This window comes from Protomyctophum bolini (genome assembly GCF_963924005.1).
Source record: "Protomyctophum bolini genome assembly, chromosome: 2".
NCBI lineage: Eukaryota > Metazoa > Chordata > Actinopteri > Myctophiformes > Myctophidae > Protomyctophum > Protomyctophum bolini.
In genome coordinates this window covers 10,647,786-10,884,368 of record NC_137863.1, presented here as the reverse complement: position 1 = coordinate 10,884,368, position 236,583 = coordinate 10,647,786, and the positions used below count along the sequence as shown (strand labels likewise).

The window sequence follows — 236,583 nt, the reverse complement described above, 5'->3', positions numbered from 1 at the left end:
TTCTTTTGTCAAGTTTTTTTTAATGATTTTTCAATTAAGCATACAAAATACACATGACTTACACAAAATAAAAAGGAGTAAGGTTGAACAAACATATGCAACTTACAGAGACAGCCACCTGTGCACATTTTGTTTTAAGGATGCAGAGGAAAGGCCATTTCAGTATGGTTTATCTCACACCATGGCAATACAGTTAGTTGATTTAGAATAAAAGCTTGATTGTTGGACTGACCAACCAACCAACATTGTGATTGTGATATATTTAACATCACCACAAGATTAGCTTGTATTATGCATTCTGTATCAAGTGCCCATACTAGTCCCAGTATTGAATTAAATTAAAAGGAAGATACTCGAAGAACATGGACATGGGGCGCTGAAGTAGTTCCTTAACTACAGGGGCTGTTTTGACAGAAGAGAAGCTATTATGCCTCTAATGTAAGCCCTAGTATTTCCTTCTCTCTCAGCCGATAATAATTTGAAATTAGCATTTAAAAAAAAGATTATGTATAGGATTGCATTTTAAATTTCTTTATGAAAAACAAAATACACTGTAAATTCAAACAAAATGCACCCAGATATGTTAATTTACATAATTTAAAATGTACCCAGCAGGGTTAACAGATGGGAGACTCTGGGTGGGAGTGTGTGTGTGTGTGTGTGTGTGTGTGTGTGTGTGTGTGTGTGTGTGTGTCATTAACCTCACTTCACCACCTGCAGAAAGCTTGTTACCAAATTACTGTAAATACACTTATATGTTATGAGTCTACTGATTACAGTAATTCCCACTCAAACACATACTGTATACATACATACATCCATGCACTAGACAGGATATACAAACTAAGGGAGTTGACCGCAGTCTTGGATAAGTCAAGTTCAGAGAAGCTGAAGGGACAAGAGGATGAGACTGAGTTGGGGGAAAGGGTCACTCTCTTGGGTTGTCGGCGATGCCGCGCCATGTTTGAAGTCGGTCACTGGTTTTCACGATGCGGGAACTGACACAAGTACACACAGGTGGACAAAGATTTGCACATTAGTAGTATAATTAATATTAAAGGGATAATTAATATTAAAGGGATATATCACTTTTAAAAACTTTTGGTCATTTTATCGTCTACTCTGACTTATGTGAACAACCCAGACAGTTTTTAAGTTGGTCGACTGTTTTTTACACTGGAGAGATAGCTCCCTTGGAGGAGCATGTCATGGCCGGTTCTTTCGCAGGGTCTTTACAATAATCACGAAATTGCAAACACTCAAAACATGCAGATCTATATTGCATACACAGTAAGGTTTTTCTTTTGTCAAGTTTTTTTTAATGATTTTTCAATTAAGCATACAAAATACACATGACTTACACAAAAGGAGTAAGGTTGAACAAACATATGCAAGTTACAGAGACAGCCACCTGTGCACATTTTGGTTTAAGGATGCAGAGGAAAGGCCATGGGGTCACCAAAATCAGTATGGTTTATCTCACACCATGGCAATACAGTTAGTTGATTTAGAAAAAAAGCTTGATTGTTGGACTGACCAACCAACCAACATTGTGATTGTGATATATTTACCATCACCACAAGATTAGCTTGTATTATGCATTCTGTATCAAGTGCCCATACTAGTCCCAGTATTGAATTAAATTAAAAGGAAGATACTCGAAGAACATGGACATGGGGCGCTGAAGTAGTTCCTTAACTACAGGGGCTGTTTTGACAGAAGAGAAGCTATTATGCCTCTAATGTAAGCCCTAGTATTTCCTTCTCTCTCAGCTGATAATAATTTGAAATTAGCATTTAAAAAAAAGATTATGTATAGGACTGCATTTTAAATTTCTTTATGAAAAACAAAATACACTGTAAATTCAAACAAAATGCACCCAGATATGTTAATTTACATAATTTAAAATGTACCCAGCAGGGTTAACAGATGGGAGACTCTGGGTGGGAGTGTGTGTGTGTGTGTGTGTGTCATTAACCTCACTTCACCACCTGCAGAAAGCTTGTTACCGAATTACTGTAAATACACTTATATGTTATGAGTCTACTGATTACAGTAATTCCCACTCAAACACATACTGTATACATACATACATCCATGCACTAGACAGGATATACAAACTAAGGGAGTTGACCGCAGTCTTGGATAAGTCAAGTTCAGAGAAGCTGAAGGGACAAGAGGATGAGACTGAGTTGGGGGAAAGGGTCACTCTCTTGGGTTGTCGGCGATGCCGCGCCATGTTTGAAGTCGGTCACCGGTTTTCACGATGCGGGAACTGACACAAGTACACACAGGTGGACAAAGATTTGCACATTAGTAGTATAATTAATATTAAAGGGATATATCACTTTTAAAAACTTTTGGTCATTTTATCGTCTACTCTGACTTATGTGAACAACCCAGACAGTTTTTAAGTTGCTCGATTCAATATTTAAAGCTGCCCCACCTCCTTCCTACTCAAACGAAACTTTGTAACTTCAAACAACAAAATCCTCATTCTTTTCCAAAAATAATTATTAAAGATAAATGAACAGTAAATGAAAAACCACGGCCCCAGAATTAGAATGACAGTATCAGTCACCAGAAAAAAAGACGGGTGTTTTTGATGTGACAGCTCGGATGGCAAAAGAGATGGGGCCAAGATACTAAAAAAGATAACAGACAAACAGAATAGAAAGGCACAATTCATCATGTCAGTTGAGTTTATGTGTGATATTTTGAATTACATAGGGACTGATCACTGAGCTGTCAGTAAGACACAAAGTGGAAGATATGTATTTTGAATTTCCAAGGTCTGAAACATTGTCTTTTCTGGAGCGGAAGAGGTCCTCTTGTCAGAAGAGTGCGTTCAGAATTATCCACACTCACAGTATGTTTTGATGTACTGTACTGTATGTATGATGGAAGTGTGTGGTCCAACTGTATTTAAGTAATGCATACAAAACAGACAAATACGTACACGAGTTCATGATTACGCACACACACACACACACACACACACACACACACACACACACACACAGAACCCCCCCCAAATAAAAGCACTGCTGTGTACAAGCATTGTAGCCATGCAGGACTGAATAGGTACTATTTCTCACTCACATGCACACCAACCAATCACCTCACCCAGACAGCCATTTAATCTGACATGATATACATGGTATAGTCGAGTAGAGTAGACTATAAACTATTATAGATGCTAAAGTCTGATAGCTTGTTCTCTTTCGTGTTTCCTCACATCTATTTAACTCTCCTGTTTTGTGAAAGAGGTCTTCGTGCAACTTGTTTCCATTGCACCCCAGGGAGAGGTAAAACAACCAATGAAAGCACAACGCACGGCGCCTCTTCCATTTCAAGTCACGCCTATGAGATGTATGACACTAGCGTTCTCGAGACAGCCCTCAGCCGCCGTTGCTATGAGCTAATTAGCCATCACTAATGTGAATCAGCTTCCATTTTTACCCACTTTGATTTACTGGGCCCATTCCATCCAAATTATATCTCCATGGCAACAATATATGTTTTATGGTGTTGTGATCTCTGGTGCACTAAATGATGATGCCATATAGGCTTTATGGACGTTTAGCATCACTACCTCCACTCTCATAACAGTGTGCATACTGTACTAAAGGTTGTTAGCATCAGATGCGCACATTAGCTGCCTGATGGTTGTCAGTGTGCTTCCTCTCATAGCATAAGGAACTCTATTTGTTTGTCAATAGCATCACACCCTCTGAGCATAATTGTCCATCTGCCATACATTTGTGATATTCGTAATGTGCTGTCTTGGTATTGCTGGCAATTCTGCAATTATGCTTCCTTCTATGCATGAGGAGTCTAAGCTGCTTCTTTTCACCTGACAGGGGAGAGTTTTCCCAGCTGGACGTAGCGCGTGGAAGGAACACGTTATTCCAACCAGTTCCTTTTCCCTCCATCAGGCGCCCCGGCTGGCCAGGGGGAGGCAGTTTACAGACCAGGATTACTGCATGTTTTTTGTGAGGGTACCTACCCTAGGGGACACGGCGAGAACATGCAAACTCCACACAGACACTGCTGTTTTTCATTCAGACATTCCATTTTGAATATAAATCTTGACATCTTCATCTTTCACAAAGAGAAAGTAGAACGGTCACTAATTAATTTTGATAGCTACTCAGTAAAATCCTCAGTATTAATTAAAATTTGGGTCAAGTTTTACAGAATGTACACTCTCTGAACATTAATACAGTGTATCTTACCTGTCACACAGAGTACACTGACAATTTTGAAAAACAAATGAGCAAAATATTTTATGTACTGTATTGCCTTTGAGGCCACCTGCTGTCAAGTAGGTTGCAAGCAACAAGGTCAGTTAAAGCAACCAAGAAAGCACTCTCTGTTTTGTGAATGCATCTAGGCAGTGGTCTGAGAGTCCCAGCTGACTACTAAATAGTAACTTAAAACATTTGCAGGCCAGGGGAGGGTGAGCTGAATCAACCAAACCGTGGCAGCTAGTGGCTTCAGCAACTGCTGGTTTCCATAGAACAACATAAACCTCTTACATCCACATCATGAGCCAGCATCTAATCAATGGCCATGATAAAGAGCCCTCTACATCCGATCATGCTGCCATTATTGCGTATTACAGCCACCCACAGACGGCTATAATTGTACCATGTCGACTGCCTCACTCGGCTGCCAGTTGGCCCTTGCGGTTAAATGGCTGGGACAACGATCTATCACCATAAGCATCAAAGAGAGATCTGGGGAATAACAAAGACTCACTCTCCAGTATTAATGTACTGTACTTGCCCACATGGTTTGGTTATGAACATATTCGAGAGGTGTGTGTGTGTGTGTGTGTGTGTGTGTGTGTGTGTGTGTGTGTGTGTGTGTGTGTGTGTGTGTGTGTGTGTGTGTGTGTGTGTGTGTGTGTGTGTGTGTGTGTGTGTGTGTGTGTGTGTGTGTGTGTGTGTGTGTGTGTGTGTGTGTGTGTGCGTGCGTGCGTGCGTGCATCAGATGGTGCATCTCTCCTCTATCCTGTTTGTGTAGCACATTGCATGACAATAGATTAGCTTGCAGCAGTCACCTTTGTTACATGCGTATCAGTAACTTTGAAAGGCTTCTGATATAAATGCATACTGTATATCATTTAAATAACAAGTTGTTATGTATGTCAATTCATTAATACATTAATGCTGTTTGCATTCTGCAGAAGAGAAATTAAGTTATGCTATGCATAATATGTCGGACTTAAATCTGCATTTCATGGGTTGCTTCTCGTCGGAAGGAATCTGATTGGTGGAAGGGAGGAGATCACTTTTCATTTGTAGGTTTAGGTCTCCAGGGAAACAATGCCTCAGGTAAGAGGCAGATAAAAGTAGGCTCTAATGACGAATCTAATAATTATTTAATAATAATTTACACTGTACTGCTGGCTGCCAGCAGTTGAGATGAGAAATACTACCTGTTTTAAGAGTGTACAAAAAGATTGCTGTACAGCAATAATATTTGTGCAATTTCTAGTAAAAAAAGGCTACATTAAATTAAATTATTATAGGCAATAATAGATTTGTGGACCCGACCTATACAGCTAGATGGAATGCCTGAATAGTGAATACGGTATTTCATTGCTGTATTAAACTGTTTGGATCGCCAGATTAACCAGAGGGTACTGCTCAGCCGTGCCAGTCAGATAATTGTACACAATTCAATTGTCCTAATTTAACATGGCCATAGCCAATGTGAGGTCTGTGCATCAAATGTAGGCCTATACTAAATACGGGTGAGTCCCGATGGGACACATCGGACATATCTGGTGGCCACTCTCAAAGTGACTCAGAAAACAAGATAAGAACTGTCCTTGGCAAACTTTCCGAGGGAGACTGACTTGAAGGACAGACATGTGGAGGTCTGCTATGGGCTAATGAGAAGGTATTTTTGCACACCGTAATTTCTTTCTCTTAGACACTTTGATACCCTGTATCTCCACTGCCATCTGTATTAATGGATGTTATGTCCTTTTTATATGCCAACTGTTTGTGTGCATGTACATCGTGGCCTATACGGGAGGAATAGTCTAATGAAAAAAACAACAAATGACAAAACAATTACAGTTCAAGGAAACAAGAATTGATGAACATCAATTAAAATACCAGCTGCCTTTTATATCTGCAGAAGTGTGTGTGTGTGTGTGTGTGTGTGTGTGTGTGTGTGTGTGTGTGTGTGTGTGTGTGTGTGTGTGTGTGTGTGTGTGTGTGTGTGTGTGTGTGTGTGTGTGTGTGCCTTCAAATTAAGCAAACAAATTAATTCAACACTCTTTCACAGTTGTTGGTCCACTTCCTCTAACCATGCAATTGACAGGCAATTTCTACCGTCCACACAGTCCTGTGGTTTGACATAGTGAGTTGATCCCATTCGTCTGTCCCATGGCCACCATCACTCACCAGACCCTCCACACTGCTGGGGACCCTATCTTCCAGAGCAGAGAGGCTGGGGACTTAGTGGGAGAGGCTGTCAGGCTCTTATCCTTATTACAGTGAGTGGATAAGCAGCAGCAGATGTGTCCTACCCCCAGGTATGGAGCAGCTGATATTTATAGTATTGATTGTCTAACTGCTCTGTGACAGTGTTGACTCATTCTGGACTGCAGCAATGCGGGCTGTGCTTGCTATGCATGTATAATACAGACATTTTGGCCAAGCATTTGTTAGGGAAAGTGTGCATGAGTTAGTATGTGTGTGTGCGAGTGCATATGCGTTTGTGTGCACACACTACACACCACGTGACTTATGCTACTGAAATTAGTGACAGGTTGCTGAAAATATTTTACATAATGATGTGCATGGTTTGGCATTTAATTGGATTACAACAAAACAAATGATTACATTTTGTTGGTAAATGGTGCATTTATATAGCACTTTTATCCAAAGCACTTGACATATATCGTACATTACATTCACCCATTCACACACCGATGCCAGAGGAAACCATGCAAGGCACCAACCTGCACATCAGGAGCAATTAGGGGTTCAGACTTCAGTCTTGCTCAAGGACACTTCGACACTAACTCTGGGGGAGCCCGGGTTAGAGTGGGAACCTCACGGTTGCCATCCATCCAGCCTCTCTGCCAGCCACTCTACCCCTGAACCACTGCCACTGTTTAGTTGGGAAATACTGTCCTCAAGCTTTCTGCCAGTTTGCTGCCTCTGTTTGCAGTATATTCCTGTGTGTTGAAAATAGCACACATAAAATATGTAGTAGCTTCCCACTTTACCTCACAGTTTATCATATATATATTTTCTTTCTTTGCTTTGCTTTGCTTTGCTTTGCTATCTTTTGTCTTATGTCCAGCTTTTGGTGTGTGTCCACAAACCTTTTCCTACACAAACATTAAATTCTCATTGACAATGAATGGAGAATTTTACATCATAGTGTCTGAGCAAATGTCTATTTTACGTCATGATGATGTATGATGATAAGAGCGCCCCTCACTTCACAGGGGTGTGATTATTATTATTATTTTCCTTTTTTTTACAAATACCGCTGAGAAACAATTTGACATCTCGATGCACAAACATAATCTTGGCAAATATACTGTAATTATCCCCATTTTCTGACGGAGGACATAATTCTAAATGTGATTTCCGGGGCAGCTGTGCCATTAGCAGATAGTAGATAGGACAATGCGTTGACCACATAATTACAATGTCCCCGATACAATTCCTGTTGGAGACCTTCAGCTTATTGCATTTTTTCTCCTCCCCTCCCGGTAGAAAAGAGTGGAGAACACTGAACAAATTCGGGGACGCCCCTCTGCACTGTAGTTCACTTCCACTTCTAGACCAGGGAATGTGGCTCGTTTTCCCAGGCTTTTCTTTTTCTTGTGAAAATGGAACGCCCGCGTTCTCAGAGGCTGCTCTAGTACTGACATGCATGCATTCACTCACGTCGTGTATATAAATATATAATACATAGGCTACAGCAAGAAACTACTGAGGAGGCCTGTATGAACAAAATCACCAGCATGCCAGCAGAATGCTGAAATGTGATTACATGCTGAAATTTGATTACATGTAGAGTAACATCAGAGTAACATCCATAGAAATAAATGTATTGAGCAGACATTCATAGCAATGCTGTGCATCCATGTCAAACAAAGAACAGGAAGTAATCAATCCAAGGGGGCCTCAGTGATGCATTTGTTCAATAATATTGATGAAGATGTATTGGTTTTATATAATCTATTCAAATAATTCATATTCATTTCCACAACCCTTTACTTTACACTGGATTGACTTAGCATACAATTACTACTGCTGACTGGCTCTGACTTAATTTCCTGTGAGCTGAGGTTTTAAGTCAAATAATGTCAGTGTGATTTGATATGAAATTATGTTTGTGTAAAAATAAAGTCATTGATGCATAAATGGCTAAATGACAACCTGGGGCCAAAGTTCCAAGCGTAATGACTGGTAATTCATAAAGGATTCATTGAAATTGTACTGTAAAGTATAACTGCTCAGAATGTGCTGGCCAGAACAACAGGCTGCTTATGGAGTTGTGAGACGCACACACACAGACACACAAAATTACATTTTATGTATATATGAGATGCTATTTAACATGGGTGTCTGGCTCAGAGGAGACGGAAATTGTGTGTGTGGGTTAATTAATAAGGCCTGTGGTACTGGAAAATGTAATTAGACTATTACAGTCAACAAGGTTGCAATTAATCCAGGATCTATACTAGGCTATACTGTGTAGGTTTTATTTATTATTCACCAACCTCAGTCCCGGTGGATAAAACACATGACACTTCTTGGAGATAAACTGTACTTGCCACTATCAGTAGCTGAATGAACTTAATGCATTGAAACAACAGTCCCTAGTGTCTGCGTGCAGCAAGTGACTGACAATGTTATCTCCATACAGGCAAATTACTTTCTGATAAAAATAACAAACTTGCATGATCTCACAGCGACGTCGATGTTATCGGATGTTTGTTTTGGAGTCAATGATATCCTTTCTTTGCCCTCACACACACACACACGCGCACACACACACACACACACACACACACACACACACACACACATTTGAAATGTTTATTTATGTCCACATAATGAGAAGTACAGGAATACCTTGTTACTGTACAAAGGACATAAACACTGCCAGTGCAGTTTGACAGTGGGAGAGCAGCCAGTTACAACGTGCATGGACGGCAAAGCATTGTTACATACAGTACAGCTGACATGTCGGACACAGGGCAGCAGACATAAATCATGGATAAAGGAAACAACGCCTCCTCCAAATTGAGCGGCTTCCTATAATGGCTGAAACTGAGCAATACCTCGCTAACTGCTTGGCTCTCCTTTTGGAAAGGCCGGCCATTTGTAAGCCCCTCACAACCAACTTATGCACATGCCCTAGGCTGCCAAAGATAAAAACTAAAAGTTTACATCTGTAGCCTAGCTGTGAGATGGTCTGCATTAGCTGCTGATACTTCAGCACTTTGGTTAGAAAGGCTTCTTCCAGGCTATAGTCAAAGGTACAGCCGACCTCGAGAATGAACACCTCTCTATGGTTTTCATTTACAACAATGACATCAGGGGTGTTAGCTGAAATGTTAGAGAACACAGAATCATCATTACACAGGTTAAACATCCTCGGCTTCACAGTAGAATGCTTATAAAGCATAATGGAGGACCTGAAAATGGAAGAGATGTCTTTCGATATCAAATCCACTATTCTGTCATGCCTACATATGTAAAGGCCCCTGTAAACATGGCAACCATTTAAGATGTGGGACATGGTTTCAGCTATTTGTTCATGGCCATGATGGATACAGTGAGGAGCATGATTGCCTGGAAACCAGATGGAGAGATTAAGTTTAGAAGGTAGAACCTGTAATCTCGCTTTCAAAGTAAAAACAACAATGCACTCATCAATGGCAACATTTTTGAACACAGAGTGAGAGACAGAATGGTCCGCAGCAGGAAGACATGCAGTCTTTCCTTGTAATCTCAACTCAGTCCAATGTTGTCGCTGTCTTTGTTGTTGCGCCCATAGGAGGCGACATCTGGCATTAGTCAGTGGAAGTTGATGCTCCGTTCCACACACAGTCATAGTCGCTCTGACAGAGATACTGGGGTCAGATATAACATTCTCTGAGGCAGCCACCGCCTCAGAGTTAGACCCTACCCACTCCAGGGTAACGTCAGCCCAGCAGCACATGTCATTTAGGTCTGGCCAGTCCGACCACATACCAAAGCCAGGAGAGCGACTGTCCAGCTTTCCATTGGGTTTCCTCTTGAAGCCCAGGAAGCTAGAGTCCGAACCATTCGCTAGGGGGACCTTGCGTCTTTTTAGGTCCAAGAAAAGAGAAGAACGAGCAAGCCTTCTCACATACTGGTCATCACTGTTCAGCATATTCAACAGATGGGAGACACGCGAAGCAATATAAACCCATTTAAAATTGGGGACCCCCAGACCACCCTCACCTTTACTGTGGAATATAATGTCACGTGTTGTGTGTGTGTTTAGGCCAGTCCATTGTCTCACTAACTGTACAGTTTTGTCAGTCAACTCACGTAGTGACTTTCGTGGAACATGTACATTGGAGAATAGGTGTTGTACTTTGGCTAATGCAATTACTCTGACTGCCTCCAGCTTCATGATTAGTGGTAGGGGCGATGCATGGATTGAATCAAGTCTGCTGGAGTATTCAGAAATGATCTCCTCGACCTGATCTTTCCACTCACCTGCCACATTAAACTTGTGACCCAGGTATGTGTATGTCTGGTGACGCGAATAGACTATTAGGGGTTTATTGCCAATTGTGAATGCAGGTATTGTATCTGTATTGGAGTGATACCAGCGGTTTCCCCCGCTCCGCCTCTCATAGAGAACTGCACATTTTGAGTCTTTGACCTCTAGTCCTGACCACTCCAAAAAGGAGTCGGTTCTGGAGAGCATGCTGTTTATTTCAGCCGCATGATAGGATGCAACCTGAACATCGTCAGCATACCCCTGTACAGGGTTAGGGGAAATGGTGTTGGCGGGGGCACACATACAGAGCCACTTCAACCACTGGTTTAGTGCTAGCACAAAATTAACAGCACTCCACGGGCAGCCAGTCTTAACACCTACTCTGAGAGGGATGGGGTCTGTGAGCTGTTTACCACAGATGACCTGTATAAATGAACCACAGTACACATTTTTGACAATATCAACATAAACCTTGGGTAGATGGATTTCCTCAAGAGCAGCTATCATCACGTTATGTGCTAGGGTTCCAAATGCATCACGGAAGTCCAGAAATACTGCAAAGAATTCACTAGACCCATGCTTAAAATCATCAATACCTGTTTTGAGGCAAAACACATGTTCATTCATGCCTTGCCGATCGATGTAAGCCTTTTGCTTGGGAGATAGTATGTTCTCATCCACAAGCCACACACACACACACACACACACACACACACACACACTCGCACAAATATACTGTGTCATCACCTAGCTTGCGTTTGCTGTCTCTTTGTTCCGCTTGCCTCAGCAGTGCGCATTTTCAAGGAGACACACAGCCTCACCATGGAGCATGCAATGGAGAATACTAGCCCTAAGTCCTAGCTGTGCTGTGCATCACAATGGTACCATAATGTGCACCTTTACAGTATCTGCACTGCAGGGAGATGCACAGTACTGTATACGGGAGGATCCTGGCAGAACTCTCCTCCTGATTCCAGGATGACATTCAGTCCCCACCTGGGGATGCCTTGGTTACGATGAGCTATGCTGGCATCTGCACAGGGAATACTGACCAATGTGGTGCAGTCAGAGAATATATATCCCATGGCAGGTGACATGAACTTTATTTACCACCAGCAGTGAGTCTGCTCTCTATGCTATATGCTGTTATTAATTCAGGGTAAGAGCTGATACATCTTCATTAATCAAATCATATCTGTGAAAATACTAGTACTGAGCAAGGCTGATTCTTACTTCTGACTGCTCAGTGCTCAGCACAGGGACGTACGTAGCTGACCATTTGGTTACCCTAGATATTTGTCCTCATTCAGATCAGCTATTTTCGCCGTTTGTGAGGACGCACACACGGCCGCTTGTTGTTATGCGGCAGAGCCGCGGAGAAATTTGTTATTATGAGGGGCCTGCTTGGCATTTTTTGTCACATTGTGTTGCCCCCCTCGGCGTGTTGCCCTACTCGCAGTGCGTATTGTACGTATACGTAGCGATGGCACTGGCTCACCACCTTGGATAGTATTCGAGTTAGTGCTCAAGCCCCACAGCTTTTCTGTTGACATCCTTAATCATTGGCAATTTGTGAAGGAATCTAGTTTAAAGACTGCATCTTTTTGGCTATGTATCAATCAGTCTGTGGGTCATTATTAAAAGGTGTGTTGCTGACTGTGTGCTTCAATCTTTCTGTATGCAAAGGTCACTTGAATTGACATTCTGGGACAGTGGGCTCTTGGAAATTGGAAATTAAATTCCCATCAGAGTGAGAAAAATCACTTTTCACACATGAACCATAGAAGGCAAAGACAGCCTAGACAGGACCCTCACAATGCTCCATTTGAATTATGGATTACAGCTGCTTCTCCATTTTTCACTCGGATAGTTTTTTGTTTTCCTGGCAGAGTGGAAAGGTTAATTACATAATTAAATTACTATTTGTGCCTTTGTTCCTCTGGGGTTAGTGACATAGCTCAGATTATAAGGAATCACTCTGCAGTTGCTCAAACCCTTGGTATTAAGCTTTGTTCGGCTTACTAAAAAGCAATTTGCTGCACTTAAAACATTCTTGGACATCTCCAATATATTAAAACCGAGTGACCCAATTCTTCATTATACCGGTATCTATAAACTTTTTTTTTAATACATTTTGTTTGTTATTTTTCCAGGCTTTTCTTGCATTTATTAATAGTCCATACAGTGTGTAGAGAGACAGGGATAGAAATTCAGGGAGTAACATACTGCAACGGTCTGGGAATTGAACCTAGGACTCACTGTCAGGCAATATTATTAGAGTGTGTGCGCCTTAACCACTCAGTTATTAGCACCCAAGTTAGATTAATAATAATAATAATCATATATTTTATTTAGAAGGCACCTTTCAGGGCACTCAAGGTCAACAGGTTTAAAAACAGTTGATACAAAACACAGTTAAAAGCAAAAACGAAAGTATAGCTTGCAGAAAAAGACAACATGCTTCTACAATTTTTAAGATAAAAAATCATCACTTATTTATTTTTTAAATCTCCATCCATCTTAACTGTCTTCCCTGCCTGAGAAGCCTTTTTGTGAGGTTTTCGTCACCTCTCCTCCCCTTCTCCATCCATCATCCACTACCATGAATGGTATTGTGACCAGGCAGATGTTCTCGAACAGGCCTGGGTTAAAAGAAAATACTGTAACTCTGAGAGTATACAATGGTTCCTTTGGTTATTTTCTTATACTCTCAGAGTTAAAACAACACTGTGGATTTTACTGTGGTCATCCATGGCCATGGACCACTATCAGTCTCACGGGAGGCACAGGGCTCAGTGACTTCTCCCAACCCTATGATAATGCCTTCTCTCTGGGTTAGCCCCATTCTCTCTCCATAGTGCCCAAGGTCACAGTCCCACAGAGAGGTCAAGGTGACAGGCAGGCGGCAGCCTGCCGTATGCATATGGATGAGGAAGGATTCTCCATCTGCTCCAGTGCAGTGAAAACTCACACGGCTTTTTGTGCCTCAAAGGGCAGCTCTACCAGACCATACATGGCATTCTTCCCACTTGTTGGCCACAAAAAGTGACAATTAAAGAGACAGCATAATAGAAATTGCAAGTCATTGCCACACAAAGCCTGTAAGCCAAGTAGCCAACCCCCATCTCGACCCGGGTCTTGCATATTATCTTGTGACTTGATATTGCAGGCCCCATGTTGTCATTCAAATAAAAACTACATTGCACAAATGTACTTATTTTTGTACTTATCATGCTGTACTGGACTGGCTGCCAGGGGCGACAGTTTGTGACTGAGCATCTCTAAAGAAGAGCATGCGTCTGCTCTTCCCTGTAATCTGAATAAATGTTTTTATTTATTTATTTTATGGCGTGGCTCTGCAGAAGTCTGGCTGTCTGTAGGAAGCTCGGTCAGGCTGTCTGTGTGACATGAGTGGTTCTCCAGGTACGCAGGTGGACATATTCCCTCACTTAGACGCAGACATTTGCGTCATTTATAGAAGGCAGAGATATGGATCTCTTTTCATACATATTTATAATTGCTCTGCAGATAAGTCCATCTCTTGCTTCTCTCACTGCTGAGTGTCTGTGTCCAGCTGATAGCCTTTACTGCTGAGACACCTGGTTGTTGAACATCAGAACCCGTGTACACAGTACCTGCATGTGTCAAGCAGCTGATTGGCTGATTCCATGGCGCTACATGCACCAATGATCCAGACATCATCACCTGTTTAGACACAGAGAGACACATGGGGAGGGAAAGAGAAAGATAGACATGGGGTGAGTAAGAGAGACAGAAAGACACAGGAGAAAGAGGATAGAGAGATAAAGGGGGCATCATTTGACCATTGTTACAATATTGAAAGAAATTTGAGTGGACAGTTAATAAACGTTTTTGTTTCAGTGGACACCAATCGCTGCTCTGCTGTCAGGCTATACCCCCCGATAAGTTCCCAAGCTGTCAGGCAGACTGTTGCTCGCTAGCTGTGTGATCCCCATGAGGTTGATCTCTAAGCTCTGTCTATCTGATGTGCCAGTCGGGGGAAGGGGCTGAACGCACACTCAAGCCCCCCCCTTTTTGCAAATATCATCCCAGCATGCTTAAAAGAGCAGCATTGTGCTTTGCTGACTGAGCGCCAGCAGGTGTAACCAGTGCCTTTGTGAAGTATTTTCACGCTGCTTAATGACAGCAGGCGTTTCTATTCAAGCAGTACAATAAGAAACCTCAGACTTCCCTGAGCAGCTCCCTGATACCCGATATGATTGGGCACATTTCCAATACCAATTGGCCAATAGCTTAAGCATATGCCTTTGTTAGCTCTTCATTCTCCCACTTTGTAATTTTATTATCAATCCAGTAAATTGGCTTTGCGTGATCAGTCATTTTAATGATAACACATTCGATGTGAAAAGCTTGCCAAAACATAGTGTCTGTATCATCTATTTATTTTCAAGAAATATTGTATATTGTTTGTAGTATTTTATTGATCTCAATGGCAGACTGTTACTGGACGTATTTATTGAGTACACCCTTGCTTTTTCTTGGCTGGATTGTGATGACATGCGCTGTGCATATTCATGCTCCCAAGAGCAAGACACTTTTTGTGACCCTGTGACCTTTTCTCTAGTGCTATGCTATTCATATTTAAATGAGAGCATCTCTCACTCAACATACACAGGGTTTCATGCTCCCAAGAGGAGCATGAAACCTACAGATTTTGATGACCCCCATGATGTTTCCTCTAGCTCCATCATCAGGGCAAACTTTCAAATTTGAAAACTGATACGATTTTTAGGCCTTGGCACTGCAGAGGTCAGTATATCTTTGTTCACCATTCATATCATTGCATCATCAGCACCATCGCTGACCATGTCTAAAATAAGTGTAATGGAGCACAAATAAAGAATAAATCTGAAAAATCTGTGCATAGAATACAAATTTGTAGTAAGGTCATTATTATAGGAGCAGCACACTCAGATTCTTAGCCCAAATCACCTTTAATGTACCTGCAGAACGGTCTCAAAGAGAGGCAAAAACTAGAAAGTTGGGGCTGTGAGAAAATTAAGATAAATGAGTTTTAGTTGAACAGCCTTATTATAAGGGCAACTCTCGCTGTAATGACCAACACTGCAAGTTAGCTGACACACAGGTAGTTGACGCTAGCCTGTGGGAGTTACTTCTTTTAATGGGTGATAGTGATTACTGTGATTTGTGGATTGTACTATGATTATGTGGTATCTTAACTCATGCAACTGAAAGGTGTAATGTTATGTTCATGTAATAATAACATGAACAGCATGTATCTTATGCTTTGCTCTGGGGGGGTTTGTGATCTCAGATTCTGTGTCATGCTTAATGTGCAGGTAATCTGTAATCTGAGCCACACTGCCAAACCGAATGCAATTGCAATAAATGGTAAATGCAATTTCATTGCAATAAATGGTAAATGGTTCATCCTGAGCTGAAGTGTGTAGGATTGGATCATGTCCTGAACGGAAGGTTGTCCCATACCATCGATTGTCTTGATAGGTCATCACAGTCCAGCACTCACACACATAAATCATTCTGTCAAATGACCGAATTGTATAAACAAATCAAATTGCATCACAAATTGCATCACTACCCAAATTAAATCTCCAAGTTGTCTTCATGGATGAAGTCCATAGCATTTTAGTTTTTGTAACAAAAGGCTGCCAGCACAAGGACATTAGAATGAAGGTTGACCAAGTTAATTCAAATCCCTCTATTTGTATTATTTTCATTTACCAAACCCAAGCATTAAGGAGATAAGAACAGAACACGAAAGTTGTTCGGCATGAGGAGATGCATATGTGTAGCGAAGTTTTTTGCTGATGGTCAAACGGTTCATGAGTTATGCCTGTTCAAAGTTTGCATTTTCAATTGAGTGCTATAGCGCCACCCTTTGGCCAATGGCTTTGCACGTTTCTTTGCAAGTTTAAGTAGCCAGAACTGCAATTTTTGGTGGAAGGAGAAGAATGGGCTGGGTAAATTCTCATGCCTAGTGTACCTCTGTCCATGGTGCTGAAATGTCCATGGCTGTAATGCACACATTCTGTGGCTCAGCAGCAGTGATTCTTAACACTAGAACACTAAACATCCTTTTTGTCAAACCATCACTAAACTCCTGTATATTTTACCATATGTAAAATGGCCCATTGTGGGTGTATGTATACTAAACACGTGAAATTCATGTGGGCAGGGAAACAAACCTACCTTCTATGATGTCACTGAGCATCATGAAGGTACTGAAAGACCCACCCACATCAGACATTATGAAAATTACAAAAATATAATTGTCCGGGGGGGAAATCACGGTGTTTAGTGTTCTAGGGTGAAAACGGTGTTCCAGACAGTGGACCATTTGTCTGAACAGCAGCTGCACTATACCAACTTCACCCCGCAGGGCTTTGGGTTTAACAGAACATGGAGCTCCATGGAGTAGACTAGGGATGGCATGGCAAAGTGCAGGTAAAGAGTGTATGGGTTTCCTTCGCTCCTTCCTGTCTTGCCTCCATGCGTTTACCCCAGTCTCATCCACACAAAAGGCAGGCCATACTTTTTCTCAAGCTGATATTTCTTAACTGTTCTTGGGTTACTGTTCTTTGCAATCAGAACTGCAGATTCGCTCCCAATCTTCAGTCTGAAAACGCACCTCTTCAGACTCCATCTTAGCCCATAGCACTTGCCGTAGTACTTAGCCTCTAGACCTACAGGCGTATGAAAAGGCTCAACTTATGTATCTTAGATAGCATTTTTATGTAGACTTAGAGAGAGCAGTTTATGTAGACTTATAGCATTTTATGTAAACATAGCACTGTATAGTATCTTAGCTTATGTATTCATGATAACTACTTCGTATGTATTTGATGTATTGCCATGCTTTTTTATTCTTTGTTCTTGCTTAATGTAAATCGCTCTGGATTAAGAGCGTCTGCTAAATGCCTAACAGTACAGAATGTCCCAATGAGAGATCATGTGTGGTTACTAGGCAGAGGTTATTCATAATTAAAGACAGTGTTCTTGTGCAAGTGGGGTATAAATCCAGTTCTGTTATCTCCAGCAACTGTGCAGAGGTGGTGGCGTGGTCTATAAAATGTGGGCTCTTCCTCTCCCGTCACACACAAGTGACAAGATACAGCGAAACCCTCTTACTGTGTGTTTGCTTATTTATATTCCAAAGCCATCAGTTACATGGATCCAGAAATATACTCCTAGTTTTTCTGGCTTACTTCAGTGACATTTGTTCATTTATTTCCATGCTATGTTCTAAAATTCGACATCAATTAATTTACTGCTGAACTGAACATTATGGATGAACATATGCCGGCCTGATATGCAGGATCCACATGCGTCAAGTGTGAACGTAACTGACGAATATGAAAAAAGTGAGTGAGAAATGAAACACCTCATAAATCTGTTAAATGGAACGAATTTGGCAACCTTGGAAACAAAGGATGCGAAGACAAAAACTAGACTAGAAAAGGAATGAGAGGAGAGCATGCAGGCTGTCTATTTAGCATTAGCCTAAATCTGCCTGGCAACCTGAACCTATAGGTCTGCAAGTGGGACGGTGCGGACACTCTCTCTGGATGTATTCTCAGATTGACCTTCTAACCTGCACCTGCAGATTGCAGTGTGTCACTGGCTGCCCATCTCTCTGTTCTGTACAATGAACCTGCAGGTAGAGCTGCTTGAAACACAGAACCAAGACAAACAAAGGCATCGTCTGCCTCACACAAATGAACACCTGCTTTAATAATGAGTAAATAGTTACTTCTTCCTGCATATTAGATTATTGCCACAACATATTATGTATTTGCCAGGTGCTAAATGATTCTCTCTTTGCACCTTTACCTGATTTAATTCTACTGGACTTGTATTATACCCATTATAATTATTTATTTGCTTTTGTTTAATATAATAATTATGTTCGCACAGTCTGGTGCAGAGCATGTCACACCAACATTTCACTACATTCATACGTTTTTGACAAATAAATCCTCTTGAATCTACATAGACAGTTTTTGATGAATGCTATGAAGCCATTATATATATTTCTATAACTTAATCTGCCTCTATTATATGGCCATGATGGATCATTAACAAAAGATGAAAGTAGAAACTCAACAGCAGCATATCTATGATCTGCATTATGGCTAAGCCCCAGGTAACAGATTAGAGAACAAATTGCGCTTTGGATCCCTTACTCAGGCTCTGCCTTGATATGAGCAGAGAATCCAGAAAGCCTGTGAGGTGTATTAATTATTGTAACCTCCATGGTGGTAGGCTATGAAGAAGAAATTCATGCTAAGCAGAAAAGTACATTTGACTAAGCCCTGAGAGTGTACTTTTCCTGGCCGGATGAAATAGCTGCATGACTCCTGACTCCTGATATCAGGTGGAGTATGTCAAACAGAACAGACTACAGCGAGGAGAGGGGAGGGAGGGTGCACAATGGTCGTGTACTTCTAAGAGAAGAGATGGCTTTGGATAACGCCAGTCTGCCAGATATTTAACTGATGGGCAGAAGGTAGTGAATCAAAGATAAGCTCTTGAGCTCACACACCATCTGTTTTCAATAATATAGCTGTTATTAAATTTAACCACACATAGATCAGAAGGTTTTGGGGAGGGATGAATTTGACCTGCGCACCCCAATTTGACAGTCATATCCCAGAATGAGTCATGCTACAGTGAGTTGCAGTGAGCGAAGGTCTCTGCATGTCTACTCCTGTCTCCATCCAGCACCATCACTTTGGCTGGGTCTCTGTCTGCTCCTGTCTCCATCCAGCACCATCTCTTTGGCTGGGTCTTAGCTGACTGTCAGCAGTCCTCCGAACAGCCTGACCTCCCACCCAAATGCCACGTCATGTTCCATTCCAGGACTGGTGGTGATTGGCTCTGGCCCCAGAAGATATTCACACCCTCAGCCACCTTTCTCTCACTCGTTCCCCACTACTTGCCAGTTGCCACCCCCTGAAATGAAATCACACTCCTTGTTCCTCTTTCATATTCCCAAAAGGAATGAGTGAGGAATCTACAATTAGCTTCTGTGTATAATAAGCACAATACTTTACATGTATTAATCCATAATCCATGTGTATGCCCTCTTATATTGTAGCTTTATATTGTATTATAGCCTTTATATTGTATATCATTGTATCCTTTACTTTTATAATTTAGTTTATTTTGAGATCTTACTTACTTTTAATATTTTACTTACTTTTAATATTGTTGCTATCCAGTGTAATGCACCAATCTTACTGAGACAATATCCTCTTACCTGCTCAAATAACTGTTTGTTCAATCACTGAGAACCAAGCACTTATTATTGTTATGCATATGTTCTTATTCCCATCACCATATTTTGTGTTTGTTTTTGTTTCCATGCTCACTCCTCCGTAAAACAGAGGAGCCATCTGATCACTGCTGGCAGCCATATCTCTTTGCCCATTCCAAAATGTTTCCCTTTGTGAGATCAAGGGGTGTTAGAAACTCCCCACCAACTCTGTTTGTTGTTGGCATCCCCGGAGGCATATTTAAACCTGGCTATGTGATCTACAGCTCAACATTCACAGTGTCTCCTGTGAGCATATGACAAGGCCAGATAAACCACAGTGTTTACGGCACAAGTTAACGGGGGAATCAATAGCAACACTCAATACCCTGAATACAGAATGGCTGAAAAGGAAAGCACGACATGCCTGCCAAAGGGTCTATATCCTCCACAACAGCAACGTGTCACCTGATCTCTTTTAAATCCATTTTATTGACATTGATGCTCCTCTTCTACCAGGCTATAGTGGAGAGCGTCATTGGGTATGGCATTATCAGTCTGGTTTAGTAACCTTACAGTAAAGTTGAAGTCACACATATCCCACCTTACGCAGACAGCCTTGAAAAGCAAGGTTGTCAGGCAGCTCACCCCAGGGAATCTTTGAAGAAACTACCACCAGGACCTGCAGGTGACTGCCTCTGACCCTTATGTCCTGATTTGTTTTGATTTGGGTAAAATACTGTAAATGAGTAAACACTTTAAGTTAAACCCAGGATATACACAAAAGCGCAACACCTTTTCCAATGTGGTGCTCTACTCTGACTATCAGCTTCTGCCCTCAGCTAGCCACTTCAGTTTCAAGAGGCATGAGCATTATACAAGTTCAGTCAGATAACTCGCGAATAGATTTAACCAATATTTATTATAGAATGAGAAGTGTGCATATATGTTATCTTGGCGTTCAGCTGTACTACATTTTTCTCCCTGCTCGGCACAACATTAACATATACATTAAGAGCAGGGAGATAGATATACAATAACAACCCCCCCATGGGGAACATGGGGGGGGGGGGTTACAATAACAGAGCCCACTGGTGGTGCTGGGGTGGCGGTGGGGGCAAGCATCACAACAGCAACCAGGAACCATAATGCAGAAGTAAGGCGAATGATATCATTGATATGTGGGTCTTGCAAACACTGAATATACCCACATACTAGTAATGCAGCATATTAACCCCTCGAGTATATGTATGCACCCTTGAGCACAGCATGAAGCCGCTCGAGTATATCTGACTGAACTAACTCCGCAAGCTACGTATCATTTGTTGGTTTACTTTTTCTCTGCCGCTTCCTCATAGCCCTCCTCCCATGAGACTGTTGGTTCCACTGGATGCTTTTCTATCCCTCTGGAGACCACATGATGATGTCTGGTCTCAGAGAGGTGGACAGTACCACCTCTGGGAAGTGGACCTTCCTCCCCAGGTCGACCTCCATCTCAAGTCCCTGAGCTGACTGCAAGATATTTTGATTGGCTTGGCCTTGGTTCCTTTACGGCCACACAACCTGCAGGTCCTCCCTCATTCACCCCCTGTGCAAGTTGACCAGTGTGAACTGAAGTGAAGGACGCTCTTATTAATTTGCACCCTCACTTTTATCTTCAATGTACGTTGCTCAGCCAATCAAATCATTGCTATGGGGTGATCAGCCAATCACAAGCCAATGTTTGTGTTTACACAAACCCGGAAAGCTGGGCATATTGGAGTCCCTCAAAATGTCTCTAGGCATGTGATGGTTCTCTTGACCTCCCTTTTCTCCCTGGGAGTGGGCTTTGACCAAATGGTATGATCCTAGATCCTGTCTTCCAGTGCGGGAGAAGATTCTGCCGTGCTGGTGTTCCACTTCCTGCAGGATCTGTATTGATTGATATACAACATTGGAGTGAGTCTTTCAAAAGTGAAGAGAACTCACTACCTTATTGCAGTGATGACATTTCAGGCACCCTTTCAAGTTGTCTTTGATGTGACCAACATTGCTGCAATGTTTGACTTGGACCAGTCCAGATGCAATGCTCTGAGTGTCTAATCCACTTGACCATCTCCACGGCAACACACCAAGAGTGGAAACAGCCATGATGTCGACCTGACATTTTCCTTCTGCCTATTATTGGATAAATCGTTCTGTGTGGGTCCAGCTGCACACAGTGCGCATGTTTTCCCAGTCTCCTTGCACGGACATGCAGGAACAGAGCGGGCCATCTGTCTTCATCTCTCCCTGGATTGGGAGAACAGAACAGGGAAAGAGAAAGATAAGAGCTTTTCTCCCACCCACCATTATATTCACTCTCGTCGCAAGTGTGGGTTCTAAGGTGGAGGTTCCGGCATATGCTGCAATACTTACCTCCTGTCCTACTGAACTGTTTTGCTCTGAAAATCAACACCGCAATGCACTTCTGCAGCTCCCCATGCCATGTTCGGAGCCATTTTCTACATGCACTGCATTTTAATCACCATTTTGGTGAATGTGCCCAACAGGAACATGAAGGAGAACAAGTGCTAAATAGTATGCACGCACACACTCTGGCACACACAGACACCCCCCCCCCCCCACACACACACACACACACACACACACACACACACACACACACACACACACACACACACACACACATACACAGATACACGAACACACGTATGCACGGGTGCACCCACAAATTATGCTATTTATGCTTTCCTGGTGTCATACACAAATTTCAAAGGAGCCAGGGCGTATTTCAGCTTGAGCACTTATTTAATGTGATACACAGCTGAATTTATACTGATTTTGGTAACACTGTAGGCCTATGCATGTTTTTCTTGTCTGCGTTATAGTAATTATACTGTCGCCTAATTATAGCTCCTTGGTGTAAAACAAGCAACTAAGTTAAGTACCCGATTAATTATTTGCCTCTGCTATTGTTTTCTATATAGACAGGTTTAATTTAAAACAAATATTAAACGCTTGAGTGCGAAATGAAGGAAGACAATGATGCAGGTTGACTGGTAGGCATAGAGGAGCCTACATATAATTTATGTTATGTTTGTGCATACAGATACAGGCATAGAGGAGCCTACATATAGTTTATGTTATGTTTGTGCATACAGATAGAGGCATAGAGGAGCCTACATATAGTTTATGTTATGTTTGTACATACAGATAGAGGCATAGAGGAGCCTATAGTTTATGTTATGTTTGTACATACAGATAGAGGCATAGAGGAGCCTACATATAGTTTATGTTATGTTTGTACATACAGATAGAGGCATAGAGGAGCCTACATAGTTTATTTATATTTATGTTTGTACATACAGATACAGGCATAGAGAAGCCTACATATAGTTTAGAATGATACATACAAGACGATATACTAAATATGATCATGTTTGGCAACATTAGGAGATGAACAGTGTGTCAAAAGCTTGGAACTTTGCAACAGATGGATATCTTGTTGTCATTAAGGTATGAATGACATTAACATTCATTATTAATAATATTTATCTACAAGATCCATGTTGTATGCTGCAACTTGTATATGGACATTAAATATGTGCAAAATAAAATCATCTATAGTGAACTTATAGGGCAGCCATCCATTTTACTGGTGTGTTCCCCAAGTAATCTGTTGTCAACTGTGACTGAAAAACCAAATGCGATAGGCTATATGGTAAAAATCCAGTGTTACATTAAGTCAAGAGTGTTATTTTATACTCTCAAGGTTAAATGAAAACTATAAAGCAAACCATTATTTATTTGGCATCACTATAGCTGGATATTGATGTCAATTGGGCGGGGCAAGGGCAATGAAGCCTAAATAGTCACAGATCTACTGTAGATCTAAGTCTGCCATGCCATAGATAGCATTGAATCCATTAACTGAATCCTTTAACTGAATCCATTCTCTTTGGATCAAATAGTAATCTCAGCAAGGCAGATGGCTTCTTGGTTAGAGTGGGTGACAATATTATCACACGAAAAGATCAAATTATACTATACATATAGGTTCCATCCTGGAGGCAAATATTTCTGGTGATAAAATGGCCACCAACGTATAGAAAAAGTCAACCAAAGAACAAGATTCCTGTATACAGGATCTCCTCACTGGTCAATAAAAACACCTTGAAGACCCTAACAGCAGCCCAGTACAATGTAAGGTTTCTTCGACTATGCATGCACCTCTTGGTACCACCACAGCACCTCAAAGGCCCTTAAAACAAGTAAGGCTCCAGACTTTCCCAAACAAACTGGTCAGGCTTGGCCTCACTCCCCGAACCCACCTCACCCTACTATATATTTTTTTCCATTTCTTTGATGATTTCCTGTTTTTTTTGTTATCGAATTGTAGCCTACATTTTGTCTCTAAATGTTCTGGTGAATTGAAAATGGTCGGTGGACCCTGTTGTAAACTAGTGTAATGCTTTATTATGGTGTCATCCACAGAATACAGTTTTTGTATTGACTTAAAATGTATACCATTCTGCATACTTAAGTTAATATAATTTTCAATCAATCAATCAAATTGGCAATTAGCTGTGGTCATGCATGCATGCCAATATGCATAATGCAGCAGACAAATTGCAAAAAACTATATAGGCCTTTAGTTTAGGCTACTTCTCATCTTGTAGATCTGCTATTTTCTCCAAGCAACACCGCCATGCAACGAATTATACAGGCTTCATCAAGACATGATGTGCCCCCCCAACGGTTCGCACGCATAGAGTTGGTTCGCACGTCCCGGTCCCCACTACGCTCCCCGCCCCCGCGCCTTGCCTGCCTTTGTTCGCATCACAACAATCCTCGGAACAGATGGTGCTGTGCATGGGGGACAATGACAGGCACAAGCTCCCAGCCAATAGCGGAGCTGGGAATCAGCTGACTAGTCTGGACAGCGCCAGGTGTTGTTATCTGAAGAGCAGCAGCGGGGGCGAGGAGGAGGAATACCAGGGCAACCAGTCAGTCCACGGACTCACTGCAGGTGCCGCTTGGATCAGATCTCTGCAGACCGCGCTATGATGCTCATCTCGGAGGTGTCGCCGGAATCGCATATGATTGGATATACACGCGAGAAAACGCTGTAAAAAGCCACTGACTGAATCTGCGGGATTAAAGGAATACATTTTCGCCCAAGAATATTTCATGAAGCTGTTTTTTCTTATTTCTTATCATTTATTGAGTAAAACGGATAGGATATCGGCGAAGGAGCTGCACGTGTGAGAGCATCAGCCTGGAATGCCGAGCAAGGTGAGACTGTAAAGCAGGATTTCTAGTGCTAATGTCTTGTATTTTCATTTCAGACTGTATTTAAACCCATGATTGTCTAAAACAAAAAACAGCTAGCTGGATTGATGGTGTTAAACTCTCACTATAGCCCACCGAACAGACACGTACCCGAGCCAAGCCAATCCATCACTGCGCTATAATCAATACGGATGTTTTATGCCAATAGTGCAACTGCAACAGTGCAACATATCAGGTGTGCGTTCAGGCTACTGCAGCCTATTCCAAGCAAGAGACAGTTATTTTATACAATTTGCATACGCATTCAAGCGCATAGCTCATAGGCAGAATATTTGAATAGTGTAACACTGTCATATTAATTATTGCATTAAACTTTTATATTTTATAAATTGTCCTGCCTTTGTTGCCATATAGGCTACAGGCCTACACTACAGTGTAGCCTATGGCAAATTACTATTTTAATAATCGTTAGTTTTATGCGTCAAACGGCATAAAATAAACTTTGATCTTCCTGCAGCAGCACTTGCCTTGCCAGGCAACGTTGCAAGAATGTGATTTGCATATTAATGTTAAAGTATGTCAGTCAGCAGAAAGCAGATGTCTGTCTGTCCCTCCATGATAAGAAAGGGGGTCTTTATACAATCTTAAAGAAATGATGAGACTCTTCTTTGAAGCTCTGCGGGGGAATGGGGTAAAGGGGGATCTATTGTCATTTAGCTGCTGTTGTCGCAGCTGTTGCGTCTTACTAATCACTATTGTGACTTTCTTCTTTTTTTTGCGGGGTAGGCCTATATTTAGTTGTTGTTTTTAGTTCAATGTTTGTTTTAAAAACGCCATTGACAATGAAGGGAAAATTTACTCATATTGTCCCTCATGTCATATTGTCTCTTTATTGTTAATGGCATTTGTTTGTGTTGGCACCTTTGTTTTATATCACCATTACATCACCTAATCAACATGAGTTAGACCCCTCACTTCACACGGGTGTGATGTTTTTGGATAGCAGCAGCATATTTAAATGAATGAAATCTGAACAAATTTCCAGAACTTTTATTTTGCAACCATAAGATTGATGATGCTGACCACATCAATAGTGGTCAGCACTCAGCATACTCAGCATCCATTGCTACATTGCCCACTATAGCTACCCATAACCCATTTATGACCTGTACATACCAAGAATGACAAACAACTGTATTTTACTCTTATAGTCCACACACACTCAAGGGCACTTCAGCGGTGTTGGGTGAGTGATGACCAATCACTTCCCGGCCCAGATTTTACCTGCCCGTCCGGGGAATTGAAACGGCAACCTTTCGGCAACAAGGGCGCTCCTCTAACCCTTAGGCCACCGCTGCCCCAAAATGCACGATGCAACTTAATTTAACTTTAGAGTAAGAGGATAGAGAGGGTACAGAAGAGATAGAGACTGTGTGTGCGCGTGTTTGTGCGTGTGTGCGTGTGTGCGCATGCATGTGTATGCATTGCATGTCTGATGGGACACAGGGGAGAAAGCTCTAACACCCTCCCTGGAGTAACAAATTCCCCTGGGTCAAGGCCTAGCAAAGAAGGGGACGGACGGACGGGGGGGCTGGGGCTGAGAGCACAAGCCAGTACTATTATTCCTTTTCGACAGGCTAACTCATTAGTGTTTGTATAGGCTAGGTCACAGGGACAAAGGATGAACGAGTCACATGCAGCAGCCCTCTATGATTTATTGAAGCAATCATTATATTACACTGTATCAATACAATAGATGGAGTGACTGACAACAACAACAAGGGTTAGCTCCTCAGAGGTCATACAGTAGCATGGAAATTTGCCGAATTAAACTGAGTCATAAGCTTTGTTCAGAAGTTAGTTTATTCTCAAGTCACTTATAACACTAGTTCTTAAACATTAATGTTGTGTTAAGTGTTGTCAGTATGCTAGGCCTATAGGTACAACGGCATGTTAAACATGAACATCGTTCAAGTTGAAGAATAATTGCTGATGCCCCGTACCGAATTGTCCAGTAAAATACATGGGAAATGTAGTTTGATATTGATGTGATAATATCACAATTAACAATTTAATTTAAAATGTATGTTAACTACGTTAACACTGGCATCCATATTTTGGGGAAATGTGTCAAACATTGCCTTTTCTTTCTTAATTCAAACACAGCAAGCTTGTAGATCGGCTGTTTTCACTATTTGTTGTATGAAGAAATGTTTACAAATTGAATGCAGGCCTACTGTTCCTGCAGCTTGCTATCCCCTTTATGGAAATGGAAGTAACACAACTATTGATCTGTTAGGCCTGCTGGTGAATTTCCAAAGATGAAAAATTGATTTGTACAAGATTTAGACTGTGCCAACTTAATTTTGTCGGCTAAACACTATATTCTTGTTGTGACAAACAATTATTGTTCTGTTAGTTACAGTATATGAGGAAAATAATCTTAAACCTTAGATGAGATATATTAGGTATGTTGTGTAACCTTGAGTCCTCTTTGCCGGCGCAGGCAATGAGCTCCACTTTTCATGTAATTCTAATTGAAGATGTTCCATGGTTTTGTAACACAATTTCAAACTACATCCCAAGTATGTAGCACAGCTGAGAGTAGAGTGCAATCACAGTTATCATGCATTCACAGGCACATGTATAGCTTTTATTTATTATATTTTATTTATTTTCTCTTTATATAAAAGAGCTAATGCTGTATCCATTAGAAAGGTATATTTTATTTTTTATTTACTGTCTTTCAGAAGTTCTACATTTGGGAATTATATAAAGCCCCTGAGTCTGGATGTCAATTTGCAAGTTGACTTTCCTATGCTGAAAGAGGTGGGACATTCTTCTAATGGAAATGACAGGTGTATACGTTTATAGCTTGGAATGAGTTTGAACTCCTCCATGGCTGTCATATGCTGTCAGAGTTGAGGTGGCAGCATAAAAAATCAGATTACCCATGGCTGCTTACTCCATCGAGGTAGAGCTCTAAGCTGGCTAGGCTTTTGAGATCTAAATGTGACACAAAGCTATAAGTCATTTTTATATAATACCCAACTAATTACTAATGTACACTTACTACACTATGACCAGGCTTGTATGGTGTAGCACTGCATGCCAGTAGCTGTCTAAATGTGTGTGTGTCTGTGTGGCAAAACTGCTGGACCAGTAAGCACCAAACTTCTTCAGCTGCCAGTAGGCCAAAGAAGAACACATTTTGTGCTGCATATTTCTTTATATTTAACCTCTAAATGACAGTAGAACTTAATGGGGCTCAGATCGGGATGGAACCTTGCATAACTCAATATGTGAACTACAGGGGGACTGTGCATTAGTCCGACATATGTGGGCTGTTAAAACTCGACCCATGGCTTCCGCGTGTGGTTAGGGTTAGTAATGTCGGAATAACGAGCCGTCGGACTAATGACACAGACCCGAACTACAGACGAACGTACAGATGTACAGATATTTTGCATTTATTGTAAGATTGTACTGCAGTATGTCCCTGATGATGAATTGAGTACAAAGTGCTTTTTGTGTTATCCTTTTAGCTTCACTGCAGGCCGTGAAATAATTTTTTACATTTTAGACAAAAGTAAAAATGAAAAAATGTGAAGTGAGTGGTGCAACTACGTGTGGGGGTTCTCGGGGGGAGGGGGAGTTCCAGACCCACAGGAATGCACCCAGGGTGCCGGCCCGGTTCCGGCGAGCCGCCCCGTGTCCGAAACGGTTGAGAAATGATAGTTACAGTGTGCTGATCCCTCTACAGTACCCTGTACTGTACTGTACTGTACTGTACTGTACTGTACTGTACTGTACTGTACTGTACTGTACTGTACTGGCACACCTGAAATCATCATATATACAGTTAACATGTGCGTGTGTGTGTTAGGTTAGGCTGTTTTCGTGCTCATACCCAACCAGCCAGGCAGGCACCCACACACACAACTCCGTAAGGGAGTGGTTGCACCACTCAAAAACACAATAAAAAGGTTCAAATGTGTCATTAGGCTATACGCTAAATAGGGGGGGGGAAAGTAATGCAAATAGAATGCTTGCAAAATAGAGAAAAAAGTGTCCAACTAAGTTCAAAGGTTGTTTTAGACAATCTCTTCCTGCCTTCCTTTGTTTCTTCCTTCCACCCTTTGGTGTTTTGCGTTGTTGTTTTCTTGTAGGTTTTTTAACTCCTGCTGTGCACACATTTCCTCTGGCTCCTGGCCCACAGCAGGTTCACATCAGGAACTATGTGACAGCAGTTGTGGTTTAGATCCGAAATCGGAGAGCCAAAAAATAGCAGATCGACAACCTCACAGCGTGTCATAATGCAACACGCTGTGAGCTATTTTCACCATTGTACGAAGTACTGTATACTGTAATTCAGTCTATAGTGTTTTCAAAGTATCATGTGACCCAGTTGCAATAGTGTTTTGTTTGAGTTCAATTTGACCCTTTTGTTCATTTTGTTTTAGCGGAAAACTAAAATATATATATTCTCTTCCAATAACACAAGTACTTTTATACTATTATATAATGGATTCAATTCAACTGTCTCAACTACTGCTTGCATCCCAGCCCCAGGCCTCTTGTGCCAAATTCTTATCAGTCCCGCTTTTTCTAACATTTGCTAACAAAAGCTTAGATACAGATGTGCCATTTTATTTTATTTGTAATGTGTGCAAAAGATGGAGATCAGAGATTAACCGCAAAATTTAAACCCATCTATACCACTGGCTATTATGATCAGATCTATTACCCTACTGATTGATGTACTGTGTTTGTCACAAATGGCTGTATTTTGAATTCCTGGAAAATTCTTGATGCTCCAAGTTTACTATTGTGTTCATGAAACTTGAAGAATTTCCAAATTCATTGCAGAGTTAAGTACAGACTCATGTGAATATAGGAAGTTATTGATAACTTTCATCTAAAGCTAGCTAGCAATACAAAAGAATGTGTTATGTAAGAATCAAAGTAGCTTTACTGCACATAAACTATTTGGTGTATAAGGCCTCTGTGGTGTATTGCTATTAATGAAAGCACAGAGTGACCTGCTTCTCTCATCTGGGTTTGAACCCCTTACATTTCCTCAAACTAATCTCCATCTCAACATCTCATCCACTAATCCTGAGGGGCATAGGCTATCTTAACCAATACAGTGCTTTAGTACATATCTGTGTGCAGACCAGATACTGTGTGCATTACCCTTATTTCACCCATGCTCCGCCCAATCCCACGGGGAACCCTTTAAGTGCAGGAGGAGTGTGGAGCGTTTTCCTGTCTCCCTTGCCTTGTTGCCAGGCAGTTTGCATTCAGATGAATTAGTCAGCTCACTTGTTTGAAATCCTCTTAGGCACCATCTTCTTAACCACTTAAACCCTACGTATATACTTCAGTTGATCGGGGTCCCCCCCCAGGGGTGTATACTTTGCTCCTTCCTTTTTTTCCTACTATACCAAATCTCTTCAATAGCCCAAGCTCACAGCTCGTTGCAATGCGAACCGGTGTGAGCTTGTAGATCTGCTGTTCTATATCGGCTGCATGTTCACCTATTTCCACCAAATGTTCACCTAGTACAGTGGTTTTCAACCCTTTTCATATATTTATTCAGCATTTGAGCCACGGACCACCATTTGATGACATTTAGCATCACATACCCAAAACGCCCCAGCCGGGTCATACCAAAGACTCTAAAAATGGGACCCAGTGCCTCCCTGCTTGACACTCAGCAACAAGGGTTGGATTGGGGGTAAGTCCCTGCGACATACTAGCATCATGTCCAGGGGGTGTACTTGTACATCAAGCTGCCTCACGCTACAGAAACAGGAGATAGGCTCCTGCCCTATGGGCCACATGGCCAAAACGTATGAATATTTTGTGGTCGTTGGATAACATTTTGTCCATAATTCCATGCTGTATTGATGTTGGTACCACTAGGAGACTAACAGGCAAACGTTGATCACATTTTTCTACATTCTCTAAATGTGTAAACTAAGTAATGCAGATGTTTAACAATAATTAAACTCTTGAGGGGGTAATGAAACCAGGTCCATTTGGTTTATTTTTACACTCTCAAGAGTTAAAGATCCAGTTTGGTTACCAACTCTCCATCATTTAGCTGGGCACCCACCTCAATGACCACTGGTGGTCCCCGGACCACTACACCTGTAATCCTGAGATTATTATATGATCCTGTGAATCCGAGGAAGCTATGCCATGGGGGTGACCACACCTAAATCTCTCATGCTGCAAGCTTGTACACCCTGTACGTAGTTGAAATGATATATTTGGCAAGAAAATACAAAAATACAAAATCCTTTGAATTTGCCTCTCGGGACACCGCCCAATTCCCTGTGTAGAGACGGTCCGTTTACATCCTTCAGCCCCCTCTTCCGATGGTGCTCCTTTGTTTCCATTCCTAATAATAACAGCTCTTCACGTTGTCATGGGAGTCGGCGACAGATTCAGCTGAATCTGTCTTGAGAGATTATAGGATATTATGCATAATGTATAATATACTGTACATTATGCATTATGCATATTTATTTCTGTAGTATATTATTTGGTATATTCTAATTTATAGTATACTGTACAAGACACTAACGACTGTATTTATTTATGCTACTCGTTTTGTCCTGTAAACTAACTGTTGGTGTGTCACTGGTTAAGAAACATCTGCAGAGGATGGACAGAACCCACTACTATGGTTTAAAACGTGATGTAGGCCTGGGCCGGCAGAGCGGTCCAGGCACCTAATCCATCTTGACAGCGTGTCGCGGGTTTGAGTCCCGATCCTGACGACCTTTGCTTCCCCCCATCTCTCTCCCCCTTTCCTGTCAAACTAAAATACATGATAGATATAGTGACCTTGGAGCTTGGTTTGTATGTTACTGTGCAACTGTTTTGGCTATCACTGAGCTCCATATAAAATAATACAACTTTGAAGAGGAACAGGCCTGACTGGACATTCTATCTCTCCTTGCTTTGCAAATTACCGTAGAAAGCATAAAGGTTTTATCAGAATATGAAAGGAACAAGTCTCACATGGACGTTACAGTGCATGATCATTTGATTTGGAATGATAGTTCTGTCTGTATCAATATGAATGTGAAAGTATCCATTATGTAGTCATACAGTATACTGTATGGTTTTGTTTGGAATGCAGCAACAATATTGATGAAGGTTGCCTCATTGTTAGCCAGAATTAATGCTTGATAGTCCAAGTCATTGGCTTTAGTGTTAATGCCATCTGGGCTAGCAGATGCCCAATGCACCACTTCACTGAAGCAGGCGATCAGGCAGGTCTGGTCTGTGGTACTCTCAGGTCTTCTACCTGTCAACTTTAGCAGCCTCAAATAAATCACTGCAGCAATCAGTTGCAGTGTATGAATGAGATTTTTATTTTATTTTTTAAGTCAAGTAGAATATCACAATTCTTGTTTTGTTTACTCACAAACTCAGAATAATAAGGACTATATATAGCTGCGTTTGTTCTTTCTTTCTTTGAGGTATAGTGAATATTAATATTTTGGTATTACTATTTAATGAGGGTACACTAATGATCGAGAACTAATAAGCATGCTGGTTGGTGAAATGCCTCCATAAAGGATCAAACATTTCATGCAGTATAATCTGATCTGAAGCTGCTCTAGTATTTTCTCAAATCTGATACTGCATGTAGGAATATTGTGAGAAATTGTTCTCTTGTGCATGTGTAGGTAATTGCACCACTTACATTAAACACACATGCAGCAATGATTGTTATTACTAGACCTTTTGTACAGTACCTTCTTGTTATTGTCAATGTGGTGTAGATGGTGTTTTGTTTTAGTATTTCTGACATGTTTTTGTCTTTCTTTCCTTTCTAGACTCACCCTGCTGCTGCAAGTTCTTACCATAAGGACACTCGACACTGGGACACCACTCTAGTTCATTACACTGGGCTGAAAGAACATTTTTGTAGGAATTCTGGTTAATGACTGTAGCACACTATCCTCCAAGGTTTTTTGCCTGTCCGGCTGTTCCACCTCTTGGTGGTTTGTGGAACTGAACACAAACAGACAGACAGCATGGCTAAATGGAGGTTAGACTACTGTCTTTTTGGCCAGCTGTTCGCTGGCCTCATAATGGTATCTGTTGGACTGTCCTCCGTCCAGAGTAATGAGTGTCCCCAGCTATGTGTATGTGAGATCCGGCCCTGGTTTACCCCCCAGTCCACTTACAGAGAAGCCATTACTGTGGACTGCAATGACCTGCGCCTAACACGCATCCCGGTGAACCTTTCCAGTGAGACACAGGTTCTTCTCCTCCAGAGTAACTACATTGCAAGGACGAGCGAAGAACTTGAGCAATTATTTAACCTGACTGAGCTGGACCTGTCCCAGAACAACTTCAGCAACATTCGTGATGTTGGCCTGGTTAACATGTCACAACTCACCACCCTCCACCTAGAGGAGAACCAGATCACAGAAATGCCAGACTATTGTCTACAGGACCTCAGTAACTTGCAGGAGCTCTACATCAACCATAATCAGATTAATCTCATCTCCGCCAATGCCTTTTCCGGGCTCCACAATCTCCTCAGGCTCCACCTCAACTCCAACAAGCTCAAGGCTATCGATAGCCGCTGGTTTGACTCCACGCCAAACCTAGAGATCCTCATGATTGGGGAGAACCCGGTCATTGGCATCATGGATTTTAACTTCAGGCCGCTAGTTAACCTGAGAAGTTTGGTCCTGGCAGGAATGGATTTAACAGATGTCCCTGGAAATGCCTTTGTTGGACTTGACAATCTTGAAAGCCTCTCTTTTTATGACAACAAGCTGGTCAGGGTTCCTCAGAAAGCCCTGCAGAAACTACCTAATCTAAAGTTCTTGGATTTGAACAAAAATCCTGTGCACAAACTCCAGGAGGGCGATTTCAAGAACATGCTGAGGCTGAAAGAGCTGGGTATAAACAACATGGGGGAATTGGTATCTATTGACCGTTATGCTTTGGACAACCTTCCTGAGCTCACTAAACTTGAGGCTACCAACAACCCCAAATTCTCCTACGTCAACCGGCTGGCCTTCCGCGATGTCCCCGCCCTGGAGAGCCTCATGTTGAATAATAATGCCCTAAATGCCCTGTATCAGTCCACAGTCGAAACTCTGCCCAACCTGCGGGAGATCAGCATCCACAGCAACCCCCTCCGCTGTGACTGTGTCATCCAATGGATGAACTCAAATAAAACTAGCATTCGCTTTATGGAACCACTGTCCATGTACTGTGCCATGCCGTCAGAGGTCAGAGGTCAGCATGTGAGGGAGGTAATGCAGAAAGACTCAATAGACCAATGTCTACCCATGATCTCCCATGATACCTTCCCTAGCCACCTCAGTGTGGACATTGGCATGTCTGTGGACTTGGACTGCAGAGCCATGTCCCAGCCTGAGCCAGAGATTTACTGGGTCACGCCTATGGGGAATAAAGTGACGGTGGACACCCTGTCTGACAGGTACCACCTCAACAGTGAGGGGACTTTGAGGATCTCTCGCATCCAGGTTGAAGACTCCGGCAGATACACCTGTGTGGCCCAGAATGACGAGGGAGCTGACACGAGAGTCACAGCCATCAGGGTCAATGGGACACTGTTAGACAGCACTCAGCTCATGAAGATCTATGTTAAACAGACAGAGTCCCACTCCATCCTGGTGTCCTGGAAAATCAAATCCAATGTCATGACCTCCAACCTCAAGTGGTCATCCGCCACCATGAAAATAGACAACCCGCATATCACTTACACTGCCAGAGTACCTGTAGATGTCCACGAGTATAATCTTACACACTTGCAGCCGGCGACTGAATATGAGGTCTGCCTCACTGTCTCCAACAACCACCAACAGGCACAGAAGTCTTGCGCTAATGTCACAACAAAGCAAGCAACCTTTGCCGTGGAAATATCCGACCAAGGAACTAACACTGCTCTCGCGGCTGTCATGGGAACAATTTTTGCAATCATCAGCCTGGCTTCTTTGGGTGTGTACATCGCAAAGAGATGGAAGAGGAAAAACTATCATCATTCTCTGAAAAAGTACATGCAGAAAACCTCATCTATCCCCCTAAATGAGTTGTACCCACCTCTTATCAACCTGTGGGAGACGGACAGTGAGAAGGACAAAGAGGGCTCCTCAGAGAACAAACCTAGCCAGGTGGACACTACACGTAGCTATTATATGTGGTGAGAGCTACGTACACTAACCTACCTACTGTATGAGAACCCCACAGACAGAGACACTTTTCTTTCAGGAGCACACATTTTTGTGTAAAATAGAAACAAATTTTCTTCCGTTCCTTCAGATTTGTTCAAAGATTTGTTGTTGGAAAAGGACAAAGACATTTTGAGACTTAGGGTTAAAGGACCATACTGATGGTCTGGTGAGTCTTGCCCCTAGACTACAACTCATGATATACTTTACATTACTGCCTACCTATTTTCCAAACCATACCACACTTTGTTAGACTAAAAACAAAAAACTTTTTTTGTTGTTTTTGACAATTCCACTTTAAAATGATCTGCTTCTTGGTTGATATTTCGGTTGCCATTAAGAAGTCGCAGACATTTGAATTTAATATGTAAATCTGACTTTTCTTTAAGGTCTGTTTTTGTCTAGACTTTGTCTGCTTTTAAATGATATTAAATGTAAAATTACATTTAAATGCATTTAAACGCAATGATTAATTGAGTAACTGTGACAAATGCAATGCAGACACAATTTGTAGTGTGGATTAGATATCTCCAAGTTCATTTTAATACTGTACTGAAATAAATTGAATCAAATGGCTTCCCCATTCCAGACCTTACTTGACCTGGGTCCCCCCAGGGTCTATATTACTTTTTACACCAAATCTCACATGCTCACTACGCAGCACGTTGTGAGCTTGTAGAACTGCTATTCTCACCCCTGAATGGGGACGCTTGAGTTCATGTAGTAGGCTACATATGACTTTTCCTCCTTGCCCCCTTTTGACACTCTATATGGAAGCTTTGCTTATCTTCCTAGACGTTGATAGTAGTCACTGTGCTTTATTTTCAATACATATTTTGCTTCATACAGCATGGTATTGTCTTGGATTCGGTATGGGTGAGTCAGAAATGGAGAAGCTGAAATCGGTTCCATTTTGGCTTGTATCTCTGGCAGAATCATTAGAGACGACAAAGTTTCTTTCTCTTGTAAAACAGTTTTACTGTTGACTATTGTGCACTGAAATATATGTGTATATATATAATATACAAATTTGTCTTTCAATTCAGATATAAGCTGACACATACTTTTAGACTTGACAGGCTGTCTATTGATGTTAGCGATTCTTTCTGTAATGTTGTATCAGCTATGAATTAATTTACCTTTTGGACATTAACAAGCAGTACGTTTGATTTAGAATTTTAAGTTTGCAGAGCAACTACTGTAAACCAGCAATAGAAAAATGAATGTTAATACCTAGATAAGTAGATGTAAAGCTTTGTAATATTTTTCAAAATATTCCTTTTATTTTGCTAGACTTTCAACAATCACTGGTTTTGTTGTGGTTTACACACTCAAACATGTTGTTTATTGAGGAGAAAGTCAAATAAAAAATTTCCTCATATTTTATATACCACAATGGCAGTGTCATTTGTCATTTTAAAGTGTTTCCATCCATTTAATCAAGGTTTCCGCCCTCAAAGTGGACACATTTGTGATATACTGTATAGGCTATACTATAATACATAGCCTAAATGAACAATGTACATTGTACAAGGAAGGTGAGGTTTACAGTACACCAATGTCTCAAAGAACATTATTGTAATGATGAGATTACATCCTTTGTCATTATGTAGATGTGAGGATAATAGTGTTTTTGATGAAGAGTGAAGGAGAGATACACTGTGGGATTCTGCAAAAAGCAATTACTGTATCATAGCATAATTCCATGTCCTTTCAGCTGAAAATGTAACAAAATATAAATTGCGCTTTAGATCATTCAGATGTCATAGAAATGACACTGCTGCATGCCAAACATGTTAAATCATTTGGTTTATTGTGCACATTTTGCTTCTTTTTTCTTTCTTTTTTCTTATAATTTTGTCACTTGTTATGCCACCTGCAGCTGCTCCCATCACAAATCATTAGGAAGGAAGAGAAGCAAGACATACACTACAAATGTACCGTATGCCTCATGATTCTGCCTTGTGGAAGATCAAAGAAGGTGGTGATTATGGATAATGGGCACTTAACAAGCGCAGACTATAGCATTATTCGACTGTAAGCAATCCAGTTTGTCATCAGCCAACTGTTGCATAATCTCTGCACCATATAACAATACAATGGAAGCTTAGCTGAGACTGTGGGTTCTTGATTTATTTTCATCTCATGTAATGTTATTAGTTGTTTAGATCATAAGAAACTACCGTTTGGTATGTCTCTTCTGCTAAAAACCAACGATGCAGCTGCTTAATCTGAGGACTGAATTCTGATGACTTCCCAATCAGTCATCAGCTTTTCTGTGGAGACCCGGAAACTTCACCTCGATGCAAATGGAAATCACGCTGGTTCGCTGTAGGAGCATGGATCTCCGCTGGGGCTCTTCTTGTGTCTGATGTTGACTGACAGCTCTGGGCATTATGGTGCAATCAAACGATCTCCCTTTACGTTCCCCTGACAACAACCTCATTCTCCTGTTCTCCACCATGCTCTCTGGATGTCCCTGTTCTTGCTGCAACTGAGGCTTTACTCAGTTTACTTTGCTTTTGTAGATTACTGGAGCTGCTTTTTGTACTGGCCCTGTAGGAGTTATTATACGACGGAAACAGCATAATTTTCAATTTGTAATGTTGATGTTGTTGACAGTGGTGTGATATTACCACTGTCATACCTCTGTACCTCTGAGGTTTGAAAACAGGTTATAGCCTACTTTATTTCCAAATCAAATATGTTAACTCTCTTTCAAATGTAACTCCATATCTGTCAACCTTTTTCATCAAGTAGACTACATTTTATTGTATTTACACTGCTAAAAATCGAGAGAGCGAGTGCATTTTCTGGCAGCGGCATCTGCCACGGAACACCTGGTAGTGTTTCTCGGCAGCATCAGTCCGACACTCTAGCTCAAACTCTTACTCTAACCATAACCACAAGCACAACGCAACGCATGTCGGACCAAACACATTGCGGAAGCGAGCGGCAGTCGAGTGTCATAATCCCCCCAGTTTCCCCGGCAGCTGCCGCCTCTTCTCCCGGCAGCGCCGTGGCTGTTACCGGCAGTTGCTGCGTGAAGCGGCGGCCACGAGATGGAGCAGCAGTGGAGTGTCATAATCCCCGGCACATGCGCCCCTCCCCCCGACAGAGCCGCGGCTGTTACCGGCAGTGTACCGGCAGTTGCGGCGGCTGGAGGTCGGCTGCCGAATGGACTGACAGAGCAGCGGAACGGAAGCATGGAGCTGTCATAATCCATCCACCTACTCCGGCAGCTGCTGGTCCTCCTCCCCTGGCAGTACCGCGTCTCATGCCGTTGCTGGATTATGCACTCACTGCTTCTGGCTAAAAAGGCAAAAAAATACTTAAGTGGTTGTGCAATAATAGGACAAGGTGAAATTCTTTCAGTGTTCTGGCATGCCTTGTGAGTCAGTAGGCACTGAAAGATAAATGTCAATTAATGCCACAGACCCTTTGGGGAGAACTGTGTCTGACACTGAGCATGATAGACAGAATGACAGGGGAAAAATAGCAATAGATTGATGAACTGAACATTGATATTGCTCATTTGAACACGCTGTCTTGCTTTACCTGAAAGGCAGCATGGACAGTACTACTTCATACGGTGTCCATAGGCAGCCTGGAAACTCATTAGAAATGTGCTGAATGGCACAGATCTAGTGGTTGAAAAAGTACTCAGATTTATTACTTAAGTAGCAATACCACAATATAGAAATACTCTGTGTGAATACTTTATTAACAAGCTACAGGACAGGTAGTCAAAGGCCTACATTAAAAAAATATTGGAAAATGTACTTAAAGTACCAATGTAACATACTCATGATGAATGGCTCTTTACATGTTTATTTATTCAAAATATTTCTAAATGTATTATTATCTTTTAACCACTATTTTCGAATAGCCAAAGTATATGGGGGTTTAAGAGGCTAATGAATGTTTTGTAATAAGAATCTAAATCTCCAAAGTAACAAAGTACAATATGTGACAGTGACAGACAAAGAGATGTAGTGAAGTATGAAAGTATTGAAAATGCTAAATACTCAAGTAAAGTAAAAAGTGCCTCAAAGTGTTGACCTAAGCACAGTGCCCTGAGTAAATGTACTTAGTTACTTTCCACCACTGGCTATCAATGAAAGCTTTTCAAAACGTGTGCATGAGTCGCCGCTGCATGTGTCCCGTCTCAGTGATCTGACTGTTTCCATGACAACCCCTCCCTATATACTTCCACCTGCAGAAGCTGCCAGCGGTGTGTGAGGGGGAAAAAAATCCCCCCAGGCGCAGAGCCTGAAATACCACTGACAAGGTCAACACCCTGCAGGTGGGAAACCACAAAAACATCATGTCCTCTTACAAAAGTGTGTGGAGGGAATAAAAGGCTTTGTCTCAGCATTTAGGATTTTATAGCCATAGCGTTGCTAAATGTCTCATACTAGGCCTCATGCCTCTGTGTACTACTTCTATGCCTTGGGTGAACTGTACTATTGATTGATTGATTGAAATATTTATTAACAGTTTGCAGAATTACAGTACATTTCAAGTACAACTCAATACAAAGACTGTTAACTGTGAGTGGACGACCCAATAAAGCAATACACTTGTTTACAAGAGGGTCCACCTTGTTCAATTCATCAAAACATTTAGAAATAGACACTTCTATATAGCCAAAGAACAGTAGGAATTCATCATAAAGGAGGTAAAAAGGGAAAAGAAACATACAGTGAGGAGAAAAAGGGGTGGGTGGTGGGTAGTTCTGAGTTAAAGTTGAGATTATTATTATTAACTCAGCCATTGGCTTGTGATTGGCTGATCACCCCATAGCGATGATTGGCTGCGCAAAGTACATGGACAGAAAAGTGAAGACGTTGGCCGGAATAACTTTGTGTTGATTTGAGCACGGAATGTGATGTATGATGATAAGAGCGTGGGGAGGGGGAGGGGGAGGGGGGGGGCTACTGGGCTGGAAGCCAAACTTAATTTCGCTTATGTGTGTGGACTGGTACGACAACCTGTGTTTCAACAAGCATCTTAATTTCTGCTTAAACCCTCGTTGTGCAATTCCCAATACTCACAGCTGACAGAAATAGGCCAGCCTTAAAAACATTGTAGAATACACATGAGATAAGATCTCAGGAGTCAGGAGCACATTAAAAAAAGATCAGATAAAATAGTCCCTTGTGCTTAAACCACAAAAAGACTAATTATAACTGTTCCACTGAGTGTCGAAATATGTAGATTTGGGGTCTCCATATCATACAGCCCAGACGAGTTTCATTCTCCTGGGCTGGTGGATTTTGATGGCTGGGAATAAGCTGTTTGTGTCTGGCCTTACCTCACTGCTCTGCTAGGTTGCTAAGTACCCAGCGACTCATTGCCCAGGGTGACCTTCTGTCTCCATCTTTCCAGCTTTCATCTCCCCTCCAACAGACCCACAGTGCTTGCTGAGAGAAATTAATCAGCCCAGTCCGAGCACAGAAGACGAGACTGGGTCAGCTAGGTCCTGACATTCTTCATTTAGCATTCACTAAAAGCCAAAGATCTCCCTTTCTGAAGAACTGAGAATGACCCACAGAAATGGCAAAAACTGTCTTACTGTATGTGCAATGTACTCTGATCAGTTGTAAAATAGATAAAGTCCTGCTGTCACCTGCATTTACACCCAAACTAAAGTTTTATAGTTTTTAAACTATAAAACATCAGCCTGCTATATGAAATTGACTGTGATGTAGTCGCAGTCCGTCTGTGTGTTGTACTGGAAGTCTGGGAGTATTCACTTTCAAATGTAAAGAAAACATATAGAGGATTTCCATTGCAGTGATCAATTGAACAATATTGGCACAATCTATAAAATACTACAATGCATATTATATATAATGTTAGGTGTGTTTCTTTAGTCAATACTTCACAAGAGTGAAGAGGGTAATAAAAAAGAGCATATTTGTCCAATATGGGTAACTATTCTTGAGGTTGAGAAAGTCACAGTAGAGGGGGAAAGAGTGGCTTCCTTGCCTGCCATCCAGGACAAAAGCCTATGCTAATTCAACAATATGTGACTGACACAAACCCTGGTTTTATGAAACACATTTCATTAGGTTCACACTGCAGGCATTATTCCTTTTCACGATGCAGTCATAAAGTCAACTATAAAACTGTCCGCTCGTATAAAGGCTGCAATTTCTCTGAAACAACATGGTTTCACACAATGCCAAAACAAATTGACCTTGGAAAAATATGGTGAGTGACAGAGCAGATTGCTCATTCACATCTGAATCATGTGCATATCTGGCAAATAAATCATGATTTCTATTATAATTTACATTCAGCGGAGGAGAAACTGAAAAAGCCACTCTGTATTACTCCGATTCAATATCGAGTGGAGATGTGATTTGCCTTGTTTATTAAGAGCGTTCACTGAAAATAGAAGATCTACAAGTCAAGCTCACAACATACAGTACATGTAACAACAATGTGTTGTGAGCTTGTAGATCACGATTTTAGTTAAAGAGATTGGTGGGTGAGGGGAGAAAACTGTGTCCTCTCCTGAATATACTAATGGTGTAATAACTAATATATTACATGAAACAATCATAGCTGTAAAACTGCTGAAATTAAAACCTGTGCTGAAGAAATATCTATCGGAGACAAGTGGAGGTAGATTTTTCTCCTTTGTACATAGTTATTTGTATTTGTTGATGACATGTACGTATTAAGGACATTTTTGTGTTTGTCCTTTTAGCCTAATGTCTTACTTTAACTCTGTGCTGTTCACATTTTCTGACAGAAAAGTATCCAATCAACAAATCAATCCCTCCTGTTTGCCTGTCACTGCTAGGGGCGTGTTACTATTGGGTGGGGTGGCCATGGCAACATTGATTCCCTCTCTTTATTGTGCTTTTGGGAGATTTGGACATTAATTGCAGCACATTTTTATCGTTTGTTAAATAAAATAATTTCCCATGTCCTGTCATTTAAAATGGAATCGGATTCATAGTATGCCACAACATGTATTTGCCACATTAGTTTATGTGGTGTTGTGAGGTATGTTTGTTTGTGCATTTTGAATTTACAGCATGTAAAGTGAAACAAAAATGCATAACAATATAACAACTAAAATAAGCAAAGTTAATGCTCTTGTAGTTCATAGCTTTTCAAGTGATGAGTTGGAGCAACATCTGACCGGCATGCACCAGTCTGACAAGACAGTATCTCCATTGCATACCTTTACAAGGTATTTGTTATAGAATATAAAAACCTCAACCTTGTAGAATATATAAACACCTTGTCATAAACTGTGGTATAGAGAATACTGTCAGTGTAGCCTATTAGCTATTTGTAGAAGGGGAGATGAGGTGTTTGTTTTCTATATACATTTTTTGCTCGGAGAACTCAGTTGAGATAAGATTGCCTCTGTAAACAACAGAGCTTTCACTGAAGCTGAAATCACAATGGAAAAATAAAGGAAAGTGAGGCAATTTAATTTCTTTCAGTGTTGTTAATCATCTGTTAAATGCATAATTTTGTTGGATGGATTGTTGTCCTTGTGTTTTCTCCCAGGGCCCAATTAAAAAAAGCTTTTCTTTTTTTCTGCAGCCTGTGTGTGTGTGTGTGCATGTGCGTGTGTTAACTCTAACTTCTAACACGGAGGACTGATTTTCTCACACACACACACACACACACACACACACACACACACACACACACACACACACACAGTCAATCCATCTTTACTGTCTAGGCATAGACAGTGCTTCAACAACAAACCAACCTACAAACCTAAAATGCAATTCTTATGGGAGCAGTGGGGTTACGGACAGGACTGACCTCACTCTTAATCATCTGAGTGGAGTCATTTTCAAAACAATACAAAACCAGTATCACAGCTGTATTGATTGCTTCAGAGGTCATCTGCATCTTTGTAGATGATGTGCTAGCTGTCCTGAACATGAGTGGTTCCCAAACGGTGTGTCAGGCCTTGTTATTGCGGTGAGGTGCAAGGCTGCAAGCTTGGCTCAGGGAGGAGGACGCCCCTGCCATGCAGAGTCCAAGGCACTTTGGATAATAACATCATATCCTGTGTTTGTAAAACTGTGTATATGCATCTACTGTACACAAAAGGTTCTGAATTACTTCCTGACAGCGACGATATTCATGCCTGACCTTACAGTCGTTTGGTAATGGGAATTTTAGAATGCCAACTACAGTACCAGATATACTGTATGTATGCATTATTGTGTATTTATCTTCTTTAAGTTTCTTTGCTCACCAATGTGCTCAGTCTAATTCATGCAGCTGTCAATCTAACAGCTGACTTGACTCATCCACGCTGTCAGCAAAGGTATACTTATTTGTGTGTCGCACTTATCTTTAGAACAGATCCTTATTTATGACCAGTTAGTATAGCATCTCTGTTAGGACAAGACTATAAGGACTGTCTGAGAATGGGGTTGAGGGAGCTTGCGCCCGGTGGGGCTGCTGGAACAGGCAAGGAGGCCTGTTCCTCACTCTCTGTATATTGTTTCTCTGCTGAATCTTCTTAATACATTCTCGATACTTCACCCTGAAGAACTTTGTCATTCCTTCATCTTTGGACGATTATTTAACCGACAACAGTTTTGACTTTTCCCCTTGCACAGTGGAATTAGAAAACATGGCAGAAAAGGTCAACTATCTGTTGTTGACAGATCCAAATGGGTGTCTTTTGTATTTCTTAAACCCAATTCTGAAATATTAGGCAGTTGTTAGGAACTGAGTTGGTCATTTTTTAATACAAGAACAATGGTTGTTTGTTTCTGTGGGATAACTTTCCAGGAAGACAAAGGCTGTAGTTACCGTTAGCTGCTTGGAATCCCCATTGTTGATGCCATTGGTAGGAAGGTTTCTGAACTGTCCACAGCCCATTTCTAGAAACAGAGGGAGTACACAGAAATGGTACCATCTTATGATGAGTATTTGTGAGGACCAATTACTGTATGAAGATAAGGTCGAAAATGGGTTAAGTGCTCTGTTAAGCAATACACATCATGACAAGGTCTAATAACAGCGTGACTTACGTGTGGTTTTCTTTTCATAACTGTGAAAAGGAAGCGTTCCAAAAGAGGTGATGACATGCTGATGAAATCCTGTCTGCTTTAATCATTCTCCTCAGTGATTGGTGTAAATTGATTTCTCACTGACAGGCCATTTCATGCCTATGTGGTTCCTGAGGGCCACAGGGCTGTTCAGAGAAATATGGAAGCATGGTGATCAAGAAATAGTGGGACAATGTCATTGAGCAACAAGCATGCATGTACGGTATTCAAAAATGACAAAAAATTGATGCTGCTATATAAATATTTGATGTTTTTCAGAAAGCTTAGGTCAGGCTTTAGAAGGCATTTTTAGAATCGGCCTTAGGCCTAAATGGGTTCAACACAATATTGGTGTATAGTCCACAATGAGATATAGAAGTCTGTTATCAAGTCTGGACATTTCTGCCTCTTATAATATGTATGTCATCATCAACTATTGATTTAGTCAACTGCAACAGTATACTGTGTGTTGGAATGGAAACAAGATGTCACACACACACACACACACACACACACACACACACACACACACACACACTCTTCTCTCTCTCTGTCGCTCTAATTCATTAGTCTCATGTCCAGCAGCCTTGAATGCATGGAGATCTCTTCGTTTTCGTCACATTCAAGCCAATAATCCAATATTTGACTAATTTAAGTTACTTACTACCGGTAATTGAATTTAACAAGAGAATGATCGATTTAAAATGATGATGAAGATAATAAGATAAATACTTTAATAGTTACCTAATAGTTATAAAGGACTGTAAGTATGAGAACCCTGAGACCAAAGTTAGACCCAAATGTAGTGCTGTCACTTTAAGATGAGAGATTTTTGAGAGACTCTTAGATGTGTCCAAATTAACGAAGTGGCGAGGAGCCCACGTGGAGGGAACCATGGCCATCTCGGATTGGCTCCAGTCATTTCGATGGCGGTGGTGTAGTGATGTCACTGTCACAAGATAGGAAGGTCCAACGGACTCCCTGCGTTGCCATGACGACCTGTTGATCTGAAACCCTTTCCCTACTTCTGTGAACTGTCGAACAGAGAGAAGTGTTTTCGCTGACTCCCGTTCAGCAACAAGGCCACGCTAGATGATGAAGCGGCAGCTGGATGCAGACATAATTAAAAACAGTGCCTACAGTATTATACATTAATGGCTGGGGCCAGAGACAGTATGGAGACTGTTAATCTGAATATGGCGTCAAAAATATATCATAAATGCTGAGGGCCCTGAAATTAACAACAGGATGGAACATGGTGACATGACATTTTAGGTATGAACAATAAGGTGTAAACAGGGAATAGGCCAGGGGTAAAATGTTAGGGACCTTGTAACATGACATCCGAAAGGACTTGTCGGACAAACAGATTGACATTAGTTTTAAACAAGACATGAATATATCCATAATTTAAAACATCAATTTTTTTTTTGAATAATGTGTTCCCCCACGCGCTACGTCCAACCAGGGAAGGAGCAACTTGGACACTCAGACATGAAGGAAGCATGAGTTCCTCATATATGGGGACTAGATTGGCGGAGGGTGTGTAGAGCCCAGGATCACATTAGATAATTGACACAGGGGTGAAAAATGGGTTACAAAATCGTGGGATAATAATTATAAAAAACAAACAAAAGAAAACATATTTTTTAAATGTTTTATTAAGTATTCCTTTAAGGATGGCTATGTTATTTGATTACATGGTCACTCTGTCCATCTGTCCCGCAATTTAATCCCACATGAGATATCTTGAAAACTACTGACTGGATTTCCATGGAATTTATTATGCACTTTTATAGTCCCTAATCTGAAGCATGTCCCTACTGATTGTGGTTGATGCCTTTCCTGTAGCATTGGGCCAACATTTACAATTGCACACAAGATGTCTCGAAATCTAATATATGCATTGCCATTAAACTTGCAGAGTGCATTCATGCTCGCTGGAGGGTGAACCCTAACCATTTGACTGACCCCATGGCCTGCACCACCCTCAGGTCAAAAGATCAATTTTGCACACAAGATTTCTCATAAACTAATTGATGCAGATTGCAGGGTGAACCCTATTGATTTTGGTGACCCAATGGCCTTTCTTCTATCCCTTTGGCCAAAATGTCCAGTTGGGTGTAAAAAGTATGACTTAGGAGGACTAGGAGGGAAAGCTAGTGGGGCTTTTACACAGTCTTTAACCCCCCTACCCGACCTTGCCCTTGAATATTTCCTCCTATCCACTGCAAGAAATAACTGTCTTTGTTTCACAATTCTTTTAATAAGATATAGCCCCTTTGAATTTAATATATAATATATAAAATAATATTTGACTCTTGTGAACTCAGTGCATAATAGTAGTAGTGATGCTTTACACTTACAGCACACATGGGCAACTGGCGGCCCGGGGGCCACATGCGGCCCTCACTTTCACTTATTGTGAAAGTGTTAATATCCGAATGCTGATATATTATTGATTTGCAAACATGACCTGCTTTAATTTCTTCAGTCTAAATTAGTATAGCATAATGAGTAGTATTACAATGTTAGTGTCTGTTTTTATGTTCAATGTATTTGTATTTAGTTTATAAAGTTAACATAACTATAATTATAGGCATAATATAAAAAAGGATTAAAATTGAAAAATAGCAAAGAATTATTCAGGATTTCAATTTAAATAATAGCAAAAATAGCCGATCTACAAGCTCAAAACACGTCGCACTGGGACGCGTTTTGAGCTTGTAGATCGGCTATTTTTGGCCCTCGCCATGGTCAAAGTTGCCCACCCCTGGTTTACAGTAATCTCAGGGTGGTGTGGTTACGGTATATATGTTGCTGCCCCCAGGAGGTGGATGAACACTTCTGACTCTCCTCAATTGCTTTGAAAGATGTTGTCATGATGTGACTGAAGCACAGTGTCCTTGCAGTTGCCTAGCAGCAGAGGAGGTCATCCCAGAGTCACATGTGATCCCTGATGTGACGTTGTGTGCTAAATGCAAACTGGAGTCATTGTACTTACTTAATCAAATACAGGGATATTTGTATGCTATGAAACAAGATTACTTCATTTCTTGTAAGGTTTGCGGTTAGTTTCAGTGTATGTGAGCACTATAGGTGTTTGATTAAATCATTAGAACATTAAATGAAGGCAGGCATGGCCCCATTGGAAACTCTCTGTGGCGGTGGAGTCAAGCCCACTCAGCGTTGACAAAGGCAGATGTGAATTAAGCTTTGAAATGTACTTTGTTCTATCCAACAACTACACAAGACTCTTGTGACAAGAGTGCAGCCAGCGCACCACTGTGTAACTTTACCCAGCAGTTGAAAGCAGCTTCACAGGCAATTTGAGGCCAGCCTAGTAGCAGAGGGAGACGCTAGTCTGTTGTTTATAATCTCCCTCGAGCCTATGTTCTTCATGCCTTTGGTTCATTAACCCTCCAACCAATTGTACTCTACCCTCAAAGTTCAGCTCCTTTGTGTTGGTGTGTGTTCTCATTAAATCCAATGGACCCCTGACAGCAGTGCCCATCAACAACCTGTCTCAGCAAGAGTGAGCAAGGGAAGGTCTGTGCTTCATCACACAACATCGTGAGAGCCACACTGTCAATTGCCATTAAGAGTGGTCCACTTTAAGGTTATTCAGTTCAGTGGTTTTCAAACATGTTTCTGTCACGGACTACGGATTGATAAATATTAGGCCACAAACCCCCATTTGAAAAGATTTTGTGCCAAGACCATCATAAGAGAAGATGTGGGTTTTGATAGAGTTCCGAAATTCTAAAAATCACACTGTGTGAAGTGAGGGGCGCTAATATTAAAGTATTGAACTCATGGTAATGGTGATAAAAAACAAGAATTCTCTTTATTGACAATGACAAGATGACTTGTCATTTTTGCTTCTCTGTTTCTTATTTCATTGCTGGTTCATCTCTGATTGTGATGTTCTTGTTTTATTCCTATTTTTTTATTGTACAGCACCTTGTAACAACTGTTTTGAAAGGCGCTTTATAAATAAAATTACCTTACCTTCAACCGCTTATCCGTAGTCGGGTCGCAGGGGCAACAGCTCCATCAGAGAGCTCCAGACTTCCCTCTTCAGTGAAATTAAACACATACACATATAGTTGTCCATTGTACTCAATTAATACAGTACAAATACAATAAAAATATTATTGGAATAAAGCTCAGTGTGCCTGGCAGGGGGCAGATGATTCTCTCAAGATGTAAATTAAACTATGTCTACTATGTTCATGGAAGTGACATCTGACATCAGGACTTCTGCCATTCCAACAAAATTACTTATTCCACAGATCAGCTGTCATACACTGAAAACAATGCCAATGTACTGTAGCTAGTACTATATCAGTCTAGATTCTAGAATAACCTCAGACTTAAATTAATACTTTACTGTATAGTCAGAGTCCGGTATGCATGTCATAATAGAGAGGAGACTGCGGTTCGCTACTGATAATAAAGCAGACTGCATGCACTTCAGTTAGAAAACCATGGATAATGACTTATATCGCCTCTTCATCCAGTGAACAGATGGAGCGGGGGCATTCCAAAGACCTGTCACTGCAGGATAGATAGATGATGCTACTGGCAGGATAGTAGCAGCTAGGGTCACTGATTGTTCATTAAGCGAGATATTGCCAGGATATTCCCCTTCAAAGTTAAGGAGTTCCAGTCAGGTAGTGGAGGGAAGAATTATCCCTTCTCCTTTGTTACTTTTAGCCAGCTGATGACCAACCACACCCCATGGTCCGCTTGGGTCTCATTTGTCCATATCTATGGACAAATAGAAATCAAATATGGTTGTGACTGGCCGCGGCGTTTATTTGGTTGTGTGATTGCTATAGACAACCATATTTGATTTCTAGTTGCTCTGTCATGCATATTCACAACAAACAAGCATGGATTGCTTTTGTTGTGGTTTTAACTTGAAGAGAGAGAGGGGGGAGAGGAGAGGGTTAGAAGTTAGAACAGCACCTTAATCTTCTACACAAATTATCCTAGACCTGCAAGTGAATCTATATCCAAGAAAAATATTCCAAAACAAACCCAGCCTCCAGCCCCACGATTATAAATATAGGTAATCTAGGGCCTATAAATACCTACCTCAGCATGCAATTTCTGCAATTTCAAGAAGGGATTTTTTTTATGCCATCAAAATAAACATCGATGTTGAAACTTCATGCCACGTTTATTCTAGTATTATTATTAATTGTGCATTCATTTTGATTTATTGAATTGGATTGGATTGAGAGAACGTTGAGGAGTGAAACATGTTTTAGTCTTATGCTGCCACCTGCTGCCCATTGTTGCAAAGAAAGAACGAAAGAAGGAAAGAAAGAAAGAAAGAAAGAAAGAAAGAAAGAAAGAAAGAAAGAAAGAAAGAATTCTGTGAAAATAAGAAAATTCTGTGGTAGATTAAAAGTGGGTTTGACTGTTTGAGTATCAGTTTGAGAAAACACCCGATATAATTAGCTGGATAAGTGCATCCACAGTGTTTAACATTCCTTTATTTATCTTAACAAATAAATAATATCTTATTACATCTTTTTTTTTTGCCAACGGCTGATTCGGTCTAGCTTATTATTAGCCAGGCTAAAATCGAATGGCAAAGTGAAGTGAGTGACAATTTGACAAAGTGAATTTAATGTTGTTTAAAGTAATTTAATGCAATCAAATAGGACTTGGATGTATGGGCTGTCAAGGCCAGAAAGTAGTTTTTACTTTTTACCACTCTGTATCGAATCCATTCCAGCCTAGGTATGATGATGATGTCACGCGCATACCCTCTATCACAGAGGTGTAATTATTCCACATTAACGCTAGGGGGAGAAAAAGTATCATGTAGGCAGCGGAAGTTGCCGTTCTTTGATTGTCGTGTGAGCTAATGTTGTGTTGAATAACAACAGTTAATACATATTTGTCATGAGTTACAGTTTAAGTATAGACTTGAGTAACAATCTCGAGAATATACCAATTTGCATTGAAGCCAATGCCAGCGAAGAAGCGTACCCTGTATTCCAGGTAAATAAAGGAATATCACTATACCTGCAGTTCAGCATATGGATCCGCAGCTTGCTCGCAGCTGGTGTGTCTTTTAAAGTCTTGTCAGATCTTATCGTATACGTCGTTTGGTCCATTGACCATTTAATGTATCTTAGAGATACGATAAAGACTAATTTAGCACAGTCTGTGTTAGCTCTAGTCCATGCATGCAGTCCAGAGCTAACACTCTTTGTTAGCTATTGCTATTATAGCAGCTCACAGCTACTATAAATATAAAGCCTCACATTCGCCCCATGCACAACATGTCATGCATTGTGTCATGACAACTATAAACTGATTCGTACGAATGAACCCCCAAGACAACTTCACAGCCAAAAGCAACTTTTAGATAATAGCGTATTCTGTAGATGAATAATATATTGCTAGCTAGTACCCCAACGATACAACATTGTACCACGCGATGGCAGCATATCACTAGCAAAAATGACACAGTAATGACGAAGCCAAATACTGTACCGTACCTCACCTTTATGAGCCAAACGAACTGGATAGATGTTAAGAAAAAAACGGCCCACCACACACTCATTTCTCCCCTGCATTTACCCATTCTGATAATTATGAGCAGTTCTTCCTACATTATGCCCTACCAACAGTCATTAAGACATGTTAATCCCTTGACTCCTTCAAAACCGCTCTCAAAGGGCACCTACGGATGGCTGCAATTCGAATCTGAATCCCCCCCCCCTTTATCCCCTATTATGTCTCTTTTCCCTTTTTGCTTCCTTTATGATGAATTCCTGTTCTGTTCTTTAACTATATAGAAGTGTCTATTTGTACGTCTCTAAATGTTTTGATGAATTGAACATGGTGGACCCTCAATTGTAAGTGTAATGCTTAATTGGGTCATCCACTCACAGTTAACAGTCTTTGTATTGAGTTTGTGCTTGAAATGTACTGTAATTCTACAAACTGTTAATAAATATTTCAATCAATCAATGCCCATAATCTCATTAATAAATTGAGCAGGAAAGAATTGTGCAGAGTAAGTCATGTACTAGCCTACTATATAAGGATTTGGGCCGCCGCCCATAACATAATCACAACAGTGCTTTGATTGTCATTTATTTGATATTTCAATATTGTTTAACAGTATTCACCGGACAATGTTCAGGGTCCAGGAAGTGTCATCGACCCCAGCGAGGTAACCCTTCCTGGATGCTCTTGCCACACCCACTCCTGCTTGACTGACAGCTGTCACTGCCTGCAGACATATGGACAGGCATACAACAGCTCTTGTTCACTGCGTGACCTGAGTAGTGCAGAAGATGCTGCCTACTCCATGCCAGTATTCGAATGCAACGCTCTTTGTGCTTGCAGTGAGGCCTGCTCTAACCGGGTGGTCCAGAAAGGCATTACACTAAAGTTGGAGGTGTATCGTACCAAGGAGCGTGGCTGGGCTGTGCGGACACTGGAGCCCATTCCCAGCAGGACTTTTGTGTGTGAGTATGCAGGGGAGGTGATCAGCTTTGAGGAGGCTATGCGTAGACAACTTGCCCAGAGGCCTGAGGATAACAACTACATTATCGCTGTGAGAGAGCATGCAGGCCAGGGCCCCGTCTCGCAGACCTTTGTGGACCCGTCCAGGGTGGGGAACGCAGGCCGCTTCCTCAACCATTCCTGCCTTCCCAACCTGTTCATGGTGCCAGTCCGCGTGCACTCCACGGTGCCCAGACTAGCACTGTTCGCCAGCCGGGACATTGACACCCAGGAGGAGCTGACGTTTGACTATGCAGGAGGCTCCAGCGGCCAGTCTCATGTGGAACAGCCCATGCAGCGTGACGCCGTCATACAGGCCAGTAGGACGGCTACTCTCCAGAGGAAACCGTGTAACTGTGGGGCTCAGAATTGTGCACGATTTCTTCCACTGGACATATCTGTTTTCAGTATCTGATCACATACTTTATGGATCTTGTTTATTTTGATCTGTGACTGTGAATATACACATATGTACAATAGATTTTTTGTTTTGTTTTTCTAACGATGTTTGAAGTCTGCAATTTTGTTTTATATTTGTATGAAAACATGTTACCTCTATTACATTAACTTGTGTCTGTGGTATGTTTTGTACTAGTAGGCTATTGTCCATTGTGGTAAAGAGAAGGCTGTTTGACACATATTGGTGGTCTGGTGGAGTACTTTCCCAGATGCACTCTACTGGTGTCAATTCTGTGCCCAACAGGTACACTACTACAGTATGTTCCCCTTAGCCATCTGATGAACAAATAAAAGGCTTCCACTATACGTTAGCTGTGTACAAAATGAATGTCTTTATGACTTTAAATGGATTTAATCATCTTTTCCAATGTCTCTCGCCAATCATGAATCTGGAATTCTGGATAGAACACAATACCGTTTCCAACTCAATGAACTAATGGATTTGGAAATGGATAGCTTTTGGTAGAGTCTTTATAATGCCTTATATTCAGAAAAATAAACTCTTCATTCAGAATGGAAATAATCATAGCTATGAATCATAGCTGTCCATCTACTTATCAGTGTGTTCTTGTGATAATGTCCTCATCATAAATGTATTCTCAGATTTTCATTGCACCCAAATCCCAGAAGAGGAATGAGCAATTAAAAAGGGCCAGAGGGTATTTCTATATAGTAACCAGTCTTATTCCCTAATCAGAGGAGGGGCGAAGGTGTCCCACTTTTCTGTGACCATTCTGAAATCAGGACCCTCTCCTCCCTCTTGAACTGCCCCATTTCCAGTCTAGACCTGCTTTTATCTTATTAATATCGACATCTGGGTTAATTGAAAGGGAGACCATGTTCCATCCAGAAATGGGCCAGTGCTCCAGTCACATTGGGACAGAGAGACTCTTTATGGTGGTGAGATGGGAGACCACCATCAAGTAGGTTTGTTTTTGTGTCACCCAAGACTTAATTATTTCAACTTCTCTTTATTGAGAAGCACTTCACAACAGTATATACAACAGTATATTCAGTTTTGTACAGTTATTTTAGCGCTTTTAAAAACATATTTTAATGTTATGTTTTTTGTTTGTCAGACTGGCATTTGTTTCAGGTAATAGTCTCGGTCTACGTATCGTATGAAGGGGGACCAACTTGTATCGAACTTCTCCCGAGCTCCAGTTACAGAGTAAGTTGAAGTTTCTAACTTCAATGAGGTCATCACTTCATTGATTCATTGTTTAAAGGATGGGAGTTTTAACACTTTCCAATTCACCAAAATGAGACGGCGAGCCAGAAGTGAAGCAAAGGCAAATGCTTTATTTTGGTGAACAGATTTCTTTCCTCCGGCTTTACCACTACAAATATGGCTGTAATGGGGTTGGGTTCAAGTGTTTTCCCACAGATAACTGAAAAGGTTACAAAAATCTGGTTCTAGAAGGAATTTAGGGCTTGGAAACTCCAAAACATATGGCCTAACTTTGCAGGACTTTGAGAGCATCTGGGACAGTTAGGATTGGTTGCTGGATACAATTTTGTCTAATCTGGGTATCTGGCCTTAGAAAAGTGAAGACATTGAAACACTTTAAACTGTATTAGGCTAGGCTGTGTCTTATACAAATTGATGAAGTATGAATGTGTGCTATACTATCTTCTGCCCATATCTGGTCCGGTATTCCTTCCCCAATGTCCTCTTCCCAGGCAATTTTAGTTTTTATCCAGATAATTGGCTTGATATGGTGTATTGTTGTCTCCACCAAGCCGAAGGCATGGGGACATTAGGGAGAGAGTATGTTTTGTACTCCATCCGTGTGTGTGTGTGTGTGTGTGTGTGTGTGTGTGTGTGTGTGTGTGTGTGTCTGTCCGTCCGTCGGTGTGTCCGTCCGTCTGTACAGCTAATCTCCGACACCGTTAACCCGGTCGATGCCAAACATTTGAAAAACACATTTCTTGATATTACTCCTCCAGATTCTGTCCAAAAATCGTTACACACTATCTCTATAGTCATGTCTCTATAGTTTGTCCGATATTTCATATTCCATCCTAATTGGCTAACATTGGCTTTCAAAGTTGGCAGGATTGGCCCGTTTTGAACAAAAAGCCTCAAATCATGAACGCAGAGTGCAATTTACGTGAAATCTTTCACAGACTTTCCTACTATGCTGAGGAATATATCCCACCCTTTTCACATTGGCCTGTTATAGCGCCACCAACAGGTGGATTTTTGCAAAACACATTTTTGGAACAAAATGCCTCAAATAATGAACGCAGTGCGCAATTTACGTGAAATCTTTCATGGACTTTCCTACTAGGCTGAGAAATATATCCCACACTTTTCACATTGGCCTGTTATAGGCCAATGTGCCTGTTATATATGGGGATTTTTGCAAAACAAATCATCCAATTGCCATCCAAGGTGTAAGAAGAAATGGCACCCTTTTCACATTGGCCTATTATAGCGCCACCAGGAGGCCACAACCTGACCTGCCCTGGTGGAGACCTGTGCCCCGAGGGGCACTTTATCTAGTTATATGTGTATTGTTAAATGTTTTAGATAGTAATTAGATATCTTTCGTGTGGATTGAGTTGATATAAAGTAGTGGATCTTTTGGCCTGTTAGCGAGGCTGCGAGTTTGCATATAGAGCGCCGAAGTCCTGACGTCACTCGCTCATCCCCTCGATTCCCCTGGTTCATGGAAGTAATTTCTCTATGGAGAATTACATGGGGTCATCTTAAAATCGTTTCAAATATAAGCATTGTGGTCCAAAAATAAACAAGCTATTGTCAGGGAGGTGTCTCTATATTGTTTGCGACAGTCAGTGACTCTTATATGATACAATCTGTTTCTAGCTAAAATGTCACTAATTCAGTAGCAGTAACAATAGCGTTTTCTCTCAGTCAGTTGATTCTTCATATCCATATGAATGAAGTGGCCTGGATGACTTGTTTATTTTTCAAACACAGTTATTATATGAGGCGATCTAAAATCCTACATGTCATATGTCACCACTCACCAATCTTTTGTTTGGTACTTGACTCTTGAATGAGTCAACCATTAATATAAAATGTACACATTCTTTAGTTTAATATGTCAACAAAGGTACCTTAGCTATGACAAGAACATATCAAATTTGTAACATACTTGATGACTCATGCCATTTGTGATTAAGTTGTCCCTTAAATCCCCTTAGCAACAGCTAGGATGTGATTGGATATCATTTTCTTAAAGAAGCTTTGACACTTCAGTTGAAAATATGTTATTTTAAATAATATTTACGGAACACTTTGTTGCCGAAGCATAACTCAAGCTTTTAGGCTGTTCAACTCCATCATGGCCCATAGCACTTACCCCACCCCCCTTAGATAGCATTTCTGTAGACTTAGATAGCATTTGATACAGACTTATAGCATGTTATGTAGACAGCACTATAATTGCATTGTATGTAGTCATAGCTCATAGCACGTCATCATAGTACATATGTATAGCATAGTAGTATATATGTATAGTTTCATTATATAGATATTCCACTGTTACTTTCTTAGCTTACGCATGTTTCATGATAAATGTTTTTATGTGATGTATTCCCATGCTTTTTTTTTTGTTCTTGCTTAATGTAAATCGCTCTGGATTAGGAGCGTCTGCTAAATGCCTAAATTGTAAAATTGTAAATTGTTCAAGAGCAGAGATGCAACTGAATCCATCTTTCCCAGTACAGTCGCCTAGCAACCAGCAGTTGATCATATGAATTGAACCTCTCATTGTGATGATGGCCACAGCTGTATATATTAGTAAGGCACGCTGACAATAACCACAAGAAGAAAGAAGCACAATAAATATACTGAAGGGCCTGCTGCTTTTGAGGGGCAGGTTTAATGTTTGTTTGTTTTAAAAACGCCATTGACAATGAAGAGAAATTATTGTTTGTTTAAACACAAACATTAAATCCCATTAACGATAAAGAGAATTGAATGTACAAAGTTCAAGGAAAGGATAACATAATGCATTTACAACAACAATTCAGCAAACACTTACCCAGTGTGACTTACATAGCGCAAGTTTTCATGAGTGCACATGATAAGAGAAGTCTATTGTTGGGGGTGGTGGTGGCTCGTGGTGGTGGTGGCTCAGGGATAGAGTGGCTGGATGGTAACTGCGATGTTGCCAGTTCGAACCAGGGCTCCCCCAGAGTTATTGTCGAAGTGTCCCTGAGCAAGTCACTGAACCCCTAATTGCTCCTGATGTGCTGGTTGGTGCTTTACATGGCACCAACCAGCACATACAGACAGTATGTGGATGGTTCCATCGGTGTATGAATGTGTGTGTGAATTGATGCACAATCTATGTAAAGCGCCTTGGATAAAGGCGCTATATACCATTTATTTATATTTATCTATTTATCTATATTCCATTTATTGTTGGAAAATTCAGAAGTCCTGGCAGCCTGATGGTGGTGAAAGATTCTTAAATTTAAAGCATCTACACAGTTATATAACTTGTTAATACTGGAGTTGTTTAAAACAACTTTGTCCTAGTTGTTTGATAAGCTATAAGCGATAGAAAGTTATTCTGTTCATGAGACTGATACCCCATGTCAATGAAGGAAATAGAAACTATTTTTAGTTGAGTGACCAGAGAAGAAATCAGGCCTGGCAGAGTGTCTGTTAAGAAATGGAGCATCTCTCTAATGAGGGAACAGATGTCCTTGCCATATGAATCCTGCCACCAAATTGAAAGTCACCATGGATATGCTGGCCCGTTCACAGCTGGCAAAAACTGGGGAAAAACAATATCTTAGAACACGTTGCACTTGACAAATTATACTGATTAAATTGTACTGTAGCAATACATATAATGCAAGGGCTTCTCAAAGAGTCCTTTCCATCCACTACAAGTACTGACAAAAAGCCAATGGCTGCTAAGTAACGTCAGTTTGTCTTGGCATATCTGGATGACAGGTGGATATGATACCATTCTTTCACAGAATATCTTTATTCTATCAGTCATAAATACACAATACACAATATTATGGCTTATATATAGGACTGCTGGCTCTACAAAGCAATACACTGGGGGCGGCGGTGGCTCAGGGGTAGAATGGCTGGATGGTAAACCCACAAGGTTGCCAGTTCGAACCCGGGCTCCCACAGAGTTGGTGTCAAAGTGTCCTTGAGCAAGACACTGAACCCCTAATTGCTCCCGATGTGATGGTTGGTACCTTGTATGGTTTCCACCGCCATCAGTGTATGAATGTGTTGGTGAATGTAATGCACAATCTATGTAAAGCGCCTTGGATAAAGGTGCTATATAAATGCACCCATTTACCATAATCATCATCTATAAATACAAAAATTAAAAAGTTTTCCAGGATAATTAATTCATTTATTGGTCTGGACTCTGTGGTTAGTGTCTGGTCGATTCTAACCAAACACCCATTGCATAAGAATTGCACGTTCTGCTTTGATTGCCCAGTTGTCTGACCTTAAAAGACCCATATGGCTCTACAGTACATGTTGGAGAGACGAGTGATGTATTACATCTTCAACAGTTGCTTTTTCATTTTAGAAAGTAGAAAGTGCCTGTCCACCTGAAAATAATGTGCACAAATTATTAAGATATAAATCTTAACATATTCTTGCCAAAATGTCAATGCTCTCCGTGTTGCTCTCAAGCGTTTCTCTGCCAAGTAAGCTGACATTCCCATTTCCTCTGTTCTCTCACCTTTGCAGTGAGGTGTTTCATAAGACTGAACACATGCACTCATTATTGAAATGTACTGTGTATAAAATGCACAAGTCATTTTTATTCACAGCATATGATGAACATCAATTCTAGTGACATTATCAAGCAATGAATCATTTTGCAGGGTCTGGTGGGACCTATGCTGATGAATAGGGTGCAACAGTTAATCAAACTATTACATCGATGTATTCATTTTTCAAAAATACCTAAAATAGCAGATCTACAGTAGCCTACAAGCTCGCAACATGTCGTGAAACGTTGTGAAATTGTGGATGTTATTTTTGCAAAAAAGTGCTTCTGAGTTATTTGTGTAATCAAAAAGGTAATCCATAATTGCTAAGAATATAACTGATAATTGCAGTCCAACTGATAAACATTATCATGCATTCATTTGGGGGGAGATCTGCTGGTAGACCTCAGTCAGACCATTACTAACACTATCCCAAACCCTAACCTAACCATTTGCCATTGACCGCCCATACATCTAAACAGACAAAGTCCTATCTCTAATTGTATAAAATTATGTCAAACTCACCAACATTGCAGCTATTTAAGAGTTTGTTGTTCCGTGACATTTGTACAAAAAGCTTGAATGATGCTCTTTCTACCTGCAAAGTGGTTGTTTCATAAAAATCCACCATAGATTATGAGCTATTTTATGTCAAGAAATTCCTTGCAGGTGATTTTTTGTTTGTTTGGATGTACAGTATGGGCGGTCATTGGCAAATTGTGCCTAGTTTCCACCCTGCCATTAACTTAAGGAAAGATGACCGCCGTGTGCATATGGTCTATTGAGTATTCAAACATGAGTATTCTGAACATTTTGAACATCTCAGAACATCTGTAGCTCCAGCGGTTTAGAAGATATAGGCATGTTTTAAGTGGCGGTTATTTTTAAAAGGGCGTGGTCATTTCCGGGTATTTCGCCCCGGATAGAGAATTTTTCACAGTTCCTATAAGTTGTTCGTAGCGGTCAAATTAGCCAAGAACAGTTGAGATATTCTCCGCTAAATGAAGTGCATACATATCTTAGCCAGGTCCTGGAGTATAACCACACAGGAAGCCACGGGTGATTTTTAACCTGCAGCATGGATTAGTTGTAACCCGCCACGCATGTCGGGAGCCGCAGGTGATGTTTAACCTGCAGCATGGGTGACGCAGGTCTGACTAGTGGGATGTCTGACTTATCGGCAGTCCCGTCACGGACTATGTTATAGGGACAGATATACCTAGAGTGTTGTGAAAGTGAGGCTGAGTCCTATCATAAAGCAGATTATGATGCTCTGTGCATTAGGTGAGCTCATATATGAGCCTTTGCCCTCACCGCTGTTGAATTCATTGACCACAAATCAAAAAGTGTTTTAAGTGCTCTGCTGTGCAAAACATGCATAAAGAATGAGCCCCTTGGCATGTTATCTGGTTTGTTAATTTGTCTACTGCTCAAACAATAATGAAAGAGATAGCATGACACGATCCTCCTGTCCACACAAAGAAGTTTGAGATTAATGAAGTTGGCAGTTTAATCGTTGCTATTGTCTTCACAATTAATACGGTCTGTATGGGCGGATTCTGTGATGAAGAACGATGTGACAATGAATATGCAATGCCACATGCACACATATTGCTTCACCATCATCTTCATCACACTTTCTTTGCAGCTGTCTTCATGGCTTTCATACAGGTCCAAAGGATTTTGAGAGTTCTTACATACCTGACAGGATTGAATATGATGGGGGGGGGTTTTCTCCAACATTGACAACAGTAGAAGTAAACCGCAAAAGCACAAGGCCTAATTAGAATAATTCCGCAGCTGATCTAATAAGAATAATTTCCAGTGGGAATATTGAGGCCATTACACCAGCATAATTGTCTTTTATTTTTAGTGAGGTAGATCTCTATACATTCCATTGTAGGCCACACAGCATCAAAGAGAGGAGAGATCACCGTATTGAGCATAGGAATAAGTGTTGTGATACAAATGAAAACATACGCAATAAATTAAATAAAACTACATTTGTTTTATTAGTGTGTGAGTCACCACAATAAAAGTTGCATGCACTTAATGTCATAGTTGATGGGTCCATTCCACCTCCACCTTGAAAGTGTGAGAGAGAAAGCTCTCTATAACCTGACGTGTCATTGCTGAAAAGAACATATTTTCAAGCGACGAAACGTCAAAACGTCGAATCAGTTCTTTTCAGCAACGTCACCATCACAAAACCACGAGTCTAAAACAAAAGGATGTAGCTGCTGAATCTATGGCCATTCTTCAGCGGTCTCGTTGGGTGAGCTTTGAGCATCATGTCTCCCCTCTCTGGGGATTCACACTGTTCAGTCCATCATGTGGACACGAGAGGCTTATGGAATGACAAAATGTGATAGAGTTTGCTGACTTTAATTTTTTGGATTAGCACAAAGTTTTAGACTTTTCTATTATAGATTATCCTGATTTAAGTGTAAAACAGTGGTTCTCAAGCATTTTAATTTCATGGACCCACATTTTGGTATACATAAGGAAGGCCATGGACCCCCATGAATCTGACTGTAAAAATGTGGTTCCATTTGTACACTCTTAGTTACAGACCTGTAAGGGTCCATTTACTATTAATGATTTAGCATGGGGACCCACTGGAACCCCCTCGAGGACCCCACTTTCAGAACCAAAGTTGATCATGAGAACAGTAATGGTAGTAGAGGTTGCCAAATTTGAATGAAGTTAAAGGGACAGTGAACAATAATGTCAACATTGTTGAAACATAGTTTCTCAGAGGCTTGGAAACAAACATTTGAGACATTAGCAACTGAGCAATATTCTATTTGTCTCTGAAATGCTGCCAAAGTTAAATCCGTTAATGTGTCACAGCCACAACCATGCCCCAGTATCTTCCCTTGTGAGTCTGAGTACCTTGTGAGTCTGAGTACCTGCCTTCAATCTGCTCATCACCTCCCTCCCTGCAGCCAAAACACCTGGCAGCTGGCAGCTGGCACCCATCAGTTCGTCGCCTCTCCTGCACATAAACCCTGACTCTTCACACAATGCCATTTTTGCAGCTCTGTTTAGTAATAAGTCGTTTAGTAATAACTACAATTCTTACTTGCTGCTTAAAAAAACTAAAATATTATTATTCAAACAATCTACAAGCTTGTAAATCGACTATTTGCTGGGGACCCCTTTGGAACCAACTCAAGGACCCCTGGGGGTCCCCGGACACTATTTTGAGAAGCACTGGTCTACACAGCCCTTCATCCACCCCTTTCTCTCTGTTCAACAACACACAGAGGCTGCATGGGACACTTTCTTCAGGCTTGAAAGCGAATCTCTGTTAGTTTGGAATGTCTTTTGGAGGGGGAATGTAATTAATGCTAGCACTTAATATTATTGGGACAGTAGATAATAACACAGCAGACTTTTCAAAGAGTCCACTGTGTTATTATAAATTCGGTCCTGTTCTCATAACATAAGATTAGATTTTAAGACATGGCCTGCATAGAGAGCTATACTGTATCTGTCCCTCAGACGAGATCCATACAACCTTTCTGCACAGATCATTGGAATGCTGTGGTGAGTTTGGCAGTGATCATCTTTTCTGTCGACGATGCCACCGTACGTAGATGACTATCAAGTCCTATTCTGGAATCGCATATCTTGCCACAATTGTGAGGACAAGGGAGGCCTGGAACAGGAGGCTGAGGTGGTATTGGATCAGCATGGTGCCTTTGCTGGCGTCGCACCATCCTCTGTTGGGTACATTTCTCCTCGAGGTGTTTGACCCCATCGTGACATACAGAACGCCAGAGTGGCCGATTTGCTGTGGCTGACTCCAGGTCATTGGGGTTGATGTTGCACCTCTTTAGGGTGTGTTTCAGCTGGTCTTTGTACCGCAGTGTTGGACCACCAGTCTTCCTGCTGGCTGACAGGAGCTGCCCATAAAGGACCTGATGAGGCAAGCGGCAGCCAGGCATCCGGAGATTATGTGTACTGATTTGCATGATGTTTGAAACATATGCAACTCTGCCTCCTGTTGGCGCTATAATAGGGCACTGTCAAAAGGGTGGCATTTGTTCCTCAGCGTAATCAATGCGTTTCACCGCAATCAGACGCTGCACTCAATATATGAGGCATTTTGTTCAAAATGGGCCACTCCTGCAAACTTTAGATGCCGATCTTAGCCAATCAGGATCGAATATTAAAAATCAAGCAGATCCGTCTTCATCACATGATTATAGATGTGGTGACAAGTGGAGAGACAGACGACAGCCTGGAGTGACGGCAACCTGGGGTGGAGAGAGGGTTGGCAGCCCAAACCACTTCTTCCGTGAGGAGGAACCAAAAAGCTACAGACTGTGGTAAAACCTGCAAGGAGGGTTTAAAATCAGCCTCGGTGCTGTAGAGCTGCAACTCGAATTGTACCGAAGGATTCTGCACTTATGGTCAGACGAAGGAGGAGTGAGGCCCGGAGGCAACCCACAGCGCCTGGAGCCTCCTAGTGTCACCAACCTCTCATCAGCCATCTTCTCCACTGACTGTCTCTATGCGCCCAAGAAGAGACAGTGGGGGCTCTAGCATGACACTTGGACACAGACCAGGTCTGGTCAGTCTTGGTCGGGTTCCCTGGAGGAGGGTGTCTGTTGCAAGACCTGAAACCCAAAGATTACAGGAAATAACACTGATGATGTGTCCAAGTGTATGCATCAGTAGATGTATTGTTTAACATAGAGATCATGTGTACCGATTTGCGTGAGTAATATATTAAAAAAAATGTTTTTACACAAGTCACCCTCCTGTCCTGCATGGTGGTGCTATAAAAGGCACATACACATGTGCATATGGACGGACGGACAGAGTGCAAAACATAGTCTGTCTGCCTCTCCTTCGGCCTGCTGGAGACAATAACATAACACAATAATCTAACAATAACGGACAGTGTGTGACCCAAGGCATGCTGGAAAGAATGTCCCTCCAGTCCGCCCCCTGGGATACTATAATATACACACTAACACTGTACATTGAACATTCTCACCGTCATCAGTGCACAAAAAAATCACAAACATATCAGAGTTTGTGTATACAGACAGATAATAAAGGCTGTTTTGTGCTTTGGAGGAGGAGAAGAAAAACACTGTATCCATGACAACTGTGAACTCATGATGATCTGTATTTAACTTCAGTGACGTAAAATGTTACTGAAGCCCGAATATACTTTTAGTTTAGCGGAATAGACACTTACTCACGCCCACTTTTGTGTTGTGCAGATTTACTGGTATATTTAAAATGACACAATTGAGCATGTCATGTGATGCCACAGCATGCCATAATATTGTGCATAAACAAAGTGCTTGTAAAACAATAAATAGTTGTTTCAGTCTTTCTTTAGCAGCCTGCATCACTTTTTAAGGCTGGCTGGCATTTTTTGATGTTTTTGTATCACAATGAGTAAAACATTCTGATGATGCTGAATGGGTTGTATAACCAACCACAACAACAGAGTGTGATGCAATCATAATGATCATAAAAACTAATTTTCCTTTTTGACAGCGATCAAACTAGTTCCAGTCAATAAACACGATTAGTTATTGGCACTAAACATATGGATCAAGATCTTTCTCACACTTTTATGTGCAGACTGCAGAGTGGACAATTCTAGCCTGGACCTGGCCTAAATGGAGAGTTGCGTCATGATCCAAGGAATCCAGGGGGAAAATGAGTTATTGTTCGACTTACGGTTCTACAGTTATAAGCCAAAATGTGAAGGGCCCTGGTAGCATGAGGCCAATTTGAAACCATGAGACCAACTATTCTGTGGTGTGATGAACTGAGAATGTTATCACTGTTTCACATGCACAAACTGGGAAACTGCAAATGTACCGGTACTAGATTATTATTATTCAAACCAAGATTTTCAAAACAGTCAATTCAGACAATTGTTGAATAGAGGAAAGAAGCGCTGCCGTGGTCCTTTGTAGTTTTGAACTGAAGACAGGTGCTCGTTGGCGAGGGTTCAAACATGAAAAGAAAAAAAGGGGTCCAAGGCACTCTGTTCCAGTCAAGTGGAGAAAAAAAAGCCTTTATTTGTATGGCATGGCAAAGATCATTAAAATGGACCAACGCGTTTCGACTACAAGCCTCGCCAGGGTCCCATGACAAGTTGCTTTTCCTTAAAGCATGGTTGGTTAGTTTGTTGGATTCTCCAAAAGACATGCAATTTTTCTGCTGTTAAACAAATATCTGTCCAGTACTATAATGGATATGAATGACAATGTTCAGAATGCCAAGTAATTCACCAGGCAGACAGACTATGTTCCAGACTTCATTGATGTCTCCCCAAGCTGAACCCAGGAACCTGACTGCCAATGTTCACTAATCATATGTTTATGACAGCAGCACACCCTCACAATTGCTGGCTTTCTCTCATCTCACTGATGTGCACATGCAGAATGGACCCTGTCTTTAAAGGCTGAGAGTACTGTATACTGAACCTTTGGTTTTGACATCTAATGTCAGTCACGTTGTCAGACTAGAGCTCGTTCAGCGAGGGAGAGGGAGAGAGGAGGGAGAAAGAGAGATGGAGAGGTGTTCTATCTATTTTATTGAGTTGAAGTTGTCTGTCTGTCTGTCTGGTTGTCTGGACCAAGGTCTGGACAGATCATGCCATCTGTATGGGAGGGAGGAAGAGCTAGGGAGAGGGAGGGAGGGAGGGAGGGAGGGAGATATAGCCTATTTAACACACTCAATAGCCCCGCCTATGGGTAGCAACATGCTGATCAACAAGCTGATACTGTGTATGTGTGACTGTGGCTGTTGAATGAATGAATAAAACAGCTTTGGTCTCAAAACAGGAAACTCCCCTGGGCCCTGAGTCCCCTCCCTCACATGTACATTTGATTATCCAGTGAGTAATATGCTTATGATGCGCAGCAGGATGTGATCATTGTGTAGCCTATCACAAAACACGTAGGCTACACAGCATAAAGTATAGCTATATTTATTGGCAAAACATAAACCTATCTAGATCTAGATTAGCCATACAAATGATACAATGTTATGTGGATGCATATTCTATTCTATTCTATTCTATTCATCTGGCATCTGTATCATGAAAAACACAATTTCCCAGATACCTCTGCTGCAGTATAAATCCTAGTGAAAGGGGCGTTCCTCCAATGAGCATGTGGAGGAGGAGGTAAGAAGAAACGGATAATGTAGACCCGCCCGCGGAGGACACGTTCAAGCTGTCAGATGTTAACACCGTTTAAGCTACTCTACCAGGAGTTTCACTGCCATGGATTTAACCAAGGATAGCGTTGTGGAACCTAACGTTGGTTGATACAGTTTCCTTTGATCTCAATTCTTCTTTTTGCCAGGTAAATTTATAATCGTGCTTTTCCCCCAGAGCTACTGTAGGGCATTTTCATCTATAGTGTGTCATTGAAGAGCATCACTGTCAAGGAAGTAGCCTAACGTTGTTAACCCACACGCTGGTTGTTGCTGGGTGTTTTGCTGTAGGTGGCATCTTATGGAAAGGAAGGGGTTTATAGATGTCAGTTTTGTTTGTGAGCGGGACAATGAACGTACGTTAGTCTACATCTGCCGACTGCCTGCCATCTCATGAAAAACAGAATGTCAACAACAGCACGTTGTAAATTCGCCACAGCTACTTTAGGACACGGTAGAGTAATTCATTATTGAATGCACTGTCTTAGGTTGACGTTCTGCGTAGTCTTTACATTGCTTTAACTAAACTAAACTGAAGGCTTCTCTGTTTATGGATGCATACTGCTTATAAGTGGCCTAAATGTATAAGATGCTTGACCTCAATGACTTTTATAATATTGCATACTATCCCCGTGTGTGTGTGTGTGTGTGTGTGTGTGTGTGTGTGTGTGTGTGTGTGTGTCTCTACTGTATATTCTTTCAGATGTTCATACAGCATAAAATGTCAATGTAGATGAATAACAAAAGGTGCAAAAGGTTACGTCTGTGTTCAGCAGGTGATGCTCAATTCATCCTTATGCTTAGGCACCAGGGGAAAAAGATATATAGACAAACTTTACAAGGCTTCAAAACAATGATTAACCATTGATACATTTGGAACCACTGTCATTCAAATCAGCTAGCAGTTTCTGTGTGCTGGAAAATGTACACAAATGTTATGCAAATTGCTAACTTTCTTCATGTACAGTAGGTAATTGCTTGCTTGCCAGGTGCGGTGTGCACAGACTAGAATAGCTGTGGTAGTGTATGAATAAAAATCCATATGATGTGGTCTGTAATATAGACCACATCATATGGATATGTATTCATACATATAGACTATATCATCTCAATGCAACAGCTGTTGACTTCCTGTTGCATCTGTGGTTACTGTGTAGCCTGTTTGTAAAGTGAAATTAATATGACTAATATTTGTGAATTGATTTGTTTTGTCCCACTAAACATTTTGCAGGTGCAGCCAACGGTGAAGAACCATGTCGGTTTCCATGTCCAGTTTCCTCCATATAGGGGACGTATGTTCCTTGTATGCTGAGGGCTCCACTAGTGGATTTATCAGCACTTTAGGGTAAGTCTGCCCATTTCTGTGTTGGGACTGCAATGAGTCCAATATCTCTTCCTGGCACTGGTTTTGTGGAGAGCTGACGGAGCAAATGGAGATAAAACTAGAAAAGTGCTCTCCTCTGAGTAGTACATTTCTTCCAGGCCGGGTTGCCTATGGGCTGTGTCAGTCATGGGGTGCAGCCATCAGGACATGAGCAGAGCAGACTGTGGGGAAAATAGTTTGACAGATGGTGTAACTTTTCACGTTTTGTGGTACTCCTTATGCCACAAAACGTGAAAAGTTACACCATCTGTCACCATCTGTCAAGTGAAAGCGATTTTGGAGGTGTGCTGAATGTTATGTGGCATTTTTGTAAGAAATAGGCCCCACCTTCGGGTCTAATTGCAGGTTAACTGGTGGTGGTGGTGTGGGGATCATGTATCTGCAACAATTAGTCACATTCTACACACACTCTATAGTGAGGCAAAAATGGGCAGGGCCTATACAGGGAGTTGTGTCAGGAATCCTAGGAACAAATGAAAGGAAGGATCGCCACCGCCAACGTCATTTTCTCTACCCTGCAATTCCAGACGTCCGATTCTGCCGAAACTCTGGTGTAATACATTGGAGTCAATGGAGCAGATTGGACAAGCATATGAACAAACATTATTTCTGAATGATTGACCATTTTAAAATAATCGCTCTGGAAAGTTAAAGAGAACATCATTGCCTAATGTGTTGCTTTTCGATGTGTACACTGTGTAATTTTATAGAGGTATCCAAAGGTATATTTTGAACGTGCCAAGTATTGCAAGACCTGTCTGGCAACCAAATCTTGCGATAACTCAGAGACTGAAACGATACCTGCCGCCTCAATAAAATACTCAGTGCACATCGAAAAGCAAGTTATTAGAAAACAACCTGTGATATGTCTTTTATATTCCTGAATCAATTATATGACAAAGGTTGCAATCGTTCATAAATAGTGTTTGTTCAAGAGCTGGTCCAGCTGGCTCCATTCACTGCCATGTATTTCATCAAACGTCCGGTGCAAGGTTTGCCACCCACAAGCGTCATGGCGCATCCCTGGCGTCCAGGAAACCCACAGTTCAAGAGTTAACATAATTTGCCCTTCACTAAGTCCCTCCCCAACCCATCCGAGGCATTCGACAATCGCTTTTTGGGGTGGGATTTAGTGAAGAGCTAATTGCCACCCCCTGCTGTTCCGCCTGGCGGAGACAACTACCCCCCTCCCTTGTGGGGCACACAGTAGTAGACGGGTAGCCCATGAAATGATAATTAATGATAATTGATATGAGCCAGACAAATGAATAGGATGGGATTTGTAAAAAGAGGTTGAGATTAAGTTTACTGGATTAATAGCTTGGATTAATGTGAAAATACAAATCTAGATATATCTAGTAAATATAATCAATGTAGATATGAGTGTTACCCTTTACTTTTCTTCATGAATAGGACTTTGGTTGACAGAAGGTTGGAACCTAGTTTAAGCAACTCAACTGGCACATAGACTACACTTTATTCCATCCCCTCTCACTAATTACACACACACACACACACACACACACACACACACACACACACACACACACACGCGTGCAAAAGACACAAAATACTGTACATAAAGAGGAGACATGATGGAATGGAACAATGCTGTGACAGCCTGTCTGGTAGGACTGATATCATCCTGTTACGTCACAGAAGCCTGTTCCTCTCCCCTGCCTCCATTCTATTTTCTACTCCATTTGTTTTTCCTTCTCCCATGGTGAAAATGATCATAGCATCTGTGTTGTTCTCTCCTCCCTCTCACCTTTTAGCCCTACAATTTCTCCTCTTAATCGTGATTCATGCCACGTCATTAGCTGGCAGTCACTACTAGATGCCATGCACCCAAACACCCATCCCCCCCAACCTAGGGACCTAGGCAAGTCACTGAAAATAATCACAATGAAAATGAAACCTGAATCCTGATCTGGCAGGTGATGCCCTGGAAACCAGACAGATCTGCCACAGGAAAATAATGCCATGGGCAGATATTGTTCTAGCACATTCAGTTTGAATTGCATTTAGCTCACACCAGAGTTGTGGGTGACCAATCGGATCCTACTATTCAAAGTGACACATTGTTGCTGTGACGTTGGAATCTCTTTCTAACCGACCCTTGGAAATAAATCTTCCACACCGATGTTGGAGACTAATCTATGCAGTGATATTCGTCTGGCCATGCCAGGCTAGATGCCCTCCTCACTGATACAAAATGGTAAATAACTAAAACATTTATGCACAACACATTTCCATTTTCCATATCCATCAGGCTAACGGAGGCACAATATAACTAGATAAAGTGCCCATCGGCACAGGTCTCCACCAGGGCAGGTCAGGTTGTGGCCTCCTGGTGGCGCTATAATAGGCAAATGTGAAAAGGGTGCCATTTATTCTTGCCTTGGATGGCAATTTGAGGCTTTTTGTTCAAAACGGGCCAATCCTACAAACGTTGAAAGCCAATGTTAGCCAATTAGGATGGAAAATGATATATCGGACAGATCCGTCTTGAACACATGACTGTATAGAGATAGTGTGTAAGCCAATCAGTGTAGAATCTGAGAAATCCAACAGACTCGTCTTGATCACATGACTACAGAGATCATGTGGACCGATTTGCGTGAGATGCTATGTGTTTTACAGAAATCGGCCTAATGGTGGCGCTATAACCGGCAGATGTGGAGGGATGCAGGGACAATGTTTTTCCATAGCCTCTAAGGAGTGCGCATACATAAGTTCTTAGCCAATCAGGATGGAAGATGGGAAATGGTGCCGCTCCGTGTTGATCACATGACTATGGAGATAGTGTATACCGAATTGTGTGATGTATGGATAAAATGTGTACGAGTAATCTACAGAAATGTGTTTCGCCTAAATCAGCCTCATGGTGGCGCTATAACAGGCCGTTGAGGAATATTTGGGGCAGAGGTTCGTCGTTGGCATCCAGGGAGTGTGTGTGCAAAGTTTGGCATGGATCGGGCCAACGGTGCCGGAGATTAGCTGATAACGGACGGACGGAAGGAGACAATTACAGAGATCATTACATACAATTTGACCATTGATTGATACAGTATGATGCAGATAAGCATAACGAGCAACAAAGACATCACAAACATAATCAACAATAATTGTGATTAATAATGGCGAGTACCGGTACAATATATTAAGCAAAAATAATCGGGATGATTATAATTTTAACCCTAATCATTCAGCCCTCCCTTAACTCTAGCCCCATTCAGACAAAAACCTCAGTCTTTCCTAATCCCGCGCTGTGCGTCACCAGCCATGGCAACAAAATGTGGGTGTGCAGTCTGTGCACGATTTTAAGTGCTCATTTATCAAACTGCACGTCCGGTGTGATGTTATGCCTTGTAAGGACCCCCTCTTTTCCTTGCCTGACTCTTAAAACTGTCTATAAATAGCCTAATCATATAAAGGCGTTGATATCACCGGTGATATGACCACAGGAGACAGCTGTACCCGCCTGGACCACAGCTGATTCAGAGAGGACATTCAGGGTCTTTCTATTGATGGTGTGTACAGTATGAGAGCTAAAAGCAAGCTGCGTCTGCTTCATGTGATGCTTTGCCCTTCTACACAGTAAAATACCCAGTGTTAGTTGGTTCCATTTGTACCTATAGTGGTCCATTTGGTTCCATTTGTACATGTTCAGAGTTACATAATAATAACACTACACTATTTTTTTTAATAGTGATTTTGTGGTGTACCTAGACTGTGAAATCTGTTGACACTCTCTCCTCTTCTTCATGTCAGATACATGAACCTGTGACCTTAACATGGGCAATGGGAGCTATAATGTGTTCTCAGAGCACAAGCTGGTCCTCCTTGAGTTTTTCAACAATGCCTTTTAGACTACAGTGCACACGGCATGAGCTATAAAAAGAAATGGCTGATCAGACTGAATAAAGAACCCTGCCGGGGTGTTGTATTTGACTTGGCATTGGCTACTTACTGTCTGTTTCATCTCCACTAAAATGAGGACGGCAAGTTTAAGCAACTTTGGGTACCTTGAAAAGCTGCAGTCAGTGTGTTTGAGAAATGGATCTACTCAAATCTTTCTAGGCTTTGTACAAAAAAATTGTGATTAACATATTAGAATATTTGAACTTTATATATAAAATATACATTTCTTTTAGCTTTTTAGGCTTTGTAAACAGGGCAGATATGACAAATAACTTAAATATCCTATACAATGAGATGACTGACAATGACCAGCACCAATAATCAACAAAGTAAACCATGGAGGAGGGTCGCGCTCAGAAATAAAAGTCCATACCGGTATTTGTTATTGTTCCATTATATGCCTCATATTGACAAAATGACTTTATTTTTTAGCTGTCCATCCTTCATCTGTGTGAATATAAAGGAGAGGAGGTCATAATAATACCAGGTGATCAATCATCCTTAATGATAGTGATGACACCTTGCACATGAAAGATGTGCAACCAATAATCAAAATAAAGAATTAACTATGGCAAAAACCAGGCCATATACTACATTTAAAAAAATTATACTTTTCCAGATTTTAAAAAATGGCTAAATGGCTATCTATAAGCTCACATTGCATTATTGCAAAGAAAATAAATCAGATTATGTTTATATTGCTACTGTTAGTTGCAGAATTACAGATCTGCTGTTCCTTTATTTATTACTTTTTGGGTTCATTACCCCCTTTCCCTGATTTCGGAATCCCTTTTCCGTATAGAAACAGCTGGTGTAGTAGATTCCCTGACTTGCTATGCTGTTGATGTGCCTTTAAAGCGTTGAGTGCTGTCGCCTCATAGCTAGAAGGTCCTGCGTTTGATTCCCGCCGGGGACACTGTGGGCGTGTTCTCTCTCCTCTGCATCATCAGCTCCCATATCCCGAGTTTGCATGTTCTCCCCGTGCCCCCTAGGGTAGGTGCCCTCACAAAAACATGCAGTAATCCTGGTCTATATACTGCCGGGTGAAAAATGGGTTGCAAAAATTGTGTGATAAAGAATTGGGAATTTAAAATAAATTAAAAAGAGCCTGCAATAGAAACAAACAATTGAGAGCAAAACAAACAAACCAAGAACCAACATGCAGTTACAGTAGGCAGAGTTGGAATGGCATTAATGATGAGATGAGTGTGGATTGGTTTGTGTTAGTACTGTGCACTGTACATATGTGCACTGGTCACAGAGTGCTGATATCATGGATTATTGGCTGACAACTCTTAATGGCTCTGTTCCCAGGCTTGTGGATGACCGATGTGTTGTGCAACCAGACACAGGCGATCTCAACAATCCCCCCAAGAAATTCAGAGGTAAGATCACATCCTGTGTTATTCCAGAAAATGTGTTGCAAATGGAATGTATCAAAGTTTTGCGACAATGAATAATTACAAACTGGAGGTTATGCAATAACCATGGTTATATAAAGGATATGAGTGAATCAATTCACTATGGGTTATGTCCATTCTTGGACGTAAGACAGAAGAAATCTTATACACTCACGTTCTAATGGTATTAGAACGGGCTTTACGTCATGACGCAGTGCAAGTCCCTCCCCCGAGGCTATAAGTGCCTGCACTGCTGTCTGGACGTCATTCGGTAATACTTTCTCCTTCTGCCGTTAACAAGCTAGAAGGGCAATTTGGTGAATTGATTCACTCATATCCTTTATATAACCATGGTTATTGCATAACCTCCAGTTATATTAAAGTCTACTCGTGAATCAATTCACTATGGGAGACCTAATAAACTCCCTTCAAATCACTGAAGTACACACCCGTCCTCATGTGTGTCCCCGGACTGTGACGTCACAGGCGTGACGGTCACGTCCCCTAGGCTATGAGACAACCATTTCGAGGTCAGAAGGTCACCGACCTTTTGACTTTGATAAGAGGCGGAACCAAATGGACCCGTCCACATGGTCCCTGTTCCTACCTTAAGGAGCCGATGAACCACGTCATCTTACGTGCCCCGAGGCCTAACCACTGACGGTCCCAGCCGTCTCAAGAGTTCTGGCCTCAGTCTTATCCTAGTCGCTAATATACAGGCTTCAAGGTATATAGAGCTAGGTTGACTGTTTATTCACTTATGTGTTTACATATATACATATATACGTACATATACATATATATTATATACTCGCTTCCCTTATTTATATATATATATATATATATATATATATATATATATATATATATATATATCTTAAAGGACATGCCTCACCGGGAAGCAACCTGCAGGATCGCATGTGCCACATTAGGTTCTGTTACATCCAGGTTATAGAACCTAGCAAAAGTCGAAGGCGAGGACCAACTTGCCGTCGTACAGACATCCTGTATCGAGATACCTTCGTAGAGCGCCCAGGATGTCGAAATACCTCTGGTGGAGTGTGCCCTCAACCCCACTGGTGGCACTAACCCAGCCGTGGAGTAAGCCATCTGTATGGCCTCCATGATCCATTGGGACAACCGCACCTTAGTAACCGGTTCTCCCTTTACGCTAGCACCCCAGGCCACAAACATCTGGCTGCCCTTCCTGAAGGGAGCCACCCTGTCCATGTACACTCGTAGGGCCCGCACTGGGCATAGACGATGCAGCCTCTCGTCCTCCTCCATCTAAGTGGCGGTGGATAGAACGACCTTAGGTCCACCGGAACACTAGCCAGGTTGGAATTCTTGGGCATGAAGGCCAGGTTTGGTTTTACCATGACCCGCATTCTATCCCCACTAAAGATAGTGCAATCAGGGCTCACCAAGAGCGCCTGTAGATCGCTCTGTGGATATATATATATATATATATATATATATATATATATATATATATTTTTTTTTTTAGCTGTAGTGAGAGCCAAAGAAGGACGGCTTTTAAAACTAAGAATCTCCATCCTACTGAATCCAATGACTCGAAAGGTGCCCTTGTTAGAGCGTTCAGCACTAATGACAGGTCCCAGGAAGGAATCAGAGACTGAGTAACCGGGCGGTCCCTCCGAACCCCTCTTATGTACTATCGTATGAGTGGGTGTTCACCCAGGGCCTTATCCCCCATGCCAGTATGACATGCTGACATAGATACCAAACCAGATTGACCTTGATTGATGATTGGGACTACCCGTCATCCAGCAGACCCTGTAGGAGGGTCAGAGCCGTCCTCACTTAGGCCTGGAATGGTTATTCCTGGCCTGGTCTTCCTGCACCGTCGCTCGAAAACTTTCCAGGCAACATTGTGTTGTTTCCTAGTGGACTGGGCCCTAGCCCCTGAATTGTGGCCATCACGTTCGGGGGCAAACCCTCAGCACTTAAAAGTTCCTTTCACGGGCCAGGCCCATAGATCCAGGGTCTGAGGGCAAGGGTGAAAAGACCCTTATCCAGTCTGTGTGAGCAGATCCTTCCACAGCGGAAGCTGCCATGCCTGGTCGCATATGAGAGAGGATATCTCTGACCTCCACGACCCCCACGCCAGAGCTATGAGAGCCACCTCTAGGCCCTGAGTTCTCACTCTGTCCAAGGTGGGTCGTATTACTTTTATAGAGATAAAACTTTAATTGTAAAAGTATTAGTGACAGGGGAGGAAAGACAGGCCCTGCGGCCACTTGTGAGTTAGTGCATCCAGTCCCAGTGACGAGCACCCTTTGATGAAGAAGAACGGACGGCACTTCGTGTTCTCTTCCGATTCAGACAGGTCCACCTTGGCTATGCCAAAAACCTGTCCCATAACTGAGCGGCCACTTCTTGGTGGAGAGACCAAACCGCGTAGCGGAGCTGGCCCCTGGATAGCAGGTCCGCTCCTGCATTCAGGAGCCCTGGGGCGTGACGGGCTCTGATCGAAAGGAGGTGTGTGTCGCACCACGTGACTAGTCTGTAGGCTAGTAGATGCAGGGTCTTGGACTAAAGTCCGCCCTGCTTGTTGATATAACACATCGTAGTAGTGTTGTCCGTCCTTTCTAGGACGTGGCGGCCATGAATAAATGGTTTGAACTGACGCAGTGCCAGTAATACTGCCATCAGTTCGAGGTAATTGATGTGGGCGTTTCTCAGAGCGCCGCACCCCCCTGTTTGCCATTTCGTCGACAGTGGCACCCCACCCCGACGTGCTGGCGTCCGTAGTAGCCACTTTCCTGGAAGTGTTTATTCTCATAGGGACGCCCTCTGTAAGCGTGGCTCTGTTTTCCCACCAATTGAGTGCTTGAACGCACCCCACTGTCACTCTGACTCCTGATATCGGCGGTTGGAAGGAATACGTAGACTAGAGACTAGCCTCGATACCCAGGCTTACATTTCGTCTGCGCGAAAAATGAAACGTAGAGACCGCATCCATTCTTGGAATGGCCTTATATGTAGTCTGCCTAGACGTATTTAGTGAAATGACGGATGCATGATCCTGAAAAGTGTCACACATTTGAGAAACGGTTCCACCCTCTTGGCTCAGCCTGGCTGAGAAGGAGAGAGAATTCAACGTTATGCCTATGCCATCTCATGCGTCTCTCAGGCGTCATCGTGCTCTTCGCATGATTTATAGTAAAAGGCCCAGGGAGGATAGCTGATCCACCACGAGTCTCGTGTGAAGCAGCGCCTCTGTTGGCTAACTTGCGCACAGCAGGAGATAGAGGAGACAATACGAGTCCCTTGGTGACACAGAGGAGCTAGTGCCGCCTGAGTGCATTTCACGAATACCCTGGGGGGTAGTGACATCCCGAACGGGATGTCACTTCGGATCCAAAGCGCAGGAGTTTCCTGTGTGGTGGATAGATAGGGGTACGGAAAAAATCGTATTCGAGATCGATACCGCTTGGTGTACCGGTCGCCCTGGTGCAGAGAGCGCAGTAGGGTCGCTGCTGTCAGCATTTTGAATTTGAAAATTCTGAGGTATGTGTTGAGAGCTCTGAGATCCAGGAGGTCGTAGTTCCCCCCCCCTTATTTTTGACCAGAAAATAGCGGCTGTAGAAACCGTCGTGTTGTTGGTCTAAAAGGAACCTCTCTGACAGCTTTTATTTATTTATATATATATATATATATATATATATATATATATATATATATATATATATATATATATTATTATTATTATTATTTTATTTTTATTTTTTCATTTATTTTGGCCAGTAATTCGAGGATCTCATCCCGACGTACTTCCGCTGCCTGCCCCCCATTTGAGAGAGAATTATCTTCCCGAACTTGGGTGGTGACTGTACAAATCGCAGTTTGTAACCCGTCTTTACTGTGAGTGATACCCAGGGGGACGCGCCACATAGCTTCCACTGTTAAAAACACGAGCTCCCTAGCATGGGATTCATTGCGAGTGGCAGCATTCCCTAGTGGCTTGGGGATGTAACTGTCGTGGTGCTCCTATCCTAGGAGCCTCTCCTCGCCTAATCGGGCTGGCGAGGAGAGTTTGCGGTCGCGACGTCTCCAGCCTGCGGCGAGCTTTTACTCGCTACAGGCCAAAAACGCCGTCCGTCCCACCGCTGTCGAGAAGTCTAGCGACTCTTTCCGCGGTGGGCTCATGCCCCTGTCATGTGGTTCGAAGTTGTTGTTTCATTGTGTTTTGTCTTTAATATAAGAGGCATCGATGCAATCAAGCGCTTTATTAAACATGATTTTGTACATTTGTGGTTTGTACACAGCCGCATTTTACAGCGGTATTCAACACAGCAACAGCTTTTTTTTTTTTTTTTTTTTTTCTAGAGGAATGTTCGTAGTCTCTTTCCCGCTCTGCGGTAGGCATTAACATTTTCCTCTTCCTTACCATCGGTTCCGACGTGGGGCCCGTGGCCTCTATGATCGGAATCGGGTTTGAACCTTTGAGCAGTCCTTTCAAAATTCATGCTATCCAGCGTGTCCGCAATCCGCATCGCCATCCACGGTAAGAGCCTCTGCCACGAGGAGTCCTCTGGGGGACGTACTCTCGTGGCTGCACTGGCTGGTTGCGAGCGCGGCCAGCTGCCGCTCTGTCGGCAGGCTAAGCACGAGCCTGTCCTTGCTCCGCACGGAACTTCCAGAGCACTCTTGTGTTGCCTCTTTCAGCCGGCGGAAGGGCTGGGCCCCGCCGTTGGCGGACGATATGGTGGGGCTGGTTCTAGTAGTAGGTGACGCAGCCCCTCCGCATTCCTCCTGCTGTTCTTACCGGCAGCAATGAGCTCCGTCAGCACTGTGAGGGAGCCCTACAAAAGGGCCTCGGCATTCAGGGCTCTTGCCACGGCTACAAGGTGGCCGTAGATCCGTTTGAGTGAGGCTGAAGCCGCCCTGTCCTTTGGATCTGGGAAAGCGGTTGATTTAGGGGGACTTCCCGAATGGCATTATTGCCTAATAGGGAGAGTATTTTGGTCCGAAGGATCTCGGCCGCCTGCCCACTCGCATGAGAGGATATTACTTTCTCGAACGTGGGTGGTTCCGCAGTGAATTGCAGCTTGTACACTGCCCGCCACCCATGGGTGTGCGTGTGCTACGCATTCTATCCATTTTGGAGGGCACCGTGCCAAAGATTTTGGCGTGGTGGTCCCGTCTCATGATGGCATTGCCTTTGGTTATAGGCTCTGCCATCATGCTTTTGAAAATGTTGGCGTGGCGGCCCCGTCTCATGATGGCAGTGCCTCTGGTTAGAGGCTCTGCCATCGTGCTTTTGAGAAATTTGGCGTGGTAGCCCCGTCTCATGATGGCAGTGCCTCTGGTTAGAGGCTCTACCATCGTGCTTTTGAGAAATTTGGCGTGGTGGCCCCGTCTCACGATGGCAGAACCTGCTAGAGGTTTTGTCATCGTGTTGTATTGTCTCACTGCCGCTGATCGTTGTAACGATCGGCGCGGTAGTGGGCTCATATCCCGCATGTTTACACAGGGGTACAGGCAATGATTCAGCTGATTCGTTCTGCACACATTTATTTGAACCAAGGAAGGGACATGGGAAGCAGAGTATTCAGCGACACATTCTTTATAAAGTGCGGTGCAGCAGCAACTCCTCTTAGGGGTAAAGCAGTATGAACATTCGACGCACGTGTCGTGCGGGTCCATCCTTAGCATAGCGTTGCCACAGTGGTCTGCTCGGCATTGCTTCTGTGGCAGGAAAAAACAGCCCCTCTACGTTGGCGACGGGCCGCCGCTCAGGACTTTGTCGTCTTTTCTGCCATTTTCTTGCGGAATTCCACGTTCTCAGCAAAGAAAAAGTTGTCTCTGTGGGCATCTAGTGCCTCGACAGTAGGATGCCAATTGTTGGCCTGCTGCGAACTGGCTCGCGTTAGCTATCAGGTTAGCCGCTCCTAGCCTTGCTAGTTTACTTACCCGTGTTGGAAATTGTCGCTGTGGGCTTCTAGCGCCTGGACAATAGAATGCTAATTGTTAGCATGTTGCAGACTGGCTAGCGTTAGCTATCAAGTTAGCTGCTCTTAGCTTTGTCTACCTGTGTTGGAAATTGTCTCTGTGGGCTCCTAGCGCCTGGACAATAGAATGCTAATTGTTAGCATGTTGCAGACTGGCTAGCGTTAGCTATCAAGTTAGCTGCTCTTAGCTTTGTCTACCTGTGTTGGAAATTGTCTCTGTGGGCTCCTAGCGCCTGGACAATAGAATGCTAATTGTTAGCCTGTTGCAAACTGGCTAGCGTTAGCTATCAGGTTAGCTGCTCCTAGCTTTGCCTACCTGCGTTGGAAAGCTGAGTTTTGGTTTTGTCCGGAGCTGCTAGGTCTATCACGGAAACAAAAACAGCTTATTTTATCATTATTTTTCTTCGTGAGTGTAGCTTACACTAAGAAAAAACACCAATTCCACCTCGTGGTACCGAGCAACCGAGGCCACTCGTCCTGTTGAGATATATAAGGAAGTTGGGCCTTTCTCTTGTGATTTAGCTTGTCTGTCTTAACGCAGAAGAAGAAAACGAATGACGTCCAGACAGCAGTGCAGGCACTTATAGCCTCGGGGGAGGGACTTGCACTGCGTCATGACGTAAAGCCCGTTCTAATACCATTAGAACGTGAGTGTATAAGATTTCTTCTGTCTTACGTCCAAGAATGGACATAACCCATAGTGAATTGATTCACGAGTAGACTTTAATATAACCTCTGCCATCAGTGCACATTGGATTCCCTTGACTTCCTTTTGAATAATTCAATGATAACAAAACAACGAAACTAAACAAATGTTTTCCTTGGGTTGATGGCATGATAGCATTTGGAAAACCTCCGACACTTTCAGATAGAGCAGTACAAGGTTTTCAAAGCTGTTATATCAGTCCTGTCTGTTTTTGTGTGGTTTATTTGTTTATTAGATATCTTTGCTAATTGATACTTTGCTTAGGAATACTTGGAATGATTTGTGTCAATCTTCATGAAACTTGGTGGCTTCGGTTTCCCCCTAAAGTACTTGTTCCATTTTGGGACCAGATGTACAGAGTTTTGGAGAATTGGATTGAATTGTGATTCGTGAATGTCCCAAAGATATCATTAATTATTGAGTTTCAAAGATCAAGGTCACAATCAAAAGACATGCTGTAGAACAAGAGTTGGTGTAGGCAGGGTTTGCAACCTCAGGTGCACGTGCAAAAGTATGACTGAGGTGCAGTACCTCTGACGTAAAGTCATTGAAGCAGCTGACCATAACCTTGCTGACTACAAAGATGATGTTTGAAGCAGGATGATTACAGGGGTTGACAGTTGACTCTCAGGGGCACTTGCCTGTCAGGCAAGTACAGGTCATTTTCTACTTGCCCAAAGGTCATGTCCACTAGCCCAAAAAGTAAATCCTCCATTGTAAAATGATAAGTAAAATGTATTCTTGTTGGGGGGGCAGTCTGTAGCGCTGTCGCCTCACAGCTAGAAGGTCCTGGGTTCCCTTCCCACCGGGGACGCTGTGGGCGCTGGGGGTGTGTTGTTCTCTCCTCCACGTCATCCCCTAGGGTGGGTTGGCGAAAGGGCCTTTCTGTGTAGAGTTTGCATGTTCTCCCCGGGCCCCTAGAAATGCAATAATCCTGGGCTCTATGCTGCCTCCCCCCTGGTTAGCCTGGGCACCTGATGAAGGGGAAAGGAGCTGGTTGGAATAACGTGTTCCTTATCTACATCTACATGCTTTGTCCTACTGGGGAAACTTCCCCCCATGTCAGGTGATAAGAAGCGGCCTGCTCACTCCTCATGCATTGAGGAGCCCATCCGAAAAATGGGCTATATATATATATATATATATATATATATATATATATATACACACACACACACACACACGCACGCTTGTAAATCCAATCGATAACTAACGAGTGGCGACAGTCACTTTGAAAACTAGAAAAGCAATTATATTTAATAAAGACGGAATGCACTGACTTCTCCGTCGGGCAACCTGAAAGCACTTGCCCGAATGTTTTATTTACTTGTCACGGGCAGTCAGGCAACCTTTAGTGTCAAGTGCTGGTCGGATGGGACTTCACTTGTCAATGCTGTGCCTGAATGTCCTCGATTAGATCAGTTCAGTGATTTCCTCCATGCTGATGAGTTGTCAACAATGGTGTCAGGGGACACGTTCTTGCCTCTGAGGTTTGATTGGAATGGGGTTGAATGGGTGATGGAGTGATACTGTTGTGGTTGAGCATGCAGTGAAGGGATTGCCAGAAGAATTTATAGATTAAGGCAGTAGAGCACAGAAGAGACTAATGGCCCTGCCGCCAACAACAAAAGTGTTAAGGTCACTGGCAAGGGCAGTCAATTAAGCAGCAATCGAAGATCATTCCTTCATGTTAATACACATACTGTGTTGCAATATCAATTGCCTAGATGGGCTCATCCTGACCAATGTTTTGTTATTTAGGAACAAGATTCTGTCTCTCAATGTTAATCAAATTCCAAGATGAGAAAACGTTACATTTGATCTATGGAGCTATACTGCAGGTGTTTATTTGATCTCAGCCACATTTCCACTATGTTGAGGAACAATGCCACCCTTTTAACATTGCGCTATTATAGTGCTCCCATTTTTGTAAAAAAAACACCAAACATGTTTATTACTTTTATATTACATTTTGTCCAAACATACAAACGTTCCTGACCTATTGGAGACCTGTGCTCCGAGGAGCACTTTTTCTAGTTGCCAATAATTTGGCCTTGCTGCTATACACTACATTTCCCAGAGTGGTCATAAATCCATATGCCCCGGATCTGGATGCCACAACAAAGGGTTTCATTTCAGAACTTTTTTCAGGTCCGAAGATTGGCGCTAGTGATTTTGGTGACCCATTGGCCTTTCCAGTTGTGTAAGGAACAGCACAGCCTCTAAAGCCTCTGTATAGACCGATTCACAGAGGGGTGCCCTGGGCGCGGCCATTACTGAGGTGTAATCCATCGAGCAGGTGCTTCGTAGGCCAGGTGTAGCTCATCAGTGCTGCTGTGCTTAATGGTACACCTCAGTAATGGCCGCACCCAGGAAACGCTCTGTGAATCGGTCTATAGCTTCCAAGCTGCTGACCTTCATTCATGACATCATTTTCAAGCTTCAAACCAGCATCTTTGCTAAAGCTATGTCATAATGACCTTTTCCACTGGGAGAATTATTGTTAATCAATTTTGTGAGGTGTATGGGTTTTAGTTAGTTGGAAGTGCAAGTACAAAGTTCACGGTAATATTCTGTAATGCGGCAGTATGTCACATTTCTTGTGGAACAGTGGTACTATATTTACAACTGCAACTTCTCCTGAGGGGGAAAAGTAGGTTTGCACCATTAACCCATTTTGTGCCTCTCTTTCGGTCTTATTTTGGAATAAGGTTTCTCCCATTTTCAATTATTATTGTTTTTAAATAGCACTATTTTTTGCCTGACTAGTGGTGTGGCTCTAAAGCCTGATTTATCCAGTACTGGTGTCGCACAACAATGGCAGATGTATACGTATACGTATACGTATACGTATGTCGTTGTAGTTTGCATTTTGCAGATCAGCTTTTTTGGTGTGCAACACCAAAAGGGCAAAAGGACCCAAGTTTCAATGCCAATTACATCTTCAGCTTCTGGAAATTGACCTTTTTAACCATGGGATTGTAGTACTTTATTTAGCACATTCCTGTCATTCCTGTCATACTTGTGCAGCTACCGGTCAGGCAAATGCCTATGCTGCCACAAAGCCACCACAGAGTCTCTCCAGAACTATCAGAGCTCTGAACAAGGAACCAACTGTTTTAAACTTTTTGAGATAGTCATTCACCACCAGCACAGCAAACAATCTGCAATTATCTAGCTCAGTATTGCTATACAGTAGTTCACCATCTAAAATGTACTGCTATTTGAACTATTCTTTGGTCACCCAACTTCTGCTGCCTGAATGTATATATAGTACTGTATCTTGACCTGTATCATTCAAGGTAATATGGTATACCAGTGGTAATTGGATATCCTTAAAGATTTACTATACCATCAAAAATATTATTCATGGGTTAAAAATATGAAATTAAACATGGAGGTAGAAAAACATATGAACAGCAAAGACATATGAAAGCAAATACGACCTGTTACATCACGAATCAGATTAGATCATATCAGTCCGTTGATCGGGCGCCCCTTGAAGCGCAGGCCAGAGGGGTTGTCTGTCCTGGAGAATTCTGACGTCTCTACTTTTTCAGACACTATATAGGAATATTTCTGTCCCTCTGTGACCTTGCTTGAGCACAGCTAGGGTGCACACTCTTATGAGTAATGGTAACTGCTTAAAGGGTCTACTTTATCCCAACAGTATGCAAATCAATTACCCCATTAATATCAATGCATTCCCAAATACACCCAATACATTCCCAAGTATAACATATTAGTGTAGGTAAAATGTCAAATAATGTCTGAGAAAACATTGAAAAAGAACTTGACTGTGAAATGAAAAGGGTTGAGGAGGTGCTGTAGGAAATGATAAACAATATTATTTGACAGCCTTTGTAGTGGCATATCAAACGGTATAGTATAAAGAGGGAGTGGGTGTAATTGGCTTGTCCAGTAAATATATTTATACTAGGGCATTGGAGAGCAATGAAATAAACGTGGTCGGGACTTCAAAATAATGGAAAAACAACAAACTGAATGGTGCCCGCTAGGCAGGTGACACAGAGGAGACTGTAGCGCTCTCTCTCTCTCTGCTGGAACAGTGCATGGTTGGCAGTATCCTGCACACAGCTGTCGGTGGCATTGTGACCAACATCCACAGTGACGGCAATGCCCCTTTCATTCTTAATGATTTATCAGGGGAAAGGTGCATTGAACCGACTAACAGGAGGACAGAGGATACATTTCTATTGAATGCAAATATAATGGGCAATGATATGGGATGGGGCAAATTCTTATCTGATGTTGAGCATAACAAACACATTTTACACCGAGGAACGTTGGCATTGCAATGACATTTTATTGGATTCCTTGTGACACTGTTCCTTGAAAACCTGCCTGCACCACCTGCTGAGCATGTGGTGTTTAATGATCTTTGCATAGATTTATGTTTAGCATCATTTTGTGTAGCCTATTACATACGTGTCATGTCATACTTATGGCCCCAGCCAGCACAGATATTCAAATGCGCTGAATTCTGTGACAGGTCAGGTGGCTGGTGACAGTGATGAGAGATTTTGTGAGAACAAAACACATACTATTCTTAAACGTCTTGCAACTTTTACTTCACAAAATAGCGTACAGTATCATTTCTTGTATCGTTATGAGTAGTGAATAATAAAATGTTCTTCTTGAAACAAAAGGCAGTGTAGCTGTTCATGTTTTATAATCATATAAATATAATTTCAGATTGAAGAATGAACTTGTATGTATGTGTGGGTGAATAGCAAATGGTGTGAGTGCAGCATGTTTGATTAATGTGAATATATACCTGTCCAGCTGACTGAGTTGAGGTAAGCGATTCAGGTACTGTGTGTTGTTCCTACTGTAATTTACTTCAGATGAACACAAAAGCTGTAGGCCAGACATTTTCAATTAAATTAAGGGCATTGCTCTCACTTGCTGGCCCAAATACAGACAACAGTATATATCAGTCTCCTGGTAAGTTAGAGAAATGGATATGGGCATAGTGCACATCCTTTCCATTGAATGATGCAAAGAGAGGATATTATCTTGTCAGAGTCTAACTGGGCTGTGCAAATCGTATGCAAAACCTTTGTGTAGCATCAATGTACAGTACAGTAGTTACTAGTTGGCAGCTGAAAGACAAAGACTCAAGTCACAGTCGAGTTGTGAGGCAATCATATCTTTTAGATAGTTCAGTAACTGAAGTCAAGTCAAGTTTATTTACATACCACATTGCATGATATATATAGTAATCAGAAAAAATCTTGAAATAAGGAAATAAATTCCTTATAAAGAAATGTCTTCCCAAATGTGTTTGTAATGGTGTCTGTCTAGTAGTAGCCTGGTTCAAGCCCATAGACCCCGCCCACTCCACTGAGTGAACTGAAAGCTTCAGTCTGATAATCAGGCTAGTCTAGTACTTAGCACATTTCAGAAAGGTTGAAATTCAAGTTCCCTAGCCTAGGGAAATCTTTGACGGCTGCTGAAAGTTGGGATACCCACAACTGTAAAAAAAATATTGAATTCTGCCCCTGGCAGAGTGGAGGAGGGCTAGGGTGCATCTCGGGCGGGTATAGGGGAGCATGAGGGGTGGATGTTGGATTTGGAGGTCAGTGAGGGGACCAGTGCAGGAGTGAAGTGGGGCTGGGGTGGCCCTCCAGGTATATTGAGGTAAGGGGGGGCTGGAAGCCTTAGTGAGCCCTGGGGCTGTCCCCCTCTTCTCTCTATGGATTTGAAAAGCTCCAGACCTGGGGGGACTAAGCTACTGTAAGTGTATGGTGAAGATGGGCTCCTCAGATACATTGGAGAGACATGGTCCCTTATGGGACTGGAGGGTGTGAAGTAGAGCTCTTTACATGTGCAAAATGTCGGTCACCGGACATAGAAAACTATGCATTTTGGCACAGTTATACCTATAACACACAAACACAGCAGGTGTTACACCTGCATTACTGCATTCTTACTATTGCACTTACTGTAACGTACTTGGTCATATTCATACCATAATCACAATGCAATGCTTCAACCATACACCATACATGTATTGTAATGTGTATGTATGTTTTGCAGTTTGAAATAGGCAATTATTTCCAAAGTTAATAATAAAAGTAGTATGCTTTGGAAAATTGTATGAAATAATGTAATGTACAGTATACATGATTGGAGTTGGAACCTGGTAAATGTTGTCATATTAATTCTCCAAACCCAAAATACGGAACAAAGTGTGACTGTGACTTATCAATAGTGATCGATCGATTATAGTTTTTCAGTGGCAGATGCGAATATTTAGCAGGGAAGGCTGAATAACATCAAGCAGAACTACTGTACCCTGGGATTTCTCCCACAAACACGCATCTACAAGTTATGAACCTGTGTTTAGATATAGCCAAATACCGGAGCCTTTAATCAGCTGTTCCCCTCTGCCCAACATGTAATGTGACTAATACTATGAGCTATGTTTGCTAAAGATGCTTACAAAATTGTACTCATTTAAACCACAAATAGAATATAAGTATTCCTATTGACCATAGATCTAAGGCTCGACCCTTTGTAGTGGCGCTGTCTGGTACAGTAGGGAATTAATTGCAAAGACACATTGAAACAGGATGGTCTCTTCTTGCGTGTACAGTACAGTACATGTAGCTGTGACCAGAAGGAGAAAGGGTTTCTGAGACACGCTGCTATACCCTTATTCCGAATCAGAATCACTTTATTTGTCATTTTCCCATGTACTTGCATAGTGCATACATAAAGAACATGAAATACCGTTTCCCCTCAGTTATTGGCAGTGCAACATACTGTAAAACGTAGAACCTATTTACGTCTTGTGTTAGTCAGGTATGGATGGATGGTATGAATTGGCTTTCGCTTTGCTTTCACATTGAAACCTGCGTCTTCTGCAGGTGCCTGAAGCCAGAACAACAGATTTTCAGGTTCAGCTCCATCAACAGAGAGAAAGTGTGCCAAGAAGACTAAGTCCTAAGATCCCTGTCGAGTATTAATAGGCCACTTAAGCTATTTAAAAGTGTTTCCAGGGAGCCTTAGCTCCATGTTTTAATCCTTGCACCTTCCTCTCTGATCTCTGAGAGGCTAGCGCCGTGAAATGGTAATTGCACGGTGTGTGAGGCTGCGTATGTGTGTTAAGTGTTGTGTATTTATTTATATACCCCCTCCCAGGCTCCCGCACTCTCTCTAAATAGATTGTGTACGCGCGCGCACACACACACACACACACACACACACACACACACACACACACACACACACACACACACACACACACACACACGCAAATATGTGGTGTGCACGCAAATATACACATGTGTGCGATGTGGCTTTAGCGCTGTAGGCTGTACAAGTAATTACTGTCTCCCAGCTGAAAGGTAGAAGTGTATCGGTACAGTCCGTGCTCAGTGTCCTGCGAAAGAAGCTACCTCTATTTTAAGTATTTGACTTGTTGACATTAAAACCTTGATAATCACTACAACTGAACCGAACTCTGTCTGGTGTACTTGGAAGCGAACCAAGACCCCCATTTTTTTTGCCTGACTAGAGAGTTCGCATCAGAGTTCGTACGGGCATTCACACTAGTGCAAAACAAACGCACAATACGCTATACGCTCCAGGGTTCATTTTATCGAATTGAAGTGCCCAGGTGTAAAGGCACCCTCAGAGAAAACATGTTTATTTTTACATCACATAAGCTCCAAAGCACTGATCATATTGGAGGACTCTTAGGGCCGATCCATACTCCTGTTTCGGCGCTATAGTGCCGAAATGATTTCGGCTCGTCAGAAGATTTCAGTAGCACCGAAGAGCCGACTTTAGGACGGTACCCGCCCCCCCCGAACCTCAAATGACGTCAAATTGTAGGCTCTACAGCGCCGAACCGACTTTTATTCGGCTCTAAAATAGGAGTATGAATCGACCCTAAAGCACACCATCCCTATTCTGGGTATAATGGGTGAACATTCTGTGAAAATATCTGTTCTACCAGCTCAAGCTTGTAGATTGTGAAAGGCGCTTTTTTCCCCTCTAGCATGTACAATATGTATGCCATGCCTCTCAGACAAACACACTACCAGACAGCTCAAATGAAAGGCGAAACTATATGCAATTTCACACCAGTAATGTAGTGGGCCTACATTGGTTGTCTTATGCTAATAGAGCAAGTTGTTCCAAAATAACTTCGCCCATGTCATTGGACAGTAAAATAAGCAATATGTTCTCAGAGACTCAAAGTAGAGTCGCTGCTTCTTCGCCTGGAAAGGAGCCAGCTTAGGTGGTTCGGGCATCTGGTTAGGATGCCTCTCGGGCGTCTCCCTAGGGAGGTCCTCGAGGCACGTCCCACTGGGAGGAGACCCCGGGGCAGACCAAGGTGCAGTTGGAGGAAACACATCGACTCACTAGCCTTGGAACGTCTCGGGATCCCCCAGGAGGAAGTCACTAATGTTGCTCTGGAGAGGGAAGTCTGGAGCTCTCTAGTGGAGCTGTTGCCCCCGCGACCCGACTACGGATAAGCGGTTGAAGATGGATGGATGGTTCTCATTACAATGTAAACATAAAAATATATAATATTGATAAGGGCCATATATCATCCGTAGCCCTTATTATAATTTTTTCAGCCTGCCATTTTCTTTTGAAAAAGAGTTACATTTCAAACTACAATAGCAAAAAAAATAATAATAATCTTCTCTAAAATCTTTCTGAAAAGAATATTGCAAGTGGCCAAATAATTGTAAAAACATCCATTGTGTTCCAAGCCTAAACACAATCGATTAATTGACCATAACATGCTCTGAAAATACGCGTGACCAACCCATCTGGCCACTCAACACGGTGGGCAGCAGTGCATAGCCTGCCTGAACTATGCCCTGCTGGGTTGCATGCTTTGCTTTATTGGATTTGCCCTAATGTTACATTGAATAAATACCTGAAGATGATCTCATACATTAATTTGTAAGTTTATCATCAATCATCAACAAATCACTTCATCTCTCTACCTTTCTATGCTCCCATTAACCTTTCATCTTATCCCCACAAATTACTCGCTCCAGTTTTCTAATACACGGATGCATTTCTGCTCTCCCACTGCCCTATTTTCTACATTGAACCCTGACCTCCTCTGCGCCTTTCTTCCTCTTACTCTAGTTCCGCCTTCCATCCCTCTCTCTCCCCCAGCACCTCCTGACAGCTAAGCCCTAGACGCCATGGAGTTGGCCCCGTTTTTGCCAGAACACGGCACAGCTGCTATTTATTACTCCTGTCGTAGCTTATCAGGTCCCCCACAGGTAGCAGATAGCCACATACATGTGAAGACACGGGTATGGGTCAATATTTACAGTGTTCCCCATCCAGATTATACACAGTGGGAACTAGGCATGTAACAATATATCGTATATCGATATATCAACGATTATCGTCGTATCATATATATCATATTGTGTGTGTGTGTGTGTATATATATATATATATATATATATATATATATATATATATATATATATATATATATATATATATTTAGGTGGGCTAGTAAATTATGGTGTGTGTGATATGAAATGTAAGCTTTAATCATATTCCATCATATTCAAGTGCTTTTGGAGAGAAATGAGACAGAGTCCATGCAGTCACTTTCAGTAGTAGAAGCCTGCAGAGGGGAGCTGTGTGTCTGTGACTGTGCCCAGGTTGATGCTCAATTGCTCATTAATACATCAAGGAAGGCAATTATGTTTCTGCACTTTAATAAATCTACATCTATCCTAAGATGCCATCAAAGAAAGCTGTGTTGTTATGTTAACTCGAGCTAGGTTCTAAACAAGAAAGCATGTTTACAGTTGTTGCACAGAAATTAAGTAATTTGACATGAAAAGTAACTTTTGCAATGTAGTTAAATAAAAATTGTGAAAAAGGCTCTGGGGGGGGAGTGGAGTGGAGTGATTTCCACAGAGTCGGCACACGTTGGTTTTTTCTTAGACGGTGTGGTGGGTTCTTCAGCCATTCTCCTAATTTTCCTCGCATAGCCTCGTTTGAAATTCCACTGGTAATGATTTCCTCACGGTGTTATTTTGAGGGCTGCACACCGCTCAGAGCCCTGACGTCACATCATTTGGAGCGACGCCTACGCGGAAGGGTTGACTCCCACTTTTAGACCAGTTCAGCCCATGCGTAAATCCAGACTTTCATTTTTCGCGAAATGAAAGCCTGGGTATCGAGGCTAGTGTTAATCAGACTTGGGCTTAAACTGAATGATGTCATTCCCTCTGTGTTCCCTCTTTCCTTCCTCCCTCTCTCTCTGTTATGACTAAGAGAGAGAGGGCGCTATGTCAGTACTCACCTTAGCGCCTACATCAGTAGGCGGTAGGTGCTATGTGGAAGAGACAGACTGCAATCTTAATAAACTTCACCAATGAGACCAACACTACTTCACCACACCAATTTTGTGTTGAGTTAGCGAGTAACTCAGTGAAATATATAATTTTACATGCATCCAGATTAAGTTTTCTTTTTTTGTGGTTTACACCTTTATTACTTGAGCAAGCAGAGCGCGCAAGTAATAGTTTTGCCCGGCTCGTATGCACCGTCCCAGCCAACCCGCCACTTTTGATGCGTATGCACCGTCCCAGCAAATTGTGCCTGATTTGCTGGGACCAGATTACATGGTGTGTGTATATGTATAACTAGCTCTCAATGATGACGTAAGAAATATGTGGATTAAAGGACCCAATGCCAGAGTGTAATTGGTTTTCGATGGTGACGTAATGACGATATGTTTTAGTGTTGGGAGGATTAAAGGTAATGCTCCTGTGTATACATGTATGTAATCTGGCACCACTGCCGTATCAGGCACAATTTGCTGGGACGGTGCATACGCATCAAAAGTGGCGGGTTGGCTGGGGCGGAAAGTGGCGCAAAGTAACCACAGTATACCGCTAATCAACTTACAAATTACATACCGGTATACATATATAGTATATGTAGAACTAGCTCTCAATAATGACGTAAGAAATATGTGGATTAAAGGACCCAATGCCAGAGTGTAATTGGTTTTCGATGGTGACGTAATGACGTACATATACAGATCACCTAAAACAGACCTTTCGAAATTAAACACATTTCTCGAAAACATGGTAAAGTATCTATCATCTCCGCCGTGTGCAACACACAAACAGACAGGTTTGAGAACATAACCTCCGGCCTGCTAGAGGTAAACGGATCTAATGTCATGTGGTTATTACATTAATTCTAATTTCTAACCATTACTGTCATTCTCAATTAATGCTGCAATTTGAAATATTGGGTCTTTGCAGCTCACCTTTCTGGCTCCTTTCTTTTCTCTTTTCACCCCCTTCCAGACTGCCTCTTCAAGCTGTGTCCCATGAACAGATACTCTGCACAGAAGCAGTTCTGGAAAGCAGCCAAGCCAGGAGGAAACAGCACCACAGACGCCGTTCTCCTCAACAAACTCCATGTAAGTGTGTGTGCTATACAGTATTAAGCATTATAAAAATGGAAAGGTAGAGAAACTATTGTATAACTCTACTTTAGTTTCTCTACCTTTTCATTTTTATAATGCACTACTGGTAAAACAGCATCTACTGTATCAGAAATGTACTGTAGGAGATCTGTTTCCTTATAAACTCTTAACTAATATGTTATTAGTTATTATTATTATTATTATTATTATTATTATTATCTATTTGAGTCAGATTATGTAATATTGGCAGCTTTACCATGGTTGGGGACATTCTCTATAGAACACTATTGAAATCTTTGACCAGGGCAGAACAAATGCAGGGAACTAGTTAGCATAGCATTTAATCTGACTGTCTGTGGCGAGTAAAACCGCAGGTCCAACAAGTCCCGCGGATCTGCTTGCCCACGAGCAACGATAGCTGCTACATCATGTTAGTAGCGTGGCTTGTAGTGCAAGAAAATCTGAGAAAAAATGCAATACTAATACTTTCTTGTTGCTGGGGTGGGGGTCGGGTCTGGGATTTCAACTTGAAATGTTGCTGACAATAGTTATAATAGGCACCAAATCATTACAAAAAAACCCATGCATGCTCCACTCAAAGGCGGCAACCGCGGGTCACTGTATTCTAACGTCTCCATCTCCTGTTCTCAGCATGCTGCCGATTTGGAGAAGAAGCAGAACGAGTCTGAGAACCGTAAGCTGCTGGGATCAGTCATCCAGTATGGAAATGTCATTCAGGTATGACGAGGAATAGCCTATATGAGAAGGTACTGTAACTATAGGCCAGCACAGTTGAGGGCTTACTGTACGTGGTTCAATATGACCCTGTCACATGACTGTGCTTGATGACTTGGCATAAATCTCTTCTATCGGTGGGAGACTTTAAATAATGGTTCTAACGGCTTCTACAATGCAGTCACTTGTTTTACGAGATGAGCCTTATCATTCTCCACTCATTTGACCAGGAATGCTTTGCACACAGGCATGTTGCTATTAACTGGCCACTATGGAATATATCCTTACCAAGAATGGCCATACAGGCCTGCTGTATTGTGGTAATGTTGGAGCAACCACGTGGAGGATAATAGAGAGGATATTACTATAATTATAGTACCACTGTACCAGTCAAAACATGTGGATACATGGACTCACTGAAGGGTTTTTCATGATCATTGTTTTAAGCTAGCCCCTCCTATGCCCCTGCTTTGTGTGTACCCCATTGCAATGATTTGATTGGCTGATCACCCCAAATAGCGATGATTTGATTGGTTGAGCAAAGTTCATATTGACGATAAAACACAAGGACAGAAAAGTGAAGACGGAAAAGTGAGGACGCAAATTGTGATTGGCCGGAATGAGATGACGTATGATGATGTACAGTATGCGCCCCTCACTTCACACAGATGTGATTTATTTATTTTTAATAATAGTGTATATCATCAAAACTATGAAATGGCTCATATGGAATTATTTAGTAAACAAAACTGTGCTAATGAGAAGGTTTGTCCAAACTGTTGACTGGTACTGTGTATACATTATTAAGACTGCGAGTAATCATTCCAGTAATTAAATAGGCGGCGACATTTCACACGTAGAGAATGAATCTGGCTGTTGTGCAAATGAAGAGTTGAAACATCTAATCAGCACAGTGTGGGTGCTCCATGGAATACATCTAATCAGCATAGTGTGGGTGCTCCATGGAATACATCTAATCAGCACAGTGTGGGTGCTCCATGGAATACATCTAATCAGCACAGTGTGGGTGCTCCATGGAATACATCTAATCAGCATAGTGTGGGTGCTCCATGGAATACATCTAATCAGCACAGTGTGGGTGCTCCATGGAATACATCTAATCAGCACAGTGTGGGTGCTCCATGGAATACATCTAATCAGCACAGTGTGGTGCTCCATGGAATACATCTAATCAGCATAGTGTGGGTGCTCCATGGAATACATCTAATCAGCACAGTGTGGGTGCTCCATGGAATCCACTCATCAGTGAAGCGTGGGTGCTCCATGGAAGTGACCCTATCAGCACACATTTGGTGCCCCTTGGGAGAATTTAATAATGGATGTTTGTGGTTTCACCACACTGCTGCCACAGCTGACATGAATACTTGTACTGTTGTCGGCAAAGGTCTGCTCCAACCGTCCATTCTTAGAGCTGGGTCCAAATGAGAGCCAGTGTGAGATGGTTAAAACTCCTGATGAAACCACTACCTACTTGATGCAGTGTTGGTTCAAGTAAACTGCATAGTATGCATGCATCCACCTCTGTTTTCTTTTTGTTATAATTTTTTATTCATTAAACAAAAACAATACAATTATGCCAGCTTAACATAGCATACTGTAGATGTATCGTGAACACAACAACACACACAACATAAAACTGACAACAAATGACCACGGAATATAATAACAAGTACTGTACACTGAAGGGAGAAGAGCTTATTTTATAATATCTGATAACATTTCTATTGTGAGACAATAGTCACATGATATTTTAAGTGGTGCATACTGAGCCCATCTTTGAATTTTTTTCAATCTCCCATCTGCCCCATAGCTACAAGTCGCAAAATCTGTTGATTGAAGATTCTAGCATTGGAATGTATTATTGTATTTAAAATTATGAATGTCATGTTTGTGTGCATTATTTAAAAATGTGTTTCTTTTTATTTGTTTTTATGAACAGATATTGCACTTAAAAAGCAATAAGTACCTGACAGTGAACAAGCGTCTGCCTGCGCTGCTGGAGAAGAATGCCATGAGGGTGACTTTGGACTCGGCTGGCAACGAGGGCTCTTGGTTCTACATTCAGCCCTTCTACAAGCTGCGCTCCCTGGGAGACAGTGTGGGTAGATAACTCAAAGATAATGGGGATAAAGTCAATAGTAGTGAAGGGAAACAACTCGGGTCACCTTGACATTTGGAAGCCTACAGGGCCACCTGTCCAGCAGCATGAGGCAGGCTATTCCCTTCAGATAAATGAGGAATTTGTAATTCCTGTAATGTTGGGCAGGAACACCGTAGGTGAGATAGAGGCCACAGCTCTAGTCTTGCCCAGGTGTCTAGCTACTGCAAGATTTGTATGGTTGATGGTTCAATATGCAAGTTACAGTAAACAGAAACATGCTACCCTGTTGTGCAGTCTGCATTATTGAAGATTAATTTAGTAAATCTGACCTGGTAAGACTTAGGCCAGCTAATCAGTTTATTCCAATTATGTTCACCACTTCACATACAGTGTAGGATCTCTGCTCCAGTATGCCCCCTACTGCCTGTCTGATGGCTAGCATCTATCCAACAGATGCTTTTATGATATTCACCAAACTGCATGACATTTCAAACCGATGTTGCTAGTCTCTGAAGTTCTACGGCCTATTGTCATTTGAAGTCCCAAGATGTTCTCTTGACCCACATGGGACGAGTGCCAGACCTTGAGATTGCATTTAAAGTCGTCTATCTTCTTGAAGGACACTTCAGTTCTGGTCTTACAGAAACTGCACTAATGTATCACTTCCTGTCTGGGTCCTTCTAATGGCAACAGTCCCCGTGGATAGATGTACTGTAGTATCACAGTCTTGCAGGATATTACTCTCTCTCTCTCTGTGTGTGTGTGTGTGTGTGTGTGTGTGTGTGTGTGTGTGTGTGTGTGTGTGTGTGTGTGTGTGTGTGTGTGTGTGTGTGTGTGTGTGTGTGTGTGTGTGTGAGAACGCACATTTCAGTGTAATGTTTGTTTGATTTTTGGGCTCATTTTTCAGGTGGTGATTGGGGATAAAGTGGTTCTTAACCCTGTGAATGCTGGACAACCCTTACACGCCAGCAGTCATCAGCTAGTTGACAACCCAGGCTGCAATGAGGTACTGTGCATGAAGCTTTAATTGGCAGCAGTTGCTTTATTTGGAGTTGTAAACACCTCATGTAAGTAGTCATCTGTATATAATGCAAACCTACAGTATTTGTAGTTGTACAATATCTACTTCGTTTATAGTTTATACCGGTGAAGTATGTTGTCTTTTCTGTCCTCAATCTTGTGCCAAACAAATGCACCTTTTGAAATGTTTATATTTGAAAGTGTTGACGCGAGCATAATAGCTTTGCTAACGAGGAGGAGGGAGTCAAAAGCCTTACATTTTAAGCTATCGACGTATATTTTATTGTCCACAGTGTCCAGTGGGTACTGCACACCCATTTGGATTATATGTAGTGAGAACAATGGCCAAATGGACTTGACTTGCTGACACATGCATCTACAAGGATAAGGAAATGAGAATTATTCAAATTATTCAGCAGTGTCATATTTCTCATGCAGAAAGCGCAAATATTGCATTGGCAAAATTCCTTTATAGCTCTGAGGCCATAGAAAATCCCCAAGCTCTACCGATGATCAGAAACTACCGGTATAACTATATTAGGAGGGCAACCTGGTTGGTTTTACTGTTGTACAGTAACTGTTGATTTGGTCACATTTTCTTGTATAGATGGACAAATAATGCTGTCTGCATCTCTGTCTTTCAGGTGAATTCTGTAAATTGCAATACTAGTTGGAAAGTCACTCTGTTCATGAAATGGAGTGACAACAAGGAGACCATACTAAAGGGGGTTAGTACTGTTTAAGCCAGATTGTTTTTGTGCGCAACTCTGTGTATAAATCAGGGTACATAAGCTTATGAAATCAACTTATCAGCACCTATTAGATACTCTACTTGATCTACTGTACCCCTTGCTCTCTCTCTCTCTGTGTGTGTGCCTCTTGTTTGTTTACTGTCAGGGTGATGTTGTGCGGATGTTCCATGCAGAACAGGAGAAGTTCCTCACCTGTGATGACCACAGGAAGAAGCAGCATGTTTTTCTCAGGACAACAGGACGACAGTCTGCCACATCTGCCACCAGTAGCAAAGCACTCTGGGAAATCGAGGTGCGCTCAACTTCGCTTTACCTACCTCACTGTATACCGGTACCTGTGATATCATATAATTGACGAGGTCGGTGTATATTGTCTTATCACATACCCAGCCATTATTTGCCCTGCTTGAGGTCGTTTTTAAAGAGCCGAGAGGGTGATAACTGATAACCCCTAGGGGTGATAACCGATACTCCTTAGAGCACCATATAAGAGTTATCAATTGATATTCGATGGAGGTCATAATCTATGTTTATAAGCTTGTTTTCCTGTCCATGTCTTCTTCAAATACCAGGTGGTCCACCATGACCCATGTAGAGGAGGAGCAGGCTACTGGAACAGCCTCTTCAGGTTCAAACACCTGGCCACGGGTTGCTACATGGCTGCAGAGGTGGGTGAGGTGTGTGTGGCTCTATTCCCATCCTTCTTGCATACTATTACGATTGCATAGCTGTGCTTATCATTAAAGTAAAGTATTCATCAACCCACAAGCTGTTTGTGAGAGAGAGAGGAAGGAAGGACTGATTATCAAGTATTGTAAGCGCCATTTTGAGTCTCCTAATTGTGGCCAATGATGTCCACTGAGGGGTGTGGTCAAGTTCAGGTTGCCATAGTTACAGGGAGGGTATTTAACCCTGTCCCTAATGAATTGCAGGTGTTGTTGATAGGAGGCAAACTGTTTTCTGACTGTGCAGACAGGGACTGTTGCATTCACCACGTTTGACTGTTTGTTACTTATGTTATTTGCCTTCAAAGTATAGGATTTTGTAAGGAAAATAAATATAATTTAATATCCACTCTACGAACATTCTGGACCTCAGTTCTTTCAGCACACGTCTAAACTTCCTCATCCGTCAGCAGCCAGTAGCACCTAATACAGGGATTTAGGCGCTACAAGTATCAAAATCCTACAAGCAATGTCTGGGATGCTTACAAAAGCCAGAGTAGACGTTAAAATGACTCCAAACATTTTTTAAAGTGAAATATCCCTTTACGCTCTGCAAATTGAAATATCCCTTTACGCTCTTCACATTGAAATATCCCTTTACGCTCTGCACATTAGGAGCTACTCATTTTTGAATGAATGAATTGTAGGTTCAAGTGACAAACCTTGGAACCTAGAAGCTGCAAATCTTATTTTAGATTGTGCTCTCTCTCCCAGGTGAACCCAGACTTTGAGGAGGAAAGCACTGAGCCTCGAGCCTCGGTAAGTCGGTCGGAGATTCTTCTTTGCATGCTTAGCTGTGTTGTCCTATTCTACCCTACTCTACTTCTCCTGATCGCATCTGTTCAATAACTGGCTTTTGCTTTCTCGTGTAGGTGGTGGACTTTACACCCTTTAACTTCCAGGTACTGTCAATCATTATTGCAATCTGTCTAGCATCTGATCACCCATCTAAATTAAACCCCACCAGCCATTCTCATTGGTATTTATTTGATGCAGGGAATTTATGTCTCCTGCTGTCCCCTATATTCCAATAAATGTTTAGATTTCTGCGTTAGTGATTTTTCAAGGAGCAATATCCCTACATTAGTAATTGCTGTAGTTGTGGTAATGATAGTAATTTTCCACAAGGTGTCATCAAGTATTATGATGCACTTCCTATTGGAAATCACCAGTAGATGGCAGTGTTGTACAAGATATTTCAGATTGTGGCAGGTTTCTATGCTAGTAGTTAGCCTACTTGACTGCACCTCTAAGTCTATGATCTTTCAAACACTAGTTGCTGTCAGAAAAAACCAGGAGTAACCAGGTGCTCACAGGAGATATAAAGATCCTTATAGTAAAAACAACAGATAATCCGGGCACTCAAAGGTATAAAGAGCAATAGCCTGGCTGTCCTCTTTTTACCTTCCACTGTATACTTTTGTGATTGAAGGTGGATGGAGATCATGAAGCTCTACGAGCACGTCTGCGTGCACCCCAGGAGAAGGCCATGTACACTCTGGTGCCTGTTCCTGATGGCATGGACATCTCCTCTATCTTTGAGCTTGACCCTACCACTCTGAGAGGGGGGGACTCCATGGTGCCCAGGTATTGCATTATGCACATGGTAAAACCTTTTGTATTCATTTCACTCTTCTGGAGTGTGAAATGGGTGTAAATTAACCCTGATAATATACTGTGCACTTGGACACACGCCACTCATGCTGTAATACAGTATCTCCAAGGCTACTATCAGGACAACCAACTTATCCAAGACTGTCTGAGAAGAGCCAAATAGGAAAACTGTCTCACAGATAAGGGCCTATCCCTGTATCGAGTAAACTGAATGAATAAACTACGATAGGAGTGCTCGGAATGTTGCTATCACCATGCCAAATGACTGAACTGACATCATGCATGCACACAGAGAGACAGACAGACAGACAGACAGACAGCCTCCTTCTTCTGTTGTATCTCTTTAGAACTGCAGCTCACGCTGCGATCCGTTGTGAGCTGGTATATTTGGTGCATGAAACACGTGCAACTAATTATAAATCAAGCCCAAGGGCCCTGCTTGCCTCTGTAGTGCCAGTGCAAAAGACTGTTGATGCTGGTCACCTGATGTTGACCAGACACTTGAGACTCCCGTTCACACCGTTGGTCGGTTTACATTGTTGGCAGACACTGGCATTTAGCTGGCAGGGGAAGGCACATCTACTGTAGCAGCAGAGTTCAAGGTGAGCAGAGCTACTTTAGCTGTTCAGGATAGCAGAGGCTAAAACATGTTTCATTTCATGACATTGATTGAATCACGTTGTCATCATTTTCAGGAATTCTCAATTCTGTGTATTTTACATGCAGTGTTAGATTATTTTTCTTTTGATAGAAGCTTGAGGCAGTGGCAGTGTGCATATTTCAGTTTTTCCCCATTTCCAAATAATGTCTCTGAAATGGACTCTGAAACAAACAAAAAAAAAACACGTGTGCAATTGTGCATGCATGCGCACATCCTTGAGTGTGTACTGCATGTATGTACGGTATATACAGTATGCGTTTGGATCACATCACAGATATATGTATTCAATTTATGGACAATGACATGCCTCTAAGCAGAGTTCACATGTTACATAAATGTCCTGTACTCGGCACAATCGCACAACCACCAGCTAGAAATCATATTTCGTATTATAAATAATCTGCTTTTTTACTGCAAAGTTAGATATCCCAGTTCTTATACTAATGTCGATATGCAGTGTAGTGTGAAATATATTGGTAACAGTAGGTGCGTCATAAAAAACTCACAATTGACTCCCATCCACAGTATATTGATAAAAATGAGTGGGCCCTTGCTGTTTGGTATCACTGCACATATATCAATCAAAAAATGAAAGCAAATTGAGAGTTCTTAACATCGCCTCAAAGGGTATTGGAACTACCCTCCCATCTTTGGCTTTGATTTATGATGGCCCAGCCAAATCTAAATGCCAGAAAATAATTGAATGCCCATCACTCTATGGGAATTGTACCAGCTTTTTTATTTATTTATGTACCTAAACGTTTCAGGGTTATGGTGGTAAAAACAATTTGCAGCAATGCTTATACCAAGGCCAACCATGTCATGAAAAGGATCTGCCAGATCTACAAGCTCACAACATGTCATGTTGTGAAGCGTAAGATTGTAGCTCTACTATGCTATGCTTAGTCATTTACATTTTATATTCAGGTGGTGTTGCTCCGGTGACTTACACGGATGGGGATAGGGGTTCATTGTCTTGCTAAATGAAACACGGATGGGGAATTGGGGATAGGGGCTCAATGTCTTGCTAGACGAAACAGCTTACTGTAAAATTTTTAGCTGTTGAAGGCATTGAGCCTAAGGTCCTTTCTATTGTGAAATAGATACCCACAAGGCCAGACAGAAATTGTTGCACTGTGTTTTGCTTTTGTCATTGAGATGATCACGTGTTTGACTTGTAGGAGCTCCTATGTGAGGTTAAGGCACCTGTGCACGGTGCACCAACACGTGGGTCCATAGCACCAACAACCCTATCAACAATTTTTTGTAGCTCTGCTATTTTAGAGAGGAAAAAAGGATGTTTTGGTGTGCTCCGTCTTGAATGGCAGATAACACCAAGTATGCTGGGTTACTGAATGGTGATGAAGGCCTATCTGCACCTTGTGTCAAAGCCTCCATTGTGTGTCACATCATCAAGTACTGTGTGCAAACTGTGCACTGTGCATGCCTGCGTGCATGCTGCAGGCTACTATTGCTGGCACCTCCCATGCCTACCTGAAATAACCCCACATATCTCAGACATGGGCACTAGGTGTGAGAGTAATTAGTAGCTGTACACAAAGGTAAGCCTGTACATTGGCCGATTATACAACGCCTGCCAGGAATATGGCCAGTGTCTGCTGCCTGTGCTAAGGGTTGAGTGCATACAGATGCGTGTGTGCGCGCGCGCGCACACACACACACACACACACACACACTGTACAAAGATGGAAGGGAGGAGTTCCCACAGAGTCATTACCGTATGTGTAAAGTTTCAGTGTTGTGAGGGAAGTGATAGGAAATTAAGAATAATCAGCTACTTTGTCACCACACCACGGCCTGTTGCTATTGGACCTACACTTAATGTGAAAGTATTATACCTGTACAACCACTATGATTATACAAATAATCACCTGTTAATGCCTTAATGAAAGACGGAATAGAAAGTAGAGTACATGATGTATAGTCGTAAAAGCTAAAATTCAATTATAACGTAACCATTATAGGCCTGAAGCAAACCTTAATTATTTTTATTTACTACAAATGGTGTTTCAATCAACTCTCAACAATTTCTGTTAGTACAAAATATCATGTGGTGGTACAGTACAAATAACAATAACAGTACAAATAACACAATTATGATACAGTGCTTAGCCATTTACATTTTATATTCAAGTGGTGTTGCTCCAGTGACTTACACGGATGGGGATAGGGGTTCATTGTCTTGCTAAATGAAACGTGGATGGGGAAATGGGGGTAGGGGCTCAATGTCATGCTAGACGAAACAGCTTACTGTATACTGTAAAATAATATTTTTAGCTGTTGAAGGCATTGAGCCTAAGGTCCTTTCTATTGTGAAATAGATACCCACAAGGCCAGACAGAGAAATTGTTGCACTGTGTTTTGCTTTTGTCATCTGAGACGATCACGTGTTTGACTTGTAGGAGCTCCTATGTGAGGTTAAGGCACCTGTGCACCAACACGTGGGTCCATAGCACCAACAACCCTATCGACAAAGAAGAAGAAAAACCTGTTATGTTGCGGGTGAGTACTTTTGTTGATGCGGATGTCGATATTATAATTAATGTACATATGTGACTGATAACATATTGTAAAAGCAATTCCTCATTCCAGATTGGAACATCAGCTGTAAAAGAGGACAAGGAAGCCTTCGCTATCGTACCAGTGCCACCTGCTGAAGTGCGTGATTTAGACTTTGCCAACGACGCAAGCAAAGTTTTAGCATCCATTGCTGGCAAACTGGAGAAGGGTACAATCACACAGAATGAAAGGAGGTACGTATGTCTGGGGAAGGAGGCACCAAGGCTCTCTTGATGTGACCTGCTGAAAGTGTATCTAGAATTCCCATTGATGCAGTTTTTGCTCTCTACCAGAGACGCACAATGTTTCCACTATGAGAAAAACAAAATCTTTTTTTATTCTAGGGCAGGGGTATTCAACTAGATTAGGCCGTGGGCCACAACTGTAGACTGATTGTGTGTGGGGGGCCGCTAAGCTGAGCTCCACACGCTAGATTTTTGGCAATTCCATGTCTCCTTTTGGATTCTTTGGGTGCGTTCGGAAATGCGCCCTGAACGCACTGGTGTGCTCTCTTGTCATTCGTTTATTCAGTGCACTCGGTGCGTTGTCGTTCGAAAATCCAGTGCGCTGTGCACCGGGTGTGCCGAGTGCCCGCACTGAGCGACCCTACCCTGAAGCTGGGGTTGTCCGGTGTGATTCGTGTGAATGCGTCACAGCTGTGGTCGTTCGTAAATAAGGCACACTGAACGCACTCTGTGACGTCACCGCCCACCACACTCAACAAACTGACCACATTCCCGGTGTGCATTTCCGAATGCACCCTTTACTTCCCAGGTTTGTGACCAAGCTCCTGGAGGACCTTGTGTTCTTTGTGGTGGACATTCCCAACAGTGGACAGGATGTTCTGGAGATCATGGTCAACAGGCCCAACAGGGAGAGACAGAAACTGATGAGGGAGCAGAACATTCTCAAACAGGTTAGCCACAGATATGGAATTTGTCGTTTCAAAACGGTACCTCTAAGTTGCTTAACAAACATCTGATACACACAAAAAGTGTGCAAATGCATTCTGTGGAGTTATTCAAATGGAAGTGAAATCTACCAAAACTAACATCAAAACTAACCCAAGACTGCTATGAGCGATGACGTTGGATGAAATTCCCTTTTAAAATGGTCTAATATAAGATGGTAATTATCTCCACCAGGCCGAAGGCATGGGGAGAGAGGGCTGTATCTTGTGCCACCCCTTAAACCTTATCCCTAAACTTATTTGCCATTTTTTACTATTTAAAAAAAAACTTAGTTCAAATAGCTGATCTACAAGCTCACGACGTGTAGATGTACTGTATATTCCATTCCAAAAGCTGGCTTCCAAAGAGGATGTAAAAAAACCAAACAGCAACCAGCAACACACATGACACGAGACCCGCACAGATCATAGCTACGTGTAACTTACAACATTAGCAATTTCTCTCGTTTGGCAGTTTTTCGTTGTGTCAGATACAGACCCGAAATATGCAGTTTGCAACACGTGTGGAGAAAATGTCCCACGTGGAGGTAATCTACCAAAGAATTTTAACACAAGCAACTTGAGAAAGCACTTGGAAACTAAACACGGCGACGAGCATGCTGAATACCTCGGGCTAAGCGAAGCGAAACAACAGGCTGCAAAATCAGACGTTTCAGAAGAAAAGAAGCACACACAGATGACTGTTAAAGCATCAAAAGAATATGGTTTTACCATATTCAGTATCTCATGTTCCTGTACACATTTTGACAAAGATAGATTGTGGATTCCCGTTTATGAGTCCAAGCCGTTGTCTCCTGGGTCTACTATCTCGTTTGCTAAAGTTGGACCGACATTTACAAAGAAGTCATTGAATTCATTGGCTATTTTTTTGTTGTTCTCTATGGTTATGTTTTCTTTAGTGAAGTAGCTGGGATACTCCCCTTTTCCCATACCTTTTCGAATTATGTTGTTAAGGGTCGAGTGACCAGTCCAGGCCTGCAGGACCCACTAATAGGGATGCTCCGATAGATCGGTCGCCGATATAGATCGGCCGATGACCGATACCATATATCGGATCGGACGTCTAAAATTCACCGATCCGCAAAACCGATATAAAAGGCTAAAAGCTGCGCCGTTTATATTAAAAAAATAGTGTGCGATTTTACTAAGGCACCGATCTGGCGCTCTGTGAGCCACTAGTAGAGTCTGCTACAGTAGATGTAGTTCGGCTAGTTGAACTATTTTAAAATGTTTTTTCAAAATAGTAAAAAATGGCAAATAAGTTTAGGGATGAGGGATAAGGGTGGTGCAAGATGGAGCCCAGAGTATATTTTACACTCCGTCCGTCTGTGCGTGTGTCCGTCCGTCCGTCGGCCCGTCCGTGTGTGTGTGTGGCCGTCCGTCTGTGTACAGCTAATCTCCGGCAACGTTAACCCGGTCGATGCTAAACTTTGCACACACACTCCCTGGATGCCAACGATGAACCTCTGCCTCAAATTTTCCAGAACGGCCTGTTTTAGCGCCACCAGGAGGCCGACTTTTGTAAAACCCATTTTTTATATTACTTATATTACTAGATTTTGTCCAAAAATCCCACAAATCGTTACACAGTCATATGCTCAAGACCGATCTGTCCGATATTTCATATTCCATCCTAATTGGCTGATATTGGCTGTCAAAGTTTGCAGGATTGACCCCAAAAGCCTCAAATCATGAACACAGCGTGCAATTTACGTGAAATCTTTCACAGACTTTCCTACTAGGCTGAGGAATATATACCACCCTTTTCCGATTGACCTGTTATAGCGCCACCAACAAGTGGAGTTTTGCTAAACACATTTTTGGAACAAAATGCCTCAAATCATCCAATTGCCATCCAAGGCATAAGAAGAAATGCCACCCTTTTCACATTGGCCTATTATAGCGCCACCAGGAGGCCACAACCTGACCTGCCGTGGTGGAGACCTGTGCCCCGAGGGGCACTTTATCTAGTTACAAATGTGTTGCATCTACAGATCTTCAAACTTCTCCAAGCCCCTTTCACGGACAGTGGAGATGGACCCATGCTGCGACTGGAGGAGCTGGGAGACCAGCGACACGCCCCCTTCAGACACATTTGTAGGCTTTGCTATCGAGTGCTACGCCACTCTCAGCAAGATTACAGGAAGAACCAGGTAGGTGGCCATAACGGCTCTGTCCTGACCCCGGGTACCTTGACCTCACCTCATCCTTCATCAGTACGCTGAACTTTAACATTCTGTTTCCCTTTGCAGGAGTACATAGCCAAACAGTTCCGTTTCATGCAGAAGCAGATAGGCTACGATGTGTTGGCAGAGGACACGATAACAGCCCTGCTCCACAACAACCGCAAACTGTTGGAGAAACACATCACCGCTGCTGAGATAGACACGTTTGTCACTCTAGTGAGGAAAAATCGAGAGCCCAGGTGAGACTCACAGAGGACAGGCCCTGGCTGGCATCGTAAACTGGCGCGCAAGTTAGTTTTTTGGGGCGGTTTTGGTCGGTTTTGTTTGTCTAACAGCTGCTAAGGAATTCAAATATATGGAGATGTATTCAAATGTATTCGTGGTGGGATGAGTGGAGTTGTTTGTGTGGGACCTTGGCACTGCAGGTAACTTGCATTTGACAGTGTGTGCTGCTGTTGAGTTCACATGGTGCCTGGCGTTGTTGATGATTTGGGTGCCAGGCTCATACGTGGACATTGATAAAGAGGGTCTATACAGTTTGGACGGTAATGATACCATGAGGGCACAATTGTACTGTACATGACTGGGCATTAGCTTCCCTCCGTGTACATTGCAGGACTTGGTCAAGTATTGGCCCTACAAAATGACATGCCACAACAGCCAAAGAATTGTGTTGGATAGGGACTTTCTAAACTTCTTCTAAGCTCTGGAGCCCATGAAGAATGTTCTATGTTTTGCCATCTCTCCCCATGCAGGTTCCTGGATTACCTGTCAGATCTGTGTGTGTCCATGAACAAATCCATACCTGTGACACAGGAACTCATCTGTAATGCAGTACTGGATCCAGCCAATAGCGACATCCTCATTGATACCAAGTTAGCTTCTCCCCTCAATGCATTTTCATTGACTTTTATTCTTTTTTTTGCCAACTCAAATGAATATTTATTTATTTATTTATTTTCCCTGTACTGTTTACCAGACTGGTCCTGTCAAGGTTTGAGATTGAAGTATCGGTCAATGATGAGACTCCAGTGGAAGCAGAGGATGAGGAGGAGGTGTGGTTGTTCTGGAAGGACAATGGCAAGGAGATCCACAGTAAGAGCATCAGAGAACTGGCTCAGGACGCCAGAGAGGGTCAGAAGGACGACCAAGATGTGGTCAGCTACTACAGGTTTGAGTTCTGCACCATAGTGTTAACATTTTATTGTCCAAAAAGCTGGAAGTGAGTTTCTTTTTAGCTTTTGTTTCTGTCTCTAGCTTTCCAGTGTTTTTTTGTTTTCATTTGATGAAGAGAAAGACAGAAGTTACTGTAGGTTATTGTTTTTTTTTTAAAGAGGTCACCTTTTGAATTTCTACAGAGATTATATTCTTATTTGTATCCAAAATCTAGCCATAGGAACCTGGCGCCGATTCTTTATTAAAAGTCTTGTTCACTGTGTGTGCATGGTTACATAAGAGTTAAGAGTTTGATTTAAAATCCAGCAAATAAGTAAGATCCAACTCCAAATATGAAATTACTATTTATTTTAGGTACCAGCTGAACCTGTTTGCCAGAATGTGTCTGGACCGTCAGTACCTGGCCATCAATAAGATTTCTGGTCAGCTCGATGTCGACCTGATCCTACGCTGCATGTCTGATGAGGACCTGCCCTTTGACCTGCGTGCCTCCTTCTGCCGCATGATGCTTCATATGCACGTGGACCGCGACCCCCAGGAGCAGGTCACTCCTGTCAAATATGCCCGCCTCTGGTCTGAGATCCCCTCACAGATTGCCATTGATGAGTGAGTTTGGATCATGGCCTTGTTGGTTCAGTCATGGGAGACCCAAGATTATTATTCTGAAGTGGCAGCTATTACACACACATAGAATTGCACATACTGTAGCACACCTACCTCAATATTTGATCACGTTCCACACACACACTGACACATGACACTTTGTATATTAAGACTGCACACACAAACATAATTATGCCCTCAAAAATGGACATGCACATATAAACACACACATACCGCACATGTACAGTAGGACTCATACACACAGCAACTTCAAGCACCTCAAAGTGTGCTATGGCTAATATTATTATAATTAATGCATTTTTTACTATTGTAGGTATATTTAATCCATTTGTTATTGCTATTGTTGCTGCAGTCAGTGTTGAGGAACAAAAAAACAAAGCATTTTACTCTCGTGTACTCATATAAGATGTAACAAAAGTCATCTTGAACGTTTGACATAATGAATCTGTTCTTCTTATAGCTATGATAGTGATGGAACGTCCAGAGATGAGATCAAAGAGCGTTTCTCGCTCACCATGGATTTCGTGGAGAACTATCTCAGAGAAGTGGTCTCACAGAACATTCCCTTTTCTGACAAGGAGAAAAACAAGCTCACCTTTGAGGTACTAGCTTCTTTATGAAAGTGTTTGGGCAGATAAGAATTCAGTTTGGGTTTAGATTTAATGTAACTTACAGAGTCTGTGTTCTTTGTTTGATGATAGGTTGTGAACCTGGCAAGAAACCTCATCTACTTTGGTTTCTACAACTTTAGTGATCTGCTGCGACTGACTAAGATCTTACTCAACATTTTGGACTGTGTACATATCAGCACATATCACCCTGTCATCAAGATGGAGAAGGAAGATGACAACAAAGGTTAACACCCAAATCCATAGTATTAGTACTGTAGATTTCAGTGAGAAGAGGAGCTTTACTTGGTGCAGTGAGATTTAGTAGACAATTTGGCTCGATTCTCTTTTACCAAGCTTCAAAACAATATGAAATACATTGATATCTTTTCCTTCCTACTGTACATGTTTTGGCTATTCCTATTGATTATGTGGGAGAATAGCAAAGGGGGAACTGCCCCAGTTACTGTATGTATCAATTTAATTATATTTATTTATTTACCAGGGACAGTACACATCATTTAACATTTCATTTTCACATCTATGTGAAAACGTCACAATGTGAATGTATGTCATAGTGAAGACCTGTAGTGGCAAGACTGGCAGCATAATGCCACATAAAGCATTATTCTTTGGTTTGCAAACTTCTTTGCGTGTGAATAGTGAGGAAATGTTCTGTATTTCTTTGACTATATGAAGCCAAAAACATGAATGTGTGTATGGCTGTTGGTCTTTGTCTGTAGCTGGCAGTAACGTGATGAAGTCCATTCATGGAGTCGGTGAGTTGATGACCCAGGTGGTTTTGCGCGGTGGTGGCTTTCTGCACACCACACCAACTCACCAGCCAGAAGGAACTGTGGTCAAGGCCCAGACTGAGCCAGAGAGAGAAGATATCATGGTCATGGACACTAAGCTGAAGATAATTGAGATTCTACAAGTAAGTCATAGTGCATAGTAGGTTTTTCTTGGTTGTTAATGTATTTTGTTTTTAATTCTGCTTTTGATTTGATACATCTTTCTTTCTTTCTTTCTTTCAGTTCATTTTGAATGTACGTCTGGACTACCGTATCTCCTGCCTGCTCTGTATTTTCAAGAGACAGTTTGATGAAAGCAACCCACAGACTGACAACAGTGCCAGTCAAGATGGAAGCAATGTGACGGGTTAGAAGATTAACACAACACCACATCCATGATTGATATCTCTGTAATTCATTTAGCATTTCCCTCATGAACCTTTATAATGTTTATTGCTTGAATCATTTCAATTAACGACAGGAAATCTTGACTTTGAGAACATTGAGGAACAGGCGGAGGCGATCTTTGGAGGAAGGTAATTCATTACTGGTCTCATTAAGCTGAAGTGCTGCAGTCCATAGTGAGAAGCATGTCCCTGACACGTTGTCTTTCCTTTCAGCGAGGAGAACACTCCACTGGACCTAGATGACCACGGGGGCCGTACTTTCCTAAGGGTGCTGCTTCACTTGACCATGCATGACTACCCTCCTCTGGTGTCTGGAGCCCTCCAACTGCTTTTCAGGCACTTCAGCCAAAGGCAGGAGGTCCTTATGGCCTTCAAACAAGTATGCTCCAGCACCCGATGACACGTCATGTTAACATATCCTCATCCACATGCTCACTCGTCCGCTGAGTCTAAAGCCAGAATCTAACCTAAAAATATAGTGACTTGCGTAGTATTACGTAATCATTTTATTCAGGTAAAGTTTTGAACACACAAGAGCTCTTCATCAGGGTTATTTATTGTGCTAGGTCAAAATGTTATTTAAGTAAATATATAACTTACTGGGAGCAACAGTGAGCATGTCAAATTGTATGTTGCATGTTTTATTACCACAAGTACGCATTCCCATGAAACATCTTCTTAACACCCTTAAACCCTATACTTAGTTAAGCCCAAGGGCTTTATACTTGGTACAGTACGTTGCTTTTTTCCATCTACACCAAATCACTCTGCCGAAAACAACACAACGCATAGTGTTCAGTTTTGAGCTTTTTGCCTAATGTTCACCCCAGAATGAATGCAAGGGTTCATGACGTTAAGAAATTGTCCAAGATTTCTGTAAAAATAACGCCTCCTGTTCTGGAAATGTAGGTGCAGCTCCTGGTCACTAGTCAAGATGTGGAAAACTACAAGCAGATCAAGTCAGACCTGGACCAGCTGCGTTCCATCGTAGAGAAGTCTGAACTGTGGGTCTACAAGAGACAAGGAGAAGATGGGATGGATGGCGACGGACCTTCAGAGTCGGACAACAAAAAAAAGGTAAGGACTCGAAGTTGTCATTAATATTCTTTCTTGACTGGCCGACCAAAAAAGTGTCTTTATAGAAGATGCATGGTCGCAGCACACCATGATTCCTGCACTTGTTGGTGAAGCAGGAAATTAATGGTTTAGCTACATAGCATAGCCTCATCAGGGCAGTGGCAGTGCTATACAATGTGATACATTTCAATGCTTTTTCTCACTGCTTGTTTTTCTTCTAAATCTCTGGGTCGTATTGATATCCAGGGAGACTCCACCAGCAGTTACAACTACAGAGTTGTAAAGGAGGTACGGTCATTCGCATTTACTCTTATTTATTCCCTCTCATACGTCTGTGGTAACGTAACACTTCTTTAACACCCTGCCTCCTTGCGTTCAGGTCTTGCTGCGTCTTAGCAAGCTTTGTGTCCAGGAGGGGATCTCGGGGAAGAAGAGCAAGAAACAGCAGCAGAGGCTGCTGAGGAACATGGGAGCTCACAGTGTGGTGCTTGAGCTCCTGCAGATCCCCTATGAGAAGGTACCACATACCACAGACAAACGTTTAGAATGCATACAAAATAAGTGATTGGTAGTACATTATAAAAATAAATCTTCTTCTTACGCTTCAGGGCGAGGATGTCCGTATGGAGGATATCATGAAAGTGGCCCATGAGTTTTTGCAGAATTTCTGTGCAGGGAATCAGCAGAACCAAGTTCTCCTCCATAAGCACATCAATCTCTTCCTTAACCCAGGGGTAAGTATTCTATTCCTATTAAGTTATTCTAGGCTCATTTCAAAACACATGACTATTCATCTGTTTCTGTAGATAATTCCTGTACATTTGCGTGTGTGGGTGTCAGTAGCAGAATTGGCTTTGTCAGTGCCCTAAATTCATCATGAAAAGTCTATAAAATATAAATGATCCAGTCTGTTATTGGGTTTATTTTGTGTTAACCAGTAACTTCAATATTAATACTGTTATAATGGTGGATGTGTCAGTTGTTGGGGTTAAATCTGTCCCTGTCCTGGTTTGACTTTCCGCTCCCAGCTCCTGGAAGCCGTCACCATGCAGCACATCTTCATGAATAACTTCCAGCTGTGCAGTGAGATCAACGAGCGCGTGGTGCAGCACTTTGTCCACTGCACCGAGACCCACGGGCGACACGTCCAGTACCTCCGATTCCTGCAGACCATTGTCAAGGCTGAAAACAAGTTCATCAAGAGGTGTCAGGACTTTGTCATGGCCGAGGTACTGTAAGGGCTCCCTCACTCATCCCTCTCCCTCAGCCAGCCACATACATACTGTAACTGTATACTGTAACCTTCAAACCTGTTTCATCTGAACCCCTCCTCTGTAGCCAGGGTTTATATTTATATGCACAAAGCAAAACAATGGGTAAGTCAATATGTCAAGGGGCATGTAGAGAAAATAGCTGATCTACAAGCTCACAACACGTCTCAATGCGGCATGTTGTGAGCTTTTAGATGGGATATTTCTGCTTATTTTTATTTTTTGTGAAAAATAAATAACTGCTTATATACCCAGAATAGGGGCACCAGCTTGAAAGTTGTTAAAATGTACAGTATACAGTGCAAAGTACTGATATATTAAATAAAAATACAGGATATTATACAGTATGTGTGGTTGTCATAAAATCCCAAGGCACACCTGAACTGAAAAATAGGAAGAAAAAGGTGTCGAGGCATGCTGCATGGGTGCATCGGCACATACTGTAGTTTTGTTGTTTTCTTAATCAAGGAAAGGAAAGTTATAGACTTAACAGTGTTACTTGCTAATTTAAAAGGTTCATAATGCTGTTATGAACAAAAGTAACACATTTCTATTGATAAGGATGTAGTGTTACATTATAATGTTACGTGTTGATTCTAATTCTGTTACGTCTTCTCCCCCAATCAGCTGGTGAACTCCGGCGAGGATGTGCTGGTCTTCTACAACGACCGTGCCTCCTTCCAGACGCTGATTCAGATGATGCGCTCGGAGCGCGAGCGCATGGACGAGAACAGCCACCTCATGTACCACATCCACCTGGTGGAGCTGCTGGCCGTCTGCACGGAGGGCAAGAACGTCTACACGGAGATCAAGTGCAACTCGCTGCTGCCACTGGACGACATTGTACGAGTAGTCACCCATGAAGATTGTGTCCCCGAGGTACAGCATGTATGAGTCATCGTACATGAGGTTTATGTTTTACCCTTAACCACTTAATCCATTAAGACATGGGTTTTCAACAGGTGGTCCGTGGACCACTGGTGGTCCGTGGAGGTATTGCATGTGGTCCCTGACCATGCATTTAGTAATGTAGGATTTGTTTTAAATGTTCTTTCCACTAGTTGAGAAACCGTGAACTAGTGACCTGTGATGAGTCCATCCATGTCGTCATTTACTGACAAGTTGGAGTTCAAGAAGTTCAACAGGAAAAGGGAGTTAGAATCTCAAGTGCACTGGATTGTCTGGTTGAGTTGTTATTATTAGGACATTTTATACCAGTAGTAGTCAACGGTTGAGAAACAGTGGGGTGTATACACATGGGATGCATAGCAAGTGTTAACTTACAAAAGCACTAATCTTAGCCCATATCCCCAGTTCCCCACCCAACACAATAGTGGTCCCCAGGTTGATTCGAAGTCAGGGTGGTGGTCCCTGGTTCACAATCAGTTGAAAACCCCTGCATTAAGACATGAGGCAGATTCTACACATTTTAAATGGGTAGTTCTCACGTTTTTGTGCTAAGGACCACCACAATTACCGGTATATGTATTTGGCCACGGATCTGGATGTTGTCGTTGGATACGATTTCGTCCACAATTCCATGCTGTATTGATGCTGGTACCATTAGGAGAGATAACAGGCAAACGTTGACCAAAACGACAATTCTTCTACATTCTCTAATCGTATAGACGTCTTGTAAATTAAGTGATTATTATTTATTATTTAACAATAATTTAACTCTTGAGGTGTAAAATATAATATGATATATATATATATACATTTTGAGATATTTGTACTTTACTTTCCAATGTCTAATACTTTTACTTCTACTCTTACATCTCAGATCTAAATACCGGTATTGTACTTTTACTCCTCTACTTTTACTTAAGTATAAAATGTGAGTATGTATTTTCCACCACTGACATTACACTTTCTCTACAACTGTCTGCTTTCACTCTCCAGGTGAAAATTGCCTACATCAACTTCTTGAACCACTGCTATGTGGACACGGAGGTGGAGATGAAGGAGATCTACACCTCCAACCATATGTGGAAGCTGTTTGAGAACTTCCTGGTGGACATATGCAGGGTGAGCCGAGACCGAGAGGGGCCTTTTTTTTGACATTTTAAGGGGTTCAGTTAGAGCGCACCACTTTGAATTTCCATTATGAATCCCCATTGTGCCAGGCTTGAATTACCGTATTGACACGGGTTGCGTTTGACCTGTTGCCCATGTAGGATACAGGAAGTATGATCTGTTGACTGCGTGTGTCATGCTGAGTTTATTGTCTGTCCACGACCAAGGTGTGCAACAACACCAGTGACAGGAAGCACGCGGACACCACTCTGGAGGGTTACGTAACGGAGACGGTCATGAGCATCGTCACGTGTTTCTTCAGCTCGCCTTTCTCTGACCAGAGCACCAGCCTGCAGGTAAATATGAACCGCTGCAGGGCAGCGTTATTTATCACTTCACCAAGACGCAAACCTCAATGCTTATTCTTCATCTCCTGCTTCATACTGTATGTACAAGCTTAACCACTTAAGCCCCGCCTTTAGTCAACTGTACAACTGTACTTTGACCACTTTTTTCCGTCTACACCAAATCTCTTTTGCCAAAAACAGCCAATCTACAAGCTCACAGTGCGTTGCGTTTTACGACGTATTGTGAGCTTGTAGATCTGCTATTTTTGGCTAACGTTTGCTGGGTTTCAAGTGGTTAAGAAACATTTGCACATTTTTTTTGATTGACATTATGAATTATATGTTTTTGTGGTTTTATTAGTGAATCAAAATGGTCACAAACGCTGTTACAAAGAGAAAGACGTTTCATGTTGCAAATTGTTTGCATGTTCTTCTTTTGTGTAGCTGGCACGTCAAATGTATGTAAGTATAAGATTACAGCCATGTTAGTTTGCTCTCCCTGGAAGTGTTCTTTACTGGCAGACAGCGGATTCTTAGGAAATGTTGTTTTCACTAGAATCGAGCTTCATCAGCACACAGACCATGCTGCTCCCACATCAGTGGGCGAGTTGCACAAGGTTTTTGGTGCAGAGGGTGATGCAACATGGTCACATTTTGTAGGTTGGTGTCTGAAACCCTTGTGTCCTCCTGAGTTCTGTAGCCAAGTAGAGGATGTACTGTAGCCCATAGATTGTCAAAGTGTGTGTGTGTGTGTGTGTGTGTGTGTGTGTGTGTGTGTGTGTGTGTGTGTGTGTGTGTGTGTGTGTATATGTGTGTATATATAAATTCTATATCTATATTCTACTCACACACACACACTGTTTATACTGTATGTTCAAGTCTCAAATTAAAAAATGTATAGTTTTTGAAAATTGCAATCTACACGCTAATGGTGATCTACAACATCAAATCATGGGGTGATGCAATGCGAGTTTGGTGATCACCTATAATTACTATTTTCGTTTTGGTTTTTTTTCAAACCCATTTTTGCAGTTGGGGGCCACAGCCAGCGACTTGGCATGGAAGAGTTTGGGAATGGGGGCATCATCCATAGTTTTAGAACTATATAGCTATTAGCTACTGTATTGTAATAATTTTAGTAAATAGTAAATGGTTCCATTTGAATTCTTCTTCTGTAATCCTACTTCGTGAGAATTCTCCTCGGTGTATGATAATGTAACAACCTTCTTTCTCCCATGACAGGCTTCCATTTTTGGAAAGATAACTGAGGTATTTATTGTGCTGTAGGGATGATAGAGAGTTTTGGGTCACGGTGTTAGCGATGCATCAGAGGGGTCCCATGTTTTGTTGGGAATGAATGAGCACGATCATAATCAACATCACATTGTTTTTTACTGATTCAATATCTATGTATATCAATATTTTCAATGAACAAAATCAATCAAATCCAGAAAGTTGAAAGAATTTGATTGTCACCATTTGGCTTGATAAGTTCACGTTGGAGTCTTCTAATGAGTCTTCATTGCATCTCTCCTCATCCATCTTGTAGACCCGCCAGCCAGTGTTTGTTCAGCTGCTGCAGGGGGTGTTCAGGGTCTACCACTGCAACTGGCTCAACCCTGTTCAGAAGGCCTCGGTGGAAGCCTGCATTAAAGTGCTGTCAGACGTGGGTAAGACAATAAGACATGGTATTTGCAGCACACTCACCGATGGCATGAGTCTCTTCAGGAAGGTTTTTAATTATTTTATTGCCGGCTAGCAGTTAGCGTTTAAGTTCCCAGTGCCACCATACACGTTCACTTTAAGAGTCGGAGTTTGCCCGCTCCCCCCCCCCCACACACACTCACTACACACACTTTAGTATCATTGGCACAAGCACACACTGTTTACCTTTCGTCAGAAGCTTTTATATGGCGGGAGCGTCGCGGTACAAAGGCACAAATTAAATCCCAATGTGTGATTGAGGTCATACAATGTCATCGCAAACCACTCCCCCAGGTCCTTACCTGCACCCATACCTACACTTAACTACCTCTAACCTATAGTCACAACCATTTTAACATCATAAAGTACCTACTGTGAACTGAACCATCTGTAATGTGATTCCTAAACGTAACACATTTTTGTTCCATTCTAATGTTCCACGTGAAAGCGCCATGAGCTAAAAAGAAACCCTTCTCTTTCGTCCGTTCACCCCAGCTAAGTGCCGAGCCATTGCCATACCAGTGGACCTGGACAGCCAGGTGAACAACCTGTTTGTAAAATCCAATAATGTGGTGACGAAGAGCATTTTGAGCTGGAGGCTGTCTGCCAAGAACACACCCAGAAAAGAGACTGGCCTGACCTCTTCCAAGGATTATCGCAACATCATAGAGAGGCTACAGGTCAGCATTGATTGGATGTGTACACACTACTGGTAAACAACTGGTGTGGTGATCTATACTGATTATTCAAAGGGCTATATGCACACAGAATAACTCTTCCTACTTCCGGGCTGCTTCCCCTACTTCCTTCACAGGTGTTACCGATGATGCTAATTAATGCTCTATTCCATTTAGTATGCAGTGGTTCTCAAACTTTGAGAAAAGGACCCCCAACTCTGAGTGTACAAATGGAACGGGTCCATTTGGTTCTATTTGTACACTCGGAGTTACACATCCGGACGGGAGTGTTTCCAGTCAGCCAACATGACTCTTGACTGACCAGAATGGAACAGAGCTTTATGGCCCCTACACACTGTTTTAAAGTTGTCATCAGAGTCATCAGATCGTTATGTATTTCACACTGCAGGAGTCTTTTTTTTAAATAGTCTGTCATTATATCGTTGTGGCTTTCACACTAAACGACGCCGACTAGGCATCACACACTGCAAGAGTTCACCAAGATGCGATCCAGACCCGATATTCATTTGTTTTTATTTTATTCATTTTTACATCTCACGCACGTGCAGGATGCTGTGATACGAGCGCGAGACCGACACAGAGGACGCCTTTCTCTCTCTCTCTCTCTGTGCATGCCACACACACAGGAGTAGCCAGGCTACACGGCGAAATGTTTTTGACAGCGTGCCGTGTAGTGTAGCCTACGTGGGCTGCAGTGAGACAGGGCGTTAAATCTTGATTTTCATGAAATAACTCTTCGTCTCGCGCACACACACACACACACACACACACACACACACACACACACAGAGGGAGAGAGAGAGCACACAAGGTCCAAAGGTTTGCTCCGATGCGGTTTTATCAACACTATTCAAGTGAAATTAGTTGGTTATGATTTTATAGACTATTTAACAGCAACATTGGGCTATTATAGCTACTATGTACGACACAGGATAGAGATTTACCCAAAGATTGAATGTTATATATTATCATCTGATAATCTATCGATACAGTCGACACGACAGACAGACAGACAGCATTGCTGTGAGCACTGCTGTCCTGTGCTCTCATTGGCTGTAATACAGGACTTCTCTGGACGCAACCCTTTTCATACTGTACAATGTCCATTCGGTGACAGAGCCAATTATCAACCCTGCTTGATATTCAGATGCGGTCGGGAAGGCGTCGGAGGAGAGCACTTTTATCGGTGCTATATCTTCTCGCAGAGCCTTTCACACACAGCGAGCAAACCCTCGGCGATCAAAGCCCGATCTTGCGTCAGATCGCGAGTTTTGTCGGTGAGCGCCAAAAATGGGGCCCAAGTTCTTTACAAAATGGCGTGTGTGCATATAGCCCATTACTGATGAAACACCAATACTATTACCGTAGTTTGGTAAACCAGTGGTTGCAAGGTTATTGCAAGTGGGCCCCCAAATAAGTAGCATGATAATATAGCATCATTAATATTAACAATCAATTGATTGATCTATTGTTCTAAAAGTGGTCAAATGGGTGGGCCCAGGGGTCATCAACATGTCTGTACACGGACACATTTGGCAAAGACTTGGTCTTGTCCTTGGAAAATTTGAGATTTTCTGTTGTACATTATTTATAATGTTCTTAGTTTGATCATAAGACCCACTTACTGAATGTCAGTCTCCAGGTTTTCTTCAGAATATGCATGACAATTACTTATTATGCCACTAATACTAGTGGTTTTCAAATGTTTCATTTGAAGAGACTCCCTTAACTGGTCTCCATTTGAACACTCAGAGTTACAGACATATTGTGGTCATTCAGGGCTATCTATTTATGTGTTTCTGGTGCACTGTCCAGTCCACTCATGTTGTATGTCTGTGGCAAAAATGGAATGTTGACAAACACTTTTGAGATTTTCAAGTGGACCCTGACCCAGAAAAGATAGAGAACCACTGGGGTAAACAATATAAGATATGAGGGCATGACTGGTGATGCCATCTTTTGCTAATTATCTCTACAGGATGCATGAGTAACTGCTTGGTCTTACACAGCATAAACCTGAATGTCTGCACGTCCTCAATCCACCACTGATTCACACAGGGTGCTAGTCATGACAATATTGTTGCATGCTATGCGAGTTCATGGAAAATTCAACGGAAATGGAAGTTGGTCAATTCCTGAAAACTTACACAACTAACTACTGGTAAAAGATGACTCAGTTTTATTTCCGTGGAAATTCAGTGACTCTGACCTACTGTACATTCTACTGTACATTCCCCTTCGTTATGAGATGCTGCATGAAGTATAGCTGCCTGTTCCGCGCAGCTACTGTAACGCCTACATTTCATTTCGGGGGATTAATAAAATATATATCATCTCATACAGTACATAAGATATAATAGGCGTTCACAGACATAACAGGTATCGATATTTAAAAGCATATGTATTTCAGAACTAAGAAAATGAAATAAAGAATCTAAATTAGTTTATAATAAATATGACGTCTATACAACATTTGTTTTTATTAGATTTCCAACAAGCTGGAAATATTTTGAGCATTTCCATAATAAGCAGATATTTTATTAGATACGTATATTTTAAGAACGAGAGCTTTGTTTTAACTACAGTGTATTTCTAATCCGACCTGCCATCGTAATGTCGTATTACTTCTGCATTCTGAGCTAAACAAAGCTCTTATTCTTAAAATCCATCCATACACGCACACACACACAGTTACACACAGTACTGTACTTAACTAATATACAGTGAATTTAAGCTGTCATTTATGTCATTTCTCTGTTGTTACATTGTCTCTTACAAGGACATTGTGTCAGCACTGGAGGACCGGCTGAGGCCTCTGGTCCAAGCGGAACTGTCCGTGCTGGTGGACGTTCTCCATCGGCCAGAGCTGCTCTTCCCTGAGAACACGGATGCCCGCAGGAAGTGTGAGAGTGGAGGATTCATTTCAAAGTAAGCCAGAGCCACCCACAACCTGTGTTAAAGTCATCTTCCTCCTTGCTAAGCTAAATAGGCTAGTTGGAATTTTCTGGTCACTGGGATTCTTTTTGTTTTATTGCAGAGTTTGTTATGGATCTAAACATAATAATAATAATACAACTTTATTTGTAATGCACCTTTCATGAAATGCAACTCAAAGTGCTTTACAGAAAAAAACATTAAAATAATAGCAGTAATGCAATACAGTGAGGACATGAATAACAAGGAAAATATTAACTAAAAGCAAGAGTGTAGAAGTAGGTCTTGAGCTAATAGTTGGAACCCAATAGTTGATATTGATAATCGGATCCAGAAGCCCCATTGTCTCATGCTGTAGTAGACCTACACATAATCGATGGGAGGACATGGGCTTTTGGCTGCACAAGTTTGAATCTTATTTGATTTCATAACATCGTTTGCTGTTTGACATAATTTGTGCAGGACGTCAGGTAATGCTGTCTCTAACCTACTGTACGTCTTTGAACATTAATCATTTGTATCTGCAATAGGCATACCTGTTGTGATCATTTTTATAATGAAAGCCACTGGTTGCAGTCTGTAACCAGCCGAACTGAACATGTTCATGTTCATGTTCAGTAACATTTAGAATACATACAGTATATTGTTGGTATTGCTTAAGTACCAGCTCTGAGACTGGGAGGTCGGGTTCGATACCCGGTGGTCATCCCAAAGGCGCCGAAAAATAGGACCCAGTGTCTCCCTGCTTACCCCAATCAGAATTCAGCACCAAGGGTTGGATAGTCCCTGCGACATGTGTCATGTCCTTGTGCGACATGTGCTTGTACGTCAAGCTGCCTCATGCTACAGAAACAGGAGATCCTGCCCCATGGGCCTCATGGCTCGGCAAGGCATACTTTATTGCATAAGTAAAAATCTGAGTAGCCTATTCTTGCACTGAAATATGATAGCTATCATCTCACAATAATAACTTCTGGACATTATGAGTACCGGTACCTAGCCAGGCTTTGATTAATCGATTAATTAATACTTTATTAACAGTTGGCAACAGCCAACCAAGAAGGCCTTTTTGTTTGGCGTCTGTCCACAAACGGAACATAAATGTATCTGTTGGAACATTCATTTTTGTTATTGTTGTCAGTTGGAACCAATCCATCTACAGTATCTATGTACAGTACACGTCATGTAGATAGCACATGTGCAGTAAACGAGCAGGGTGTGCCGGTACAGGTCTTATTGCAATCACATGTTTTACACGAGTACAGTAAGCGCATACTCTCACACAAAAGCTTTGTCAGGATGTGTTGTGGCTGATAAGAGCTAATATTGGATTACAGTAGGTCCCAGCTGGCTACCTTGAGCAGGTGTTGTGTCACTATGGGGATTAGCCTTCTACTCAAGGCTGCCATGGTGGATTAAGGTGTGGAGATGCACGTGAAGCTACTGTACGCTGCTGCAACTGCTGCTCTGACTCATGCTAACATTGTCCAGTTCCAGGGAAGAACTGGATAACAATGAGCTATGTTACAATGCTCTTGATAGGAGTGCACGTTTCATTGGCTTCAAAGTTATCCCAAGGCATTTGGTGAGGGTGAGGAACAGACACAAAAGTGGGAATACTGGGACTAGGAAGGTATTAGTACACTGTAAGATCAGTGTTAATTTAACATTTGCTATCTGTTTCTGTTATCAATGGATAAGTTAACAATAAGGATTTATACTGTGTTAGCTGTACATACTGGCACATTTACCAAGCCCCAGCAGCAGAAATAGGGTATTATCATTTCCCCAAATTTTGTTGACGTTGCATGGTCAGGCCTGGATTAATGATACAGGCTTTAGGGCCTGCAGACCAGGGTACCAAACTCAAACGCATAGTCAAAGATTCCCAAAAAACAGACTATTGCAACTTTGCAAGTATCTGTGCTGAAATACTGTCCGGTCGCTGGTCGAAATAGTTTTCATTTTATTTTTTTAATATTTTTTTTTATCCCACAATTTTGTAACCCATTTTTCACCCCTGTGTCAATTATCTAATGTGATCCTGGTCTCTACACACCCTCCGCCAACCTAGTCCCCATATATGGGGGACATGGGGAGAGCAACGGACTTGAACTCATGCTTCCTTCATGCCTGAGGGTCCAAGATGCTCCTTTACACCTGACAGGGGGGAGTTTCCCTGGTTGGACGTAGCACGTGCAAGGAACACGTTATTCCAACCGGTTCCTTTTCCCTCCATCAGGCAGTTTAGAGACCAGGATTACTGCATGTTTTTCGAACCCAGGACCTTCTAGCTGTGAGGCGACGGCGAAATCGTTTTTAAATGTGTCACCTAACTCTCCTCGGTGCAGGCAGCAGGCATAATAATGGTGTAATAAATAATGTAATAATATCCTAAGCTTTTTAGCTTAACTACTTTTCTCTCAATGGTAGCTTTGCTGTAGATCGAGCCTAGGAAATTAAACAAAAAAAAACAATAAAATAAACGTTAACCTTCTTTCTCTTTCTTGCACAGGCTGATTAAACACACCAAGCAGTTACTGGAGGAGAATGAGGAGCGTCTCTGTATCAAAGTATTGCAGACCCTCAGGGAAATGATGACCAAAGACCGAGGATATGGTCAGAAGGTATATCCTGTTCCTGTCCTGCATCATCCATGTGTACTATCAGATTAAAAAAAAAAAGATGTAATCAGAGAAACTGATGCATTTGTTCTGACCTACAGTACAGTCGGCTACAATCCAAGGCTGAAGGGTTTTGAACAATGGGTCAATAGGGTTGAAATAACACAAAAGGTGAATTTCTCCAAGATGAACCTTTGAGGCCTTTACGGCAGACTGCAAGGAAATAGTTATTTTGTCGTCTACACCAAGAATGATAACTATAATAATAGTAATGATGTGCCCTAACCCTAACCCTCAGTGATGAACGATAACGTTCCTTAGACGGCGGCGCCAAGCTGTGTCGGAGCCCCAGAATGGATATTGATTGATGACTGGTTACTGCTGTAGCCTACAGAAAACCAGAAGGTTATGAGTTCACACAATTACCGCTAGTTACAAGAGTTATTGTCTATTGAAGGCAGATTTAATTAATATTTTTGTATGAACATCAATTTGATGGATGCATCCCAGATGTCCTTATCAAATGAGTATTTTTGAGTTTCTCAGCGATGTCGGCTGAAACGCCATGAGTGGTACAGTAACAACCTGAAAATTTGGATGGATTTTGATTTGACTGCCTGTATTTTGTATTGTTTCTCATATTGCTCTGAAAGTGATCCCAACAATATCTTTCATTGTTATAAATGTAGTTGTGGTCTGGACTCCATCCACTTGAGTTACAATGATATTTAATACAGTATTGCTACTGTAGGTCATATTACTATGAAAACCTGCAAAACCTGTCCGTCACTCCGTCACTCACGCCTCCATATATGTGGTGTCAGTCCATCACGCCTCGTGACACGCTCCTGAAGGTTGTCAGTCCGTCACGCCTCGTGACACGCTCCACATTGTTTCAGCGTGACCTCAGGGTGTCTTACTGGTTGTATATATAGTTACAACAATGCCCATGGGCCCCGACGCAATTGCGTTATCCGCGTCGCGCTATAGTTACGCCCCTGGTTGTTGTTATAATTATCTTTCTTGGTGTGGACAGCTCTTTAGTCGGTTATTCGTTGGGGTTGCTTATGAGTTCCTCCAACCGGAGCAGTGTTTCAGTGTCCTGTGTGCATGGTATCCATTTATTTTTAACAATGGTATCAGAACTCTAGTCACATTATTTAGAAAAGATATATTCCCTCGTTCCTTCCCTCCTGAATGTACTGTACGTAGTACGTACACAGTGTCTCTAATCGCTTTAATGTAAATTGGGAATATCGGCACAGACCATTAACATGCTGTGAGCATGGTCCATCGTCCTTAACACTAACGCCATTCATACACCATAACATGGGCTGTTGGTGAGCCTCTGTACTAATGTCCTCAACTGTAATTTAGTTCTAGCAGTGTTTTAAAGCCTCAATCCATAGAGCACCGAAGTCTGACGTCAATATCGGTAGAAGGCGCTAAGTTGTTCATACGGGTTGTACGGGTTGTGTACTTTTTTTTTTTTTGCATTGTAATCCCCATAAACAAATCGACCCCGGCCCTTTCACTCATATGGATATGAAGAATCAACCGACTGTGAGAAAACGCTACGTTACTGCTGCTGAATTAGTTAAAATTTTGCTAAAAACAATGAAATGAAAAAATCAACAATGAATGACTGACTGACTGTCTTAAACTATACAGAGACCCCCCCCGACAATATCGCAGAGACAGTTTGTTGTGTACAAACTAAAATGTCCATTTAAGTTTCATATAAAAAGGAGTCAATCGTTCAGATTCTATTGTTAGATCAAGCTTTACAAGAATCTTGGCTTAACCCGTTTAGACCGGGAACCCCTATAACTATACCTTTCCACCTGGGGTTATGTACAGTATATAGCAATATACATTCGTGCCAAAATGGGTTTAATATAGGCCTACAGTGCTTAGGATTTGGTACTTAATGTATGCTTTGTATGCATGGTGCTGTGATTGCAATTCACTAACTTCACTAACATTTCTGAGTGACCAACCAAGCTATATCTTGCTTACCTAGCTTCACTAACTCTGCCCCCTATACTTTTCTCTTCCAGCTGATTGCCTTTGATGATGAAATGGATGTGGCTGAGGTTGACCATTTTCCTTATTACTGTCGTGGTGTATACATTTGATTTACGCATGTCTGCCACTAGTGGTCTAGATGTGCCTGTGCTGCAAACTGACCTACAGTAGCTACACGTAGGCTTAATGTATACTTTGTTGCACACTGATGTCAGGCACCAACAATAGCAGATCTACAAGCTCAGAACACATCACATTGCAACACGTTGTGAGATTGTAGATCGGCTATTATCAGTGCTGGTGCGCAACAAAGTATAAATCAGGTTGCACATCTTTCGATGGCTTGACCCCCATGTCTTCGTAGTATGCCTGTATGAGTTTTCCCTACACAGTAAAATCCAGGGGTCCATTTTTGCACACTTAAAATAACACTCAGGAATTTACTGTGTAACATTATTCTCCTTGTTGTACAGTACTTCATTATCGTAGCATGTCTAACTAGAGTAGGCTATATTGTTGTGCTTCGCTGAAATGTAAATTGTCTGTCTTTCTCAGCTGTCCGTTATATTTATAATGTGCACTGTCAGCACGTCTTAAGACAGTATCATTTTAAAAATATATATATTTATGCAGTTTTTTTTTTAATGAAATGTTTTAGATATTGCCATATTCTGGAAGTGGGCTGTTGACATTCATACTTGTTTTATTAATCCACTATGATTCAGGGCACTGATGTAACCAGGGATAGGTCGAGCTTGTTTGACATAATGTTTACTGCAGGATTGTCTGTCAACTTGAGAGCTGGTTGGGATTGGAGGAGTGCATGCCTTAAGCGTGTGAGTGTGGGGGGGTGTGTGTGTGTTGGGGGGGGGGGGGGTGCGTGTTTGTATGTGAATCGACCTCTTTTAGATGGATGGCAGACAGGGAATGCTGTTCTCCTGAGCCCTTTGCCATTACTGCAAGAGCAGGTGTGAATGCTATATAATATAGCAAAAGCAATCCTGTATATTTAGCACTAGAAACCGAATACAGATCAGAAATGTACACCGTTGGAGGTGGACGTGTGTCTGGCAGCCAACATACTTCATGTGTACCTTGTAAGTGTGTGTGGGTGGCAATGGCCTGTTGCCCAGAGGAAGTAGATATGGCACATGAGTGAAAGGTGATCTGACCACATTTTGAATGATTGAGTGAGACACTGAGACCTATGATAATCAAAACTAAAAGTGTTTACAATTCCCGGAGGTTGCGTAACTTGATTAGTTCCATTATCAGTCCAAGCATTGCGCAATGTGTTATCCACATGTCATGGTATGTTAGAATATAGTTTCGATTTGTTCTGCAATTGTCTATATTCTCTACTGCAGCCAACTAAGTTTTCTGCTAAAGTTGGTTCTCTCTATTTGTTTGACATTCTTTATTTAGGAATACCCCATTGAGATACAGTATCTTGTTTTCGAGAGGGTCCTGTGATTTATGCACAGGTGGAAGAAAATAAATAATGTATTGGTGCACAAGAACAGTGGACAGTGAGTCAGTCGAGGGAGCGGGTGAAAGTGGTTATCTCAGAACAGTGCTCAATCACCGGAGCGAGTGAAAGTGAGGTAAACGGTTGTATCAGTTAGGGAGGGAGAGAGGCAGTTGGAAAGGGTATTTCCACTGTTGCCAAGAAGTCACATGCAGCCACCCCTCCCTCTCTCCCCCTAGCAGCTCCCTACTAGCTCGCTCTCTCTCCCCCTCCCTCTTAACCTCACTCCCTTCATGCTGTATCCTAGAGATGGAAGTCCCCAGCTGCATCCTTTCCGCAGAAACGGGCTAAAGTCAGAGAATGCCTTGTGGCTTCAGCAGCCCCGCCTATAAGCAGTGATTAAGAATGCACACATGCTCACACCTCTGCTGACGTGCACCCTCTGTCTCTCTTTCTGTCTGTCTGTCTGTCTCTCACTCACTCACACAACCACAACAGCATACTGTACCCTACCAATTCTATTTTTTCTGCATGTGCCTGGCCCTGTGCCCTAGAGAGCCCCCCCGGTGGTACACTCTGTCCCAGCCCGCTAGCTAGGCAGACACGTATGCAGGCTTACTATGCACGCATGCAAGGCCAAAGCCGTGATGTTCCCTCAGCTGCTGTGAGCTGCCGAAGGGCTGCTGTGATAGCCGTTATATAACCCCAGTGTTATGCCTGATGCTTCTGCTCTCCTCTGGCCTGCCACTACAGGAGGGAGCCTTTGCCAAGCTGCTGTCCATCAGCCCGTTCCCCAGTCGCTCAGGGACAGTCAGTTCTACTACTGTTGGATAGACCCTGGCATGGCATGCCTGTGGTTGCTCAGAGTCCTCCTCACCCCTGGTGCCTGCTCCTCACCCCAGATGCCCTGTCTGGTGTGTGTGTGTGTGTGTGTGTGTGTGTGTGTGTGTGTGTGTGTGTGGGTGGGGGGGGTGTAAAACAATGTAGACTGGCATTCCCCCTCGGAGATATTTAGTTTTATTTGATTCCAGAAATAGAAAATGGATAACTGTAAGCAAGCCTTCACCCGCCCACTAGAGCTCCTGTGTTAAGCTTGATCATGCTTTCATGTGCTGTCCCCCGTGTGTGCATGTGTTGCCTCTGTCAGAAAAAAAGAGCCCGCTCAGGGTTGGAGGATCAGAGAAGGATGATATCTGTGTTGTGTATATATAGCGGTGATGTAACAGAGTCCGCCAAGATTATATGGCTTTAGGATGACAATAAGTTCATTGTTGCGATTATGTAAGGCAAGATGATTTCTATGCAGGGAGAGTGGCAGTCCACATGTGTGTCTGTGTCTACGTGCTGCCTGTGTAAGCATGTCTCTGCGTTTGTGAACGTGCCAGCTGATCACAATCTCCTCATTATCCAGATTCTACTACCGTCACCTGCCCTGACACATTCTCCCCAACTTTCTGTTGCTCTCTCCCACAGTCCTTTTCTCTCCTGGCATTTTGCACTGCAAGCGTTTGCTCTTCACTGTGTTAATCTCTATAGTACCTCTTGTTTAATCACTGTTCATTTCTCTGCTTTCCTTTTTAATTGGCCATGTTTTTTTGTTTCGGAGCACCTGTTTTAGGTCTCCAGATTCTACCATTTCTCATTTACCAATCACATCTGTGCTCTTTTTCTTTGTGTTTTCGTTTCCCGTAGCTTGTTTTCCGGCTTCATTAGGTTCTTGTTTTTCTTTTTGCCACGCTTTCCCCCTTCCCTCCACTGTGTTTTCAGTTCGTGCCAGGCTACAACTCACCCAGGCGCTGCCACACCCATCTGGGGCTCTGCCAGTTTGCCTCAGTCTGTCTCTGTTTGTCCTCATGTATCCCCTCGTCTGCTTCTGTGGGTGACGTGAGGCAATGCAGGGGCTGATGTTGTTCTTCCCAGCCAACAGGGGGTGCTGGAGACGTTCCACGGGCCCGTGCAGTGGCGTCCCACTTTCTCTACCTCTGTGCTGCACGATTCTTGGACTCCAGCCAATTCTCAAGCGGTGCTTACATAAGAAGCAGCCCTCTTTTTTTTTTCTTTCTTTTTTTTTCCACCCTGGAATTTCAGACTCTCCACTGATGTGTGACCTTCAGTGGTAATTGCTAATAAAAGTGCAGTGGGGCTGTTTACCGGGAGACGCTGGATAGTGCCACGCCTCGCCCCGGGCAGTGTTGGCAAGAGAGCAAGGCAGGAAAAGGTGGGGGGAATTAGAGTTGGTGTGTGTATGGCGGCGGGGGTTCACTTGCCCCCTACAAGCACCTGTTAACCGTTTGAGGCCCGGCCTGCCCTGATCCGCATGCTCTTGTCTTTCTTATTTCTGCCTGGCACTGTGCCATCCTGGCACTGGGACCTTGTGTGTGTGTGTGTGTGTGTGTGAGTGGATGAACAGGGGATCCCTGGGTGCTGGTGACCCTAGGGGAGCCAGGTTATGTAATCCAAAGCAGGAGGAAGGAGTGACTGCTGCTGACACCACTCACGCAGCCTGCATGTGGGGTGTCAAGTTACACTGAACTCCTGGACTTGAGTCTGACTCTGACATTTCTATTTACTTGAGACTTTACTTGATGTATGAAGGGAATTTAGAGAAACTTGAACTTTGATTACTTGACATGGCTTCTAACTTCATGACTGGGAAATATGTAAAAGTGGTGCTGTCACATGCATACCAAAGCAGATACTTGAGAGAGTACTGATCTTGACTCATTACTTGACTTGTTTTTGTACATTTAGACTTGAGACTAGACAAAATGTATAATAGACTTGACTTGGTAAATGGTGCATTTATATAGCGCCTTTATCCACGGCGCTTTACATAGATTGTGCATTACTGTACATTCATCGGGAGCAATTAGGGGTTCAGAGTCTTGCTCAAGGACACTTTGACACTAACTCTGGGGGAGCCCGGGTTCGAACTGGGAACTTTGCGGTTCCCATCCGGCCACTCTACCTACCCCTGAGCCACCACCGCCCCCTTGGTAGCTTTAGGACTTTACTTCAGGCTTATGCCTCATGTCAGACTTGAGAGACTGACATGGAGATCACATCTCTGAGGCCCTGGCCTGAGACCTGTTGCGAGTGTTGCCAAGAGAAGTGGAAATTCAGAAGAAGAAAATGCTTTTTGCTTAGTGCTGGTTTTCCATAATTGATCTTGTACATCACATCGGTCCAGTGTGTTCGAAATGGCAAGTGGGAACCCTGTTGGCGTTTATGGGGCCCAGCTGCATTCTGAGCTGATGCAACATTTTATAGATAAGAGAAGCATGCGGTTGCATTGGGTGGTTTCCACCCAACTTCAACCTTCATATAATAGGTCCTCACTAATAATCATGATAAAATGGCACAATGTTTCTCTACTCAGTCTTTGTCTCAGGAGGGCTGTGGGCAGTTCAGAAACCCGTCCACCAGTGACATCATCAATGGGGAAGCAAAGCTAATATAAACTGCAGGCTTTCTAGTCCTGAAAAGTTGCAATGTGAAAATGGAAGTCATCGTTCTCACGATAATAATCTAAACATTTTTGTAAAAAAAATCTGCCTAACGATGATGTCACTGGTGGACGGGTTTCTGAACTGCCCACAGCCCTCCTATGAGACACAGACTGAGTAGAAAATATTGTGCCATTTTATAATGATTATTAGTGAGAACCTACGTATTATATGAAGATGGGTTGAAAAGTGGTGAAGTGGTCCTTTAAGGTTGTAAATTAGGTCAAAATAGGAAGATGATGATTATCATGCTTTACCACTGAAGTCAGACTTCAAAGCTCCTTGGTTACCTTGAACATTCAAATTGAATTACAAGAAGACTCCAGTCTTGTTTGTGTGCATTATGTCTTTTCCTGTGTTGACTTAAACAGAGACCTGATAAAAGGGACATTCCTGTCCAGTCACATAGTTACTCAACCTGAGCTATCATGGCTGGGTTATACTGTAGAGTTAGACAATTCCCATGTGGGTTTGGTTTGTGCTATTTACATCCCAGTGATAAGTTGTACAGTAATTGCTGGAAATGTCTCTCCGTCCATTGTAGGGCATCAAACACTAATATCTGCATAAAATGCAATGCACCTTTGTGTCTTAATATTCTTTTAATCTTTTGGCTGTCTTCTATGATAATGCATCTTGCATGACATTGTTTGCATGAGCTTTTAAATAAGCTTGAGTCTTATTTTCACTGCATGTTTTTTCTGATTTTAAATTTGCATGTTAGAATTTGTTCGGTTTTAAGTCCCCATGGTTTGGGTAGAATACTGCACAGTACTAAAAGCCTATCTGTCCACTTTTGCACCCTCAGAACTAAACTAAAACTGAGGATTTTAGTGAATTTCTTTGCATCTGTGTTGGTCAACACCCATTGATGTTCCCTTTAGCTTAAACATTGTATGTATACTATAGGGCATTGTTTGTCTTTTTGCCAGCTGCTTGAAAAGCGACGATATGCTAAAGTTACTAGACCACATTTGGCCACCAGTCTTCTGTGACTTCAATAATCCTCCGTGGTCCTGGGGGCTTGTAGGCTGGCTATTTTCGGCAAAGTTATTTAGTGTAGTGAGGATAAGGAGGGGGCCTTGTGGGGGGTGGGGCCGGAGGGGTTGGGGTGTGGGGCCGCGAGCGTCTGGTCAACTTTATTTAGGGTTTAAGTAGTTATTTAGGGTTTAAGTATAGTTAATAATGCTCAACATTTACAATGTGTTTAATACTGCACAGTATAATCTGAATGCACATGAATTCTAGGGCACAGTATCTTTCATTATATGGAACCAATAAACACTAAGCATGACAGTGTAATCAAGACATCAGATGTCAGATAATAACACATTTGTTGTCCTCTTTGTCATTGCCCTTGGCTTTTTGGATCATGCGCTTTTATTACTGTCAGGCACATGACTGGTAACCGGGTGAAGTGTAGCCGGGCCAGAGCCATCAAATGGCTGTGTGCTTAAAGGGCAGTCTTCAATAGGCCAGGTTCCCAAACGTTTTCAGCAGAGACCCAGAAGATAATTGTGTGTGGTCTCCTCGGGAACCAAAAAAATTACATTATGAATTAACCAGTTAAGCCCTATTTGTGACCTTTTTTATCTGCTAGTTTCACTATATTTCTTTAAAAAGAATTCAATGAATGGATTTATTTTTAGAACATTTTTTTTAATCGTTTAAATAATAAAAGATACTACTCACAACAACCCTTCAAATCGTTCCACAACCCAAAAATGGGTCCCGACCCTGTGTTTGGTCTAGAAGAATATACAGTATGTTGTACCACTAACCTGCCATTTAAACACCTCAACTAACAGTAACTTTTTATTTCCACTCAGCTGGCACCTCCACCTGAGCCTGAGGTCCCGACTGAGGTGTGTTCAACACCAATATGGTCCGTTGCTGATCACAGATCATGCCTCCTCCTATAGTTTCATTCCCATTACCATCGTGCCCCCTCTTGCATCTTATCTAGAACTTACCTCTATTTTGGGCCTTGTTGACACACACACACACACACACACACACACACACACCCACACACACACATATCAGCCCCAACATGGAAATGGACTACATATTGACGTCTGTTTTTGTCCTCCCCTTCTTCCATTCATCCTCGTTCCTCCATTCCTCCATTCACCCTCCTATCCACCCCATGGTTTTTGAACGAAGCCCAGTTTCCTGACCATCTGTCAGCATGGGTTTTTGGAGCCTTGGAGAGGTGTTTTTCCATGGCAGATTGGAACATCGGGGCTTATAGTGTGTCAGTAGCGCACTAGCTCCATTATGTAACCTGGATAGGGCTCCATTTTCTTTCCTTTTTTTCTCTCTTTCTCTAACTCACTCTCTCATGGCTTGTATTTCTCCCGGCTGGCAGGCTATCATTCTCTTATGTAATTAGTGGGTTTTTTTCATCACTTCTTTTGCAAGTAATGTCACTACTTTATAGTTCATACAATATATACACACTTGTGTGTGTATTATATGTATATCTCTATCTTTATCGTATAGATAGAGAGATGTATATATATTTATCTTTATCGCGTGTATTTGTCCCGATACACTTCTTTCATTTCCGTTCCGATCCCGATACCACAATTTCCGTGTTAGCCGATACAGAATACCGATACCAGAGAATAATATTTATAATAATACAAATATAAAAAAGATCACTGACCGGGAATAGTGCAGTTTATAGCTATATATCTTGTGTTGTGTTTGTAGCAGACTTACTCAAATCCACTCAAGTCCACTTGCAGTTTGGGCAACTCCAAAGCAAACTCCACGTGCCCCAGCATTTTATTCACCTGCCATAGTGTCAACCCCTTACCCCTGTGTCGGATCGGTGGTTAGACTGGCTATTCGCCGATACCGATATGATCCGATTATGACCAAATAAGGGCCGATCCCATACTTTTCCGATACTGATACAGTATCGGGACATTTCTAATATATATATATATATATATATATATATATATATATATATATACACATATACATACATACACAGTATATATATACATACATACACAGTATATATATATATATATACTGGGCACAAACAGTAGATTATATAACCGCAGCCACACTCTTGCCCTGACACATTACCATTACCTGCATGATGTAACCTGTCCCAATTCCCTGCTTGCATGAAAGAGACACTAATGTGCACTGTATTAACACCCTCCCTTTTTATTTGATTCTTCTTCTTCCTTTTTTTTGTTTTTTTTTTGCTTTCTGCTAACTTACCACACCTTTAAGGAGCTTGATCCTAACGAACCCCAGAAGCAACTGGAGGACCAAAGGAGGGTAGGTATTGTACCGAGCAATCTGCCTGTGGATTGGTCTGCTCTGGCCTCCCCCAAACACATGCACACAATCCCTGGAGCCCTTGCACGGCTCGCACACTTCCCCGGCATGGCCGCTCGCTCGACCACTTTTGCTTACTAACAGTCCACCGATAAGAGTGTATTTTCACGTGACATACAGCTGACAGGAAAGCCGAAGCCCGTCAAGTCTCAGTCCGCATTGAACCGTTCAGATGAGTGACCGAGCCACCATGGGTCCAGTGGGTCCAGTCTGCTTGTTAAACCATGGGAATTGTGGGAGTGTGGCCTTTGACCTACTCAACAGGTCTTGGGGGTCAGTGCGTCAAATAAAATGAGATGTGTTCCTCTTCTGCTTTGACTAGGGCAGTATTAGTTGGAACAGAGAGAGGAACAATAGATCATGCCACATATACAGTATTACCATCTCTGAGAAGAGAAGTAGAGGACATTTGTGTCTTATTTACCATTATTTTGCAAATAATACTTGTAGCCATGTGAGCCTTTTGTCACTTTCTCTTGCATAACTCTAAACAAACAGAATATCAGCAGTTTGCACAACCTTTTGTAACCTTGTACGACAGTGGTTCAATAACATTGATGTTAGCCTCTAACTATGCTCCTTTGTCATGATCAGCGTTATTGAGTATGTAGCTCCCAATGTCCGCTATCTCTGATAGGGAGAAGCCCTTCGGCAGATTCTGGTCAATCGCTACTATGGGAACTTCAAACCTGGCGGGAGAAGAGACAGTGTCACAACTTTTAGCAATGCTCCAGTCACCCCTGGAGCCAATGGAAAGGCCCCTACAGGTGTGTCTATGTAACTATTATTTGCTTTCTTTTCTGTTGTGGGTCTGCAGCCCAAACATTGTTATGGGTCACGAGTAAATATCCCCTTTTTTTTGGTTTGTAAAAATAAAATAAAATATAAAGTCGTGAAAATAGCAGGTCTACAATCTTCAGCTTGTAGATCTTCCTTCTGATTTCACTAGTTTGGACCCCAGAGGGACACATTTCTGTCTTGGTTTCGGGTCCACTGGTCTACAGTACAATTGTTCATATTCCACTTGGCTATCTGTCGTCCTCTCATTTGAAACATTGGCTAATTCAACGGGTGGGCCATAAAAATAACTGCCATTTTATTAATTTCATGGAGCTGTTCACAGACTTCAATCAATGATGTGACTCATTGTTCACTTCCCGTGGTTCTGAAGACGGAGAAAATAATATGTTCTTGTTGGCCGCCGCCGTGGCCGTGTCCTCATTGAAGCACTTAGACCTCCCTGTCCCCGAGCATATCGCTGCTGTTGGCCCGAAACCTTGTATGTCCAAAACACTTCGGTTTCTTTATTGGAATATTTTACAAATATAAAATATTGAAAATAGCTAATCTACAAGCTCACAACACGTCGAGATGAGATGCGTGGTGAGCTTGTAGATATCTGGGGGGGGGGTTTTTCACTTCTTTCGTACAACACTCTTGCATGATGAAAAGAGGGCATTCATTTATGACAAAAACATAAACATTTTAAACGTGGGAGATAGGAGTTTTGTGCCCGACAGCAACGATATAAGCCGTCTGCTCAGCCTAACTGAGGCCGTGCTGTTGCCAGGCGACCAGAGAGCAGTGCTCCTGACTGGAATGGGTCATGAATGCACCTGTTCACCCAGCCACAGAACGCTGTGCTGTGCCATGCTAATGCTGCATGTCTGTCTAGTGGTGCTGTCTAGGGTCAATAAGCCATTAGTCAGTTGACCGAAAATAAATAATAATTTTTGCTATCAAAATACGGTATATATATATTTTGTGATGTATCGTGTAAATGTTCTTTTATATAACTTTTACGACCAAAATTTGAATGCTTGCTTTTTCCCCATATTATATTAAGGGGAAGTTATGCTTTTCATTGCTAGTAAAGATGTAGATGTTCCATAGTGAAGATGTAACTTGTAATTAGCGTTTATCATTTCGTACTTTATTTACTTTTGTTTTAGGGTCTACATTAATTTAATATACAGTAATAATCAACTAAATCAGTCAAATAATCCACAGATTAATTGAAATTGTTCAGAATCTCATTCACAATAATGGTCACATTTTCTGAAAGAAACATGGTGCAATGAATGTGTACTGCAATGCACATAAAAACATCCACCAAGCATAATATGGTTATTTTCCAAACCACGTGCATTTGTTCTCAACTCCTGCTCTGTGCCCATATAGTTGTCAGCTCCGGAGTGGGAGGGCGAGCTGATCTCAACCTGGCAGACGTCCAGTGCCACCTGGATAAGGAAGGGGCTTCTGACTTAGTCATTGACCTCATCATGAATGCCACTAGTGACCGCATCTTCCAGGAGAGTATCCTATTGGCCATTGCACTGCTGGAGGGCGGGAACACTGTCATTCAGGTACGTGTGTGTGTGTCTCTGTCTCTGAGAAGGTCAGGAAGGCATGAGTGGGATATAAACAAAAATGTAATTTTGCTTCCGAAGAGGTTGGGCCATTACTCCAAAGGGGGATTGCGAGTGCATAAATGTGATTTTTACCCAGGATTAGAACATTAGTAATCAATAAATGTACAGTTAACCCATTCTGGACGGGAACTTCTTTTGGTGTTTTAAGCATTATGTTATACTTTAGCTATTAGTCGTGAAATCATGAAAATGTGTGCCAAACTTTGATACTTGTCCTTTATTTTAATTTTTAGATTTGGTAGAACCTTTGGTTGTACCTGGCCATGGTATACATACCTAGGTTAAAATATTGACCATTTTATCAGTTTCTCTGTGAGTGAAAGGCTGAAAGCAACATTTTTATTTCTCTCTCCATTCAGTCTCATTGCACCTGGACTGAAGTACAGTACTCCTACTTAAATACGCCTAAGTACTCATTCTTTCCCAGTGAACGTTTTTAACTCAAATCTTTGCTTCTGGGTGGTCCCCAGAACAACATATTTTCAGATGGGGTTCTGCGGCCAATTACATATAATTTAGTTTGAGAACCACTGATATAGAAACAGGTTTTTCAGAAAACTGTCATGATTTAGAAAACATTTTATTTATCTAATTAACCCATTTAGACCTCAGGTCTAAATGGGTTAATTAGATTGAACTCGGCGATAGGATTCTTAATGGGACTAGTTAAGTTGAGTTGTGTCCCACAGGTAGAAAAGCTTCCCAGAGAAAGGGAAAGTGAGGGTACGGGTGGTAGACGCCGGAGTGCCAGAGGAACAGGAATTGTGTTTTGGCTCACGGCCGGGGCTGCTTGGAGAGGAGCAAACTCTGCAGCCGTGTGCGTACGTCATCGCCTCCCCACTGCCAGCCCGAGGTTGCTACAGCAACGCCAATCTTTGCTAACCTCACACAGCGAGGTGGAGAGGGGAGCAGCCTATGCTGATTGCAGGGCAATTTCATTATCCCAGCTTAGCGTGTGTGGGGTTACGGGTATGGATATCGTCGCTTTTGGGTGGAAACCTTGTATGTCCAAAACTGTTACTTTGCACTAAAAGGACTTATAATGGATCCAATGTACTTATTATTTAGTCCCAAACTTAATACTTTTTCTGAAGAAAAAATAAATAAAAGACACAAAAAGCAAAAGTACATCTACAGTATAAGCTCAGAAGACATCACTTTGAAGCACGTTGTGAGATTGTAGATCGGCTATTTTTGCGTGTGTCACTGTAGTTTGACGAAGTAGGTTATTCATTTATGGGGAAAAATAGATCACACCCGTGTGAAGTGAGAGGCGGTCTTATCATTGCACATCATCATGACGTAACATGTCGATTTGCTCAGTCACATACGACGTAAATTCTCCTCTCATTGTCAATGGCATTTAATGTTTGTGTTAGCACAAAAAGCTGATGTTTGTGTGCATGTGTACACGCTTCTATGCGTGTGCTGTTTTGTATGTATGCAGGCTTGCTTGTGTGTGTTCTTGCATAAACACGGGTGCCTTGCATAATAGTCTCCTATTTGCATAGCCCTTCTACCTGGCTTCCCACAGACAGTGTACACAAAGGCACTCACATGATGTCTGTTACATAAGAGGCTGCCTGCCTGGGTGAGTAATGCCTAGACCCTAGAGCACTGTGACTCCTGACATTCCACCTGGACTCCTTTACTGCGTCACGCTGTGCAATCAAAGCCCCCTACACATACACACACACACACACACACACACACACAGGCCCCTGGGGCACTGTTTCTCAAAGTGGGGCCTGGAGACCCCCAGGAGTCCTTGAGGGGGCCGCAGCTTAATGATTCATAGTTGGGAACCCAATGGACCCTATAGGAGTATATATGCTGTTCATATAGTCAGTATTACATCCACACTGTGTACTCTGTGTGCTGGTGCAGGTCAGGTGAGAGTTAGTGTTGATGGAAGCCTGGCAGGTAAATCTCCACTGGGTGTGGTTGTTTTTGTTCCTTTTGGCACATCCCATTCAGTTAACGGCACCTTTGTCTTTTGCGGTTGCCAAGCCCAGGCAAGGATACTAGACTTTTTGTATTTTTTCGTTTATAATGTTTCTAACCGTGTGAGAGAGTGTGAGAGAATATTTACATGGGGAAACTACTGCTATTAGTCATAGTGATTGTGCTATACAGCAGGGGTTCTCAACCCCTGGGTTGCCAAATTATTTTGGGGGGTCCCCACTTCTCTTTTTTTTTTTGCAACTGAATGGCTGGAAATGGTAATGAAGAGTTTACATAATGGTACACATAGTACATGCATACACCTTCCCTATTGATTATATCTGATTTCATATCTGGTATTTATTTATGGTGTATTGTCTCTATAACTATTGTTATTGTAGCAGTCAATTTATATTGGGGGTCGGGAGGGGGTCCCGAGACATTGCCAAAGCATTTCCGGTGGTCCCCAGCCAAAAACGTTGAGAACCCCTGCTATACAGGACAAGAAGTATTTGCCTGGGTGAGAGAATTTGTATTGTTATTGATTATAATGCCTCAGTATCTTTGGCTTCTTATTTGTGATCTTAAGGGAAATAACTGGCTGGGAGGAATCTTCATAGCCAGGGTTGTTTATTATTTGGCCATCTTAAAGCAAGGAGGATGCAGCACTTCAAAGCCGTTCGTGGTAATGTTTCAGTGAGGTGTTTTTCCTCCTCTGGGGACAAGCATGCTTTGTTGCGGGATCATGTATGGTCCAGGGTGAATTTAAAACATATCAGCAGACGCATCACATTTCTCCCTCTTACGTAACACTGGGCAGCATGCCTTGTTGGAGGACAGAGGGGTTCTTGTTGTCCAAATGAAAAGCAGGACAAAAACATGTCCACAGATTTTCTCCAAACACTTTGTTTGTTTGTTTTTTGAGGTAATCCAGAACCGTAGCCAAGCCAACACATTTTCCGGGAAAGGCTGCGTGAGGGTAAGGGGAGCAAGGGAAGACGAGGAGTGGGGATTATTTGGACGTGGCAGCCTGCAGGAAGAGCGTTACTCCGGATTTACACTTGGTTGTAAGCCGTGTCACTCGCCAAGAAATAAGACGATCGATAAGCTCAAAATGCTCCAATTTGTGATGCGTTGTGAGCTTGTAGATTGGCTATATTCAGTGCACCACACCAGCGCGCAACCAAGTATAAGTCAGGCTTTAGTTAGGCAGCAGGAAGTGGGCCAGGTCACACCTCTGGCATGGCAGCTTTATGCCAGCCTGCTCCCTGCATGCTGTGTGAGAATAAACCAGCATGTCTTCTCTCTCTCTCTAGGGATGTTCACTGGTAGCCAGTTAGGGGCTTTACCCTGGTACTGCATACAGGAGCACAGGTCAAATTGTTTCATAATTGGTCATATATATTATTCGCATTGAGACCATTGAGACCTGAGACCAGATTCTACAAAATGCATTCTAAATCCTGACAGTTTTCTGAAAGACCTATGTCAGTAGTTCTCAAACTATTTTGTCAAGGAGCCCAAGATTACTGTACTGTATTTGGCCACCGACCCCCATCTGGAAATATGTTGTTCCAGGGACCCCCCAAAAGCAAAGATATGAGTTTAAAAAGTTTGCTGTGAAAGAATATATATTCAAAGATTTGCACACGTTTTCACGTTTTTTTTTTTTTTTTGCATATCTACAAACTTTTTAATGTGGTTAAGCTAAGGTGACACAGATGCGTTCAAGAACTAGATAAGATAACAAACAATAAAACAACATTTTGTTTGGTACATCCACTCCACTGTGTGTGTGCACGCACGTGTATGCACGTTTTGGGGGAAATTGAATTGAGTCCTAACAGTGCTTTACAGCTGCTTGAAACATAATTGCTGTGACTGTGTTTTCACATACAATCGAAAATTGTGAAAATTGGTTTACAACGCATCGTTTTGTGTCTCTGGATGTTTCGTGTTTCATGTCTAATCTTCCTTCCCTGGTTCTTACTTTGGGCCAGCCAGCCATGCCATGCTCATCAAGTCAGAGAGATTGTCAGTGAGATTGTGCTGCCCACACAGTCTGGCTGTGTTGGAAGCTGATCCAAACACTACAGCAGCAGCAGTAGTGGGCAGCGATGGCTGCAGGCTAGTCGGACAGAATACTCTCCTGTAGAGCTTTATTTAGTGGCCTACTGACCTCTGCAGACAATGTTCTGATTTTGCTGTCCTCTGAAGCTGTGTTTTTTTTATAGCATGGCCGAAGGCCAAGTCATATAGAACTGAATTTGTCTGTAAAAGTAAAGTACCATTCACAGCTCACGCCGCTATATGCGTGACATCACAAAACAGCTTATCAGGTGCCGCGGTGTAACTATAACTTGCTGATGCAGATAGCAGACATACACACAATGAACAGCGCTGAAGCCAACGCTTCGTTTACGAGCCGCATATCAAGTAACTTTGTTAGCGATTAAAATAAGCCAATCCCTATACTGTCCTATATAAATGTCTGATTTCACAATGTGGCATCCAGTGTCCGGAATAACTGATGTGTGGCATTACGACACACCGCCATAACGACTACGTGGTGTCCACGTGCAGTTAGGGTCATGGTTAGGGACATGGTTAGTATTTAGCACATCGGAATGGCAGTGCGTCGGAATAGCGGCTTCCGAATGCCGGTGTGTAACGGGTTAAAAGGTTCATTTACCAAAGAAGGTACTGTGGCTAAATCTACCAGCTGTACAAGACAGCCAGGCCTAACCTTTATATGGGCACTGGGCACTTTGTCTTATCTTTCAAGATCAGCATCTTCAAAGAGAGCAGGACTTACTGTAGACTCTAGATTCATTGACAAATGCCTTTCCCCCCTCTCTCTCTCTCATTCTCTCATTCTCTCTCTCTCTCGCTCTCTCTCACATACACACACGTGCGAGCACGCACACGATCTATCCAAGGGAGCTCTTAAAAAAGATTCCCCTCCCAGTGCACCCTTTAACCCTAACAAGCAAACAGGTGCCATGGCTCTTACTCTATATTAGCACGCTGTTGTGCTCTGCCGTCAGCCGCTTCGGGTTTTGATTTATCCGCCCACCGCCTCTTGTTTCGGGTTCACTTTTCAGACACCTCCTGGAAGCCTCTTTTGATAGTCTTTGCCCTGCAATACGAGGCCTTGCCCTTTGCCGTCATCAGGATAAGCATTCTCTTCCTGACAGAGAGTGGTGGTTAGAGGGGGTTTCTGATCACTTTCAAACAGGAAGGCTGCTGCCATGTTTTTCCTTTCGGTCCTGTTACTGTATCAAATTTTTTTTAACCACACGAAAACATGCTTTAAATAGGCTTGTTCAGTTAATCAGGTAAATCCATGCAAAGCTCAGATGCATCCAGGCTCTCATCCCACGGTGGCATTCACCCCAAACTAGGCCTGGGCAATTATCCAGAAATATATCAAAACCATCATTTAGAACTAAGGTTGTCCCGATTGGATAGGGTGATTGGAAATCTGGGCCAATCACGTCATTTTCAAATGATCTGGATCGGGAGCCAAAAAATGTGATCGGGACATCGAATTATCATAATTATATCTATCATGATATTAGACTGGAAATTGTCTGTGATTTGGCATATTGTACTATTGTGATATGGCATAAAAGTGTTCTATAAAATATAAATATCGGATCGGGAAAAATCGATATCGGCAGATGCTCAAAATCAAATGATCGGAATCTGATCGGGAGCGATCAGGACATCCCCAATTACAATTTAAGCATTTAAACGCGTGGTGTCTACCTGCTCATTTAGGTTAATCGAATAATATCGAGAAGCAGGGTTTTTTAAATAATTTTAAAATGTATTATATGTAATATTATTTGATCAACTAGGTAGATGGATCTTTCATAATGGCCTAAGTCGATTAGTCCGATTAACCAATTAACAATGTATTATACTTCGTCGTACAATGTTGGCGTGCAAAAATAGCTAATCTACATGCTCACAATATGTAGCATTGCAGCGCATTGTGAGAGCTTGTAAATCTGTTATTTTCAGATGTTGATTGTCTCCACCAGGCTGAAGGCATGTGGAGAGAGTATAGTCCGTCCGTCCTTCCTTCCATCCGTTATCAGCTAATCTCCGGCACCGTTGGCCCAATCCATGCCAAACTTTGCACACACACTCCCTGGATGCCAACGAGAACCTCTGCCCCAAATATTCCTCAACGGCCTGTTGTAGCGCCACCATGAGGCCGATTTAGGCAAAACACATTTCTGTAGATATTTCTATCCAAATCAGCCTCACGGTGGTGCTATAACAGGGCAATTCCTGTTTTTACTTATAACTGCATCGATCTGTATACAACTTATGTATGCGCACTCCCTAGAGGCCATGGAAAAACATTTTCCCTGCATCCCTCCACATCTGCCGGTTATAGCGCCACCATGAGGCCGATTTCTTCAAAACACATTGTTTATGTTAGTCGCACAGATTTCATCCAAACTCACGCAAATCCGTACACATTATCTCTGTAGTAATGTGATCAAGACGAGCCTGTTGGATTTCTCAGATTCTACACTGATTGGCTAAGATTGCCTTCCAAAGTTTTCAGGAGTAGCCCGTTTTGTACAAAATGCCACACATGTCCTGCTCATCCAGAATTCTATCCTCAGAGATGCTATGAGTGATTTGGCTCTGCATTTCCTCAACAAAATGAAGAACATTGTTGCAAAAAAACAAAACAAAAAAACTTTTATATTACTACTAAACATTTTGCCAAACATCACACACACACTCCTATCCTCCTGGTGGAGAGCTGTGCCCAGAAGGGCACTTTTTTTCTAGTTCTATCATATCGCCCAGCCCCTACTCCGGAATGCCTGTCTGTCTGAACCAGATTATATACAACCTGGTTGTACCGAATGTACACATACAGCATCTCCGTGGTTACCAGCTGGTTGGTGGCGTGGTCTTGTAGCTACAGCGGCCCTCCAATAATCACAGCTACAGCTCTGTCACTCAGCGAGCTGTCAGGAGACGGGTGAAAGAGAGGGAGGGAGGGAGGGAGAAGGTGGTGGGTGGTGGTGGTGGGGTGGAGGCGGTGCTGGTGGGGGGGTGACAGTATTAATAGATCTTACATAACTCGCCCCTGTTGATGCCAAAAGCCCTGGCGGCAGCTGAAAGCGTAGGAAAGGAAGGAAAAGAGGAATGCAGTGACCCTGTTTTCTGAAAAGGAGGCCCCCTCCTCTGGCCTGGCATGGCTGTCCTATAGGGCAGTGCTTCTCTAAGTGGGGGTCCGGGGACCACCAGGGCTCCTTGATAATGATAGGGGTTCCAGGGAGTCCCCAGAAAAATGTGTTTAATATCGTACAAAACTCTGTTCAACCACTTTAAACCTGTATGCATGGGCTATTTGAGGTGATCTACGATCTCACATGCATTGCAGGCAGCGCGTTGTGAGTGTTTGTAGTGTATCTAAACCTGCCATACTGTATGTCAGTGGTTCTCAACCTAGGAATTGTAGGAATTGAGGCATTACATTTTGTTTGACTCCATTCCACAGATAAATATTATGAAAATAGCAGATCTACAAGTTCACAGCGGTTCTTTCTTATATTATTTGACAATCTGGCCAATGTTTCACTAGTTGCTTTTTTAGTATAGGATAGGATGCAGTAATGGTCTATTTCTTTTTTGGGGGATATTAAAAACGTCTTAAAATTCCTTAAATTGTCACTTCACTGTCATCTGGGGACCCCCCAAAATCATGTGGGGACCCCCCTGGGGATTCCGACCCACAGGTTGAGAACCACTGTACATGATCCTGGGGTCAGCTCTCAGGGGGCTTAGTGGCTCTACAGTGGGATGTACAGGAGGCAAAGCTTCTTCAGGGGGGTGATGGGGTTGGTGGGGTGAGTAGCATGCTTAACTCTCTGGCTGACTGCAGGACTGAGGAGGGAATGAATCAGCAGGTTGCTGCTCAGAGCAGTTTCTTGGCGAAGCTCTCTGAAGCTAGCTGTTGTGGCAGCAATTCCTCTACCTTGGTTGGTTATTTTGATGTTGTTGCCTTTTGTCAGACACACGGAAGCTTCGATTTTTGGAAATGTACGTAGCAGCAGTGCTGTCTTTTGATGGGAAAGTGTTCAAAAATAAATACGGATAGGGGGACGTTTGCTGCTGTAGAAAAACGCGAAACACAAAACTGTCCCTTTGTTCTTATTTGCCAACAACTGGGTATCCCTGGATACTGTGTCTTTACTCTGGGCTCGATACAAAGTCCAGAGAATGTGTTTTTACATGTGTACGTGTTCTGTGCAACTGTGTTTGTTGTGATTTGTACAGTAAGTAAAAAGTTGAGTTCCTGTTCCTGATTCCACACGCCACACAGTGGGAGGACAGCAACCAAACTGTTCTCTTGGGTCTCTCTCTCTCTCTCTCACTCGTGTTGTTTTCTGCAAATTGATGCCAGTCAGGTGCTTGCAAAAGTGCAATGTAACCGATGGGAGATGGAATTGCTTTGTTATGACCACAGTCATGAGGTCCCGTCATTTGAACGCACTAATGTCATAAAGTCGCTTTTCTGGCACTGCTGCTGCCATCTCTGTTGCCAACTTGCATAAGCCCGCTGTAAGATTTTAATCAGATCACTATCAATGAATGACCCGGTCTTGTCAACAGGATTATGTTAACGACTCAAAACAGGGTTCAGAAAAACAAGCAAACATGGCACGTTAAAGAAAGTGAGGGAAAACAACATGGACTCACATGACTCAATTGCCGTTTCAGTGTCAAGTGCTCCCGCCTTTGGGGCAGATAAGATTAGATCTGTAATGGCTTCTATTTCATAGTGGTTTTATTAAAAGGTTTTTATGCTATACTGTTACTGTATTCATGCACCACCCTCCCATTCTCTTATTTGAACTCAACCCGGAAAGACAGTTGCATAACGTGCTTTCAGAACCATCCCAGAATGTATGCATGCACGCATGCGATAAGTTTGCCATTACACCCGCTTCCCTTCTAACCCCTCCTTCTTCACACCATGCACTCAATTCGTGCCACTCTGGAACCAAAAAAAGTAGGGCAGGATTTTCCTCCTCTCCTCTCGCCTCCCCTTCCCTCCCGCCGCCTCCCCTCCCTCAGTGGGCTGATGTAACAGTGTTTTAGCTGAGGCGCTGTGTGCACGCTACATAACCACTCAGCTGATTACAGGTCTTATGTAAGTAGGGATTGTCAAGAGGAAAACAATGGGACAGGAAAGGATATATACCAGCCTGTTTGTGGCGGGCAAAAGGGAATGAGTTCACTTTGCATGCAGGCCTTTTGAAACAAGATTTCCCTTTGTGTTCACACTCCTACGGGCAGAAGTCCTTCCTCCTCCTCCTCCTCCTCCACAGCTTCACGGGACCCTAAATCCATGGAAGATAAACACTTTACACAGTCTATAGCAAGGTCTATAACAGCTGAAGTCCACAGTTTACTCCAGAATGGAGTATGATGGCCAAAACATTGCTGTCTGTCTGTTGTGCACACTGTATGAGCACCTGTCTCTGCTGCGCGTGCGTGCGTGCATGCACACGCTCGTGTGAGTCCTAACATCTTTGTGTGACTGCATGGTCAGATGGCTACAGTGGGTGTGTCTGCATGCACTCCATACTGTATGCGTTTGTCCATACACAGTACATTTTAGCGTTAATTTATCAAATTTCTACTCTGAAAGTGTACACATGGAATCAAATGCACCTGTGAGGGTCCATTTGGAACCCGTGTACACTTTCAGGGTTAAATGAACACTCGGGAATGTACAGTATATGTACTGTAATCAGCTAGAGCAATGTGGACACAGAGCAGATGGTGTAACACCCAGGTGAGAACAGTGAAGTACAGTGAAGCCTTACAGGGTATTTACTTGGCAGTAGAGGAAGAGGCTTATGTAACTCCACTGCACGTACAGGACCTCTGGCTGTCAACAGAGTGGAGAAATGTTCAGTAGGGTGTGTGTGTGTGTGTGTGTGTGTGTGTGTGGCTGTGTGCGCATGCATAAAGTGAGTGGCAAATCGTGAGTTTGTTTACTACCCTTCTGCCGCGATTGTTTCTCGTTCCATCGTTCCAGACCCCATTCATTTTTCCAAATATATTTATATGAATTATTTTCAAGTCTAGAATCAAGCCATCCAGGATCCTGGTAAATCATGGCCATAACACATTAGATTATTATTTTTTGAATATATAATATACTATATTTAATAAATTCCCTTTGTTTTGCTGTTTTTCAAAAATAATATATTATATATATGGCTTGATTCTAGGCTTAAATTAATTGATATGAATTTTCTATGGGAAAAATGAACCGGTCCTGAACGATGGAACCAGAAAATGGCCCCCACTGCCATGCCCTATTGAGCCTTGGTTAGTGGCTAAACACATTGATTGATTGATTGATTCACTGATTGATTGAATAGTTTATTAAACAGAAATGTAAAAACAGCAACAGAGTACAGTAGAACACAAAAAGGGATAGCACCAAAAAAGGTCCATGCGGTCTTGTTTCCATTTTGGCCCTATGCAATCAATTCATATACATGACACCTGAATAACAACAACATTGAACATTGTTTTGTTTTGTTTTGTCAATCCCTAGCGGTCATTCTTCATCCGTTTGACGAGTGACAACAAGTCGGAGAAGTTCTTCAAGGTGTTCTACGAGCGCATGAAGCTGGCCCAGCAGGAGATCAAAGCCACGGTGACGGTCAACACCAGTGACCTGGGCAGCAAGAAGAAGGAGGAGGAGCCGCCTGACAAAGACACACCTGCACAGAAGAAAGGTCAGGGAATAGTTCCACTCGCAACCCTGCTGCTAGGGTACTGGTCACTGGGTCAGGAAATGGTTCCACTCACAACCCTGCTGCTAGGGCACTGGTCACTGGGTCAGGGAATAGTTCCACTCGCAACCCTGCTGCTAGGGCACTGGTCACTGGGTCAGGGAACGGTTCCACTCACAACCCTGCTGCTAGGGCACTGCTTCCCCACACTGGGTCAGGGAATGGTTCCACTCACAACCCTGCTGCTAGGGCACTGGTTCCCCACACTGGGTCAGGGAATGGTTCCACTCACAACCCTGCTGCTAGGGCACTGGTTCCCCACACTGGGTCAGGGAATGGTTCCACTCACAACCCTGCTGCTAGGGCACTGGTTCCCCACACTGGGTCAGGGAATGGTTCCACTCACAACCCTGCTGCTAGGGCACTGGTTCCCCACACTGGGTCAGGGAATGGTTCCACTCACAACCCTGCTGCTAGGGCACTGGTTCCCCACACTGGGTCAGGGAATGGTTCCACTCACAACCCTGCTGCTAGGGCACTGGTTCCCCACACTGGGTCAGGGAATGGTTCCACTCACAACCCTGCTGCTAGGGCACTGGTTCCCCACACTGGGTCAGGGAATGGTTCCACTCACAACCCTGCTGCTAGGGCACTGGTTCCCCACACTGGGTCAGGGAATGGTTCCACTCACAACCCTGCTGCTAGGGCACTGGTTCCCCACACTGGGTCAGGGAATGGTTCCACTCACAACCCTGCTGCTAGGGCACTGGTTCCCCACACTGGGTCAGGGAATAGTTCCACTCGCAACCCTGCTGCTAGGGCACTGGTCACTGGGTCAGGGAATGGTTCCACTCACAACCCTGCTGCTAGGGCACTGGTCACTGGGTCAGGGAATGGTTCCACTCACAACCCTGCTGCTAGGGCACTGCTTCACAAACACTGGGTCGGGATCGATTTGTGGGTCGTGGACACATTTTTATGGGTACCTTTTATTTATTTTTGTTTTCAAAAAACATTCCCAAAAAAGCAAAACAATGTTATTATAAAAATAAAAAAAATCTGTAATTTCATGTAGAAATCATATCCGAGAAATTCCATAAATTAGAAAACAAATGTTTAAGAAGTAGTGAAAATAGCCGATCTAGCGTTGTGTTTTTCTAATCTAAAAATCTCATTTCTCTTTTGGATCACAGGCGAAAACGTTTGGGAACCACTGTGCTAGGGGACACTGGGGAAGGGAATTATTACTCTGGATAGAATCTAATGATGTACTGCATACAGTGCATACATATGTGTTCACATAGCAATAGTTGGGTCATTTAACCCACCCATTATCTGACGGCCCTCTTCTAGAAGTCTAATCACTGTCACCCAATAAGAGTACCATAGTCCCGATGCTCATCCCCCGGGTTGCGAAAGTAATTTCTCAATATGGAATAACGTCTTAGAATCGTCTCATATAAGAATTGTGGCCAAATATAAACAAACTGTCTCTGCGATATTGTCGGGGGGGGTGGCTCTGTGTCGTTTACTATCGTAAAGAAATTAACTAATTTGGCGATAGTAACAGCCGGCATCATTTGTTTATTTTTGGAACACAGTTCTTATTTGACACAATATAAAAAAAAAAATAGTCTATGGGAATTCAGAAATGACTTCAGACTCTATAAGCCCCCAGGCATTGGATAACCTGTGGTAGCATTTTGTCTTGTCCAGTCAAAGATGTAGCGGTGGTTGCCCTGGTGACGGAAGAGGTCAAAGAGCAGCTGGTTGAGGCCACCACTGTCACCAAGAAAGCCTTCACCACCTACCGCCGGGAGGCCGAGGCAGAGGAGCACCAAGCGGCGGCCGAGGGCTCCACCGTCGCCCCCGCTGCCGACAAGGGCCAGGAGGAGGGCGAGATGAGCGTCCTCATCACCATCATGAAACCCATCCTGAGACTCATGCAGCTGCTCTGTGAGAACCATAACAGTCAGCTACAGGTCAGCCACACAACCACTTGAATGCCCTTCAAGGCTTTGTTGTACGAAACTTTCAAAATGTGTCATCATATCATAGCACACTTTAGTTCCAGTTGGAAAATAACGACCTTTTTCTTTTTGTCGAGCAAAATGGTCATGCGGCGAAGTGTCAATTTGCCTACAGTCTCCTGCATGAACACATGACTTGTCTACATGGATTGGCTACTTCTGCTGTGGGGATTTTGTTTTACCCCCCACCCCCCCACACACACAAACACACACTCTCTCTCTGTCTCTCGCTCTCTCTCTCTCTCTCTCTCTCTCTCTGGCCATGCCAGACTTGAACATTTCCTGACCTGCATTGTGAAGTTCCACTACCAGACTCGGGTACACAGAAATGAAACTGTGTTGAAAATAGACATCATTCTGTGGAACAACGTGATGCAACTGGTCTGGTTTCACTATGAGGACGGTGCTGTGGTAGTTTTTGGCATTGGACAGCTACAGTACAAGAGCCCAGACAGTAGACTTCCTTCTAACAGTAGCTGTTTGTATACACAGCCTCGGTCAGAGCCTCATTAAAAGGTGACTGGCTGGCTGCTGAATACGTCTGGCTCACCCGCGCTCTCTGCTTGGCCCGGCGTGGGTGGGACTGGGACATATTGATTTAGTGCCAGACACAGCTCTGATTAAGTTCACTGTGATGTAATTAAACACATGTCACCGCCCTGTCACATCCCTGCAATAACTAATGAATACCTGATGTTTGGAGAGAACACAAACCAGGAAATCAATATAAAAGAAGCGGAATTTGTCCACTTCCAGATGCAATCTGCACAACGCTGATTCAATGTTTAAATATAATTAGAAATTAATTTGATGAGACATATTCTGGTCACTGATATTGTCGTAATGCGTCAGTGTAACGTTTTCTTTTTTATTCCTTTTTTTTTAAGTTTAATGTTAGAAAATGAATGAAATAAAAATGAAAAAAGTAATTAGAAGGACAATAGGGGTCACCACTGCCAGAACCAGGGGAGTGTGTTTTCAATGAGTCGATTGATTGATTGAAGAATGTAGTAACAGATTGGAGAATTACAGTACATTTCAAGCACAACTGTGGACGACACCATAAACTTACACTTGTTTACAATAGGGTCCACCATGTTCAATTAATCATAACATTTAGAGACGTACAAATAAACACTTCTATATAGCCATAAACAGGAAATAATCATAGAGGTAAAAAGGGGAAAAAAAACTTATACTGTACAGTGAGGGGAAGAAGCTTGGGTGGGGGATTCAGATTTTACGGGGCCAGTTTCGAATTGCAGCCGTACGTGCCCTTTAAGAGCGGTTTTGAAGGAGTCAAGGGATTCGCATGTCTTAATGACTGTTGATAAAGCGTTCCACATTTTGGTGGCATAGAAATTAATTTAGTCCCTTGTTTGTGCCCAATCTGGGTTGCACATGGTTTGTTGAGGTCCCTCTGGTGGTGTGGGTGTGGACTTCGTTGACATTAAGGAAGTATTTAGACAGGTACATGGGTATATTGGTGGTGTAGCGAATCTTGTGGACGGTCGGACCAGACCCATTGCAAGATGCTTTACTCTGTCGTCAACCCTCCCTAAGCCATTCCAGTCTGTCAAAATGGACAGGGGTGAGGTGGGTTCGGGGAGTGAGGCCAAGTAGTAACCTGACCAGTTTGTTTTGGGAAGTCTGGAGCCTTGGCCTTGAGCCTGAGGCCTTGGCCTTTGAGGATTTGCCTACAGGATGGAACCTAATCTTGGACAACGTGGAGTTCAAGTTGGGGGGGGGGGGGGGGGGGTGTCTAGTAAAATTAATATAACTTTTCGAGGTGCAATGTCTGCCATGCACACACGTTTTTTTAGAGTAGATTTGAAGTGAAAATCCCCTTCAAGCCCTTAATACTTTGTATTGTAAATTAGCTGGTCTACAAGATCATAGTGTGTTGCAACTTGATGCATTGTGAGCTATGTCTGAAGAAAATGCAAAAAGAAGGTTGAAGGTCGCCTATAATGACATGCCTAAAATAGGGACGCCGGCCGGGGTTATGGTGGTTAACCTTGTGGTGGGCCAGATTTAAATTCTTGGCTGGCTTGTACAGTAGCTTTGAGGGAGACTGGACCATAATTATTCACAAACCACCTGTCCAAGGTCATTGGTGAAAATCTATGATTGCCCTGGACGGATTTTCACTTACATTCTAGAGAAATAGAATGTAAGTAATGATTACAATACTGAGGCTTTGATGGTTTTCTTCATCCTCATTTTGTGTTTATCCTTTTCCAGAACTTCCTGCGCAACCAGAACAATAAGAACAACTATAATCTGGTGTGTGAGACGCTGCAGTTCCTAGACTGCATCTGTGGCAGCACCACAGGAGGTCTAGGGCTCCTGGGACTCTACATCAATGAGAAGAATGTAGGACTCATCAACCAGACGGTAGAAAGTCTGACGGAATACTGCCAGGGACCCTGCCATGAGAATCAGGTGCATGACACACACACACAGTCACACACACACACACACACACACACACACGCACGCACGCGCGCACACACACACACACACACACACACACACACAGGAAAAACATAAGCTTTGTTGTGCACATGCAATCCGATGCAAGATTGATAAGATGACAGATTTGATAAGATAAATTACATGTTGGTGTTGGCTTACTGTCTTTCCTTATGAGGGGTGCAGGAATGTAGTAAGTAGCGTAGTCAATGCTACTGGCTGGTAATATTGACAGAGTTCTCACGATCACCAAATTCCTGGAAATTCTTTGAAATTCCAGGCCTGGAAAAGGTTTGAAATGTTTTGGAAAATATTTGGATATAATTGACAGTTTTGGGCTATTTTGTAAAATAGCCTAGCATATGGCGAAAATGTGACAAAAATAATAGAGATTAACTTGTAGATCTGTTGAGCCTGAGCAGTCTGCCGAACACATAATTGACACCTGCCCCCTGTACAGACCACCTTTGAGACAAAGGCGTGGCTACTCTATATACTGAATTGGACATTTGGGGATGATACACGAAAGAAGAAGAAGATAGAGCACTGGTGTATATACCCTCATTATTGCATCATATGATTGCTATATGGGGTAAAATACTTAAAATAAAGTTATAGAAATGTTTTGAAAGTTCATTGGTAAAAATGTGTGGGAACCCTGTTGTGAGATGGAGGATGACTGATTTAAGCAGTCACACCTAGCCTGAGTCAAACTAGAACTGGACTCAGAGCTGGGTGTGGCTGCGCACCTGTTGTGCATCATGGACTTGATCAAGGCACAACAGGATAAGTCATCTCCACAAACACTCAAGAGAGAGGCAGTGGAGAGCCATCACTGAATTATTCCCTGAACTGAGAGTAATACCGGTAAACCAGTCTACTTAAGAAAGCTGCCCTGTGTTTTGTCCTTCCTTGCCCTGGGTAGTGACTAGTCGGTCACACCTGTATTGAAACCTACCCCCCAAATAATATGTATTTTATTGACAGAACTTCAAATTCCCTCACTAAAATTGTGTTTCTGTTTTTGTTTCACACTTTGATCTTAAAAAAAGCGATTTGCTTAGTCTCAAATGTAGTATTGGTTATAAGGAGTAGCCCTCAGAATTGGGGCAGGAAAACTGAACTCACATCTGAATGAAGACATGAAGCAGGTGTTTAACCCTCTTTGGGATTCACAGGATTTATTGTGACAAATGATTCCTCTGTCAGGTTTAACCATGCGGTTTAGTACAACAAGATGTACTTGATGAAACCAGAGCTCTTATCTCCCACACTGAGATGAAGCCATGTAGTTCCCTTCTCCTCTTTCAACAACAGTGTACCCCCTGCCTGCTCTGGGCAACCGTGACTGTATTTGTTATTTTCTGAGCATTAGCTTTGCTTGGTCTTCTCACATGATGATGGTGGCGGCACCCTCTGTTCCTGTTGCCCTGGGATCACTGTGTGGCAAGTGTGAGCCTTGCTTGTCTAAACAAGCAACTGGCACATGGCCCAGTACGCAGTGGGAGCTATGCTGGGGAAAGAATTGGCCTGTGGTTGTTTTTCTTTTCTTTTTTTTTTGCGACAATATCAAACCTGCTCTTCTCCCTTTGCTGTATGGAAGGTAATCAGCAAGACCAAACAAAACGCTGTGGCATTACGTGTACATTACTCCCAGCTAAGCAGGATGTACTTTGACTTGAGTCTCCTGACAATTTAGCACAGGTTAACACTTGGAACACTTGTTTTCCACAGAACTGCATCGCCACACATGAATGCAACGGCATTGACATCATTATTGCCCTCATCCTCAATGACATCAATCCCCTTGGCAAAAAGAGGATGGACCTGGTGCTGGAACTCAAAGTGAGCAAGAATTATTTTTAATTTGCTTCCCAGTACTCAATTTATTTACCACCCACATTTTGCTTAGCCACTTAAAGCCTATACTGTACCTGTATACATACATACTTTGTTGACTGGGGTCACCTCAGGATCCGTACCTGGCACCTCCCTTTTCTCCCTTGACATCAAATCTCTTCACAGAAAACAGAAGATTTTACAATAGGTCGCAGGGCAAAACGTTGTGAGCTTGTAGATCTGCCTTTTTCACTGAATGTTTGCATATTACAGAATGTTCACCTATTATGCCATGCCCAGAATAGGGAGGGATGCTAGGGTTCATGTGCTTGATGTCTATGTTAATTATTCTGCTGACATTATATTAAGTTGTCTCATCTTCTCTCAGAACAACGCCTCCAAGCTTCTCCTAGCTATCATGGAGAGTCGCCATGACAGTGAGAACGCAGAGAGGATACTCTACAATATGAGGCCCAAAGAGCTCGTAAGTACAACACTGTTCATTCCAGGAGGGCACAGTTGGTGTCGAGTGGACATTCACCTGACACTTTCCCTCTTGCAGGTGGAGGTGATTAAGAAGGCCTACATGCAGGGTGAAATAGAGGTGGAGGCGCCCGAGGATGGTGAGGATGGCGAGGAAGAGCACTCCGCCTCGCCACGCAATGTTGGCCATAACGTCTACATCCTCGCGCATCAGGCAAGCTACCAAATATCTGCGTGCATATTGAAACAGTTTCAAACATAGCTGGACACATAGTATACATTGCCACGTAGTGTCCTTGGGAAATAGATTTCCAATGGTCTGAAGGCCCTGTAATCTGTATCAATACCTATGGATCCCATGGGTTTGTTATGTCAGAGATTTTGGTGCTATCTTCAACTCCTCCCTTTCCGCCCAAGGCTCTACGCAGCTCTACATAGCTGGTTGTTTTCTCACACCATGATCTCATGATCTAGGGCTAACAACAGTTAACATTATGTAATACACAATGTTGAACCTAAGCGTGCAACCCTGAGGCCTGAGGTGAACAAACTGCATGTCTCCCAGCTGAGTAGAGAAAACAACTAGTGGCATGTGCTATACTGTGCCCTGCCGAAAAAACTATTTGCATTGCAGTTGGATATGCGTCAAGAGTAATCTCAATATTCCCCTCTTATGCATGCATGCACCCCCGACGATGCAGGAATTCGTTGTCCATGTTGATGCTGACAATATACTAAGCTGTCATTGATCTGATGATGCCATTGATTTGTTGCGGTGGTGTTATTTCAGTTGGCTCGTCACAACAAGGAACTGCAGGTCATATTGAAGCCAGGAGGGAGTTACGGCGAGGGAGATGAGGCCCTGGAGTTCTATGCCAAACATACAGCTCAGATTGAGGTCAGTCGGCTGCTGTCCCAGATGGACTTTTTGGTCTGCTGCTTACACTCCCCCTTTTATTTTAATGTGAAACACATTGGGTTTCAACTGTCTTATCATTTCCGTGTGAAATCAAGTGGATTTTCATTTTACTACTGATATTCTTCTAGTAACAGTGCTGACCTTAAAGGCACGTGATAGTCACTGTTTTTGTTGGCCTGGTTTTGGAGACTCTAACTTTGAATGACAAACACCCATGGCATGTGTGCACGTGTTCTCGCGTGTGCACAAGGGAGTGCAAGAATGCAAATAGTTTTACCATGCTCAAAACCTCCCAACAAGGAAGGAGTTATCGCTTGAGTTTGTGAAACTACTTCTGCTAATAAAACAGCCCTGCTCTGCACACACTCTTCATTATTTGCAGGTAACTTTTTTTTACCAATGCTACTACTGTAGTAGTCAGACCAGTTCATAAAGCACCCTAGTGGGACATGTTTTGAAAAACACTGAATCACTAATAAAGACTGTGTGTGTGTGTGCATGACGGTTGTTTTGCTGCTGTGGTTGTGTCCAGATTGTGCGTCTGGATCGCACCATGGAGCAGATAGTCTTCCCTGTGCCCAACATCTGTGAATTCCTCACCCAAGAGTCCAAGCTGCACGTTTACTACAACACCGAACGGGATGAGCGGGGCTGCAAGATCAATGACTTCTTCTTGCGCTCTGAGGACCTCTTTAATGAGATGAACTGGCAGAAGAAGCTGCGAGGTACTCAAGAGGCTACTGGTGACGAAAACGCAGTTCCATGTGCGTACTTTTTCCAAACTCTCCATCTACTAGTTCTTGTTTTACACACCCTCTTCTGGCATCCTTCCAGGCCCTTGGGCCCTCCTTATACAGGAACGCATGCACACACACACACACACACACACACACACACACACACACACACACACACACACACACACACACACACACACACACACACACTGTACTGAACCCTGGAGAGATGAAAGAGGGTAGGGTTTGTAAACCTTGATAAGTTATTAACATGTATAAGATTGACTATAATATAAGTTTGTTTAAGAGCTAAGATAGGCTAAGGTGTTTAAGTTTGGAATGAATCGTTTACTAACTGAAGTGATTTACAGTGAAATGTAAGGAATGTGAGTGTGCCTTGGTGAATTATTACCATTATAGTTGTGTTTGATTGTCACATGCTGCAGGCCCATACAAAAACATCTGTTTCTCTCTGGAATGCACCACTGACTGTATGTCAACAATGCGCACACACGCTTCTGCAACATGCCTTTTACAAAGGAGAATGTGACGTTAATGCCCCTTCTTGATAGTTTCCTTAGAAGAACAAGAAGGTCAAGGGGTACACGCTCTTCCAGAGACAGTGGTCCTCTAAACCAGTAGTTCCCAAACATTTTAGCCCATGACCCAAAAAATAAATTTTGCCTGCGACCAAACTAGTGAAAATAGCATATCTACCAGCCTGCTATTTTATATTGTGTCCAGGTAGCTCAGTTGGTAGAGCTCTCGCCTTTGGTCCACAAGTTCATGGGTTCGATCGCGGGCACTGCCAACTCAGCGTATGAGTAGCACGATTTGGGTGTGGCAATATTGGGAACTGATGGTAGCTGTGGCGCTCCACCTCAGCAATCCATTGTTACGGGGACAGACTCCCACGTGTTACCGGCTGATACCGACAATAAGCCACTCCTGAGTCCTGACCTAGTAAAAGTATCAATACTGTAATATATAACTACTCCGTTATAAGTAAAGGTCCGGAGTAGTTTGATGCCAATACAAAAGTATTTGCATCAAAGTGCACTTAAAGTACCAAAAGTAATAATTATGCAGAATGTCCCATTCGAAGTTTGGCACTATTTATATATATATATATATATTTTTTTTTAAAGATCTACAAGCTCAGAGTCACAAATGTGTCACATCATTGTACTGTAAGCTTCTGATCGGCTATTTTCAAATGGCCAAAATGTATAGGGTGGTGGTTAATGTATGTTTTGTAATAATAAATCAAAATCTACAAAGTAACTATAACTAAAGATTTCAAATAAATGTAGTACTTAAGTAAATGTACTTCCCACCACTGGAAGACTGTTCACCAGGGAGTGGCACAGTGGCAATCGGCATAATGCCTATAAGATAAGAAATAATTGATCGCAAGCAAAAACATTGCATGTGTGAACGCAACGAAGCAATGCAACTATACTTTTATTAGGGTCTAGGGACCTACATACAGACCTACACACATTCATATGCATCTTCATGATTGGAGACGGTGTGCCTCAAAAAAAAGGAAATTGTTATTTGGGGGGTTATGTTCAGTTCATGGGCACACCATGGGAACTGAGCACAGACTCACAATTGGGGAAGAAACTGTTTACTGCAGAGGGATGAGAAAATGTAGTTACAAAGCAAGTTAGGAGACTATGCGTTATGAAAAGAAATATTCTCTGCGGCTATAGGCTGGAGTCAGCTGCTCTGACTTGACCCAGAGACGGCTAGTCAGCCTGTCCCAGGGTCAATGGGACTAGAGGTCAACCCAGTTCACACAGCCTCCGCTTGCCTCAAACCCACACGGAAGAGAGCGAGAAAAGGGGACCTCCCCTGCCCTCTCCTCTCCACAGGTGTAAAAGTGTATAGTGAAAACCAAGGTAGGAGGAACAGGCGTATGATGTAATGTTTGTCTGAGATAGTGCGATACCTCCGAGCTGTGATGAAGGGAGCTAAATTAATCCAAAACAGATTAACGGGGAGGAGTGGGAGAGCGAAAACAACAGCCGCTGGTGGAAAAAAAAAGCTTGCGAGGTCATGTGAAGTCCACCTCATGATGGGCAATCCTCCTCTTAGCCTATTGTTATTAAGCACTGACATTCTCCCGTGTTGGTAAATAGCCAGCCCTGTTCTAGTTTCCCTTGGCGACAGGGCATGTCCTGGGTGACCTCCCCCCTGACTGCCTCTCCCTTGGCCAGCAGCACAGTAAACGTGTGACTGCTTCCTTTGTCTCCTCAATGGGAGCGTGTTGTGGCCTGTCCCCTCGGCCAGGAGATGGTCTGTGTGCACTGAGTCAACACGTGATGCCGCAGCCTCTCTTATCTGAATGAATCAGCAGCACAGCCGGAGACCGTGTTGTTCCGTTGGTGCTAACAGCTAGTAACCACTTCTGTTGCCAAAAGTCCCCACCCTCAGTTCTTCTTTTCTAATAAACAGCATTAGCTAAAAAGAAATGGCCCTGGTCATGTCATGATGCTCCTGACCGATGCCTGCTTGGGTTGTGTGATTGTGAGTGTACAATACATAGTTGTTGGCTCTGCATATATGTTTTTGCCTACATTTCTAATCTTGAAACCTTTCAAATTCAATTATCACTTTCTTTGTTTATAGTCGTACGTTTAACTAGTATTATGTACTATTTGGTTAAATTGTCCAATGTCAAAATGATACATTTGAAAGACATTTCAAAGTAATTAAAATCACCTGACAAAACAATTAAGGCGAAATTCACTGCAATAGATGTTAAGTGTTAAACCACTTGATTTTCTCCATCCCAAAAACTACATTCCTTTTAATACAGTCACTAATTATTGATTAAATATATTTCACTGTAGCTAACTACAGTACAGCTGCACAGGTACAACACACACAATCTGATGTACATTTTAGTTTTTCACTGACTTATGGTGACATTTTGTCTTGGCTGAAATGAGTTTTGTATTTATTTAACATTATAAACCTCTGCATTTTCCATTAATGTCAAATCTTCCAAGTATCAATGCCGTTAGTGTGAGATGATAAATGGTTATTGTATACACATTATACAGCATTTCCTGTCATGTGATATTCTTTGATTCTACTGGTCACATAAAGTGAAGTAAACTCATGCTGTTTGTATTAGTATAGTAAACTCTGATGCTGCAGTATTAGTTGTTCCAAGTGGCAGGCCTGTCACAATTATTACATCTTCGCCTAGTCGCAATTATTTGATATTCACAATTATTTTTCATAATCATCATAATCCTCTCCATTCATCTGTATCAATTAAGATGTTGAAAATTATTCTTACATTTCTTCAAAATGAATGGAAATAGCCTATCTACAATCTCACAACGCATCACGATGCGACGAGCTGTGAGGTTGTAGAACGGCTATTTCCACAAATTAATAAGTTGAGAATTATTATATGGCCTAGTATTTGGCGATAGTACATTATTTATTTTAGTATATTGGTTTCCGGTCAGGTCAAGTAAGATGTTATTGGCAGTACATTAACCTGTGTGTGTGTGTGTGTGTGTGTGTGTGTGTGTGTGTGCCTCATGCAGCCCAGCCCATCCTCTACTGGTGCTCCAGGAACATGTCCTTCTGGAGCAGTATCTCCTTCAACCTGGCTGTGCTCATGAACGTGCTGGTTGCCTTCTTCTACCCCCTGGAGGGCATCCGTGGAGGTCAGTCACTTTCACCCTATTTTAAACCTTCTGCACCTTCGGCAACTAGAAGCATCAGACTCTCTGAAGTTTAAGGAGGCCAGATTGTAATCTCTGTTCTATGTGGGTTTCGTGGCCAATACTGTACGCTGGGTGTGACTGTTAAAAAACAGGAAATGGTATAAGGGGCATATACACGGGTACTTTTTAAAGGTAGAGTAACAATATGCTACATTTGACACTTGATAACAAACCTGTAGAGGGAAGTCGAATAAGGCAGCAAGTTGTCAATGCTGTTAAACTCTCTTTGGCCTCTGCTCATATAGGTCTCGTGATACCACTCTACTATACTCGGATTTATTGCAGTCACTTCACACACTCATGCTTATTTGTTCATGTTGAGCATGAATTGGCCAGCAGCCCATTAACACAGCTTAAAGTCATTTTCTTTACCGTAGTACATTTGAACTAATCCATTTTTTGCAGCTCAGTCCATGACTAAAGTGGAATGTTATCTTGTGACTAATGGTGACAAGATACGAAACACAAGTAAAATCAAGTATAAAATGGCATTCTAAATGTAGACTTTGTCAACCCACAGCAGTGTGGATGTCTCTGCGGTGTGTTAATGCCTGTGGTGTAGGTGTAGCCTAGCCTCACACATCTCCCCTAACTGAAGTAAGTTCCATCTCACCTAAAGGTGTGATATAATGTAATCCAATCTGACGTTTCGGCTTTTGCACTCGATGGCATCACAAAACCAGAGATCAGATTTACCTTTAATCAGGGCATGACCTGATTATTGATACCTTAAGCGTGACAGTCACCCACATGTGCCTTAACATGTTACCAGATTCCCTGTTTGTCATTCTTGCTCACAGCAATTGAGCTTAATCTGCGCCGTCTCCATCACTCCTGTTAATTAGGTGCATGTATCTGTCCATGTTCGTGTGAGAGTGACGTGTGTAGATTGACGTGTGTGTGTGTGTGCGTGTGTGTGCGTGCATGTGCATGTGCATGGGGCGACTGTGGCTCAAGAGGTAGAGCAGGTCGTCCAATGATCCATGGGTCGGCGGTTCGAAGTGTCGAAGTGTCCTTGGGCAAGACACTGAACCCCAAATTGCTCCCGATGTGCTGGTTGGTACCTTGCATGGCTTCCGCCGCAATCGGTGTATGAATGTGTGTGTGAATGGGTGAATGTAATGGACAATCTATGTAAAGCGCCTTGGATAAAGGCGCTATATAAATGCAGCATGTGCATGTGCATGTGCATGTGCATGTGCATGTGCATGTGCATGTGCATGTGCATGTGCATGTGCATGTGCATGTGCGCTGCTGTGGTTACCTACATGAGTTCCAGAAACATAACACCATGCTGGAGTGTTTGGGCTCCCCTGGAAAATGACACCTGCCTGATAACAATGTGGATCCATGTCAATGTCAACCCTCTTAGTGCACTGGCTGCTCTTACATAATTTCCATTCCAAATTTTTTAAACTCAGTGGTGTTTGGAAAACTACTATGGAGATGGGGTTTACCAACATGCACAGTAAAGTCTAGACTAGTGTTAATTTTACTAGGGAGATGGGGTTTACCAACCTGCACAGTAAAGTCTGGACTAGTGTTCATTTTACTCTTGGGTGTAAATTATTTTTTTACTTATTAATAATAATACCTCAAAGACAACCCCCTTTAAATTGCATGCAAAATATTCTCTTACTACTACCTACTTTGAAATATACAGTAATGGCTTGAGGTTGAAGTTTTGATGAAAAAATAACACTTTTTGAATTAGCTGTCCAAATTGAAAGTCTCTGTATGTACGTGTGTATTAAGTCTGTAATCCACGTAACACGAAAACCGTTTACCCCACCGACTTCACACGCGTTCCACACCACCATAGGGAGTGCAGTGCCCAGTGTAGAGTCCGCCGGATAGCCAGTTGTCCAGAACCAGCACAAACGCCTCAGCAAGTTTTGTACGTCTGTAATCCACGCAACTCTAAAACTGTCCACCCCACCGACTTCAAATTCGACATGTGCATTCCACACCACCACAGGAAGTACAGTGCCCGGTGTCGAGTCCGTCGGATAGCCGGTTGTCCAGAACAGGCACAAAAGCCTCTGCCTGGGTCTGGACCTGATCACCCCTATCTCCTCATATGGAGCTGGCCTGTTCTGACAACACAACACTTCATATTTGGGCATGCCTGACACAGAACTCCATTATGGGACACAGACGAACAGATACAATCACCATATATGGGCTTAAAAAAGACACAGACAGATGGGTGGAATGGGTACTCTGACACCGGTACATTGGGTATTGCATAGCCAGGTGGGGCATGCAGATCTCCAACTTATTTAAATGTGATCACAACACCACAGAAATATTGATGCACCAGCTATTTTAAATGCTAAACTCACAGAACGGCTTCCGCCTGGAAGTCAGGCAGATACTTGCGCTGAGGAGGATATTGGAAGGAGTAAGGGAGCTCAACCTGTCAGCAGATGGTCCAGTTGATAGAGGCAAGCTACAGCCAGACACTGGCAGAGAGGAGGCAATGGGGTTCACTTTAGTCCCGAGGAAGTCAAGGCGAGTATACCCTGTCATGGTCACTGACCTTGACTACGCAGATGACATCGACCTAATCTCGGATACAGTAGAGAAAGGAAGGGAACTACTACTGGCATGCAGTAGAAATGGAGTGCAGGAGGATCGGCCTCAAGCTCAATGCCAAGAAAACCAACAGTAACACGGACAGGGTCCGAGCCAGTCGAGCACCACCCAATACTTCGGGCCTGGACTGTCCGAAGGTCCGGAGAGCACTTACCTGGAATGGGACATGGGATAAGACCTTAAGAGGCTGCTTTTCATAGCTACTGTGGAGTCAGTACTGCTGTATGGGGCTGAGACATGGACACTCACAGCACAACGGGTAAGAGCCCTGGTTGGAGTCTACACAAGAATGCTACGAGGGGCAAGAAGGGCACCACCTACGTAGATGCACTGCAGCATGATAGCAACACTGTAGAGCTCAATAACCTGATGTTAGATAAGAGAGTGTGGAGGGCAGCGATCCAGGAGTCCGAATTGGTGTTGGCTAGACCACACTCTCGCATCATCAAAAGCTACAAAAATACAGTAACACATCATCACATGTCAATGCAGATTTACAATCTGCCTTCTGCTAGGTCAACAGGTACCTGAAGAGAGCACCTCGCAGTCTCGCCATGCACAGGACATTCACTGTTTATGTAACGTAGTGTAAGTGATACAACTATCGGGAGGTCTTGCACAAAACAATGCCATGTTTCAATGGATGGTTTGACTGTAGTCTTTGACATACAGTGTAGTGGAGTTGCATGCTTTTGCTTGTTTTTGCTGTCTCCCAGTGTTTCATCCAGTCCCTTCCCCTTTCTTCTTCGGTTTTTCTTGGGGGCAGTATTTGTGGTGATCTGTGAAGCCTCATTGTTCCAGTGCAGAGAGAAGACTCACATTGTGACTTGCATATAAACTTTCAATTGTTCTGTCTGGGGTCAAGCGGCGAGATCCCTTTTGTTTGAACTTCCTCAGAGCTGTATAGAGGAGAGGGAAAATAATAAGTTGTTAGCTTAGTGCTAGATGCTTTCATGTGGTTGCTAGTGCTACGGTCAAAGTATTGCACAGCAGCTTAGCAGTTCATTCAAGGACATATCTTTGTCACTGTAGGACATGGGAAATTATGTTGGCTTCAAAATGCAGCTAGTTATAATATGAATATGAAGAAAACGTATTATTACTGAATAGTCAATATTTAACTCGGACAAATTAACACACAATTTTCTCTGGTCTGGATGCAATTTCTGCTCATTTCTGTTAATATTCAAACCAACCACTTGTAAACCTGAAATTATGTCAAGTGCTAAGTTAACATTTATAGCACGTTATCTCTGTGAAGGTTTGATGCTGAGACATTTAAAAAGAAAATATTGTTTCATTGTCAGTGTCTAGCCATATACTGTATATAATCAGCTCAGACATTATTCACAGCTGCATGAGTCATTCACATGACTGACCCTGGATTTCCCCTGGAGGTGATTTGTTTGAACAAGTGGCTGCAGTTTGGAACATAGTACAGTGTTGGGCAGATGTGCACAAGTCACAGATACTGTAACCAGACAGTGCACTAGGCCGTGGACAGCTTGCGAAGGCGTCTGGTGCCTACATTCTCTCAGAGAGGTGTGTTTACTTGCCGGGCTATAGGTCAGCAGAGCAGCAGTGTGGAGAGTGACTGCTGAAGGCACCTCTACCCTGCCCCTTTGAGCCTGACTGGAATGTGACCATGGAAATAGAACTAGGTCAGCTGACCATCTCTGTATGCAGGGGAAGTTGGCTTAATGCAAACAGATGTGAAAATAATAATAGTAATAATGATGAGTGCAAAACTGGGAGACAGTTACAAGATTTATTTACCGTTTGTTCTGTTAACCACAGCACTTCAAGTTACTTTATCTCTGAATGTCCTGTCAGGGAAGAGTAACGACCATGCTCGTGTCCTAGGCTCTCACGGTAACAGTCAGTTAGCTATTTCGGAACCTTTTAAAAACATATGAACAGTGTTGAAAGCTGTCACACCTGAGGTCCCTCGGCAGGGGCTGCCGAACGCAGGATCTCTGCAACAACTTCCTTTATGGATTTGGCTGTAGCCAAGAATATTTTTAGCCTACTAGGAGTTTGTTATGTAACAAGTTCCTGTCATGTGATCTCTACATGGAAAGGTGTGGAGAATCCAGGCGGGAAAGGGGCAAAGGTGGGAGTTGGTCAAAGTCTTTGTGTGGAGCCTTGGGATACAGAATACCTGACTAACCTCATGTCCAACTGGACGAATGCATGCACGCACACAGTGTGAAAAGGGAGACTCTTGCTGTTACACATTGGCTGGGACTTGGGACTTGGCATTGAGTTGGTGCCTGGCATGCTCGTTTTATTGCTAACCCTCTGATGCGTCACTCTCACTGTTACATAAAAACATAAACACGTGCACAGCACGTCTCACAAAGTCCAAAAGCCGTGTCTGCTTTGCCTCATCTGGAAACGGAATGAATCTGGCTATGTTCCGTCAGTGAAAGTATTTAGAAGGGCAGCCAGATGATAATAAAATAAAACCTGATGATAATACATGGTTCATTGCCTCTTTATCTGTAAGATATAGATTAATCAATCACCTTTAGACCTGCTTAGGAATGCACATTGGACATTTTAGTTCAACATCTTGATATTCAGCACAAATATGTATTGTTTTCACGAAAGCAGGGCTAAGTAAAAACCTAATATATGCAATGCCTGGACCAAAACAGAAATAATGAGTCATATTGTATTGTATTTGTCGCAGTGTATTTAGCTTAAATGTCAAATCTTAAGTGTCTGAAATTCACGAATTAAATTCACGGGGTGGCTTGAAGCCGAGCCCACTGGAACCAAGAAGTTTGGGGAATCTGATTGGCTCTATGCATGGCACCGCCCCCATTGCAAAGCAGGAGACCTGATGATGATGATGAGTGACTGAAATGCTGGACAGCTATAGACCAATTATGCACACAGCGGTCATCTTGCCATCAAGTTAAAGTCAAGTTTTCTGTTTTGATGTTTGGGCTGTCAATTGCAAATTGCGGCTAGCTGCCACCCTGTCATGAAGAGTTGGCCGCCGTGCAGATATGGGAATGATACAGGAAGCAGTGACACTTTCTCACTCGGCCTGCAATGAAATTGTTGAATATTTCCTCCATGAAAAGGGTTAATAGTGTTAACAAGCATTTAAGCTAGCTGTTGTCCATGTTGCCTATTATTATATTTTTTTTATTATATATTTTTTTGCCTACAATTTATTTGATAATGACCTTTACACACGGGGCTGTATTGAATACCTCATGCAAGTAGTTTGCTTTAAACCTACAGGTATAGTTGATGCCTTAATCATAGAGGTTTATGCCTTTATTTACGGTTAAAGGTCAGTTTATCACTGTGTAATATTCACATTCTGTGTGGATATACTCATGACGCAAAACTGTTTGAATAAATGTGTGTAAGAACCTTAAACTCAGTCCACTCAGCAATGATTTGCAACTGCTAATCCTTGCAACCATTATCGCCAAATGTCACCGGTCTGCAACTGGTCAGTACAGACTGGTGCAATTTCTGTTTGCAAGTTGCGACTAGTTGCATTGGTGTGGACTGGCCTTTAGACTGTATATGTGAAATACAGAAGAGCTAGTTTCCAGAAAACGCCACCATTGTTCTTTCATCTCGAGCCTTTTTGATCCCATAGCCTGAAGCTAATTTGTTGTTAGGCTAGCTGAGGATAGACTACATCCAACAGCTGGAGGAACGATTGATCTGTGACTAGTTGATGGTTCCAACTGAGGATAGACTCCATCTCATATCCTGAAGATTTTCTTTTACTGTTCTGAAGTCACCCACACTGGCCAGCAATAGCATTTGCTATAACTGTAATGTATTCTACCAAATATGTTAGAATTATACATTTCGTGCACCCAATATGATGTACAGTGTATATGATTTTTATTACCTGCATCCAGCACCCACTCAGAATCTCACTCCACAATCTCCATGGCCCTCAGGTACGCTGGATCCCCATCTGTCAGCCCTACTGTGGGTGGCCATGCTGGTGTCCCTGGCGATTGTCATTGTCTTGCCTCAGCCCCACGGCATCAGAGCCCTCATTGCCTCCACCATCTTACGACTGATCTTCTTTGTGGGCCTGGAGCCTACCCTCTTCTTACTTGGGGCTTTCAATGTGAGTTTTTGTCTGTGTGTGTGTGTTTGTAGGTACGAGCCATGCAAATGTACATGAGCATTTAACATTGTGTTGTAAAGTGAATGTGGGCCACCTGTTTATATAGGGTCTCTCAAGGCAGGCCTCTGTTGCCCTGGACCTTGGGTTCAATGTCACTCGTAAGTGTTAAGTTCAAACGAGTTCAACTTAACTCTGTCTGACGTTTCGAGAGTTGCCTTAAATTCTCTACGTATAGAAAATGAATGGCTTTCTGCAGCATTGAGTAATAATTTGCAAGCCGCTTTAGAGAAGTAGTTCTCTCCCACGCCACGGCTATATTTGGACTTTACACTCAAATCGCATGTACAGTTTAAAGAGTTGTACAGTAAATAATAGTCATTGCTCTTAAGACAGCTTTTCAAATAGACAGTAGGAGACTTTTTGTCTCCTTGACTGTGTTTCCTGCTCAATGTGGCTGTTGTTTGTACATGTTCCTGTGGTCGGTGTCCCCCGGGGCTACAGGTGTGTAACAAGGTCATCTTCCTAATGAGCTTTGTGGGGAACCGGGGAACGTTCACGCGGGGCTACAAAGCCATGATCATGGATGTGGAGTTCCTGTACCATCTGCTGTATCTGATCATCTGTAGCCTGGGGGTCTTTGTCCACGTCTTCTTCTACAGCCTGCTGGTGAGTGAGCGGTGCATGCCTGTCATCTGTGTGACACACAAACACATCGTAATAAGCACATTAAGGCACATGCCAGGCCTGCATACAGAGGCCTGGCATGTGTAAGGTGGGTCAACATAGATTGACCCACCTTACTCTCCCTTAAGGGCAACACACACAGGCTGCTAACGGTGCGCGACCCAAAACAGCATCAAAACAGCTGCGTCCGTTATTTTCAATGGACCTATCCCACACCGGCAGCGTCAGACACGTGTTCACACCTCGCCCAACACTCCGATGTGCCAATGTTCTATTTCCAGGCGTTGCCGCGTGGTGAAAGTGTTTTTATTTTTGAGTGGTGCAACCACTCCAAGGAACAGCAATGTCCGTCCGTCCCTTAGAGTATGTCCTTACCTATGTGACTATGAGTAGCAGTAGGGGCAAAAGTGGTGCTGTTGTGCCAGAAACAGAGAGAGCGAGATAGTGTTGCACTGTTGCCTGCTAATTACACAGAGAGAGAGAGAGAGAGAGGCAGGGGGAGAGGGGAGTTGCACCACTCAGTTCACACAGGTGTGATTTATTTTTTTACTACAACTGTACAAAGTTGGCAGCTGCGTGGCAGAGCGCCGTGTCCTGTTGATGCTTATGGGCGGCACTTCACGTGTGCAGATACTGTGCTGCTACGCTACGCAACCTGTGTGTGTTGGGCTTTACACACACACACACACAATTTTATACTTCAACAAATGATGGTGTCACACACAAATAGCTGATCTACAGTACAAACTTTATGGCGACAATTGTTCACATTTTTTGTACATTGTTGCCAATAACGATTTGCACAAAACAGGGACACCAAGTTGAAGGTGGTTAAGTGCCAATGTCCCACTCTGTTCTTGTCCTGGCCCAGCTGTTTGACCTTGTGTACCGGGAGGAGACCCTTCTCAACGTCATAAAGAGTGTGACCCGCAATGGCCGCTCCATACTCCTGACGGCCGTGCTGGCCCTCATCCTCGTCTACCTCTTCTCCATAGTGGGCTACATCTTCTTCCAAGACGACTTCATCCTGCCCGTGGACAGAATACCCAACAAGACCCTTGGTACGTTCCAAGAGCATTCTTCTATGACTGCATCGCTTCGAGTCACATGATGCTCCCTTGACTGGAATGAACCTAATTCACCCGGCCTCAGTGACCTGAGTCAAGTTCAAGCTGCAGCATGTATTTCTTGCAGCATTGCAGATTATCTGAATGAACCGACCCTGAGCGTCTGTAAGAATAGCCATTCAAAGAGAATAAAGTTTATTATGCTAAAGCAGCTTGTGCCACGTGTTACGTGAAACCACTTTGCAATTATATTGGTTGACTCATTCCACAATGATTTTCCAATCAAAGAGCTTATTTGTGTACTTAAAATTAAGTATGTTTTGTTCCGTTACTATGTTGCCCGTGAGAAGAGCATGGTGCCAGTATGGTGGGGGAGTTCCTCACTGGTGGAGTCTGTCGGAAAGAGAATGGAGAGAACTGCTCAGCAGATGCTGTGGTGGATGGTAAGTATGTTACAGTTTGTCCTCTGAATGTATGTGTTATATATATAGACTTAGACTGCACATGTGTGCCCTTAGTTGGAGCGAGGTGCTAGAGGCATTGTGGGACAAAGGGTTCATTTGAGTGTAAATGAATAACATACCCCTTCAGAAGTAGAACACATGTTCTGGAGGGCACTATAGAGCTGCTGCGTGCAGCATAGGGGCATACATTCCTTGTGCGTCTAGGACTGGGGCTGAGACCTGCTGAGGTGGTTCGGGGGGGGGTCAGGGGTTAATTACTGTCAAGCGCATGCAGGTCACGGGGTCCTCTCAGCCAGGGCATGGACGTCTCACCACAACCAGTGGGTTCTAACAAAACCGTCTGACCTCTGAAGAAAACACCATCATCCATGCACTGCCTTAATGTGATCAGCCAACCATGTAAATTCCACAAAGCGTCTGGAGCATGACCTTACCAAGGTTTCTTTATCCATCACCACCATGCCCCGCTAATTATGCTGGTCTGCTGACTTGTTTTCGTGGTGATGATTTGGGAAATGTCCCAGTGGGATATCCAGTTGCCTCCAGTATGGCGAACCAGTTGGCGAATGGGTTAAATCCATAAAGGATTCTTCATTATCAGGTGTGTTTTATGCAGCTAGTATGGAAATCTAGTTGTCTACAACTGGCAGTCCAACCGATATACCCATATATGGTCATACTGTTCGACTAGTCTAATTCAATCGGACCAGCGGTTGTACTGAAGTGTCCCCATATATGGAGTACTCTATCATCAATATGATGTCATAGTACCGTTTGGCCTGGACTCCATATCTGGGCATGGCTAACAGAATATGGGCAAACAGTGCACCTCAACAACTCAAATCGACATTATTAGGCAATAGTTTCTGTTGTTTGTGACATCCACAAGTGACCCAAGGTCGACACGTGTAGATCCTACTGTCTTATTTCTGTACAATAGTAGTGATGCTGAGCAAACAGAATGGACCAGGCTTTATGCTCCATTGATTGACTGTACATTATGATGACGTGTGTAACGTGTTGCTGTCCCTCCACAGCTGCCCTCCATTCCCAGCCATCAGCGATGGTCATCGAGGAGAAGGAGCGAGTGTGTGACTCTCTGATCATGTGTATTGTGACTGTGTTAAGTCACGGCCTGAGGAGCGGAGGAGGTGTCGGGGATGTCCTACGGAGGCCATCCAAGGAGGTACGGTACGAAGCACAGGACCAGTGCAGATTGGTTGAAACATCAATGTACTGTACTAATCCAGACAGTATCAAAGGAAGTCTACCTGCTCACAATGCATGTGAATTTGTAGGCCCCACTTTGAGAACCACTGAGATTGAGGGCTGTATTTTGCGTGTCTTAAGTACCAGGTCTTATTACTTATCTTAATCGTGGTCAATGCTCTTTGGCCACTCAGAATAGCCAAATGGCATTGATCACGCCTCCAGGTCTTAAGTTAAGTAATAAGACCTAGTACTTAAGACACGCAAAATACAGCCCTGAGAATCACAAAAAACTTGTTTTATGTAATATTTTAAGTGTGTGTGTGTGTGTGTGTGTGTGCACTGTATGCTTCGTTGTTGGTGGATCTTCATTCATGTTTCACGTCTTTTTGCCTTTGACAGGAACCCTTGTTTGCAGCCAGAGTCATCTTCGACCTTCTGTTCTTCTTCATGGTCATCATCATTGTCCTGAATCTCATCTTTGGTGTCATCATCGATACCTTCGCAGACCTGAGGAGTGAGAAGCAGAAGAAGGAGGAAGTCCTGAAAACGACATGCTTTATCTGCGGTGAGGAATCTGCAGTGTATCCGTATGCATTTCTCTGTGTGTAGTCCTGCAGGCAGATGTTAAGAGACTGCGGTCAACTTCCGTCTGCAGGTACCATTTACCTACCGATACCATTGGGATTGGAGTCCCACTGGTCTAAATATGGTATACACGTAAATGGGTCGAGAAAAGTACGGAGCCATTCTTGCACCTTAGCAGAGTGAGAGTGAGGCACACACCATGCACTTGAAATATTTAGTATTATTGAATTTGGAAAATGTCTTCTGCCAAGGCCACCCACAACAGCCACCCCCCGACTTCCCCCTGCTCCCGCCCTCTCTCTCTCGCACGCACGCACACACACACGCACACACACACACACACACACACACACAGGGGGCGGCGGTGGCTCAGGGGTAGAGTGGCTGGCAGTTCCCAAGGTTGCCAGTTCGAACCTGGGCTCCCCCAGAGTTAGTGTCGAAGTGTCCTTGAGCAAGACTCTGAACCCCTAATTTCTCCTGATGTGCTGGTTGGTGCCTTGCATGGTTTCCGCCACCATCGGTGTATGAATGTGTGTGTGAATGGGTGAATGTAATGCACAATCTATGTAAAGCGCCTTGGATAAAGTGGCTATATAAATGCACCATTTACACACACACACGCACACACACACACACACACACACAAACGCACGCACGCACACACACACACACACACACACACACACACACACACACACACACACACACACACACACACACACACACACTCCACACAACAATCCAAACTCTCGTCTCTCCACTGCATAGCAGGTTATAACAAAGACTTGCCTTATGATTAACCACTTCACCACTTTTTTTCACCACTTAACCAAGGACCACTTCACCACTTTTCAACCTATCTTCATATAATAGGTCCCAGTTCAGAAACCGTCCTCCACAGACTGAGTAGGAATAAAATCGTTCCATTTAAGCTTTATACAATAAAAAGAAAACAGGCAATGTTGCTCAGAGTTATGTTGTGAGCTTGTAGATCTTGCCACAGTGCTCTGACTGACATGGGTTGTTTTGCGGACAGTGACAAAGAAACCAAAGGAGTGGTCTGGTCTAAAAACCACCCCTGAATGAGCGTGTGACTGCCGCGTTGCAGCATTGAATTAGCGTGTGACTCCTGCGTTGCAGCATTACATTGCATTGAGGCTGCCTTGCCAAATGGGGACTGTTTTTCTTGGTAGAGTAAACAACGCAACAACCACCTCCTCTTCCCAGAATGCTTGGTTAGTCATGGCTGGTGCTGCTGTGGAGGAGTGTGTTTTCTTCCTGTTGCCATATGGCTATTGACTGCATACTCAATCGCACACAACACTCCCCCCTGTGTGACATGCTCTATGTCTTCACATCATTTTCACCATAATTTGCCGTCATCTCTGCTACAATATTCCGTCAGGGTTGAAATGCAAGGTAGGCTCGGATAGAAGAAAAATGGGTGAAATGCTGTCTTTGCAGGCCTCAGTTAGTTGAACTGGCATCTAAAGATGGTTTCATACTGACCTGGAAACGTGGAAAGGCCAGACGTCTAGAATGCTGTGACGCCTGCCAGCCCTCTTATGGCCTTACTTCCCCCTTGGTTTTGTTGTTCAGTCATTCTGAGAAAGGTCACAACAGTCATCCACTGACTGTTTATGATGTCATTGTTGCCACACCAAAAGTGTTATATACTCTTCTACACTCTTCTCTGCTCCCCTCTCTAACAGACACAGTTAATGATCGCTTGTTAAGTGCCTGCCAGACAGACAATCAGATGAAATGAAGGCAGTTGTAGAGTAGAGTGTAGACTAGTGAACTGAACGTTTTCTGTTCTGTTTCTGGGGGGGGGGGGGGTCAATTAATCGATTATTAATCGGCAGAGCTGTCGATTATTCGATTTGGCTGATGGTCACTTTCTGGCATCCCTAATATATATATATATACTGTATGTGTGTGTACTGTGTATACTGTATATATGTATCTATGGGTCTTCAATGTGCACTCACTGATAATACTTTCACTCCCAGGTTTGGAAAGAGACAAGTTTGACAACAAGACGGTGACCTTTGAAGAGCACATCAAAGTGGAACACAACATGTGGCACTACCTGTTCTTCATTGTCCTGGTGAAGGTGAAGGACTCCACAGAGTACACAGGCCCTGAGAGCTATGTGGCCGAGATGATCAGGGTAAGGATGTGTACCGTTGTCGTTAATATGCCCCAACAGCGGACTCACTTCATCAAACGAATGCATGGGTATAAAAAGCTCCGCTATTCAATTATTGCTGTCAATGTTTCGAATGTCTAAATTCCTGATCTAAATGATTGATGATTGATTTATTGAAACGTTGACTGCAATGAATAAATATGTACTTTATTTTTCTAATTGTTTGTCCTGTACCTGGGCATTTAGAGTGGATGTGCGTGCACTATCTTTTTAGTCTGTAGGATATACAGTGTACAAAGGCTTTCCACCAGGAAGTGCCACTTGAATACAGGATTATCAAGTGGGGAAGCTTGAAAAGCTAGATGCAACATGGATTGAAAGCTATTCATAATGTCATCAGTTTATCATTTCATAACCTTCGAAACGAGCCACAACTTCACTGTGTGCGTGCATGGATATGCACGCTATGTGAAAGAGACGGACATAGCCATCTTTATAACTGACACCAACAACAGTCCTAGACTACTATCCTTGGCTCGTAGACTAGATCTCATTTTCTGGACGGACAGCTTGCATCGGCTATAGTTTTACTCCATAGATATATACACATAGATACCACATTGGCTGCTGATGAAGTATAAAGTACAATCAATCACGAGTGAATGTGAGAATCTATGCCTTCAACAGTGAGTATCTGGTAATACATGTACCGGTATTTACAGTGAATTTGAGTGAATATAAGTGCAGGGCTCTAGGGCTTGCCCAACAGTATGGGACGTTGTTACAGTGACGTTTTTAAATCACCTGGGCATTCATTCACCTGTAATTTGTCAGGATTCCTTGTTGTCTCATTCTGAAGGGGTCAAAGAAAGGCTATTTAATTTCATTGTTTACCTTGCACATCTGGTTGTATTTGGTAATGTAGTCGGCCCTTGGGTGATTTAATATTTTCTAATGTGGCCGCCTCTGAAAAAGGTTTGGACACCCCTGAATAGACACTCGACAAATCGAGATGCACCACGGTGGATTCAAATGAACAACATGGGCAACTACTTTACCACTGTGCCACATGATTCTGTGGTGGTGGGCGGCTACTTTACCACTGTGGTGGTGGGCAGCTACTTTAGCTTTACCACTGTGCCACATGATGTTACAAGGTGAACTCATCGTTCATAAGATGCAATGGGTTTGGAGGGAGTTTGATGACTGTACAGTAGCTGCTTTTTTCAAGTAATTGGCAATAACTCCTTGCCTCATTTGGCCCAGGACACAGGAGCACCCACACTGCATTATGTAATCCTTGCCTCCGTGACCTTGAATCTCTCCAAAGTCTTATCACATCTGTCAGCTTTGTGTACGGAGAATTAACATTCAAACAGAGCCTGCCCTGCCGGTGGCATGGTATGTGTTAATCTCCCAAAGCAGCCATGCCTAGGCTTAGTCAACACACGCGTGCACACACACACACACGCGCACACACACACACACACACACACACACACACACACACACACCCTATTGCACATTGTCCGATGACTGCCAGACCAGGAGGTAACCTCATGATTGCTGCTGAGCAGTGTGGGGAAACCCCAGCCATGTCTGCTTGCTGTAGCCAATGACTGCTCTGGGCCCATGGACTCCTAGCCTGGAATGGTCAGTGTCATAACGGAATGATTTTGCTCTGTCAGATTTGTTTGCTTTCAAGGCTAAAATTCCCACCCCTTTCTTTTTACAAAGACGTATATGTTTGACATATGGCCTAAGTGAAGAATGCATTAGTAATATAATAATAGTTATCAGAAAATATTTCCTTGTTAAAGGAAACTTATCAAAAAAAAGAAAACCGTCTGCATGGATAGATTCATCCAAGATGTGTATCTTTCCGTTTGTGTAAAAAATGAATCCTCCAAACTAAAGGAAAGCATCCCTACTTCACTTTCTACCATGCTTGTGTTGCTATCTGTCCCAGGTCCCTAGCCTCCCTCCTCGAGACCTAATTCCTAATGCCTTCCTTTGCGGTGGGCTGCTCCTAAGTCTTGTGAGGAACCACCTGATTTGAGATTAACCCTTCACCCCACCCCATCCTTCCTCACATTAACCTTTGACCCCACTGGGCTACACTGAGCTTGTCAGGGACACGCCAGATTTAAGGAGACTCCTAGCAGAGAGGGTATGCATGGTGTGAAAGACCCCAATTACCTACCAACTGATCAAGTCATCTTTAACAGCCCTCAGATTCCCTTTTTTCATGCTGGGTCTATCATTGCTTATAGCTAATTAAGTTTTCCACAAAAGATGTGGAAAAGATGCCACCCCTGATTGTGTTCAACAAAATACTGGTGTCACGCGCTCATTATGCAAGTTTGACGTTTACTTTGTCCGAGCCAATAAATGTTGTTAAATTGTCAGTACTAGACCTTAGCCGTTCTGAATATATGAACACCAAATTATGTAAAGTGTGGGTAATGCGATGTAATAGACCACATTACTGATTGGACGAGTGGCCACCAACTGGCCACCTGGATGAGTGTGCACCCGGACAACTGGCCACCTGGATGAGTGGGCGCCCGGACAACTGGCCACCTGGATGGCGTGGTGTGGAGCTAGAGAGTTCTAGTTTACTTAATTAAGCCACCTTTGAACTGAATGAACTCGTCTGGACAAATATGAAATACCTAAAAATTACCATAATGTTAGACCCGAAGCCCGACAAAGCCAGACAATTTTGTTTTTTCATCTAATCTGACATATTCCATGGCTTGTAGACCTGCAGCCTTTTATATTTGTAATAATGTAATTTGTAACACATGATTTGTTTCTTAGACATCATATTTACTCGCACAGTGTGATGTTTTTAGTCGTCTGATGACGCAGTGATGTGGAACATGCTACAAGGGAGAGCAGGGGGTGTACAAGTCCAACTACTCTGACAATGACTGGGGCTGACGTCAATGCAGGAAGGTTCTGGCTGAAGTGTCAGGTTGAAGGCGTAAAATGGATGGTGTTTAGCTCAGTTCTACACTACCACACTCCGTTGCCCTCATTATTATTGCATCCAAAACATCAAGACGCCTCAGTTACATTTTAGAAAATATACCACCTATTTTACTATTATAATTTTTTGAAGGGAATACATTTATTTTCAAATGAATTTGCATCAGCAGGTTGTAGAGATAGTGGGCTTTCGTCAGGTGGCTTGTGGCTGGATTGTGACGTTTGTGTAGCTGCTTGAACCACAGCACATCCTGTTTCTCTGTCATGGCCCATGCGGTTTTACAAATGAAATATGGTTCCGTCATTTGGCTCATTTCCATTGAACTAATGTGTGGCATTGTCTTAGGTCATGACAACACCCTTGACATTTTACTGGAAGTGTTTTCACTTGTAATTACAATGGAAGGGAAGTTGGTGAGCCACTAAAGTCAAATACGTGCTATGGTCAGATTCAAAACAGGGAACTGTGCTTGTTGCTGAAGATGCATTTGACTAAATGGTATTGGAAAGAATATTGCATTTCAGCTGTTCATTTTGTGATTCCTGACCATTGTCCTGCTTTTACATTTTTATCTGAGGTCATACATAACAAACTTTCTTTACACCTGTCAAAGTTCATATAAGTGAGTGTATCGTCACTTTATAGTATTACAATGTACAACGAATAATAAACATAAAAAAGCATATGTCTGCAATTGCATGGAGTGTAATTTGCTTATAGCCGTCCTCTCCTTTCAGAATGAGTATCTAGTGTTGTGTGATTCCCCTTGGCCTCCTGCCTGACCCAGGATTGATTTGTGGTGCATTATGGTCACCACACCAAAACTCAACCACTGAAAACCCAGGGACTTTTTCAGCCCAGTTTTGCAGCACTGCGCTGGTAGTAGCCACGGCAGGTGCTGCACCTTCCCATTCACTCAGACTGCCCAGAATCAGCAGCTATGCTCTGGCTTTGACGCAAGAGAGTGCGGCTGATTGATTGTGCACCTTAGTAACAGTATCATACATTTAAAACGTCTGCAAGATGGACTCATTCACATGACCTTAGCTTATTTACAGACAGGTTCACACTGTTCACAATAAGAGTGGTATGTGTGGGCCAAGTGCTGGAGGAGATACTGTAGAAGGGTGAAAGAATGTAGCCAAGTGGCCTTTGGCTGCTCGCCTGTTTGAACACAACAGCTACTCGTTAGTTATTCTTTTGTATAAAATTCTAGCACATGGAAAAACAATGATAATTAACCATAATTATAAATATGTAGTCACATCTGTAGCTGGGGCGGGAACCCCTTTTGATGTACTATTTTAGTACTATTTTATAGGAATGGGTCTTGTGCGTCATGACGTAGGGTGCACCCGGTATATAAGCACCCCCCACACATGCGCCCACTCATTCAGATACTTTCCTTCTGCTTATATCGCAAGCGAGAAGGGTATCGTAAGCAAATGCTCGCTTGCACTACTTACATAACCACAGTCAGTTAAAGGATGGTATTTGTAGTAAAGGTTTTTAATTTGTGATATACTAGACCTCAACTCCTAAGCCACAACATCACAATAAACCAAGAGCACATAACACCATTGTCACTATAGTATTAGTGCTATTCACACTAGTTCTTTTTTGGATAAGTTCTTTGCCATGCGTCCAGTATCAGAGTCGAGTTCTTTGCCATGAGTCCGTATCGGGGCACGTCGTCCAATGATCCGTGGGTCGGCTGGTCGAATCCCGGCTCCTCCTGTCCACATGTTGAAGTGTCCTTGGGCAAGACACTGAACCCCCCCCACCTTTCCTCCAGTGGTTGCCACCATTGGTGTGTGAATGTGGGAAGTGAGGACGCTGGCGTTAACTGTTCACCACTTCACCTCCCAATGTATGAATGAATGGGACATTGTAAAGTGCTTTGAGTAAGCACGTAGTGCATAGAAAAGCGCTATAAAAATTATTATCAAATTTAGCGAATTACTTCCATCAGAGATGCCGTCGAGCGAGAGAGTGTGCCTATGGCTGAGCAAACTTTGGTTTTAGCAAGAGAGAGACTCACTAATCATATTGGTGATTGACCGTCACCCAGAGAGACAGTCAGGACCACATTGGAAACAGAAGTGTTTCATTACACTTTTATGTGTTTATCCTGGGTTTAAGTTATATTGTGATTACTTGTATTCCTTCTACCAAATTACTTTAAGTTATACTTCCCCATAAATGTCAGAACATAATGACCCTGTGATTACCCAGTAAACGTTCACTTGACTGTACAAATGGAACCAAAGGGACCCTTGTACATTTTCAGGACTTTGCTGTGTAGTGTGTAGCACTATTTCATTTCAACTTGGGGTTATTAGGTAATGTGTGTTTATTCCAATGTCACCAACACATAAACAGTTTTCATGTGAGATCCTGCAGGCATAATTAAATGAAGACTATCTCCATCTTGGATTTTCATAAATTGCCATGCCAAGTTGTGTCTCGATGGCAGAAATGAATAGCGGGCAATGTCTTTGACTATAATGAGACTATACACAAAATAACTGATGTCGGAGATAAGTGGAATTTGTTAAATGGGTGGAGGGATTACTAGGGTGCCCCTTGACATCCACGTGATTTTAATATGGAAAGTCCCCTAAGATAAGTTGGAATGCACGTTTAGAATAGGCTTGATATCACTGTGCACAGAAATAAAGAATCTAAGAGAGGGTCTTTTGTAGAAAAACTGTCTGTCTAGTCAGCGTGCCAACTAAAAGTCACTAGCAAATGTCATTAGTAATGTAATATTTAGGGCAATGTCCATGGAATTAAATGTTTTGCCCAGTATACTTGGGAAATGTAATTTAATAAGTTTAAGCACTTCCTAAAAGTGCACACATTTACAACAATCTATTATAAATATATATAAAAAACCAAACAACAAGAATCTTCTTCAGTTTAGTTTTTTTGCTCTCGTGACGATTTCAACAAAGTATGTGTTTCCTGTATTGACCTAACAATCACAACATTGCATGTTTCTGTTGACCCAGGAACACAACCTGGACTGGTTCCCTCGGATGAGAGCCATGTCCCTGGTTAGCAGTGATGCAGATGGAGAACAAAATGAGATCAGGAGTCTGCAGGAGAAACTGGAGTCTACCATGAAACTGGTGTCCAACCTCTCAGGGCAGCTGACCGAACTAAAAGAACAGGTTTGACAGTCGCACACCAGACCGCACACTGGCCCCTGTATTTTTGAGAGATGATCAGCAACGTTGATTATTGATATGCATAACAAGCATCACTCAGGGTATGTTTATTGCAGATGCTTGCTCTTCAGATCCAGAGCTTACTAAAAGCAGAATGCAATGAGTCATAGTGCATAACACAGCTCATGGGGCTCTCAACCTGATTTGAATTGCGTCATGAAGTGAGGAGTCGAGGACCCGAGTATGCATGCACCTCATTGTGGGCTTGTTTCCTAAATTGAGGAGACAGTACTGTATATTTTTGAACAAGTCTTTTCCCTGAACATGAGTTGAGTAAGGGGTTTAGGAAAACATTGTTAGGAAAGGTATAAACTACATTTGATCAGACTGGATTGTGGAACAATTGGTTTTTATAGGCTACAATTGTGACCATTTAAATTCAACCATTTTAATAGGACGCCTCACTACTGTATGTTTTCTGCCAACACAGGGCTTTAAGTCTACTCTGGATTTATTTAGGCCTACTTTAAAGAGTTTTTTGTTTTAATTTTAAATCAGTGCAATTGGAAAACAATGGCATTAAAATATTCATCACCTTAATGCCATATCAAGTTATTTCCACATTCAAGCATTGGCCTGTCAAACAGTATCTCCTAAACAGAACTGTAAAAGTGAATTCACTGTTGAAATGAGGAAGTGAATGTTATGTGATGTTTTGACCCAAACAGGGGCTAATTCAGATGATTGTTGCGTCATTCACACTTCATTCTAAATAATTGTTGCATCACGTCGTTTGAAGTCGTCTGCATATCTGTCAATTCTTACTTAAACATTTCCATTAAATTCATAAAACAGGTTCAATGTCCTTGGCGATCTTGAGTATACCCTGTGACACTCACAATTTATATTTTGGGTTCTAATATATAGTATAAGCCAAAGAAAAAGAACAAACAAAGGTTCCCTGTGTTATATCATTCCAAAGAAAATTGCCTTAATTAGTGTATAAAATAGGCCGACATTCTGGCATTAACAGAGTTCAAACAGTGACCATTTAAAAAAGCAAAAAGGATTTCGAACACTTCCTTCGAGATAGGATTATGTCTCTTAAAATACTCATTTCAGGACCACGCTTTCCTCTCACCTTTGACATTATTGTCTTTCAATGATGCACCATCGCATCACTTGATGGTATACGTACCTCACTGAAAACCCCATGCATGTTCCTGTTGATATATACAGATTAAAAACTAACTTACTATATGACTCACAGGCTTTTTTCTTGATCACTTGAAATTTTCTTTCAACTGACTTTCTGTATTAGTACAGTATGTACTTTGGCTTTCATCAGAGTCTAATGTCCTGAATGAGTAGGCCAACGATACTTCGGAATTCTTTCACTGTTTGCTTTCTGTTCAGTGTGAGGTAGTGTTTGTATGGATGGCAATATTCTCAAAACTAGAAATATGACGGTGCAAAACACAATCTTTGAGGTACTGAAGACATGACAAACAGGCAGACCGTAACCTATATAGTTCAGTGGAATTGGATTCATATAGACAGTGGACAGGCAGTTGGGCTTGACTGCTTTAAGACCCGGGTAATATACTGAATGTCTGTCTGAATTTCTTTTCTCCTTTAGATGACAGAACAGAGGAAACAGAAGCAACGAATTGGACTACTAGGACATCCTCAACACATGAATGTCAATCCTCAACAGCCTGCATGAGGTCAGCATCTCCTCCACTTTACCCAAACGGGCCGGCCCTGATGCACCTGAACATAGTGGACAAAGAGCAGAGTCATTAATCAGAGGTGCCACATAATGTATACTGTAGCTACTACAGAGTGAGTGTGTGAGTACATTAGTAGTGATAGTCAATATGTTGCTAATTTACTCCCATGCAGGTTCTAGATGAAAAGATTCAACACAGCCCCACTATTCAATCTATTTAGTACTGGTGCCAAATGTTTACTATGTATTAATTGGATTTGTCATTACATGGCCTTTACTGGGTTTAACTTGAAACAACAGAACCGATCGGACAGCAAGATATAGTCCCATCTGAGGCTTGTTTTCTATGTATACTACCTGTATAACAAGCAGTATTTAACATCTCACTTTTGTATTTTGTGCAATATCAAAACTTAAATAATGCAACATTGTTGCTATGTAGATTTAAGTTTGGTAATCCATGTCTTACTTCATAGTGAGACCCAATTATTTCTGTTTTTGACTTTGGGTAAAATAGAGACCCCTTGGTTTTGTCTTTATTTAAGAAGAAAATAGAGATAATTAAGATGTTGGCCTGCCTAATTTTACTTATTTTTATTTCTTATTTATTAAAATTGTCCTAATGTCTTAAAAGCACTAAATAGAGGTAGTATATTGTGTGAAAGCAATATGTATGGTGTTGTTTTCTCTCGCCTGTGTAAATCCAACAGCATTCTGTGTCAATGCTCACATATTTTATGGCATATTTACTTTTGTTATTTAATTGGGATCTAAAATACATTTAGGATATGCTCATCAACAGAATCTGTCATGCACCTGCAATATGCCCAGGAGTCATATTTACATTATGTTTTGTAAAAGATGTCGTGTAATTTCTCTTATTTCTCCTGTGTTACAGCAGAAATGTTCCATTTGTGCCTGAGTTTGATATAAATGTGTTATTTATGCATAGTTTTTGTCTTTAATGTTCCACAGTAATGCATAGATATGCAATTAGGAAATTAGTTTGATTTTCTTTTTCATTTGAGGAAAGGCGATTATATGTGTTGTTTGTACATATATTCTGTTGACCAAACCATTGCTTTTGTATAGGGACCCGTCTCCTGTAAAGAAATGCATATAACTGCAATAACATCGGGGGGAAGTGTTGCTGAAAATGAATGTTCATATAAGTAAGAAAAGCTTTTGTCAATTTGTATATTAAAGTAGAATTATTTATTAAAACTGGTGTAATTATCCTTTAATTGCAGTGATAACACATAGAACATACGGTGTTACTTTAGGTCAATTAGATATCTATATTGTACACAACTTGAAATGTACTTTTCAAATTATGATTATTTTTACTTTGTGTGTGTGTGTGTGTGTGTGTGTGTGTGTGTGTGTGTGTGTGTGTGTGTGTGTGTGTGGATAGATATAAGATTGATCAAATTAAATGCTTATGTGAATTTCCTTATACACAAGTAATTTGAAAGGTAGCAATAATTAATCTAACCTCTAATACGACATTCTAATTGTTTTTGGTAAATATAGTTAGTATTAAAGCAAAAAATGTGAGGCAATAGAATGATTTCTAGACATCGAGAGATGTTTGTTTTCTGTTTTCAGAGTACCAGTTGTCAACTGGAAGTAAGCAAGCTGCATTCTGAAAAAAGGGGGGGGGGGGAATGCTGTCAAAACAGAAAATGTGTCTAACTGTTTAGAATTAAAAGTGCAAGTCCTGTGAAAATGGGGACTTTCCTGAAAGATTCCCGCCATATAGTTTACTGAGCTCTAATAACATAATTAGCCTTCAAAAAGGCTAATTTACTCTTTTGCAGTCACGGGGCCCCATGACAGTAAAGTCATGGGGCCCTATGCTAAGTCCCACATTAATGGGACACCTTAGAATTCATATCACGTTAAGATTATGCTTCCGGCATTAGGACATAAAGCATGTATCGTGCAGCATTGAGGAGGCTATTTTAGGCTATAGGCCTAACTACAAATTGAATCTGAATTCTGAAATTCTGAAATCTGAATATTAATCATGTGGCTCTTCAGAGTAAACATCAGGATGATGATGTCTGATGTAGGCTTATATGCTACACTCGACACAAAACGAACATGTTCACAGTTCAATGCTTGAATAAAGGACATTTCTGGCTTTTTATTCTGATTTGAATAAATAACAAAACTGATGATCTTGCAGTGTATAGGAACACAGCAGCTGCCCTGCAGTTGTATAAGTAAACTTATGCACAATTCATTTTATAAACCCATCACCCACCAAAGCCACTGAACTATCCGTGCCGTGGCTATTTATAGTGGTCGCAAGAATAAATCTGCTGCTGGAGATGTCCGCGCGTGCAACCAGACAGGCGCGCTGCGCTCAGACAGACAGTTCTGTGCGTGGGTGACGTCAGCGGCAGGGATCCGCTGCTGCCATGAGGAGCTCAACGTGACAGCTCAGCTCAGTCAGTACAGCCGGTGGCAACAAACATCCATCCATTCCACAGTCACACACACACACACACACACACACACACGAGACACACGTCTCTGTCGGGTGGAAACCTCATATGTCCAAAACTGTTACTTTTCAGGAGGAAATGGAACAAATATATAGGCCTATCCTGTGTTTCAATGGATCCAAGTTTAGTCACAAGCTCTTTGTTTTAGACGTTTCATTGCCATTGGTTGGTATGTGCTAAAAACACGTAGGCCTACATCACGTGCACTTAAACATGTTCCAAACAAACTACAAGCTCATGATAACGTGAGCATGTAGATATGCTATTTCTGCTACTTTTGTGTGACACTAATAGTAGCCGCCACCCGTGATGAAGTAAGTAGGGAATGCAATTTAAAATATGGAGATATGAGGTTTCTGCCCGACAGCAACGATTCATCACAGCTCACTGGAGCGCAGGTGCACGTGCAGTGGCTTCAGATGGGTACAGTCTACACTCTACAGTAACACGTAACACGGTGTTCATGGTTGGCGAACTTGGCGACCACCCGCCACGACACATGCGATGCAACAGATTATATGCACCATCACTATATCTGCAGGGTTCTTTGGGGTGATTTGATCACTTCAGTGAAGTTCAGTGCACATACTTCACAAAAAGCCTGCAGATATAGGCCTTATAATACTGTTTAGCCCTGCACAAATAAACTCTAAAGTCGACTTACAGGCAAAGTTTGAACACAACTATGAATTCATATTATTATTATTACCCTTATTATTATTTATGATTGTTGTTTTTCTTTGTGAGAGAAGCATAGACACTTATTGTTGACGTGTAAAGGTTTGATAAGAGTGAGTCGTGAAACGTTCCACAGTTTACCAGTATGCTATTATGGTCCGTTATCAAGTGTCAACATATGAACAGGAAAGTTGCCCTACTTTCTGTCTAGTACAGAAACGTGGTCAAGTCGCACGTTCCGCGCTGCATGGTTGGTCTGTGTTTGTAAATGTGCGCACACCAGCCAGCCAGGTCGGAGGAGCGTTGTGGTACACGAGACCCGCTGCTAGACAGAGGGAGGGGGGGGTGTTCTCGTGCAGATCCGACAGAAATGGGTTGTACTCCACACGGCTTGGAAGCGCCGTTCAACACGTGAGCCTCATGTGACGATGCTGGGTCAGTCTCCAACCAAGAGACGTGCCCGTAGTCACAGGGTTTATTTAACACGTCGTCAACACCGCCCAGCTCGCGCGCTCACAGTCCTCACACACACATTTACCCGGGCGTGGGGCTCCTGAAACTCTTACTGACGAGCTTGCATCTCAGAGTGACAACACCGCATTTGCAGCGCTCTACAGACTTGGAGTGGGAAGAAGGAAAACATAGAATGATTGGATAGAAAGAACGACATTATAGACCTACTGTTATCACGCCGCCGGGAGCATAATATTTGTTTTTCTAGCTGCTACGGAGGCACATTTTGAACGCTTTGGAGGATTTAAAAAAAATTACAACTTTGGAATCGATAGAACCGAGATGGAGAGGATAACAAGTGCTCAACCACCACCTTGTATGCCAAAACACCCATCGCTGGATATGACAGAATCAGACATGCAGGGGTAAGATTGCTTTTAGTGAAACATGTTTCTATTCTATTCTATTCTATTCTATTCATATGTATCTTATATTGTAATATAATTCTCTATCAAATGACTAATCCAAATTATGTCTATTTCCTTCCAAAGAATGGATCATTTCCCCATGTACATGTACAAACCCAGAAGGGGCTTGAAGCGCGGAGATGACAGCAAGGTAAAGTTAACTTTACTTGCAGCACTGCGTTCTAATTCTCAATATTGAAATAGGCTATATATATATATATATATATATATATATATATATATATATATATATATATATATATATATTATCATCATTTTATCAACCTAATATTTATCATATTAGGTTTTATCCATTTGTCTTTTTTGTAGCCTTCATTGACAATATTCTATTATTCTTACCCCCTGCAGGAGACACACAAGTTGCCTCACAGGTTGATTGAGAAGAAAAGACGTGACAGAATCAACGAATGCATCGCCCAGCTTAAGGATTTGCTGCCAGAACATCTTAAACTTACAGTGAGTTTGAGTTGCCTATATAGATATGGCATGTGCACTAATAAGAAATGAGAATGAGACGCGACATATAGGCTTCAGATGAAGCCTTTATGTGGAATCTCAATTTTCAGAGAAGTTCAGAGACTACTAATCCTAGTCCTACACTCCTATACCTTTGTGTTTTTATTATTAATATGTATATATATTTAATATCCAGTCATTACACACACGCGTGCGTGCGTATGCACACACACACACACACACACACACACACACACACACACACACACACACACACACACACACACACTTATATATATAGTCTTAGATTAGAAGAACATATATATAGTCATAGAACATATATTAATGCATTCATTTACATTTAATTTGTTTTAAGAGTTTGGTAAAAAATATATACAATATGTATAAAAAACATGAATTGCTATTTTCAATATAAAATCTGTAGAATGTTTTACGGGATGCATTTCTTAAGATATAACAATGTTATAAAAACGTTTTAGATTACTCTATACTGTTTGCCGTTGTCTTAGAGTGTGTGTGAATTACCAGGCTTCACGCCCCATAGCGGCTTGTCCTTCTCTGTTCAGCTGCTGAATGTGTTACATAAGAAAGATCAACATGCTTATCGAAGGTCTTCCTGTTTTAGACGCTGGGTCATTTGGAGAAAGCCGTGGTGTTGGAGCTCACTCTCAAGCATGTGAAAGCCCTGAGCACGCTCCTGGAACAGCAGCAGCAGAAAATTATTGCCTTGCAGAATGGCTTGCAAATTGGTAAGTTTGATCCCAAGATATAGTATTGATAAGTCAATTGGTAGATCTTCTGTTTTTGACTGAACCACTGATGATGAACTTTTGACATTTCAAAGCTATAGTTCTGTGAAAATGTTGTTAAATTTCAGTTGAACTTGACTAATAAAACAACCATTTCTGACCTTAGACCACAGTGACAGTGCAGAGGACAACGAGGAGATGTTCCGCTCCGGGTTCCACCTATGTGCCAAGGAGGTTCTGCAGTACTTGGCCAGCCAGGAGAGCAGCAGGGACCTGACGCCATCCCATGTCATCAGTCACATTCACAAAGTAGCAGCTGAAGTCCTTCAACATCCAGCAAGCCCACGCTCAGATGAGCCCGTCCACAAATCTCCCGAGAAGCTGGAGAGGCCCACTGGGCAGCCCCCACGGTCCTCCGAGGGCCATGCCAAGAACTGTGTACCCGTCATTCAGCGGACATATCACGGAATAAGCGAGCAGAGCGGCAGTGACACAGACACGGACAGTGGCTATGGGGGTGAACACGAAAAGGGGGACTCAAAGGTTCAGCGGTCAGGATACTGTGCCAAGGATGGGGTGGCTCTGGCAGAGCGGGTGGCAGGTGCCATCAAGCTAGAGGGCGATGAGCCCCGAGCCAAGCGGTTCAGATCTGACTCCTCAGAAGACGAGAATGTCTCTGCGCAAACAGCGGGAGGTCCCGGCAGCTACATGAGCTTCTCCCCCAACCAGTCACCATTTTGCATGCCCTTCTACCTCATCCCCCCCTCTGCTGCAGCGGGGTATCTGCCCATGTTGGAGAAATGTTGGTATCCTGGAGGCATGCCCGTTATGTACCCGGGCATGAGTGCCTCTGCAGCTAGCTTGCCTCGGGACACCCTCCCATCGTCTCTGGTGATGTCCCCTAGGGCAGGCTCCCCTGTGCCGCACCAGACTCCAATGGATTCTCCTGCGCTCCTCCAAGCTTTAAAGCAGGTCGCCCCATTGAACTTGGAAACCAAAGACTAAATGTATTCTCTTTTTCTCCTCTCTCTCTCTTTGAATCCTGCCCTCTGAATGTTAAAGAGGTTGAACAGTTCACCCACTGGGAAGCCTCCTGGCGAGGACAGGCAGGGAGTAAAGCACTGTCCAACAACACAGCAGTCGTTTGGCCCGTCAACTCTCTCCCTCTTTGTCAAGAGCAAGCGGTGACTCTGATTCAGAACACTGATCATCACCCCCCTACCATCAGCTCTTCAATATAGTCTACTGAAAGGGAATGTTTGGGGGTGGGGGGAGACACCCTTAGGTTTTTCCCAAATGCAAAGGCTCACAGATCACCTGCTGGATAGCTCTGAAATTCTGTGAAGACTGTTTGTTTCAAAGATGAAGAGGACTATAGAGACTGGGAGCAATGTTTTATGGTTCTCTGAACATGGTGTTAAATATCAGAGGTAAATCCAGAATGTGATGCACAGAGATAGCCCCTCCACCCTTTACCACCAGTCTAACATGCCCTTTGCGAGTGTGTGTGTGCGCGCGCGCACACACACACACACACACACACACACACACACACACACACACACACACATGCACGTATGCCCACATACACCGGTTTGTAATGAATGTATAGATTTGAACAAAATGCCCCTGTAGATGCTGCTTTACCTGCTGTAGATCTGTGAGCGCCACACGCAAAATCCTGAACATTGGTCAATGTTCAGGACTTGGCTGTGCAGGATCTACCCCCTTGTGCATCTGTAGCTCCACCACATCCAATAAACCATTCTCTACACTAGAATGTTACCAAATCAATGTCTGGTTCATGGTGACCGGAGTTGTTGTCACAAATTCTATCGCTCCTTTCTCCCACCAACTACCTTCCAGCTAAATGGACGCAACTGTTTATAATTGTTCCAAGCATTCAGGGCGTCATCAGTATACACCAGGTGTGTCACTCATGTATGTCACAGAGTGATGCGGCTATGTATGCTTCTGTTTTTTTTACATTTACTTTTATTGTTCATGTGACATATTCAATTTTTTTTGCAAATAGTTGGGATTTCCTGTGAAGTAAATGTCTTGTAATTATTTTGTTTATATGACTCTATTTTTGATACGTGACCCACTGAGTGTATTTGTGTTGCTACTAGAGGAAGTTTTGGGTAGTCCTTTGCTGTATGTATGCCAAGAGAACGTGTACATAGCATTATGCTCAACCTCATTTACATCATGCTCGTTAATATTTCTGGTCAAGTTAAGTCTGACCTTAGTTCATGCTGTTGCCTTTACTTGTTTATAGCAGACACAAACATGACACATTTGTATTAATTCTTGAGTTTGTGGAAAAGAGGAGAGTGAATGTAATAAAAATAATAGTTTTGTATAGGAAGAGGTACTTGGGATTTTTATTTTGAGATGTAACACAAGGTTGCTTGTTGTACATATTTGATCTATAAAGTATTGTTGATATACATTAAAAATATTAATAAAGATTTTTTTTTCCTGTGGAAATTGATGTCATGTGTTTCAGTTCAAGACGGCTTTAACAGTTCAAGACAGATCCTCATAACCACATAGGCTATCCTTACATAACACTTACATAACCCATAAAGCAGCAGTGTCTGCATAAATCAATAGAAAGGCTTATATTACAAGCACTAAATAGTTAAAATATTGGATTTATAATAGAGCTTTACATGGAATGGTGCATGCTGCAATCTAGTGAATTATTTGATGGATAGCCTATTTGATATATTTATTTTAAATTTAGAAAGTAGTTGAATATCATACATTTACAATACAAGCATAAAATAAAAAGACTGACAACAATCAATTAATCTCTGACTTTGTTGGGGGAAGAAACTGAAGAAAAACAAACAACAAACATATTGTTGTAAAAAGTACACTGAAAAAGAGACACTACATGCAAGTGCTCTTGCAAGTCTTCTGATTGTAACCATTAAGAAATCTAAGTGTTCTAAGGGCAGACCGTCATGGGTCACCATGCCTTCTGCAACTTGAGGACAACAAAAATGGCATATGATATTCTCAGATGGAAAGATGGATTTTTTACTTAATTTTACGTTCATATCCTTTCTATGTTATTTCCATATCTAATCTAATGCTATCTAATTGTTTCTCTTCAGAAATGCAGAAATGTAGTTACAGCGTCGTATAACAGATCAAAACTATTGCAACAGCGCCCCCTCCTGTCCGGTTCGTGCTTCCATCATCTAACTACCTTCCACTGGCGTTTCAGGCATAGGTTTCAGGAGGTACGCAGCACCACCTGCTGGTAGGGTGGCCACCTGCAAGACCTCAGAAAGGAGGACACTTTTTGCGGGGCTCGCTCCCCCGACCCCCCCCCCCCCCCCCCCCCCCCCAGATTCCAGATATTAATATTATTACTACTACTATTGCACCTGATTTTCACCACCATCCTCTCCAGCATTATGTCCACAGAGAACATATATTTGCTAATTAAATTAACATTTTTAAATTAGGCTATAGGGTACCACAAAGGCCATTCATTTTATAATCAATTTATTTTATTTCATGTTTAGATACCGGTATGTTTTATGTTTAATCTCTTTCTTGTGGGGTTTTTTATACAGTCTTATGGTCATCGGTGTATAGGACATAGAAATAGAATGAAGCCAGTAGCCTATATGTATGTTCACAGTGCTTTAGCCTCCCTTTCTTTATGATGTCGAGCTCCATATTGCTCATTAAATGTAGTTTTTCATTTCGGCATATTTGGTTTATTTATCTCTGCATTAACTATACTAAATTGATTGTGAGAGGCTCAACAAAGTAACAAACCGACCATCCCACTGGCAGTGTTGCCAGGTTTTGGAAGAGAACCAAGCAACCATGTCTATGAAAACAAGCCCAAAAGAAGCCTGACTAGGCTTAGTAGCCTATTATATAAAACAAGCCCAAAGTCGCTTATAATTAAGCGGACATGGCAACACTCCGAACGTCTCCACTCGCTTCGGAGCTGAGCAGCGCTGCAGAGATTTTAATACCCAGGCAGACGACGTAAATGACAGTTATGGCACAAGCACTGTATATCACAAAAAACCGGACAATTATGTGTCCGGCCAGAGGTTGAGGTGGGAGGAGGACAGGTGGGTCTAAAACCGGACTGTCCGGCGTGAAACCGGACGTCTGGCCACCCTACCTGCTGGCTACGACCGGCGACTGAATAATATAAATTAAATGACCTTAATAATTGTTTGTTTTTAGATGTTTATTCTCGCAGTTGCAACATAATAACTCAGCATTCTGACGTTTCTTTCGCCATGATCTTTCCTTTATACACACGAGTTTGTCAACCCGCACATGCATATCATAGCATTAATATTATTACATTGTTATTATCCATTACAGGATCATAGGATCGAAGTCCGTTTCCGAGTAAAAGTTGTAAACTTGTGACGTGAGTGATTTCATTTGCCTATGTCACAGTTGTAAAGTTGTGCGGGGACGCCGGGGAGCGTTGAATAATGAGATAGAGATGATCATCGAAAGGCAGTTCCCTGTGTGCGATGCATTCAACATAGAATCGTGTTTTGATCCACGTCCATGTTTTGGTTGCCTCCACTGAACCCATAAATGAGATTGAGGGTAAACACAGAAACTATAGGAACACGTGGGGGCATGGGGTGAAAGTGAAACGTCCTTGTAACTTGCGCATGTCTCGGCTCGATGCTTCTAGAAACAATACAGTGTTCTCAGTGTCCACGACACGTGGTCTACTCTCAACTTCCAATCCCAAAACACGGAAGTTCAAGATGAGAACAATGTGACACTGCTTGTTTTAGTTCGTTCTGAAGTTAGTTCGTTAGTTCGCTATGTGGCGTGTACTGGAGCTGATTTTGCTTTGTCTAATCGCACCTGATGGGAATATTTCCACCATTATACTTGAAAGGACTGTATTAGAATAAAGACTATGATAAATAAGGAAAGGCTTCAATAGCAGAGAGCTTGGAGCTCCGGGAACACCGGAACTGTATAAATACTTTTGGAAGTAATCTAATTACAATAAATACTCTTCACTGGAATAGAAGCAGAAGGCTGGTAACTTTACAGAAATGGTTATAAAAACCTTTTGAACTATAATGAGTAAAAGTCAGAGTATTACAGAGTTAACCAAAATACCTTAGAATGAATTTGACAGACACAAGGAAGACAATTTCAGACAAGCAGAGCTAGGAGGGGGTTCAATCAGATATATTCATATTCACCATTGTATCGGGAGAGAAGAAGGCATGTAATCCGGACAGCGTTTCCACAAGGATCTCTGACCATGTCCAAATTGAACATGGTTAATATAGCATACCGTAATCAATACACCGGAAAATGTGTTGAACAACAAGGTCAATAAACATATTTGTTTACAAATGGACAGATAATGCAAGACGTCACGAATATTGCATACAGGAACTATCTCACGGGGCAGAGATAGTCCGGACATGCAATATCAGTTAGTGGAACCGGGGGACAGGGCATAACGTCATTGAGTGCAGTTTGCAGTCTGTTAGAGCGAATACTAACTTCAAGGGCAAAAACACAGAGGCTGGGTGTTATGGCAAATGGAAACAAAACAATTCTTATCTACCAACGCTAGCTAGGAGAGCAGTGTTACTATCTAAACTCTGGCGGGGCCAGAACCATACTATTTTACAGTCAGTGGGACAGCGTGACATCAAATGTCAGTCACAGGGCAATGCATAATCCATAATTTGGCAAGACCATAGGAGACACCGGGTCATAAGATTAAAAGGGCAAAGGACTCATGACCATCACCCACAAAACCACAGAAAATACCTAACAAGATCCATCGCATTTGTGGGCGAAGGGTCATGTGACCTTTGACAATATCATATCCTCAGGGGGAAAACTTACTTTTTACTATGAATCAAAATGGAACAGAATGGCAAAACCTGGAACGAAACAGGAACAATGAAAAATAAAAAAAACATAATAATTGACTGTACTAGGCATATAATCCTTATTTAGATGGTACTGTGGGAGAGAGAGAGAATGGTTTTTCTCTCGCGATGATGTCTTCGGGGTTCGATACCCAGCAACTGGTGCAGCCTCCAGGCCGGCAGCAGTGTTCGTTAGAGCTCGTCTTCGGGGTCCCCTCGGGACCCAGCAACAAATGTTCATTCTCACAATCAGCTCGTGGTCGGAACTGCTGCGAGAGTTCTTCGGACAGTCAATCAGCTCATGGTCAGAGCGGACTGCCTGCTTTAGTTCTTCTTGGCTCGTTGTCGGAGCCCATTCTTCGCCCCCTCCCCCCCCTGTATAGGTGACCCGACATGAACTTAGTTTCTCAATGTACAGATATGCTTGATCTCTGCAGCAAACGGGAGAAAACTGGCTGGGTGTCCTATCATAGTTCTTGGAGAGGGGGTAATGGGGTACTGTGATGGTGGGGCGCTCCTGCGCGATGTCGCAACAATGTCTTTGGGAGTCCCTTAGTACCATATAAAGGTCAATTATAGAATCAAGTGGATTCTTGGGGAGATTAATGCCTAGTTCAATCAAAATCATGATGATAAAAACCAAAATAATAAAATGGAGAAGGAGATGTTCCTATATTAAACAATTTAAGGTCAAAGGGGTGAACTGTTTTAAGGGAGGGATATTCCAATTCAGGGGAAATATGAATCAAATATGAAATTTTAAATAATCAAAATATGATGAGGTGGGATAATGAATCATAATGGAATGAAATTTAGATTGTCCAAATATCGATTGTCCAAAAATGGGATAATTCAGTTTACACAATTTATGTAATGGGCTTTCAGATCTTATTATGAAATAGAATGGAATGGCTAAAAACCTTTTTATTAAAAGTAATACAAAAAGTCAATTAAGTCAAATGTCACCTGTCTACCCGTCAGGATAAGCGAGCAATCAGTCAATGTCCGGTAACTATCAGTTTCCTGCTGTCAATGCTGAGGGAATAGTTGGTCATATCTGTCTACTGGTAGTAGAGGAACATGGTCTATGTTTGTCAGTCAAAATAAAATCAGTACATATTAAATCAAATCAAATCAAAATGACCTAATATTTATTTAATTGTGGGGAGAATGGAATATTTCAACTAATATTTTATTCAATAGAGGGGAGAAGGGATGATTAATCTAATATTATTCTACTATTAGGTAGAGAGAGGTAAATATTAGGGGAACATGGCTTGGGAAGCAGAAATTAGCAAACAGAAAAGAAAAACATTTAATAAACCACATACAACAAATGTCTGGTGAAACGTGAGTGGAATAACTTTGTTCCATATGGAAATCTATGGGCAACTGATTAGGGCAGACTGTTCTGGGGGTTGGGCCTAACCATAGTGAATTCAGACGGTTCTGAGTTGGTTCGGGATCAAGTGGCAAACCTTGAAGGAATGTCGACGTCCACAACCACAAATGAAGACCAGTCAGACCAGCAGAGCAATCTCCCTCGTATTTTGTGGAAGTCGAAATTCCGTGGTTTGTCCCTTGACCACGACCACGCACAGAGATCCGTATCTAAAGATAAAACATAAAAACAAAGAACAAACTGGTGAATGAAATGAAACAATAATTCTGACAACCCATTATCAAACTGGTTCATACACCTGCGCATGTACACTGGGCAGGTGAAAGGCAGAAAGAGAAAGGTATCTTAAAAATAAATATTATTTATTTCTCCTGAGCGCTCTTCCCATCGCATTTGTACATTACTAGGATGGAGGGAGGGCGTAGGGAGATCGACGAAGGAGGAATAAGAATATAAACAAACTGGGTCTTATCAAAATAATAAATACTTAAATACTTATATACATATTTATATTTCTCCTACGCGTTCCTCAAACATGCTTTTTTATGGAGGGAGGGTATTTTAGAGAAACAGATGTTCCCCCAATCTACGCATATCACAGTTTATAGCACATTGCAGAACTACCAAGGAGAATAATACCATATCCTGAGAGAGACAGAGAAAGGATGTAAACGATTGATCGTTCACATGTTATGCACAAAATTATGTCTTCTAAATGTCACACTAATCAACTGAGAAACTAGTTGTGAATTCTGAGCGTTAAGTCCGCATTTAATACAGAATAACTAATGAACTGATGTAATTGGCACACTAATCAACTGAGAAACTAGTTATGCACTGTATTATCAAAATAATAAATACTTAAATACTTATTTATATTTCTCCTGAGCTTTCCTCAAACATGCACTTTTTATGGAGGGAGGGTACCTAGAGAAACAGATGTTCCCCCTTGCACGCATTTACACAGTTAAGAGCGCATTGCAGAAGACCCAGGAGAAATAGCGAGAAAGAGAGATCGAAAGTATGTGTATATCAGATTCAACTTCAACAGACATGTGGACGACTGATAATGAACACATGGTACAAGACAGTTAGAGAGAGATGTTTTTCTATAGTACACAAAGAGAGAAGGATCGAGAGAGACTATATCGACGGTAGACTCCCCTTATCGGGAAGATCTATTTTACCCAGCAACAGTGAGTCTGTCCTTCCCCTTCAAGTCTTGTGGGTTCAAAAAAGTTACTCTTCTACTTTTCTTTAGGTCTAGGGAGAAAGTATGTATATTTCTCCAATCTTACTGCTGACCGTTTGAATCCGAACGACACATGTTTTGCCTTAAATTATGTCTTCCAAATGTCACACTAATCAACTGAGAAACTAGTTGTGACTTCTGAGCGTTAAAACCGCATTTAATACAGAATAACTGATGTAATTGGCACACTAATCAACTGAGAAACTAGTTGTGCACTGTATTAAATAAGACAATGACTGATGTAATTGGCACCTTAATCAACTGAGAAATTAATGGTGCGTTGTATTGAATAAGACAATACTGGGCTTAGTAAACAATACTGGTATGGCTTTCAAAATAAACTGAGATATAGTGAAAGATGGATGTGAAGAAACTGAGATCTTCACCCCACGAGTAATGCCGTACTTTTCTGCGTGCACATCGGCTTAGCTACTTGCCGCTAATCAACTGAGAGACTAGTCGCACAGTCACAGAAATTGCCAAAAGAGAGAAAAGTGAGAACCACAGAGAAAATGAAAACCGGTTTATCTGTGACATCGAGTAGCGCTACAGGAAGTCAACAGTCCACCAGCTCGCGAAATAGAAGTATTGGTACTTAAAACAGGATATGGTTTTTCTTCTCCTTTTTTTTTTTTACATAAAATAATAGAATAATTATATTTATATTTGTACTTCTCGTAACCGTTCTTTAACCGTGCGCATATCACCTTTATATGGAGGGAGGATACATATGAAGAGACACATGTACGCATATACACAGTTTATAGGGAGGGAGAGCACATCTCCGAACGACCAAGGATAAGAGAGTAAAGTACAAAAAAAAAAATACAATAATAATCACTATTATAATAGGGAACTTGTTTTAACTAATTGAGTGAGATATCAAGACATCTGCTTTTTTGTTCTAGGTGATAAGTTGGTGTTAGTACTATGGACTATAGCACCTGAATTGTCAACATAAAGAAAAATAAATAAATTCAAAATTAAAATTCAAAATGAAATTCAAATTCAAATTCAAATTAAAAAAATTAAGATAAAATTCAAAATAAAATTCAAAATTAAAATTCAAAATTAAAATTCAAAATTAAAATTCAAAATTAAAATTGAAAAAATTAAAATTAAAATTAATTTAAATAAATAAATTAATAATACTGGGAAGTTAACCTAACTTAAAAATGAAATATTAAATGTTATTTAGTTGTATTTTGGTAGAATGGAGGCTATACTTGAGAAATGGTGGAATCGGAGTCTGACAGTAATTGTCGTCACGATCCTATATTTCTTAATAATGTAATATTAAATGTAGAAATTAGTGGAGAGTTGTAACCAAATGTAAAGTGAAATGTTCCTTACTCACGCACACGCACACATGTAAACACAGAGAGAGAGAGAGACCCAAAACAGGCCCATACAGACACAAACATACATGAAGGAGATGGAGGTTCTCTGTTGAAATAGGATAAAGTGAAATTTGTACTAAGGCCATTAAAAATGTATGAAATGCAGTAAAAACTGTATAAATACCAAAATTTAAATTTGCGTTTAGGCTCCCTGACTATCATTTGGAAATATGAAAAATGTACTCTTTGGCTCCCTGACTAAAAGTCAGGATATTAGATTGGCTTTACCTAAAACACTTCTAAAGTTATGAAACAAGATGGCGTTGCACACAGTCACGAAGGAAAGCTCGTATGAGCCAGGCTCACAGACAGAGTGAGAGGATTCCTCTCACACACACGCACACACCTTAACACTACCGGGAGTGAAATGGGAGATTCGTAAATCAAAACATACAGCAGGGGTGGATTCACACACACACACGTGCACACACACGCACGCACACTAAGACTGTATCTGGGATACATAACAAAGTAAGCACGCACGCACATGCACACACAAACATTTGATGGAGAAATGTTTTGAACTGTATTCTAAAAAGTTTATCTGGGAAAGAAATAGAACGTCTCAGCGTCAATGATATGAGAAATAATTTGAACCTAATTATTATAGGATGAAAGTATTGAATGGTCAACGGTCGTATCATGATAAGTTAAAAATCCCTGTTGGTGTTCAGTAGGGAAAGCTCGTATGAGACAGGACCAGACATAGACGAACAGGAGCAGGACAGAGAGTGAGAGGGAAAACTCTTATGAGACAAGGCCGCATAGCGTGTACACGCTCACACAGAGGAGAGGAGACAGAGTCTCTCCCACACAAATACCACTGATAAGAAGAGCCCCCTCTAAAATAGAGAGTGTCTTAGACCAAGTGAATGTGAATAGCAGATAAAAAGTCAAAATGTATCTTTAAAAATGGGAATCAAATAGTCAAATTGAATAATGGCATCATTAATAACTTATATTGTTTTGGGATGTTAAAAATTGAATGAATTAATTAGTGCTAAGCACTGGGAAAAGCGTGTGAATGAACGCCAGTCAGTTTATGGACCGTTATAAGGTAGAAAATTCACCCTTGCTTCGCTCGCTCCGTGTCGACTCAGAGTAGAAAGCAAGAATAAATAGAATAATACATATATACACTTCCCGCACACAATGAAGCGATCGTTCTAAACCGAGTGCTGGAAGTCTATATATGTAGTTATGGTCCACAAACTGACAATTCTAAAAACAATTTATGACATTAGACAGAAAGAACTCAAAATAATTCCGCTACTTTGTCTGAAGTTGATAAACAACTAAAAATTAATGCCTCGCTGCTCGAGGTGGTATCAGGGGAAGAATTATAATGACAGTATAATCTATTTAAGCTAAAGGTAGACTGAGAAAGACATCAAGCATTGATTTACTTAACTTGTATAGAAACCGGAGCAGACAATCATTGTCCGTAGGAAGAAGGACCCAGCAGCAGAGAGACAGCCGGGGTTGGAGCAGGTTTGGGTCTGTGGAGGACCATCCGACCATGGACAAGCCGAGCTTGTCAAGCCCCATGGGTCGATCGCTCGTCCACAGATCCGTGGAGAGGTCCATGAAGTGTTCACTACTGTTGAGACGTGAGCCGTTCATGGACCCCAAAATAAAAAATCGCTTGTCCGTCGAAATCTGATGACATACCATTCCGATACAATGGCGAAAACTGATCAAAAGGAAACCCCATGCTCAAAAAAAAAGTGTTTGTCTGATCTCTTCCTTGTGTGTGTCAAGTGAATTTGAGGGAGTTTTAGGGAGTGAATCTACAGGACTGAGTTTTGTTTTCTTTTTCAGAGCAGCTAATATAAGGGAACTGATTCTTTGCCTTTAGGAGGAGTATAAGCTTAATCAAATAAATTAGGCTTTATACTCGTTAAAGGACGGCAAGATTGGACCAAATTGATGGGAATATTTCCACCATTATACTTGAAAGGACTGTATTAGAATAAAGACTATGATAAATAAGGAAAGGCTTCAATAGCAGAGAGCTTGGAGCTCCGGGAACACCGGAACTGTATAAATACTTTTGGAAGTAATCTAATTACAATAAATACTCTTCACTGGAATAGAAGCAGAAGGCTGGTAACTTTACAGAAATGGTTATAAAAACCTTTTGAACTATAATGAGTAAAAGTCAGAGTATTACAGAGTTAACCAAAATACCTTAGAATGAATTTGACAGACACAAGGAAGACAATTTCAGACAAGCAGAGCTAGGAGGGGGTTCAATCAGATATATTCATATTCACCATTGTATCGGGAGAGAAGAAGGCATGTAATCCGGACAGCGTTTCCACAAGGATCTCTGACCATGTCCAAATTGAACATGGTTAATATAGCATACCGTAATCAATACACCGGAAAATGTGTTGAACAACAAGGTCAATAAACATATTTGTTTACAAATGGACAGATAATGCAAGACGTCACGAATATTGCATACAGGAACTATCTCACGGGGCAGAGATAGTCCGGACATGCAATATCAGTTAGTGGAACCGGGGGACAGGGCATAACGTCATTGAGTGCAGTTTGCAGTCTGTTAGAGCGAATACTAACTTCAAGGGCAAAAACACAGAGGCTGGGTGTTATGGCAAATGGAAACAAAACAATTCTTATCTACCAACGCTAGCTAGGAGAGCAGTGTTACTATCTAAACTCTGGCGGGGCCAGAACCATACTATTTTACAGTCAGTGGGACAGCGTGACATCAAATGTCAGTCACAGGGCAATGCATAATCCATAATTTGGCAAGACCATAGGAGACACCGGGTCATAAGATTAAAAGGGCAAAGGACTCATGACCATCACCCACAAAACCACAGAAAATACCTAACAGCACCATCCAGGACTGACTTCGCTCCGCCCGTGGTAAACATCAGCTTGGATGATCCCCCCGAAATTCGATGGGAGCCTTTAACGAAAGCATTTGATATCAACTTCGTGAGGGAAGCAGCCGCTCAAATAATTGAGTAAGTTGCACATAGGCTATAGCATAGTATATATATTGTGTGTGTGTGTGTGTGTGTGTGTGTGTGTGTGTGTGTGTGTGCGCGCGCGCGAGAAATGTAATAAACAAGTGCAGAACTCCAAGTTGCATAGCCTGCCCTAAATGTTGTGCATTCAAAGATGTAAGCAACTGTACAAAGTGTTCGCATCAAATACTTCCAAGAACGAAACGTTGTATGCTCATTATGCAGAATGGCCGCATATTAATGTGTTATTAATGTTGCAGCTTTTTTTTGGATTGATTGATTGATTGATTTATTAACAGTTTGCAGAATTACAGTACATTTCAAGTACAACTCAATACAAAAACTGTTAAAACTGTTGTTTTTTGTTGTTGTTGTTTTTTGTCTTTTTCTTGCACTATAGATGTCTTTATGACTGTTGGTAGGGCGTTCCACATTTTGGTGGCATAGGAGCGAAATGAATATACCGGTAGTCCCTTGTTTGTGCCAAATCTGAGTTGCACATGGTTTCTTGAACTACCTCTGGTGTTGTGGGTGTGGACTTCGTATTTAGACAGGTACATGGGTATCTTGGTGGTGTAGCGAATCTTGTGGACCAGACCCATTGCAAGGTGCTGTACTCTGTCATCAAACCTAAGCCATTCCAGCCTGTCAAAGTGGGGAGGGGTGAGGTGGGTTCGGGGAGTGAGGCCAAGTAGTAGCCTGACCAGTTTGTTTTGAATAGAAATAGGGTAGGAAATTGGCCAGTTTGAAATCTTGGGGGACCTGTCCCTGTTTGATGGAGAGGTTTATTATGTGGGTGATGATTGGAGCTATAGAGATGGCCGAGTCTCTGAGAAATTTGGAGGGTATATTGTCATAGCCAGTGGCCTTGTGGGGTTGAAGGGCACTCAGTTTTTTAAGTACCTCCTCAGTTGTTACCATTGTCAGTTTAAAATCTTTACCACCACAACGCCCAGAGTGGGAGGGCAGTTTGTTAACCAGCGTTGTTGCAATGTTTGTAAAGAAGATGTTTAAGTAGTTGGCTTACTTGGCTACATCAAATGCCCTCCATCCCACAGTTTTCTCAGTTTTCCCTTGTGAGATAGGCCTAGTGAAATAAATGATATATGTCACCTTTGTTTTCTTTTTTGTAGTAACACTGTTCCAAAATGGGTGCATCATGCAATTGCTCCTCTTGTGACGGCGTTGGAAAACTACCTCCCTCAACCCTATGCAGGGGAGATCCGTGGCATGGCCTCACACTTTGAAGCAAGTCCCTCAGATATCATCCTTCTCAACTTCGCCTACGAAATATCTGCGTAAGATTTAAAAACGATGTTGTTACAGCTCTTGGGCAAAGTTTATTATAGGGACCATGGACCCAATATATTGAAAGTAGGTGCTCTGTATAGTATGAACACACTTTTTGTACTTACTCCCAGATTTTGCACCAGCATCGTTGCACAGGACACAAATGGCAAAATATATCATGGCCGGAATTTAGATTACCCACATGACATTCTAAGGAATCTTACTGTCAACCTAATATTTCTCAAGAATAACCAGGTACGTTTTGTTCCAGAACTAATCTTTATCAGTTCAATGATCGTTTAAAGTGTTTATAAACTGTTGTACTATACCTCATCACCAGAGACAATTATTGTACCTATGTGCCCTATGAAAGCCCCAAGTGATCAGATGAAGACAATTGTTGTTGGCAAACTCTAGGTGGTGTACAGTGGAACCTCATTTGCAGGCTATGTTGGCCTGTGGACAGGACAGAGCCCAAATAAGTTCACCGTCTCTGGGGACCAGCGCGGTAGGACCATATCAGCTACAGAAAGTTTTTTTTAAGTCAGTTTGTTGCTGTTCATTTGTATTCAAGCTTGTTTGTGTTACACTGTGTTACATTGTAATCAGGTAAAGACCACTGGTGGGACTATTGGAAGAATGTGGTGTCTGCCTTCCTGTTGAGAAGAACCCCAGTTAGCTGGTTGGTGAGGGAGGTGCGTTTGACTTTTGACTACACTAGGCGCTCCTGTGGCCAGGGAAATTATATACTTCACCGGCAGGTTTCAGAAAGTAATTTTTTGCCACTCACTCCCGCATAACTTCCGGCCGGGTATGATGATGATGTCACGAGCATACCCTCTATTCCTATGGGCTGGGCACCTATCAGCGGGGAGTGGGAGGAGTAAGACGTAGCTTAATTGGCATAACAACTAAATTGGGGAGAAAAATGGGTCCATGTTTAGCCCATTGATAAAATCACCCGGAGGGAAGATTTCTCTGCAATTGGTTAGTCCGTTGTTAAGCCAACTGGCCGACCAATGATCCCAGCCTTTTCTCCGAGAAGAAAAGCCTGATCACGACTTAATGCAAAGAGGGCGGGACTTCCGTTGTATGTAATTTCCCCAGAAACGTAAAATGTAAAATGCTTTGTCAAGCCTCAACGTAATTTCCTTGGGCGCTACTTCCACCAAATTCCGGTACTTCTGCTTAGACACTCAACCAGCTCAGTCTTGCTCAGCGTGATTACAATTAGTCTTATTCTAAAATCTATAACATTTGTGGCTTTTGAAAAAGGTTGGCAGTAATGTAAAGTATGCATATACATGAGTTGTACTAGTAAATTGGTTAAATGTGCAAACACACTGAACTAACTGACTGATTCTTTGCTGAACAGACCTTGGAAGGAGCTGAGGACTTTCAGGATGCAGTGATGCGGCTATCCAAAATCCCTATAATCACAGGAGTGTATTATATTGTGGCCGGAGTGAAGGCAGGGGAAGGAGTTGTTATAACCAGGGACAGGAAAGGCCCTGCTGATATCTGGCCATTGGATCCACTGAACGGAGCGTATGTGAAACAAAGGGTCATTCAGTATTATATTGAGCAGAATGCTGTGGAAGTGGCGTGTCAAGTGTTGATATTAAAAAACAGAAAAATATGTTCCGTTCAATTCCAGATGGTACAGAGTGGAGACAAACTATGACCACTGGGTTCCTTCCCCAGGAGGGGATGTTCGAAGGTCTGTGACTCATGAGCAGTTGCAGTGTTGCACTCATTACTCAATCATACATGCAATACAGTAAATACAGTCTGCATAGTTGGTTGTAAAATACTTCTTATTTCTGTTCTGATTATTCCTTAAAGAGTGGTTGCCAGCAAAGCATTAAATTTAACTGGTCAAGATCACATCAACATGGATACACTTTATACGGCAAGTATCGTCCAATTAAACTGTTTTATGTATTCTTCATTCCACATTTCCTCAGACAAATTGAGACCATGCATTTGCTGAACTTCAACAATGGAAGAATGAATAGATTTGTAATGTAGTCTTTTTCTTCCAGGTTTTGACACAGTTTCCAGTGTGTAACGGGTAAGAAGGAAGTTATCTGTTGATTATGGCTTCATCCATTTATTTAGTGAATCACATGACTACTTATCTCCCCTGAGTTGGGGCAGTTATGTGGACAGCAATGTTTTCGGTTCCCTTTTCCTCAAATCAGCAGTCATGTGAGTTGGCCCTTGTTTCAGATTCATATATTGTAGATTTTCATCTGGAGTTAATTTAGAGATACTATAAAAGTCTTAAAAGAGGACAGCATGTTAAATCATCGTATCCCAGGAAGAGTAGCTAATGCCTTGTGTAATAGCGAATGGGAATCTGAATAAACAATAAATAGTCTAGTTAAACTTCTGTCATGTAACCTATATTACATATTGTAATCAGTGCTTGTGTCTGTCAAATGTAATGCCTTGTTTGCTATGTTCCAGAATAACTGTTTACACAACAACAATGAGTGCAGCGCTCTCTGAGAAATATAGATCACTTGTCAGACCAAAGGCAATTATTGTTTTTATCTTGTCTCTCAGAACAAATTCCTCTCAAATTGATATAACTGGATTGTTACATTCAAATGAAACATTAACTTGTTCTGCCTTTTTGTTTGAAGGGTTGCCGTTGGATCGACTAAATCTTAAGTGTGAGCCTTGCTGATTTGGCTGTTTTGCACAACTCCAGTGATTTATGATGGACAAACCTTTACATTAGTGTGTCAACTTCATACTGTGGAACTTTTGTCAATGAATTGTACTTTAGAATAACTAAATATAAGACTGGTTTATCCTCTAATAAAGCCTGCTGGCCTAATGCTGCTGATACTGCTGCTGTGTGTATTAGATACAATGACCCATTACATGATTTTAGTTTAACACAAATTTGATGTACCATGGTGACATCACAGGGAGAGCAAATTCAAAATATTAGTCAGTCTTAGTGCATTATGATTTGTAGTTTGGGGATTTGTCTGCTGAACAAATCAATTAATTGTCATTAGTAATACTCATATCATGTTGCTGTGTTTTACAGCTGTGTTCATGTTACAATATTCTAGTATACTTATGTTAGCTATATATGTATGAAAGTTTTGCATTGCTGAGATATAAAGCAGACTAAACTGCAGTACTACACCACCTCTTTCATGATGCCCAAGCAATCTGTCAACATCATTGAGACTGTTAGTTAAGTTCAACTGTTAACTGTTCAACTTTTGTTGTTTTCATAGGCATATTCATATTTTTGTTACGAATAAGGGACATTAATTTCGATTAATTGAGTACATGATGACCCAAATGGAAACAAGCCCGAAAGGCTTACTTGGATTCATCCTTTTAGCAGACCTTGTGTTGTATTTATAAAAATAATGATGCATTGATTGGTTGTGGAAACAGTGAGCATGGGTTGATTGTTCAGACTGTTGCCTCTTGACAATTATAGCCAGGGCTGCTATTCCAAAGCCCCCTCAGGCCTCAGGTACATATTTAAACTATGTATTTTTTTCAGTGGGTAGATCTTGAGTTGAGCTGGTCATTTTAAAAGTAGCTCTCAAGTCAAAAAAGTGTGGGCACCCTTGATCTATATGATTAAAGATATTTGTTAATTGCTTCAGTCATCAAATACATTTCTGTGTAGACCTATACTTTTTGCATTTTAAATTGTAGGCATACCCATAATTTTCCAATGCGAGTAGCAAGCCTGATAAGTGATAAAAGTATAAAACCACATTGTTTTTAAAATAAAACTCCTGGATTCTCCCAGTCCAATGTTGTGGAATAGTTGTCTGGCTCATGTGTTGTGAGTGTTATATTTATACCAGTGGCCTACTGCATTCTGTGACTTAAGAGGTCGCTGTTTTACAAATACAGAAATTGAAAAGAATTCGGGATTGATCGATTGATTTAAATTTGTATTTATTTCACTGCACAGTATGTAGAAAACTGTGGACGACACCATGATTAAACATTACACTTACAACAGGGTCCACCATTTTCAATTGAATTGGATGGAAGCAGGATTCCCTACTTGACTCTGACAAAACCTCAAACATCAACCTATCCCTTCAGGACACCGGAAAGCCATTAAATTCTTATATTTATTTGTCAAACAAACATCAGCGAGAGACCTGCAGTGCAGCTAACATAAATCCTTTTCAGTTTAGTGCTCTCCTCAGTCTCCTGTATCGAAAATTCGAAATTGCGAAACAGCGGCCTCTCGCGTTGCATAATTCATCACGTTACAATATCGCCATAAGATCAGTAGATCACATGACATGACAAACGTAGCTACTTCCTGTAGTGTGTAGAGTAGACCCTTAGAGTATATACTCTAAGAGTAGACCACGGCACAAGAGTAGACGGCGGCACCAACTGATTTTACAGTGACTTACGACTACTGTCATCCAAGATGCTGGCCCTTATGAACCGGCTTTTGGACTGGTTCAGGTCTCTCTTTTGGAAAGAGGAGATGGAGCTTACGTTAGTAGGACTTCAGTACTCCGGGAAAACAACATTCGTCAATGTGATAGCAGTGAGTAGAAAAGAAGCCCAGTCCGTGTGGGCCTGACCTACACTACTGTCTTAGAGCTTTGATAGCGAGTTATGATAATGATTCCCATAGCCTTGAACTTAACGGTTATGTCACTGTGTATTTAGCCATGTTAAATAAGCATGCGTGTAATTATATTTGTGTACTTGACAAATAAAGACGTAAACGAAATCAAACAAAACAAGTCACCTGTCTGCTATAGTGTTTCAACATCAGTGACACTAAGTTGACACAGCCGGCACTGACAATACAATTTAGTAAACAAGCCTCTTGGCTACGTCATCAATGTTGCAGTCACCTTTAACTGCATGGGTGCTATCACATTCTACAGGGGGCCTATGTCAGGTGGTGCAGTATAGAAACTCCCCAGTACCACTTGAGCCTTAAACTTTTGCTTACAAGTTTGGATTATTATTATTATTATTATTAATAAACAAAACTGTTTTGAATCCTAACAGTTCCAAGACCATAGCCTTGCACTGGGGGATTGTATTTTTTTTTGCCAGTTAGAATACAATGGGTCTCCCATAGCTGCAAGCAATTCTTAGATTCTATTTTAATTTAATCTAGAGTTGCAATACCAACCCTTGACATCACATACATCCAAACAGAACAATCCTATGTATTAAACCAAAATTGCAACTGTAAGGAAACTAGGAAAGCTTGAATTATTCTCGTTTTTGTTTAATAGGAAAAAAAAGCAATATAGACTTATGACTATGAGCTTCTTTCTGTCAATAAATTACATGCAGGTGATTATTTTCTGTGTTTGGTACTCATGGGAAATCACTCAATGGTCCTTGTACCACTTGTTTAGAAATTGCACATGCAGGAGGCAGCAGGACATTGCATTAAAACGAGCACTTCCAAACTGCAACACAAAAATAACATGTATGGAATATATTGTCAGGAATGATCGTACAACATGTTTACGGTGGATTTCTATGAAGCTTTCTGTACATACAGATGCAATGTTGATGAGGTCTGAGTTTAATGTTGTTTAATACAATCAAATAGGACTTTTCTGTATCAGTGTCAGTTGGTGTTGCAGCTCTAGATTCCAGATATTAAAAATAGAATCTAAGAGTTGCTTGCGGCTATGGTTCTTCCATGCTTGAAATCACCACGAGAATGCACCATTCTTTTCCACTTAGCAGTGTTCATGTCAGGTGATTTGTAATGCAGTTTGGACAAAGTTGACTTCCCCTTCAACAAATCATTGGGAGGCTATTAGCGTTGTCCCAGGCCATACTACGTAATACAAACAAGGCAATGTACGTCTGTGCATATTTGGAATTTTCCCAATGTTAACCTATATAGGGTACTAAAACTAGGCAATACTAAACAATAGTGCTTCTTCAGATTATAATGCTGTGTATTCTAGCTAGGATAGTAGTACATTTACTATTGGCAAAGAAGACTAGATGAGGCAAGAAATCAGGCTATGATTCATACAGTGTATAGGACAACTATGTACAATGGAGCACCAAAAACACTTTGTTGTAATTCAATCATTCTAATTCAGTCGGATTCAACTCTTTATGACTGCTTGTTATTGGCCTATGATCCACATTCACATTGAATTAGACCAGGGACGTCAAACTCGTTTAGGGCTAGATAAGTAGATCTTTATTCAGTATAAAGTACAGGAAATTACTGAGACATTGGCATCATGTACAATTTCACAATACAAGGGCAATATGCATTGCTCACACATCGTGCTAACAATATAGCACAATAAACAATATGATTGCTCATTATACACAACACATCGCTCTACATACGCACATGCATACATTCACTTTTAAAGGTTAAAGCTACATGTATTGGAATGGAACACTCTGTTGTATGTGTTTGTTTTGGAGCAGCATTATCACATGATCTTACAGTTGTGGATTACATGACAATGCCTTCTTTATTGTTTTTGTTCCTTCCAGTCTGGCCAGTTCAGTGAAGACATGATCCCCACGGTCGGTTTCAACATGCGGAAGGTCACTAAAGGCAATGTCACAATAAAGGTATGCTACTGTAGGTCTACTAGCTTTTAGCTGCATGCTTTATGCAATTATAATATCACTTACTGTATGGAGTTAGGCCAGAATAGATATTTGCTTTCCGCACTCTTGAGCTAATAATGATACATGTTTGGTTATTGCTATTGCTATTATGTTCTGTTGCTCGTATTACGCAGTATGTGACTGTGCCTTTTTGGTGCTCTTCCACTTCAGATATGGGACATAGGTGGACAGCCTCGTTTCAGAAGTATGTGGGAGCGCTACTGTCGAGGAGTCAATGCCATCGTGTAAGTAATTGTGTTGATTACAAAAATAACACAGATTGCCTTTACAAAGATATGCATAAAAATGTTTTTTTTAAATTATATATATATTTTTTTAGGTTTTCTGAGCTCAATTGCACCCAAAAAAACCTTAACTTTTAACATTCAGTAGATATTCTGTGGTCTGGGGTTTTCTGGCTCAAACAAGTGCTCTAAGTTGCCTGTGTGGACTGTGAGGTAAGAGTCTACAAATCCCATATATATGACATAAGAATTTGCCAGCAGATGTCACTGTTGAGGCCTATTTGCCTGTTTTCATTGCAGCTCAAAAGGCTTCGGAACAGAATATCCACTGAATGTTCAAAGTTCAGGTTGTTTGGGTGTAATTGACGTCATAATAAAATAAAAATATAGCTGCAAGCAGCGATAAGGCGGGACCAAGCAAGAAGAGAAAAATAATACTGTAATTATGACGGGGTCGGTTTACATTGTGGGGGGAAGGGTTCTTGAAGACTCAGGCTGAGTTGTCGGTACCCGGATTTGAACCAATTACCTTGTGGTCCAAAGGCGAGAGCTCCACTGACTGAGCTACACGGACACAATAAGTTGTTTGTTCCATTGTAAACGGCAAAATCATTCAGTGTTTTTGATGACAATCATGTGTGTCCTGGTTTTATCCATTACCACAGTGTGTTCGCTGTTCATCTTTTCACATACAAACTTCTCTTCAACTGGGATTTCAGATAAGGGTCCATAGATTGTGTGAAGAATGTTTCATGTAAATCTCTCAAAGATCCAGGCAGATATAAGCATTTTTCAAACTGCTCAAAATGGCGGAATATCTGAGGGCGGAGCTTACTGGTCAAAGTCACAGATGTGTTCCCCATGAGTCCTAGCATGAATCAAGGAACATGTGACTTTTGGCCAAACGAGGCATGAGTTATGCCTGTTCAAAGGTTTCATTAAAAAAAAAAAAAAAACGCCCCCTTTGGCCAATTGGAGTAAGACTGGTTTCAGTGCTATTTGGCATGGCCCTCTACCATACTGTAAAGTTTCATAAGCATATGACGCTGCATGTATGTATTAGGGGCAGAAGAAGAAGAAAAAAACAGTAGCCTAATTTTCATTGCATTATAAAAACTTCCGATTTTTTGTCCGTATACTGTAGGTCCAAAGATCACATGTAGAAGTGTTTGTGCATTTTGATGAAAGATCCTGGGAGGAGATAGATTTTGACTGTTTTTCATATAATTCAAAATGGCGTGTGATCTAAAGGTCAGAGGTCAAAAGTCAAACATGAAAGTTCGGCATGAGGAGACGCATATGGGTATCAAAGGTTTTATTTCTGACGGTCAAATGGTTCATGAGCTATGCCATGCTATGTTTTAGAGCGCCACCATTTGGCCAATCATTGTGGGCTTTGTGTCCTCACCATTTGGCATAGCCCTCTACCATAATTATTGGAAAGTTTCGCGAAAACCGACTGCACGGTTCAGCCAGAACGGCAATTTTTTGGCGGAAGAAGGATACTTCTTGGTAATTAATGTCATGAAACCTTTAAGGATTATTTCCCATGGCCGCTGGCCAGTGCAGACCTAGCCATACAAAAGGCATGACATTTCAAAAAGCTTCATGCATGGAAATGTTATGGAAAGTGATGCATTCATTTCCTTTCAAAAACAAAAGGTTGTGGAAGATTTTTTTTAATCTATGAAATGGCAATTTCATAGATTCACCGGAATGGGATGTTCTATTCCAATTGACCGGAATGGGATATTCTATTCCAATTGAGGTTACATGAGCATTTTTATTCTGATGACGGGAATTAATTAATTCATTTGAATGAATGTTGTGCTTGTAAACGCAGCCAGTGTGATGTCAGAATAGGCCAGTTCCATATATGGAGATCTAGGGGTGATCTGGATTTCGGCCCTGTCCGGAGCCCGGGCAGAGGCTTTTGTGCCTCTGCCCTTGACGCCGGGCACTACACTCCATGTGGTGTTGTGGACCGTGTGTGTCAAATGAAGTCAGTGGGGTGAACGGTTCTCGAGTTACGTGGATTACAGACGTACGACATGGTGCATTTATATATAGTTGACAAAATACCACAAATTTGGTTTTTCTGTGTCTCATAGGAGGGTTGTGGGCAGTTCAGAAACCCGTCCACCAGTGACTTTAGGCAGATTGTTTTTAAACAACATTAAAAATATATATATTTAGATTTTTATTATCGTGAGAACGATGGCTTCCATTATCGCATTAGCTTGGATTCCCCATCGATGATGTCACTGGTGGACGGGTTTCTGAACTGCCCACAGCCTTCCCATGAGACACAGACCGAGTAGAAAACAATTGTGGCATTTTATCATTAGTGAAGACCAATTACATTGTAGGTTGAAAAGTGATGAAGTTGTCCTTTAAAACCCTACACAGTCACTTCATATTGATTTTAGTATTTGAATTAGGGAGTCAATCTGGATCTTCAAATGGTTGGTCTGGATGTTGCATGGCCACACGGTACAGTAGCACTACTCACTTCACACAGGTGTGATTTTCCAACAACCGTGGACTAGTTTTATTTTGCCTATAAAGTAAAGTTTTAGACCACGACAGAGGACGCCATCTCTAGCGAACTTGAGCCACGAGAGACACCACCGAGTGCGAGTTGCTGTGTTGAACGTTGTGACGTTTGCTAGAGCCGACTCAGCCCTGTTCAAATTTCAACCTGATATGAATACAGAATAGTAAATTATTACACCCCCAAGGCAATACCATACACCAAGCAATATTTATTTCCACCAGTGTCACCAGACGGAGGAAGGTCTGGTAACCACGGAGCAAACACGGGCAGTGTCGGTAGGCCAATCCGAGGCAGGTGGGGGCAGGTCTTTACTGGACCTGGATTTTGAATCACGCGGCAAAATGGAATGCACACGCAGAAAAAGAGTGGAATCATGTATCCTATTCTCCTTTTACATACAAACTTAGAACAAACACTGTATGTTCAATTAATTATAACTTCAGTCTGAGTAATGATACTGTAGTTTTTCAGGAAGTAACATGCAATTCAGTTGAATGTCCTCACTTACTTTGGGCCTAAATATCCAGTATACACATTTTAATGAGCTGGGTGTACTGTACATCATCCATGGATACTAAAGTGGTGTTTGTTTCCTTACAGTTACATGGTGGATGCAGCAGACCGAGACAAGATAGAAGCTTCCAGAAATGAACTCCACAACCTTTTAGATAAACCACAACTACAAGGAATACCTGTAAGTAAATGTATATGTTGAACTGCAGACAGAATGTTTGTCTCTTGACTTCTCCTTTCTTTTGAGGGCCTTTTTCTACTCGCAAGCTCTTCTTAACCTCAATTAGTTATCATAGAAACTACAAGCTTGTAGGGATTCAGGCTTATTGGCATTACACCAAGTCATTTGAACCCAAGCCAGGATTTATAATTTCACTGCTAATGAGCTAATTGACATGACATGCTGGCTCGATAGCATTCTGTCTGTTCTCCCGTGCCTGGCTGAGCAACACAAGCTTTTTGTTTTGTCCTTAGCGGGAAATATTCTGTAATGAGGAAGCCACAAGTTTGATGAAAAGATGGCCTCAGTGATTATAATTTGTGATTATACTGAAGGCCATTTTATTTTTTAGATTTAAACGGATAGTCATAAATCCTGATATCCTGTATTGTCTCTATTGCTCTCCCTCTTACCTTATATTTGTCTTTTATCAGGTCCTAGTGCTGGGCAACAAAAGAGATCTTCCAAATGCGTTTGATGAGAAGCAGCTTATTGAAAAAATGTAAGCTTCTCAGCTTCTTCATCACACATGACACACTCATTGCCCAAATAATCTCAAACGGCATTTTAATGTCATATAATATTTATTTGATTTGTAGTGCACTTTTCATGAAAAGTATCCAACATCTCAAAGTGCTACAGGTGAAGTCAAATGAAAGCATGCAGAAGGCAGTCCTGAAATGTCATGTCATCTCCCTCCTACAGTACAATCTCATCATGTTGCATTGGTGTATATATATATATATATATTAGATGATGGGGGGGGGTTTCAGGTATTTGCACAATGCACGTACTAATGAGTCAACTCCCATTTAAAAGGGAACTTTTCTATTTTAAGGAGGATATGAAAATCTGCACAACACTTGCACAAGAGCTTGTACTAGAAAATCATAGCTAGCCTAAATAAAATGTTTAATCTCTAATGAGAGATTATAGTTGTCCTTTCAACTTCATCTCTTCTATAGGAACCTGTCTGCCATTCAGGATAGAGAGATCTGCTGTTACTCGGTCTCCTGCAAAGAGAAAGACAACATGGGTAAGCAGAAGAAATAATTAGATATAAAATGACACTTCGTTATTTGAGATGTACTATATGGCATCGCTAAGGCATGTAACGATATATCGTATATCGATATTAATCCCGACGATATGAATCCATTCATTGAAATCAAAAAATCGATTTTCAAACAACAAAAAAACTTTGTTCTTTTTTTCCCTTTTTTTAAGGGGGTTAGTGTGTGATGTGAAATGTGAGCTTTAGTCATATTCCATCATATTCAAGTGCTTTTGGAGAGAAATGATAGTCACTTTCAGTAGTAGAGCACTGTAGAGGGGAGCTGTGTGTGTCTGTAACTGTGCCCAGGTGAGGATGGTCGTTGATGCTCATCAAGGAAGGCAATTATATTTCTGCACTGTCAAAAGTAATGCTACTTCTTTTGCAATGTAGTTAAATAAAAAATCTCAGGGGGGAAGATAAATTATATAAAATTAAAAAACTGTATTTTTTCTTTAAAATATACTGTATATATTTTTGAGTGGTGCAACCACTCCTACAACCAGCAATGTCCGTGTACGTACCTGTGTCTATGAGCACGAGTATGTTACTGATTTATACCAGTAGGGGGCGCCAGAAACAGAGAGAGGGGTAGTGCTGTGTGTCTAATGAGAGAGAGAGAGAGAGAGAGGGGGGGGGGGGGGGGGGGGAATTGCACCACTCAGTTCACACGTGTGTGATTTTTTAATATCGTGAAAAATCGTATCGTGAACCTCATATCATGATACGAATCGTATCGTGAGTTGAGTTGAGTGAATCGTTACATGCCTGCCTTTGCAAAAATTCATGTCCATGAATATCCGTATCTGGTCCTTCAGAGATCATAGAATATTTGTATGTTGTTAAAGATATCACACTGCAGTGGCTCATCCAGCATTCAAAGTCGCGGAGAAGCTGAAACGGAAATATCCCGGGTCCCGCGGCTCTGGCCTCAGCCTCCAACAATGATGGGTTCCTTTATGGTCATCCCTTCCACTGCGTCTGTAAAATACTTCATGTCTACCCCCCCCCACGTGGCATCACCTGCACTACTGCGCATACTGTAGATGTGTAGTCGCTGTACCAACTTCCAAGCTATCTGGAGTCTTAAATGTCGTCTCAGTACTGTGTAGAAAAGTGGATCTTTCCATACACATCATGCCTTCTTGCCTGTCGTTAAGAAGATGCGCTTCGTCTGTGTCCATCAATGGGTTTTCATTTCTTCAAACACACAGGAATCCTATTAATCTTGCATTCTGTGGTTCCCCTCTGGCCACGGTTTGCAGCGGAACTCTTGTGACTTAATTCCACCACCCGTCACGATATTCTGTCAGCATTTACTATTTATGTGACCTCATGTGATTGTAGTTTCTTAACAATTATTTTGCCAAAGGATGATGGTTGCTTGCGTGAATTCCTTCAATTCAATGTAGCCTGCATTTTCTTTGCTGCCATATGGAAATGTCCATTTTATAAAGTGACTTAAATCGAAAAGTTTACAGATTAAGAGAAATGGAAATGATTGTCGTTTCTAAGTTTAAACCCTAAGATAGGTCAGCAGAGTTTTAAGTGCCTTCTGCTAAACGAGTGTTCCATGATGTGAAAACACTAAACACAAAACACACACACCTATTGTTGAACACAACTTATTTAAGTATTCGTGTTAATTAGTTGTTCTTCACTTCCTTGATTATTTATCATACTATACATGTCTTGACAATCCCATTTTATTTAGGATTTTCATTAAAAAAAAAAAAACATTTCTGTTAAAGGCTTGGGGAATTGAGATACAACCTTATTAGTTAAAAGAAGCAATAGTATAACATTATTATTTCTACAATGTTAGCTACCACAAAGCTATAGCTTGTAGTTCTCAGGTTATTACAGAATTCACTGTCATTCATTGGACTGTCCAAATATAAAATCCACAATCTTAATCTTGTTGTGGATGGATATCAGAAAGCCTATGTGTTAGTCATGACTCATGGCTGAGGTCAAGGCAGAGAGTCCACTTCCATCCACATTGACAGTCTATCAGTTAATTCAAGCGTTGGACACTTTAGTAATGCAATCCCTTCATAGTCACTTTAAGGTCTTAAATGAATCATGATATCTTGTGCATATCCTTACCAATTCAAGGACAAAGGTATGCTTGACAAATGTTATTCACTTTGTGCAAAAAGACAATGATTTAACAGGCTTCGCTGACCTGACAATAGTACACATCATATACATACCGTTATATTGATCTGACCTTTGCTTTGTCAATGCATCTCAATCATTGTGAATCTCATGGTTTTTTTAAGCAGCAGTGTGGTGCTGTGAAATTGCGAGACTATTGGTAATTAGGTAAAGCTTTGTTACTTAATAATGTAGCGCATTTGCAATTTTTATGTGCATGTGCTAAACCTATTCACATTCAATTGCAGAATTTGTAAATATGAAGTCAGCGTTTTTATTCAAGCAAATGCTCTTGTAGATGTTATGCATTATTCCCTGTGATTGCTAATAAATCTGTTTTTATTTTTAATGATTGAAAGTCCCACCCCCCCCCCCCCCCATCTTTGTGTCCAAGAAATTGTAGCTGGATTTCTTGCCACAAGGTGGAGGCAAAGTGCTGCAAAACAAATGTAATGAATGTTCACCTTAGAACTTCTGCTTTGTAAAATATGCCATTATATGACAGCTTTTCTATATAGTGATATTTTATGTACATGGCTCTAGGACTTATTGATAGCTGGGTTTTTCCCCCCAATTTCGTAATTGCAATTACAACCCAAGTGTATGGTCCCTGTCAATGCCAAGCCCTATTTATTCGTCTAGGGAGGATGTAGAAACCCACATGATCTGATACATATGGAGCCGCTTTTTCTCACCTGACAGTGGGGGGTTTCACCAGGAGGGTGTAACGTGTTCGGAGGATCACGCTATCACGCCTTCTTACACTCCCTGCTGAATGCCAACCTGTGGGATTCACTAGTGCAGTGACGGAGAGCGTCCCCCCCCTGCCAGCCTCCCACCAGTGAACGCACAGCAAATTGTGTTAATTGGAGCACCCTGCCATGCTCAAAGCACCTGGTGGACTCAAACCCCAGTCTCCACAGTGGTGGGCAGGAATGTAGTGGTGGATGTGACTAGCACTTCTAAAGGAAAAGATATGGAAACGATGTTTAATGCATTCTCTGTAGTTGTAGATCCACTCTCATTTAAAGAAAGGCATAATGGTCTACTCAGACCATTATACCCAAAAAACGTGAACACTAGACAAAAATAATGAGGCTGTGGAAGATTGCAGTAGTAGTGGTGCAGTTGGATAGTTGTCCTGTATACAAAAGCCTATACTTCCTCCACCAGACAATGTTTTGTAGGAAGGAAGTCAGTCCTTGAGCACTGAAAGTGCTTGTTTTTTCAGACATTTGAATTCCTGCAGTTCATCCTGTTATGGTATAGTTTAATACATAACACTTGATTCCACGAGAATTTCAGTCTGCACCTGTGATCATGACCATATTCGACATTTACAGAACACTGATACGGAAATGCATTTCTTAGGCGAAGATGCTAGGAAAGCAGGCTACATATGCCCACACTTTCGACGTGTTCTCCTTTATTAGTTCCCTTCAAACAGAACATAATCACTACCCTTGATGATTGCCATTGGGTTTCCATTATGAGCTTATTGTTGCTTACATATCCTATAATGTGCTCTTTAACACCTTTTCAGTGTTTCTTGGCCGAGAATCACAATCACACTTTGAAATACATCACTCAACTAAAGTGCATGGGGTATGTATGCAGCAGATGAATAATAAAGTGAGTCCTGTTCTCACAGCTGTAACTGTACTGACTCCGTAGAGAGCAGGCAGGAACACCTTAATTAATCGCATTTCTTAAACGCAGGTTTTAATGAACAGCTGCTGCTTTTTATTATGTCAGTGCTGCAGTTGGAGGTGTGGAGGGATAGAGGTGTTTTCTGATTAACTCCATGGGGTATGTGTATGAATCTGCGTGGTTAACAATTTACAATGGACAAGAGGGATTAAGCGGTGATTACGTGCCTACAAGGTTTTATGTACGGATCAGGTCATAGAGATGACCCAAAGGCGTGATACGCCGTTAATGTTGTTTGACCTTGTTGACATTGCAAAACCAGGCTCATTATGTAATGTGACATGATTTACACAATTTATATCACAATTTTCATTTCTTAACTGTCCAAAATCGCTGTTCCATCATAACCATCCACCTTCTAAAATACAAGCACAGAAAACAATTGAAACATAGCATGGTGCTTTCAAAACCGTTGATACCGCCTGATAATGCTGAGATTTACAGTGAGGTTAATCCATACAGATGATGGCTGTATATAAACGGGTCAAAATATAGTAACAAGAAGTGAATATAAATTGTGTGCACTGTATACGGCTTCCATAGTTTTTTATGACAAAATATGAAATATCAACCTGCGCTAGGGATTGAGGAGCAATTAAGGATTTTGACTATGTACTCTCTGTACACATATTTCATAAAATAAAGGAAGCACACACTATGCTCCATCCATTTCAGTTCAAATAAATCTCCAAGTTTGAATTTGTCTTATGCAACATTTTAACAGGGACATCCTGTCTATAATCTGCCTACACTGCAGTGCAGAATGAACACTGGTCAACTTTGACAATTTCAGATTTAAACTAGAAAGAAAGAAACCGTGGGCTCGCTAAGAATTGATGTATGACGTATTGATAGTGTTAAACATACATGTACGTGTTAAGGTGTTAAACTATTAGTAGTGCTAAAAGGGTTAAATATATTAACAGTAGTGAGCTCGCCTAAGGGCCGATTCATACTCTTATTTTAGAGCCGAATAAAAGTCGGTTCGGCTCGTCAGCAATTTAGATAGTTGTAGTAGATTAACATTCAACAATTTATGCTGCTTTCTGATCAATTATGGTCATATACTAATCAATGCCATAAAAGTTCTATATACAAATACCTCAGCGACCATCCTTACTCCTGACGGAGAAACACCATCATTCCCCATCCTTGCTGGCATACTCCAAGGCGACATACTTGTATTTTGGTTCATGTATATCTTGTTCCCAAAAGGACTTTCAAACTAGGAAGGGTATGGCCTGGTCAGCCTGAAATGACTTGCATAAGATCTGGTCATCCCATCCCAGCTTAGTAAAATGTTCAAAGTCAAAATATTTAGGACAACCGTTGAGCCGAATCTACTCTATGGCTGTCCGAGACACTTTCAAAGAAATTAGAGAAACGGTTGGATGGCACTTACTGTACACCCGCCTTCTAATGAGTGCGCCAAATCTGTCTTGGAAGAGCTACCCATCGACTAATCTAATATACGGCAACCTTCACTGTGTTTCTTCACTAGTCCGATCCAGAAGAACACAGTTTGCTGGCCACTGCTACAGAACTGACAATGAGGTTATATCTTCCCTTCTTCTCTGGAATCCTGCCTCAAAGCAGACCAGAGGTAGAAACGCATGCATCAGTAAGCAGGAACTGGGGAATGTGGGATGGCAATCAAGGACCGTAAAGTCTGGCGTGGCATTGTGAAATCCATGGTCTCGACCACGGTCGAAAAATGATGATGGTCATAGAAATACACTTGAGATGCCAGACCTTTGCCGCCCCCACGCTCATTCTCTTTCATATCAGTAGGCTACTAATATATATTTTTTAATATTCTGTTTTGCATTTGTACATTTGTATTTATTTGTATTTTACACAGGATAATGCACAAATACATTGGAATTATTCCTGGAATAACAAAACTGTTCTACCATCATTAATGAGGGAACAATGGTAAATATGTTACTTTAATTGTAATGTTTTCTGTTAATTTGCTAAATGCGTGCTTTGCGTAAGTGGGTGTGGGTCGACCCCCATCAAACCAGTGCTTCCTCAAGTGAAGTCTGGACTACAGAGGAAGGAGGAAACTATCTGATGTTCACTTTTTGTGTTTTCAATAGTATATTATATTTTACTTTTCGTTTCTATTCATCATAAATCCATAAAGAATTGACACCCACTGACATTTTTGTTTTTGCAATCACTGATTTGTTTTTGGCGGTCAATGAGTTTAATCAAGATTTTATGGAGGGAGTGCTGATTCCCTCCTGTTCATTTACTCTTTATGTTCCCTGTCACTAAGTACTGCTACACCTACAGCTCTGTCCTTAGCTCATCTAATTATGGGGTCATTTGTGCCAGGATACAAAAGCCAACAATTTACTCTTTTTATGAGAAGCAAATAACTTGTTCCAAAGTTGTTAAATTATAGTTTGAAGATTAGAGGTTTGGAGACCTAGTCATGATGACATGCATCTGCAAACATCTAATCCCAACATCATCTTAATTTAGTGCTAATGAATCACTGTGTGGAATGCCGCGCAGGATTAATGCATGGTACATATCGCCATCCTTTACTGCTCTACAGCCCATAAAAAACATATGGCTACATGCATGCTCACCCTATACTAGCTTTGCTTTAATGGGGCTGCTAATACATTCTTCACCTTTTGTTAGTTTACTTAAGGCATTTAGGAATAGACTGAGCTATGATCAGCCAAATTATTTAACATGTTCAGCTGTTACAAATTTAAATAGTCTGTATTTCTAAATAATAATTACACTCTTTCAGAAATGTCCCCATGTACTGTAGATGTTAATTCTGAGTTAAAGAGCAAAATGTATAGGAAAAATGGAGTAATAATTTATTTAGTTGACAAAATGTGACTGAACCATACATATGGAGTATCACACACAGTACATTTAGCTATTGACGGATGAATCGCAGTACAGCAGTAGGTGAGTATTGCTTTCCAGGTGGGAACATCACCATAAATAAGGCAAAGCTCAACCCATACTTTTAGAATGTAGATTTATTTTTCTTCAGACAAACTTTTCTATGGGGTTTTTTTTATCCAGAGAGGGAAGAAAAGCTGCTGAGACCTTCAAATGCAATAATTCCATTTCCACTTAGTGGGAGTAATCTTTGAGGTCCGTTCTGTTATCCTCTGTCCTTTCAGATAGCCGACTCCCCTGTGAGAGCTTCCATACTCTCACCTCTCCCCCTCTGCTCCAGCACTCTGTCCTCCTCAGATTCCATTAAAAGTCATAACTTCAGCCCAGGGGCTCTGATCAAATAGGGATGCTAATGCGTTTTCCCTGCTTTTTGATTTTCTTTCCCTCCCCAATGTACCTTGTATTTACATATAGATTGAGTATTTATCAGTGTACATTTTGAGGCAGATTCACTGTAGTCCACTCTATTGAACCATGTTGGACTTATGTATATTAAATGGAAAGTTGATGTAGGGAGTGTAATGAACAAGGGAGCGCCACACGGTGTGTGGAGGAGAATAATAATGCAGGGGTTGTGATCAACTCAACTTATAATATACATCTTTGACTTTGGTCTGTTTGTTATAGTGTCAAGTTCCTTCACATTCATATAATGCAGTACAATGCTAAACGTATAACAGAATGCTGCTGTTGAATCTGTAACCTACATTTTGAGGTGTCAGTGTGCTTTAGCAATCTATGAGTTCCACTTCCAATGACTCATTTTTTCCTACTGCAATACGATACACACTAAATTCTGAGAGCTGCACCTGTAATAGACTTCCATAATGATCTGTTCTACATGTTGGCTGTATATGAGGGCTATGATCCGGTCATAAGATCTCCCAAGAGGTTTAATATCTGTATTTTCACTTCTAATGAGAATCACAGACACTCTGTAGGCAGAGATCAAACCTTGGGGTTCTTTATCTTGTTTCAAAGAACCAGCAGAATACAAATTCAAAATGACTGGCTCAACAAGATCTACACATTTAAAAAATATCCCATTGCTGAAAATAGTTTCAAAAGAATACCTGAGCGGACTTTGGAATTGCAGTGCTGGCATTACATAAGACAAACACACATGAAATAGAGGGGGATGGAATTGGAAGGGTTTTCTTGTATATACCTTTGGAATGCTACTGATATTTGTGCGCAACAATCATGAAAACAAAGTATTACTTTGTGGGTTTCAGCGTAAAAAAATATATTTTTTAATATATTGAAATGATTTATTTTAGGGGCATGACATGTGATCTAGTGGTAGATCACGATCTACCTTTTGGCCACCCCTGCTGTATCTGTTTCAAGGTAGTCAGAGCAGGCCTGATTAGTCCGTAATACCTAGGTGTCTGTCAGTTCTCCTCTCTCTCTTAAAATTGGCTCAAAGGAGGGCCGCAGGTCCGCCACAGGCTGACCGGGGGCGGACCACGTTGTCACACTCATGCCACTATGACTCAAATGGGACCCAGGCAGACAGCGTATAACGAGTACTCTGACAAAGCCCCCAACACTATGTCTCAGTCATATTGGTTGGATTGGCGGTGCAACGTAGTAGGTGGCCTGAACTCTAAATGTGAAGGCCCAAACCTCTCATGTTTCTAACCTATAGAATATATGCATGATACAATGCAACACAAGTTGACTTTAGTGCATGCACACAGCCACGTTTCATCTGCTCATGATGAGTTTGTTGTGACACTGACAAGTCTGCTTGGCTCCCACCCCTCTCTCATCATGACCCCTCTTTCCCCATAACGCACATCTTGAAAACAGACCCTAGACTGAGATAAAACAAAATGCCACTAAAGTGCTCTATACTTCTGATAAATATGTCCCAAACTGTCACAACTAATGTCCTGGATGGGAGCTTTGATGCATTCCTTGTTGTTGGCAGAGGAATCCTCCGTCCATTGTTTGTGCAGCCTCAGGTGGAGACTCTTTATTCTGCAGTCACCGTGGCTACAGGTTGACAATGGCTGAGAACCCTGTCGATGATGAATAGAGTCTGACGAGATAAATGCCGTGCTACAGTCTGGAATGTTGATGAACAAAAAAGATTCACAGATGGTGAAAAATGATGCAGTGTGCAAACAGTATAGTACATACTTTGAATACCTGCACATTGAGATTTTCTCGCTTAATTCAAAACACCATGTGCCACATGGACTTTAGCATTTGCAATTATTTCTCTCTCTCTTTCTCTATCTATCTATCTATACACACACATGCACTATAATCTACTTTTATGGGGACATCTAGTAGAGAATGTCTTAGTTTTCAGGAATAAAAGACAGATCCCATACACTTTGTAGCTCCAACACAGGTTCTGAATCTGGTTATTTTGTCATAATAACCAGATTCAAACATTCAACATTGAATGCAATAGAATAGTATTACTTGTACTGTAATCATATACACTGTTACCAAAACAAATACAGCGAGACAAGAATCATGATACTGATAACCCACACCTCTCTTTATATGTCTGTAAGTCACCCTCCCCTGCTTCTTAATATGGGTCTTGATACTATGGATTCATCTCAGTGAAAGGGACAGATGTTCGCTGGGGGGCAGGGGAGCTGGACTCAGACAAGGCTTTGATGTCTGCAGCTCCTCCCTCAACAGGTAGCATGCAGTAACCACGAGCCAGTTGGCTGGCGTAGCACACGCTCACCTAGTGGGACTGATCCCCTGCCAGCGCACATCCTGTGGGCTTCCAGAAGTCAGAAACACAGGCCTATTCTTCGTAGCCGCATGTCACATTGAATGTGCAGCGCTGACAGCGCCTTTGATAAAAATCTGATTTATGAATACAAGGCTGCCATAGGCCTATATACATTTCACCCCTCCCATTCTGCTGACTTGCTCCTCTACTTAGATGATTGTCCTGGTTGCATTAGTTTGGGATTTCTTTTTACTGTCATGTTCAGGTACTGTGTGTTGCACAAGGGAAATGTCTCCAGTTATGTTGTGCAACATGCTGTACTCCTCGCTCGTGCAATCTGAGCAGTGATTTCCCCTGAGGGTTCACCCTCCACTGTAAATAGTAAGATGGTCTAAGTTCACGTATGGGAAACAGCTGCAGTTCTTCACGATCTGTCCTCCCTACAGGAACAGGAATAATATCACTTTAGGCCAGTGTTTTTCAATCTTTTTGTGCTCGAAGTGCACCAATGAGCAAGTAAAAATCTCAAGGCACACCTGTATTCATATCCGTTTAAGCGTCTATAATGTGTATTATCATTCTGTCGTTGCTCCATGCGTGCCCGCCCCTCCAGACCAGAAAGAAGGCTGGCTAGTATATTAATTTAAAACAAGGTACAAAGCATGAGCTCAGATTGGTGCTCTCCCCAGGTTCACAGAGGGAGAGCAATCCTCATATAGGATTACAGTTTAGGCAACTTTGCAAATGGAAAAAAAAGAATCACACCTGTGTGAAGTGAGGGGCGCTCTTATCATCGTACATCATGAAGTAAAATAGACACTATATGCCTATTTGCTCAGGCACTATAGACGTACATTTCTCCATTCATCGTCAGTGGGAATTTAATGTTTGTTTAAGTGTGTGTGTGTGTGTGTGTGCGTGCGTGCGTGCGTGGCCATTTCGATTTCACTAAGCAGACAGTGAGGCTTTCCAACCAGCAGCTTTTGTTGTTATTGAGGCATTTCCAAAGCAAACTTTCCAATCATTTATTCTGCGGCAGTATGTGTGAGGGATGAGATGAGATTCATCTGCCCCTATGAGTTCTGGTGTAATTAGAGAACTGTTTGAACACGATCTGACCAAGGGAAGTGTTTGGAAACAGAGCAGGAGATGAAACATCGCAATCACAGCTGAGGAAAGACTTACATCCTGTCACACAATTAGCATGTTCACACTAATTTTCCTGCCAAGGGAAAAAACTGTTTCCAAGTCCATTATTAAAGATAATCGTATAGTGCTTATGGGTAGTATGTGCAGTATTATATGCCGTATTTCTACATTTCTAAGAGCAGGTTGTTTCATGATGAAGTGGGAACAGCATTGTACGGCTGTATAGCCTGTAAATTAAGCTTAGAGAGACCCTACAGCTGTGCCGTTTGTAAATAAGCTGTTTGTGAAACAAGCTTCTATAACAAAAAAACATCACATGGATGCACCTGGGACGTCCTCAGTGATGTATCCCAAGGTCATCAGGGTTTCGGGTCTCTCGAAACATCATACCCCTAACTCGGGCGCCCCAGCCGGGGTGATCAAGTCCCGACTTACATCCCAGTAGCTACCCTCAATCAGTCCCACTAGGGCAAAACCAGGGCCACACAATCCGTTGGAACTACTCCAGAACAACTCTGCCAGGGCTGGGAGGTACGCTTGGCGCATGGAAGGACTAGGTTCTGTGGGTTGACTCCTGTCCGGGCCCCTCCTACGTATCACCTGGTCCACTCCTGCTCTCACCAGGCCCAGGATCTGTGCTTCTAAATATCTGAAAGCTTGTACTTGTACTTGTACTTTTTTGCTCAAACATTCTTCTTTCCTGCCTTGATTAACCACCCCACCCTTTCTCATTCTCTTTCTTTGTTTTCTTGGAAAAATAGCATGATGGGAACTATGCACAAAAACGAATTTCACCCACTTTTTTACTTAAAAGTAAAACTGTGATGTGACAATAAAGCTGATTCTGATTCATGCCATTGAATAAGAGACTGGCCATTGTCTTGTTTTCCCCAAACCTGAGGACAATATACTATTTGTGGCAATGTGTTATTGCCCAGTTTCCTTCTGAGGAAGACTTAATGACCCTAGCATCCCTATTCGGGGGGGAACATTTGCTGAAAATAGACGATCTACAAGCACTGTGAGATAGTAAATTTGTTATTTTCGTTAGGTGAAAAAAGAGCAGACCAAACGCATGCCTGACCCCGGTCAACCGTTATGGTAGTTTACTAAGTATAGAGGGTTTAATTGGTTAAAGCGTACAGAGTTGTAAAACAATATTATTCATTTATGTACGCTATACACACACAAAACACAAGGGTCTCACTGGAAATGTTCTCATACTGATGGCAATTTGAAGCCAGTTTTAATTTACAGTAATGTTTGTAAAATAAACTGCCTTCATATTGTATAGAAAGTTAGTTATTAGTAAAGTCCGTTCTTTTTGAATATCATTTGTAACATTCTAACAGTTCTGAAGCATTCATACATTTTGATGACTTTACAATCAAAGTCAAAGTACCAAAAAAAAAGAAAAGATGAAAATAAACTTTTAGCCTCACTGACACACACCAGATGCCAGGACCCACAATGCAGCTACACTCTCGCAACCCGCAGTTCCATGGGTAATCGGAAACAGTAACCAGCCACTGTAAACATGGGGCAAACAATGAACTCATTTTTTGGAAAGGCGTCTCTGGTTTCAGTTGTCATGAATTAGAATATGCTTGTCACCATGGATGGGTATATTCACCTTCGACAGTGTTTGTATATATAATGAGTGGAAACATTGTTTAATCATGTGATCTTTTGGTATTCAACCCCTTACTTGTGTAAATCTCCCCTAAGGCTCTAATAACTGGGATCACATAAGCAAGAAATCCTAAGAGGTCAGTGCTGAGTAAACCAAGGAACATCTTTGTTTGTTTTTGTCAAATTGGTTATAATGACATTCAGGCAAGTTCATGGTCCACTTTACAGAGTCGTGGGAGTATAGAAGGGAGATTTGATCATGGTTGCAATTGCATTCACACTAGAACTCTCATCCCCAACAGTTGTGCATTTCACTCACATCTGTTGTACTTTTAAAATCAACGATTGGTGACCAAAATGCCATTCAATTAACCCATGTTTGGTGTCGTCCACAGTAACAGTTTATGTATTGAAATGTACCCATTCTACATACTGTGGAAAATCAATCAATCAAAATCCAATGACACTTAATATACTATGGAACTAGATAAAGTTCTCCACCAGGGCAGGTCAGGTTGTGGCCTCCTGGTAGCACTATAATAGGCCAATGTGAAAAGGGTGGGATATATTCCTCAGCCTAGTAGGAACGTCTGAGAAAGATTTCACATAAATTGCACGCTGCCTTCATGATTTGAGGCTTTTTGTTCAAAACGGGCCAATCCTGCAAACTTTGAAAGCCAATGTTAGCCAATTAGGATGGAATATGGAATATCGGACAGATCCGTCTTGAACACATGACTATAGAGATAGTGTGTAATGATTTGCAGGATTTTTGGACAGAATCTGGAGGAGTAATATAAAAAATAAATGTTTTTCAAAAGTCGGCCTCCTGGCGGCACTATAACAGTCTGTTCTGGAAAGAGGTGGGGCAGAGATTCATCGTTGGCATCCCGGGAGAGTGTGTGTACACAGATTACAAAACATACTCTCCCCCCCCCATGCCTTCGGCCTGGTGGAGACAATAAAGGTCTTAAGACAGGGTTTTAAAGTGTTGATATATAAGAGGGTACACTTCATTTACATCAAAGCATCAGAGCAGATTCTTGTAAATGAATCACATATAAACATACTTCTAAAAAGGCAATTTCACACAGCCTCTTGTGACATTAGCGACATTAGCTTTGTCTGTCACTGACGTGTGGAATGTACTGTGTAACGTTAGCCTCTTATCGCATTCATTAGACCATGTCGTTTCTGGAGCGATGATCCGCTGTCTGCACCCGCGGTGGTCTTCTCAGCCAGAGACGTGTTGTATCGCTGCCCATTGTCAACTGCCATCTCCAGCATTTCACCCTAAGACATGGAATCTCTCTCCTCTTTTCTGGGTCCATGTCACACACGCCCCCTGATCTCTATGCATGGCTCCCCAGAGGAGGCGCGCTGCCATCTTTGTTCCGCCCACTACTGCCTCTTGAGAACACGACCATGCATTCCAAAAGTGGCTGGCCGTTGGAACTCTTCTATTGAGGCAAACTGGAGTGGGTTCAGCTCTGTCTTCTGGGCTGATGGATGGCCTGTCTGAATTTATCTGAGCAGGACGGATGCTGCACTAGCTGGGGCCCGAAGATTGTCACTCCTGAGTGCTTTATCAGGGCCCTGACTTATAGAGCTGTCATCCTCTTAGTGCAAGGTTCCCAGGCGCACGCGCACACACACACACACACACACACACACACACACACACACACACACACACACACACACACACACACACACACACACACACACCTGTCTGTCACACTGCCACCCAGAGACCTTGGCCCTGTCTGCTTGCCTAGTTGACTGGCTGAATGCCTGCTCCCTCCCAGGGACAGATACATTAACAATGTTGTCTGGCTCCATCAGCTCCACCTCTGGGAGTCGGATAGCCTGGTGTTAGAGGTACCGTGTTGCCAAGTTGTATTAACTCCAGATGAGGCGTGGAGGCACTTATCGCGGATGTAGATAGACCTTCGGGTGGTGATAAATGATGCTTGTGTTTCTTATGACCACTAGTGTTGTTTTTATATATAAATATAACTACTCAAGGCATACATTTGTTTGTACATGTGTTTTATGTGTTTCTCTCTCTCTCTCTCTCTCTCTCTCTCTCTCGTCTTTAGACTTTGACCCCTGGATGAAAAATATTAAACTGAAAGGATGGCGGTCTTTCAAACGTCACTCCATAGGCTGAGCCCATGTTTGAGCTTGCCTTGAAAACACATAGGAGTTCCTTCCTTGTTTTTACTTTGATGAGCTATTGGAGAGCTTGGGGGGGAAACCAAGTGTATTCTGGGGCCCCTTGCATATTGTTTTATTTCAAACAGCGCAGTTTTTGTGCAACTGTCAGTGGTTAGTGTTTCACAGGTTCGGGCTGTATTTAACTAACCACAAACACACAGCATGTATTTATTTCTTCCGATTTAGTTTTTTCCGCAGCCTTATTAACACATTAAACATAATTCACGCTGTTTTCAAATACTTCCTCAATCCGATGATGAAGGCGTTATTGTCATGCCCCCATATATTTCAGCTCACTCCTTTATGACCTGTCGATGTTTGTAAGAGCATTGTGTGCCTGCAAGCGAGTGAGTGAGTGAGTGTGTGTGTGTGTGTTATGTGGTCAAATGTGTGTGTATTCAAGAGAATGTGAGAAAGTAATGTATTAGCCATGGACGGACACGGATGGACATGCACAAACATTTTGAGATGGACAATTGGACATGAATGCATTTCAAGACGGCTCTCCCCTTAGGCACTATGCTGTAAAAAATGTCATACTATACTATGCCATAAAAAAGCTATAATATACTGGGTGGTTCACACAGAGATTCCATGCATTCTCCAGGGATCTCGATATACAGTACTGTATGGAGATCCATTGCCGCACGGCAGTTATGGACAACCGCCAAACTGACTTGACTTACCACTTGGCAGATCACTCCCCTGGGTCATCAGTGATACGCACGTGGAGTTTGAAGTCTATCGGTCTGACGAATGGACAACTGGATCAGCATACATAGCCATATGGGCATATCGGTCAGATCAACGGTTCTGAACAACTGCAGACTTAACACCGGGCACGGCACTCCCACATGGGTCCAATTGGTGATACGCATACCGAGTTTGAATACGATCAGTTGGGCGGGATTTGCAGATCACAAGTTTATAAATTATGAGGCTATATAGTGGCATGTTTTCACCTATAACTTTCGACCATGGGTCATAAAATGAAAAGTATTACTTGGCAGTGTTGGCTCATTACTTGAACTCCCCAAATAAGCCACGCCCATTTCCACCTGACATGTTTTCCGTCATGGTGCGTTTTCTTTTTGTCCAAACCTCACCCAAATTGGTTCCTACGATGGCTACGATTTTAAAGTTTGTTAGAGGGACCTGTTTAGCACAACATGCTACAAGACCAATCGTTGGGAAACTTTGCACTCACACTTCCAGACAGTAGGCCAAGGAAGAATCTCCTTTTCTTCTTCAAATTGGACAGTTATAGTGCCACCATGACACAGATTTTTGTTGCTGCTCCGGTATACTTGATCTCTGTAATCATGTGATCAAGACATCTGTCACATTTCTCATATTCCATTCCAATTGGCTATGATTGACTTCTAAAGTTTGTGGGCCTGTCCATTTTGTACAAAACCGGATTGCTGGTAAACTTTGCATTGATTGATTGATTGAAATATTTATTAACAGTTTGCAGAATTACAGTACATTTCAAGCACAAACTCAATACAAAGACTGTTAACTGTGAGTGGACGACCCTTTCTTCTTGTGCAAGGGGGTTACTTTGGCCAGTTTGAAATCTTGGGGGACCTGTCCCTGTTTGATGGAGAGGTTTACTATGTGGGTGATGATTGGAGCTATAGAGATGGCTGAGTCTCTGAGAAATTTGGAGGGAATATTGGCATGGCCAGTGGCCTTGTGGGGTTGGAGGGCACTCAATTTCTTAAGTACCTCATCAGTTGTTACCAGTTTAAAATCGTCTTTACAAACACCTAGGTTTGAGTCCAGAGTGGGAGGGCAGTTTGTTAACCAGAGTTGTTGCTATGTTTGTAAAGAAGATGTTGAAGTAGTTGGCCACATCAAGCTTGTCAGTGATGAGAGTTCGATTTGATGTTTATGTTTTAAGTTTCTGACCAGAGCCTAGTTGATTGTTTAGTAGCTTCCAGAGCTCACGAGGATTTCTTTTGTTTTCCTCTGCTTTATAATTGATAAAGTTACTTTTAGCTGATTTAGTAATGGTAGTTATGCATGCACATTCCCACTACGCAAATCTTTCAAAATCCAAAACTAACACAATCGTATACGTTAAGTGTATAAGTGTATTTTTTTTCCAGATCCAATTCCAAGTGGCTAGGCTAGGCTCCGAGGAGCACACTTTTCGCATTAGATTCTTTATTAAATTATAATTAAATGTATTATCCATGGAGTTGTATTGAGTGTATTATCCCTGTGATGTATGGTAGCTAGTAAGCAGCCATTAATGGGCTGATCTAAAATGAAACAGACTTTACATAAATACTGGATATTCCACTGCCAGATGTGGAATCAGCTCATCGGTGTATTAACAACAACCTGCTCAAGTGGTTGAAATTGCTAATAGCTGGTTACTTAATGGGCTTGAGTGAGCTTGACGAACAGTAGCATCCAAAAACAAATATTTCTCCTCTGCACAGAGATTGTGTTGCTTCAAAACTTTAAGAAACTACATACTTTGCACAACTATAAAAAGAGACAGATGCATGTGTAGGGAGAAATGCACAAAGTAAATAAACTGCTATACCTGCAGTTAAAAACATTAGAGAAAATACTATGTTTCAGGTCTCAAACCTTTCATACAGTTTCATTTGACTTTGTGTCACTCTTATATCAGTTCATAGAAGATCATAGATAGATACCTCTTGTCACTTCCTATTATCTTGATATACGGCACTAGATTGGCCTTTGACAACCAACGGTCAAGCATAATGCCTGCAGAGCTCCAGCTGTAAAGGCTGTATGTAGGACTGACAGGTGAGAATGAGCCCGGTGTGTCAGAGTGATTCCAGTCTATTCCACACTAGGCCCCTCCACCACTCGGCTCTCCATCTAACCTGAATCGTATGCCTGTAATAGTGTGTAATCTCTTAAGGGGGAGAGATTTATGCCTCTAGTCTTGGGGCCAGGGATAGTTGGAAGGGAGAGTAAGCAGAACCTTCCACGGGAAGAAATGATCCACTTCCTGCAGCAATAATTTGGCACAAGGAGTGAGAGACCGTAGACAAAGCATTAAAAAGAAGAGCGTTTTTTTCCTTCTGAAAACGGAAATGAGGATTTAATACTGTACAGATTGAGATTAATATTGAACCAGCCACCAGTGCATGGACATTCATGATTTTGAGAGCTGCAAGGGACCTTTAGATTGTCGATATCCTTGTGCAGGTGAAAACAGGTAACAGATGTACTGTAGACAGCTTGGCAATGAGCCTGTACGTTATATAACCTACAGCTATTAACCTTCTCAGCAGCTGTTTTGTGCCTGTCTGGCCCATGCAATTGTCACTGTGATGATTCTATGAAACTTGGTATTGTGTTAGATGACTGTAAAAAGGGGGCTAGTGAATCATGGTGTGTGTGATATGAAATGTCCAGTACCTCCCCAGTACCTCCCCAGTGCCTCCCCAGTGTCTGCCCAGTGTCTGCCCAGTGTCTGCCCAGTACCTCCCCAGTGTCCCCCTGAGTGCCTCTCCAGTGTCCCCCTGAGTGCCTCCCCAGTGTCCCCCTGAGTGCCTCCCCAGTGCCTCCCCAATGTCTCCCCAGTGTCCCCCTGAGTGCCTCCCCAGTGTCTCCCCAGTGCCTCCCCAGGGTCCCCCTGAGTGCCTCCCCAGTGTCTCCCCAGTGCCTCCCCAGGGTCCCCCTGAGTGCCTCCCCAGTGTCTCCCCAGTGCCTCCCCAGTGTCTCACCAGTGGCTGCAGTTTCTACCCAGTGCCTCCTCAGTGCCTCTCCAGTGTCTCCCCAGTGCCTCCCCAGTGCCTCCCCAGTGTCTCCCCAGTGCCTGCAGTGCCTCCCCAGTGTCCCCCTGAGTGCCTCCTCAGTGCCTCCCCAGTGTCCCCCCAGTGCCTCCCCAGTGCCTCCCCAGTGGCTGCACTTTCTCCCCAGTGTCTGCCCAGTGCCTCCCCAGTGTCTGCCCAGTGCCTCTCCAGTGTCTGTCCAGTGCCTCTCCAGTGTCTGCCCAGTGCCTCCCCCAGTGTCTGCCCAGTGCCTCTCCAGTGTCTGTCCAGTGCCTCCCCAGTGTCTCCCCAGTGTCTTCCCAGTGCCTCCCCAGTGCCTGCCCAGTGCCTCCCTAGTGTCCCCCAGTGCCTCCCCATGCAGTTCCTCCCCAATGTCCCCCCAGTGCCTCCCCAGTGTCTCCCCAGTGTCTCAATACAAGCAATACAAGAATAATACAAATTAATCTTAATTTATTAATCAAATTAATGAATTAATTAATCACACGGCCCCAGAAGGTCCCTCCGTGCCCGGCACCATGCCAAAGCCTTTTCCTGCAGGAAACACTGTGAGACTAAACGGATTAGTAAAACGTAGGAAAAAGCAATATACCCTGTTGATGTATGATCTCTCTCTTCAGTAGGCCTATAGGTCAATATTGCTCATAATGTTTGATAGACTAGGTTGTTCCTCAATAAGCTGCTGTGTCATCATAGCCGCAGGGTGTGGAGAATATTGGCTCTGGGAGGCAAAGATCATGATGAAATTCATTTGCGCTTCCAAGTTCCAGTGTTAGTGTAGTACCGCAACTATAGTGACTAGATAAAGATTCGATTAGATCATGTGTGTCTTGCTAAAATAGCTTTGTGACCATCAGCCCCGATCCGAAATGTACCTGGCCATAAAACATTCACATTAATGTTTGTTTATTTATAGCTGCTTCAATCTGGGAATACATTTGGTAAGAAAAATAGATTATATCATTCTGTATCATAGGGGGTTTCTCCCTCTGCAATGTTTACCCTCAGCCTCAGAGTTCCTTCAGAGCCTAGAGAGTCCCAAAACTGATGCACAAATCACAGAATGACTTTACATCTGGAAAGTCTCTTGTTTCTTTTCTGGTGAACATACAGGTTGCGGGATGAACTCGCAGACGTATTTACAAGCCTTTAATGGCTGACTTTATGGATGTCCATGAAGAGGGACATTCGTCACAATGGGGCGATGATTTTATTTGTCTTTGTCTGTAACTGGACTGAGTGTATGTAGATACGTGAAGTTCCCATAATTATGCCTATTCTACCTCCCTGCTGTAGGTCCTAAGGGTGGACTGGCTCCCAGTTGCCAGAGATTATAATGAGATGAGTATACAGTAGGCTGCTTCATAAATAATGCATGACTGTTACAGAGGGGTTCTGTTTAACCCATTCTGACCTGAGATCAGATTCATACGAGGTTTCCACTGGACACACACTGGTCTGATTAACCCATTCTGACCTGAGATCAGATTAAAAAAATGTCAGTCGTTCTTCGAATTTTTCAAAAATAGCAGACCTACAAGCTCGTATCGCGCCACTCGGTGGCGCGATATGAGCTTGTAGATCTGCTATTTTTCAATAGGTAAAGCATAACATGATGCTAACACCAAAATGGGTGCCCGGTCAGAATGGGTTAAGAGAAAACACATTTAGAGAAGAATTTGTCATGCGTGATCTTGCCATCCTAATATGGTTTAATTTGATATAAAGCCTTGATTTGAGGTTACGAATACCAACTAAATAAATGAAACAATCCGCACACCATTTTCTGCTCTTCAGACCTGGAAGGGCTACAGCTCGAAACGTTACCACTTTAAGTAAAGAAAGTTCTGGGAGCAGAAAATGGTTTGTTTAATCCAGCACCTTGCCTAGTAGGCACTTGGATGTGCGTGTTCTTTTTTGGCTGTTGGTTTCAGCCTTCTTTACTACTAATACCAACTACACATTTTGTCCGTAATCTCACAGTTTAATTATATCTTTCTGACCACCAATACATATTGTTTAGTAGTAATTGTTCTAGAGATTACAGCAAACATATCAGATTACTATTTACTTTAAAAAATAATTATTTCCAGCCTTGCTCCACAACAGTATCATATAGGCTATTAGCCACAGAGAAGCAGTCAATCTACATTAGTTCTATCAGAACGTTAGCAGATCAAAGTGTTCATCTTTTTTGCCTGGGGCTCTTTCATGTGTCTGCGTTTGAAGCTCTCTGCTTTCATTTATCTTATAGAGACACCCTGTTTTAATCGTGGTGTCAATGAGACAGATTAGGCCCTTTTATTTTCTATACATGCAGTATTTTTTTTCTTCACTTACAAGATATGCTATTGTCCCGTCCCCCCCTCCCCCCCCCCCACGCACACACATGCCCAAAGGCATTGTTAATCTTTGATCTGTCTTATCTTCAGGGCTTCAAAATGTCAATTGATTAAATTCCATCCTAAATTAACTTGTATTTTGACATTAAGCTAACTCTGAAATGATAAATATGAGCAGCAAAATCAGTTACACACATAAACCACCTGTAATTTTTTCTCTCTCCTGTAAGCATCTCAAAATTAGGCTTGTCCATGTGTCTGTCCAACGAACCAGACCCATGTGACCTGGCAAGAGTGTCTTTTGAGCAGACACTGCCACCCTGGGCCAAGGTGACCTGTCACCACAGGCTTTTACACGGCCTCCAATGACCTAATGTCGCCCAGGGGAACTGTAAATGTGTTCACACTGCATGCTTACAGGACACAGCGGTGGTGGAGAAAGGTCCTGGTTACAGTGCTAACCACCTGTTCAGTGACGGCTGTCCTGACTCAGTCCCCACTGGGTAATCCACCAATGGGCATGGGGAAGTGGAGAAAAAAAAGCCTAGTACTTACTTGACTCTGCCAGTGACATCTATTTTGTATTTATGTCAGCCTGTCATAATGTTAGCTTTACATTTTAGTTACTGACTCACCTCTGCTATCAACAATATGTGAAATAGAAATAATTAATTACCATACTTTGTAATACTAGCGGGGATATAGACAGACTAGCAAGCAGCACTTTGGCAGTTGGTTGTTTTGTGTGCAGAGGCCTGGCCACAACATCTGATCCACTTTACAGACAGCCATAACTGACCAAGAATATAATGAAAGACAGCTCTCTGACTACTTTTAAATCCAACCTAAAATTAAATGTTTCCTTTTTTAAAAGAAAATCTTCTTTTATTTTATCTTATGTTTCTAAATTCACTTTATGGGCCCTATATTCCAATTCTGGGATTGAAATATCACAGTTTTACGGTCAGAGACAGGAAATTTTATCAACTATATTCCGAGAAAAAGCAATTGAAAGCAACAGATCAAGTGTGTTAGCTTGACTAGGACCAGTAACAGACTCAACAAGATTACAAGATTCATAGACCTTGATCAAATCTGTTGCTAAAACAGATGAAGGGGCAGCAAACATGGCTTAATTCACCAATAATAAAAATGCTGTCATTGTGGGGCATAGTGACTGACTGATAAAAGCTCTGAAAACTATTCTATCAAATCATAGCAGATTTTGGGAGGTCTATGAATTAGGACCCATAAAAGGGTCTTGCCTTCTGACCTTTGTTCTTCCATGTTCTGGAAATTGTAGGGAACAATGCTACAACAATACGTATATATACAATAAGTATGTCAGGTGCTTGGCTGCTTGCATTCACACATACATGAATTAAACATATTCGCAGAATCGGTTCCATACTTTAAAACTAGTTGGAGTGACTGTGTGGTGACATTGTGGCTGGCTGTACCTACTGACAAAGAAACTTAATGAAGTAGGTCTAATCATAGACACTCAAGTAAGTCTAGTGGTTTGCTTAAGAGTCAGCAGCCAATTAGTAAACGTTTTATGAAAACATTCCAGTCACTCCATGGAATAAGTGAGGACGACACCCAAAACCTGTCAACACATAACAGGCGTCAGTGCTGTGATATCATAAAGTGGTTGGAGACTGCGTTCTTAGGTACATTTTGCAGCTGCTACAATAACTTGCTCTATGATGCTATTGCAGACTTCTCAGCTTGAAACGAAAGACTATAGCTTTCAATAGATTTGAATCAATAAATGTACGACTGTTGATTGTACATGGGTGTGTGATGCAATAGGGGTTGTTGGAACTGTCTGTGCTTTCCTTCACTGATTGTTGTATCATACAGTATTCTATTATTATTTTTATTTCTTTAATATTGGCAGCATATAATGAATTTGATTGGAAAATAGGACTACACTAACAACAGACTGCCTTTGTCTGGGTAAATGAAGGTGCTGTCTATGGTGCTGAAACACTGACTTGTTTGCTTCTGAGGTGTGGGCCGATCTACAAGCTCACAACACGCCGCAACCCGACGTGTTGTGAACTTGTGCATTGGACTATTTTTGCAAATTGATTGTTGTAGATATATAGAAAAGTACAGAGCCAACTCGGGTCCAGTTTACTAAGTCTAGACTATAGGGTTTATGTGGTTAAGCTTGGTCATAGCTCCAGGCCATAAAAAGTCTTCATCGGGCCCTGTAAGCATATTGTATTATAGCCTTTTCCCCCACTCCCCTGTGCTTTTTCACACATAAAACACAGAAACACAATGGTTGACTTAGGTAGGGATGGGCTTCTGACAGAGATTTGTGCTCCACTGAGCATGAATTCAAACACACACACACACACACACACACACACACACACACACACAGTGTGTATTTTACTCTGTACACTCCTACTTCATATGAATACTTGTGATAAGACAGGTGTGGGTACATCTACTTTTTTAAAGAGATGTCTGTCACCTCTGGCTACATTTCATTTATGATTACTAATTATAAGTCTATATTAGAGAGTAATGTATCGATGCCTGACTGAATGCTGAGGGAGAATTCAGCAAGTGTTTGAGTTATTCACAAGTGCAATCGATTAACTGAGTCATTGTGCCATTTGTCAAACTCGGTGTTATTGAATGTTAATACTTAAAACTAAAAGCAAGTATTGAATATCCCTGCCATCAATTCTGTTTTCACTGTATGGGTGTTCCTGAAGCAGGAAGGAATGAGAAATGCAATATTTGTTCTTTCCTGAATGCTCACAGGGGGAGAGGTGCTAGTTGTTCAAACAAATACACTTTACATCTCAATCTCAACACTTAGGTAGTTGGCACTCTGTTTGCATTATATCACAAAGAGCTGCACATTAGCAACGAAATGTGGTTCTTTTTTGTTCTGAGTCATACAAGTGGAATACTGGGTTCTCATTCTGATTGCAGCTGTTGGTATTGACCTTCCTCAACCTTATAGTCTATTACGTCATCATAACCGGGTTATGAAAATATCAGTGCTCTTTCAGGGGTGTAAGGAAGGAGTGATGTTTCGCTCAGGGCTAAATTGAGAGCAATGCGTCCTCATGGACTCTCGGCTCATTTTGCCAATTACTGTTTGTTATATGAGTCAGCGAGGGGATTATAATATGCGGGGAGTAAAACAGGGTATTATTGAGGGTTTTATCTTATGAAATTGACAGCTGGAGCCGTCATTGAATAATACATAGAAAAAAATAAACAGTCAACACAACATGCTGATAACAGAGATTAAATCAAACTGGAGTATGACCTGAGGGGTCATGGTGGAGCAGAGTGGTATGACCAAAGACTGCACAGCAAAGTCACCAATATACAACAAATACTACATTACCTGAGCCTCGAAAATCACCACATAGTAAAACCATTATGTCGTATCACCCACACTGAGGCCTACCATGTCCCTATTGCATAGAAATGCCCTTTAAAACACGTGGTTGATTAAACATGGCACAAGAATTAAAAACAAAAACGTATTGTGATTCGTGACTTTCAACAATTTAAGCATTTTAACGCTTTTAATCCAGAGCGATTTACATTTAGCAAGAACAAAAAACATGGCAATACACCATATATATAAAATAAATTGTTATCATGAATCATACGTAAGCTAAGAACGTAACAGTGGAATATCTATATAATGAAACTATGCATATACTATATAGTGCTATGTCTACGTGAAATGCTATCTAAGTTACATAAAATGAGTCCATTTGCATGTAAGGTCGTCGCGGCTAGGGCAAGTGCTATGTGCCAAAATGGAGTCTGAAGAGGGGTTTTCAGACTACGGCGGAAGATTGGGAAACTCCTTTCTGTGACTGAAAACGACAGAACAGACATTAATTTAAACACACATGCATGCACACATGCCTACACATGAGATAAATGTGTACAGTCAACAAGGAGGTACAGTAAGAAGCTATTTGTTTTCATTTAAACTTTCTAAACTCACACAAATCCTTCCCTCTTGGATAGAGGCCAACACCTGGAGGTTATTTGAAATGAGTTATCAGAAGGATTAAAATGAGGGATATGTGATATTGCATTCAGGAATGGAGCCAAGTCGTCATGCGGTCTTTACATCCTCCGCTGTATGAACGTCTTATAACAAGAGGGGGCTTGCTTGGTATCAGTTTATGGTTCGGTAACAATATACCTTTTAAAAAGTTCAAAATATTTTGGCAGTGTTTCTCTTTTATACTTTTACCCATTTAGCCATTATGCCAATTGATACACATTTGTGTGTTTTCACTGCTGTTACTTGTATCCTACTGACATATATGCCAGGGAGGAGCCCCCACCGGGATGATGTAGGGCCTTCATCGTACTCCTCCCACCCAACACTCCCTATACAGACATGGTGCCGCCACAACCCGTATAGGAGTACATGCAGTGATATCAGATCTGAATCTGAATCAAGACCAATCAAGGATCAAGATTGTATAGACGCTTGACAAAGCCGGCTGCAGTATGGTAGATTCCATCTACCATACTGCGACCTCCGCAGTGGTGTGGTCAGAGACTTTACCACTGCGCCACCCGAGCATCCTGGCACTGTTTATCAATACAGTTTATTATTATTTGTACAAAAGTTAAATTAGCACAGATGATTTTGGTCCCAGAGATAAAAACTCATCGGTTGAGAATCCCTGTACTGTATGGTATGTAAGAATCAACCTTGTGCCCAGAACCTTTGACAAGGCAGGGTGATTGACAGCCTAGAAACAGAGGGTGCTACAAGGTTTTCATATTTTGTGAATTGGTGTAAATGCAACAGCATGGAAGGAAGTAGTCTCCACTGGGTCCAACTTCTTTCCGTTACTCGGTCTCCTGTTAGTCACTGCTCACAATGCCAAGTTGGCAGGATGCCTACGAATGAAACTACCACAGTCATTTTTTCCGCTCTCAGAGTTAAACTAAGAATCTTACTGTACATGGCAGATGGACTTTAAGGTTTCTTTCAACAAAGACCCAAATCAGGCTTAATGGCAAAAATGAAAGCCTTTAAGTTACCTCTACTTCCATTATAGTCGCCTCTGTTCCACAGGGTGTACCTCTCTGTTAACCTGTCTGTTCCTGCCTAGCTAGCGGTCATTACCCTGGCCATGTTTTTTCCATCGGATTGTCAGTAAGAAGAAGTGGATCTCCATTTTCTTTCCAATGTGTGGGAGTGTAATGCCAACATTCTGTCGACTGCATATTTCAAACAGGCTATAATTAAATGAACAAAGGATATCTGTCTGCATTAAACTATTGTGAGGTTATTGTGTCAGAACTGAATCGTCTCTAGGTCATCCTCTCTATTAACGTGAACATATTCAGACCATCTACAAGCTCACAATGCATCGTCCTGTGACTCATTGCTCACAACAAAGTATGTCGAGCCCTTTACAAATCTTGAAAAGCCAGAATGAAATGGGGGGGGGGGGGAAGAGGTCCAAAGGTCAGATGAAGATGTAAAACAGAAGCAGGTTATGTGCTCCAGTGAAGACCCAACATCCATTACTTATGATGTAATGTGCTACTTAACCACTTAAGCCCTATATACTTTGTCGCATGTCAAATAGCGAAACATTTGCCAGGGTTAATGTAATCTCGTGTAGCCAGACTATCAGAGATCTCTGCCTACCGAGATGTCTGGAGAAATCTAAATTCAGTGAATGGGCTTCAGGGTGCTGGAGAAGACCGATGCCAGATTCTAGCCAACACCAACTCTGGCCTCCTGAATCACTGCCCTCTACACCCTCCTCGTAGCATCTTCTTTTTTATATTTTTTTGTCAAATGCACAACAATACAAGACATCAAATGACAGAAAAGTAAGCCTGGCAGTCCCAGGCATGCCTTGTCCATACTCAAGGAAGTAGTGTCATGGATTAGACGGGGGGCGTTCAGAGACCATCCTGGTGGAGCCGGAAGCCAGAAGGATAGTTTGAGAACCACTGAACTGACCTAATATTTAGTATGTGTGACCTTTACAAACACTGTTATTGTTTGCTGTCTGGGGTTGGTTTTGGGGTAAGTCCTTGCGACATACTAGCGTCATGTCCGGGGGGTGTACTTGTACATCAAGCCGCCTCGCTCACGCTACAGAAACAGGAGATAGGCTCCTGCCCCTATGGCTCGGCAAGGCTTACTTACTTTCCTCCATATTGTTTTTTACTTTTTTATTTATTATTAACGCCCTACTAAGTAGTGGTTAACCACTCGGGTCCTAAATCTTTCTCATCTCTCATCTGCCTGCCCCTGCACAAACCTCAATCTCCACCCAATCTCTCAAGAACACCTAATGGAACTTTTTGTTTTCCTCGTGTCCAGGAGCTGCAGTACCAGCAGAGCAGGACGCGGGAGCGCGGCGACAAGTTTGTGGCGGTGATCAGCGACTTCATCACCGTGGCCGGCTTCAGCTTCTCTGAACTGGAGGATCAGCTGAGTGAAGCCAAGGACAAGGTACGTCAACGAGGCTGCATGGCGTGCGCTCCACAAGAACCAGAGATAGGCATGGCATGAAGAGGTTCTGTCACTCGGTGTGTTGTGTTTGCATATACGTATCGTCGCTGTTAAGTAAGCTGAACAATACATTCAAAAGGCATCCACATTTTTTGAAACTTAGATTGTGTATTCTGTCCGTCATGTAATGGAGAGCATCTCGTTGAGCCAATCAATACATTCAAAAGGCATCCACATTTTTTGTTAGTTAGATTGTGTATTCTGTCCGTCATGTGATGGAGACATCTTGTTGAGACATCTCTTGAAACAATGGAGTAGTTGGAGACTTCCAGTTATTAGTATACATTTTTTGATGGCAAGGAAGGGTGAGGGTCCTTATTGTCTCTTCAGACGGAAGGGTGAGGGTCCTTATTGTCTCTTCAGAAGGAAGGGTGAGGTTCCTTATTGTCTCTTCAGAAGGAAGGGTGAGGTTCCTTATTGTCTCTTCAGACGGAAGGGTGAGGGTCCTTATTGTCTCTTCAGAAGGAAGGGTGAGGGTCCTTATTGTCTCTTCAGACGGAAGGGTGAGGGTCCTTATTGTCTCTTCAGAAGGAAGGGTGAGGGTCCTTATTGTCTCTTCAGACGGAAGGGTGAGGGTCCTTATTGTCTCTTCAGACGGAAGGGTGAGGGTCCTTATTGTCTCTTCAGACGGAAGGGTGAGGGTCCTTATTGTCTCTTCAGAAGGAAGGGTGAGGGTCCTTATTGTCTCTTCAGAAGGAAGGGTGAGGGTCCTTATTGTCTCTTCAGAAGGAAGGGTGAGGGTCCTTATTGTCTCTTCAGACGGAAGGGTGAGGTTCCTTATTGTCTCTTCAGAAGGAAGGGTGAGGGTCCTTATTGTCTCTTCAGAAGGAAGGGTGAGGGTCCTTATTGTCTCTTCAGACGGAAGGGTGAGGGTCCTTATTGTCTCTTCAGAAGGAAGGGTGAGGGTCCTTATTGTCTCTTCAGAGCAACCAAATATTGCTAAACGGCATCTGACTGAATCTCCCTTTCCAGTTGTCTGGGGCAGAGGTTCCCAACCAACAGGTGCTGGTACACAGGACATGTCCTAGTGGTACGTGTACAGGTGCTGGTATACAGGATATTGTCCTAGACGCTACGCAAGAAGGGAATTCCTAGTTTTCCCGACCGTGAATATATAACCGTGCGTCAAGCGTCAACCGGGGTTTTCAGCGGTGAAAAGTTGTGGTTTATAAACAGTTTTGAGTCTATGTTACTTCCATGTTGCGTAGCATAACGGTGACATCACTGTGGAATCCTTTGTATTATTTAGGTCAATGACAATGATATAACATTATCTTGTGAAATAATAATATAGCAGCAGGTAGGCTACTGGTGGCCAGTCAACTGTCTTCTGTGTTTTGGTACGATGATGCACGACCGCTCCCCCACTCCCCAACCATGCCAGTCCGAGAAGATTTTATGAACTGTCAGCCGGTCCGTAGTAATAGAAAGCTTGGGAATCCTTGGTCTGGGGAACCAATTAAATATATTTCCCCAGACATCGGTTATTACTGGACAGCACTGCTAGAATTGATGTGACAGATCACCCTCTGCAAAAGCATCAGGGCCTTTAGCTCTGCACTCTGCAGTGTTGTTCTGTCACTGAGTGTGTGTATTTCTCGCCACTCTAAAGATGTTCAAAACAGTACAAAATCAAATTCACAGGTCCGGTGTCAAACCTCACACAACTTGTCTACAACTTCCTTATAAAAAAGGATGGAGGGGCACGTGCCTTCATAATGCAGCCAAGCATATAAATTAACTCGGGGTTGTGCACTGGGGGGCCTTGGACGTGTCAGCCATGCAAGGGAATGTGTTCTGGCGACGGGGAGGTGATAGATTGTCCAGGGTGGGAAGACAAGTCAGAGGACATCAGGAATGAGGGTCCAGCAGGGATCAACAATAGCTTCCACACCATGGGATGCTGTGGAGGGGAAAGGTAACTGGAGCAGGGTAACAGAGAGAGTAAGTGGTCCCCTGTGGTTA

The 236,583-nt window shown here is 42.1% G+C and overlaps 6 protein-coding genes across 13 annotated transcripts; all 6 read left to right on the top strand.

Moving 5' to 3' along the window:
• Nucleotides 1-25,173: 25,173 nt before the first annotated feature.
• Nucleotides 25,174-35,976, top strand: lrrn1 (leucine rich repeat neuronal 1). The gene is made up of 2 exons (XM_080792668.1): nucleotides 25,174-25,303; nucleotides 33,160-35,976. Exon 2 carries the CDS (start codon nucleotides 33,361-33,363, stop codon nucleotides 35,512-35,514), a length of 2,154 nt encoding a protein of 717 aa, XP_080648794.1. The 5' UTR covers nucleotides 25,174-25,303; nucleotides 33,160-33,360; the 3' UTR covers nucleotides 35,515-35,976.
• Nucleotides 35,977-50,511: 14,535 nt separating this feature from the next.
• setmar (SET domain and mariner transposase fusion gene) lies at nucleotides 50,512-52,866 on the top strand. 2 transcript variants are annotated; one of them, XM_080792809.1, is made up of 2 exons: nucleotides 50,512-50,612; nucleotides 51,766-52,866. In XM_080792809.1, the coding sequence occupies exons 1-2, from the start codon at nucleotides 50,514-50,516 to the stop codon at nucleotides 52,543-52,545; spliced, it is 879 nt and encodes a 292-aa protein (XP_080648935.1). In that variant the 5' UTR covers nucleotides 50,512-50,513; the 3' UTR covers nucleotides 52,546-52,866. The 2 variants fall into 2 exon arrangements, with proteins under 2 accessions (XP_080648935.1, XP_080648934.1); XM_080792808.1 differs by having other exon boundaries at nucleotides 50,513-50,612; nucleotides 51,745-52,866.
• A 12,684-nt stretch (nucleotides 52,867-65,550) lies between these two features.
• itpr1b (inositol 1,4,5-trisphosphate receptor, type 1b) lies at nucleotides 65,551-177,768 on the top strand. Of its 7 annotated transcripts, XM_080792512.1 has the most exons (60): nucleotides 65,551-65,674; nucleotides 66,757-66,870; nucleotides 72,148-72,218; nucleotides 90,266-90,381; nucleotides 91,039-91,125; nucleotides 93,083-93,241; nucleotides 94,152-94,250; nucleotides 94,909-94,992; nucleotides 95,162-95,308; nucleotides 95,589-95,693; nucleotides 96,456-96,500; nucleotides 96,614-96,643; nucleotides 97,174-97,328; nucleotides 100,440-100,539; nucleotides 100,630-100,790; nucleotides 101,371-101,512; nucleotides 103,561-103,719; nucleotides 103,819-103,991; nucleotides 104,508-104,627; nucleotides 104,732-104,923; nucleotides 105,283-105,534; nucleotides 106,013-106,154; nucleotides 106,254-106,407; nucleotides 106,904-107,097; nucleotides 107,198-107,321; nucleotides 107,436-107,490; nucleotides 107,575-107,740; nucleotides 108,271-108,438; nucleotides 108,685-108,726; nucleotides 108,818-108,955; nucleotides 109,047-109,172; nucleotides 109,467-109,667; nucleotides 110,337-110,588; nucleotides 111,612-111,737; nucleotides 111,953-112,081; nucleotides 113,622-113,742; nucleotides 114,272-114,456; nucleotides 117,254-117,402; nucleotides 119,924-120,035; nucleotides 131,038-131,167; nucleotides 132,582-132,766; nucleotides 143,391-143,574; nucleotides 145,288-145,553; nucleotides 147,846-148,046; nucleotides 149,811-149,921; nucleotides 150,304-150,399; nucleotides 150,478-150,612; nucleotides 151,189-151,296; nucleotides 151,850-152,081; nucleotides 155,627-155,749; nucleotides 162,349-162,524; nucleotides 163,026-163,190; nucleotides 164,080-164,269; nucleotides 164,626-164,718; nucleotides 165,777-165,925; nucleotides 166,351-166,516; nucleotides 168,549-168,709; nucleotides 174,698-174,859; nucleotides 176,496-176,583; nucleotides 176,762-177,768. In XM_080792512.1, the coding sequence occupies exons 2-59, from the start codon at nucleotides 66,779-66,781 to the stop codon at nucleotides 176,580-176,582; spliced, it is 8,193 nt and encodes a 2,730-aa protein (XP_080648638.1). In that variant the 5' UTR covers nucleotides 65,551-65,674; nucleotides 66,757-66,778; the 3' UTR covers nucleotide 176,583; nucleotides 176,762-177,768. The 7 variants fall into 7 exon arrangements, 6 of the variants coding, with proteins under 6 accessions (XP_080648638.1, XP_080648639.1, XP_080648637.1 ...); XM_080792513.1 differs by having other exon boundaries at nucleotides 95,589-95,684; nucleotides 176,496-177,767; XM_080792511.1 differs by having other exon boundaries at nucleotides 176,496-177,767.
• Nucleotides 177,769-180,286: 2,518 nt separating this feature from the next.
• bhlhe40 (basic helix-loop-helix family, member e40) lies at nucleotides 180,287-184,433 on the top strand. Its single transcript, XM_080792779.1, has 5 exons — nucleotides 180,287-180,657; nucleotides 180,784-180,850; nucleotides 181,069-181,176; nucleotides 181,823-181,946; nucleotides 182,113-184,433. The coding sequence occupies exons 1-5, from the start codon at nucleotides 180,575-180,577 to the stop codon at nucleotides 182,949-182,951; spliced, it is 1,221 nt and encodes a 406-aa protein (XP_080648905.1). The 5' UTR covers nucleotides 180,287-180,574; the 3' UTR covers nucleotides 182,952-184,433.
• A 10,351-nt stretch (nucleotides 184,434-194,784) lies between these two features.
• Nucleotides 194,785-199,065, top strand: LOC308335688 (N-acylethanolamine-hydrolyzing acid amidase-like). Its single transcript, XM_080792821.1, has 11 exons — nucleotides 194,785-194,917; nucleotides 196,054-196,218; nucleotides 196,342-196,465; nucleotides 196,628-196,718; nucleotides 196,820-196,905; nucleotides 197,586-197,758; nucleotides 197,868-197,930; nucleotides 198,056-198,122; nucleotides 198,256-198,284; nucleotides 198,683-198,752; nucleotides 198,862-199,065. Exons 2-11 carry the CDS (start codon nucleotides 196,151-196,153, stop codon nucleotides 198,880-198,882), a joined length of 792 nt encoding a protein of 263 aa, XP_080648947.1. The 5' UTR covers nucleotides 194,785-194,917; nucleotides 196,054-196,150; the 3' UTR covers nucleotides 198,883-199,065.
• Nucleotides 199,066-200,582: 1,517 nt separating this feature from the next.
• Nucleotides 200,583-209,947, top strand: arl8bb (ADP-ribosylation factor-like 8Bb). Its single transcript, XM_080792852.1, has 7 exons — nucleotides 200,583-200,774; nucleotides 202,730-202,810; nucleotides 203,021-203,094; nucleotides 206,252-206,345; nucleotides 206,819-206,886; nucleotides 207,350-207,420; nucleotides 208,287-209,947. Exons 1-7 carry the CDS (start codon nucleotides 200,652-200,654, stop codon nucleotides 208,334-208,336), a joined length of 561 nt encoding a protein of 186 aa, XP_080648978.1. The 5' UTR covers nucleotides 200,583-200,651; the 3' UTR covers nucleotides 208,337-209,947.
• Nucleotides 209,948-236,583: the final 26,636 nt, after the last annotated feature.

Bases quoted from the DNA above. Each gene is read 5' to 3' on its own strand.
- lrrn1 (XM_080792668.1), top strand. From the start codon at position 33,361: ATGGCTAAATGGAGGTTAGACTACTGTCTTTTTGGCCAGCTGTTCGCT.
- setmar (XM_080792808.1), top strand. From the start codon at position 50,514: ATGAGTTACAGTTTAAGTATAGACTTGAGTAACAATCTCGAGAATATA. The intron at 50,613-51,744 runs GTAAATAAAGGA...ATTGTTTAACAG, and splicing joins AAGCGTACCCTGTATTCCAG to TATTCACCGGACAATGTTCA.
- bhlhe40 (XM_080792779.1), top strand. From the start codon at position 180,575: ATGGAGAGGATAACAAGTGCTCAACCACCACCTTGTATGCCAAAACAC. The intron at 180,658-180,783 runs GTAAGATTGCTT...TTCCTTCCAAAG, and splicing joins ACAGAATCAGACATGCAGGG to AATGGATCATTTCCCCATGT. The intron at 180,851-181,068 runs GTAAAGTTAACT...TACCCCCTGCAG, and splicing joins AGCGCGGAGATGACAGCAAG to GAGACACACAAGTTGCCTCA.
- itpr1b (XM_080792512.1), top strand. From the start codon at position 66,779: ATGTCGGTTTCCATGTCCAGTTTCCTCCATATAGGGGACGTATGTTCC. The intron at 104,924-105,282 runs GTTTGAGTTCTG...TATTTATTTTAG, and splicing joins GATGTGGTCAGCTACTACAG to GTACCAGCTGAACCTGTTTG. The intron at 143,575-145,287 runs GTCAGGGAATAG...TGTCTTGTCCAG, and splicing joins CACACCTGCACAGAAGAAAG to TCAAAGATGTAGCGGTGGTT.
- arl8bb (XM_080792852.1), top strand. From the start codon at position 200,652: ATGCTGGCCCTTATGAACCGGCTTTTGGACTGGTTCAGGTCTCTCTTT. The intron at 202,811-203,020 runs GTATGCTACTGT...CTTCCACTTCAG, and splicing joins AAGGCAATGTCACAATAAAG to ATATGGGACATAGGTGGACA. The intron at 203,095-206,251 runs GTAAGTAATTGT...GTTTCCTTACAG, and splicing joins CGAGGAGTCAATGCCATCGT to TTACATGGTGGATGCAGCAG.
- LOC308335688 (XM_080792821.1), top strand. From the start codon at position 196,151: ATGGCCTCACACTTTGAAGCAAGTCCCTCAGATATCATCCTTCTCAAC. The intron at 197,759-197,867 runs GTATGTGAAACA...GTTCAATTCCAG, and splicing joins TTGGATCCACTGAACGGAGC to ATGGTACAGAGTGGAGACAA. The intron at 197,931-198,055 runs GTCTGTGACTCA...TATTCCTTAAAG, and splicing joins CCAGGAGGGGATGTTCGAAG to AGTGGTTGCCAGCAAAGCAT.